Source organism: Numenius arquata, chromosome 25, assembly GCF_964106895.1.
Source record: "Numenius arquata chromosome 25, bNumArq3.hap1.1, whole genome shotgun sequence".
Classification (NCBI taxonomy): Eukaryota; Metazoa; Chordata; class Aves; order Charadriiformes; family Scolopacidae; genus Numenius; species Numenius arquata.
The window spans coordinates 4732324-5006159 of record NC_133600.1 but is presented as its reverse complement, the minus strand read 5'-3'; the positions used below and the strand labels follow the sequence as shown (position 1 = coordinate 5006159).

Here is a 273836-nt window from a genome sequence, read left to right as displayed (position 1 = left end):
AGAGCTGCTGCTGGTGGCTTCTCCTCCAGCATCGTCAGGTCCCGAGTTCCTTTTTTCCAAGGCTGCAGCATCATGTTAGGGAGCACACTCTCCTCCCTGCTGGTAACCAGTCCCTGGTAGCAACTGGGAGGGTTAAACATACCAGTAGCCTGGCAGCACAGCCAGGACGCTGGCCCAGCTGAGTTATCAGCCTTGTGGCCAGCTTCTCTCTATTTTCCTTGATCCCACTCTCATTTTATCCCAATTTCAGGCATTGCTGTTTGCAGCGAACAGGCTGGGCTTGTCAAGGCCTTGAACCCAGGCAGCCAAACCCCAGGAGACAGGGATGTGCTCAGGGCCATCGTCACAGTGGAGCGTTTGATTAGCTGGGGATGGATATTTTGGGTTGCTCTGCCAGAGCCTCATCGGCTTTGTGGCTGGAGACTGGAATGGGAGGGTGTCAGCAGGGCTGTGCACCGTGAAAACGCTGTCAGGTTTTATCTAAATCAGAGCAAAGGTATTAAAGTGAGGTGGTTTTAATTCTTCTGAATAGAAAAGAAGAAAAAGGAACATTCTGTGGGGATCCGTTCTCAGGTAATTTAGTCCCAACATGTAGGTAATGTATAAAGGAAACAGGATTTATTGGTGGTTTCCAGCTTTGCTTCAGCTGCAGCTCTGGCTCTGGCTGGCTGAGCTCTCCCGAGAGGCAGCCTTTGAGATTCCCAGAGGGATTAAACCCAGGGAAAATGAGGAGGGAGGGGGCTGGGAGAAAAGTTTCTGCGAAGGGAAGGTCACCTCTCTGCCTTTACAACAAGCAACTTCCTGTGATTTGATAAAATAATAATCTTAATACCTTCCTCGGCATCTCAAACTCTCCAAGCAGATTTACCTCCTCCCCGATAAGACGCAGCCTGATGCGAGGCCCCCGCTGCTTCCACATGTCGTCGCTCCGCACAGAGAGGCCTTTCTGGATTCCGCCTGCTCTTTTGAGAACTTAGATCTCCTCATTAATTTACTTCCGAGCGACAGTAATGTGTCATTAGTGCTATTGTATATTAATAGCTGGCTTTAGTTCTTAAAATTGCATCCCAGGGCACATCCTGGGAATTCGAAGAAAGGACATCAAGAAAAGATTAAGAAGTGAGGAGCTCTAGGGAAAGGCTCTTGTTCCTGATTAAGGGCATGAAAATCCCAGGAAGCAGTGGGAATGCTGGAAACAGACATCACTGGCTCTGATACTGGGAAATTACTAGAATCTGCTGGTGCTCAGAAAGGGCAGGAGCACAGGCAGGTGGCTGTGACACACGACTGAGCCAGAGCAATGTCGGGGTCTAAATCATCTGGCAGAGATGATTAGATCATAGAAATCATCAGTAGCTGTTAGAAATCATCTGGCACCTCTTGGAGAGAGCGGGATGAGGAGCTCCAGGAGAGTTTCTGCCCCTTTTGTGGCCGCCTCCGCACAAAAAGCGTGTTCCCAGCAACAGCTAAAACACGATTGGAGCCTGGACGAGCGCAGTCTCTGTGGGTTTGCGAGTCCTGGGTCGAAGGACCCTCTCCGGCAGAGAACTGCCTGCAGCGTTGCATGTCGAGGCTTGTTTCTTTTGTAGTTTAGAGCGCTGCGGTCAAGCGTCCTGATGTAGGACAGGCTTTTGAACAGCAGAAGTGATTTTGGACGAAGTCCAAGCTCCTGCTCAACCTCCTTCGCTCACAGAAAGAGGCCCTTGGATTTCCTCCGGCTGGTAACTAGACCCAGCAGAATAGGCTGGAGATTTAGCTCCCGTGAGAACAGATTTTTAAAGAGTGCCCAAAGTGCTTAAGGACTTTCGAAATACTTACCTATTGAGCTACGCCTCTGAATTCAGATGCACTTTTGTGGTGATTTGTGTATTTGTTTTCTTTTTCCCTTTCCTTGGAGCTACAGTTCCCTCCCATGGCAGAACTGGCTGCCTGCGGTGCTGCTCCGGTGTGTGTGGCATTTACTGGGCTCCTTCCAGCTGGTGGAGGGAAGGGCTTGGCATCAGGCACCGGAGTTCCAGAGCAGGCCGGAGGACAGGGGTGCTTATGGCTGTGAAAACATTTATGAGTGGCAGGTCTAATGAAATGAGAAGTTTCAGTGCTGGGAAAGAAACTTTTACCTGGTTTTGCATGAAGGACTGGACTCCGCGGGAGCTGTGTTAGGTCAGACCCTGCTGGGCCAGACACGCCGGGAGATCCCAGTGCTCTGAAACATCCCGCTGGTCCGTTGCTCCCAGCCTGACTGACCGTGGCTCTCAGCTGGCTCGTGGGCTAAAACATCTAAAAACAAGGGGAATTTTGCCAGAATATCCAAAGCGTTGGCCTGAACTAGTAGCCCTTCCAGAAATACACACAATAAATCTTTCTTTTAAAGACTAGTGCTTGGTGCCTGGAGCTTGTCATAGGCTGTCAAGCGGGAGACAGAATCCAAGCGTGATTTCCAGTGAAAAGCAGCCAGAGCCCTTGTTTGGGCAGGGCTGGCAGAGCGTATCGGGCTGCGTCTGTCCAGTGCGTGCCTTAACGATGCCGCCTCCTCTTCTCTTGCAGTCAGATATGCAGAGCTGGGAGGAGCAGAGCCAAGGAGCCATCTACACGGTGGAGTACGCCTGCAGGTACAGGAGACTCCCCCGAGCCGGAGGGTTGTGTTCGCAGGCGGAGGTGTCGTGGTAAAAACAAGGCAGAAGCCGCCTGCGCCGCCCTGGTGTAAGGGGGGGGGTTGAGGGTGTGGGCCTGTGCTCTCTGAACCCTTACCCTGAATTTGTGATGAATGTGACAGCTCTTCCCCCGTTCTGTGCGTGGTGCAGACCTGCCGATCTCCTGCCCTAAATCCACCCACCAGCCAGCTAAGGTGTGAGGATCCATATAGACTTGAGGTTTCTTATTAACAGGCATAGACTCATAGAATTGTCTGGGTTGGAAGGGACCTCTAAGGTCATCGAGTCCAACCATCAAACTAACTCTGATAAACCATCACTCAGCACTACGTCAACCCGTTTTTTAAATCCCTCCAGGGATGGTGCCTCAACCCCTCCCTTGGGCAGCCCATTCCAAGGCTTAATAACCCTTTCCGTGTAAACATTTTTCCTAATATCCAAGGCTTAATAACCCTTTCCGTGTAAACATTTTTCCTAATATCCAATCTGAACCTCCCCTGGTGCAACTTGAGGCCATTTCCTTTTGTCCTATTGCTTGTTCCTTGGGAGAAGAGGCCGACCCCCCCCTGACTACACCCTCCTTTCAGGGAGTTGTAGAGAGCGAGGTCTCCCCTCAGCCTCCTTTTCTCCACGGTGACAGTCCTCTCTGTCGGGGGAGTAGTGGGGGGTGTGTGCTAAAACCACACGATGCTTTCAGAAGTACTAACCAGGCCTCCATCTCCCTCCACCCCCCGCCTCTTTTCTCCTTTCAGTGCCATAAAGAACATGACCGACAGCAGCGTGTACTTCAAGAGCATCGACAGCCTGCTCAAACACGCCATCGCCATGAAGGACCAGCTCAACGCCGCCCAGGGCCGCAGGTAGCAAGGGGGATGTGACAGTGTTTATCTGAGTGACCGTCCCGGCTGGCGGGGACTTTGGTGACCTACTGCAGCCCCGTGCAAATACGTTATCTCAGTAATATAATTCTAGACTATTATTTGAAAGAGCACGCGGCTTGCCTTCCCGTGATCTTCTGGCTCTGTTTACTGGGAAGCAAATAATCTTGTTTGCAAAAGGTTAACCGGAAAATAATTTATTTCCTCATTTGAAAAAAGCGACGTTTGGTCGCGTAATACATTAAATCTTTGTTGTGCCAAAGGCGTTTGGAGTGAGGTGATGCAACTGAGATGGAGTAGGCGAGAGGCTGCATTTGGTGCTGTTTTCTGTCATGGATCTGGTGTTTTTTGGGCACGGTTCCATCGAGATAAGCGGTAGCAGAACGATGATGTATTTTTTGTGTGTTTGCAGTTGAACTACAGCTCCTAAAATATCCTCCAGCAGATTGTCTGAGTGTAGCGTATTTGCCTCTTCTGAGAACGGGGTTGGGATTGGAGTCTGACCGGGCAGGAGTGAGAAAATTCCCCAACGCCCGTCCCTGATAAAATCACCACAGTGAACAGAGAGGCTCTGTCTCTGCAGAATGACTCTGCCTTAGACGCTGCTGGTTCAGATTCTGTATTTTCCCAGTTGCAGAGTCACGCTCTGTGCAGCCCACAGCATTTTTAGTGGTTTTCACAGTGGCGTGTGGGTGCAGAGATTGCTGTCTCGACACCCACAGGGGGCTGGTGGGTTCTGCTCTGTGTCTGCACTGAAAGGTGTGCTGGTCTAAGCCACTCTCCTGCTGCAAACAGTGAGATTTTATTTGTGGGAGTCCTTGATTCTTCACATTTTCATGGCTGCTGGTGTCCTGCTGCTGGCCGGATATGACTGTCTCTTTCTTTTTCCAGCACTGTTGCCCCACAAGGCAAGAATCCTCCAGCCAGCTCCTGATTTCAGACAAGACTGGCCATCCTCTGCTGCCTTTCAAGCCCAGCTCTGTGTTCTCCAGCCACGGGGAGGAGGGAGAAACCACCCGCTCAATCTGTGAAGCTGCGCAGAGGCCTCTGCCTTCCCAGTAACAAGGTGCTGCACCTGAGCAGGAGAATCCTGCCACCGGGGTCAGGACTTTTTGGGGTGCTTTGGGGAGCACAGTCGTGTCCCTTCCCACAGCACTCTGCAAAAGGGAAAGGGGGTGGTGCGTTTGTCCTTCCCAGTTCTTTTTTCCGATGGCAGACTGTTATGAGGCGTTTTTTCTCTCTACCTCTTGGCCACAGAAGTATCTCAGAAAAACTAGGTCTTGCTTTCAGTATTTTGTAGATGGCTGTAGATGTAATGCAGGCACACTTGGGCTTTGTTTGGGAGGCATTCTGCGAGGAGAGTTTTTCATGTGTGTGCCAGGGAGTTGCTGAATTTGGTCTTAAGTGAGAACAATAATAAAAAGAAAAAAAAAAAAAAACCAACACAAGAAAGTTCTGCCTAAAACTTTCCCCTGTTGCTCACTCGGGCTGGGGGGTCTTGGAGCCTGCTGGCTCGGTGTGTTTCAAAGGGCATGGAGCAAAACAAAGACAACACAGAGTTGGAGCCTTTCAAGTGAAAAAAAGGAACTGTCCTGATCTTCAAAAAAAACCAACCAAAAAAGGGACTTTCTTCATCTCCTGTCAAGCAGTGGGAAGCAGAGCTGCACGCATGGCTTTGGAGGTCACTTTTAAAAGGATGCAACCTCAGTGTTAATCTCTCCTGGAACCAACAGTTCTCTTCTCCTGAAGAATGTACCAAGGATGTGGGGATCAAAGCAGAGCTGGACTCAGTTTCCAAAGAAATTACTGTGCTTGGGATAACAGGTGTCTTCCAGGATAATGGCACGGGAGGTGAGAGGGGATCTGTTTGAATCGGTGACCTCCCTTTGCTCTCTGAAATGCTTTACTGAACGATAAGGAATCGGGGAAGAACCGAGTGAGCTGCTGCTCTGGGCCTGGGCAGGGCTGGCAGAGCATGGTGTAACCAGCGAGGAGTTTATCGGCGCAGGGACAGACTGAGCAAAACCTCCTTGTGTTTCATGGAAACAGGGGATGCCTTTAGTCCTTGCTTTTCTGCCCTGCACACAGCAGAGGATGAGCAATGCCAACACAGACCATTTCCCGGACCTCAGCCTGGACGATAAGCACTCTTCTGGTGGAACCAGAGAGGTCCCTCCACCACTGAGCAAAGCCAGGGCTCCGGGGCTGCCCCAGCACAGCCCCTTTCCCTGCTAAGGGACCCCTCTTAGCAGTCTGTGCCCTGCTCAGAGGGTGGACGTGATGGTGATGGGGCAGCAGGGTCTCTGCCACCCCAAACCCACCCTCTGCAGTTTGCAGACGTCTCTGCTTCCATCTCACTTGCTTCTCCATCACCTGCTTCGGTTTCTTATCCCTGCCAAGCTGCAGAAGCCGTCCTGGGTATTGTATGAACCATCTTGATGTAGTGCTGGCTCCTGGGGATGGAGGAGGGAGGAAGGAGGCAGGGAGGTACAGACAGCCCGAGAAACCAGCTGGGATCTGCTGGAGAAGGAGGGTCGGTCGGTCTGTTCATGGACGAGGTCCACTCGCTTCTTCTCACCCACGTGTTCCACTTCCTTTGCTGCAGTCGGGGCAGCTGTAGGGGTCCCACGTGGGTCACGGCCAGCCGCTGCCCTGCCAATGCCGTCCTTGTTTGTGGGGTGACAAGTGGCAGGAGGGGCTGGGGACTCGGGGCAGGTGGCCCAGGGCTTTTGGCTTTGAGTGGAGGTGGTGTCTTCTTGGTAAAAGAAGCAAAGAGCATCAAGCAGTGGCTGCCCAGACCCCAAGGGGAGGGTGGAAATGCGGCCGTCCCCCTGATCTGCGGAGACATGACTTATTTTAAGCTCTAAACACAGATGCAAATCTTGGCCCCTGGTGCCTGCAGTTCCCGTGGGGACAAGATGGGGCAAAAAGGTCCCTGCTTCCACTCACACCAGGGTCGAGTCCTTGCCCGAGGCTCCAGGTTTACGTGACAGCACGTTCCTCATCTCCTGCGTGACACCGCTCCAGGGCATCCCCTGTGCCTGCAGCAGCCCCGACTCTACCGACAGCGTCCTGTGCGTCCGGGGCAGGTTGTAGCCCTCCTTCTCAGAGCGGAGCCCGGGGCTGCCCGAGGAGGTGAGGTTGCTGCTGGCTGGAGAGCCCAGCTGGGATTTACGCTCTAGGAAAGGAGGGAAGGAAAATTCCCGATGGATTTCGGGCCGGGGCCGGGGTGCGGCCACGTTTTTGTTGTTGAGATCGCTGGTGGAGGATTCGCCATGCTGGGCAGAGTCGTTCTCGTACAGGGTGTGGGAAACCTCGGAACGGCTGCGGCGCGAAACCTGGGAAGCCCGTACCAGGGCGTGCGTCACCGTGATGAGCAGGACGATGATGCCGGAGGAGAGAATACAAGCGCTGGCGATGCCGGCCTCCAGTTCAAACAGCAGCAGCATGTAGATGGCGAGAGCTGGAAGGAAAGGAGAGCGCAGAACATCTTGAGGAACCAGAAAGAGGACTAAAGCGATGCAAACTTCAGGCCACAGGAACTCTCAAGAGGGCTGGTCACTGAGAACAGAAAGTTCACGCTGCGGGAATGAGCTGGCAAAGCCATTTGCAAAACAAACCCCATAGTGAAGTAGAAACTCAGCAGCTCACGAGCCCTCAGTGACCAGCCCAGGGTGCACGGGCTGGGCTGGAAATGCCCAGTTCCGGCTGGGCTGGGCTGGTGGGAAATGAGCACTTGCCTGTTAAGTAGACTGAGACCCCGCAGCAGAACAAGCCGATGGCCGTGTGGCGAACCGTCCGGCTGTCCAGGAGGAACCAGTCTGCCCTGCAAAACGGGTGAGAAAAACACAGGTCTGAGTACTCTCCTGGCTCTGGTCTCAGCAGAGGAAAAGCACCGATGCTCTGGGCCCTGCTGAGAAACCGAAAGGCTGGTTTTGCATAGAGAAGAGGTTCAGAGTTGGGTCACAGGCCCAGGGACCGCTGCTGAACAGGGATTTCCCCCAGGCCGCTGGGTTGCAGGGCTCTGGGCTGTGTCATTCCCACTCCAGAACAGGAGATTTTGAGATGGCTTGGAATTTCAAACTCTTCTTGCCTGGTTCTTTGGGAACCAGATGGGAGCAGGGGCTCGGGAGGGACAAATGATGGGAGGCTTTTTTGCAGGTGATTTGCCCCTGTTTGGCAAACCCTGGAGAGCACAAAACTGAGGCGTGTCAAGCCCCCGCTCCCCCTTAAGGAAAGAAGGACAAGTAAAGTGTTGGCGCGTTGAATTAAGCAAGGCCAGGTTCTCTCTTCCCCCTTGGGATTGGATTTCTGTGCTCAGCTCAGATTGCAAGCCTTTTGTCTGGAGGGGGCTCGGGACTTGAATTGAGCTTAAAACACATGAAAAGACCAGTTCCTTTCCAGCAGGGCCTTTGTTTCCCACCCAGCGCCGACCCCTGCTCCTGCTGCCTGCGCTTTCCAAGGCTCGCTCTCTGCCGGGCCACCGACAGCTCTGCTTGGGTGTCTTGGGAGCCAGATTGACCTGGCAAACCTCGGTCCTCACTGGGCTTTGGAGGCTGCTCTCACCAGAGGATGCCTCCACTAATTGGGAAAGCGGGATGAGGTTGTTAGGGGAGGCAGCGGAGTGTGGCGGATGGGTGCCAGGTGACTCGGGCAGGGGGGCAGTTTGGAAAGGTGAGTGCTTGGAGAGATGCTGGCAGGGCTGTGACGCTGGGAAGCTGCAAAGAGTCCCTGGAAACAACTTGGGGTGCACAAGGCCTTGCTGGTCCTGCCACCCACCTCCAGAAGTCCCAGGGAGATGGTTGGAAATGTGCCCTGGCTTGAAAGGACCAGCTGAAGGGGCAGCAGCACAACCAGCCTCCTGCCAGGACCAGCTCCTTCCACCCTGCGGGGTGAATTCAGCAGCTGGGGATGCTCTGCCCTGGCCTGGACCCCCCCAGCATGGCCTGGCCCCCTCCCCTCGGGCTTCTTGTAGCCCCTTGGCCATTGCCACCCACGCAGGGAGCCCGTTAATGGACCCTGGACCTGCTCCCGGGGAAGAGCAGCCGCTTTGTTTTATTAATTACCTGAGTCGGGGGGGGGGGGGGTGGGGGGGGAGAGAGGGGGAGATTAGCGGGGAGGAGGAGGGCTTTGTTTGGAGCTGGCTGGGATTATTGAGCGCGGGGCTGAGAAGCGGAGCGGTAATTCAGTGTGACAGGCCCAACGTGGGAAAGGTCCCTGGGACGTGAGCGGGTCCCCTAATGAAACCAGCGCCTGGTGGGGCCAGGCCAGCTCGGCCACCAGGAGATGGTGGCTAATGGCATCCCACGTCGTGGAGGAGAGGGGCTGCGTCCTACCAGCATCCCGCTATCCCGAGAACCTGCCCTTTTCCTTCCAAAGATGAGTGTAACCTTCAAGTCACTCTTGGGGAAACTGAGGCACGGTCAGACTGAGTGACCCGCTTGAGATCCTGGGCAGAGGGACACCAACCCAGAGCTCCCAACGCCTCGTGTCACCTGCAGCAAAGCCAAAAGCAGCCTCTCGCTTCGCCGGGGCTCTGAAGCAGAGCAGAGAAATAGGATTTAAAGTCCCTAAAGTTTGGGAAGAGCTTTCCCGCTCGGCGAGAGGCACCAGCGGGACCCGCAGCCGTGCGGCGATGGCTGCTCTGTCCTGTAAGCCCTTGAACAAGTCACCGCGATGGGGACACGGGCTGTCCCGCTGCCAGCACGTTCCCTCTCTCCACCTGTGACTTTGCATCTGATTAGTGCTGCTCCCGTTTCACGCTCGGGATTTTCAAAGCTGAACCTCACAACTTCGAAATCCAGCGGTTTACAGCCCAAATCGGTACCAGATCTCGGACACGTCTCCAGCCGATGGGGAATTTTCCACCGTAACGGTTTTCCAGCAGAAACTTCCCTTCCCCAGAAAGCGGGAAAGCTTGCTGCGGGAGCTTTTGTGTTTTGCAGAAAAATATTTGCCTTCGTTAATGAGCGGACTGAGCATCGGCTTCGCTTGGAAGGTGCTGAGAGGAGAGGCTGCCGCTTGCTGGAGCGCCTCCAGCCGTCCTGCGGAGCGGGAGGCGCTGATGGGTTTGTCTAATTAGGGATAAAACTAACCGTTGAAACATTACCGTGTCCTTTAAATGAGTTTTAAGACTTGTTTAAGTCAGAGCGGTCCCAAAATGGTCCCCTGGGGACCATTGCATGACCAGTTTTCACCAATATGGGGTTTAATCTGATTATTCCCTAATTGTTTTTCCCTTTTAACCCAGGAGTGGAGCTGGTGCTGGGCCGGGCCAGCGCAGGCGGAGGAGCCACCAGCCCAGCCCTCGGTGGAGGAAGGAGAAGGGGAATTGCTTCAGAAACGGTTTTGCAAACGTAAATGTGCTGGTAATGATTAAGTCAACACATGTCTGTGGTTAATGATCCCCGGCCTGCGCTCATTTTGGTGCTGCCTGAGTGACCTGTGCCATCACCCCGGCGGTGACCCCAAGAGCCCAGCTCTCCCGCTGCAAAGGGACCGATCTTGGGTGCTCCTGGGCATCGTGGACAGGCCCAGCGCGTCCTCCCGGCCAGGGACAGATCTCAGGTGCTCCTGGGCATCCTGGCCCTGAGCTGGGCTGGCAGCTGGGGTGACCCTAAGGCTGGGTTTACACAGGGATGTTATCGGGGAAATTAATTAGTGTGTATTAGTGCGGGTGGGTGAGCTGCTGTAAACTTGCTCCTGGTCAATACAGTTGCCAAGAGCAGCTACACCCCAAATTAAGGAGCACATTTACATCCCGGGGTTTGTCAGAACCCTGTGTCCTGGGCAGGCGCTGCAGAGGTGAATTTAGTGATATCCAAGTGCAGCATCGTTTGCCCCCCACAACCCCCTTTCTCAGGGACAGTGACTGGGGAGGGACCTGCCAAAGGCCAGATCTTGGGGTGCAAGGGCAGAGCTGTCTGTGAGCCCATGCTGTGGGGACAGGTCCCGGGGTGGTGGTGCTGCCCTGCACCCCCTGAGCCCTCCTTGCACCCCCTGAGCCCTCCTTGCACCCCTCACTCTCCCAATCCTTTCTGCACCCCTCCAGCACCCTCCTTCCTCTGCTGCCCCCCAGCCTTCTGGTGCCCAAGACACACACACGCCCCCCCCGAGACTCCCCTGCACCCCCACAGCATCCCTGGGGCTCCACAGCACCCCAGTGCCCCCCTCACCCTCCCAAGTCCCAGTGCCCCCGTAACCCTCCCGTACCTCCAAGCCCCGGTACCCCTCTAAGCGTCCCGCAGCCCCAAGCCCCGGTGCCCCCCGCGCCTCTCACCGGTCGGTCCCGGGCTGCCCCCGGCACAGCTCGGTGCTGAAGTAGCCGTGGAGGAGGCAGAGCAGGAGGCAGCTCACGTTGAGCACCAGGCAGAGCGCGGCCAGCACGGCCGACACCGGCAGCAGCACGGCAGCCGCCGGCTCCGGTAGAGCCCCTCGACCGGGACCGGGACCGGGTCGCCCCGACGGCAGCTGGAAGATGAGGCTGGAGGCGAGCAGGGCCATGGCGGCGGCCAGCGTGCCGAAGAGCAGCAGCACCGTCAGGGCCCGCTGCGGGTAGGCGGCGGGCATGGCGGGGTCGGTACCGGGAACCGGGGAGGGGAGGGGGCACCGAGAATCGGGGAGGGGGGGGGAGGGAGGGCACCGGGCCGGGAGACCCCCTCCGCGCCCCAAAGTTTCGTGCCCTCACCGCGCCGGTGGTCCCGCAGCTGGATCTCGGACCGGGAACCGGCACCGGGACCGGGAACCGGCACCGGGCCGGGAGCGGCGCTCGGGGCGGCGGAGCTGCGGCCCCACCGGACGTTCGCCTCCGTCCCTGCGCCGCTGCCCGGCCGGGGCGGGCCGGGGCGGGCCGGTCCTGCCCCCCGGTCCGGCCCCCTCGCCGCCGGGGCTGCAGCCAAGCGGCTCCCCCGGGGCCGGGACCCCCCTCTCCGGGCAGCGCAGGGCGGCTCCGCCCGGCATCCTCCCCCCGACGGGGCCACGGGAGCCCCGGGGGGGCGTTGAGGGAGGGAGCAGGACCGGGGGGGGTCCGAGGGTGGATGGACAGAGGGATGGAGGGACAGGAGGATGGGGGGACCGAGGAACAGGGGAGGTGGAGGGACATGGGGACGGGGGGACAGAGGGTTGGGGGGATGGAGGGATAGAGGGATGGGGGAGATGGAGGGACAGGGGGACAGGCGGGTGCTGCAGCTGCTCCGAGTGGGACATCCCGCCGGCTCCCCTCATCTCCGCCCGTTCCCAGGGCCAGCCCCATCTTTCCTGCTCCTGGGAAAACCCAGGGATCAGCCCCACCAGCGTAACCTTGGCCTCAGCGTGGATGAGGGTGGTGACAAGGGGACACCATCCTGCTTCACCCCAGGGAGAGGCGCATTTGGCCTTCACCTGGGGCGGGAGCATCCTCGCCGGGTCAGGAGCGAGCACCCAAAACGTTCCCAGTCCCGCAAGGCTGAGAACGGACCCGCGAGGTGCTGCCCTGCCGTCAGCCGCCGGCCCTTGGGGACGGCACCAGTTTCCCGTGTCTTATAAATATCCTGGGAAGCAGAAGCGCCTTTTCCCCCGGGGATCTGCCCCGCCAGCGAATCCCCCCTGGGAATCGGGGAGGATTTGAAGAGGATTAATTTAGGAAAATTCACTTTACAGGTCACTTATTACCTTGGGAAAGACCCTACGCCTTGGGAGCAGTGGGGAAAATGAGGCAGAACTTCCCTCATCACGGCGATTTCCCGCAGTGACAAGGGGACGTCAGGATCGGGACCTTTCCGTGCGTGTCCCGGGCACCCTGCCAGCGCCAGGCCAGGGGACCGGGTGCGACGCTGACTCCTCCAGCCTGGTGTCATCAGCGCCTGGCCCGTGCCCAAGCCCGGCTGTGGGATCTGGAGGGGGTGACCTTTCCGTCTGGCGGAGGAGCGCTGCCCGCCGCGGCGCTGCCGGCCTTCCCGTCCCGCGTGGGTGGTTCCTGCTGGCACCCTCCGCTCCGGCCGGAGCCGCGCGGGACAGGGGCTATTTTGAAAGCTGGCGTGTTGGCCTTGGCAGGCAGCGCGGGTTTGGCTCCCGGTTTGTTTCCAGCCCCGCTCGCATTTTTGGCTGGGGGGGGGGGGGGGGGATGTCGCTCCCGGCTGGCACTTGGCCCAAAGTCCCCAAACCAGCTCCCGGTGACGATGTCTCTATCCCTTCCCTGTGGCTGGGAGAGTGACGGGGTTTCAGCCGTGTCCTACAGGCTGTGTCACTTGGGGTGCAGAGCACTGTGGGGCTCAGCACAGGCCACGCAGCAGCTCCAGCTCCCCAAAACTCCAGGATTTTGGGGCAGGAAGGGCCTCAAGAGGGAGCTCAAAGCTTTCGAGCTGCCGACCTGGCGCTCACGGGGAGCAGCCAGGCAGAGCCCAGCCTGGGCACCCCCTGACACAGGGGGTGCTGGCAGCCCCTGTGCCCAAAGAGGGGGTTCAGCTGCCACAGCTGGAAGCGGCTCAGCCAGGCCAAGCCCCTGGGCACCCCGAGGTGAAGGTGGGGGGACAGGGCAGGGTGGTCCCGTACCCCAGGCAGGCAAAGGGCCACCCTGTGTGTCCCCAAACCCTGGCCTGGGGCAGGACGGGACATTGAGACGTGTCACCTCGGACTCTGTGAGTGCCAGGACATTGCTCTGCCGATGCTCTCACGCTTCTGCTCTCCCTCCCACCTCCTCTTCAGGATCAATTAAGATTACGAGCAGGGCTAATTAACAGTCAGCTAATTGCACGCTGAAACCCTCTTATAAATCATGAGCTTTAAAAGCAGCTTTAAGAAAGATGTCGTGTCCTTTCTGCCAGCGCAGCCTGCACCGAAAACCTCATCCAGAGTCCCCATCTCTCCAGCCCCTCTTCCCAAAACCCCCAGGGCTGGGACCGGACCCCTGGCACGGTGTGGGTGGAAGGAAATGTCCCCGCCGTGGGGCTGGCGTGGGATCTGGTTTCCAGCGAGCCCTTGATAACCCCCTTCCCACCTGCTGCCCGGGTGGCTCTGCTCACGTAACGGGAACTTGGGAATTGCATCAGATCCCCGTCCCTGCCGTAAACACGGGTGCTTCCCACGGGAGCCCCACAGCGAGCGGCTCCCGGACAGCCCTTCGCCCCCCCACCACAGCCAGAGAGAGCGGGACCCCTGGCATGGCCACCCACCCCACGGCACATAGCACCCACCCGGGGGATGGCCAGCACATCATGGGCTCGGGGAAGCGGGAGCAGAGTGCGATGGTCACGGTCATCCCTGCGGCTGCAGCGTGGCTTTGTCCCCCTCGAGGCAGAGGTCACACAAGGACAGGAGATGAACAGGGGTGTGAATTGGGCAGTGCCTTTTCCAGGGCTGATTTTGGGGCCAGGTTTGGACCCAGACGCAGAGCCAGGGCACATCAGCATCCCTCGAGCTCAGGTTCTGCTGCCCCTCCCTGGGGAAAAGCACCTTCTCAGCCCGACTGTTCTGTCTTCTCCAGCCAAAATGCTGGCTCCCAGCTTCGCTGTGCCGTCCCCCCCCCCCACGATGCTGTCATGGGTTTGTCACCGTGTGACGGAGCAGCACCTGCCTCCCTTCACTCTGCAAATTCCTCTCCGGATCGTCTTCACAGGCTTCGAGAAGCAGGATCCGCAACCACCTGCATCCTCCGGTCCCCGCTCAAGATGCTGCGGTGCAGAACAAGTTCCTGCCACCTTCCCGGAGCTGGGAGTGGGGACGGCGCCAGGAAATCCCAGCGATGGATTATCCCAGGTGTCATCCAGGCCTGTTCCCCCCTCCCTGCTCCCCTGCGGGGTGGGGGGACCCAGCGGGGTTGGGGTGTGCAGCAAGCGGGCGATGGGTTTTTTTTTCAGTGGAGCAGGTCATCGGCAGCGGGCGAGCTGCCTGCGGAGGTTTCGCTCGGCGTCCCCGGCGCTTCCTCGCAGCGTCCCTCGGGTTATGTCACTGTGGTTCAGTGCCCCCCGCCCCCCCCCCCCCCCCCCAGGTCTCCAGGGCCACCTCGCTGCAGGGTGGCCTCACTCGCAGCACGGGGACGGGCTGGGGGCAGGAACACGGGGCAGCCCCCCACCCTCCAGGGCAGGTCATTTCATTTATAAAAATAAGAGATAAAAAGGAGAGGGTGCGTGGGAAATGCCTCCTTTTGGAGCTGCAAAGCACTTTGGTGGGGGTTCGCGCTGATGAGGGGGTTTTTTTGCTGTGGTTTCGCTGAGCCCTCGGGGACCCTGGGGACCGGCACCCCCCAACCCTGTGGCTGAAGGGGCCGCCAGTGCTGGAGGGGGTCCCCTGAAACCAAGGGGGGTTGGTCCCGGGGATCTGGCATGGGCCAAACCCAGAACCTGGCCCTAAATCTGCCCCCGGGAGCCCTCCCCTCAGCCCGAGCCTGACCCCCCCCCCCCCCCCGGCAAGGGCACAGCATCCCCTGGGACACCCCAAACTTTGTCCCCAGCCCCCCAAATTCCCACAAGCTCTCCCACATCCTCCCCGGCCAAAAACCCTATCCCAGCCCCCCAAGTCCCCCCAGCCTCACCTCATCCCAGCCCCCCAATTCCCCCCAGCTTCACCCTTATCCCAGCCCCCGAGGGTCCCCCCGGCCCCATCTCAGCCCCGAAGGTCCCCCCAACCTCACCCCATCCCAGACCCCCAAGTCCCCCCAGCTTTACCGCATCCCAGCCCCCCTGGACCCCCCAACCTCCCCCCGCAGCCCCCCAACTCCCCAGCTCGCCCCCGCCCCGCCCCTCCGCCCCCGCCCCGCCCCTCTTCCCGGCAGAGGCGGGGATATGCAAACGAGCCCCGGCGGCGGCCGCCAATGGGGAGCGAGCACTGCAAGCGCTATGCAAATCACCCGGCGGGGAAGGCGGGGCTATGCAAATGTTGCCGGCGCGGCTCGGGCAGGCGGCGGGCAGCGCGCGGCTCCGGGGACACGCACCGGGACCGGCACCGGATCGGCACCGGGATCGGGACCGGCACCGGACGGCGGCGGGGCCGCACCGGGCCCGGGCCGGCTCCGCTGCAGCGCCGGGCACCCGCGGCCGAGCCGGCGGGGAGTTGCCGAGGAGGACGAGCCGGTGCCCAGGTGCGTGTCCCGGGTTGGGGAGGGGGATCCCGGGCGCACCGGCGCACGGCCACGCTCCGGTGGCACCGCTACCGGGAAGGTTGGGGGGGGTGGTGGCGGCCGCGCACCTCCAGGTCCGACCCTTCTCCCCGACGGGGCTTCCCTCCGCGGCAGGCGGCCCCACGCATCCAGCCGGCCGCCCCGTCGGGGCGCACGGGCAGGGGCAGCGGAGCCGGCCCGGGGAGGTGCCGGTGCGGCCGGGCCGGCGCCCCGCGGGCTGCCCTGGGCACGGCGGAGCCCCGTCCCCCGCCCCGCCGTCTAGGGATGGCGGGCTATAAAAAGCCTGTGGTTTGCGCCGCGCTCGGGGCGGTTATTTTTACTCGTGTCTGTGCAGGGAGGAACGCCCGGGTTTAACCCAAAAGTGCAGCCTGGATGGCAGCCGCCCTGCCCCGGCCCCGCCACCCGCCTCCCCGCCACCCCCGGGCCCGCCGAGGCCTTTGGGCGCTGGGGCTGAGCCCACTGCATAGAGGGGAAACTGAGGCACGGCACCGCGGGGCGGTTGGCTCGACGTGGAGCAAATTGTAACGCCGCCGGTGACGCAGCACCGGGACACCCCAATGCGAGGCCAGGGCCTGTTGTCACCGTGCCTTCGCTGGGGTGTCACACCGGGCTGGCAGTCCGTAGCACGTGCTGAATCGCAGCCCAGTTCCTCCGGGTGGGGATGTGACCCATCCATGGCTCTTACCAGCGCGTGGCACCTCCAGCATGTCCCAGCGCACGTGAGACTCCTTCCATCACCCGTCTCCGCAGGGAGAGCGAGGTGGATCCTCTGCCGGATCCTCCTGCCCGCTGCAGCCGACTGCCAGCGAGTCCCCGTCCCCGGGGCTTTAGTCTTTTAATGAGAGAAAGTTTCCCAGAGCTGCTGGCTCTGGAGATGGGCTTTCGCAGGTAACGAATTAACGCGGCAGCCGGTGGGGGAGCTGGAAGGCAGGGACCTGCACCGGGGAGACGATGCCCCCCCTCAATCCACACACATCCCTTGGGGCATCGGGTACCGGTTGGGAAAGGAGCGTGGGCGACCCGGCCGGGGAGCCGGATCCTGGCCCTTTTCCATGTCACCGGCTGCCAACTGGACACGTCACACGCAGATGACGTGTAGGGGAGACCTGTGCAGCTCGGGGAGGGGGGGATTCGGGATGTAGATGGAGGCCAGAGGTTTGGGTTAGGATGCCAAATGTTCCTGCTCGCCTCTGAGCCTGGGGCACTGGTGACACCCCAATGCCGAGAGTCTTTGGGAAGTGGGAGAATTCCCAAAGTGGGAAACTTTGCGTGGTGTGAGGGGATGGAGATTCCTGCTGACACCCAGAAGCAGCATCCCGGCAGTGAGGGGGCTGGAGAGTCTGGCACGTCACACTGCCATGGGAGTGCCCAGAAGGATCGGGGGGAACTGGTGTATTTAAGACGCTTGGATTTTCCTCCTCTTTACAAGAATTACAGCAGGATTGTCAGGAGCATCACGGGCTTGTAAGCCATGCAGCCCTAAGGCCACGGGGATGGGCTCAGGCCACGGGGATGGACTCAGGCCAGCCGTCCGCAGCTTCTGGCTGCCCCCAGCAAACCCTCCAGCAGCAAACCAGCATCATTTCCCGTATTAATGCCCAGCTGCAGCTCGGGGTGGCCCAGCCCCACGGGAACAGCGTGTTTCTTCCCTCGGCCGCTGCCAGCGGGCTTGCCGACACCGAGCAAAAAAGATGGTCTGGGCTCAGAGAGGGGGGGGGGTCCATGTGTCCGTCCATCTTCCCGAGGGAAAGAGCTGCCTCGTTTTTTCGGGGACGTTTCAATCCTTCCTCCTTCCACACAGTCATTTTGGAACCGAAAAGCCCCCGCCCATCGCCACGCTTCACCCGGCGGCACCGCTCCGGGGCAGTGCCGGGCGCTGGTGGGACTTTCGCTCTGTGTCACCCCGAGCGGGACAGAGCCGGGGCTGGATGGTGGCCGGGTCCCCCCCAAACCCAGCCCAAGCCTGGATTTGTCTCTGGGGGGGGGCGCAGGCCAATGCCACGGCCGGGCTCCATGCTGCAACGGGGGGGGGTCGATAGATGAATTCTAGTTGCCCCCTGGGACTTTGCTGGCTGCTGGGGGTGATGCTTGTGAGAGGGGGGAAGGAGCCCCCTTGTCCCCAGTGCCCTGACGTGCCCTCGGTGCCCCTGTGGTCCCCAAGTCCCTGCAGCACCTCGTCTTTTCTCCTTTCCCCCGCTTCCCAGGAGGCTCCTCCTGCCTTCCCCACTCCCCGCGCTGCCGGTTCTGCTCTGGTTTATACTGGTTAGTTGTTTAAACAACCTATAAAAAGCAGAAGGGCCTGTCAAGCCCCCGGCAGAAACCCTGGTAAACTTTGACTTTTCCCTGCGCCGGGCTCGGGATGCTGCTCGCACCACGAGGCCCCAGCGCTGCCGTTCCCCGGGGACCGCTGAGAGCCGGGGCCACATCCCCAGCTGGGAGGAGGGCAGCACCGGCCAGGGATGGATGTGGCCCACGGTGGTCCCAGCACCACGTGCCCAGCCACGACGGGTGGTCCTTAAAGCCCCGTTTCAAGCCCATTGCCCTCCCAGCCCCAGCGAGGCAGCATCTGGCCTGCCCCCCACCTCCAAGATTTCGCTGCTCCTGGCTCAGATTTTCCCCTCCCAGCTGCTTCTCCCTGGAAAAAATGGGACGGAAGCTCTTTCTCCCACTTTAAGCAATATTTTTCTCCAACTAAACACTTTCGGGAAGCTCCCGAATGCCAACAGCGGGTAGTGCTGGCCGCTCTCTTCCCGCCCCCCTCCCATTTCTACCCAGCCACCCCCAGCTTTCAGATTTGCGACAAAATCCCCATAAATTGGTGAAAATGGCCTTTTTGCCTGATTTCCACATCACTACTGGGGTTATTAGGGGAGCGCTCGGACCCCGGAGCGGCTTCCACCGCTCCGGGGTCCGAGCGCTCCCCTAATAACCCCTTTTGCTTTGACTTTAGGATAAACTTGGTGGATTTAAGGAACCCACCAAGGAATTGGAATAATTCTGGGATCATTCAGGGATGGAGAAGGGTGTAAAGGCATCACAGGCAGCGCTGGGACACCCCCCTCTCCTTGGTACCACTCCGAGCATCCTGCACCGCTCCGGGGCTGCGGCACACGGGAAAAAAAGGAAAAAAAAAAAAAACAAACCACCTCACTCTCAAGGGCTTCGCTTCGTCTGAGCGCGCTAATTAGGAGCCAGGATAGGAAGTTTACGCGCTGCGGCGTGATACAAATGACCCTTGAAGACGTGCAGGGTGCGGGGAGTTAATTATAAAACCTCCTTGCGGCCCCGGGGGTCGGGGGGGGTGAGACCTCGCTGCGGGTGGTGGCCAGGGGACGGTGGGGATGAGGGGCTGTGCCTCGGCGTGGAAACCAGCCCGGTGCGTGCGAGCGAGCAGAGAGCCCGGGCTAAAGATAAGCACGCGTGGGAGGGAGAGGAGGCCGGCGGGATGCCAGGCAGCCCAGGAGCCTCTGCCCGGCGCGGGCAGGGGAAAAGCGTCTCCTCTCTGAAAGGTTTTTGAAGCTTCGTGAAGCTTTGCTCGCCCTGGGTTTTGTTCCCCTGGTTTGTAACGACGATGCTGAAGGGTGCTTCATCCCAGCAGCCGGACCGCCTCATGGGGTCCCCATTGTGGCCACGCTAACGAGGAGCCGTTTGTGTGAGGTGGGACCTTGCGGAGATTAACGCAATTAGAGGTTGTGGGGTTTCCCCCCACCCTGCTCCCCAACCCCGCTCCCTCCTGCTCGGGGGTCCCCAGCCATGAGCCCTCGCTGGACGCCATCTCCTTACGGGAGCCAAGGCTGCTCCCTCGGTGCTGTCCCTGAGGCTGGGATGGGGACAAGCCAGGGATGCCGCCTCGCTGGACCGTGGGATGGAGGTGGCAATGCCAGGCAGAGCCACCCTGTTATGCCCGTCACCGCCAGCTGCGATAATCGCCTGCAGCCGTAATGCCGCTTATCGCCTTATCGCCCGGCGCAGCAATTAAAATCTGGAGTTAAAGTCCCCCCTCCCCTCCCAGCCCTTAATACCTGCCCGGGGGGAACCGGGCGCCGGTGCCCTGCCGCACTGCGGTGGCTGGGGCACTGGGACCCATAGAGGCAGAGACCTGAAACGCCTTGTACCCCGCTCCTGCAGAGCATCCCCCTACCCTGCCCCATGGCCGGGCCAAAGCCTGTGCCCATCCTGCAAGACCCCCAGCACATGGCACGATGTCCCAACGGGTCCCACGTGGCGGCGGTGGCCGAGCGGCCGAGGCGATGCCCCAGGAGGAGCGGAGCCGTAATGAGTTGCTCGGGGAGGCGGCTGATGAAACCGCCCCGCGTGTTGCACGAGGCCTCCGACGGTTTCCCCGGTGGGGGAAACGAGCCGCCCCGTGCCCGGCCCAGCCCACGGTGAGTGTGCCCTGAGTCCGGTCACACTGGGCCCCCGGCTCCACGGTGCTGTGGCTGCCGCTTCCTCTTACCTCCCACCCCCCCTGCTATTCTGGGCTGGGACCCCCGCAGAATCATCCTGTGGGTGCTTTTACCCCCCTGGACCCCCTCCATCATTGTCCTGTGGGCACCGGTACTCCCCTGGAGCCCCCACAGCATCACCCTCTGGGTGCTGGTACACCCCTCAGACCCCCCACAGCATCACCCCATTGGGTACTGGTGTCCCCCTGAACCCCCAGCAGCATTGCTCCGTGGGTGCTGGTACCCCCCGGGGCCCCCTGCATCATCGCCCCATGGGTACCAGTAACCCCCTGGGACCCTGCAGCATCACCCCGTGGGTGCTGTACCCCTGAACCCCACACCTGGAGCGCCCTGTTTGGGCAGATGCGACCGCCTTGGGGGCTCAAAGCCATGCTGGTACCTGGGGATGGCTCCTGTCCCCTGCCCTGGAGCAGCATGGGGGGGGGGGGAAATCAGCCAGGCATCAGGGCAGGCTGGGGCCGGGGAGGGACCTGCAGGATGAGTCCTGGTGTAGGGACCGTCTCCCTCTGCATTTCCCATATGGCTACAAACTGGGGGTGCTGGAGCACGGCATCGGGGTGCCACAGCATCCAAGGAGCTGGGGGCGCTGGGCCCGGCTGTGGGGTCCTTGGAAGCATTTTGTGTCCCCACTGCAGATGGGGGGACACGTCCTTCTGTCCCCAGCACCCTGGAGCCTTTAAAAAATCCCTGAGCAGGGACGTGGGGGCTCACAGCTGGGTGAGCACCCCCTGACCCAAACCCATCTGCGAGCCAGAGCCCCCCGGGAACAGCTCCTGTTTCTGCACCCGGAATTAAAGATCATGGGACGGGGGTGGGCAGGCGAGAGCTGACACCCCCCCCCCCCGCCCCCCCCATATACCTGGGAGTGCCCTGGCCTGATGCCGCGCTGCAGGTGTCGGTGCCAGGAGGGCAGGAATAGCCCTGGCTCTGCGTGAGCAGCACAAATCGTTGGGAAAACCTCTGCCTTTTCACCAGGGAATCGTTGGCTTTTTCCGGAGGGAGGGGGGGGGCCAGGGTGGTCTTGGCACCCCCCGTACCTTGGTGTCGTGCGTGGGCCCCAGGACACAGGGTGGCAGCGGGGTCGTGGGAACGGCAGCGCAATTTCCTTCCATAAATTAAAATTAGTTTTGATCAGCTAAATATAGCAGCTGAGCAAGATGGTAAATGGCAACGTGCTTGAGAGGGGGAAGCGGGACAAGCTGGGGCATCGGGGGAGCAAAGGGCTGGCCGGCCCCCAACCTGCAGCCCTGGGGTGCACCCCTGCCATAGGGGGCTGCTGGCTGGGTTCGGGGGGCTCCTGGGGTGCCTGCCATCCCCAGGGACCCACAGCACAGAGCTCCCAGCCCCTCTTGCTTCCCGGTTCGGCTCTAGCCCCGCAGCCGTGTCTTGGAGACGGCAGGGACCAAGCTGGGACAGGTCTGCACCCAAATTGGGGTGGAGAGGCCAGGTGTGAGGGTCCCATTGGGAGCATCTTGATGCCACCCATGGATCTGCACCGGGCTGCGGTGGCACCGGGGCATCCCAGAGGGGTTTTGGGGTGAGCGGTGGTGGTGGGGTAACAAGAGGAGCAAGAATTGGGTCCTTGCGGTGGCAGGGGGATGCGATGGGGGGGTGTAACAGCCCCGTGCCGGGCTGGGATGGGTGCTGGCACCCTGCAACCGGGGTGGGATGCGGGGTCCCCCGACCCCTCGCCCTTCCCAGCGGCGGCTCACGTGGCCCAGAGAGGTGGGTGGTTTCGCTTTGCTGTCTCCTCGTACAGCCACTTCCTGGCCCGCGAATGGCGGAGGTCAAATTTAGTCTGTTCGCTTTAGTTTAAAAAAAAAAAAAAAAAAAAAAAAATTCAAAATAAAATAACCTCGTACCTAAAAACAGCCCTTTTGTTTTACGGACCCTCCCCGCAGCCAGCCCGGCCTCCCTTATAACCGCCCTCCCTGGCCGACGGACCCGCCGGTGAAGAGCATCAGCGTGTGGGGCAGGGTCGGAGCAGCCCCCCGCGGCTTCAGGCGGGCGCTTGGGAATGCAAAGGCTGACCCTGTGCTCCCGGCGAGGGACCTGGAATCGCGACACCGCAGCTTCCCGGCCGGCACACGCAGGTGCTCGGGTCCCCCGGGGGCCGGTGTGGGCTGGGGGTGATGGAGCCGGGGCGGTGGAAGCGGCTGGAGGGACCTGAGGGGATTTATCCCCCCTGCCCCAGCAGAAATTCCCAATTTTTTTTTTTTTCGTTTTTCAGTCTGCCAGCGTCTTTGCTGAAAAAAAAAAAAAAAAATGCCAAAACTTCCTCTGAAAACTTCTTTTTTTCAGCAAAACTTGGTTTTGGCGGCCGGAGGGGTGAGGAGGTTCACGCGGTGCCGGGGCGGATGCTCGCTCGGCCTCGGGCTGAGGGGGCTCAGGGGCTCCTCTCTCTCTTCCAGCCCCCCGTTGAGTGTAGGAGACGAAAATGGGCCGGAAAAAAATACAGATCAGCCGAATACTGGATCAGCGGAACCGACAGGTAGGAGCCACTTGGGAACAAGGTGGGGACGAGGGGGACGGGGAGCCATGAGGCCACAAGGAGAGGCAAAGCCGCTCCGCTCCCACCTTCCCCAGGGGTGTTGGATTGGCTGGAGGGGGGTTTGGGGACCCAGGAGGAGGGTTTGGGGCCGTATCCGGGGATCCTGGGTGTAGCATCCCGTCCCTCTTCCCTGCAGGTGACTTTCACCAAGCGGAAATTCGGGCTGATGAAGAAGGCGTATGAGCTGAGCGTCCTCTGCGACTGCGAGATCGCCCTCATCATCTTCAACAGCACCAACCGCCTCTTCCAGTACGCCAGCACCGACATGGACAAGGTGCTGCTCAAGTACACGGAGTACAGCGAGCCCCACGAGAGCCGCACCAACTCCGACATCCTCGAGGTAGCGGCGGGGGGGGCAGCCTGGGGGCGGAGGGGGGGGGGGGGCCGGGGCGGGAGCAGGACCCCCCCCCTCACCGCCCTGCTCCCCGCAGACGCTGAAGCGCAAGGGGCTGGGGCTGGAGAGCCAGGAGCTGGAGCTGGACGAGGGGCCGGATCCCGGGGAGAAGGCGCGAAGGCTGAGCGAGGGCATGGACCTGTCGGTGGCACGGCCAAGGTTTTACGTGAGTCGCTGTGGTCCCACAGCACCAGGAGAGAGGGTCCCCAAGGGTCTCTGTCCCCTCCCTGTCCCTCACCTCCGTTTTGCCCTGCAGAGCCCGGTTCTGCTGCCCGAGGCAGCCTACGGCAGCTCCCCACCAGCCACCGATGGATCCCTGGGCAGTGCCAGCAGCTCCCCACAGGGTCAAGGACGCCCCACCACCTTCAAGCCAGCAGCGTCGAAGCTGCCGGGACGCTCACCGGGACCGCTGCCACCAGGTAGTCGTGCGTTTGGACCCTGGAAGTGTTCAAAGCAAGGCTGGATGGGGCTTGGAGCAACCTGCTCTAGTGGGAGTTGTCCCTGCCCATGGCAGGGGGGTTGGAACTCGATGATCTTTAAGGTCCCTTCCAACTCTAACCATTCTGTGATTCTATGATTCTAGGTAGGCTCAGACCCCTCGCCCAGGGATGCTGTGGGGAGCAGGTCCCAGTGACGGGCACCCCATCCCCGCCGGCCCCCCCGGGGATTTTCCCGGCCGGGTGCCGCATGCAAAGCTCCTCTCGCAGCATCTCCCGGGGACTTACCGGGAGCGGGTGCGTGGGCAGGTAGCGCCGCTGCAGCTGTGGAAATGCCGGCCCCTGCCTCCCTCCAGCTGCTTCCTGCACCCTGATGGCACCTGGCACCCGGGACTCAGCTGGCCCTGGCACCCCAGGCACCCCATGCCCACGGCTCCCTCCAGTGCGGCACGAGGGGCTCATCCTGCCCGGTGGGATGCCACCAGCCCAGGGTGGTGACGGGGACACCGGTGCCTCCGGGGCCACACAGCAGAAAAGCAGCTGGAAAAAATGATGCGGGGGATTGACCAGTGGAAACCCCCCGGGTGGGTGGGAGGTGGCATGGGAACGACCGGGCGATATTCCCAGTGCAGGATGCGGGTGTGCAGCACCCCCACATCCCTGGAAGGGGACGGTGTGGTGGCCCCAGGCATGCTGGCCATCCCCATAGTAGATCCTGGCTGCTCTGTGGGGAGCTGGGGCAAGGGTGCTGCCCACGGCAGGGTCCGGCCGGGGAGGTTTGCAGCCTGCTGGCCCCCGGAGCCGGATCCGGCCACCGCCTTCGCGCACCGTTTCCGCTCGCAGCATGTGGCCACCGCGGGCCGGGGGCGGTTGCCGCAGCCCAGGTGCGCTGACGGCCTCGCGCAGGAAGTGGGTTTGCCGGAGCGCGGCACCGTTGCACGCACGCACAGCCACCCGCGGCGGCGAGGGCACCGGGGCCACCGGCCGCAGCCGTGGGCATCCCCCAAGGAACCAGAGCCCCCCCAGGACCCTGCATCCCTCGGGGCCACCTTGGGCATCCTCCTGTCCCTCTGTCCATCCAGGTATTGGCTACCCCCTCTTCCCCACTGGCAGCCTGAACCGAGCCCTGGCCACCAAGACGCCCCCACCGCTGTACTTGGGGGCCGAGGGCCGGCGCGGGGAAGCCCACGGCAGCGTGGCAAGTGGCCGGAGCGGTGGGAGTGCAGGGGTAAGTGGCTTGGGAGGGGAGACTGGCTCTGTGGTACTTGCTGCCTGGGCTGCCATGTGGGGACAATGCTACTGGGGGGGCCCAGTCCCAGCGTGGCCCCATCACTGCGACATGTCTGCCACATGCAAGACAAACCCCCCCCACCCCCCCCCAAATCCATAGCCCCCCAAGGTGGGCTGGCTCTGGGTCTCCGGGTGCCTCTGATGCCCAGGGAGGGGCTCAGGACCCCCTGGCCATGGGGTTCCCCTGGGGGTTGGTGCCAGCAGGATGCTCAGTGGCCTTGGACACCCCCTCCTCAGCAGTGACACCCCCTCCTCAGCAGTGACACCGTGGGAGGGGGCAGCAGGGCAGGTGATGAGGGGTCCCCCTCCAGCTCGCTCCAGCCAGGCATTTCCCAGCAAGTCACTGTACCTGGTGTCCCCGGGGCCACGCGGACGTCCCCCTCCCCAAATTCACCGAGCAGCTCCTCCGATCTGCTCCCACCCGACACTGGGGCTTTGCTGGGGGACACAGGAAGGGGCTGGGGGGGAGATGCTGTCCCCCAGGGGGTCGGCAGCACGAAGCCTGATGGGGGGCACCCCGATTTCCCACAGCGGCCACTGTACCCCACTCTGCAGACCCTGAGCCCCGTGCTCACCCCGGGCACCACCGGCGTCCCGAGCCACAGCCTCACCGGCTTCCCCTTCCTCGCCCCGGCACAAACGGGTAAGTCCTGGCCCCTCGACCCCAGGGCAGCATGACACCCCCCCCGGCTGCATCGTGTCCCATCCCCCCCCATCTCCTGCTCACTCTTGGCCTCCTGCTCAGCAGAATTTGGGGCTGGCGAGGCCCCGCTGCCCCCCGGCTTCTTGCAGCCCGGCCCCACGGCGTGGCAGCACCCACGGGACATGGCAGCGCTGGGGTAAGGATGGGAGACAGTCGTGGGGTGGGGGACCTTGGGGAGAGCGGGCTGGGGATGAGCCTGTTCGTGGGGAGCTGCTGCACCCATGGGTGCCACCTCCCAGCCTGGGGTGCAGCGAGCACCCAAGGAGCAACCCCCCCCCCCCGCCGTCCTGGGGTCTGTCCAGCTTCACCCCAAAACTGGGGTGCACGGAGTCACACATATGCACCCCCACACACACCCCTGCTGTTGGAAGAGCCTATTTCCAACCGGATTTCCCCAGGGAAACTGGTCCCCATGTCCCCCCTGGTCACACACAAGACCCCCGGCAGCTGGGTGTGCAGCTGCCTGGTGCCCAGCTGGGTCAGAGCTGGTACATGAAGTGAGTTTGGGGGGTCTCAGCCCCTCTAGGGAGGAGGAGGGGGTGGGGGGGGTGAACTCTTCCCACCCCATGCACCTCGGTGAGGGATGCAGGGAGACCCGGCCTCACTCCTCTCTTACCCCAGGGTCAGCAGCCGGATTGTCCCCAGCGAAGAGGCGGCGGCGGCCCCCGGTGCCTCCCCGCAGCACCAAGCCATCAGCATCAAGTCAGAGCGGGTCTCCCCGGGGCTGGGCTGCCCCTCGGGCACCCCCCAACCCCCCATGGCCAGCCTGGCCTCCCTGAGCGAAGCCTCCCAAGGCCCCGGAGACCTCCAGCCGCGGGATGACTACGTCAAGGGGTACCCCTACCCCCTAGGGCCCCCCCGGCCGCTGGCAGAGGAGCAGCGGGCCCCCGTCCCCACACGGCGGGCGCAGGCCATGGACACTTGGCAGAGATAGCGAGGCCGATGGGGTGCAGGGGAGGGGGAGGGGGGGGTGGGTGAGCCTGGGGGAGCAGCCCCCCACTTTGCCCCCATCCTTGGACCCCTGGGAAGCCTCCCCATGCCTTTTGCAATGCTGCCGGGGGGGGTGGGGGGGGGGTGTCAGCGGTGCCACCTGGCTTCCCGCAGGGTCCCAGTCCCCCACCGCGGGGCTGCAGCTCCCGGCAAACCCACTCCCCACCCCGGTGCCCCCCACATGCTGCCGCCCCCCCCGCTCCCTGCAGCTCTGCCCCCCCCCCCCCCCCCCCCCCCAATTCCCTGCGAGGCCAGGACCCCACGGGTGAGGAGCGCTGTCCCTGTCCCCTGTCCGGTGCCGGACACTGTCCATCCCCGTCCATCTGTCCCTGCGCCAGCGTGTCCCCAGCCAGCGGGAATGCCTGAGAAGTGCCACGGGGTGGCAGCAGGACTGAGAGCACCAGCAGCGGGTCCAACCCTCCACATCCCTGGCCCAATCCTGCACCCGGCTCTGGGCGGGGGGGGGGGCTGCCGGAGGTCCCACAGCGGGAGGGAAGGAGGGGGGGAGGCAGCCGGGGGCGGTGGGTGCTGCTCCCCCGGCCCAGGGGCTCTTTTCTATTTATTATCTTCTCACCAATAAAGAGCTGGGGGTGTTGGGGTGTCTGGTGTGAGCTTCTTGGGGTCGAGCAGTACTGCTTGGGGGGGGGGGCTAACGAGGTGGTGGGTCATTAGTGCCCCCAAGGGGAGAAGCAGCCCATGCCCTGACCCCCATTGGCTCGGCGTTGCTGTCCCCCCTGTGTCCCCCAGGCTCAGAGCAGCCTCTCCAGGGTCACCAACCAGCAAGGTGGGTGACAGCCGGGTCACCCCCAGCTCTGGCCAGGTCCCTGGGGTCCAGGTGTGCTGCTCCCACCCCTCGGCTCGCTGGGAGACCCCAAAAAGCTGCTCATAAGGGCTCAGCACCCCAGCCCAGCCCGGCACTGGGAGGGGGCAGGAGGAGGAAAAACCCCTTCTGTGCCCTTAAGATTGACATGGGTGGGGGCAAGCGGGGCCCTTAAGGGTGGGAGGGGGCAGCCCAGCTGAACTGTGTCTCTTATAGCTCAGGGCTGGGCTGGGGCTGGGGGGTTTTTGCTGTTCCCTGGGGTGGGGGAGCATCCCCTGGGGCCTGCGGTGGGCTGGCTACGGCTATGGCCACGTTCATGGCCACGGCCACGGCCACGCCGCTGAGAGGTGAGTGAGGGGGAGGGGGGGGACACCGGGGTTTGGCAGTGCCCGCCGTCCTCTGGTTTTAGGGGGGGGTGGGTTCCCTCCAGCACTGCCTGGGCACCCCTAGGCTGGGATTGGGGGGGAGTATGGGGGTCCCTCCGCACCAGCCGCTTGCCAGCCCTGAGCCCGGCCCCTTCCCGCGGGGGGGTTACTGGTGGCCGAGCCCCGAGATTAAAACCTGGGCGGGAGATTAATCCTGGGAAGAGTTTGCCCCGTTTAATAGAGCCCGGCGAGCGGCATAAATACCAGCCGGGATTAGGGGCTGCGCAGAGCCCCCACAGCCCAGGGCTGGATCCGGCCTCGGCCCAGGTCCGTCCCCCCCCCCCCCGGGGCTGGCGGGTCCCCTCCCGGGCCATTCCTGGGGCTGGGAAGGGGCTTCTGCCTGCAAGGAGGAGGCGAGACACTGGGGGGAAAGTGTGGGGGCTGGGGTAAGAGACACTGATTGAATAGCAATGACTGCATGATTTATGGTTTGCATTATTGCGTGGCTCATTTGAATATATGCTAATCAGGCTTTTTCTCCTGGTTTTGTTTGTAAGATTTAGATTTGCTATGGCAACCCGCTGGCATGGAAGGAGCGCCAGGAAATGTCAGGGCGAGGTGAGCCCCGGGGAGGGGCTGGGGCTGCTGGGGAGGGTCACCGCATCCCACCGTGGGGATGCGGGAGCGGACGGCAGGACCCGGAGGGCAGCGGCGGGAGACCCGGGAGCCGACCGGAGCCGTGCATCCCCTCGGCTGCCAGCAGGTCCAGTAACACCCCGCTGCGACAGGTCCGAAACTGGGGTGGGGGGATGCCCTGGGGTGCCCCCAGCCCCGCTTTGGTCTTGCAGGGAGGCCCCTCTTGCCCCCTTGCCCCCAACCTGGTGCCCCTGCCTTCCTGCCGAGCATCCCCCCAGAACGGCGGAGATGGTGGGACACCCCTTTTACCCAAAGGTGGCACCCAGGGACCCCCGGCTTTGTTGGGAGGGACAGTGCTCGGGATGGCACTGGGAAGACACAGAGCATCTGCGTTTACTGTGTCCCCCCACCTGCCCATTTTATGGGGTCCTGGTCCACGGCGGAGGGGTCTGGGCCGTCTCCCCACCTTTATGGCTCCATGTCCCCTTCCCAGCTGGCCAGGGAGCTGCCCCAGTAAAGCCCAGTTACCTGCAGGCCCAGCATGGCGAGGGGCTCTGCTGCTCCGGGAGGGCACTGGGCTCTGGCGCTCAAAGCTGCGGAGCCGGTGGGGCTTTGTGTCCCACCCGGTGCCGGTCCCTCTCCCTCTGCCGGGGGAGAACACGCTGTCAGAGCTCTGCTCCCCGATTTGGGGGGGCTGTGGACTTTGCGGTTGTGGCGCTCCCTTGCTGGGGAGAGGGCAGACCCGTTGGTTTTGGGGTGACCGTCCCCTCCCAAGGGCAGTGGGGGAGCGGCACCCTGTCGTTGGATCCCAGCCCGGGGAGGGTGTGGGCTGATGGTCCGTGTCCCTCGGGGTCGTGGTGCTACCGGGGGGAAGTCCCGGGTGGGGATGGGGTCCCCCCCGCTGCCCTGGCCCAGGCGGTTCTTCCCCCGCCGGGGGAGCACCGGGCCCGTCCTGGGCTGCGGGAGCCGGGGGAGGTGCGGCCCCTCGGAGCTCCACGGCCAGGCGTGACCGCGGAGCAGGGCCGGGGGGCTCCGGGATGTCGCGGTGGCCCCGGGGCCCAGCCGAGGCTGGGTGCTGCGTGTCCCTGCAGCGACCCGACGACGCGGGACGGGCCGGGCCGCCCGGTCCGACCCGGACCCGGTTACCCGGAGCCGTTTCACGCCTTATAACGGGGCGGGAACGAGCCCCGGGCCGGGGACGAGCGACCGGAGGTGCCCGGCCCCTCCTCGCCTCCCCGCCGCAGCAAACCGGGGGCGAGCCGGGCACCGGGGGCTGCCTCCCCCCCCTCCTCCCCCGGTGTATCCTCCCCCAAACACCCACTTTGTTGTTTTGCAAAAGCCCTGAAATATTCATGGCACTGCGCCGAGCGCCTCTTAATGAATTTTTGATCAAAACCTTATCAGGGAGCCAAAATACGCCGCCCCCCCACCACCCCAAAAAAAAAAAACCTCCCGCCTCCGGGGGTGGGGGGGGACCGGGTCCGCCAGTACCCGGGGACCGGAGGAGCCGGGCCCGGCCCGAGGGCGCTTTGCCGGGGGAGTCCCCGGCGGCGGGGCCGGGCAGCCCGGGGGTCGCACTGCCACCGGGGACGGGAGTGGCACCCGGCGGCCGGGGATTATTATTCCGGGGCAGGCGGCAGGATTTGGGGTGTCCGTCGTGCAGACCCGGCCTCCTGCTGCCCCCCCGGGGCCGGGAGGGAGCGACCGGTCCCCGGTGAAGCCCCGGTCGGACGGGACGGGGCGGTGGGCGGCCGGGACAGCGCGTCCCACCACCCCCCAGCCCCGCCGGGAGAAATATTCGTTGAGGGGGAAATGCATAAGCGGAGCTCATTAGGGGAGAGCACGGAACCGGCGGCATCCCCGGCGGCGGGGGCTGCCCGTAACCGTGGCGGGCAGAGCTGCGGGGGCACACCGGGGCGGCACCCGGTACCGGTCCGGTACCGGTTCCGCGGCGGAGGGACGGGCACCCTGATGGCTCCGGTGGCTGGAGTCGGTCCCGGCCCCGTTCCGCGGCTCGGTTTCGGCGGGGGTTTGTGTGTGTCCCCCGTCCCGGGGGCCGGATTCGGGGCTCAAACCCCGCCGGGCGCCGCTCGAAGCCGCTTTTGCAGCCACCGATTTTTAACGTCCTCCGAAAATCCCGGTCCGCCGGAGGAGGCGACCGGGGGAGGGGGGGGGGGGGGGGGAGAAGCTCCGTTCCCCGCCACTTCGGAGCTTGGAGGTGTTAATACCCGGGGCAAGGCGGGGGAGGAGGGGGCGGATTTGGGGTTTAATTATAAAATAGCCGATTTCTGCTTCGTTTCCACGGAATAATCCTGCACCGGGCGGGGAGCGGGGTGACCCTGCCCGCTCGCCGCCTCCTGCCGCAGCCTCCCCCCCAGCCGCGGGCAGGGGGGGAACGGCGGAAGGACCCCCCCACACACACCTTCCCCTCCGCTCCGGCTCCCGCCTCGCTCCCCCCCCCCGGGGAGCCCCCGTGGGGTGCCCCGAATCCTGACGGTCCCGCTGTACCCGGGGCCGGGTGGAGGCCCGGGGGGGCGGGGGGGGGGGATCCGGATCCGTCCCTGCCTCCCGCTGCCTGTGCGGGGCCGCATCCGCGGGGTCACAGGCATTAGTATTTTATTTTATTTTATTTTTACATTTTTTTTTTAAATAATAAAATCCCCGTTATTTTTAGGTTCCGCTGCCAGAGCCGCCCCCGCGTCCTCCCCCCCCCCTCAGCCCGGTGCATTCCCCCCAGCGCAGGGCTAACCTATCCTGCTCCCGACGTGAGGACGTCATGCCTTACGTAGTAAAATATGGAGAAAGCAAGGGGGAAAAAAAAAAAAAAGGGAAAAAAAAAAAAAAAAAAGCGCATTTTTTCCTCCTCTCTCCCATCTCCATTTCCAAAAGGGACAAAATGGATGTTTGGGCGGAATCGGTCCCCTCCGCCCCCCCCTCTTCCCGAGGGCCCGGTGGCGGCAGACCAGGGCTGCCCGGGCCCGGTCGGGGGGCTCCCGGCGTTAAAGCCCCGGGCAGACGTTATCTGTTTAACCCCACGTAAAGGCAACGTGATCGCGGGGGGCTCCGCTTCCCACAGCCCCGCTGCTCCTGGCAAATCCTCGCCGGGAACCGCAACCGCGCTCCGCATCGCCTGGATGTCCCCGGGCTCCGCGTCCTGCCCGCTGCCGGTGCCGCGTCCCCCCCAGCCCCCGCCCCGGTGGCTGCCGGTGTCCCGGCGGCTCTCGGCTCCCGCTGCCGCGCTAAGTCATTAATGGATGCAGATGTGCGGAGGGAGGTAAATAATCCCCCCCCCACCCCACTCCCCTTTTTTTCGTCGCTGGTTCCCCCCCCCCCCCGCCCCTCCTCTCCCTGCCCCGCACTGAACTCCCCGCGCCGGGGCAGCGGGCGGCCGCCGGTGCTGCCCGCCGGCGGGGCAGGGATGTGCGGGCACCGGCGGCCGCCCCGCTCCCCCTCCCGCTTCTCTCAACTTGGAGGAAGTCTGTGAGGGGGGACCCCGCGCCCCTTCCCCCCCCCCCCCCCCGGCTTTTTTTTTTGGGGGGGGGGTGCACTGGGTGGGGTGCTTTTTGGCCGCCCCCCCCTCCCCTCGGGTTAGGGGCTGCGGGTCCCGGTGTGAGTGGCGGGGTGGGGGCGAGGTGGCGGCAAGGAGGGGGGGGGGGACGACGAGGCGTGGAAAGCTGCCCTCCCTCCGGCTCCCGCAGCGCCGGGAACAATGGCCACGGGCTCCGTGGGGACAATGCCCGGCGGAGCCGAGCTGCTTGGGTTGCAGGACACGTCCACCACCGCCTCGGCCACCCCGGGCCCCGGCCCCCCGCTCCCCCGGGGCAGGCACCCCCCGCTCCCCCGGGACCGGCACCCCCCGCTCCCCCGGGGCTGTGGGAAAACGCGTGGCCGGGGATGGAGGGGAGGGGAGGGGGGGGACACACACACCAAACTTAGGGAAAAGTGTGTCCCCCAGTCACCTCGGGGGCCGGCTCCGTCCCCTCCCGACTTTGGGGACCCCCCCCCCCCGCCCCGTCGGGACCGCCGGTTCCCTCTCGCCCATCCCGGCTTTGCCGCAAACTCCACCGGCTGCTCCCGACCGGGGGCTCAACAGGTCGGTACCGGACAGTCCCCAGGTGCGCGCTCCTCCGCTTCACACCCCCCCCACACCCCCCCTCCTCCAACTTTTCCCACCCCTCCATCACTCCCCCAACACCCCCTCCCCTCTTCCCCCCCCCCCCCCTTAACTCCCCCCCCTCATTATTCCTGTTATCCCAAGGCAGCCTCCGTGCCCAAACGCCGGCAAACAGAGCGCGATTGTTCCGAGCCTGGGAACGCGCGGAGGGGGCGCGGGGGCCGCCGCCCCCCCCCACCCCCGCCCGGCCCCCGCTCAGACGCGATTGTGATGGAAATGGCTCTTTTTTTCCCCCCGCATGCTGTTGAACTTGATGTTGACTCCTTTTCTTTGGGGTTTTTCACATCTCCTCGGCCACTTGTTTTGTGGGAAAATTTTCTCCCGAGCTCCGGTGTGAAATTAATTAATCAGGGCCTCTAGATGGCAATGGGACACAAAAGGGGACAGCCCGGGGAAACTCCAGCAAACTCACAAAAGCCACCCCCGGGGTTTATAGCCCCCGGGCCGGTCGGACCGACTGCCCTGCCCTGCCCGGTGCCCGAGGTAAGGGGCTGCCGGAGCCAAGTTTCGGTGCGTGGAGCTGTTTATTATTTATTTTTTTTGTAGAGGAGGTTTGGGGGAGGGGGGGGGGGGGGAAAGGGGGAGCAGACACGCGAGGGTTTGGGGGTGCTGTGCCGGGACGGTGCGTTGTGGGGGTATCCTCCCCCCCCCAGTTCCCTCCCAGCCCTGCGTTGGGGCGAAGCTGTATCCTAGCCGGATTTAAAAGAAAAAAAAAAAAAAGAACAAAACCAACCAAAAACCGGGAAAAAAAAAGTTATCCTCGCTCAAAGGGTTGTGGCTGAATTCGGCATTTCTGGGAAAAGGGGGGGGGGGGGGAGATATAATTCTCTTGTTTTAGTATTATTTTCCCCGCCCTAAAAAAGTAGCTGGGGTTGTTCCTGTGCGGGAGAGCCGGGCACGGCGGGCATTCCCACGCCGTTGTTTCCCGAGCGGGGAAATCTTTGGGGGGGAGGGAAGCGTTTGCCCCCAGTTTGGACTGGGGAGATGGTTGTTTGATTTCCAGCCCCCTTCCTCTCTCTGAGTTTCGGCCGGTGTCGTGTGTGAGTGTGTGTGTGTGTGTGTGTGTGTGTGTGTGTGTGTGTGTCCTCCGACGGGCTCAGCAGCGACGGGGAGGGGGGGATAAATATAAAATCAGATTTGCCTTGAAAGCACTTTGCAGGGCAGGGGATGATTGGGGTTTTTTGGTTGTTTTTACTTTTTTAGAGAGATCAATCTTTGCGAAGCGTTCGGGGCTTTGGGGGAATATTTCTGGACGGGAACAGGCCAAAAATACGAGCGTCGAATCCCCTCCCGCTCTTTGTTGCCACAACACCTTTGGGTGACAGCGGCTGCAGAAAGAAAAAAAAAATCATTAAAATCTGTTTAAATCTTTAGTTTTCGCCCACATCGATATTTCCAACCGGGAGGGAATTCGGGTGGATTTGGCCGGGGGTTTGGGGACGCCTTTACCTCGGGGCTCCGTTCCCCCCTCTCCGGTGCTGGTTGGATTGAGCTGCGGAGCGACGTGCGGGGGAACGAGTCGTTGTATTTTAAATGCAAATAATTCCCGGCGACAACGTTGGAATCAAACGGGGAAGGGAAAAGAAAAAAAAAAAAATGAGGCGGGAAAAGAAAAAGAAAAAAAAAAAAAAGGGAAAAAAATCTCGGTGGGAGGAAAAGGAAAAAGAAATAAAACCACAGCTGAAAAATCCGCTTTCGAGGGGCGCCGGGCCGGGCGGGCGAGCGGCTCCGCTGCCCGAGGAGCGGCGGTGACCGCCCGGTGCGATGCTCCGGTGCCCGGGGATGCTCCGGTGCCCACGGCGCGAGGGAGCTGGGTGGCCCCCCGCCCGGTAAAAACAGATAGACAGACGGACGGACAGACACTGAGTGTGGGGCTGCCCCTCCGCGAGGGTCTCCTGCATTTCCCCGGCAGCAGAGGCCGTGTCCCGGCTTGGCCCCCCCCCCTCTTGGAAAGGGCCGGGGCTCTGGGTGTGTGTCCCCGCTCCACGGGCGGAAGGGACCGGCTTTAGGGGCATCCCACGCCCTGCCCGCTGGCGGGACCAGTCCCGGCTGACCGGGCAGGGGCTCCAGCGCCGCCCACCCCCCCGCCCCCGCTGCCAGCCTCACCGGGAAAGTTGCTCCAAGTTGGAGCGATGGCGGCGGCTCCTCCTGACGCTTCTTCTCTCTCTTTCCCTCCCCAGGTGGGCTCGACCGAGCGGCGCGGCGGGGGACTGGCACACCGGGCGAGGAGGAGGTAACCGCGGCTCCTTCCCCCATACACACACCCCTCTTTTCCGAAGGCAGTCCCGGGATGCGGCCGGTTCTACCGGAGGGATGCGGGGCAGGTGCGGGACCCGCAGTTAGTGGCGTTACCGGTAACGGTGGGAAGTTACCGGGCTGGCAGGGAGCGGCACACCGCGGCATCCCTCGGTGCGATGGGAGAAGAGGGCCGGCGGCCGGCCGAGCTGCCCGGGCACCGGTTCTCCGGTGGGAACCGGGGCCCCCGCGCCGCTCCGAGACGAGCCCAGCCGCGCTGCCTCCCGCCGAGGCGACCGGCGGCTCCTGCGGCGAGCGCCGTGCTCGCTCCGGAGCCCAACATGGCTGCTGTAGTGAAGGTATTTGATTCACACGAGGGTGTAGGCGAGGGGAAGAAGGGGCGACGAAAGGCACCGGGGCCGGAGCCAGCGCCCGCAGCCGCCGGGGCGAGGGGTACAGGCGGGCGACGACTCGGTAAGTGCTGGGGAGGAACGGGGCCGGGCGGGCTCCGTGGAGCCCCCGCTGCAGACACGCGTGGGGCGGCCGCCCTTCCCATTTCGGCGCTGCCAAGCCTCCCCCGCGGCCCCTCGGGGGCAGGGAGCCGTGGGGAGCGGAGACTGGCAACCGGCGGGGGCGAACCGGGCCGCTGCGGCCCGCCCGGGCCCTGCGCGGCGGCTACCGGGCCCGCGGGCGGCGGAGGAGAGGAGCCGGCGCGGATGCTGCGTCCCGGCCCCGGCGGTGCCCGAAATGCCCCTTCCCCGAGCCGGCCCCGGCCCCGAAGGTGCTCCCGGGGCGGCGGAGAGACTCCGCCGGTCCCGTTCGTTCCCTCGGCGGAGCTTTGAGGCCGCGGTCGTTGTTGGGGTTTTACCCTTTGCGGAAGGACCGCGGCCGGGCCCGCCCGGGGAAGGAGCCTTTCGGTAGCGGAACCCACCGGGGCGGCGGAGCGGGACCGGGACCGGCGATGCCCCGGGCGGTGTGGACGGCAGCGGGGCCGAGCCCGCCGGGACCGCCGCCGTCGCCCGGGGCCGGGCAGGAGAGGCGTTTCGGCGCCCGGTTGCGCAGGTAACGGCAGCGGCTCGGCCCACGCACGGTGGGGACCCAGGGAGGGGAGCGCGGGCGGCAGCTACCGGGGGGTGTGCGGGGCGACGATCCGTTAATTTGGCAGCCGACTGCCTCGCCGGCACCGTTCTTCCCGCTCGGAACGGCCGGCCGTGCCCGCCGCGCGGCGGAGCGACGGGAACCGCCGGGACGAGAACGGTAATAATTAGTAGCAAGAGTAACAATTAATTAGCGGCGGCTTGGAAAGAGAAGGGACGGAGGAGACGCGACCCCGCACGGCCCCCGGGGCGCGGCGGCGGTTCAGCACCACGGAGAGCGGCGGGGCCGGTGCCCGGTGCCCGGTGCCGGCGGGAGCTGCCTCCGCCCGCGCCCCCGCGATGCTGCGGCCGCCGTTTGCGGACGGGGCTCCTGCCAAGGGCTTTCCCCCCACACACCCACCCCCCCCAACCCGGGGGTCCCCGGTGCGAGGCACAAAGCCCCGCTGCTCTCGGGGAGCCGCCGGTGCTTGAGGGTTGGCATCTCCGCCAGCGCCGCCGTGCATCGCTCCCAGCCCTTTCAAACGCGGATATTCATCATACGTATAATGATATATTTTATATATGTGGGTTTGTATCTATAGAAGGGCGGGTGGGGATAGCGGGGGGCCGGGATGGATCCGTGCCTCCTCCCCGAAACCCAGAGCGCCGTGAGCGGGAGCCGGGCCCCGCCGCCCGCACCGACCTGCTGCTCTCGGTCCCCGTTAGAAGCGGAGCCCGCCCGGGGCTGCCCAGAGCCGGGGCACCGGCACGGCGCTGTGCCCGGGGCCGGTGCTATGCCCGGGCCGCCTCTTGGTTTCCTTTTCCGCCGTTTCACCGGAGCGAGGTGCGACGAGGCGGTCCCGGGAGGGCTGCGGAGCCCACCGGGCCGGGACAAGGCTGGGGGGACCGGGAAGAACCGGTGTGTCCCGTGTGGGGGTGTGTGTGATCGTGCACGGGTGCGTGTGCGGGGCCGTGCGTGCCCCAGGACGAGTGTGAGCATCTTGTATCGGTGTGAGCGCTCCTGCGTGCGCACCAGGGCGTGTGTGAACCTGCGTGTGCACCGGTGCCCGGTCACCCCTGGGTGGGTGTGTGGCACACCGGGGTCACGGCTGGGCCCGCCGGTGCGCTCCCGGTGTGAGGCGGCTGGGGGTACCGAGGAAGGGCCGCTGCCCGCCCCCCCTCCCCTGACTGGGGCTGGGAGAGCGGAGCAGACCCCCTGCACCGGGGCAGGGCCGGCCGGGACCGGCCCCGGGTGGCCGCACGGGGGGGACGTGGAGCCGGACCTCGGCACCGGCTCTGCCCCACCGAGTAGGGGCCCCGCTTTGTCCCGGGCCCGGGGGGAGCCCTGCCCGACCGGGAGGCAGAGCCGAGGCCGAGCCCGTCGGGCGACGCTGTTACCGCCCGGGACGGGGCGGGGAAGGCCGAGCCCGGTTTTACTCCCGAGCAGCCGCAAATTTTCCCCTTTGCCAGCGGGGCCCGTGAGCGCAGCCTCGACGGGAGGGTCCGGCTGCCCCCGCCGCCCCGGCCGCTTCCCCGCCCCGAGCACGTCGGGTTTAACCCTATATTTTACCGTGGGGGACGGCTCCGCCAGGGCCCTGCCCAAGCGGGGTTACCCCCGGGGCACCGCCGCCTCCCCGACGGGGCGGGCCGGCTGCTGCGGGAGGCTGCGTCCGGGGAGGGGGCTCGGGGAGAGCAGACGGGCCAGCCCCCGGGGACGGCGGCGGCCGTGGCGAATGGTGCTGCCCCCCCCGGGGGGGGGGGGGTTGACCCCTGCCCCGGCCCCACGCCCGGGCTGTCCCAGCCCCGCCGCTCGGGCTTTGTCCCCGCCGGCCGCCCCGTCCCTCCTCCCGCCCTCCCCCGCCCTCCCGCCATCCCTCCGCCGCCGGCTCTGCCTCAACTTTAGAAGCAGGTCCCGGAGCGCCGGGGAGCGGGAGCAGGACCCGCACCGGCACCGGCACCGGCACCGGGCGGGGGCATCCAGTCTCCGTCCCGGACCGAGCCTCCTCCCTACCCTGCCAGCCTGGGAAGGATGCGGCGACCCGGAGCCGGCGGCGATCCCGAGCCGACGGCGACAGCGGGTAGCACCGGCCCCGGCGGGGCGAGCAGGTACCCTCTCCCCGGGATCCCTTCCCGGCTCCCCTTCGCGGGATCCCCCGTCCTCTTCCCGTTCCTCGCTGGGGACCGGGGGCAGACGCTCCGCCGAGTTTCCCCCCGAGAGGCCGCACGGCCGGAGCCCCGCGGTTTGGGCAGCTCCTCGGGAGCATCCGCCGCCGCGGCCCGGCCGGAGCCCGGAGCTTCCCGGCAGGGGCGCGGGGTCCAAGGGAGGGCGAGAACGGGGCCGCCCCGGGGGACGCAGGATATTTCCCTCCGGGGGATTCACGGCCCGGACCCCCAGGATATACGGGATTCCTCTTGGGGATGTGGGCCTGGCTGCAGGGAGTGGGTGTGGGAGGAAGGGGAGGAAGAGGAGAGCAGAGCCGGGGGTCGGTGGAAACCCCGGGGGGGCCCTTTCGGCTGGGCCCGTCCCTTCCCCAGCCGCTCTCATGACTCAGCAGCTCCGTGCCAGTAATTTACAGTAATTATAAAGTGGGAGTGGGCTCCGGGGTGGGTCTGGGGGCGAATTTGGTGCTGGGAAGGAGGCAAGTCCCTGGGCCGCAGGCGGCGGGGGTGGATCCTGGGGGGAGCACCTTGCCCTGCGATGGCTCCCAGGCCATGGGACTGAGCCCGCATTTGGGTGTGGGTCCCCTTTGGGGTGCAGACGTAGAGTCGGGGTGCTCGGGCGGGCTTTGGGGAGCGCCGGGGTCGCGTGTTGCATCCCGAGGTGCCGGGACAGATTCCTGTTCTCCCAGGGAAACTGTTGGGGTTTCTTCGTTATTGGCGGCGAGGGGATGCGGATCGTGGCCACCCCGGGGGGGGCTCCGATGTTGGAGCAAGACACCCCCAGGCAGGCGGCGCGGCCGAGGCCCGTTTTGTAAAGACCTGGGTTGGTTTTTCTCTTTGGTTATCTAGCTGTATGAGTGTATGTGATATCATAAAGCTAGAGAACCGAATGTAAAAACCCGCTCGCTGTTCTCCGGGAGAAGAGCCCTGCCCTCCCGGCAGGAGAGGGGCTCAGCGGCCACCGGCCTCCTCGAGGCACCGGCCCCGGTGCCTTTGGAGGAGGAGAGCGGCTGGAAGCCAAACGCAGTTGTGGAGTGGAAATTTCAGCGGGGTTTTGTCTTTAATCATTTTTATTGAGGCCCAGAGCTAGCGCCTATGCCTGGGTGATTATTTCGATTCCAACCCGGGGTTCCTCAGGCTACCTGCAAACCCAGCACCTTTCTTTTATTAATTTATATATATATATATATTTTTTTTTTTTTTCCGCTGTCGTTTTAATTTCCACATCGGCAATTAAGCTCGCTTGCGCCGGGTGTGCCGGAGATAAATGAAACGGGGCCAGCTCAGAAATAACCCCCAGAGAAACCCTGATTATAACGAAGTAGAAGGAAAGTTGCTTAAATATATTACCGCATGCAAATTGTAATTTAGCCCAAACCCGTTTCCGAGGGTGGTTTATCTACTGGGGAAGAGAAATAAATCATCGTCGCTCGTCGGTTATTCTGCATCTGCAGAGAGATCGCAGCTTTGTTCTTTGGAGAGGGGGATTTGGGAGCATCGCTCCGAGGGTGCTCCGGTCTCAGCCTTCCCTCCGGTCCCTCCCGGCCCCCGTCTGTGCTCCTGCTTTGCTGCCTGTGCGTCGGGGTGTTGCGTGCTCCAGCTCCCTCCTTCCCTCTGGCTCCTCTCGGTCCCCATGGTGCCCGGGGACACTCGCTGGCACGAGGGATGCGGGGCTGAGCCCGGGCTGCCCGGGGGCTGCGGGGCCGTGCAGGCAGAGGAGCGCTGGATTCAGCCCCAGTGGCTGATGCTGGGAGAAGGGGAAAGGGTGTAGATGGTGACCCCGAAGGCTGAGCGGTCCCCAGTTATTCCTGGGAAGCTCAGGGAAGGGGGGGAGCAGTGTGCTCTGTTTTGGGGTGCAGCTTGGAGCGGGCAGTAAGGGAGACCCCTCTGTGGCCGCAGAGTCTGGTCCTGCGCTCTCAGGCATCGGGCATTGGAGAGGCTCCGCAGATGGACCTAGGCATCCACGTGCTTAAACCGTTGCAGGATCAGGTCCGAACCATGTCAGCCCAGCCACCGCTCTCTCGTGGGTGGCAAGCACGGCGCGAGGACGCGGCAGCCCGAGGAGGGTGGTGGCACCGGGGCACATCCACTCTCCCTGTCGCCGCTCGTGTCTCGGGTGCATCGGTTCCCTGGCTGGGTTGGTGCCGAGAAACGGGCAAAGGAAGAGCATCAGCTCCAAATATTAAATAGCTCAACGCCCTGATCTCTCGCCCCACCAGCCTCTCCCCACCCTGCACATCCTGGCCGGGGTTTTGCTTTGATGTGGGGTTGTGCCTCTTCTTTCACCTGATGTCGCGGCAGCAGAGGAGGAATTTGGGGTGCGGGAGGCAAGGGGGCACCTTCCTCCCTCTCGACAGGTCTCGTTTTGTTCAGGCAGGAGAGGGGCAGATTCCTTGTCCCGGGTCTCTGTGATCCCTGGCACTGCTCCTGCACCCCCAGCCGGCTCAAACAACCTGGGGCTTGCCCAATTTGGGCCTTTTTGTGGGCAGGGAGGACGCGGACCCTATACACAGTGTGAGATAAAGCAGGAACACCCCTGTACACCCCAAAATATGGTGTGGGATAAAGAGGAGACAGTCCCTCGTATGCCATGTGCCCCATTGAGCCCCTCTGCCTGCGGCTTGAGGACAGGGACAGGAGTTTGGGTCCTTTAGCCGTGGCGGTGCTGAGTTGGGTGAGAGCCTTTGCTGCAGCACAACACGGGGCCGCTGCAGCATCCAGAGCCACCGGTTTGTCTTCTTGGTGGGGACACAGGTCCCCAAGGTGGGGGGGATTGTGCCCCATCCGATGGCTGATGCCACCCTGCGCTCTGCTTGCGGGGCTGGATGGATGGGGCAGGAGGAAAACCTCCCCCAGCTCCTCACTTATTTGCCCTGAGCTCCTCCAAGGGACGGCAGGTTTCCGTGCCAGACCCAATTCCATCCCTTTGACCGCCTCAGGCTCTCCAAAATCTGGACCAGCTGTGAACCCCGTGGCTTTGTGTGCGGGTTTGGGCAGAGGCTGCCTGCACGGACCTGCCGGCGTTCCCGGAGCGCCGGCAGAGGAAGCCGCTGGCTGTCGGGAGAAGCGTTTCAGCAGCGGCGAGGCCGCGTGGGGACAGGAGGGAGGACGCAAAGCGGCGGCCGAGCAGCAGCGGGAGGGATGCACGGCGTGCACAGCGCCGGGAGCCGATGCCGGGCATCAACCCTGCCCTCCCCTCTCACAGTCCCAGCCTGACGTGCACCCCAAAACACACCACCACACACCCCGACATCCCACCCGGGGGGAGAGGGGGAACCGGCGCAGGCTCTGCCGCGCTCGGGAAACCTTCTCCTCCCTCCTGACTACTTGTAAACCATTCAACAAGAATTTCTTAAAATAGGTTCCACTTTAAGGACTTATCTGCTGAATGCCATTAATTTTCTGGGGTTCGTTAAAAGCAAACTTGGTATCATAGCAACTGAATCTATTCCAGGGAAGCAGCCAATTGCGCCGCGTGGTGTGTGCAACCGAAGGCGAGAGAAAGGAGCCTTTCAAGGTTTATTCTGGGGCTTGTGCCTTTGCAAGTGAAGTTTTAATTTTCAATGTTTTATTCCTTGCAGAATATTTTATAATTTCTCCCGGCAAATCTGCAGGGAGAGGAAAATCACTGCGCTAGCAAATATTTGTGAAATGGCCTGCCTTTCGTGCCGTCCGCGTGTGGGCAGAGGGGGTGGCAGAGGGATGCGGCGGGTGCTCAGGATGGATCCGGCACCGGCGATTTGGCCTCGTGCTCGGGACAGTCGGGCTCGTCTCCCCGGGGTTGATGCCACCAGCCCCGGTGTCACCCTCAGGAGTGACACTGAGAGCGGGTGTCTCTGTCTGCTCCGGATGGATCCGGGACCGCCCGGCAGGATCGGGGGCTGCTGGTAAAGAGGACGCTAATCCCCGTCTCATTTCCCCGGCCTCGCTAAAGAAATAGTCATTATTTCCCTTTTAATCCCATCTCTCTCCTCTTTTCCATTAGGCCCTAAGCTGCAATCTTGTTCCCGGGGGATGTTACGCTGAGGATAATCCCAGGCGCTGCCGGGGTGCTCGGCCTGGCTACTTTGGGGCAGGGGGTGGCTTCCAGCCCTGGGCTGAGCCCGGGGGTCTCCGGTCCTGGTCCCCGGCACCGGGAGAGGAGCCGGGCTGAGCGTTCCGGTGCCGGCACAGCAGAGTAAGACGGGGGCAATGGGATGTTCCCCAAAACCCTGGCCCAGCCCTGGAGATGGGAATAGAGAGCTCATGGCCAGCTTGGCTGGTGGGGTGCCGGGATGGTGCTGTGGCCCCGTGTCGGCTCTGCTGGCTCGGGTGGGCAGGATCCGGCCCCGGGGCTCGGCGGGGGGGACAGAAGGAGCCCTTTGTGCCGTGGCTGGTGCAGGGGATGGAGGGAGCTGGGGGGATGCCAGGGTCTGGGGTGCTGAGAGGAGCCGGGAGGCAGCTCCATCTCCACCCCACGGCCGCCAATCTCAGCCAGGAAACATGGAATGGCGGGGTGGGCACCTCGTGTGCTGGAGCCCCAAAAATAACACACACACCCCCCCCAAGATCGCCTCCAGCTACGTGTTTGGGTTTTAATTGGGGGTGGGTGGCAGGAGCCATGATCGCAGCCATCCTGGCCACCGGCACGCGTGTGTGCCCAAAGGTCACAACTCCCGGCCTCGACCGATACGCACAAACCTCCCTGTCCCCCAGCGAGGGGCTCCCCGTGCCACCCCCCCACCCCACTATTGCACCCTCCTCCCACCGCAAGCTGATGGTTTTCCAACCTGACAGCTGAGAGGGGAAGAAAAAAAAAGTCATTTATGATAAAAAGTATCACTTAAATAGACAGAAAGGGTAAAAGCCCCAGACAAAAACATATCCCCGAGCCGGAGAAAATGAAAAACACTGATGTGTTTAACTTTAGGCCATTTAAAAATAACCGTCGAACAGGCAACAGTAAATAACAATTCCTTCCCATCAGGTATGTGTCACCGCGGCGGCGAAGCTCCCGTTTATTTACCCAAAGCTGGGGGAGAACGGCCCGGCTGGCTCTTTAGCTGCTAATTTTTATAGATGTCAGGCTGAAGTCTCCGACCTGGATAAATCAGGTGCCGGCGGTGGAAGGAGCGGTGAGAGAGCACTCAGTCCTCCTTCCGTCCTGGAGGGGTGCGGGGCTCCCGTTCAGGGGTGCGCATGGGACCCCCACCCACGGGACCCAGCCTGGGGGGGGGTGAGATGAGACCCCACGTGCGGGGCCGGGTGACCAGGGCATCGGGGTCTGTTCCCATCCCCACGCCATGCGCTGGAGGCCTTGCTTTCTCTCTCTCTTTTTTTTTTTTTTTATTCTTTTATTTATTTTTTTTTTTTATGGAGAAATTATTATTTACAGTTTAATATCTTCATGTTTCTATGGAAACTCCATGGCTGCGCTGGGTGGAGAAGTCAAAACCGGGGAAATGACAATATTCGAAAGCGAACGGAGCGGGGCGGGTGCTCGCCGGGGTGGGGGGACCGGGGTAGGGCACGGGATGCGGGGCGACCCGCCGCACGTCGGTGATGCTCAGGGTGCCACGAGGATGTGGCCTTGGTGGCCGCGCTTTGTCCCTCCTGCCAAAGCCAAACCCTTCTCCTGGGCTCTTTGGCGAGAGGTTTTCAGGATGCTCTGACCGAGCGGCGGCTGCCGAAGCCTTTCCCTTTCCCAGCACCAGGAATCCTCCCGGATTCCCTCAGGGATTGAGGGGGCTTTGGTAGGCGAGGGTCATCCGAGCTCCCTCGCCGTGGGCACGCGTGGGCATCGCCCACCCCGGGGGAAACTGCTGCATCCCGGAATGTAGGTCACGCACATACGTGCGTCGTCACATACATATGTCGACTTCAAAGGGCTGGGGCTCATCCTCGCTGGCAACAACCCCGCGTGTGGCCGTTAAACGGATTTCCACCAAGAAACGGCCAACGTGGGGCACATGCGTCACGTACCGGGGGGTCCGGAGGGTGACACACACACACACACCCCCCTTGCCTGGCACCGGCGCTCATGCGGAAAGAGCGGGGCGGCGGCGGAGACCTTCTCCCCCTAATAGCCGGTGACAGGGACTTGCTAGTGGCAATGTCCCTGCGTCAGGCGCAGAGCGAGGACGGAAGGTGTGCGGCGTCCCCGCTTTTGTCAGAAAGTATCTATCAGCGCAGCGGGGAAAGGTCAGCGGGGAAAGCACGTGGGGGAGGCACGAGCGGGCCCCGAGGATGCTGCCCTGTCCGTCCGTCTGTCCGTCCCGCTGCCAACGCCAGCCAGTGATGTACCCTCCCCCCCCCCCCCCCCCAACCAAAGACGGCAGGAGATTAGCTTAAAAAAAAATCCCAGCCGCTTCAAAAAAAATAATAACTGTGGGTTTCGCCGCCTTTGCCTTTTGGTTTTCGAGCCTTTGGGGATGGTGTTTTCATGCCTGCCGCCGCCGCCACCAGAAATGTATGTATTTATTTTTAATGAAAAGCACGATCCCGGTGCTATTCTGGGGCTGGGCCCTGGCAAACAAGGGGAAGATGGTGGGGCTGGTGGAGGGGGGGGCGGGGGGGGCTGTGCCTGTGCCGCTGCTGCCGGCTTCGAGGACCAGCCCCCCCTCCCCTCCCTCCACGGCGGCTGCGCAGTGAGCGGGACCCCCAGCTCCGCCGTCCCCGCAGCTCCCTGGGAGGCTGAGCCCAGACTTTCTCTGCCCTAATTTCCCGGGAAACCAGGCGAGGGCTGATCCTTGCGCGGCTGCTTATTGTTTTCTATAAATCTTGGATTTCCACGGAGTTCGGAGGGGATTTTTGGGGGACCCACGGGCCCGCTATCGGGTGAAACCGAGGTGTGATGTGCCCAAAGTGCCCCATCCCCGGGGAATCCCATCGCTTTGTGTGTCACGCAGGGATTTAACACGGAGCATTTGCTCCAGGAGCATCAAACGTTGGTTGTGAAACCCGGGCACGGCCGGGGTCGTGGAGGAGCTCAGGGTGGTGGCGGGGTGTTTGGGGTCCCCGTTGGTCCCCATGGATGGATCATGGATGGGGATACAGCCACGTGTCCCCTCTCCTCACCAAACCTCTGGGTTTGCACATCAGGGACGGGCGCTGGTACCTTTTGGCTCATTTTTTTTTATATCAAAATCGCAGCATCCGGATAAAAGGGAGAGGCGGGAGGGGGTCCGAGCTGGGGGCATTAACACCGGCTCCGCATTTCTCCCCCCGACCCCCACCCCAGACACCCCTTCCAGAGCAGACTTTAGGGATGAAAACCCCGTGCCGGCTGCGACGCCTCGACCCGCAGCCGGGCACACGTGTGCTCCCGTGCGCGGCCGGGCTTGCACACGCGTGTGCACGCGCAGCCGAGCCGGAGTCAGGGCCGGCTGCTCCGGGAGACGGGGTGCGAGTGGCATTTCAATGCAATCCAGGCGGGAACAATGAGGTGTGTTTTTAAGGGACTGTGAAAGGGGGGTTTTTGCTGAAGGACTGAAAAGGCGGCGGGGGGGAGGAGGGAGCCGGGCAGCCCCTCCATTAGCTCAGTGCAGCAGCGAGAACAGCTGTGAAAAGAGCCCAGGCCTTTTTCCCACGCCCAGAGGAGCGGAGCGAGGGAAGGAGCCCTCCCAGCGAGGTCAGATCCCATCACTAATATATACACAGGCTGTGCCCTCATTCACGTCACCCCGGCGCAGGTTTGTTTAAGGCACACACACACTGACACTAATTTCTCCTCGCCCTCGCTCCCCCAGCCGGCCCCATTATAGTCCCCGCTGCATTAAACCCTCCCCGTGCCCCGGCGACGGCTGGCGGCACTGAGGAGGGTTGGGGTTTTTTTTGTATTTATTATTTTTTTTTTTTTTTATTCCCCCCCCCCCACTCCCCTCCCCAACACCTGACCGGCAAGGTCAAGACGAGTTGCCCGCGCCGCGGCGGCGATGGCTGTGGCCAGCAGCTGCTGCGCCGGGGCCGGCTCGCAGGAATGCGCCACGGTGGCCGGGTCCCGCAGATGGGACCTGGCGGGGGTTTGACACCCGGGACTCAGCTGGTGGAGGCGGATGGGGGATGCTGAGCTTGGCGGGGAGAGGAGGAGGGGGGGGGGGGGATGAAATCACCCCCTCCCACCCTCTCACACACACACACACACACACCCCCCCCCAGTCCTGGCTCTGTGCATTCATGGGAGCGTGGCTGATTGATGCCGGAGGAGGTCTGGCTTCGTGGCTGCTTGTCGGGAGGGTGAAGTTGGGAGTCTCTGCTGGAGCTAAATTAAAGGGTTGGTTCAAACCTCCCCAGTCTACAGTTTCCAGACCCCAAATGGGGAGTGATCCCCGTATCTCTGGTGCTGCTGGGGGGGGGGGGGGGTCGCACTGGTCCTGGGCGATGCCCCGGGTGCCACTGGTGCAGGGCACAGGCGATGGCAGGACCAAGCCCTCCTGCCTGTCCTGGTGCCATCTGGACTCTGCTGTCCCTTTGGGGCGATGAGCCTGGGTCAAAGCAGCTCTGCCCCTGCTCTTGCTGCCACCATCCTCATCCTGTGCACCCCAGCACCGGAGAGGGTCTGGGGGACATTCCATGGGGCTGCTGGTGCAGGATACGTGCGGGGGTTGCTGTGCAGCCCTCACAGGGGGACGTGCAGGGGATGGGGTGATGCTCCCCTCCTGGTCCTCCCGTGCCAGGATCCGTCCCCAGCGGTTCCCCGTGCCCCCTGGCCCTGCGGTGCTGCCGGCCCCGTCCGGCATCTGCCGAGAGACGGGCAGCAAATAAATCAGGGCTTGTTTATTCTCGCGCCTGGGCTTGGTGTGTGAGTTCATTTTAAAACGTTCTGCCTTAAATTACAGCCTAATAAATCAATACCCACTTAGCGATGCAAGTGAGCGGGAGCAGTTTGCGCAAAGAATTAAAGTTCCCTCCATGGCTCTCGAGCTTCGGGAAGGACGAGGGAGAGAGTCCCGGCAGGACCCTGTCCTGGGACACGCGTGTGCATGACGGGGACATGCATGTGCATGGCTGTGCTTGGCTGGTACATACATGTGCATGGCTAGGACATATATGTGCATGGCTGTGCACGGCCAGGACATGTGTACATGGCTGTGCATGGCCAAAACACACATGTACACAGCTGTGCGTGGCAGGGACACATGTTAAGGCAGGCGTGTGCAGCTTGGGCAGCCTCAGAGCTAATCCCAGTCCCCCCAGCTCCTCTGACATCCTCCTCTCTGGATTTCCCCCCTCCCCAAAAAAAAGGTGACAATACACTTCTCCCCGTCCAGCTCCCACCCACCTCTGCCTTGCCACCCCCTCCCCTCTCAGGGCAGTTCGTTATGCCCCCGCTAACGGCCTTCCCTGAGCATCCTCCTCCCCTTCGTCCCTCCGCTCACACCTTTCACTTGTCTAATCCCCTTGTATTTGTCTGGGCCGCCTTCCAGGGCCACCCACCTCTTTGTAGGGCCACTGCTAAGTAAACGCTGCCTTTGCTCTGCTAAACGGGGACTCCTCCTCGGCACAGCCGGGGCTGGTGGGACCGGACCTTTCATGTGCCGCCCTTCACCTCCTGCCACGGCACCCTCCATCCTCATCCTCCTCCTTCCCAGGGATTCGGGGTACACCGGACTCTCGGTGTCCGGCGTCGGGGCATCTGCAACCCTGGGTGCCATCGCTGCCTGCTCCCACCAAAGCCACCCTTGGTGATGCCCAAGGACCCTCTGTCCCCGTCCCCCGTCCCCCCCCCCAGCTTGTGTCAGAGCCGGTTTTATCCCTCCCCCCCTCGTCTCCCTTGCCAAGCCCTGACACTTGATGGCAGCCCATTCAAAATGCATGGGCTCCCCTTTCCAAGCGCCCCGGTCCTTTTGAACTAAAAGGATTTTCTCAGAGGCTAAGTTCAAATGTATGGCCGTTATTTATTTATCACCCCGCTATGTATTATTCATTTATTTAAAAATGTATGGCAGCTGGGAGCCCCGTGTTTAATCACCCCACGGATGGCGAGGGCCAGGTGGAGCCGGCCCCTTGCTCCGCCGGTAACCTGGCGCGGTGGCTGCCGCCGGCCCGCCGGCCTCACGCCTGATTTACCATGAACCCAGCCAAAATTAACGCCAGCCCCACACTAGCCACAGCAAGGTGGCCGTGGGGCCGGAGTCGGTGTTTCGGGGGGGGGGGGGAAGGACCTGCAGCACCCCAATGCTGTGTGTCGCTGGGTGTGGGTGTGTGGGGTTGTCACCCCCCAACCTCCTCGGCACCTCTTTTTGGGGTTGGGGATGTGCCCTGCTCGCCGCCCAGCCAGCCCCTCTGGTGGCCCTGGCCACTGTCCCCAATTGCTGCTTGTCCCCAGTAGGAGGGTGAAGTGGCTGATGCGCAGGGAGGCTGGAAGGGGCTGGCATTGGGCTGTCAAAAAGGGGAAAAAAAGGCAGAAAAAGGAGAAAACCGGCTGTGCTTTGCTTTCCCTGGAATCACAGGGAGGAGGGGACACATCCAGCCCTCCCTTCGTGTCCTTGTCCCTTCAGGGCTTAACTCAGGGGTGAAGGATAGAGTCCCCTTACGGGAGGAAAACGAAGGGTTAAGGATGCTTTTCTTCCCTGCTAAACTACCCATGTCCCCCCCCAAGAGCCCCCACCACCCTTTTCCTGGCTGGGACACTCACTAATTGAGACAGCTTCAGCCCCTGCCTCCCTCCTCTCCCCCTGGGGCTGAGCTGCCTCTTCCCAGGGGGAGCACATTGTCTGCTCCAGCCGGGTTGATGTAATCCCTAAGCCCGAACAATACTTCCCCACCCCGCTCCCGCTGAAAGGGTATTAGTTGCCCAATGAGATAATTACTCCACAGGCCACCCTAATCATCCCGCCGGCCCAGCCGCTTTTCCCGGCGGGTGACGAGCCGGCCCGACTCAGCCCCACAGCACCCGGGATGCGGGTTCGGGGTCCCCCGGGGTGATGCTGCCCGAGATGCTCACCCTCTATGGGCACCCAGACCCCAAACACCAGCAGCAAAATATACTTGGGAAGGGGGGGGGACGTGCAGCCGAGATGCCACCTCCAGCCCTATGTCACCCCAAAATGCCACCCGTGCGTGGGGTGCGGGGTGGGAGTCCCGGGATGCTCAGCCTGGGCTGGCGATGCCGCTGCCGTCGTGCTGATGAAGCAGGGATGGGATGAACCTGCTCCCGGTGCGATGGGGTTTGGGTTTTCCTGAAGTCACGTCCCCGCCTTGGCCCCCTCGGAAAGGGTCTGGGCTGGCAGATGTCCCCCGAGGGCCCCGCAGCGAGCACAGACCCATCGGCACATCGAGAAACCAATTACCAGGCTAAAATTTTGGGAAAACAAATTCTACATTTTTTCATTAAATACCGGCCTTTGCACAGACCTGATTTCAAAATCCAGCATTTCAGCAATTAGAAAACCTGTCCCAACCTATAGGATAAATGTGCCCAGTTTCCTGAATTGCTCCAACAGGAAATAATCCCGGTTTTCAGCTCCGCTTTGCGCAGGCTTTGCTGCCCGGAGGGACCCTGCGCTTGCTTCCGTGGAGCGTGCGGGGCCACGTGGCGCACGCGTGGTGTTAGCATGTAGCCACGGGCACACGCGTGTACCCACACACGCAGCGCTGGATGCTTGGCTGGGCTGAAATCCGGCCATTTTCCTGTCCGGACGGTGCCAGGGCTGGCTTTCCCCTCCTGGAGCAGCTGGGGACGTGGCCGTCGGCCGCAGAGCTCCCCTGTCCCTTTATTGTCCCGTGTGCTGGAATTGGGGACGCTGCAGGAAAAGGGACCTGTTCAGGGCAGCTGAAATTAAAGCCTAGTTCTTATTAATCCTGCTCTTTGCGGCTCCGCCTACGCCGAAGTCGGGGATTATCCCGTCCGCCTTCCCGCACGCTGGTACAGCAGGAGCGAGGCGGCCGGAGAATTAATCTCCTGTAGGTTTTGCTGATCCCATCCCCAGGAACGGCGGGTCGGGGGGGACCCGGAGGGGCTGGGGGGGCTGGAGCCGGGCAGGGGGACACGGACCTTCCGCCACTGCAGATTTGTGTTGGGCTCGGGGAGGGGAGCCGGTGTTTGGTGGGATGCTCGCCGGGATGCTCACCGGGATGCTCGCCGGGACCAGGGATGGGGTTTGAGCGACAGGTCACCGAGCTGCACCTCCCTGAGTTCCCAGCAAGGACTTTTCCCCCCGCCCCGGCCCCAGCACCACTGGGAATACTGGGGGCCGTGCAAGGCCAATGCTGCGGCCAGGGGGGACGCTGCCCCGCTCCAGCCGCCGCTCCTCCCTGTCCCTTTCTTGGCCGATCTCTTCTGACAGACAAACACCGGTTCTTTCTCCGTCACAAAGTCCTTGTCCAGCCAAGCACACAAAGCGGATCCATTATCCGATGGGGGACAGAAAGGAGGGGGCGGGAGGGGGGGGGCTGCTGCCGCACAATGCGCACAAGTGGCGCGCGGGGCCGCCCCTATTGTGTCTGGGCAGGAAGGGCCGGGACCCACGGCGCGGCCCCCTCAATGGCAGCATTGTGTCTGAGCCCCCCTGTCCCCTTGGGCGTCCCCTTGGTGTGTGTTGTGTCCCCCGACACCCCCCCCCCCACCAGCTCCTGCCCTGCCTCTGGGGCAGTGCCATCATCCCACCCTGTCTCCGGTCCTTTTGGGGTCCTCTCTTCCCATGGGACACTCTTGGAAGTGCTGGGGGGTGTCGGGGGGCTGAGTTTTTGGGAGTAAAGTGAACGGGCTGATGGGTGCTCCCCCCCACCCCGGGCTGATGGGTGATCCCCCCACCCCAGGCAGATGGGTGCTGGGGCTGAAGTCCTCACCTCCACACCCAGTGTTTTTGGGTGATAAAAAGGCTGAGCTGGGGCAGATCAAGTTCGGCAGCGGGTGCTGGGGGACGGGGGAGATGCCCCAGGGTGTCTGGAGGGGGTTTGCTCCCATCATCTGACACGGGGGGGTTTCCCTCCCCACCGGCTCCTGGGAAGGTTTGGCTCCTCTCCCTGCCGATGCCATCCCGTCTGTCAAATGGGATGCGGGATGCAGCCCAGGGTGTGATCCATGGGGTGATGGAGCCACTCGACCCCCTGGAGACCCCATGGAGAGGTCAAACAGAAACCTGTCCTTAAATGGGGACCCGGGGGAGTACCCAGGGTGGGGTTTGTACACAGAAGTGGGTGCGGAGACCTCGAGGTCCTTCCCCAGGCTCCGGCGGTGCCAGGAGAAACCTTTGCGATCCCCTTAAAGCATCGTCTTGGCCACGTGGGCCTGCCCAGCGCGGCTGCAGGAGGTTTGAGATGGCTCAGTGATGAGCAGGGCAAGATTGGTGTGGGTTTGGAGGTGCTTGATGTGGATTTGGAGGTATTGGTGTGGGTTTGGAGGTATTGGTGTGGGTTTGGAGGTATTGGTATGGTTTCGAAGGTGCTCAGTGTGGGTTTGGAGGTGCTCAGTGTGGGTTTGGAGGTGCTCAGTGTGCTTTCGGAGGTGCTCGGTGTGGGTTTGGAGGTGCTCAGTGTGCTTTCGGAGGTGCTCGGTGTGGGTTTGGAGTTATTGGTGTGGTTTCGGAGGTGATGGGTGTGGGTTTGGACGTGACAACGTTGTTCATCTTATTTTTTGCAGAGGAGAATTCCCCACCCTGCTTTGATCACCGCGGTCCGGCAGCATCCATCACCGGAGACGGGGATGGGGCAAAGCGGCCGGAGGGAAGGGGAGCAGCCAGACCAGAGCCCCGGGGGGGACCCCCCACCCCGCAGCACCCTCACCCTGGACATCGAAGGATGGAGGAGCCCCGTGGGGCACCGTGGACTGGGATTTCCTGCCCGTGAGCGCCGCTGGGATGGGAAGAGGCTGCTCCTGGTAGGAGTCTGCAGCGGTGAAGTTGTTCTTGGCTGTTGGGGACGGGCTGGTTTGGTCACGACTCTCCATGGCAAGAGCAGGTCCCACGGAGCCGGGTGAGGGAAGGTGACTTCGCCCCCACAAGGATGCTCGGGACCCCTTCGCCTCTCCCAGATGGGGTAAGTTTGGGCTTTTCTTGCTTTCCTGCAAGCTCAGACAGCCGGCACTGGGTTTTCCCCATAAAACCTCCCGCCGAACTCTCAGACGGGGATTTGGGGGGACCGTGGAGCAGTTCCATGGAGGGGGACACCCACGGGTGACACCCACGATGGCTCCATGCGTGGCTGGGCTGCCCCTCGTCGCTGGGTCCCGGCAGGCGGCTGCGATTGCCAGGCTGCAAGGTGCTGCACTGATTTTTCTCTCATTGTTTCCCCCTTTTTTTTCCCATTGTTTTGGGCAAAACCCCCAAGCATTTATTCCCATTTTATTTATATTCCTCTCTGAAAATGTTTCGATTCCCCCCCCAAAGCTCGTGGAAGAGTGGTCTATTGGTAACAGCTTCTGATTGCTGAATAATTGACTTTTTCCCCTATTTCCTTTTTAACGTACATCTAAAAATCTTTCCTTTATGACTCAAAACCATCCCTTTCTATGACTAAACAGCGTAAGGGGGGATCTCCCCCCCCCCTCACCTCTTGCTTTACCCTCAGGGGGTGCAGCCTCCCCCACCATCCATCCACAGCTCCTCCTGCTCTGCCCCATCCAGCCCCCCACCCCCAAACCCCATTTTGTCCTGCTCCTAGACATCGGATTTAGCCCCACAAGCGACTCCTGGCTCCTTCCGGGAGCCCGTTTTGGGATAATATTTTCATCCCAGCCCCGAGAGGCGCTGGGAAAGGGGGGGTGGGGGTGGGGAGGAGCACCCCCCCGCCCCCTCCCCCTCCCCTGCAGCAGCAGCAGCAGCAGCGTCGCATCCTTGGGAGTCAGTCAAGGGAGAAAATCCACGTCCCCTCCGGTCCTCCGAGTTTTTCACGTGATGGCGAAGCTGTCCGAAACATTAGGAAAAAACAACTTTCACCTTTCCTGGGGGGTGTCGATGCTGCTTTTTAGGAGAGCGAGGTGCGGCGGGGGGGTGGTGTCCCAGGGAGACATACGTCTCCCTGGGACACCCCCCCCCCTCCGCACCTCGCTCCCCATCGCCCACCCACCTCCAGGGACAATAATCCCCACATCCATCGTCAACCTCCATCTGCGCAGAGACCGGCATCATCCCATCTGGAGACCCCGGGATGCAGGGATGGAGTGGGGACCCCCACCCAAGGGCGACGGGACATTAATACTCCCCAATCGTGATGCCCCATCGCTTTAAAACCCCCACCCCCCCCATCCATTTTGGCTTCGTTCCTTCTTCCTCCCCCTTGCTTTTAAAGAGCATCCTCTTCCTCAAAGCTATATTAATGATGGTGGATGGGGTTGGTGGTGCCGGCATGGGTGCCCGATGGATGCCCTCGGTGCCCGATGGGTGCCCCCCAAGCAGATGCTCGGCGCCGCGGGCGAAGCCATCCTCCTCCTCCTCCTCCTCTTTTTCCTCCTCCTCCTCCTCCTCCTCCTCCTCGCTCTAAGATGGCCGGCGGCCCCAAAATGGTGCTGAGCATGAGACGCCATCTGCAAGGCTGGTCCCACGCCCGCCGTGGCCTTTTTATGCAAAGGGGAATTAATTAGATTTGAATATGGTAATTAAGCCATCAAGCCCCGCCGGGTGCGATGAGGTCCCTTCTTTTCTTCGGGCTTTCTTCTCACCCCTCTCTCCCGCCGCCCCTTAACCCTTCCCCCTCTGCTTTTTGCACCCAAAGTACCGCTCCTGCATCTTAATTAAACGCCTCGTCTAGGCAATGCCATCGCCGCCCCCCCCCCCTTTCCCGCACCGAATTCCGTCCGTCTTGGGGATGCCGTCCGTCTGTCTTGGTCAACGGCCATGGCCGTACCCCGTGTGTGCCCGTTTGTCCCCCCCCAAAAAAGCCAGGTGCTCATAGAGGGACGAGGGCCACTACCCAAAAGGATTTTGACAGGTGATGGCCCTCCCAAGGAATTGGTCCAAAATTACCTCCCCCAGAGCTGGGTTGTATTTTAAGCTTCTCTGATCCTCACGTTCCCAATATTGTCTTTTTTCTCCCCAATGGCTACGGGCCGTGGGGGTCCTGGTGTCACCCGAGTGCTGCCCGTGGGTGAAGCACGGGGATGGGTGAAGCTGCTTTTTGGGATTCCTCCCGGGGTATTTTGGGACTGAAAGGAAAAGAATGGAGAATTGAAGGTGCTTTCCACCTCTGTGCCCAGAAAAGGACTTTTTTTCTTTTTTTTTTTTCAATTGGGAATTAAAGCTTTCACCATTCCCACATTTCTTAATAGCGTCCATCCAGTCACCCTGACCCGTAACCGCTGGGTCTTTATCCACCTGAGGCAGATGATGGAGCAGAGCCCAGAAAACTCCTGGAAAGAGGGAGTTTTCCTGTGCAGGGGAAAAAAAAAAAAAAAAATCCCTGGAATATTTTCTATGCGTATATCTATATTTATAAGGAAAATATTTCTCTTTTTTTTTTTTTTTCCCCCACTTACCTTGTAAAGCAAACGAAGGAAATTGGGAATACCTGCGGGAGCTCGTCAGAAAAGCCCCCGGGTGCTTTCTCAGGAGGTTGCTGAGAACTGGAATCGGCTTCTTTAAAAAACAAAACAAAACCAAACCAAAAAACCCGGAATATTTGCAACGGGGTCATTTCTGGTAAAACTCCTAATTGTCTCGGCAAGCTGCTTCCAGCTGAACCAAGAAAAAAGGCTGAGATTATACATATATATATACACACATATATGGAGTGTGTGTATATATATGATGATGGAGTGTATATATATATATACATATATATACATATGGTGTGTGTATATATATATGTATGTATTTTATATATATATATGGTGCTGGTAAGAGGCTCTCAGGGGTTTAATCCCCAGTGGCAGCTCTGACCTAGATAGTTTGTGCTGGATACGGTGCTCCTACAATGATGGACACGAGGAGACCCATCCCCAACCTCCCCCTCGGCCTCAGTTTGGGTGAAATAAGGGAGAAATGGTGGTTTGTTTTTTTTTCCTCTGGGTCCTGCTGCGGGGTGGGCACGGGGCGGTTGGCAGGGATGCTCTGGGTGACTTTGGGGGCTCTGCCTCACCCCGGACCAGGCTCCATCTCTCTCCCAAGATGCTGGTGGCATCTCCTCATGGTCCTGGTTCAGGCTGAGCTGCCAAATACAGCCCCGGAGATGCCCAAGGGCATCTCCGGGGCTGTATTTGGCAGCTCAGCCTGAACCAGGACCACGAGACCCCACTGCCACTGTCCCACTGACCCCCCCTGAGATGGCAGAGGGGAGAGAAAAGACACTGGAGAGAGGGAAAAACAGCAGGAGAAGAGAGAGGGTGAGGAAGAGGAGGGAAATCTCTAGAGCCGGGGAGGAAAGAAGCCAGTGAGAGCGTGAAACAGAGGAAAAACGATTTAAAAAAGGGAAGGGAAAAGGGGCAGAGTGGAAGAAAGAGCAGATGACGGAGGGACTGATGGGCAGAGAGACAAATCAGGGGGAGGTGATAAGCAGGAGATGGGCAGGTAAGGCAGAGATGAGCCCAGGCAGCAGGAAGAGGAGGCAGAGCATGGCAGCCCTGGTACCCACGGGAGGATGCTCGAGGCTCCGGCTCAGCCCCTCCGAGGCTGGGACAACGGGATGACAATGGTGGCAGCGCTGTCCCTGCCAAGCTGGAAAGACCCAAAGGTCTACAACCACACGGGCATCCCCGTATCTCATTAGGCAGGGGTCCCGGCTAACGAGCCCTGCCCAGCAGAGCGGGTGAGCAGCACCCATGGCAGGCAGGTGGCTGCCAAGCGTGGGGCTATAAATCTCCCTCACGGTGTGGGCGCCGCCGAAAGCCTTCCAGCAGGATTTATCTCCCCTTCCCACTTTCCCCGCCTTCCCGCAACCGCCACGTGGATTCCCCCCCGGCAAGGGAAAACAAGCGAAGATGCTTTCTTTTGTCTCCGCCGCCCGCTCGGCCACGGCTCTTCGGGCTCTGATCCACCTCCTCCTCCTCTCCGCTCACAATTTTCTCCCCGTCCTTACGGTGGAAGAGAAGGGACAAACCTTTCAAACCTTTTATTTTATTTATTTATTTAAAATTGAAAAAATTAATCGGTGCTGGGGAGGTGGTGGCAGTGCCAGGGACGGTGACGCCCCGACAGCCGAGCCCGGCTCTGGCTGGTCCCAGGGTGACCCCAGGGGTTTCACCTCCCCGAGCCCCCGCACGACGCCCACCTCAGCTCGCAGCTCCTCATTGTTCCTTAGAGCCCTTAACCCCCCATTTATGCCACTTCGGTGCAAAAAGAAAAAAAAAAAAAAATTAATATAAATATAAGTGATGGACGTGCTGGTGAGAGCTCAGCGTTGGGGGAGAGAAGGGGGGAAAAGGGGGAGGATGGAGCGAGCTTAAAAATTACAGTGGGAATTAGCAGGAGTCTAAGCTGTTGTTTGCGCTGCCCATTAGCATCTGCCTATTTATCTGTCACCAGATCCTCGTGGCATCTATCCATCCATCTGGATCCTTGTCAGTCTGTCTGCCTGTCTAATTATCCATTAGCATGGCAAAGCTCCCCCCCCCCCCCCCCCGCCTCTGACAAGCGGCCCCGGCGAGGCGGACGTGAGACCACCTCAGCTGCCCTTCACCGTCGGGTGGGGGCTTTTATGAGCCTTCACTGACCCCCCCAATCCCCCCACCCCCAGCAAAACCCCGCTCACCCCTTCCAGGACAATAGGTGGTGACGGGCGGGGAGGGCTCTGCCAGGCTGCGGGATGCGGATGCATCCGACAGCGATGCGGGAAAGCCAGGCTGGAGCAGGGAAAAGCCAGGGGAGGGGGGTCGCGTGGCGGGGGTTGTCGGTAGGGTGTTGGTTGCGTAGGGTTGTGCGTGTGGATGCCACGGTGTGTGTTCACGACACGGGGTGCGTTCACAACACGGGGTGCGTTCACGACACGCTATGTGTGCACGACGTGGTGTATGTAGACGATGCACCACAGGCTTTCGCCCCTCACAGATGCTCCCTCTCGCCCAGGGGACACAAGCCCCGTGGCCTGGCATGGCCGTGGCCGCGCCGTGGGCAGCGCCGGTGCCGGCGGCTCTTTGTGCCCGCCTCGCCGCGTGGGATTTCTTTGTTCGCGGCGCCGGGCAGGTTCCCCCCCCTCCCCGCCTGCCCACGGGCCCCGGCTCCGAGCGGCCGCCGAGGAGCAAATCAGCGGCGTTTGCATATTCAGAGCAGGTGGGGGCCCATATGCCTAAGATGCACCAGACAAAATTAGCCACCATAATCATAATCAAGTGTGCCGTTGTGCTGGGGGAAGGGAGAGCCTGGCAGACAAGCCTGATAATTATGAAGCTCAGCATGTGCGCAGCGGTTTTTGCAACAATTATGCCTAGCTCAGCAAGCCGGCGATGATGCTCGTTACAACCACCCTCCGTCGCCCGCCGGTAGCTCGCTCCCGGGAGGGCTGCGATGCCGGTGAGACGGGAGCAGGAGGCTGGCACCCCATCCCCCTGCCCTTCCCGGTGGGTCCAGCCCTTCTCAAGCTGGTTTGTGGCTCGGTGGCAGCCGTCCCCCGGCGCTCCCTGTGCCCCAACCGCCTTCCCACACACTCTTCTTGTGGCAAAACCTCCATTTCCCACCTGGAAAAACCCCACGGTGTCCAAAACACCTCCAGAAATTATACTCCCCCAGCCCCATCAGCACCCATCAGCTCTTGCCCTGGGTGGAGAGCAGCACAAACCCTTTGCATAAAGGAGCTCTGGAGATCCAGCTTCCCCAAAAATCAGTTTATATTTGCCTCCCAGGACTTTCCCTTTCCCGTCTTCCTCCGCTCGCTCCGCTCTTTGCAGGGGCATGTTGTCTCCCACGCATCCCCTCCGCAGGCTGGGAACGAGGGTGGTGGCAGGAGGTGACACTCCAGATTCATCTCCAGCCGCCAGTGCTCGAGGGCCCGTGTCACCACGCAGCATTTCCCTGCACGAGCCCCAGGGAAGGGGAAGAGGAAGGGGAAGAGGAAGAAGCCGCCTGCGCTCGGGGCCAGCCGGAGATGCTCCACGGCACAGCCGGGACCAGCCCCTGCCCCGTGGCCTCGGGAAGCGGCGGCTCCGGGGCTGCGCAGACACAGCTCGGCATGGAGCATCAGGATGCTCCACGGCACCTTCCGACCCAGCAGAGGAGGAGGAAAATAAATCGTTTTCCTCTTTTAAATAGGCTGGAAGCTGCCCTGGCTCAAGCCGGGTGCCGGGGAATGCTCATGTGTCCCCGGGATGCCCCGGTGAGATGGGGACAAGGGGACTGATGTTGCCACTGGTCTCCTGATGGATCAGCTGTAAAGGAGCTCAGCATCCCTGGAAATCACGGCTCTGCTTTCCCCAGCATCCCTCCTCCTCCTCCTCTCTCCCGTGCGGTGTTTGGGGGTCGGAACAAGCCATCCTCCCCCAGCCCCATGGAAAGCGCTGCTTGAAGCACAGCGGTACCTGCAGCTCTGGGGTTAAACAGCCCAAAAGGAGGATTTTCCAAGCAGGGAGGTTTGTGGCCGTACCCGGCATCCCAGCACCTTTCTGCCCAGTACCTCCCAGCTCAATTAACAGAAGGAAGCACCAAACCAGCACAGAGACGCCCATCGGCACTGGAGGACTGCTCTGTTCCATGATCAGCCAGGGACCGGTTTGCTCCAAACTGGAGAATTCATCAGAAGATGACGGCAAAGCTGGGAAAGGACCAGTTTGGTGCATTTACCCTGGAGCATCTCCCAAAGTCCAGTGAAACAGCCCCAAAATCCAGTTTCTGCAGGACGGGGCAGCGCGTGCCTTTGGGGATGGCACATGGGAGCGACTCCACATCGTGGGGGGGATTTGGGGACCCCAAAGATCCAGGCCGGCTGTCGGAAGAGCCGTCGGTGTCAGCCCCCGGGTGTCCGGTCTCCCGGGGGATTTGCTGGGTCCTTTCTGGGCCGATTTTTCCCCCAAGGAGCAGGGAAGGACGTGAGGCTCAGCGATTCCCCATCACTCAGCGCCTGATCCACGCCTAGAGGCTCTCGCCCTTATCCATGTGGGACTAGCGGTGGTAGCATCCGACACGACTGGCCAATTTCTGGAGCATCTGGGAACAACAAAACCAGCCCATATTGGCCCAATTTCCCACCCGCAGAGATCCGCTGCTTCAGCCCCGTTTTGGGTAGAGTTTGGAATAACTCTGCAGGAGCTTGGATTCGCGCCCGGTCCCTTCTTGCCCTGAATCTCCCATCAAGGAGAAGTCACCCTTTATCAGGATTTTCCAAGTCCCAGCAAACCGGGGCCATCGCTGTGCTCTGCGCCTTCACCGATCCTCCTCTTTCTTCCCCAAATGTTAGGGTTTCCCTGATCGATCCCTTCCTGAACAAACGCCTTTGTTTAAATCATCTGCTTTGGAGCCCAGGATGCCGAGGGAGCTTCTCGGGGACTTTGATGGGCTCAGGGCAGACCCCCAAATCCCTCTGCACCTGGGGGTACCGGGGCTGCACCCATCCACAGCATCTCCGGCAGAAGGATCTTAAAATATTCTTTGCAGGAGCTTTGGAAAGGAGCTTTTCGATTGTTTTAATTGATGGAGGAACTGGGCAGCGAGCAGAAGCACAATAAAATAAATCAGCAGCGTGTTTTCACCGCCTTTTCCACCCCCCACTCTCCTCCCCCCCGCCCAAAGCCGGTTTGGGAGCAGAGCGACTTTGCAAGACTTGGGAAAAGCAAGAAAATTCCCCCACCTGTTTGCTTTTAAACAGGCATTTAAAAAAAAAAAAAAAAAAGAAAGAAAGAAAGAGAAAAAAAGCCTGGGGGCTGTGAACAGCCCCCGAAACCAACCGGGGGGGGGGATATTCATGAATCCGGAGGGGCAGGATCCGCCACTCCACACCCCATGGGGCGAAAGAGCAGCGACTCCCCGGGCTATAAATCCCCAGATTCCCTGGATCTGCCCCAGCCCGGCGGTTATTGAGATGCAGGGAGCGGGGGAGAAGGTGACCGCCGACTCCATAAATATTATTGGGGGCGACGGGGGCTGCACGGGGCCGGCGGGCGCAGACAAAGCGCCCATTGAGCTGTCGGCGGAGGCGCGACGGCCCAGCTGCCGCGGGGAGCCGGGACGGGGGTCAAGGTCAGAGGTGGTCCCTGCACGTATTATTCCCCCCCCCCCTCCACCTCCCCAGCCCTTTTCCTCATGCCCATAAAATTAATAAAGTTAAATGGTCCTCAGCGTGCCCACGGAGGGTACCGGGTTGTGATGGTCAGTCGTGCGGGGGGGGGAAACTGAGGCACCGGGCAGCATTGTACCCGCTCCGAGGAGTCCTTATCCCTTGGAACCCCCTTTGGAGTCACTTCAATAACATAGATGCTTAAAGGGTTGCAGACTTGACACCCCCAGCTCCGGAGCAACCCCAGGACCGTGCCAAGGCTGCCGGGGAGCCCGTGCCCACCCCAAATCACCCAGCACCCCCATCCTGTGCCCAGTTATTCCCATCCCGGGGGATTCTCCATATGGATGGAGAGCTGGAGCTTTCAGCTGCGTGTGAGCAGCCCCCCAACAGCCCCATCCGCCCCCCAGGACCGGGGGTTCAATCCTGCTGCCGCACAAACTTAGATTTTTAGAATATTTTACTCCCTATTAAGCAATCCCTTAGCAACGCTTGTTTCCATGGCAAAGAGCGGAGAACCGCCATGCCGATGCCGAGCTTTGCCTTAAACTATAATTCAGCTCATTTCATTTGGGTGCTGCCCCCTGGGCCAGGTCCCCAGCACCCACGGGGGCTGCCCACCCTGGGATGGCAGCCAGGGTACCCCAAAAAAGCCGGTCTCCATCCCCTGCAAGCCCAGCTCTGGAGCTCCCAGGGTTTAAAGGCAGAGCCATGCCCAGCTGAGGGGCAGCCCAGGCTTCCAAAATTCTGCTAAGTGCTGTGTGAGCCACTTAAAAATTGGGATTCCTGAAAAAAAAAAAAAAAAAAAAAAAAATCCAAAAGGAAAGCGTATTTTTTAGTTTTGCCAAATTCCAGCGACGTTCTGGTCTCCACTTGGCATTTTCAAAGAAATGGGTTTAATTCTGCTATTTCCATCCTCAGTGGAAAAAAAAAAACCTCCACATGGGAGCGATGGCAGGTTTCTGGGATGGACCCTCCATAGGCCCTCCCTGTTTTCCAGCCCAGAGCCCCAAATCGGTATTTCTGTGGGTGCAAACCCCCCCGGCAGACCTGGCACCGCTGGGTTTGCCCCTCTCCATCTCCCCGGGAGGAGAGAGGAAACTCTCCTTCCTCGCCACGCTTTTATTTTGCTGCAGCGGTAACGAATTCTTGCAGCAGTTCGTGCCCTGAAGGAGCCTTAAAACCTCCCAAATTTGACAGCCAAAAATAGCTCCGGCTCTGCTTGTTTCCAAGTGTTCACCCGCCCTGATTTATTTACCCCAGTTGTTTGAATCCGTCGCGCGCTTTGAATCCCAAATCCTAAGGAGAACGGAAAAAAACCCAACCCTGTGTCTGTCATTAGATGCTCTTGCGCTTGTTTAACTGGGGGGGGGGGATTCTCATTTCCCCTCGACGAATGTGCCCCCCACTCTGTGCTGGGGGTCCTGGGGAGGGCTGGAAAAGCCAAAAACCATCACGGCATTATCAGCTCCTGGGATTTCCAAGCATCCAGACCCCACGGCTGCTCCAGGAGTGTTTTTCCCAGCCCTTGATATCCCTGTTGGGGGCGGGGGGGGGGGTGGTGGGGGGGGAGGGTGTTTGGGATGCGGGTGAGCAGAGTCTGGGGGGAGCCATGGGCTGAATTACTCAGGGGAGTAATTCCTTGGGCTGAATTACTCGGGCAGCGGAATGGGTGCGGATGGAGAGCCCCCACCTCGCGGTGTGGGTCCCTCCTCGTCCCGGCCCCGCCGTGGGTTTGTCCCCGAAAAGCCAAATGCAGATTTTTTGGTGCAGAAAGACTCCGGGTCAGGCGTCGGCAGGGCAAACCCCACGCCAGGACGGGGGTGGCATCCAAAGGCTTTCAATCACGGCAAATCACATGGATTTTTCTCCCCACTGGCTTGCGCAGCCCAAATCTCTCTCCCTGATGGTATTTTGGGCCACTCGATGCCGAGTCGGGGCTCGTGGAAGCCCTGCTTGGAAAGTTTTGAAATTTCGGGGTGCTGGGTGATTCCCACTGGATGATCCCCCCCCCTGCTTGGGACCAGCATCTCCGGCACCGAGCACCCACCGGGTGAGGGTGGGCTCAAAACTTTCCCGGAGCTGGAGACGAAGGGATGAAGGGCAGGGAGAGAGGATGGGGCCGCAGGGAGAGGAAGGTGCCCCCCATCCTCTTCCTCCTCCTCCCCCCAGCTCCCCCCAAACAGGCTCAGCTTTTCTCATGCGCAGACACACACACACACACACACACTCGCCTCCGCCGCGATGCTGGGGAAGGGGAGAAATTAATCCCTATGGAAATTTATTTAAATGAATTCCCTGCCTGGACACTCAAGCTGTTCCCAGCCTGGCGAGGGCAGGGCAGCCAGGGGAGGAGAGAGGGCGGACCCCCCCCGGGCACCCCAATTCCCATATTACAGCCATATCTCATGGGGGTTATATCCCCCCCCCCAGGCGGTTCCCCCAGCGGTGCTGAGCCACAAACCCCAGGTTTGGGCTAGAAAATTGCCCCCAGGCTCCTGGGTGAGAGCAGGGAGAAGACGCCAGTGGCTCTTGCTGCGCCTCAGGGAAGGTTTGGGGGGGGGGGGAACACCCAAACAGGGTTTGTGCCCCATAAGCCATGGGGCTTGGTCAATTCATTAGGGAAAAGAGGAATTAGCTGAGCATGTCGATAAATAAGAAATACAGGTTTTCCTGCCCAAAACACACCTCGGTTTATTAATCAAACCCACACTTTATGCGGCAGCGGGATTGAGTTCTTCTCGTTCCCGTTGCTCTGGATGAGCTGCACAGATCCTCAGCTCGAGTGGTCTCACCCCACGAGAGAGGGGAGGTGGGGGGCAGACGGGGAACCCCCTGGCTACGGGGAGGCAGAGCAAGCACCACTGTGAACCCCCAAACTCCGGGGAAGCAACGCGGCCGCCCCCAGAGAGGGGGATCCGGGGCATCTGCATCCCCCGGACAAGGGTCCTTTGGGAGGGGGCACAGACGTGGCGTTGTCAGCGCAGGCGAGGGGTGAGGGGGATCCGGGAAGAGGGTTTGAAGTGGGAGCGTGATGGGAAAGGTTGGGTTTGTAGGGAGCCTGCCCTTGCAGGGGACCCAGCATCCTCCCGGCAGCCCGGCGGCTTCGCAGCATCCCAGAGAGAGAGTCCGGCCGGGCTCTGGGCATCGGGGAGGAGGCTTTTTTCCAGCCAGAATATTCATGCTGAAGCATCAGGCCATCTCAGCACGTGCCACCCCCCACTCCTCCCCTCCGCCCCCCAGCCCTGCGTGGGCATCCACGGACGCGGAGGGGGATGTGTGGCCCCGTGGGCATCCCTGAGGGCATCGCCGGGCTCGGGATCGGAGGGGCTGGGGGCAAGGAGGGTGCCTGCACCGATCCCCCACCCCGCACAGACAGAGCTGAACCCCGGGCAGAGCCCCGGCGGGGGGGGATCGGGGCTGGGGGAGGCAGCAGGAACAGGCCCTTCTCGGGGATTTATGCCATGCAGCACTTGTCAGCCCAGCTTTAGCACCCCATAAAGCACCACCGAAGGCTGAACGTGAAGGGAGAGCACAAGGATGCCCCGACTGGCCAATTAATGAGCGAATTCGGGCTCAGGCCCTGCAAAGCTGCGTAAGGGAAAGGCTTGGGGGGGACACACAGCCGTGGGGAGGAGGGGGGAAATGGAGGTGGAGACTGGAATGAGGGGAGGCCGGGGGGGGGGAGAATGTGACGCCCCGGTGCAGGCAGCGGCTAACGCCGTGTATGTTCATCCACAGGCAGCTGACTGTTCATCCGGGGGGTTTGCCGACGGCACCCCACAGCCGGGGTGACGGGACACCCCACCAGTGACCAGCAGCAAGAAGGACACGGGTGAAGAGGTGCCACCGCACGCCCCGGGGACGGCGTGAGGGTCAGCCTGCTCGCGAGAGACCCGGCACGAAGCGCGGCTCTTGGTGAGGATGCTTTGGAGCTGCCCAAGGGAATAGGGCGGGAGGTGGGGACCCCCTGAACCCCACAGCAGTGCCCGGGTCCCCCCAAAGTACTCACTGCTTTGGGAGCGTCACCTGAAAGGTCTTGCGTGAGTTTTGAAGGACACGACCCCCCTCTCCTGCCCGGGTGGGAGGTTTTCTCCCCATTAGACATCGGCAGTGACCTTTTTTTTCCTGCTACCGCTGTCACCTGCCCTATTTCAAGGTGTCCCACCCCAAACTCCTGCCTGTCCCCACTGCCAGACCCCGTTAGAAATGTCCCCAAGGGCACGGCGGGGTGGGGGCTGCGGTTGTAGGGGCAGCAGGAATTATTTGGGCAGGGAGTTGGCGCGGTGGTGACACTGTCACCTCCCAGCCGTCCCGCGGCGGCTTGTCCCCAGTTCTCACCAGCCTGGGACTGGGCTCACACCGGTTTCTCCCATTAACAGGTGACATGAGTGGACGCCCCGGGGTCCAGGTGACCAAGAAAGGCTGGGGAAAACCACGACACCCCCACACCACGTGCCAGACGGGGCGCATGGCCCGCGAGATGACATCCCAGGAAGCTGGAGGGACACAGAGCTGCTGCCACCCAGCCCGAGGTGTCAGGAGGACGAGGTCTGCAGCTCGACGAGGCAAGAGGGAAAAAATTCTCGTGCATTAAAGGTGTTCAAAGCCCCCCCGCCGTGTCACAGCCTGGTCTCCCTCGCGCCGCTGGTGTCTGAACAGAATTTTGCCCCTTTTTCTTGCAGGACACCCCAAATCCCCACGAGACCCGGTGTCGAGGGTGCGTTCCCTTCCCAACGGGTTGAGCTTTTATCTCCCCAGCCCTCTCCTTCCCCATGGCAGGAGGCGAGGGGTGTCCCGTGAGGGTCCCAGCCCCATAAGGGATGATGTCCTGTCCCTTTTGGGCTGGGGGGAGGCAGGAGCAGCCCGACTTTGGGCTTGGGCAGCGTAGGGATGGGCACATCCCACCTCATCCTCGCTCCCTCTTCCTCTCCATGTTTCCACCCCAGACCTGGGAAACGGGTCTGGCCCCACTTTGCAGGTCCACAGGGCTCCCCCGGGGTGGCCCTGGTGGGGGACAGGTGGGACAGGTTGTGAAAAGGGGGACCCGGGAGGGACAGACACCCAGCCAACACCACCAGTTCCCAGTGCACTGACTGGTTCCTCCAGCCCCAGCTGGTGCCGCTGGTCCTGAGACTCGCTCCAGCCCCACAGCCCTCGTTTTTCTGTCTTTAAGTCAAATTTCAAGGCAAAAACCAGAGCCTGGAGACCGGCAGCTCCAGGAGAAGCCAGGGGACGATGCACAACGTCACCAGAGAGGTTGGTGACTCCGGTTCCTCACTCGCCATCGGGGTGACAGAATCACGGAGCCGGTGCCAGGTCCAGCCGTGGCTGTTGTGGCTCAGTCCCCCCACCCAGGAAGGACTGGGGGGGTCCCACCAGCGCTTCTGGTGACCAGTTAAACACAGCATGGGTGACGTGGTTCTCCCGCGGATGCATCAGAAGGACGTCCTCGCCGAAACCCCTGCCTCCGAACCCCCCCGTCAGCACGCGCTGGCCCGCCACCGCCGGCGACCCAGACGCCCAAATATTGAGCTATACATTAAATTACCCTGGGGAAAGGGCTGGGAGGGAGCCGGAGCACGTCGGAGGGAGCGTGGCAGTTTGTTATGCTAACCGAGGGGGGCTCCGCTCAGGGGACGTGTCGGAGAGGTCTGAAGAGCAAGGAGTTCACAGGCCCTCTCCTTTTGTCATGCTAAAAGTGCAACACAGAAAATATATACAGGCAGCTGCTCAATGGAGCGTGAAATACAAGTGATTTCTCCGGGAGCCCTGGGTAATGCGATGCAGCCCGGACAATGCCCGTCGCCGCCACCGTCTTTGTGCAAAATGGGAAACTTCTGTGGGGGGAACGGGCACAGACCGGCTCCCGGCCCCGCCAGCTGCCCCCGGCACCCTCCGGAGGTGGAAAGTCCCCCAGCCTGCCCCCGTCCCCATCCCCGGTGCCTGTGGGGTCCCCTGGCTGCGGGACCAATCGGGAGCTGGGTTGTCCCGGGATCGGCTCCGGTTTGGTGGGTGCTCCGTGGCTGTCAAGTGCCAGCCCTTCGAGGGAACGTCCCCCCAGTGCATACAGGGACCGTACTGGGCTTGGCACCCCCTCACCGGGCGTGGGACCGGGGAGCCCCGTTAATTCAATGATTTTACAGCGGCACCGACAACCACCCGCCGCGGCAGCTCCCTTTTTGCTGATGCTAATTCGGGCATCCCGGCAGGAGCGGTGTAAAATCAGTCCTCAAAGGGGCTTTTGTGTCCTGGGGGAGGGCGGCCGGGCTGGGGGTGCTCCGAGCATCCATCTTCCACCTTTCCCTCCTTTTTTTTGTGGCTCGGCAGAGCTGAAAGCCGACGCCGTGGGGGCTGCGAGGATCCTGGGGCCCTGCATTCGTTCCAGAGATGCGCAGCCACTGGTTTGTGCAGACCCTGCGGCCAGTGCTGCACCTCAGCGCAAGGGCTGGGGGGGTTCTGGGGGGCCTGGGGGGGCCAGGACACAGGCTGTGCCCAGCCAGTAAAGGTGATGGAACAGGCTGCTTCCCCTCACCCTGGCTTGGCTCGCAGCCGGGGGCACCTGGCAGCCAGAATCAGGCCACTTGGGGCAGGATGGGGGTCTTTTTGGCATCACAGCCCCTGAGTTCTCCCCCCACCAGCAGAGGGGCTGGCTCAGCTCTTGGCCAAGGCCAGCAGGGGGGGCACACCGGGGGGGCTGCATGCCCAGGCCATCCTGGGGGTGCCTGGCAGGGATGGGGGTGGCACCCCTCCAAGGCTGGGTACCCCAACCCGCGGGGGATGCTCGGGGCACGGGCGGAAGCGACATCTAGTGGGAAGCGCATCCCGTCGCCTGGGAGATCGATATCCATGGCAACCCCTTGGGGCCACCAGTACCCTGCCTGGACCAGGGGCACCCACCAGCACCTGCGGAAGCCCCCTCGTCAGGGGGAGCGGATGCTCCTTGGCGGGGCAGGGCTGTCACAGCCCTAGATAACCCCGAGCTCAGCTGAAAAGCCTGCAGACCCCCGATCTCATGCGGGTGCTGGCACCGTGGTGGGCTCTGAAGCCCCTCACCCACCGTCAGCCAGGACAAGCTGCACCCAGCGGGCTCTGCCCTGGCCTCACCCACCTTCAAATCCTCCAACGCTCGCAGGGAGACGCAGACGGGCAGCCACAGGGGGAAAAATGCAGGAGACCACCCCATTTATCTTGCAAGGAAGACGTGGGCAAAAGGGATGTGGCTGGCAAGATGGTTACAGCCAGCCCCGTGGCATCATTGCTCCATGGAGGGCATAGGGGAGGGGAAGGTCCCAGCTCAGCCAGCCCCGGACCCAGGGCAGAGGAGGACGGGGAGGCCATGGGGATGGAGCCACCACTGCCCAAACCCCTGTGCCCTCCTTTGCCCCCAAATACCATCCCTGTGGGCTGCGTGCGGGGATGGGTATTGCAGACCCTCAGCCTGAAGGGGCACTTTAGGTGCAAATACACACCCACATGTGTGTACCTACATACATAGGGGGTGCAGGCATAGACATATATACGATTTAATTGACGTACAGCCGTGCAGCCGCGTCCGGGGCTCGAACCCGCGTCCCCGGAGCCGCGCGGGGACCACAGCTCCCAGGAGGCAGCGCCCCACGGAACCGGGAGCAGCGGAGGGCCCGCCCCCGCCCAGCTCCGCCTCTCCATTGGTCAAAAAGCTGCCAATCAAAAGGAGAGCGGCAGCGGATTGGCCGGCGAGGGGAGGCGGTGGCGGCGGGCAGGCTTCCTGCGGCCGCCTTTGCACTGACCCCGGCATGGTGAGCGCGGCGGGGGGCGGCCGCCCGAGGGGGGGTTCATCCAGGGTCTCCGGGGGGGTGCATGCCCTGGTGGGGCCACGTCTGGAGGGTGCATGCTCAGGGGTGCATGTCTAGGGGGGTGCGTGCCCAGGAGGGGGCATGCCCGGGGGAGGATGCCCGAGGGGGTGCTGCTTGCCCAGGGGGAGATGCCCGGGAGGTGAAAGCCCGGGGGGAGATGCCCGGGGAAGGATGTCCGGGGGGGGTTCCCGGGAGGTGAATGTCCGGGGAGAGATGCCCGGGGTGTCCAAGGGGTGTGCACGTCCGGAGGGTGCCCACCCGGGTTGGGGGGGACATGCCCGGGGGGCTCCATGGCCGGGGGGTGCATGCCCGGGGGTGTGCATGGCCGGGGGATGCATACCTGAGGGGGGTGCTGCATGCCCGGGGGGGGGATGCCCAGGATGTCCCAGGGGTGTGCACATCCAGAGGGTACCTGCCCAGGGAGGGGGTGGCATGCCGGGGGTGTCCCATAGCAGGGACAAGGGGCTGGGGGGAAGCAGACAGCCCCAGCACTGCAGACTGCTGGGGGAAGAGGGGGGTGTGCTCCCCAGCTGCCCCCCAAGGGTGGGGGGGGTGCCAGGGTGTCCCCCTGAGGGTGTCCCCGGCGCAGGCGGTGATGGGGGTGCAGGTGGTGGTGAGCCTGCTGGCCGCCAGCCTCATGCAGAAGATGGCCCCGCACTGCTCCTTCGCTCGCTGGCTGCTCTGCAACGGCAGGTAGGTGGCCCGTCCCTCCTTGCTCGTCCCCCTGGGGCCTTGGGGGGACACACCGGGCGCCGCTGACACCCCGCTGCTCCCTTCCAGCCTGCTCCGCTACAAGCACCCCTCGGAGGAGGAGCTCTGCGCCCTGGCTGGCAAGCAGCGACCCAAGGGCAGGAGGGACAGGTCAGCTCAGCCCGCGGCTCCGGTGGCCGGGGGGGACATAAATCCATAACTATTGTGGTTTGGGGCCAATGGAAGTCATCCCGGCGTGATGGGAACTCCCCTGGGGACGTGTGGCACCCCGCAGATGGGCTTGGGGCTGATGCTGGTGATGAGGAGCCCCAAGCTGGGGATGTGCCACCACGTGAGGGACACGTGGTGTCCCACACAAGGGACGAGCCGGCTCTTTGCCTCCCGTCCCGAGCCCGGGTTCCCCTTGCAGGAGGATGAACGGGGTGACGGATGACAAGCCCCTCTCCGTGCCCCGGGACATCGACCTCCGCCTGGACACCAGCCCCATCACCACCGTGGATGCTCTCGGTAACCCCCCCCACAACGTGGGCTCCAGCACCCTTCCCGTGCACCCACCATTCCCTCTGCACTCAGGACCCAGGTGTCCTGGCACCCAGCATCGCCCGGGACCCTCGGCCATGGCCGGGACCCCCCATGGGTCCCCACGGCGCGGTGACATGTCCCTCTGTCACACCAGTGCTGCGTTATTTCCTGGACTACCAGTGGTTCGTGGATTTTGCCGTCTACTCCACCGCCGTGTACGTCTTCACCGAGGGCTACTATTGCCTGGCGGACCCCCAGAAGGAGACGAACATCGGGGTGCTCTGGTGCCTGCTGACGGTCGTCTTCTCCGTGTATCCTTCTGCCAGCTTTCGGGGTCCCACCATCCTTGATTTTTCCCCATTTAAAGCCAGTGGAGGTGGAAAATTTAAATGTATGGATTTATAAACCCCTCACTGATGAGCTGTGAAGGTGCCGAGTGAGAACCTTCCCCACCGAGAAGGTGGTGGCCTAACGATGTGGGTGCTTTACGATGAGCTAACGAGCAGGGAGGTCCTGCTGGAGTTGGGGATGTCCCAAAACCGTCCCCCCCCCCCCCCCATTTCCTTGACGGCCACCCCTCGCCCACAGCAAGGTCTTCTTCATGGTGATGCGCCATTACTTCCGCTCAGAGGAGGGGGGCGAGCGCTCCGTCTGCCTCACCTTTGCCTTCTTCTTCCTCCTCCTCGCCATGGTGGCCCTGGTCATCCGTGAGGACTACCTGGAGTTCGGCCTCGAGCCCGGTGGGTGTGAGGGGAGACAGGGAGAGGTGGGCGGGTGGGTGGGCAGGTGGTCCCTGGGGGGCTGTGGGCACCCCACTCATGGGGGGTCGCTCCCCGCAGGGCTGGCCGGCGTCAGCACCAACCTGGAGAGCATCCTGAAGCAACGGGGCTGGGAGTGGACGTGAGTTGGTGGTGGCGGGGGAGGGAAATGGAGGGGTTTGGGGAGGTTTTTTTGGAAGTCTGGGGGGTGGGAACCCCTCCAGGGCTCACCAAGGATGGGGCTGACCTGTCCCCCCTTCCCACGCTGCCTTCTCTCTCCGCAGGCTGCCCCTCGCCAAGCTGGCCTTCAAGGTGGGGCTGGTGGCCCTGTGCTCCTTCCTGGGCGCCTGCCTGACCTTCCCGGGGCTGCGCCTGGCCCAGACGCACCTCGACGCTCTCCGGATGGCGGCCGACAAGCCCCTGACCCAGTTGGGTGAAATCTGTGGGTGGGGAAGGAGGCGAGGGGGGGCGGAGGGGGCCGGGAACCCCCCCCTGGCCCTATGGCTGCAGGGGGGCGAGGAGGTTTGGTGGTGGGAGATGGTGGAGGGGATGTGGGTGAGGACCGGTCCCTCCCCGCGGAGGGATGGAGGGATGCAGGGAGGGGGGGAATTGGGGGTCACCTGGCTGCAAGGAGGGGGCGGGTGTCTGATGGCTCCACCGCAGGGTCCTGCTCCACGTGAGTTTCCTGGCGCCCGTTCTGGTGGTGGTGATGTGGATCAAGCCCATCTCGCGGGATTTCCTGCTCCACGCGCCCATGGGCAAGCAGACGGTGCAGATGTAAGTGGGGCAGCGGGTCCCATTCTGTGCCCCGGCATCCTTGCTCCAAGGGGAAACTGAGGCACGGGGGCACCACTCCACCTCCTCCCACACCAGTAGCCCCCTCATCCCCCCCCCCCCCCACCTCTCCCATCCTTTGGGAGAGGGGGGGGGTTCTGGACCCCGGCATCGCCCTGACAGCCCCCCTCCTCTTGTCCCAGCATGTCGGACTCCGCCTACAACACCGCGCGCCTCTGGACCATCGTCGGCCTCTGCCTGTTGCGCCTGGTTGTCACCCGTCACCATCTCCAGGCGTACCTGGGCCTGGCCGAGCGCTGGGTGGAGCAGATGAGGAAGGAAGCCGGGCGCATCGCCGTCCTGGAGATCCAGCGCAAGGTCTGGGATGTTAACGGGGTAGGGGGGGGGGGGGTCCCCGCCACGGCCACCGGCCTCCTGCTGATCCCCGCTGCCCGCAGATCACGAGGATCTACTGCTACGTCTCCGTGGTCAGCCTGCAGTACCTGGGACCCATCATCCTCACCCTCCACTGCACGTTGCTCCTCAAGACGCTGGGTAAGGGGGCGGCAGGGGGAACGTGGGGGGGGACACGGGGGTTCAGGAGGAGCAGGACGAGACCTCCACGCCATCATCAAGCCATCAGCGTCCAAGGCGTCCCCCCAGGCTCTCAAGACGCGGTTTGCAGTTGGCGTGAACTCCGTGCGTGCAGCGAGCGTGCTGGGACTCGGCCACCGGGCACGTCCGTAGCGTGGGGATGGGGCTGCAGCACGGGGACCGAGCCCCACCGACCCGTCCCCTCTGTCACACCAGGGCACCACTCGTGGGGGCTGTACCCGGAGCCCCCTCGCGTCCCTCCGGCAGCGACGGCGGCACCGCCACGTCCCGGCGGCGAGGACGGGGAGGACGTGCGTGCCGCCGTGGAGCAGATCACGGGCATCTTGGGCAGCATCTTCACCCCCCTCTTCTTCCGCGGACTCTTCGCCTTCCTCACCTGGTGGGTGGCCGCCTGCCAGGTGGTCACCAGCCTCTTCGGCCTCTACTTCCACCAGTACCTGGCAGCCTCCTAACTGGGGGGAGCTGGGACGTGCCTCGGGGCGCAGTCGCTGCCCGGCTGCTGGTCCCCTTGCTGGTTTCCCCGCTTTGCACGCGCTGGTGGCACACGCGGACACGCACGTGGGGAACATTTCTGCCACCAGCTCTCGGCATGACGGGTTTTACGCCTCCGGGCCGGCGTGGGCATCGCCCGCTCCTGCCACCACCGATCACCACCGTGCCTGCTCCCACCGCTCCGGGCTGCGTCCCTCCGGTCCCTCTCCCCCTTCCCGGCCCAGTGGGGTGATGGAGGAGCCGGAGCCCCACAGCTGGGCTTGCTGCCCCCCGGCACTGACCACGGGGACCACTGTGACACTGTGTTTTCCCCAAGGGCAGCGACTCCTGCCAGCCCTGGGTGGTCCGTGGACTCAGCGGGGATGGCCCTGGCGTGGTGGGGACCCAAAACCAGGGCAGACCTCAGGGGTTTGCTCTGCCCGGCGTTCGCCTCCGCCGGCTGAGGGCGAGTGTGTTTTTGTAGGGTCGCTGCTCCGGCCAGCTGGGTCGAGGCTCCTTGGGGGTCATCCATCCCTCCGCTTTGTGTGAAATCCTCAGGCCCAGCAGCCCCATTTGGCTGTTTTAGAAATAAATAAGTAGCCCAAAGTCTGTTTGCCAAGCCGAAAAGCTGCCGGTTTGTTCGCGCTTTTGTGTCCCCAAAGCCCCTGGGACAGGGCAGGGGGTTCCCTTTGGGCAGGGGGGTGGGCAGCAGAGCCCCATAAACGTTATTTCAGCAAGGGGAAGAGGATGAACACTCGATGGAAGCCCTGCAGCTCGTCCCGCCGCACTCGAGGAGACCTCAACGCTCATCCCGTCGCGGTCCCTGGTCCCAGCCCTTCCTTCCCTCGGCGCCGGGGTGGCTGGAGCCCCATGGTGGCTGGGGTGGGGGGTGGCTGGGGGGGAAGAACATGGGGGTCGCAGCCCCTCGTCCAGCTCAGCCCAGCTCTTCCCCACCGCCCGGTGGGTGCTGGTCCGGCTGCGTGAAAAAGGATTAGCAGGTCTGGGGCTGCTCGGAGAAAGGGAGAGGGGCTCTGATCCTGTTTGATAGCCTTGTAATGGTCTTAATTCCCCTCTCACTACAGGCTGGGACGAGACGGTGGCCCTTTGCCCGGTGTTAACGAGGCTAACGGGGACAGCCCTCCTCCGCTTGCTCCCCAGAGCCCAAGCTGCGGACCCAGTAAAAGCCCTTTTGTGGAAAAAATTAAGGGAAATTCCCCGTTATCTGCTCTGGGGAAAGCAGAGCCCGGAGCGGCACCGTTAACCATCACGGGGCCAGGAGGGATTGGGCTCCAGCAGCGCCGTGGGTGGAAAGGCACGGGGAAGAAGGGATTCCCCTGGGAGCCGGGATGCAGAGGGACTTGTCCCAGCCCGCGCCGCCGTCCCATTAAAAGCCAGTCCGACGGCCTTGATGGCTCATTTATCTAATTTTCCCGCAGCGTGTGGAGGAAGCAGCCGGGGGCTGAGCCGGCAGGAGGAGGGTTGCTATGGCCGGGGGTTGCGCCGCAGTCAGACACGCAGACAGTTCCTCCCCCGAGATCTGCCCAGACGTGACCCTCTCAGGCGGGGACAATGACTGATAGACTAGCCAAGAGCAGGAGACAGAGCCATCGGCACTGAAATTGGGCCACATCAAACAAAATGAAAGCCCCCCCCCCCCCATCTTCCTCCCCCCAGAATTATTTTTACCCTTTGTATCTGGGTTTTATTTAGCCCAGGGCAGGGGCTGGGCTCTGCGCTGCGAAGGGCCACGCTCGGGCTCTCAGGAGAGGGCAGATGCTGGCACCAAGAGGTTTCGGTGCTGCAGAGGCTGCTCTGGCACCAGGACCCAGACTGGCACCAGAAGTCACCACAAGAAGGACGTGGAGCTGTTGGGAGCGGGGCCAGAGGAGGCCACGGAGATGCTGGAAGGGCTGGAGCCCCTCTGCTGTGAGGACAGGCTGAGAGAGTTGGGGGGATTCAGCCTGGAGAAGAGAAGGCTCCAGGGAGACCTTCAAGCCCCTTCCAGTCCCTAAAGGGGCTCCAGGAAAGCTGGGGAGGGACTCTTGATCAGGGAGGGGAGCGATGGGACGAGGGGGAAGGGTTTGACACTGAAAGAGGGGAGATGGAGATGAGATGTGGGGAAGAACTTCTTTGCTGTGAGGGTGGTGAGAGCCTGGCCCAGGTTGCCCAGAGAAGCTGTGGCTGCCCCATCCCTGGAGGGGTTCAAGGCCAGGTTGGAGGGGGCTTGGAGCAACCTGGTCTGGTGGGAGGTGTCCCTGCCCAGGGCAGGGGGCTTGGAACTCAATGATCTTTAAGGTCCCTTCCAACCCCGACCATCCTATGATTCTATGAGTCCTTGCTGTGACCCAGATCTGGCCTGGCATCACCCCTGCTCCCCTGGTGCACACTTACCTTTGGTGGCCACCAGGCCACACTTGGCAAGAAACCGCCGGCTGGGGAGAGGGCTGGGATTGCAGCAGGTCCTGGAGGAAGGTTTTCCTTCGTGCCCTGGCAGGGACGGGAGCCATGAGCCCAGCCTTCCCACCCCGCTCCCATCCAAGATGAGACCCCTTTGCTGTCCTTACATCCTGCAGAGCTGTTCCTGCTCGGAGCAGAGGGAAATTTCTCACCACAGCTCCCTCCGTGGCTGGTAGCCCAGCCCAGCCCGGGGGATGCTCCCCTGCACATGGGGATGCTCCCTTCAACTGGTGGGGACAAGAGGCAGCAAGTCCCGGGGAGGGGGACAAGGGACCCTTCTCCAGCTCTGCCACAGGCTTCCTGCAAGGTTTGGTGCAAGTCTCAGCTTCTCCTGGGGCACGACCAGGACACCAGCTCTGCCCTGGCTTGCAGGGAGCAGCGGTGGGCACAGGGAGGTCACGGGGGGATGGCTGGACCCGTCCTCCCTGCTGGGACCTTCCCACCTTGCCAGGCGTCACAGTGTCACATGCACACCAAATGACACGAAATGCAGCTGGAAGCCCCAAAAAAGCAGCCCCAAAAGCTGAGCAGCAGCCGGGGGTCCCCAACTTCGGGGAAGCTGCCGGGCCATGCCTAAGCCGACAGTGCCACCTGCTGCCATTGCACACCCGTCCCCGTCCCACACCGCGGCGCTGGGGACGGGGACAGCACGGGCCCCCTCTGGGGCAACCACAGGGTTTTGAACCACCTCCAGAGCCGCTTTCCTTCCTTCCAGCTTCTCCCAACTTCCACGCAAAGCCCAAAAAGCACCCACCCCTGCACTTCGTAGGGTGCTCCACGCACAGGAGACCCGCATGGTTGGGGGCACAGTCACCCCCTCAAGAGTCACCCCCAGCCACAGACACCCACAAACGTTCAGTCCCTCCGTAAACCCACCCAGACGCGCCAGACCCCTCTCTCTCACGAGCAACGTACAGCAGGAGACACCCTCGGAGAGCCTGCGAAGTCAATTATAATTTTTTATTAAATATACATCCTCTCTTGGCACAAATCTTAAAATATATAAACATTATATAACAAAGTGTCTTCACTGCAATAAAATAGAACTCCAGATCCAAGAAAAGCGGTCAAAAAATGACACAGGTACAGACACGCACACGTGGATGGTGAGGACACGTCTTGACAAAAGGCATTTAACAGTGTTTGTGCTAATATATGCATAGACCACACAGGCAGTGAGCGGTGCCGGGGGGGAAACCCTGCGTCACACGGCGTTTAGGGGGGAGACGGGAGGAATCAGCCCCTACAATATCAAAAAAAAAAAAAAAAAGGCTGTTTTGTAGGAAGGCCACATCCTCCTCCGACCCAGTCCAGGCTGGGAGGGTGCAGAACCCGCGCCCTGGTTCTTTCAGAGCCCAGGGACCCAGCCAGGCACTGGGGGAACGCCATGGGATGTATCCCACCGCGTCTCCTCCTCCTCCCGCCCGCACGGGATGGGCTCCAGACTCACTCGGGGTTGCCACAGCCCTTCTGCTCAAAGTTTCCTTCCACGCCTCACCTGCTTTTTGTGTTATAAAGACACCAGAAGGGCCAAGATGACAGCGCTCGAGTCCTCCTACGCGGAAGGCAGGGAGAAGTTAACCAAAGTACCGCTATTTTTCCACAGAAGCCATGAAACTGCTTTTGGAGAACTTCCATGGAGTACCAAAGTTGCACCACGCGACCCACCCCATGGCTTTGGGTGACCTCAGGAGGCTGTGACTCCTCTCCTGACCCTTCCGTCATGGTCCTGCCAACCGCCAGCCGGCTCTCGGGCAGCTCTGCCTCCCCAGGGAACGGGCAGAAGGTCTGCATGGGGCATGCAGGGCAAGGGGGCCTGCAAGAAGCCACCTCAGGTCCCACCTGTCACACAGTCAAGTTCCCCAACTGACCCTGGGAGCCCCCCAAAAGGGATGAGCTCCCCCCGAGCAAGCGGGCATCACCTGGAGGTACCGAAAGAGGAAAGGACAAGAAGCAGCAGCGTTTCACAGCCTGTGAAGGAAAAGTGCCAGGAGAAGCAAAGGCTCTGGGCTGGACAAGGGGTTCAAGAACATTTCAAAAGAAAAAATAACCTTTTGCCCCATCATCTGGTGCCTTTAACGTCTTGCCCCCCCACATAAGCATCCCTGCTGGCGAGTGGGAATCCTATTTGGGATGTTTGGACACGGCTACCGAAGCTGCAATTTTATCATTTTTATCATTTTTGGATGCGTTTCGTTGGACCTGATTTTCTCCAAGTGCTAGTGCGGGACTAAAGGTGCAGGAGCGGGGAGGGAGCAGACAAGAAAAAAAAAAAAAAAGCACAAATTAATGTTTGGCGGCAACGCATTAAGGAACAGTGAGAAACACGACTTGAAAAATAAAAGCAAGGAATTAAAGAATAAAATGAAAAATTGGGGAATTTGGGGTAGTAAAGAAGTTCTAAAGAAAAGAAGGACTAGAGGATATTCCTGTTAGACTCGGCTCCCTTCTCAGAGCTAAAGGCAACGGACCTCCTTGGCCAGCACACCTCCTTCCCAAATCCGCATGCCCAAAACTCCTCGGGCACTCATTCCAGGCAGCAGAGAGATCTGGAACACGCCTCGATTCATGCAAGGATTAAGAGAAGGGAAGAGAACATTCTGTTTCTCCTTTTCTACATTCAAATCAGAGAAGGAAGGGAAAAAAAAAAAAAATAAAGAAAAAGCGCTATTTAAACCAACCCAAAGCAGTAACACACAGTTACTCTGAACACTTCTGCCCAGGAAACAAAAGCACCAAAACCATTACAGGCTGAATTCAAAGATCTGTCTCTGAACAAACACTCAGCCTGCAAAACTTGGGAAAAAAACCCCACGTGTTTGGCTAAAATTCCATTGAATTCAAATCAGGTGCAGCTGCTAATTAAGGAACAACTTCTCTGAGCCCAACGCTTCCAGGTCTGGCTGTGCTTCAGGTCTCGTTTCTCAGCGCAGGGTCCTCAGGCTCTACAGGAGCTGCCAGGTGGGTGATGCCACCAGAAGCCGCCTCCTCCATAGGCTTTCCCCTTGGTTTAATACACCGACGACACTCCTGACGCGGCAGAAGGTGCCCTGCCCTCCCATTCAGTCCCAAACAAGAGCCTACTCATCCAGTGTAAATCCTTTCTCGGCCCAGGACCCAGGAGGAATGAAGCCACCTCTGATGTCACAGGGGTTTAGTGATGCTCAGCATCTCCTAAGACAAGGTCCCACCGTGCGGCGGAGCGAAGGAGCCCGCTCTGACTTGGATGCCTCAGCTTCCCCTCGTTCTTCATACAGTACCCACCCCGCGGGCTGTGCAGAAAGGACCGCGCTTTGAACCCTCCAAGCAGCCTCCAAGCGGAGAGAGGTGGTGGCACGGACCGTACACACAGACAGACACGCGGACACGCACGTACGCGCAGTCAGCTCCCCACACGCCTCGATGCCGGTCTGCACCTCGCTCCTGCGGGAGGGTGCAACTGCCTTAGGATTTCCTCACTGGGCCAGGCGAGATAAAGGCAAGAGCAGAAGTAATCGGCTTCTCCATTGGAGAAAAGAAATCGAGAGCTCTCGCAAAGGACTAAGCAAAATTCCACCCAAACCAAGCCAACAGCCGATCCTCTTCCGTTAGCAACGGGAGGAAAAAAATACACGGAATTCATGGCTATCATCTCTGACTCTTAAAACACCATCACACCTAACACGTCCTTAATTACAAGGTAAATCAGTGACTGCAGTCAAGTTTCACAACGGAAATCATGATTTGTGGGCTCGGAGGCAGAAATTACTGAGGTTAATACCCCACCCATCCACAACCATTAAAGTATGATGGATCCCAGGTGTTCTGGGAACAACACGCACGCTAATACTTCGGTACGCTGGCTCTCCGCCACCTCCACGGCATGGAAGTGTAGGTGCTCAGTTCCTAGGGAAATATTTGGCATTAGAAGCAGGTTATGCTCCAAAGAACAAGTGCAAAAGACAAAAGAAAGGAGAAAGCTATTTCTACCAATTGTGCAATCACCTCCGTTCCCATTAACAAAGCCGCGACACAAGGCTCAAACTACAACGACTGAAACACAGCGGAGAAGGGCAGCTTTTAAACTATGCCTTATTTTTCTTGTACGCATTGCAGACCGTATCAGCTGGAAAGGGATTTTTAATCTTGGTTTATGTAATCTGATTCTCGGAGAAGTCTCAAGTTTGCTTTGACCTCTCTCGCGCTCCAAATGTAATACAGGAACGGAACATAAAACAAAACCACCCCCCAGATCTCCATTTCCCTGCAGGTGGATTTGAAATAGAAGCTCCAAAAGGTACTTTCCCCATTCATTTTCAAACTGCAACTGGAAATGCTTGGCACCAGATATAATTTCTGAAGGGTCAACTACTGGCTGTGGAGCCCGTTCTCCCAGGGACCCAGCTGGTCCAGAAGAATTGCAGGAATAAAAGCAAGTGGGTTGAGACGTGGACTCATGAACGGAGGTGACACAACCTACACAGCAGGCACCAAAAGACAGCGAGGTTGTTCGGAAGCAGGGCCAGCAGCTCGAGTCCTGGCCGTATTCACCGGGGAAATCACATGAGCATCTCGAAGACGTTTGTTCTTAAGCGGCAACAATAATACTGAAGGAGAAAACTGCTTAAGTTTTAAGTATGTAACACTTCCTTTGCTAGTGATTCTACACCACAGCCTGCCAAACCCCTCAGAAAATGCTGCCTTTGAGAGCATGAGGACAACAACGGAAGGGTTTGGGTGGCCCAAAAGGGCTACTGCAGCTCGACTTGATCCAGTTTGTGAACCCAGGCACAGCCCCAGCTCAACACCACTGACAACAAACAGGAGAATCTGATTTACAAAACCACTCAGAACTCTCCTCCCCTGCTGTCTACAGTCTTTGGTAATCTCAGAGGGACACGGAGCAAGGGGTATTTTATGCAACAACCCAGAAAACAAATGAGAAGATTTGAAAAAGGGCAACATTTCCAAAGACAACTCAACTTCCAATTCACATTCAACTTCCAGACCAAAAGAAGCAGCCTGGACCTGTTACATCCTGCAGTGTCCTGTTTTCTGGAGACCGATGCTCACAGGTCAGAGGAATCCGGAATTCCCTCCAGACTAACCGGAATATTGCACTCGGCAGACTGCCTCCAGCTAACACAGGGTCAGTAACTCAGAACTGCCCACCAGGAGCAGCAGTCGCTTCCCAGATTCCAAGGGGTTCATTCCAACAGCACCGAGTCCTCTCCTTCCTCATCCACCTCATCCTCATCTGCCCACAAGAGCCCAGGAGAGGAGCCGGCAGCAGCAGCACGTCTTTGTTTGAGAGGCTCCGCTCCCGGTATCAAAGAGCAACACAGAAGGGTGAGGCAGCGACTTCGGAGGACTCAGTTCTGCAGAACTGTAGGGAGAATTTCCTTTAGGAGAGGGTTAGTTTCAGGTCGAGGTTTCCAAATAACTCAGAGGCTCATTAAAAAGAGAAAAAACAAAAAAATCCAACAACAACAGAAAAAAAAAAAACAAACCCACAAACAAACAAACAAGAAAGGTACGTTCTGGGCTGCAGGAGAGCAGGGACAAAGTGAGGGAACGCTAGCATTGCTCTTTCTACACGTGTTGGACTTTTCCCCAGCGAGGGCTGCGGGGATTAAGCTACTACCTTTCAACATTAGTGCTGTGCTGTAATTTACGGAGAAGGATCTGCGTCAGGTCAAAGGTGGTGAAGCTTATTCCCACTGCAATCGGACCTTTGACCCAGTTCATGCTGAGTCCTTTGTACAAGCCACGGATTAGTCCCTCTTCTCTTATAATCTCCTGCATGGTGAGAAGGATGGAACTGTACGTGTGTCCCATAACCCCCGCCGTCTGCATCCGTCGGCGAACCACATCCAGGGGGTAAGAGGCCGACTGGCCGATCAAGCCCGCGCAGGCACCAAACAAAAGCCGCTCCGGAGGGGATGGCTGCGATTTCCCACTGTGATCTGGGAAAGAGAAAGCAGGCAGAGTGGAGAAAGCTTCTCTTAATAAACACACGATTAAGGTCAAGTGGGCTGAGAGCCAGAGAGGGCTGAGTGCCAGAGCTCCTGAGATTTTGTTCCCAACTTGGTTGTTGGCTGACTTGGTGTGGAACCAAGTCCTTCTGCACCCAGGACTTGCACCTTCTCGCTCCTCTGCAAGACAGAGACACTGCTTTTCTGCTGCTGGAGTCGGAGAGAGGGAGGCACAAGGCATCCTCCACACGCACAGAACTGTGCAAGTGACTTCAAGGCCAGGAAAAGGACTCGTACCCCTCAATTCAAACATCCCAATTGGCCAAAAGCCTTTTCACCGTTTCATTTGAAAGCAAACCAAGTTGCCTTTACCTGCATGCAGTTTCTTCAGCGTCTCGTAGGTGAAGAAGCTAAGCCCAGCATACGGAATCACTCCAAGGATGGTGGGTGTAAATCCCCTGTACAAAGTCTTCAATCCTTCCTCTCGGGATATTCGGATGAAGACATGAACAATATTGCTGTACCTGGCACGTGGACACAGAAAAACCAAACCTGCGCTGGTTAGTGACTGCACACACCAGTAATATTCCCAACAGGGCTTTCTGAAGGATCAACAATTAATTAATTCTGCTCTGAGCTCATCAAACAGCTCAGGAGGGATTTCAGAAGCCTGTCTGCAAACGGAGAAGCCAGTGACCGGCTCTCCCAGAGCCCTATCGTGACATGCCATCCTGTCTGTCAGATCTCTCCCAGAAACGTGGTGCCAACTGCCCTCCCAAAGAACCAACACGCCGTTTTTTACTCGCGAAGTCTTTCTGTATCGATCTCCTTCCAGCCCCGGGACTAACCAGGGCTCTGGTCATTTAATCAGTGCTCAGACCCCAGCAGTAAGAGGTTTATTACACCAAAGGCTCCGAGCAAGAAGTGACCCAGAAAACGGGGAATAAAAGTCATCTGACCTTAAAAAGAAAGTTCTGTGTTTGTTGGCGGTGCTTGTACTTGCTTTCCTTAGGCACTTACATCTCCTTCGGCGTGACAGCCATTCGAGCACGGACCATATCCAAGGGGTAGGTTAACATGGCAGCCGTTGTGCCTGCCAGAGAGCCAGCAATGAATCGAGGAAAGGGTGTCAGCGCTCTAAAGTAAGGTGAGAGAAGAGACCAAACAGATCACCTGGAGATGGAAATACTACGTGGCTTTTGAGCACGGCTCTACTCTATCTGCTACCAAATCCCTTCCCTGCCTGTGTCCTGAAGAGCTGGGTGTGGGGGGGTTGGAGCAGCCGTGGTTTGCCACAGCCATTCAAGACGGAGGCTCAGAGAAAATCTCTGTTGAGGGCAACAAGCCTGACTTGGGGTGTCTCAGACACTACGTGCCCAAGAGCAAGAGGCTCAGGTGACAGGCACGGCTCAGGTAACAGCACAAGGCTGGATCTCGTTGCTTCTCCTGCAAAGCAAAGCTCTTTGTTTTGCCTGCCCACTCTCAGCACAGGGAACTCGAGGATCTTTAAGGTCCCTTCTAACTCTAACCATTCTACGATTCTCTAACTCAATGTCTAGGCCACTTCTTGCTCACGCCTCTAGAAGACAGGGTCTTCTCCTGACAAAGATCTCCCCTGTGCAAGACTAGAAGCCCAGCCCTTTGCTTAGACCCCTCGCACAGCCTGTTCTGCAAAGCCGGCACAACCCTGTGCCAAGAGCTTTCGACTCGGCGGGTCTGCACAGAGCAGAGGAACGCGCTCCCTCTCTACGATCTACTGGTCCCGCAAACTTCTCCAGCCTCCTCCGCAAGGCTCAAAAGCCACGCTGCCTCTTACTTTCCCTGAAAGCCGTAGTAACTCCCCAGGAGCTGCTTGTACTCCTCGTGGGCGCAGAACTGGATGGCGGCGTAAGGGATGACGCGGACCATGGTGGCTGAGTTGCCCCGCCAGAGACTCCAGAAGCCTTCGTTGAGGTAGGTGCGATAAATCAGCCTGTAGGCTTCCTGCAGGCAAGGGATCAGAGGTCAGGCGGGGAGATCACGATAAGAGGGGCTCCAAACAACGGAGGGGGAAAAGGTGACCCTACAGCTTAACCTCGCCAAACCCTCCTTCCCACCCCAGCCCTGACAGCAGCTCGAAACCCCGACTCCAGAATAAAACAACTAAAACCTCTTCTCTGGGGAGACCAAATCAGACACATTAGAGCAAAACAGAACTGGAGTCAGGAAGACTGAGTTCTGCATTCAAGACATCTTCATTTTCCCCTGAGGGCAAGGCACGGGGCTGGATTGCTGTTTGCACAAACCGTTTCCCAACCCAAATTAATCTTCTTAGTATAAGACAGAAACATTTGGATTACAGATATTAGCACAGCACACACGGAACAGCCGTAACACGCATGCAATGGGACACTCGGCAAGCCAAGGCAGTGAGCAGATCCCAAATTCACATCTCTTATAGGCTCTGGAACAACTCCAGTGGTGGTTGGGGGGAAAGAAAACCACCAGAGAAGGTCTAATAAAACAAAGCCCTGAGCGATGCCACATTTATTGTCATCTCACAGGTAGGACCTGGAGCACAAACGAGGACTGAGGCCGCTCCGTGCCAGGCACCAGATAAAAATGTGAACATTAAAGAGCACTGTCCTAAGGAATATTATAAACAAGACTGTTTTTCAGTCTTTCCCTCTATGTTCTGTCACTGTGAGTGCTGCTCATCAAACCCAAGCAAGAAAGTTAAACAAACACAAGGTGCTGTTAGGGCTATTACTACCATTAATCAAACCCTTCAGGTCAACAGGAGACAGACACTTCACCTCACCTTGGCAGAAAATCTTTTTGAAGACACTAAAAAGAAAAAATGAGCATTAGGCCTTGCAGTACATTTAAAGGGATCAAATAAACCATACAGGCATTTTATCTAAGGGATAAAAATAGAAGCAAAAGAATTAATGCAAGAGAAAATAGAGATTCTTTCTAATAAACAAAGACTTTCCCCAGGTAAACGCTCCCAAATTCTCTTTAGCACATAAGTTCATTTTTCCACCTAGTGTGTTGTGCTTTGGGCCTCAAACCAGGACATACCGTTACGAAAACACTCGGTTTCTGTCGCAGCTCCTACTTTAAAGCACTAAAAATAAATGAATAAATAAAAAATTTAAAAAAAAAAAAAAAAAAGCAAAACTGCACCGACCGCTTATTTCAGTCGAGCATTTCCAGGCGCAGGTTCCAGCCTAAGGCCGGCACGCAGCAAGAACGGGGCTGTTTAGCGAGGCTCCACGCAAGGATGGTTTCAGCCCAGCAAAACTCAAAATGAACACTCAAGTTTCTTTTCTTGCATCCATTCAAACTGACAGCATCTCTTTAACTATGTCATCCAGCAGGCATTTGGAAGCGAGATTTATTTGGCATACGGCAGCTCTGTTTTGTAACATTCCTACAGCAGGAAGGCAACCCAGGCTAAAACCCCAACAGCAACACTAATGAAACGTGGTTCCAATTAAGCGTCTATTGCAGTTTCTTGCAAACTCCTTTGAGACTTGTAACCTCTCGAGTGTATCAAACAATCACATGCAAATACATTTTCACCACGTTGTTCCTTTATGCAATTCAACACTTTCTTCTTTTTTTTGCGTGTGTGTTTTTAATAAAGAAAAACACCTCAATAACCAATTGCAGCTGGAATGGAAAAGAGCTCTTTTCCCTTCTCCCACAGGGAAATTCTCCTGTCTCTAGTTCAAGGGACAACCTTCCTAGCTCGTGTGACCCAAAAACGCTTTCCCTCCTTCACAGATGGGGAAGAGGCCCCGGAGTAAAAACCTTCAGGAGAGGTTTTTACCAAGGAGACCAAGAAATCCATTAGATACTAGGAAATTGGTTGGAACAGGGAAGCTTTAATCACATCCTCTGCAGCGAGTCTAATGGGCCAAACCAAACAGGTCTTTTTATAAACGTAGGCCTGTACAAACGAGAGGTGATTTATACAGACAGCTGTTGACTCACCCCCAGCCCCGCCGTTTCCATCTCACCTCTGATCCTGACATTTCCAACCTCAGATGAACCCGTGGGGTTTGCTCTGGGGAGAAAGCACGGCACGTACGCAGCGCTGCGCAAGCCGTCTCCCTGATCCCCGCAGCATCACCTCCCTCATCCCCTGCCCCGCTATCCCAGACCTCAGCCCCTGCTATATTCAGAATGAAAATCACGTCGAATGAAAGTCAATTCAAAATTAAATCCCATCCAGGGATTAGATTAAACCCACCCAATTCATTTAATCTGGGATGTCGACCAGATTTAAAATTCTTGGCCTCACCAAATGTCCACTGTATTAACCGTCCGCGCGCTGTCCCCTGGGACAATTAATGCAGCTGGAATGAGGGAACCGAGCAGAGCCCATGATGGGGCTGAATCCCAAAATCCCACTAAACGGGCGAGAATTTTCTATTCCAATTAGCTGACTTTCATTTTCAGCGACACACCTCCCGGGTTCCAGAAAGGGCTCTGTAACACAAAGCTAGGGACGCCAGCTTCCACGCCTCTCCCAGGACTTCTCATCATTAACATCATTAACTCAAAATAACAACAATTCAGCTGCGAAACAACGCAACGCGGAGTAGAGAAGACTGCACACATTTTAGCAGGCACAGCCTGGCAAGAAACTCAAACAGCTCAATTACCTCCCTCCAGCATCACACCTCATGTTGCTCCCCTCCTCTCCCTACCTTATTTCTCCTTCTGAACAGACACGGAAACCCCGAGCGTTACCAACCATCCCCTCAAACGCTGCCTTTACAGTGTTTATTTACTCTGCAACCCAAAACTGGCCCTTATTTCACTGAATTTACTGAATTTTTTAGAGTTGGAAGGGACCGTATAGATCATCTAGTCCAACTATGTCACAGAATTATGTCACAGAATACGTGGCACCAGCTGCAGGCATTGTCCCCAACCGGCAATACGTGCATCCGCGCCACCCTGAAATGGCAAAACTCTTGCTGAACGACCATCAGCCCCGGATCCAGCAGCACGGGCCCGATGCACAGCTGATTGACACCTGCAATAATCCTACCCAGAATCAAACAATAGGGGTTTTTCGACTCGATTCACCGCGGTAACGTCACCGTTCTGTCCGTGTCCCGCCCGGTCTCTGCGGACCGAAGGAGGGCAAAGGAGGAGAACGGAGAAGCTGGTTTGGATTCTGCTAACAATAAAGAAGTAAGAGCTTTTTGCAAAAGCCAACGGGACTCACCTTGAAACATGATTTTTGTCCTATCCAGCGGAGCTACTGCAGTTTTAGCAACAGCACCAGCCAACGCACCAGACATCAGGGAGTTGAGTACTTTCTTTTTCTCCTGGTTATCCTGCAACAAAGCATTTTTCAGTATGACACAGTCAATCCTCAGCACAAGGATCGTCATATTTTACCTTCGCTGCAGAATTTACCCCCTCTCAAAGACTTGGGTCAAAATTCAAAATTTCAAGCACAATAAATTCCTGGTCAGATCACGAAGAACAAAGATTAGATTTGTCTGTCAAGATCTTACACTTCTTACATGTACTGTTTTCTCCCTATTAAGATTTCTAAATGCTAAGCCACGACCCCCTCACGATTTAGCCATGTACAGAAGGGAAGTTTCTCTCTCGTCCTTCCAGTAACACACAAGCCATATTTCCACATTGTTCCCAAGATCCTAAGAATGAAATGAGACAGGTTTCCTATTATGATAAATGGAATGGAAGTGTTTTTGTTATTGACATCCCTGCCACAGCTCATATTTATAAAGCAGCGATGTTCTCGTAACACACGGGCAGAAAGCAAGTAAATGACTCGAAATCTAACACCGTGAAGGCCACGGACTGAAAGACAAGTCAAGACAAGGCTTAAGAATGTTAACTTTTGATATGCTTTGTGCTTTCATGGAGAAGAGGAGTTAACATTTTTCTTTTTTCAGAACGTTTCACAGCTAAAAAGTTAATTTTTATTACCAAAATATGCGCTTCACTTCAATTTTCCCCTCCAATCCCTGCCTGTTTGGTGCTAAACGCGAGGGTAGCCATGCAAAGGCAGCACTGCGTGAACTTCGGCCTGAGTTTTGGTCTAAATCAGACCAAGGTTCAGCGCCTCCTTCCAGGGTTTCTTGCAGGAGTCTCGTAACAGCGGCAGGAGCAGGGAGAGCAAGACGTATGGCTCTCGTCCAGCTCTGCCACTAAAGATATAACGAGACATAACCTTGAAGGCGGCAGGCAGCCCTGCCTGCCTCTCAGCCCCGAGCGACGCAGCCTCGTCCCAGCGGCTGGAACTCCTTGGTTGTCCTCAGAGAAACTAAAAGCTACACGCTACGTGGCTTCTACATCCCCTGCAGCTCCTCCAGGACTGAGATCCCCTGGAGCCGTTTGAGAGCTCCTCTCTCAAACCCACCGCATATTCCCAACAACCTCCTGCTCTTACCTCTGACGGGAGGTGGGTTGATGTAACCGGCTCCACATCCTGCCCTTTGAAATCCACTGGACCTTCTCTCACACCATTACCCATACCAGTCGCACTTACAAGTGGGCAGAAGAGCTACGGCTCCTAAATGGAAAACAACGAAGCAAGAATTAGTGTCAAAAGCAGGAAACACGCAGGTAATAAAAAAATTATACAGGAAGGAAGAACCACCTACTTCCAGGGCCATTTTCAGTAGGAAAACCCCAATCCCAGACTCCCAGCTGAGGAGCATTTCCAGGATCCTAGTGCCATTTCCGTCCTAAAAGGTGCAAGTGTACACGTGGGGGGGTACTTTGGTGCTACGTAAAAATCACATCAATCATATTCACTCTTTCCAGCCCACGAGGAACTCAGCTGCAAGTTACAGCATCAAAATATCCATAGTTTCTAGAGAGAAGAATCAGAGCCTGCCCTGTCCTCTCCCATCGCTTACAGAGAGGGTTTTGTTTGCTACTCATCTCTGACTGCTGAGCATCCAGATATCGGAGAAGGCGTGGAGAAATTTAAAACCCAGCCCTGGAAAAGGGAAAAAAATAGTCCCAGCAGTAAGTCCCAAAAGGCTGCCATGAGCAATTGGAGGTTATTTTAGGAAAGAGATGGATCCAATGCCTCACACGTGCCATAAAGGCTATTTTGGTGACGCCAGCCATTTGACTGAGCAGCACATCAGTGATTTCAGAACTCCCTATTTTCACAGTTGCCACGTACACGTGTGTTTGTAGCCAGTGAATCGGTTTGCACAGATGTTTTTTGCTGTGATACAGGCTCTCACTTGCCTCGTGAAAGGCAAGGTCAGTCTAACCTCAGCTGCAGGGTATAAATGCAGAGATAACGCTTTAAATAGCAGCTATCACTTTAGCGTCCAAGTTTCAATATTTCTGGTTTTCAGGATGCAATTTTTTCATCCTTAAACATGCAGGAATGAAAGAGCTAAAGTCTGAAAAACTTGAGTTGGCCTGGAAAGGTGGCCTTCTCTGAGCTCTGAATCTATTCACAAGTGGAGCGTGTAACTACAAAGATGGGTTTTCTAAGCAACGAGCCCGCTCCAATCGCCCCATCTCCCTTCCGTTAGCTTCCTATCAAGGAACGCGCAGATTAGGAAATCTGCATTCCCCAACTGCTCCCCAGTTCTGCCCCAGCCTTCCCACGTCTCCTCCAGCAAGTTCCATCACCTCTGCCCCGCTCCGACGCCTGGGACACCTCAGGCACAACAGCCTCCTTACTTTGAAAGGCTGTCTTAAGACTATTCCCCCTCCCCTCCTTTTTTAACAATCTCTAGATATTATATGCTTGTCAGCACCTTTCATACTTGCTGACCTATTTTCCCCCCCCCTCCCAACATCGTTCTCATAAATTAGTGCCAGACTTCATTTTCCAGCCCCCTCGGTTGCGGCAGAGATGCGAAGGGGAAGGGGGAGACAGCTCAGCCGTGGCGGTACCGGTGCGTGACCAATTTGCGATGACGAAGCTCTGCGTGACCCACGCTCTGCCCGCGGCAGGACAAACACACCCGGGGATCTTTCACGCCAGGCATTGCTTGGCTAAAGCTTCGGGAAGCCACCTCTCAAGGCGTTTACAACTCCTGAGGGTGTTTTTTCCCATCGAGGAGATGGCAGGATGTTGCTCAGAGAGGAATAACTCAAGATCTCAATAAGGAAGAAGATAACGAGTGATAGTCCAAAGCACGACCTAAAAACCACCAGCTTGAAAAGTTCTGTCACAGAAACTTGGTCCCATCAGACCGTGTGAACAAAAACTCCCGCACGGATCAAGACCAAAGGCGATTCATAACACTATGGAGCAGAGCAGTTCATTAAATTACTTTCAAGAACACAGACCGTTGATTATTTCTAATTTACTCTCTGTAGTTACTTCCTTCTTATCTCACATACCTGGAAAATCTACCCTAAAACAATGCCTTTCAGCAAAAGCATGAAAGAAATCACAGGTGGGGGGTATTATCCCCGGCTATCTCAAATAAAGAAATGTAGGTCACAATCTCAGACTCATCTCTACCAAAAATAAGCCCACAAAAATAGAAACGATGCCAAAGAGCTCAGGAATGCAATATGCAACTTTTATTTTAAAACACGATTTGGAAAGACGATTGAGAAAGAGATGACTGAAAGGAAATGTTAAAAACCAACCCGATGTTATTAAGCCTGGCCGTATCTCAGAACATGCACGCGCATAAAGATGGTATCCATTTACTCAACAATATTTAATTTCACTGAATTTCACTGAATTTTTTAGAGTTGGAAGGGACCATAGAGATCATCCAGTCCAACTCCCCAGCTGAAGCAGGGTTGCCCAGAGCACGTCAGAGCGTGTTACTCAGGTCTGCATCCAGGTGGGTCTTGAAGATCTCCAGAGAAGGGGACTCCACGACCTCCCTGGGCAGCCTGTTCCAGGGCTCTGGCACCCTCACCGGGAAGAAGTTCTTCCTCATATTTGAATGGAACTTCCCGTGTTTCAGCTTGTGCCTGTTGCCCCTCGTCCTGTCACTGGGAACCACTGAAAAGAGTCCGGCTCCATCCTCCTTCAACCCACCCTTCAGATACTTATAAGCATTGATAAGGTCTCCCCTCAGCCTTCTCTTCTCCAGGCTGAAGAGTCCCAGCTCTCTCAGCCTTTCTTCATAAGGGAGATGCTCCAATCCTTGAATCATCTTCATTGCCCTTCGCTGGACTCTCTCCAGCAGTTCCCTGTCTCTCTGGAACTGGGGAGCCCAGAACTGGACGCACTATTCCAGTTGTGGCCTCACCAGTGCAGAGCAGAGGGGGAGAATGACCTCCCTCCACCTACCGGCCACACTCTTCCCTACGCAGCCCAGGATCCCGTTGGCCCTCTTGGCCACAAGAGCACACTGCTTGCTCATTGTCATTTTGCTGTCTACCAGGACCCCCAGATCTTTCTCTTCGGAAGTTGTCTCCAGCAGGTCCACGCCTGTTTGATCCTATTCAGAGATGTTGTTCTATTATTTCTAGTGCCCAACGCCCTGATCTTGCAAACGCCTGTCTGTACGCTTAATTTTACAGATTAAACCTGCCCGCACGCTCTATACAAATACAGGCCCTCTGCTTGCAGAGGTTTACATGTAAAACCAGCATTTATGATTTTTATTCACATTTGCTCTCTGCAAAGCGATGCAGCTTTATTTCATTTCGGAGCCGGGCCGGGTTCTGATGGGGGGCGAGTGATTCCCTGAATTCTGGCTGTTAGGAGCAGTAACGCGCGTTGGAGCCATGGAGAACAAAGCTTGGCTTTAAAGTTTCAGTGAGAATTCCTAGGGCTTGGCCATTAGAAGCCAGAAATTATTTTGCATACGCAGCGATCGGGCTCGTTCATTAAGTAATCCACTCAAACCCAACACTGGGAGCAGCTGGATATTTTTTAAATCCTCGTATTTTGTGTAGCCCCGTCCACGGTCATTACTTACGTTTACAAAGCCACGGGAAACAAGGGGGGGAAAAAAAAAGCTGGGGATTAGATTTATTTTTTTATAACACACTTCTGTGTTATTTATATTGTCCTTACAGGGGTCCCTGTCACACATCTGGATCCAGGCTGCTCAGCACCACACGCTGCAGAGCAAACCCTTCCCCTCGGAGAATATACAATCAGGAAGGAAAATGGCCGGAGAAGGCGAGTTCAAAAGTTAAAGAGGTTTAATGAGTAACGTACGCTGTGCTTTTAACAACAAAATTCATGGGAGTTTACTGAAAGGACAAAGCACTTACTCGGGTATCCAGTGTCAAATCCATCAGAAAACACTGCCTGCAACCGAGCTGTGCTAATTGGCGGGTCCAGATTAACGATTATCGACCGGGCTGGGAGTCGGGGAAGCTCAGGCTCTTGGTTTCTGGCGTTTTAGACAAAGTGATGACCCGAGCTGCGGAGCTCTGGTTTGTGACGGTGCTCTGGGCCCTGGGACTCTCTCTGGGTATCCTGCCCGTGTTCTCGCAACCGCAGAACCATCTCTGTGCCAAAACAAGCCCCATTCCCCACGTACCGGGAGATGCAGGGAATACGCATTAAAAACCAGAGCATTGTTAGTCATCCCTTCCCATTCTCCCGGCTCTCTCCAGCGGCACTTAATGAATACCTGAGCAAGTTCAATCAAGCTGTCAAATTGACTCTCTGACAACCCAGACATTCTGCTTTTCTTGGCGGTGATTTTGATTAAAAGGACAGGCGAGACAGAATCGAGTTATTCCGATGATAAAAGCAACCCACTAGGAAGGATGTCTTACAGGCAGGTGCCAGTTCATCGCCCAAAGCGGGTCGGGGGGGGGGTTCAGAGAAAAACCAGCTCTGGCTGTCCAAGGCGCTCCTGAAGCCAACCACGATGCTGTATTTCAGCTGTTTCATTTGAACATATTTTAAATTACGCAGACCTTACGATAATTAGTTCCTCAGCAGAAGAGCCAATGAGTTTCAGAGAGCAGCATCACAACTAAGAAACAAGCACAAACTCTCCGGTTAGGGGCGTGTACAAAAAAAAAAAAATCACGTTGCTAAAGTAAAGGCTTGCAGATTATTATGCAGTTCCATATTTCAAAATTAAACCTTATTTAAAAGTTTGACTTCGCATCATTACAGCACAAACTGCCTGAAATTCCTCCTTTACGTATTTTACCAGCCTGGGACATGCCTTCTATTGGCAGATCAACACCACCGATTTCCAGGAGCTGCAGGAAGGAGGAGCTACGGGGTTTGCACAAAAATCAGCGCCGGTGGAGGCAGGAATCCCGCTGCCCGTCCTCTCCAGGCTTCACCAACTCCCCAACCACTCCCATTCTGCCAACACCCCGTCAGAACCGAAACTACCTGTTCATAGAAAAATACCTTTACTACAAAAGCAGACCCAGTCATTACAGTTTTCGCGTTACTACGCGGTCAGAAAGCAGGAGGAGCCCGGGCATCCCGCCCAGGGACCAGCTCGCGACGCCACGCTACTGAAAAACATGTTTGTCTGCTGTTCTCCGGTGGAATTTAGACCTGCCACAAAAGCACTAAGATTTCCGAAAGAACATCATCTCTCCAGCAGGAACAGCAGATCCGCCGCAAAGCAAACAGCCAGCGCCGTCAGCTATCAGAATCCAAGGGCAGCGATTCGCTAAGAAATGTTTGCTTTTTCCTCGGACAACCCCAGCAGAAATTACAAAAGTCGTTCAGGGCGACTCGGTCCTGCCACCCACTTCCCTCTAACCATTACCCAAAACGAGGAGACAAAACAGGGCGGATACAGAAACTTTGAAGACTTTTTTTTTTTTTTTTATTCAATAATTGGGCATTGCGTTCAGCACCTGCCACACTTGCTGTCACCCCAACCTGGGTGAAATCACAGTTCACCTCTGGGGCAGAATGTCAATTTAATTCAGGTGAAGTCACTCATGGAACTCCGTTCAGACACACCAGCTTCCTTGTTACTCAGCAGCTACCCGGCTCCTAATTCTTTTCTTTTCATTATGTTGTTAACATCACTAATGAAAGCCTATAATTAAATTAGGGGGGAAAAAAAAAAAAAAAAAAAAAAACAACCAAGAGAGTTCCGGCAGAAATTTTCACGCGTTTTCCCAGGCAGGCTGAAGTTAAACAGCACCCAGGGAAGTTGCTCAATTAGGTTTCCTTCAATTGTTAAACTGAGCAATTGAGCCTGACAGAGAGAGAGATGTGGTAAGAGCCGAGATTACTGCAGCCTTAAATTCACCCTTGGAGCAAAAGCATCACAGAAAAAAAAAAAAAAAGGGCTGAAACACTCAGAAGAAGGGGATGAGCTATAACTAGACAGCCCCTTGAGGTCCATCTTTCCCTTCCAGTTTGATTAAGCCATTAAAAATCAAAACCAGATATGCCCCGCAGACTCACTCTCTTCAGTCACATTCATCTTCCAGCCGCATACAAATCCGATCCCAAAACATTAGCTGGGAATAGTCCACTGCATTTCTTCCTTTAAAGGTCTGCACAGAAACCCTTAACGTGATTTGAAGGAATCATTGACAAAAAGACTCACTAAATTACAATATCTGGAAGAGTTTAATTTTTTTAATATGCTTTCTTAGCTCCAAAGCACTAAACAAATGCTCCTCCTGCCTCCCTTGGCCAGATGTAACGCAAGCCTGCCAATAAAACCGAGGATAAAGATACAAATTCTTTGCATGGTTTTAGATTATCTGACTTGAGTTAAGCCAGTTGCCGGACACCCAGAAGTGGTTAAATGCAACCCCCTGCTTGCAGAGCCAGCTGCATTATTCAGGAGCCCAAGACTGAGCGTGGAAGGAAGGCACGAGCCACCCAACGGAGAAAATCTTGGCAAGAAAAAAAAACAACCCCACAGTGCTTTCATTCTCCAGTTGCTAAAAGGAGAGTGTTGCTGGGACCACCTCAACTCTGCTGTCTGCAGCCAAAAACCGAGGACCGGTTCTTATCTGCAAGACAGATAACGGCTTTATCTGCACAAGGGGACTGGGTGACAGGGACCCGCTGCTGCACCCACCCCACGTGTCAGCCAGGGATCGCCTTCCTTCGGGAACAGGAGGCAGGAAAACAGCCAACCAACCAACTACACACACACACAAAACTCTGAGCATCCTCCCAGCTTGAATACTCCTCTCAAAAATTATTTCTCAAGGGTAATGTCATAAAGAAATGACAATAAAATATGATATACGACCTCTCGGTCAGCAGGCTCCTGCAGGCAAAGACAAGCTTTCCCATCAGGGGATCCTCGATGCAGTCACCTGAAGGTCACCATGGGCACACACGAGGTCCCAAAGTGACAGATCCCACCACAGACGAAATGTTTTGAGTACAGATTATCTGGAACACAGGCAACCCTCAGTCAATACACGAGCAATCTTTGCCAGGAACTATTTCAACACAATAACGGATAATTACAATCTCTGCTCTAAAACTCCAGCAGTTTAAATTGCCTAGGAAAAAAAAAAACCACAAAAAAAAAAGGGAAATAAAGAACTAAAATCTTCCATCATTAAGCAGAAGGACCCCCACACGTGCCAAGCAGGTGTCATTTCCTAACGGCAAAGCTTTCCACGTTGTACGGAGTCACACCAGACAGGGAGTTACCCACCCCACTGTTGTACTCACCCCAAATCGTTCAAAAATTAACGCAAAGTTAAGCATCAGCTCTGTTTAACCGAAGCCCTGCAGACTCCAATTAAGTTTGATTACCTTACGGCAACTGGGGCCCAGCAGCACGAACGCGTGCCACAGGCACACCTTCATCGTCAGCGGATTTAAGGCACAACTAGAGAGGAAAGACCTCCTCCACCACTCATTTATTTTGTGACCCGGAGTAAGCTGCTGGCATTTCAGCTCACCTTTCCGCAACAACACAAAAAAGAACCTCCCGCGGTAAGGCAGCTCCCAGGAACACTTAGATATCACCTGGAAAATGGAGAACAGCGCTGCCGTGAAGTATTGGTATCGGTTTCACGTAAGGAAGGTACGAACCTGAATGCATCTTCCTGCAATTAGCGGCAAAGTTACTAGAAGAAAATTATTCCTGGTTCCTGAGCTTTCTTCGAACGGCAAACCCGTCTGACCTGTACCAAGCCCATCTGCTTCGCCGGGTAACCACACGCTCCAGGCTGCCTTCCTGCTCACCTTACGTTTTATTTAACCTCTTGAAGCAAAGTTTAAGACGGCAGATATACCTGAAACACGCAGGGGGGACTGCCCGAGTCGGTGTACAAGCTACAGGTCCAGCAAAAAGCCACGACTGCAGCTCCCGACTCGCACCGCTGGGCTATCGAGGGCTAAAACTCCCCCGCCTGAAGCAATCACCGGGGCCAGAGGGTTCCTGCTGAAATCCAACACCGAGGACAGTCCCGGTCCCCGCTCCTCCGCAGCAGCTCTCCTCAAGATTCACCGGTCCTAAACAATCACCTCGATTTGCTGGGGGAAAGAAAAATAAGTGTTGAGTATCCACAGCTCTAGAAGGATGTAGAGATGCTCAGAGTTACCTAGAATCCAGCCCTGGTGTTTTAGACACCCGATCACACGATTATTTTTAAATCCATTCACCCACAGGTTGTTGGTATGATTATACCAACCCTCTGGTACCCTGATTACACACTCTCTCTTCCCTCAGCTGTTTTCCAACACCCACAGACACCTCTTCTGTTCCTTTACGCACGCACACACCCTTCTCCCAAACTAGAGTCACGAAAAAAAGCCCAGAATGTTTTCAAAACAGCCTAAATTCATCTAAACCACAGAAAAACATCGCAAGGAGCGCACAACCTCCAGAAAAAGCTCTGCAGTTAATGCGACCGGGAAGCGTAAGAACCCAACACCAAACAAAAAAAAAAAAGAAAAAAAGAAGAGAGCCAAGTGACGGCAGGCTCCAAAGCCACTCTACGCAGTTTGCTGAATGAACAGCCCAGAGGAAAAACACCCTCCACAAACACAAACGCGTCTTCAACCCCTCCAGACTTCAGGGGGTGCAGGTTTAAGGTCAACAACGGGCTGGCAGCACCAAGAGCCTGGGGTACAGCCAGTCACACGCTCCCACGCAGCGGAGAAGGTGGAACAGCGTTTATTAACCCCGCACAATCACTTCCAGCGGTCTTTTGATGTCACAATTTAAAACCCAATCCCAGGTGCTTCTTCCCTGCCCGCATCCGAAGGCGCAGCTGGGAAGCCACCCCTGCTCTGCAACTTTTTGCTTACGCTGAAGCGGGAGAGACGTAGGAGACACGGAGAGATCTGCATTTAACGTCTTCCCCGCCCTCTGGTACCTACCCCTCGGCAGAGAGACGCAGGCTCGCCTTATTCGCAGGTTCACATCGACTTAAAAAGCAAAACAAAAGCGAAAAATAAAATCACATCTAAGCCCACATCTGGGAGACACGCGCTCGCCTGAGCCCAGCTTTGATGACAAGGCTTTGAAGGGAAGAGGAGCCTGAGGTGACACCCGCCTCACACCCGAGAAGGGGGACGGGGGGGGGCGAGGCAGCGGGCAGGGGACAGGCCGGCAAGGTGGCAGGGGGGGCAGGTGGGCAAGCGAGGGGGGCAGCGGGGCAGGCAAGGGCCGGGTACGAAGGGTGGGCTGCAGGGCAGGCCGGGGCAGGGCAGGCCGGGGCCGGACACGAAGGGTGGGCTGCAGGACAGGCCGGGGCCGGGGCAGGGCAGGCCGGGGCCGGGCAGCGCGTCCCGGGGGCGGGCAGGGCCTCCGTTACGGTGCCGCAGCTCGGCGCTGACCACGGCAAAGGCCGGCGCCGCTCCCCCCGCAGCGCAGGCCGGCTCCCGGCGCGGCCCCAGCCGTTCCCCCGAGCTGAAGCCCGGCCGGAGAAGGCAGAGCCCCGCCAGCCGCCGCCGGGAGGGAGAGAAGGAGGGAGACGGGGGTCGAAGCGGCGGTGACCCCGCGGGGAGGCCGCGGCAATGTCACCCAGCCCCACACGCCGCGACACGGCCCGGGACCGCCCGGCCCTCAGGGGCGAGACCGCAGAGACGGGCGCCCGGGACGGTGTCGGCGCCCGCGGAGGCGCCCGGGGCCGCCCGCACTCACCGGCTCCGCTCCGCGCTCGGCGCCGCCTCAGCCGTCGTCTCCCCGCGGCCGCCAGGCCTCCCCCTCCCTCGCTGCGCCCCCGGGAGGCGGGGCGCGGTCTGACGGGCGGCCAATCACCGCGGTAGGGGCAGTGCCGTGCGCGGGGATTGGCCGAGGGCCCGCAGACGGGCGGTGGCGGCAGCCAACCGGCGGCGGGAAGGGGCGGGCGAGGGGGCGGAGCGTCGGGGGCCGGTGTGGAGCGGGCGGGGTGCGCCCGGAGCTGGGGGCGCGCAGATTCCGCGCAGATCCCGCGCAGCGCGGTTGTATGGTATATTTTCCTCATATTAATACACGGCCTGACCCGTCCCGCACGGCTGTGCGCCATGCCCGGCCTGCGGCTGCCTCCCACCCCGGATCTGTCCCTTCCCCACGCCCCAGGCAGGGGTTAAACCCGGGATACCTTTGGGACAAGAAGCTCAGGGTCACACACCAAGGGTTGCCTAAAGCAGAAGGAAAATAAATCCAAGCTTTCCCGAAACCGGGGGGGAATCCCAGGTTTGATTCTCTCAGCTTTGGTGCTGCTTCTCGCTCACACCCCAGACCCAGCCTGAAGCTGCACCAGGAGCGCTCCCCAGGGCAAACGGGGGTCACCTTCCAACACTCCCAGGGACCTTGGGGTTCCTTCAATCAGCTCTTCTTGCCCGCTCTGGCCCAGAGGAGGGTCGCAGGCAGGAGGTCAGAGCTTTTCCCGCAGCAGGAAGAGGACACCCCATCAGCCTCTCCCCCTACAAACACCCTCGAGGGGGGTGGGGGGTTGAAGCCCCCAAAGCACACGGCGACCTTTGCTATCTGCTGGCAGATAACGCGGGGCCGCAGGAGGCTTTACTTCCAAACTCCACCACCCACCTTCTCCTGCCTCAAAAAGGCTCCATAAAGAGCCCGACCACCCTCGCACGTTTTTATGTCCTATAGGGTCAACATTTCTCCAGAGAATGTCCCATCTGGAGAACATCCACCCAAGTACAACGTGGGCAGGGGGGCAGGAGGAAGGTGGTCACCAGAGCAGGGCTGGTGACAGCACTCTGAGGAACACAGAAGCCTTTTGCTGAGACTTCAGAGCCTTTGGGGATGTTTCACACACACCCCCCTGCCTTTTGCCCCCAAGTTGTCTTCAGTCCACGAGGCGCACGGCCTCTTCGTTACAATTACTGCACTCTTGGGTTTTTATCTCGTTAAGAGATAACCAAAGCCTGCCCCCCCCCGCCTGGTGCCACTTCGTCCCTGCTTTGAAACCACCCTCCTCGCTCCCAGCCCCTGACTCACTGAAAGAGAAGATGAACTTTCCTCCTAGAGGCAAACGGCAACATCAAAGCATGTTGCTTCGGGCCCCGCTATCCAAAATCCTTACTTTGCTCCTGTTTGAAATGTTAACGTGGGCTGAAAAAATCCAAAGAAGCGACACAGAGTACGGTCAGCAGTAAAATAACAGTTAGAAGAACAGTACAACAGGACAGAACACATTCACAAAGGATAGGATTCCTCCTCCTCCTCCTCCTCCACCCAGTTACCAGACCAGGCGACGAGCCTCCGTCAGCAAGGAGCAAATGGGAACCAGCCGCCACGGTACGTACCCAACTCCTACCGGAAAAGATCCACTTTCGCTCTCACCGCCCGGAAGAGAGCACGCGGAGCCACCCCGCTCTGGACACGAGTTACACACAAAAAAACAGGGAGGGGGGGGAGCAGATCATCTCCAGGCATTAGATGACGCGGGGAATGATTACTACACGGAGCCGATCTGCAGCCCGTGAACGCGTAAAGCCATTTCAGCTGTAGCTCCCGATACAAAGTTCGCCGCAGCCTCACAAGCCAGGCATTTGCTTCAGATAGTCCAGCTCAATGTAACTGCAAATTAATCCACGCCGCTTCGTTTCCCCCCCCCCTTGATGATGATGAATTGAAGCTCCGCTGCTCAGTGGAGCGACGATTCACTGAGCCAGGCTCCCCTTCTGACCCGTCCACAGCTCTCGGAGCTCCACTTTGCAGCCGAGATCCCTCAGGGCGGCTTTGGCTACGTCGTCGCAGTCCCTGTGCGCTGCCCGAGCTTCCGTTATCAGGTTCTCAGCTCCCATCTCTAAGATGGGCTGAGAAAAGTCCCGGCTTCGGGAGACCAGGTTGCGGATCAGCATGCAAGCCTGTTTCTGAGGAGAGAGGTAAATGAGAGGTATCAGTGTCTCTTGTAGGGAAATACCACCCTTGTAGGATGCTGGAACACACAAAGCAGATCTGGCTCCAACAAAGGAATCTTTTCTGGGTAACCAAACGTGGGATGCCGTAGACAGCAACGAACTACGTCCTGGAAGAATAAAAATCTATGGGCGAAAGCATGGCTGCTGTTTCACACTGAAGTTTCTAGAACAAAACCTCCTGCTTCTGTCAGAACACCAGGAAATCTCAAACACCAGCCAGGCAACACCAAGAACTTTAAATAATGCCAAGAGAATTCTCTGGTTACAGCAGACCCACCTTCCCACCCCCTTGTAGGCTGCTCCAGGCACCTTCCCCAGCACTTAGCTTAAACTACGCTTTCAGAAAATATTTCATATGGTATTTTAATACTCTGGAGAGCACAGAAGTGGACACAGAACCATAGGACAGATAACATCGTAGCACAGGCTGGGTCTGAAAGAGTCTATCCTCATCCTGCTCCTTCAAGGAAAAGTAACGCCTGGAAGAGAAGCAAGGCATTGCACAGCCACTTGAACCTCAATTGTCCAGTGTGTCCAGTTCTGGGCCCCCCAGTTCAAGAAGGACAGGGAACTGCTGGAGAGGGTACAGTAAAGGGCTATAAAGATGACGAGGGGACTAGAACACCTCTCTGCTGAGGAAACACTGAGGGACTTGGGTCCTTTTAGTCTGGAGAAGGGAAGACTGAGGGGGGATCTGATCAACATCTAGAAATACTTAAAGGGTGGGTGTCAGGAGGATGGGGCCAGTCTTTCAGTGGTGCCCAGTGACAGGACAAGAGGGAACAGGCACAAAATTGTACATGGGAAGTTCCATCTAGCCATGAGGAGGAACTTCTTTCCTGTGAGGGTGGCAGAGCCCTGGAAGAGGCTGCCCAGGGAGGTGGTGGAGTCTCCATCTCTGGAGACATTCAAACCCCGCCTGGACACGTTCCTGTGGGACCTGCTCTGGGTGACCCCGCTCTGGCAAGGGGTTGGAGGAGATGATCTCCAGAGATCCCTTCCAACCCCATAGCATTCTGTGATTCTGTGAATTCAGGTGGGTTTGAAAGCCAAAGTAAATTTTCCTCTGATCACATCATCGTGACAGATGCAGGGAGTCCTGCATTTAGATGCTGCATCCCAACACGCTCAGAACCTTTTGGTATCCGTCAAGTAAAGGACAAGATCCCAATGAAGGGGTGAACTGAGCCACCACCGATCCTGAAGAAATAATCAAGCGCTCGGAGGCAAATACCTGAACAGCCACTTCTCGTGGGTGTGCTTTCATAGCCTGCAGAGCTGCCAACGCCCCTCCGCCTTCCATGATGACATTACAGTTCTCAGGTTTGCGCAGAGCCAACATGCACAAGGCAGCACAGCCTTGCTCACAGATCTGCGGGACAAAGGGGAACAGACACTCACTGGCTGAAAAATATTGCTTTAAAATAAAAAAACACAAACGTGTTTGGAGTTTGTTTCCTTCTTTTGGCAATTCTTAAAATTTGTTTTTAAGTTTCTTCCACTGAAACATCCTGCCTCTCTGGCATGTGAGCCAAGTTTTACATCCTAGAGGTGTAAAACACCATAACCAGTATCCATCTGAGTGTAAAACACCATAACCAGTATCCACCTGAGATAGGAACAAGAAAAACCCTAATATAGGAAAGCGAACACACATTTACACAAATATTTGCCAAAGCACGCACTGAACCGCTCCACGACAACTGGATGTTAAAGGTTTAATACATTATTCAGTTACAATCATTTAACTGCTTGTTTATAACAAGTCAGAGCAACGCTGGGGGTTGTTCTCCTACACCAGATGCGATGACACTACTGCATTATCCAGCCCAAACCTGAGCTCCGTTCCCAGCCCCGGTGGGACTTCACCACCCAATTAAGCCCGTACCTGAGGGTTGGAAAGGTGGTGGCTTATAGCGAGCACAATGAGGTCCGTTCCCCCAGCGTTAACGATGGCATCTTTCACGTCGTCATTACCCGCAACCGCTCGGATGGCGCTCAGCACCTGCTTCACCACGTCCTGCGTTCACCAAGAAAAAAAAAAAAAACAAACAACAGCTCAGAAAGGCACAGAGAGTGTTTTACAGACTTTTGAAACCAACCAGAACATCCCCCGGCAACTCCTTTCAAACAATTGTCATTCCCAGCTACCAAGAGCAACGCTCTTCTCAGTCACTGACATCTCAGACGCTTTCTTGCTAGACAAGAGTCATAAGGAACCTTGTTAGTTTGGCAGAGGTTTTCAAAGAAGCTCAAAGAATCAAACATCAACCTTCTGTGAGTCGAGCTTCTAAATCCTCTTGAATCTCTTCTTTCTAGAAGAGTGAGAAACCAAGAAGCTTCGCATTTCTGGGCGCAAGGAGAGTTCTGCTCATGAAGGACCATGAACAAGGGGCTTGGAATTACTGCATTCTTATCTGACAGAGCACCTGTAACCTACTTCTGTATATAAGGCGGTAAATAGGGACTCAAGAGTTGAGCTTCAACCCTAAGTACACCTAAAATAATGCACAGTCTAAGGCCCATTCACAGCCAGGACTTTAAAACAAAAAGCAGGCCCTGCTGCATTACCTCCACTCCCAAGAACACTTTCTATCGCTCACCGGGTGGTCGATGCAGTCAGCCAGCAGAGCCACCATAAAGTTTAAGCCACCAAGGTCCACAATTTCTTGGCAGAATTCATTCCTGACAGAGAGGCGAGAAAGGGTGGCACACAGTTCACTGAGAACACTGGAGTTATCTGTGAATGCTGCAGAGGAGAGATGAGGAATGGAGTAACTACGAGCAAGGAGGGGTGCTGCAGAATCAAGGTGTTTTACTTTAATTAATTTATTAAAAAAAAAAAAAAAAAAGAAACAGGAAACAGTGAATTCCACTTTATATATTAAAACACACCAGCACAGGTGACATCCTGTTGTTCACTCTGTATCTAGACAGAGACAGAATTCTCTTTTCTTGGCAAGAATGCAGCACCTCAGCAGGGATAATGTGCCCATAAACCTGCCCTGGGCTGTAAAATACTTCCTAATCAGAGCTATTTGTCACTCTGTCAACTGCCACCTTGGTGCTGCCGACAGCGTCTGGAGCAGTCACATTATTTGGCTCCCTCGGGGTCCATTTCATCGAAAGAATTAAAACAGCATTTTAGTGACAAATTTCTGAGCCATCTCTGGGTGGCTTAAAGCTACGATAAAGCATGGTTTTGAGATAAGAAAGCACAGGTGATTCAAAATTGGGATCAACAGTCACGGGGGTTAATTTTACCTTTTGCAGCTTCAATGAGGACTCTTAACCCATCATTTTCCAGCACAATCATTTTAGCGTGATCGTGAGCGTGACCAAAGGGCACGCGGATGTCATCGTCGAATGTCATGACCCTGAGCGCCGAGGAGGCCGTTCGGACGACATCGGCGCTGTCTCCGTGCTGGACGATAGCTCCAGTCAGAAGGGGCAGAACCCCACCTTTCACAAAGTCCTGCCGGTTCTGCTCGTGTTTCAGGCAGGCATGGCGAAGGCATCGGATCCCGGCCAGCATCATTTCCCCATCCTCCCTATACTCGTTCAGAGTTTGTAGCAGTAAATCCTGGCCAGCGGAGTCAAGCAGGTCTGGCTGCCCATCCAAGAGGGCGGCCAGAGTATAAAAGGCTTTCAGCATTAAATTTCTGTCTCCCGAAGCCAACTGGCAGGCAGAGAACACCACGGAATAGGCGCCATTCTGCCCAGCCAGGTAGCGGAAAGCCAGTTGTTCTTTGCACTGATCAGCGAAGACCACCAGCTGCTCGGCCATCTCAGCAAGGTCGGAGTCAGCAACGGCTTTCCCAAGGGAATCTAAAGTCTAAAGAAGAGAACAAGAGTTAATTTTCAATCTGAACCGTGAAGGAACAAGAGCAGTTCTTTACAGTCAGTCAAATTTGTTTATTTATAATTTTAAGCTCAAAAGGAGACTATTATTAGTTTGACATATGTAACAAATGGCTGTCTTAAACAGCAGTGTTTTGTCTTCATGCGCAGGACCCCTGGAGAAATGGGGGCTTCTCTGTGCTTCTGCCATCGCTCTACACCAGTCTGACCAGTAGCGGGTGAACTGGGTCCAAGGGCATGTTTCACAGGGGTCAGTGGCATTTATGAGTACTTTTATATTCTTAGTGGGGAGGGTCTGTATTCAATCCTTTCCTCTCCCCTCAGAGGGGCAGCTAACAGCTACCACCTCCATTACTTGTATTTCTTTCATTAAAATTCTTCTGTGGCTTGAGTTTACCCGACAAGGGCAGAATCTGCTTCTAAGTTACAAAAAGCAGAATCTGCATCTCCTGGGCAGGAAATGCTGCATGTTGCACTTCCACAGACACTTCCACTGAAAAGCGCAAGCCAGCTCTTCAAACTTCTATATTATTCCTATTTTGCAGAACAGATGGGATTAACTGCTTGCTGAAGGGCTCACAAAGAAAAGGGATAAAGGCAGAAGTAGAAGGTAAGTCTTATTATTCTCAGTCTATTACTTAAACTATTCTGTAACCCTGATCCTTAGAAAATAACATAAGTTTGTGCTCCTACCAGCAAAATTTCATGCTTTTGCTTTTGGCCATTTTCGGAGGCAGGCTGCCGCACAGCTTTCACGATATTGCTTAGGTCAACACCTGAAAGGAAAAACAAAACCAAGATTAATATTAGTTACAGGAGCTTGGGTAAAATTTATCAAATTTATCAAGTTAACCACAGCGAACAAAGGTTAACTCATTGTAAATGGAGTTTACAATGTCCAATTGTTGTGGACGAACGCACAAAGATACTGAAATGTTGCTAAAATTCTAACTATAATGGCCAAATATATCCCGGAACAGAGCATCAATTCTAGCTAAATGTCAAATGGGGAAAAATTAAAAAAAAAAAGGTAGTTTAATTTCATTGACCAAATTGAACCCTGCGGTTTCACTCAAAGCAGTTTCTCAGTCATAATTACTCCACAAAACTAGGTTAGTGTTAATAGCGTCTATGTTCTGCTTCACAAAGGCTTCTTTTCAATACTGGATGATCAATCTTTGCAGTCAAGTTCTATTAAATATTAAGATACGTAAAACCTCAGCCTGTAACAATCTGAGCTGCAAAAGCAGAGAAATTACAATACCTTGGGACTCAAACTGCTGCACAGCTTCTCTCACAGCCTCTTCCGGATCCATCTCAAATTCTGTAATGTTTTCTTGCACCGCATCGTCAAAGGTTTCCTGGGCGATCTGTTTCGAGCCCATTTTCCTCGAAGGGGGTGCGCTGCCTCCTCGTCCTGTCACTGAGATAGCCCACAACTCGTTTTGGTGCAAAACCTTCTCGCGTTAATCAGAAACAAAGGAAGTGACTTGCTCTTTTCCAAAACAAAAGCACGGAACTCAAACCCAAAAAATATATGGTCAAAGGGGAGATTTTTATTTTTTTTTATTTTTTTTTTTTTTTAACGTATCAATTAAAAGGAATAAGGAGAACTTTGAGAGGCCGAGGATTTGGATGGGGAGGCCGGTAGCTGTGTAACCGTGACAGGGCTCTCGCTGCACCTCACCCGCTTGAGGGGCACGGCGGGCGGCCTGCCCGGACACCCAGGCCCCGAGACCCCACACGCTCGAGGGCTACCACAGCCCGGAGCCCCTCAGCCCGCCTCTGCCCCCGCAGGGCCCGGTTGTTCCCCACATCCCCCTCAAGCAGGCCCTGCCGGCCAGGCGGGCCCAGCCCACGCCCCGGAGAAGGCCCAGGAACCGGGTGCGGGTACTAGGGGAGCTCCACGGGCGCACAATAGGCCTCGGTTCTCCTCATGACCCACCTCCGTCCCCCGCCGCCCGCGGCGCCGCTCCCTGACGGGCTCCTGCCTCCTGACAAAGAGCAGCGGGCGGAGAGGAGCGGCCCCGCTCGGCCGCCGTACACAGCACGCGCCGGCCCCGCCCTCCCGCTGCGCATGCGCCAGGGCCAAAAGTCACGCCGGGCCGCCCGGGGGCGGGGGTGAACGCGGGAGCGAAAAAGAACCCGGGGCGCCCCAATGCGCATGCGCCCGGCCAGCAATGACCCGGGGAGCCCCACCGCGCACGCGCCCCGCCCCTAACGTGCCGCCTCGCCAAACACATGCGGTCGCCCGCCTTCTGCGCATGCGCAGTGCAGGAACTCGCTGAGGCGGCCCCGCAGGGCAGCGGGTGCCCCGGGAGGCTGCGGGCCGCTCCCGCCACCTCCCCCTTTTCCTTACCGACCCGGGACCGCGCCCTCGCCGTCAGTACCGACCGGCGGCAGGGCAGCGCCGTCCCCGAAACCACCCCCCTGGAGGTGGATGAGGAGGCCGCGCCCGCGTCGCGGCAGGGCCGGCACTGCGCAGGCGCGGGGAGGGAGGGGGGGCGGGGCCAGCGGCGTCCCGCGGGGGCTGCTGGGAGGTTCCCGTGTGGCGGGGAGGCTGCGGGACCGGGGCGGGGGGGCGCCGCCTCGGTGAGGGCAGGGCCGGCTCCCGGCGGGGCGGGCCGCGGGGCGGGGCGGCCCCTCCTCCGCCTCCTCCCGGTGCCCGCGCCTGTGTGGCAGCGGCGGGGCGGCGGGCAGCGGGCCGCCCGGGGGTCGCCCGGTGAGGGGGGTGGGAAGCGGCCGCGGTTCCCCCCTCACGCCGCTTTTTTACCTCAGGTTCGGCCGCCCCGCGCGGGGAAGCGGGGGAAGGAACTGCCCGCACCCCCGCGGTGCGTTCCCCTGACGGGAATCCGCCCGGGGAGAGCCCAGCGGGGGGGGTGCGGGGCAGCGGGAAGGCGGTACCGGCAGCGGTGGCGGCCGTGCCCCGGGCAGGGACGGCATTGTGCTGTTTTGCTACAGGATAAAAATGGCCTCTCGGCGGATCACACGGGAGACGTTTGATGCTGTAGTGCAGGACAAAGTTAAAAGGTATCGCATGGACAGGAGCGATGCCATAGAGGACACGATCCATCATTTTAAAGGTAACGACACCCGGGCGTGACGAGCCGTGGATCACAGCAGCTATTCCCGAACGGCTCCCTCCGATTTCTTCCCTTCCTTTTACCCATATTTGCCTAAAACGTGGAGTGGTGCTGGTGTTTTTCCACATCCATCTTTATTTAAGAAGCTAACAGCTTGGGTTGACTGACGCTGTTTCTATGTGGAATGCAAATTCCAGGCAAAAAACCCGAATTTCAAACAAAGGAATTCTGTTCAGGCAGCATCAGAGAGTGGGTCCAATTTCAGGGAGGTCTCCAGAGACATCGCTGCAGGATGGAATTCCGTTGATGTCTGATAAGTTAAATAAATGTAGGAGTGCATTTGAAGGCTTTGGGTCTTTGTATTTCGTGTTATTTTTGGAGAAAAAGCTAGAAGCAGGACATTAATCGAGTGAATGTATACAAAACATGATCTGCAATTTCTTTTATCTTCTGAGTTTGATATTAAAAATGTCTAGAAAAACAACTTGGATTGCATTCATAGGAAATTGAGAGTTTTAAAATGAGATCTCTTCTATTTTCTGAAAGTTACATAAGCTCCAAAGAAATAATTTATTTTAAATACTTAATTTGTTCAAGTATTCTTTACTTTCTGAAATTAACTACTAGAGTTAAGGAATAGAGATTCTTGGATGCTTGGCAGGAAATTCTGATATTGGTGTATGAGTTTGTAGAAAATGTGATGTTCTTTTCAACTGTGGAATTCCGACACTCAGCGTGGAAACAGAAAGTGCATACTTTTGGTATTTCTCCATCTGAGAAATCCGAGTAGAAGCGTTATGAGCACAACATTAGCATCTTCCTAGACTGAGAAAGTTGTGAGCAAGTAGGAAGTGGGGTTTATAGCACAATTTGCCTTTCAGCTTTAGTCAGAGGAGAAGTTTTAATAAATTGTTTTGTCATGTGTTTAGGTATTGTTAATCATTTGTTGCTTTTCGCTCATTATGAATTATTCAGTGTACAAAAGAAAGCTAATGGGAATATCCTGAAGCTAGATATGTGTACTGTTCTTCTGAAGTTTTTGTTTGTTGATTGTTGTAAGTGTCTAAATGTGTTTATCTTTTTTTTTTTTCTTAATACTGTTTGCAGTGCATTGGTGCATTTATGTTTTTCTCATTACAGCTCATTCAAGGCCAATCCCAAGACCAAGATACGAAGACAGTTTCCATGATGATGGAAGATACACTCACGACAACGCCCAGCACCATCCTCATGATGACTGGAGTGAAGACCCTAGAGATGACTATCCAGGACCTTCTTACAGAGCTGCTAGTCCTCTCATAAGGAAGGATAACTATTACCATGAACAGTACGGCCACCCGGCTTCGCACGACCGGGAGTATGGGCGTCCGGCTTCGCACGACCGGGAGTATGGACGTCCAGCTTCGCACGATCGGGAATATGGGCGTCCAGCTTCACACGACCGGGAGTACGGGCGCCCAGCATCTCGGGATCGGGAGTACGGGCGCCCGGCTTCCCACGACCGGGAATACGGACGCCCGACTTCCCATGACCGGGAGTATGGGGGCCTGGCTTCTCATGACCAGGACTATGGCCCTCCTGACTCCTGGGAATCCACCGCTCCACACGAAACGGACTTCAGTTCTTCAGATATTTTAGGTGATTTTAGATCACCGGGACTCATGGAAGATGAATATGGCAACATGGAAAATCAGGAGTATGATGTGGACTTTGGAATTCAATCTGACAGTGAGTTCCGACCCCCGATACGGAGGGGCAATATTGGCAGGGGAAGAGTTCTGCGAGGAAAGCGTATTGCAAGGGGCGTTGTGAAAACTAAAGTATTCAAAGGAGATATCAAAACTCCCCTAAAGAAATGGAACACTAAAAAGCTGCTGCCGGGCCCTGATCAGAAGCCGACTTTGCAACCTGATCAAATGCCAGAAGCTGCTGAACGGCCAAACCAGAGACCGGTGACCGTCCAACGCCCTAATCCAAAGTTGCCTCCGCGACCTAATCAGAGGCCACCTATAACAACCCAGAGACCTATCCTCAGGCTCCCAAAGCCTGCCCATGTGTTCAGAAATCTCAATTTTGACCTTGTGGACAAATCGGACATTTTTTCAACGTTTGGAATAGAAATTATAAAATGGGCTGGGTTTCACGCAATAAAAAACGATGCAGAATTTTCCCGCCTCTTTGGAGCTCTCTTTGAGCTAGAGACAGAAACCTGTGCAAAAATGCTTGCTTCGTTTAAATGCTCCTTAAAACCAGAACACAGAGATTATTGTTTCTTTACCATCAAGAGTTTACAACACGCTGCTCTGAAAACTCCCAAAGTGGACAATGAGTTTTTAAATATGCTCTTGGACAAGGGGGCTGTGAAAACAAAGAACTGCTTCTTTGAAATAATCAAACCTTTTGATAAATACATAATGAGGCTACAAGACCGTCTCCTGAAAGGTGTTACGCCGCTGCTTATGGCCTGCAACGCTTACGAGTTAAGCATTAAGACGAGCGGGTTTGGTAATCCAAGAGAAATGGCAAACGCTTTTGAGACCACTGTTTCTCTTTGTCGTAAGTCCTTGGCCCTTCTGGGTCAGACCTTTGCGCTGGCATCTGTTTTTAGGCAAGAGAAAATACTTGAAGCCGTAGGGCTCCAGGAAATGGCTCCGGCACCAACGCTCTTCCCAAACTTTGATGATTCAACGTTGTTTGGAAGAGAGTACATTGAAAACTTGAAGGCTTGGTTGGAGAAGAGTGGGTATCCAATTCAGATGAAGAAAGCGGAGCCAGAGTCCACAGCACAGCTCAGTAAACCCTCTCCTGACACAAAACTTAAAAGTGAGTGAACTGTTGTAAGACGCTTGGCAGTACAGAATCTCTTTATTTGTCACTAGTGTTTTATCTTAATTTTTGTGGTTTCATTAGGTCAGGAAGTCCTAATTCTGGGAATTCCATGTAAATCCCTAGCAGCGCTGAGGCAGGTAGTGAATGCTATCTGTTGTAGCAATGGCTTTCAGCTTTGTGGATGAAAGCACGTCTCCTTCCTTCCGTCTCCTGCGCATGCCTGTACTTTGCATCCAGGATGTTCCCCTTGTGCCTTGGCTGCTCGAGCTGCCCTCCCTCCAGCTCCACAGCTTCGAGGCAGGGAGGCCAGGACCACGCTAGGACTGGCTACGGCACACAGTCAGGATTTGCATATAGGCAAAGTCAGAGATAGTACAATTACCCCTACCATCAGATGCAGGCGTATTTCTTTGGAGTTGTTGATGTACTACCGTCTATAGGAATGCTATTTCCTCTACTCTGTTGCGCCACCTAGTTCATCCTCTCTAAAACATTCTTACTCATTAATATACTCATCTGGTTTTTCCTAATTGAACTTCAGATACTTCCGCAGGGAGATCTTGCAGCACTGACACTGAATGGCTAATAATTTGGAACTCACACCATCAGAGTAGTGTTCAAATATACTTGTTTTGCACAAAACCCTTTTGGTGCAATAAGTAATTGCCTTTTAAAAGATGGCTTCACTTGCCCAGGATGACAAAGGATAAATAAGTTTATTAAAACCCAGTGCTTCTCATAACAAATGGTTTAGAATCAAAGTCGAGAAAACAGTCAGGAAGTTTCTGAGGTTTCCTTAATTTATTCTAGTATTAAGTGCAGCCTTTTTTGTATTAAAATGTTGAAAAATTGCAAATGTCAGTGTGTCAAAGGATAAAAAAGATGACATATTGATACTCTGTTGATGAGAATAACGCAATGACTGCATTTTATTTCTTCCTGCAGCCCCGCAGCGAGCTGATCGGAAGGTTGTAGAGACAATTGAACAGTTAGTGAACAGCATCGTTGCGGGAACCTTGTCTGCCAAAGAGAGAAATGCTCAAAAGAACTGTCCTGAATATTGGTAGGTGTGTTTGAACAGTATGTTACACCGCTACTCTCTGATGAAGATATCTGGAATATATTTAATTAAATTCAGTATTTCATCCAATGTGTGTAAGACCAAAGTCTATTGTATATTTAATCAGACTTTTTGAAAATGTTTCCTGAGCTAATTATACTTCCTGCTATCCCTGGAAATTGTCCTGTTGCTTCCATTTGGTCTAGTAGATCACGTTCCTTTTTGATCTGTCAATAATGACTGTCTGTCAATCCAAATACAAGATGTTAAAAGCAACTCACATTTACAAGATGAAAACAGTAAGCAAATGTAGTTACTATCAACATACCGTATGGGAACAGGCTTATGGATCTAGTGTTCCATGAATGTTGGAAAAGGAAAGCTGAGACACTTCCAAGTGTAATGATCTTTTAATGTGACGGTATCTCTTCATGTGTGAACTGCAGCATCGCTGATTAATTACTAGCCAAATGATTTATGTCAAAACCCTCCATCATTTATTTGCTTGGCATGCTTTAATTACTGCTTTAGAGGTGGGGTTGGCTGTTATTCTGAGAGAGGACTATGCAGGATAATGTTAATGTAGCAACTTGTGTAAAACCTTGGGAAAAAGGATCAATTGCTACTGAGTTTCTGATCTGAGAATTCGAGATGAGTTGTTCTTTCATCTTAGGCTTTCATTTATGTGGTTTTGTTTAGGTTCTTGTCTGATGAAGATAGTCTGGAATACAAGTATTACAGACTGAAGTTATCAGAGATGCAAAGGCGGATGTCAGCTGGAAAGGAAGCGAGCGGCGAGGGCAGGACACTGGAAGAATCCGCAACGGAATCAGTCAGGGCCATGCTGTACGCCAGGAAAGTTGCAAGTATTAAGAGGCGGCTATTTAAAAGAAAAAGGCTTGGAAATATCACCCAACATGGTATTCGAGGCAGGAGGGCGAGGAGGGCAACCACAGGGACACAGACTGTGCTCTCAGCCGGGACAGTGCTGAAGCACCAGGACAAACATCTTCAAGGTTCAGATCAGTCAAAACCTCCTGTATCAGAAACCAGCCCGTCTGAGAAGAATTCTGCCCTCGATACCACCTCATCCCCGCAGTGTGCCCCCGCTTCAGAGGTCTCTCTGCCAGCAGAAGAAAGGGCAGATTCTGAGGATTTATTAGCACCCCCTGAACTTTTCCCGCCATTGTCCTCCCAGTTTCCTGATGGTAAGTGAAGATTCAAGAAGAGTGTTCTGCTGGAAATTCTAAAAATCAGTTATTTTGCTAAAGTAGATGATTTTCAATGGTATTAACCTTCCAGCGATGCAGGTTTTGTCTGAAGCAATAGCTAACGAGCATCCTGTTTCTTGCAGTGGACGCTAAAACCATGGAAACAGCCGAGAAACTTGCCAAGTTTGTTGCTCAGGTAGGACCAGAAATTGAGCAGTTCAGCATAGACAACAGTGCGGATAACCCAGACCTCTGGTGAGTGACCTACGCATTTATCTGTGAAAATGGGCAAATAAGAAAAATCAAAATGCATCTAAGCAGTTACTAAGGAGATACTTCCTTTGGTTGAGATGAGTGCTTTTGTTCAGTGTGTTTAGGAACAGAGGATTTTGAGCAATACTCCCTGTTGTCCTGCCCAGCAGCTCCATTAATGGTGAATTCATGGAATTCACTATTCATGGAATAGTTTTGGTGGGAAGGGACCTTTAAAAACCATCTCATCCAACCCCCTGCCATGGGCAGGGACATCTTCAGCTCCATCAGGTTGCTCAGCGCCCCATCCGACCTGGCCTGGGATGTTTCCAGGGGTGGGGCATCCACCACCTTTCTGGGCAACCTGGGCCAGTGTCTCACCACCCTCAATGTAAAAAATTTCTTCCTTATATCTAGTCTAAATCTCCCCTCTTTTAGTTTAAAACTGTTACCCCTTGTCCTATTGCAACAGGCCCTGCTGAAAAGTTTGCCCCAAAAAGTGTCTTGCTGTGACTGAAGTTTGCCCAGGAAAGGAGCAGTCCAACCTGCAGAATGGTCACTGTTCTTAGGACACGTTGTTGGAGAATCCTACAAAAACACACCTGGAATGACCGTTCAAAAATGAATAAGAGCTCTATTTCTAAACTCTTGCTTCATGCCACTAAAGAAAAATCTCTTTCTGATATTATTTTCACTGTAATTTTTGCTCAGGTTTCTACAGGATCGGAACAGTTCTGCTTTCAAATTTTACCGAATGAAAGTCTACGAGTTATGTCCATCGATTAACTTCAGCGCTGTGTCAGAAGCCACTGATGCTGGGGAAGGTGCTAAACCCGAAGAGAGGAATTTGGATATTTCAGAAGAGGAGGAGGAGGAGGAAGAAGAGGAGGAAGAAGATAATGAGGAGGAAGCTGAGTTTGAGGAGGATGTCTCCCAGCCTTTGGAAGAGATGGAAATGGAGCAAGCAGAGGAGGGAGAAGAGGATGACATCTCAGCAGGTAGAAGTGTGGAAAACCTAGCTGAAGAGATGATTTCCAAAACGGGAGAGGAAATTGCAGGAGGTGAAATGCAGCTAGCCACATCATCTGATGGTGCTGTACCAAATCTGTCGACACAGGCATCAGCTCCTGCTCCTGGTACCCTATTTCCTCGCAAACGCATCAGCAGCAAGTCTCTGAAAGTTGGTATGATCCCCGCGTCTAAAAGGATTTGCCTCATAGAAGAACCAAAAGGTGAGTGTTACTTAAAAGCTATTTTGTAGGTATCGCTACAGAATTCCCGATTTTTATGTACTTTCTTACTGCCTGTTATTGGCTAAAAGAATTACATTTCTTTAACACAAAAATGAATACAATGTTCACTTTCAGATTCCCCTTTGTCAGCTGAATGAATCTTTAATATATTGTGTGACAGGTTTTGTGTTACAGCACAATAGCAGTTTGCGTCAAACATCATTCCTTAAATACTCTCTAAGTATATGTGAATGTTAACCTCTCTCTGCTGCTTAAAAAACTCACCATAGTAGTTTTTGCAGGGTTTATTTTATCGGTTTATGGAAGGTTTAACAGACTTAAATCTTGCACTGAACGTATTTTGAGTGTTTGACTAAATATATTTAGACTTTGGATTGGCCTGTCAAATTTTGTCAATATGGCAACAGCAGGGGTGAGTCATGATACTCTGAGAATTGAGAGATTAATAGCTTAAAACTGATTATATGTGCTCTGCAGCTACTTTAACGAATGTCTTTGCTTTGCATCATGATTTTTATTGATGAAGGTTGTCATTTGTGTTAATGAAAATTATATACAATAACCTCATTTAAGTCCAGTCTGAATTTTCTATCTGAGTATTACAGAAGCTCAGGGAAATGAAAGATCTAAAATATATCATCCATCAGTGTATTGCTGGCATGATGTGCCCAAAACTAAATACGTGCATGTTCTAATTAACTTTTTTGTTGTGGAGGGGGGAAAAAATGTCTTACCGTTTCATTTCTTTTTTTTTTTTATTCTGATTGTTTTTGTTGGTTCTGATTTTAGGCCAAGGCATGGAGTTAGAGTCCCGCTTGAAACGTACTTTTGGAGTTCTGTATTAAAATTGTTTTTCTTTACAGCTGAATTTTGTCTTTGATTTGACTTGCAGTGCATGAACCTGTCCGAATTGCTTATGACAGGCCTCGTGGCTGCCCAGTTACAAAGAAGAAGAAGGTAAAGAATTCTTCTGGTTTGTCATTGCATTCTGAGAACCAGCTGTCTTTGTAAGAGACAGCTTCTGGAAATGTGTTGTTGTCATAAAATCAGATTAAAACCTGAAAAGTCTGATCCTGAAAAAGACTGGACTAAACCTTGGGGAGAGCTGTGGCTCCTGTTGTCTTTTACCTACCTGTGTCAAAATTAAACATTTTATGATTAGAGCACTATTGAACAGCTGTGTGTTGATTTTGTCTTCTATTTTTGAAAAAAATAAACAAATGGGTGCATTGCTGTCTGGAAAATACATTGGAATTTTCCGAGGCTGGTGAGATGTTATTTGACCGCTTCTGTGTTTGTAGCAGGTATTCAGTCATCAGATCATTCAATATTTCTTACTAAAAACATAAATAGCTCTTAAAATAGCAAAGAGTACACCTTCATATTTTAATAATGTAATTAAACAATTTGACAACCTGAAATAAATCTGTTAATTTTTTTTTTAAACTGGCAAGGCAGATAATTACTCTTTGATAGACTTTTTCTGTGTAGTTGGAGAAGTGCTGCTTAGAAGATATTTCTGTATATTGAGAAATTCAAATACACTTAGTTTATAGGGGTTTTTTTGATGGATTTTTAATACATGATGTCCCTGTAAAACAAACAAAAAAAAAACCTTTTATTTTTCTGTTTTTTCCTCTCCACAGAAACCAAAAGATTTAGAGTTTTCACACAAGAAGCTGACAAACAGGAATGTGGGCTTCCAGATGCTGCAGAAGATGGGCTGGCAGGAAGGACACGGCCTTGGGACACGAGGAAAAGGAATCCGAGAGCCTGTAAAAGTGTATGTAATGGAAACACACTACAGAAATTTGAGAGCTCTGGAAAAGGCTGGGATTCTAATAGTAATTATATTTATCTTACCCACCTTGATGTGGCCAGTTCAGTGATTTGTTTTCCTTTTTGATGTTGGCTTCTGGCCTCTCACCATCCAGTTTGACACCACTGAAGGATGCAGCATGAACGCCACAGTGTGCAGGCACTTTTTAAAGATATATGGTTGCCCCTGTTCTTCAGGAGGTGGTTTTTGGTTGGTTGGTGTATTTATTTATTCTTTTAAATACATAGTATTGCCCTGGGGATCTCGCTGCCACACCACATACATCATACATAAATAGACTTTAGGAATGTCATACACAGTGCTCCTGGGTTTAGGCAACAAAATTATTTGCACTCTAATTATGTAATTCATTCCACTGCGCACAGAAAGAGGTAAGTGCAGCTGCCAGAAGGTAAGTGTGCTTTTTCCTTTAAAATACACTTGTGGTTTTGAATCTTCATTTCGTCTTTTGACGTTGCTGTGTCCGGTGTCCACTGCTGCCAGCACGGAGAATGGATAATACCTCCCTCAACTCCCCAGCTGAATAAGGAGGCAGAAACTATTTATTTCTCTCTGAACCCATACGACAAGGTCTCTAGTCCACTCCTAGTCTGTGGTTAACAGTCTTCTTTCTCCAGGGATTTCTGTTTTCTCTTCATGCCTTGGACAGGGTCATTGTAGTTGGTGGGTTACTTTTGGTGAGATACTTCTGGTTGCTTTCGTTTTCTCTTAGTTGTCCCTGTGGTCCAGTGACCATCACTCTGTTTTCTGCATTTCCTTCAGCAGCAGCAAACAGACAGTGAGCAAGCAGCTTATTTGCCTGTAGCTCTCTTGTGTTCACCACTGTTACAACCTTGATTCTTAATCTCAAAACTTGTTGGGACCAAATATATGAGCAATTTTTTTTCGTTTCTGTATCTCCTGGCGCAAGTTTTGCTGCACAGCTGATCAGGAGCTGTTTAATTGTAGCTGGTCTGACAGCCCACCACATTCTAAAAGTTTCTGGCCATCTTTAAGAACTGCATTTTAATATTGGAAAATACAGTTTTTCCAGCTCGTGTCCATTGCTGTGTCACTGGTAAAGACACCTGCAAAGAGCAGTGAAGAACTGCTTTCCGTGCCTCTTAGAAAAACTGGTTGACCTTTTCTGTAACGGAGAGAGAACTCCATATTATTGATGATTTTCATGATGTGCACCTCTCTTTCCTTTCCCATCGAAGTCATTCTTTGGACAATGCTTTGGGACAATCTCTGAGGATGAAACCAGTGCAATTTAACATTTTGCTTTCTCTTGTCATTTGCTTTGGTACAGCGCAGGGTCCAACCTCATTCCCCGAGCAAAAAGGGATGGATTACTAATCGGAGACGCTCCAATTCTAGTGTAGAGCTTATCTTGATCAGTATATATTTGTCTGTGCCGTGTGTCCTACAAGACTCCAGCTTGCTTTGGCTGCTAGAAATTTTAAGCAAGCAGCATTATGGTCAAAAATTTCATCTTTTATCCAGAATTATGTGGCGTTTCCTACTCATTCCTGAAAGTGCCTGACTTCTGTCATTTTTGAAATGTAAGAAACGAAGGCAATTTTTGCCATCTTTTCAACAAAGCATTCTATCTACCAGGAATAAAGCGGTTAATATGAGAGTTCACGTAAGAATTTGATCTGCTAGATGACTGTATCTTCACTGCTCCCGTAATATCATGGGAGCATTTCCTTCTGGTGGGATTTTGCATGTGTAAAGGGAGGTGGGAACTGTTTTATAGCTGATCAGGTGTATCGGGTACCGAGCCTCCGCTCCCCTTTTCCCCCTAATGAAGCAAAATTACTCTCCACTTGTATTGTGTCTATGTCGGAAGCTGTTGTTTAGATCTCTTCTGCACGTTGTGGAATGTAACCGAAACAGAGTGTTCTAACTCTTCATTTTACTCCCTAGGGGTGCTACCTCTGCAGGGGAGGGCTTGGGTGTTGCAGGGGAAGAAAATAAAGAAGATGCATTTGATGTTTTCCGTCAAAGAATGATACAAATGTACAGGCAGAAAAGAGCAAGTAAATAGGTATGTGCAATGGACACGTCTGCTTTATGAATTCCTGCAAACATTAAAATATCAGGGGTTTTTTTTAAGTCTTCCTTTTCCAAGAAAATATTAACTGTTTCCATGAGTATGTCTGGCTTCTTAGCATTTCGTGAAAATCCAGAGCTACGTTGAACTGCTTTGAACTGCTGAATTACCCCAAATCTTACTTTCTAGGTTTGACATAAGAGACTCGCTCGCTAGAAAGTGCACGGATATGCAAAGGCTGCTGTGAGACAGATCCTCGGCAGAGTATGCCAGTATGAAGAACGCTTTGTTCTATAGTAGTGGACTTGAATACTAATGTATTAAACCATTTTTCCAAGATTAAAGTTAGTCTTGTATTCAGTCATGCAAGCTAACAACTTGGATGTCATCTTCTGAGGAAGAAACAACTGATTTTGTTCTCGGAAGTGCCTCTTTACCTCTCTCTTTGGCCAAGTTTGCCTGTTTTGTGATGCGATGGCTTCCCAAAAAAACAAATAAGCAACATGAAAAAAAAATACGCCTGACCTGGTTTGGCTCTGATCCTTTCAGAAGCCAAGAATCTTCTCAATTTCCCACCTTCTTGCAAGGCAGTTCAGATTTTTTTTTTTTACTACGTTCTATTGACAGGCTTTAATCTGCTTCTGGAATCTGCATAAAGCAGTTTCCTCCACACACCAATTTTAAGAAGAGTCTACCCGTGTGTTTATTTTGTATAGAATTCTAGACTGTAGGTGTAGGATGAATAACTGAGTTCATCCGAGTCTAAGAACACTAAACTCTTCCTTGAAGAGCTCGGCTGCGAAGGTTTTTTGTTGTAATGAACAAGTAGTATGTATTTTCAGTGTCCTTTTTGATTTTACACAAATTTGCAGCTCTTCCCCAACAAATTCTTGAATAATTTCTTTCCTTCTCGAAGAAATTTCTCATGAGCAGGCCCAATTCATGTGTCTGCAGAAAATGCTGAAGAAAATACCAGGAAGTCAGATATTCGGAAGTCATCTGGGAGTGGATCATCAGTTTTATAAGAGTTTAGAGAGTCATTTCTGTTTTCTATTAAGTATTCGCTTTGCAGAAGCTCTTTTATTGAAAAGTCCCAAGAAATAAGACAAAAAGCTTGTACTTTTGAGGGACTATTCCAGAACTTACTGAAAGAGAAGACTGGATTAAGCTCCTGTGCTTCAACCAAAAGCATTTTCCTACCTGCTCGGTGAAGCAGTTCCAAAGACTTGAAAGATTTAGGAGCGTTACCACAAATAAAAACGTTCAAGGTCTTACCATTCATCTTTTTTTTTCCAACTTAAGGTCACTAAGGGATCTGTGACTGGGTTACTGACAGTGACACCGTTTAATATCGCGCTTTTCAGTGTGCTCATTCTCCATCGTTACCTTTCGAAAACTAGTCAGTCGTCTTCACTTGAATGTTACGGCACCAAAACCTCCTTGGCTGACGTTCTCTTGAACGAGTTTATCTTGAGCTGACGCATGTTTTGCTTTGCTGGGAGCGAGCGCTATCTTGCTGGTGTTTTCATCCTGCTTCTTGTAGAGCAAAGAGCTTGTGGTACCCCACTAATAGCACCCCCCGTTAATGAGGCAGCACCTCCAGGGTGGCAAATATGGAAGGAAATGTGTTCCTCGGTTATCAACTTGCCTGTGCCTGCTGTTTAACAAGCAAAATTAGATTCTTTCTCCATTAAAAATCCTACTGGTTGAAAGGGAGTGGCTTCATTTGAATTCTGGAGCAACAAACTTTTCCTGGCTTGTAACAACCAGTCTGAGTTTATGAATGCCAGTTGGTTTTTTTGTCTTTTCTGTACGGGTCTTTGAAACCACAATTGTGTTGCAGTGTAATTTTCTGATCACTCAGTTTTAGTTGCCTTGAAGCACGTGATCACTAAATAAAACCACGCTGTCAGGGATAGAATCATGTGCCGGTAGTTCTGTTTTTCCACAAACATCACACGTGTCTTCACCTTCACGTTAGAAGTTGAAGCCCGAAGGCTATAAATACAAATAAGTTTATCTGGTTGTCAGATTTGATTAAGGACATTTCATAGCCCGGTCATTTCTCATAGGATTTACTTGGAGATATTTAAAATCCTTAAACGTTTTGGGGCACGGGTGACTTGGAAGATCATCAGTTACAGTACTTGCAGTGGGTGCTTAACCTGTTAACTTCCTGTTTGGGTGTGTTCTTCACTGCCCCTCTTTCTTTCCTGTGCCTAATTAGCACTTGACACAGTCTAAAACTCCAGCCTTTCGAAAAGGAGATCTCTCAGTCACGGGCTGTTTTAGAATGATGCTCTGGAACCAGTATTGTTGGCCTCTGATTTATTTCTCAGACCCACTCTAAAGGATTTGGCTTTTCTTTTGGTGTCATTGACGAAGCTGCCGGCGTTGCTGGTCACAGTTTTTATTTCCCCTCAAACTTCCAGTTCACCTCTTCTTTCCCATTGACCTTTTTTGGAAGGATTCTTGATTCTACGTCACGCTATTTGAAGGCAGAAGGCGAGGTGGGGTTTCCCCCCAGAGTGAGCTCCGCTCTCAGACCCAGCTCAGCAGCCGATCTGCGCTGAATTTCCTAAACACCCGCTTCCCCAGTCTGGGAGAGCCGCTGGGATCCAGACTGGAAACCGGTACCATCCTTTCCGAGCGTGATCCCATTGGGAATATAAACGCTGTCTCGGGAATAAAGGTGAACGTTGGGGAACTCTCAGATCTGCTGCCCTGGGTGGCTGGCGTGTGGCCTGTCCTTCTTGTGCCAAACTTTGACGTTGGAGGAGATCTCGGCAGAGCAGGACTGGTGCTGAGATTCCAGTGGTGCTCGCACGTGGGTTACCCTTTGCCGCCTCTATCTTGCTTTACCAAGATTTGACCTTAGGCTCCTCTGGCAAAAGGAATTCCCTTTTTATTTTATTTTATTTTTTTTTTGGACCTGCTTTTGCAGGCAGCTCTGAGTTGAAAATATGAAATACTTGTACATGTGAAACGTTTGTTGTGCGGATACGTTGCCGTGGTTAAAGTTTACTAGCTTCTTTTCTGTTATTTTAGTTCCAGGCTCTCTTCCATGAAGACTGCAAGCTTCAGTGAACATTTTAACTAACTTCAGTGGTGTGTCTACTGTCTTTTGGTTGGTTTATTTTTATTTTTATTTTATTTTTTTTGCCATTAATCTTGTAGAGCAATTTGATAGTTTCTGTTCCGTGCACATGGGCCGTAGCGCTGAGCTGGTAACGATTAGACGCTTATGTTATTGGATAATAACTGACATTTCTTTTTAGTGTAAGTAAACATGTTAGCATTGTTAATCTTTTAATATCTGCAATAAATGTAGAACTAAACAATTTCTGGTTTAAATGTTTTGCTTGTGAATTTGGCCATTTGTAAGAGATATGCATCGTTTTGGCACTAACGAGTGGAATTGAGATTATGCAGTGTTCTTTGAGTGCAAAGCAGGATTTCATAGTGTACGAGGGGAGGAAGGTCCCTCTCTGTTTCTGTGCTGCTAAATGTCTCTGGTGAGAATACCCACCAAATCATTTCTTAAGTTACTTTCTCACGTGGCTTTTAGTGCGTTAGATCCCTACCCAACAGTGTTACTTCCCACCCCAACACCAACCACCCCCCCCCCGGGGGAAGGCGGGAGTTTTACCCTTTATTCCCCGGGAATTAGTTCTCTCTCCCCGATTTTCTCGGTGGACTGACTTTAAATCAGCAAATCTTTCTCTTTCTGTATGCGTGTGGTTTACTGTTGCCTTTAAATTCAAATTCCTTTTTTAGATATTATGTGAGGGGGGGGGGGAAATTGCAACGCACTGACATGGAACACTCCTGCAGCCGCCTTCCATGGAGGGGTGAAGCCAGGGTGTTCCTTTGCGAGAGATTCCAGCCGGGTCTCCTCTCCCTCGCTGTCACCCTGCCGGGGAAAAGCTTTTCAGAGGCAAGTCCAAGCCCTGGCTACACCTTTTTTTTCCTCCTTTTCCTTTAAAAATTGATGATCTGTAAGGAGCTGGTTGTAGAAGACAGGACGTTTGCTCTCGTTGGAGAGAAATGAGGAGATCCCCGTTTTGGGGGAGGTGCCCTGACAGAGTAGAATTACAGTCGATAAAACACTCTGGAGTAATTGTGTTGGACTAATAAAGATCTTTTCTTTTTTTTTTTTTTTTTGGCCTTCAAAGCTTTTCTTTGGTGTAACACCAATGACATTTTTCCTATTTATTTGGGGTTGGTTTGGTTTTTTTTTGGTAGAAGACACTACAGCCTCATTAGTGTGAACACTTCATCTGTGCCGAGACGTTCGTTCTCAAAATCAATGTGTTTTTTTTTTTTCTATTGATATTCCGTTCTGCTTTAAAAAGTTTACTCCTGGTGTGTTGTGCCCAAAGAAAGTCTGGACTCAGAAATTCAAACAGTGTTCCTTTTGGATTGTTTTCTATCCTACAGGCAGGTATATTTTCTAATTAAAAAGGGATTCCTGAAAGCTCTGTATCATCTTTAATTCTGCATATCTCCTGACTGAGTGGCCAATCACAACCAGACTGTAGATTTGAGCAATAATAAACCACCTTAAATGAGAATATGCTCAAAGAACAATAGGGGTACTTCTGAAAATAAATTTAAGTTTTTGTGAACCTTGTTAAGTAGGTGACTTGCTGAATTGCAGCAAGTGTGGAAAATGTTTGCATTATCTGTGGGCAATAAAGTTACTGCTGTTTAAGAAAGCGCAAGCACCCGGTGTGTTCTCTTCAGCTCTTTGTGCCTAATTCACGTCGTTAGAAGGCGGTGCTAATTCCCTGGAAAATGATGTCCTAGGCAGGACTTTGCTGTGAAGGGGAAGTGGTGTTTTGTTTCCCTGCCGCTGGGTAAAACAGCAAATACAGAGCAGTAAAATCGGATTTATTTCTTTTTTTTTTAAATCAGCTGCCTCCTTGGCAGAAATTCGTTGTATTCGTGGAGATAACGGGAGGTCTATCGTGGAGCGGTTTACGGGACCTGTGTCCGAAAGCGGAACCACTGTTGGGGGGGCAGTAAGGATTCGGGAACCCCAATCCCAAAGGAGGGATCGTTCGGAGGCCACGGCCCTGGAGAGATGTAAGTTCTGGGGGTGTTCGCTGACATCCCGGTGTCGGCAGGAGGAAGATTCCTGGAAGTTCCCTGCCGTGCGCACCCAGCAGGGAAATATCCCTGGTCGATTACTGTCCAGTCCTGGTAATTAAGCGCAGCTCATTAAGCGGATGCAGACGAGTTCTCCTCCACCTCGCCGATGCGCCCTCCCCTCCCTCGCGAGCCCCAAGGTGAACACCGCCGAGGGTTCGGGGCGTCCTTGGACACGCAGAAAAGCCGGTGTTTCCGCGTGTGCCGGTCCCACGCCGGGAGCCGGAGCAGCCAAACCTCCGGGCAGGCGGCGGGCGAGCCGGGATTTACCGTGAACCGAGGAGAACGGTTTTCCCCGTAGTTCCCCCGCACCGGCGGGGGGGGAGCTCGGTACCTCCTACGTCTCTCCCGCCGCTCTCCGTCCTCCTTCCCCGCGGTCCCCCCGGCAGAGGAGGGGGGTGATGGCGGGGGCTGCACCCTCGGCCCCGGGGCCGCCATCGGGGCTCCCCCGCCGCTGCGGGAGCCGCGTGCCCCGGCGGGCGGTATCACGTGGGCGGCGGTGTCACGTGAGCGAGGCGCCAACTGTCGCGCCTGAGGCGGCGGGAGGGCTGAGGGAGGCGGCGCCATTTTGGGGGTGTGTGGGCTGAGGGGAGAGAGGCCGGTGTCCGGCCTCGGGCGCTGCGGGGTGTCCCCAGAGGGGTGACGGGGCTCCGTGGAGGGATGGTGGGTTGGGGTGTAGCTTGGGAGCACGGGGTCACGAGTGGCTGTGCACCTTCTGTCCCTCAGGCCTGCGGGTTGCACCATGGTGGCTGCACCACAATGGCAGCCCAGAGGTTCCCGTCAGGGAATGGTCTAAAGTCAAAGGTGCTGTGGGAATCCAGGGTCAGGATTAAGGTTTGGCCACTGAAACAAAGATGTGATGGGACAGGAGAGCTGCAGATTCCCCATGTCCATTTTTGCTGGCACCAGTCCCTGGTGCTGCGAACAAAGCTGGTCAGAGGAAAGTATGAAATAAGACTCTGGAAAAAAGTGTTCTGGAATACCATGGTCACGTCCTAGGAGATGTGTCCTGTCGGCCAAGGAAATGCCTTGGCACGTGGGCACCTCCTGTCTCTGCAGACTCAAGCCCTGGGTTACAATGTGGGGACTAACAGAAGTTATTTAATACTTTTCTGATGCTTCCAACCTGATTCAGTAATTTAAAAAGTATTCTACCCCAAACAATGTTTTACTTGGCGTATGCTAACGCAAACGGATTCCTCAGCTGTTGGCGTTTGCCTACGGATGAAAGCACAGAAAGAGCAGAGATTCCCTTCTTTCTGAAAGCGGATTTGGAATGTTGTGGTTTCTGTAATTGCAGAGGACAACCAGCTAGCTTGCATTTTGCTCAGTTTTCTAGTGCTGGCTGGAGGGCATATTCCTTTGGATGGACTGCCAAAATTCCAGGCATAAGAATACCTGATTCTAATTAACTTAATAAAATATAAATTCCTTTTTCATAACATAATGTTGATTTGCTACCTATATATATTGTTTTTATATATTGTACTGTATATAAACAGATGAATTACTGTAAATAAAGCAGTTTTAGCTATGTTTTTTTCTTAAATACCTGACATAGCTGACTGCTGCGAAATGTTCCTCCTTCTTACTGTTAGTGAAATAATACTTAGATGCCCTGCAGAAAAACTGCAAAACCCACAGCTTGCAAATGAGAATCACAGGCTTGGCCCAAAGCTTGTTTTGCTGGTAATGGCTTGGAATTGCCATCAGAGTAGTGGCTAATTCTGTTTAGTATAAGTATAGGTAATAGCTACAAAATCTCGTCACAGGGCATGGCTGTCCATCTCTTATCAAAATAAAGGTAACCAAATATTACAGTGAACTTAAACTGCTTTTAATTCCAGGACGTCTGGAAGTAGTTACCTGAGCGGAAAATGTAAGAGGTTTTGTCAAGTTTCAGAAAATATTTGAAGACTACGGATATTTACTTTGGAGGGCTTCCGCGGGACATTTTCAAGAATCATGAAGAAATCGCTGCCTGTAATTATTTAATAACAAGGAATAAAAACTGGGAAGATGTCATTTCTAGTTGAATCTCTGAAAATGGGTAGCACTGCTGCTGTTGTCCTTTACCTTGTTTTGCAATTAATTCAGGAGACGAAAGCGTCCGTTGCGAACTGCGTTCCCAGAAAAACAGTAAAATACCAAAGTAAGTGAAAAATTGTAATAAGAAATGGAGCACGGTGTTGGGAGTTTATTTTTTATTAGTCATAGAAGGAACGTTACGGCCGGTTTCACCTCAGGTGCTGTGGATGTGCTCATCCGGATGACAGAAATGCCTGAACAATAATTGTAGCTGGAGGTTCTGGCTTAAGGGGAATAATAATAGTGGTGTTTATTTTCCTGTAATAAACCGGGAAAAGAATATCCATGCATTTATTCAAATGCTTTCATGTTATTTAGAAAATGATCTGGAAATGTGTATAAGCTTTTACTTCTCTTCTGTTACAATTTCTTTTCAATCTGGAACTTTTATTATGTAACACTGTGATTCTAGTGATAAATATTTTAAAAATAACATATCTTCTGTGTTTTACAGCTGGAAATAGAAACACTTTTATGAGGGAAGGATTATCCAATGTTTCTACTCTTCTTGTGGATGAAGGAACGGATACGTTATTTGTTGGAGGCAGAGATGCAGTATTTGCTCTTGACTTGAATAATATTTCTAGAGAAATAGCCAGGGTAAATTGAAGACTTTTCTTTTTTTTTTCCTATACTTCCTTTAAATAAATATTTTGCCTGTGGTTTTCTTAATTTGAACCTAATGTTCTGATTTTAAATATATAAAAGTATTACTGTTTCAAGGCTTGAATCTTTATTACAGAATCTCTGTACCTCTCTCCTGCAGTACCTCTCTCCAGGTTATTTATTATGTCTTGCACGTTACAGAGATACATAGAAAAATGCTCATTTACCCAAGTTAGGATTATTTAGGGATTTTTTTACATATAATTCCGTGGAAAACCATTGCAGCATACCACCTTACAGGTATTTTTGGCTTTTAGGAATATTGGTTTGCTACACAGGAGAGACAACTGGAATGTGTTCGTAGAGGAAAGGACAAGGTAGGAACTTCTGTTTCCCCTTCTAAGGTATTAACTAAAGTGAAAATGGCTCCAGTATCACACTGCTTTTTAATAAATGAAATAAAAGCAAGTTCATTTAAATCTGTTGGGGTTTTTTTTGTCAGACACAATCCACTACACTATGTCAATTTTTTTTATTATTTTCTATTTTAGATAAAATGCCAGAACTATATCCTCTTCCTCCATAAGATAAATAACTCTAATTTATATGTTTGTGGAACCAACGCGTATCACCCAACTTGTGATCACATGGTAATTACGTGTGAATACAGGTTTTATTGAAGATACTGGGGTAGGATGGCAGATCCTTAAACACCTTTCTCACAATATTCCTGTTGAAAATTAGAAACTTTCTTATTTTTTAAAAATGTGAAAGAGCAGAAAAGTACTTAGCGAATAGAGGGGTTTTTTTGCGATTATTATTAATGATTGTTTACTATAGGTTGTCCATGGAACGGCCATGACCTTGCAAGGAAGGGCTGAAGAGAGCAGAGGGAAGTGTCCATTTGAGCCAACTCTAAACTACGCGTCTGTTTTTGTGGGTACGTTTGGACTGACACAGGGCCTGAAATGGTTTTCATCACCTAAACTAAGTTATTGGATACTGTTACCCTAATTCTATTTTTGTATGGAAACCCCAGTTTGTTCTTTGTGATATGTCTTTGCATTTTAAAAATAAGTACTTTATACTTTGTTTCTTCCACATCTTCACAGACGGAGAATTTTATTCGGCTACTTCCAATAATTTCTTGGGAACAGAACCTATAATACTTCGCAGTATGAGAAGTCCTGTAAGAACAGAGTTTAAAACATCGTGGCTAAATGGTAACAACTTTTTTTTATATATTTCAGTCTCTTGAACTTGAATTTGGTGTGTGACGTCTCTCTAGAAGGCAGTGGTGTGTTACGCATTGATTTTGCAGTGTGAGCTTTTGAACCAAGGACAGAATTTAAATTCGTGGCTACGGACTCCAGCGATGAGACGAGCCACAGCTTAGGAAAGCACAGTTCCTTCTCTTAGCATTTGATAGATTCATAAATACTTTTCAGCCCTTTCCTTGTCCACAAAAAAGTTCAATTAAACTTAATTTTAAAATAATATCGGGCACTTATGTTTTTCTTGGAAGTAACTCCAAATGTTTTGCATATTTCTGTGTTTCAGACCCAAGCTTTGTCAGCATGGAAATAGTGCGGGAAAGTGAATCTAATCCAAACGGAGATGATGATAAAATTTATGTGTTCTTCACTGAAACAGCTGTTGAATTTGATTTCTATGACAAGGTTCTGGTGTCCAGAATTGCCCGGATCTGCAGAGTTAGTGTTTGTAGTATAAAGATCTCATTTAGTGTATTTCAGATGAGGTTTCATAGCCGAGGGATTAAGGATGCTGTCTACCCTGGCTAACCAAACAGAAGTCTATCACATACATTTTATTTCTGAACTAGCATCCTCTTTTTTCCTGCTGGAACAAATCCAGCTGTTCAGGTTGCATTTGACATTTAAACCTTTTTCCTTTGCCTTTGGACTGAGATTTGTATTGAAAGGCCAACTATATTTTCCCCGCAGCGACACTATTGGGTGAAAATGAGTCTATTTCTTTACGCATTCTACAGTGTCAGTGTTATTCCTTCCTCCCTTTAGGGTGATCTTGGTGGAAAACGCATACTGCAGAGAAGATGGACGTCGTTTTTAAAATCCCGCCTTTCCTGTTCCATTCCGGAATTAAACTTCCAGTTCGATATTGTCCAGGATGTCTTTTTACTTCAGAGAGGAAAGTGGCAGGACAGCATATTTTATGGAATTTTTTCCCAGCAATGGTGAGACAGAGGCTACTAAAGTTTGTCATGAACAGAGTAAGGGTTCTTACTTCAGTATTAACGGCCTGAGTGCAGCCTTTTGGCTTTAACTCAGACCCAGCTCCTTACGCTGCGTGTTTTAATGGACCACGTTTGTTTTTCTTACAGCTTGATCCGACTGAGCAAACATTTATCAGCTGAAACAAAACGTTTTTGGTTCCTGGGCCAAAGCCTTCAATTAAAGACCAACCAAAAGCTGCTCCTAAGCCAAGTTTTTAGAGGGATGTTTTTTCTAGTCAGATGGTGGGGCAATTAAAACTAATTACATATAAAATCACATAATTACTTACACAAAGCCCTGGATTCTCCTGGTCTTTATAGCACTAAAGGAAATAGCTGACATTTCAAGGTGCAGAATTAGTCTGCTGTTCTTTTAGAAGTATCTGTCATGCCCTGCTTGTCTAATGTAATGTTCTGTGCAAAGGAAAACAGAACTCCAAACAAAAACCTTTCCAGTTTTAGGGTTAACTGTCTTTTTCTTAATGCTCTGACTAATGAAGAAAAACAAGACAATGTGTATCAAAACTTTATATGTCAAAAAAGACCGATGACAAAGTAGCCATGAGCAGGTAATTCTCATGTTTTATAAAAACATCAGAGTTAGTGGAACGCAGCCCAGTCAGCACTGTCCAGCTCAACCTGCTGCCACCTCCTGACCTGTCACTTTACACCCACTGGATCTTGTTTGAGTTTTATTCCTGGTTATGGCAGTTTGGGTTCAACGTCTCCTAAGACGGGAATTTGTAGAAGATTTATTCCTTTGGGTGTGGCAAAGAGCCTTAGACTTCAGTGGTAGAACTGAGATCACATCAGTGTCTGATCCAGACACTCCTAAAAGTCTACCTAAATTTTCAGTCATTGTTTTGAAAAGCGTGATAATTGGAGGCAAAGAGGGAACAGCATTGTGTTTTTCCAGAAAGGTAAGTTAAAAGGATTAGAAGAAGAATTAATGGGCTGTGTCAGAAGTGTGGAGCCAAAGGGAGGAGAATCCTGTCAAAACGGTGATTAACGTAATACTTCGACTCATCTCTCTGTTTATGAGAAGGGTTGTCAAAAGGTCCTCATTCTCTAAGTGGTTTCAATTTATTTGAGGGTAGTTACTCGATTTTTTAACAAAAACATATTTCTTTTATACCATCTTTTATGAATGTATTTGTTTTATTCTTTTCTTAGTGAATCGTGAAAACTGAAGTATTTTTAGTGTTGGGTACCTTTGACTAATCCTGAAAAAGATACAGCAGTGTGCTCTGTGCAGATGGGGTTAGTTCACAGTATTTCCGTATAAAAGCCAAAAAAACCTTGCTTTTATTTTATGTGGTGTTTTGTTTTGTTTTTTCTTCTAAGGGGAAGAGTAGACATATCAGCTGTTTGTGCATTCAGTATGACAAATATTCAGGAAGTCTTCTCCAAAGGAAACTACAAAGGACCAGTCATTTTAGAACAGTCCCACGTTAAATGGATGGCGTACAGGGGAGAAGTGCCAGTTCCACGTCCTGGTGCTGTAAATATGAATTTACTTGTTCTAATTAAAGAACAGCTTCTGGATTATCTTTTTTGGTAGCAAATCCTTAGCTCGTGTTTTGCTGATATAAATGCAGTGTTTCTCATCAGCAAACATACCTGCTTTCTCATACCAAGGTTCCTAGAAAAGCTGCCTTGCTTACAGTTCTGCCTCACAAGGGATGTGGGGTTATTAGCTAGTTTGTAGTGAGAAGAAAATGATTGTTTTTATCTTATGAAGACAAGTAGAATTAACTGAATGTTTAGAAGGAAATACACCTTTTTTATATACCTTGGTGAAATGTAAAAAGCAATTGTAATCGTGTTCATTATGTTTTGTTTCTAGTGCATTGATAATTTTGCCCGGAGCTTTGGATATAATAGTTCTGCCGACTTGCCTGACAAAGTTTTGCAGTTTGTTAGAGATCACCCTCTAATGGATAATTCTGTAAATCCAATCGGGGATAGAGCGGTGCTGCTGAAGAGAGGTTCGAACTATACCAGGATTGTAGTAGACAGAGTGACTGGCCTAGATAAACAAACGTACGATGTTATGTTTCTAGGAACAGGTAAGAGCTTTTATTTTAGGAAAAGCTACTATACATTTTTATGTATTTTGTTCCAGAGTATTTTTTTTTCCTGAGACTTCAAAAAAGTAAAAGTATTTGTTAGCTCTGTTTGAAGTTTTGCATTCAGAAGCTGTCTTGCTAGTTTAATGTTTTCATCCCGGTTAGATTAAATGTGTTTGGCTTGTTGGACATTAAAAGGCTCTCTTTAGAAACTTTCCATATCAAAGGAGACTTGACATAATAATATTTGCAAATTCAGGGATTGTTTGAGGTCTTTTTTTTCCCCTGAAAAAAGAAATCACTGCTTTTCTCTTATTGAAAGAAAAAATAAGAATTGCTTTGAAGAATATAAAAAATTCCCTGTGCCCAGGAATGTCTTCTAAATCTCTATCTAATTTCAACATGAATTGCCAGGCTAAAATGTTATGCTATGTTTAAACAAGTTTATCTTTAGAAATACATTTCATTTTATGCAGATGATGGATATTTGCATAAAGCTTTGAGTTGTGACGGAGAGATGTTCATCGTGGAAGAGCTCCAGCTGTTCCTGTCTCCTGCGCCCGTGCAGTCTCTCCATCTGTCTTCTGGAAAGGTACAACTCCTGGCCCTACACACAGAAAGTGACTGCTGCAATAGCTCGTCTCAGGCCTTGCTCTTCTGGGTTGTTCTTCTGGCTTTTAAATAGCCTGTAAATGTCTCATAATTCTGCTTTTATCATATATTCATTAATAACACAAGCACAACACTTTTTTTTTCTGTAGAAGAAATTTGTGTGTGTCAAAATATATCTGAAACAAGCCTTCGTGTTCTTTAAATTAGGGAAGGATCTCTGCTATGGAAAGCTATTTTTTTTTCTCATTCATATCACCATCTAGTCTTACAAAATTTTTAGTTTAGTGATATTTTTAATAAATACTGCAAAAATCTTACAATCCATATTAGAAAATAACAGCTAAAAATCTCACTCGCTGTTGTAAAAGAGCTCCCTCCTGCATTTCCAGGGAATGCTCTATGCAGGGTCCCCATCTCAGGTGGTGCAGCTGCTGGTCTCCCAGTGCCACCAGTACAAGTACTGCCTGGATTGCGTCTTGGCCAGGGACCCCTACTGCGCGTGGGCTCCGGCTGCGAAGGAGTGTGTTCTGCTGGCCGAGCACACCGGCCGCACGCAGTGAGTAAGAAGCTGTTGTTTTGGCTGCACACCTGGTGTGAGATCGCTTTTATCGCTGTATTTTTAAGTGCACTTTAACGTCTGGAACACAAATCTAGGATGATTCCTAGAAATGGAATGATACAAGCTGGAACACTTCTTGTCTCTCTTTTAATCTGTTTGGTTTTTGGGGTTTGTTTTGTTTTGTTTTGTTTTTTTTCTTCCCAGGAATTTAATTCAAAGTGTGAAAGATGGGGATGCTTCCAGCTGCCTCGGCGTAGGTATGTCAATGTCTGTTTTAAGAAATAATACTGTAATTTCACACGATGAAAATGCTTTGTGCTCAGTGGAGTTCTTGCATTATAGAAAACCACAGAATTAAAATCCTCTTGATTATTACTTTTGAACTAAGACCCCAAAAAAACTCACATGGAGCTGGTACTGCCTAATGCTCTTAACCCTCTCAATCTAAATGTCAGAATACTTCAGACTGAAACTCTTACTCTCCGGGGAAGCATAAATGTGACCCCTTTGAAGTTACTGGTGTCCCTTACACACCCACTTTGCAGAAATCCCATGAGACATCAGGGTGTCCTGTTAAATCTGTCACTGCTTTAGGATGCAGTACTTTTTAAATTGGAAGAGGGGAGATTTAGATTGGATATTAGGAAGAAATTCTTTCCTGTGAGGGTGGTGAAGCACTGGAACAGGTTGCCCAGGGAAGTTGTGGATGCCCCATCCCTGGAAGTGTTTAAGGCCAGGCTGGATGGGGCTTGGAGCAACCTGCTCTAGTGGAGGTGTCCCTGCCCATGGCAGGGGGCTTGGAACTCGATGATCTTTAAGGTCCCTTCCAACTCTAACCATTCTATGATTCTATGATGCTGTTCTGCAGATACATGACATGCTGTTCAAGAGCACACTTAAAAAGAAGGCTGCTTGTTATCAGCCACTTAAAATTATTTTCCTTATTTTTAGTGGGACTGGGAAATTAATTAGTTTTAATGTAGAATCGCGGGTGTGTGCGATCTGTTATTTTTATGCAGTGACTTTGTAATGAGTTGCGAGATACATTGCTTTGTGACACAAGATGTGTCTCTTACCTTCCTTATGTCTCTTTAAAGTCAGAGCTGTCTTTAGTCTTGGCTGGTTTAGCCTGACAAATGATAACGAGGCAATCAGTGGGATGGGTGGGAGCTTTTACATGGCTGATAGAAGCTTCGTGCAGGCAAATCTAAACATCAAAGCATTTCTGTGAAGAGATGTCATTAACCAGTAGAGAAGCTGAGGCATACAAAGGTGAATTTATTTATGCCTGGCTGCGTATACAGGTGAGGCAAAACCAGATTAAAATCTGGAAGTTTTAAACTTCTAGTGCGGAATTCATTCCGTTACACATCAGTGGGAATAGGGCCAGCAGGATGTCACTGACAGACTCAGGCCTCTTAGAATGGGATTTCTTTGCCTTCACCCCTTACCAGTTCATTACCCATTGTCAAGACCGATTAATTAAATTTTATATTTATTTGAATATGTATTTGGTTTTGTAAGTTAAACTAAATCCCTGGTGTTCTTACTTAAAAAAAAATATCTTCCTAATTTCAGAGAATAGTGTGAGAAAATGTCTCTTTACCCTTGGAAACAACGTTCATCTTAAATGCGTTCCTCTGTCGAATCTGGCGAGCGTAGTGTGGAAATTTAATGGGAGCAGACTTCGGGCTGAGGACTCCAAATATCTCCTCTATGATGGAGGAATAGCAATATTTAATGTGACGATGGATGCGGCTGGATTCTACGATTGTATTTCGGTAGAGAAATCCAAAGGGAAGGAATTCTTCATCACTGTGGCCCGCTATGCTCTTTATGCCCAAGAAAAGACGAAGGAAGCAAATGTTATCGCCACAGCAAATCAGCATGTTAAAGCAGGAGCGGAGGGGTTTTGGTCTTTGGAACCACAGTTGTCACTGAACAAGGCGGGAAACCAGACTTCTGTGGACAGCCAAAGAGAGAACTTTATTTTAAAACTCTTTGGGGCTGGGTTTGCACTTTTTTTCTTTTTCTTGTTGGTTTGGAACTTCCACAAGGGTCATTTATCCCTGCCTTGGAAGAGCAGAGAAACCAGCTCAAAACCCACCGGCGTGGCTGGCTTGGGAAGTCTGACACTGGCCGCAGAGGGATCGGGCGGCGAAAGGAGGAGTACAGCCACACAAACGAACATATCCGGTGTTCCGTATCCGGATGCTGGTGAGCCTTTCTTAGGGAGCGCAGTGGGAACGCGTAGCGGTGCCAGTTTCACAGGGAGCTGCGGGAGCTTGCAGCTGGCAGAGCTCTTTGGTTAAGGTGTCACGATGTTTCCTGTTGAGGAACGTGGAATGTAAATTTGGGTAGCAGACGGAAGCTCCGGATTGAAGATGACAAGCTGCGTTGTGTATTACATAGTTGTGTTACCAGTTATTACTTTTTAAAAGAAAAATTCCTTGTTTGGGTACCTCTTTGACATGATAGAACCATAAGAATAAATTTCTTTCAAAAAATTGACACCGATCCACTTTTTTTCTAATGTTGGGGTTGCCCAATTACAGAAGTTAATACTTCAGAAGCTAATAATACCTAACATTTAGCGCTTTCACCTTCAGACTTTCTGTTTAATCTACGAATAGCAACTAATTAAGTCTCCCAGTGCCTCGAGAGGTTGCCGCTATCCTCGTTTTACACGGGAGGTTAAATTACTTGTCACTGACCATCGTGAGTATCGGTGTCAGATCTGGTGCTTCGTTAGAAGTTTCGGAGTCATCTTCCGCTGTTTTCTCTTTCTCTGTTTTCCTCTCCCTTTATTGAGGCTTCCAAAACACTTTACATGCATTTATTTTTCAAATGTGTTTTTAGTGACCTTTATGATACATCTCCCTTCTGTCCAAAAATGTCATGAATCAACTTAGGTCCTGCATCGTTGTTCTGAGTTTATTTCCGAGGTGTGGTCACAATTCAGACGTTGCAGCTCCTTTTGTTAAAGGCCATTGAGAGCTGAGCGTTTTTTCTGAGCCGCGTTTTTCTTCATTTTCAAATAAATGTTCTCTGATGTTTTCTTCTTTGGAAAAAGACATGGGTTCTTGATCAGGAAAATCCCTGGCCAGAAGGCTGTGCTGCCTCGCTCTGTCTCTTGCCAAACACGTGTGAAGTCCAAGGTCAATGCGATTCTAGACACAGCATATTTTTTTCCAGTTTTCACGTCGCTGTGGAAGGAGAAACCCCCTTGGAAATGGATTCTCCTGTGTGGGAGGCTGTACCAGCTGTAGCAAGATACCTGCTTTCGAGTTAAATGGGAACGCTTGGAAATGAAGAGGATATGTACAACATGGATAATGCCTGGATAGGAGGAAAGAGCAGAGGAGCCATTATTTAGTGTTTTTTCTCCCTTAGAATGTAAATAGGTTACACTCCACTGGAGCAGAGTCCCAGTTTTAGGATGCCTTCTTTCTCCCAGGATCAATTTATTCTTCTGTTCTGCTTCATAACAACAGGTCCTTGTGTATTGTGTGCGAATGCCATAGAAGGAAGGAGAGGGCAGTTGTTGAACTCGGAAGAAGCCAATTCGTGGATTACTGTGTCTGTCTGTCCTGCTGCTGTCCCGCTACCAACACACCGATGGCCAGCCCAGCCCAAACCACAGCACCTTTCCATGGAAGGACGTAAAGCTGGGAGCAGCGTCAACCTTTCTGGCAAGGTGAAGCCATCGGTACCAAGTCTGGCCGAGAGAACTATATCAAATGGAGCTCTGGAAAAGAGAAGACCGGAGAGCTGCCAGCAAACCGCTAACGCCAAGACCTGCCTGGCTGCCTTTCAGCGCTTGTATCAGTGCGATGAAAGAACAAGGTCTGAGGTGCGCGTCTTGTCTCAGTTGGAAAGGCAATCTGCTTCCTCTCAGGGTTCCTTTACCTATATTCCTACTCCCTGGCTGCAGAGGGCTATATGGCAATTAATGATGGAGGCTGGATGGCGGTATATAACTAATGATATAGGAAGTGATGGAAATTTCCATCCTTACCTTCGGGGACGGTTACTCTCTTCCCTTAGTGGAAGGAAGTGCAGATGGAATACAAAACCCCATTTCAGAAAATCCTCACAAGGCTGCCAGCGTTTGGTTTTAGTTCAATTCCTGCTGATCTAATTACCCTAATTTAAACGTGTAAAAATAATTAGCTTCTCAGAGAAGTCGTAGATAAGTTGCCGTTACCAGGTCGATATGAAAGATGTTGTGCCCTACTTTCAGTCCTGTCTTGGGTGCAGTTTGAGTCCTTTTGTCATTGGTTGCCCCCGTGCACGGAGGAAGGACGGGGGATGTGGGGCGAGGGGACGGCGCCGAGGTAGTCCTTGAGAGGCGCCTTGATGGCACGCTCAGAATTCCCAGCGACAAACCGTTACCCCCAAACAGAGGGGGAAGAGTAGTGGGGACACTGGAGACGAGGAATTACACCCGTCTGAGTAAATCTCCCTTCTAAATACTTCAGAAAATAGGGTGGAGGTAGAGGGCTGAGAGCGGGGGTGTGAAAAGCGGTGTTATCACTAGTGTCGGTGTGTTAGTGTTGAACTCCGCTGTGAAGATTGCTAAATTCTGAATGCTGCTTCTTCCCCCTTTTATTGTAAAATTATCAGTGCGGAGCTTACTATTTTGGTACAAGTTCTGCAGTTATTAACACGCGGAGAAATTAATGTGCAGAACTGGCTGGGATTAACCAAACCTCTCTTGGGAAGTTTTCCTATTAAAGTGTCCTGATAAATCAGGAGCAGAGAAGGGCCTGGGATCATCCAGCAGCGACACCCAGCCTGCTCGGGGGACGCTTCCTGTCAGAGTGGTGGCGTATTTTAAGGCAAAACTGAGGCCCTCGTGGGAATCGAGCGAGGAGTGTTGGTGTTCAGTCAGGATCTGAGTGTGCTGGGGATATCGGGGAGGAAAAGCGGGAATACTGGAAGTGTTCCAAGACCGGGCTGGACGGGGCTTTGAGCAACCTGGTCTGGTGGGAGGTGTCCCTGCCCAGGGCAGGGGGGTTGGAACTCGATGATCTTTAGGGTCCCTTCCAACCCGAACCATTCTATGATTCTATGAATAGTTTCCTGCCAAAGCCAAGCTTCGGCTTTCTTCCCCAGGTGTGTTTGTATGAGAAGCTTGCACGCTGATTATCTGCTCTAAAAACTCTGTAAAACTTGCCCACAGCTTCCAATTCACCTATTTAAAGGCCAGGATAACTGCAGGTGGTAGAACTGATGCCCGGTTGGTGCTGATCTGTTTTGCTTTTTCGTCACAAACACGTTAGATCAGGCAGGCCCCATCCTTGTCCTTGTTCCATGCGGGAACTCGGGGGTGGACACACATCGGGGCCGGGATCCGTTGCCATTTGCAAACTCCCTCCTGCGAACCCGTTGGATAAAATGCTGAAAAGGAGCAGGAAAGATCCGATCCTGGGCTGGTCACCTTCACGAGGCCGGGCTGCTGGTGCACCTCCACCTGAAGGATTAAAAACACGTCTTATTCCTGGACCGACCTGCTCAGCGCCCGCTTCCAGCCCCCGGAGCTCGTCACACCTGCGCTGGCTGAAGGGAAAAACACTTTTATATAAAATTTCTTTCTAGCAGGAAGTTTTTTTTATGGTTATGATCCAGCCGCACCGTATCCTTTCTTTGATGAGCGGATGAAGCACTATTATTTTTTTCCAATATACAGAGTGTGTTTTGTTCTCTCCCCTGAGCCCTCCCCAGTTGACCAGTGCCCCGGAGGTGTGGGCACGGACCCGGGCAGAGGGTTCCTCTCCTCTCCGTGCTTGGCTACCACACCTGGGGGCTGTGTTAGCCCTCCTGGCCACAGCCACACGCTGGGAGTGGCTGATTGCTAATTATCCCCCCCCCCAGCTTCCCCAAGCCTTTTCAGCCTCTCTTCTTCCCAGGGCATTTCCCTATCTCCTAAAAATTGTATTCCCGGCTTATGTTAATTACCCACTTGTATAAATGACTTCAGAAGAGACGGAACAACAAAGAGCGCCCTGTTTTTGATAGGAGGTGTCTAAACCCAGATTAAAAGGACAGGATTTGGGGTGTTCGGGGGTACCCAGCGCCCATCGGAAGCTCGGCGGGGGCTGTACCGGGGGTTCGCCGCAATCCGCCGGGGCCGGGGGCGGCTCTGCCCGGTTCTGCCCGGCAGGTGGTGCCGCCGAGCCGGCCCCGGCCCCGGGAATAAAGTCGGGAGAAGCAAGCGAAGAAATGTGACCGAGATGGGGCAGTTGGTAGAGGGAGGAAGCGGATAGGGAAGAGAGAGAGAGAGGAGAAGAAGGAAAAAAAAAAAAAACAAACCAACCAAAAACCCCAAGAACAAAGAAATCGCCATCCGAAAGGCGGCTGCGCTTCTTGGGCGGCGGGGACAAACTTGCGGGGCTGCCGGAGCAGCTGAACGGCTTTGTCTGAAAGGGCTTGGAAAAAAGCACCACCTAATCCTGCTGCTCCCCTCCCATGCTGAAAGGGAAGGAGGGATCCTGGGAGCCGGAGAGGGGGGAACCGCTGGGGACTGCGGCGACCGGGGCGGGGGGGGGTGGGTAGCCCGAGTTTCCCCCGCCGAGCGCTCCGGGCTGGAGCTGGGCGTGGGAGCCCCGCAACCGCAACCCCGCGGCGGGGGTGTGTGTGTGTGGGGGGGGTGTCCGGGCAGCCCCTGCCCCGCAACCTCGGGGATTTACTAAGCGATTTGTGAGCCAACAGCAAAACTAGCGAGGTTTCAAAGTGAAATTCCGGAGGAAATTTAAAGAGCATCCGGATCCGGAGAAAGACAGAAAGAAAGAGGAAGGGAGAAATAAATCAAAACGTGGAGAGAATCCCAGGCAGCTGAAGAAAGGACGGGAGAGAAAGAAGCTGACGCCCGGCAGAGATGGGGTGAGCCTGGCAGTTTATTATTCTTGAATTGCTTTTATTATTCTTGGCCGCTGAGCTATTTTTAAGGTAATGGCAAAAGAAATGAAGGTTTGAAATTGCTTTTTTTTTTTTTTTTTCCGCGTTGCAAGCTTTAAAGTTCAGACTTGCCTTTTGTTTTATGGGTTAGAAAGTAGATAATTGCAAATCTCTGCAACTTCTTTAAATAAACTCGTATGTAAGGGAAGCCTCTAGTGAGCTATATGTTGTATGAAATCCAAACTGGGAGGCTGGGTGGGAGGACTGGAGCCGGGTCGTGTTCATAAACTTTTCCAGAAGTTAGAAACTGGGGATTTTGTTTGGCTGTTGTGACTTTGGCATTCAGCAAAATGGATCCTGTTTGCATTTCTAAATGGATAAATAGCTGATTGAAAATCCCTGATGACTTACTTTATGATCCCCCTCAGATTTTCCAAGAGTGAAATAACGCTGCATGGATGTGGCGGTGGATTTTGGCATGGAAATAGGAGCTTAGTCTGGTATTTAATTTATGCCCTAGTTATAAGTCTCAATCGTGTAACTTTAAAGGACCTGACGTGTTGCCGTGAGTTTCTTGGGCAATAAACTCCTCGTGGCTGTTTGAAAGCACAGTGGGTCTGTAGGAAGCCTGTCTGATCGACTCCCTCCAAACGTGTGGGTTGACAATGCAAGAGAAATAAATAACATTCTTAGGGGCTTGTTTTCCTTCTGCTAATGTTCCTCTTGGACCGTCCAGATAAAATGATTGAACGGGCACACGCAAGAGGCAGAAGAGATGAAGAATCCAAAGTGACAGCAGAGTGAATCTGGCGTAGATCCTTTGAAGTTGGCAGAGTATTTGCTGATCCAGGTTAAATCGGAAAGTGTCCCTATTTTCCTCTTAACATTTCTGTGCTCCTCAAAGTTACTGTAGAACTTCTAGAGCTGTCAGGAAGGGTTTAAGAAGGAGATAGCCTGGGACTGTGAGTCTATGACCAGCTCTTTATTCTCCAGGGTTAGAGGATGAACCCTTGTTGGACCTTCCACAGGTCCCACCAGCAGCTCTGTGATTTCTTCAGAGGGTCACCAGCTCCCATGGAGAACGTTGAGGTGGAGTCACCATCTCAGTCTGCTTGGATTTCACTGTATGATTATAGGGGCGTAGTAGCAAAACTATTATTAAGCCAGGGATGACGTTTCCACCCAAAATTCCTTATTTCCACTTAACTCCAAGATAAAGTGTCTTTTTACTTGCAAGTTGATCACATGGGGATATTGAGTAGCTTTCAGCAGTGTGTAGGTTACTCTGGATACCACAGACGTTAAAAGCACATCACCTCTTACATCACATTCTGGCAGTTGATTTTAGTTCACTTCTTTTTAAAGCAGGGATTCTGGTCTCCTCCCTCCGTATTACATTTCTTTGTAACATCACGTTCTGGTTTTCCCGGATAAATTCTCCGTGGGCTCTTTCGTAACCGCTGCGCTGTAGGTATTAATGCACTGGCGCTTCCTCGCTGAAGAGGCCAGTTGTAAATAACACTTGATCCTGAGGGAAGTGACTTTAGTTAGGTCCGAGCTGCATCTTCGGTGGACACCTACTCCCATTTCTCTGCCTCCGCTGATAGCGTTGGCAAATACAAATACGGGTAGATGCAAATTTACCGGCTTCTAATGCGAGCAGTAGAGAGTTTACCTGCTTGTCACATATATCAAGCAAATTAATTCACCCGCTCTTATCTCTGCTGTCATCCCACTGACCTCCGCTAAAGAGGCGATTTGAACTGGCCTTGCCGGAGGGGCTGCTGGTTGTGTTTTTGGAGCTCTGGCAAGGGCAGGTCCAAAATAGCAGCAGATCTTAGGGACTGGTTCTGGTGAAGCCGAGCAGGCGCCCGTGCCTGGAAGGACCATGGCTCCTGTAGCTTGTAATGAAGATGCAGAACGTGTTGGAGGCAGGGAATGTTTTGAAATGTGCGTGTATCTCCGCTTCTCTGGTTCTAATTATTACTGGACATGTTTTCTGGAATGTATAAAGAATTACTTCGCTGCAGTCTGGCTCTGCTGGATTTTTTAACTTTAATTGCTGTACAGACTTCCAGCGAGGGTTTGTGTGTCTCAAAAGAAAGAGCTGCTGGAGCTTAGTCGCAGAAGTAACAGTTGTCCCGGGAAGGTGAATGCACAGATTGTGTTGTAGACACCCAGTAGCACAGTGTTCGGCAGCCAAGGCGCTCTGTAGATGGAGACTGGTTTCTAAAAGGGAAAAAAAAAAATAATCTCTCTCAGCTGTGTTGTGTCTTTAAATGCCCTTGATCCCCTTTCTCTGTGCCTGACCTTGCATGCTTGTCGCTGTTCCCCACGCTGATCCAACAGGAGCAGATATTCAGCCAGGATTCCTTTGCTGCCCTTTATCTGCAGACAGGCCGTGAGGCAGCTGCTTTTCATTCCTGTGCTAAGCCCAGCTGGGAAATCCATTGGGAGTTGGGGGAGGCAGAAGGGAAAACGGCCCCCAGCCAGCTCCCATCGCTGGAGCTGCACTGCTCCACCGTCCCTTTGTGGCTGTGGGGTGGAAGGGTGTCCTCCTTCAATCCCACCTGGACACTTGCAGCATCTCTGCGTTTTCCCCAAGGTGACATTGTGCAGCACGGGATGAAAGCGAAGCTGCAGCTCAGAGGGCTTGAAAACCTGCCTGGTGGTTAGAACAAAGGGCTGGGAATCCGTCCTCCCGAACTTTGTTCCCACAGCAGTTTTGCAGTTGGGTGTCCCGGGGGCTTGTGCCCCAATCCTGAGTAGGCGATAGCAAAGCGTGTTCCCTGCACCCATTTACGGTGAAGCAGAAGAGTCCGTAGGCTCTGGAGGGGGGTTACACCCAGTCCCTGGCTCAGAGGAAGGGTTTGGGGAGAAATGCAAAGGGAAAGAGATGAGGTTTGACTCATTAACCCACACTTCTTCCCCAAACAGCACTGACACACAGTCAGCAGCAATTCAAGCTGCTGAGGGAAGATAAAAGGAAACAAAGCAGTGGAGGAGGAGGAGGAGATCGGTTCTCATGCCCTCTCTGTGCTCCAGTTCTGCCTTTTGAAATACTGGGCTCTGGCTGAAACACATTTCCCCAACCCCCTCCCTCAAATTAGCCCGGACGGTGCTGTTTTATGGGGTTTCTCACACCGAGCCCTTGGGCTGGTGACCCCAGAGACGGGAGAGCCCTGACGCAGCCCGGCTGACTCAGCGTGGCCGTGGGCTGGCAGCCAGAGCTCAGGCACATATCCCTCCTGCTCACACGCTCTCACGTACCCCTCGCTGCCCGGCACGAGCTGCCCTGCGAACACCCATCCAGGAAACCAGACCTCGGGGAGAGAAAGGACTTTTGGGAAGATTGCAGTGGGAATTGGGAAATCCTTCCCTTTCCCAGTGAGAACTGGGAAATCCTTCCCTCCTGCTGTGGCTAGCAATGGGTCTTTTAGCAGAAGAGGACCTCTTTTTTTTTTTTTTTTGGGGGGGGGGGGGGCTTGCTCACTGTGGCTGCACAGTGCCAAAATGCCTTCCTAGGTCTCTGCGCTCCGAAGGTGTCCCGCTGCTGTCAGCAAGGACGTCGCACCCCCAAAGCCCTTCCCTGCCCTTGTGGCTGAGAACTGCTGTGCCTGTGGTCCGCAGAACCGATTCTGCTGATCTGGCACTTTGCGATTTCTTGCAATGCATTTTTGGTTTGGTTTTTAAATGAAGGGGGGGAACCGCAGGCTGCCCAGATGCAGAGCGAGGTATTTAAAGTGATTACCCTCTCCGCGTCCAAGTGCGGAGAGGCTCCTTTCTCTGACAAGTAAATGAATGTCCCTGCAAAGAGAAGCTGCAGTGGGCGAGAGGAGGTGCAGGCTGGAGAACAGCACATGGACTTCTAGAGATGCCCTTAAGGGCCAAACCCCATCCAGGAGCACCAAGGCAGATGCCCTTAATGAAGACTGAGCGCAGGACATTCCAGCTGCTGCCTTAAGTGGCTGAAAGACTTTATTCTAAACCTCAGACCTATTCACTTATTTGTATCCTTGGAGTGCTTTGAACTCGGACTCACCCACCAAATGTCTCTTAAAACTCTACGCTTGTGTCTAGGTTTGAATCCTGCTCTTTTGTCACACGCCTCACTTTGGAACTGAAAACGGGACGGAAACATTAGTATAAATTTGGGGAACGGTGACTAAAAGCTTCCCTCTTCGCAGCAAACACAAGGTTTCTTCTCTCCGGTCATGCAGCAAAGGGTGGGGGCAGGTGAGGAGGATGCGATAAGTAATTCAGTTAACTAAATGGGCATGTCGCAGGCAGGCAGGATTGTGAGGCGAGAATTACTGCGAATGAAAAAAAAATAAAGAGGCTCTCAGTGGGAAAAATCTTCCAGATTGCACAAAAAATTGGAGAAGAAGAAAGACAAAGCAGAAGTCAAATGCAGCTGTGCAGTCAGAAAGAGACCCCTCCCCGCAGCCGGCGTAGAAGCTGTCGAGCAAAGGGCATCGCTGGGTGCAATAAAAGATCTGAAGCAAACAATCAAACCCTGATTTCTTCCTCTGCCAGACCTCTTCGAAAGGCGGAGAGGGAGGAGGGCTGCGTTTTAGCAGTTGCCCTTAGATTTGGGAACCTGCTGAAGAGAGAGAGAGCGAGCCTGTAATTGTCAAAAAGGATTTTTCCCAAAGGGGTGCTATTTGTATTGGAAATACCCCAAGAAAGTAAAAGCAATGAAATGGAGTTTCTCTGAGGAGCTGGTGCGGTGTAAGGACCCCAACGGGCAGCTCAAGTTGGGGTGGGGAGAAGAGAGAAGAGAGCGAGCGTGTAGTGAGATGCTGGAGCTGCCACCGTGCCACTGAAATTCAGACACAGAGAGAAACGTTTGGCTGAACAGCTCTTTCCAAGGTTGTCTGTGCCTTCCTTTAACCCGGGCTGTTCCTTAAAGCGGGAGATGTTTCTTCAGAGGACTGTACGCCGTTACCTCCTGGCTGGAGGATGCGGTGGGGAACGTGCCCTGTTCCCAGCTCGGTGACTCCCGTGGCTTAAACCAAAAACGTCTTCACCTTTTTACTTCTGTTCCGTTATTAGGCTCATCTGCAGGTTTGAGGGTATTTTTTCTGGTGAGGGTTAGAGATTTCTCTGTGAAATCCCCCTATTACAGACATACTCAGGGGAGGGATTAAAGGTGACTTGCTCAAAGCGTATTTCCTGGTGCTGTCTCCTAAAGTGGAGATGCTCTGGTCCCTCTTTGGAGAGCCCTCTCTGGGACACGGCTCATTTTCCTTTCTGTTGCTCTCTCTCTGCGGCAGCAGCGGGTTATTTTGGAAGATCCCACTTGGGAAGAGGCCCACGTGCCTGTGGAGAGGAGGGTAGAGCCCACCTCCAGGCAGGACACTCAAGGACAGTCCGTGCATCCAATGACATCCATGTTCAGATTACACCGAACGGAGCGGGCAGCGCTGGTTTTAATCTTCCCCAGACTTTGGCACCTTTTATGGCCGCTCTTCCCCCTGCTAGGCGAAATGTGGCACTGGTGCAAGGGACCGAATTGATGCCATCTGTACCTCCTTGGCACAGGGCAGGGCTTCTCTTCCAGGGTCTTGGCAGTGCGTCCCTGTGTCCTAAACCAGCGAGGTCCCTCTGGCTTGCTCGGTACATTGCTGCTCTGCTGAGACCGTAAGTTAAGAGGACAAGTAATGATTTGCTCTCCTGGCAATGGTGAAATAAGCAGCTATTCATTAAGAAATCAATTTGGATGCTGTAGAGAGGGCAATAATACAAGAACCAAGGTGGAGATGAGACCAGCAGGCAGTTTGACATGAAGCTTTAATGACCGCTGAGTCAGAGGCTCCAGTCAGTGAGCAAATCGGAAACGATTGATCCGTACCCTATATTTGTGTGCCCTCCCCAAACGCCCCGTGACCTTCTTCCAACTTCTCTGGAAGGAGAAGCCACAAGAGGAGGCTTTTGGGTCTTGCGTTGGGCAGCGTCCTGGAGCCCAGGGGCTTTGGTGATGTGAAGAACCCATCAGGGAACAGCTAGATCCGTTAGACCACCTCTTCGTTTAATTTTTAGCTGTATGGCTTCGCCTGGCAGCTGGCAGCCTGCTGCTGGAGCATTAGGGAACATTCATGGGGGACAGGTCATTTTTAAGCCATCAGCGGGACGTGGGATATTGAATTTTGCCCTTCCCCCCTGGGCTGGGAACAAGCGCTGGCAGCGATGAGACCTGGATCCTTTCCAGTTGCCACCAGGCACTTGCTGAACACGGCTGTGTCTCAGCCAGATCTTTGTCCTTTCAGTCATTTGCTTTGGTTTTTTCTTAATTATCTGCGAAGGACAGCCCTGGGGGGATGTAAGTGGTTTTATTTACACATGCCCTTTTCTATGTCTGCTATGTCTGTATTGTTGTGGGGACTCCCAGCTGGGAGCAGGAAAAGAAGTGTCAGGGTTTAGGGATGCGTGGTGTATCCACTTAAAACATATACACTTAAAACACAGGGGGAAAAGCGGGCTGTAGCGGGAGAGAGAACACACCGGTTTGAATCCTGGGCACTTTCAGGACTATTTTTAACTGCTTTGTAGTGTTTTTGGAAACAGGAGGTCAGCAGCTTGGCCAGAAGCAAGCAGAATGCAGACGGGTGCTCCTCAGATGTGACTCCACTGATCATAGAATTGTCCAGGTTGGAAGGGACCTTTCAGATCATCTAGTCCAACCATCAACCTAACTCTGATAAAAACCATCACTAACCCCTGTCTCTAAGCACTATGTCAACCCGTCTTTTAAATCCCTCCAGGGATGGTGCCTCAACCACTGCCCTGGGCAGCCCATTCCAAGGCTTAATAACCCTTTCCGTGTCAAAATTTTTCCTAATATCCAATCTGAACCTCTCCCGGCGCAACTTGAGGCCGTTTCCTCTTGTCCCATCTCCTGTTCCTTGGGAGCAGAGACCGACCCCCCCTGGCTACACCCTCCTTTCAGGGAGTTGTAGAGAGCGAGAAGGTCTCCCCTCAGCCTCCTTTTCTCCAGGCTGAACACCCCCAGCTCCCTCAGGTGCTCCTCATAAGATTTATTCTCCAGACCCCTCACCAGCTCCGTTGCCCTTCTCTGGACCCGCTCCAGCACCTCAATATCTTTTTTGTGGTAAGGGGCCCAAAACTGCAGTTTGATGCATCTCGGCTCTGGCTTTCAGCATCTGTCCTTCTCCTGTTCTGAACTCTCCTCTGCACATGCGTTGGTGTCCCTCAGCCCTGCCCGTGTCCCCTGTGTCCCCACCTTGCTAATCCCCTCGGCTGCGCCAAACCCGGCCGTGGCTCTTTGCTGCTGAAGGAATTGCAGAAAGGGTGAGGGAGAGCCCTCATTTTTATTTAATACGCATTTAATAAGCCATTTGTGACTTCTTAGACATGTGCCCCTGGATTTGCAGACTTTCTTGCTTTTCTTCTCTCCTGGTTTGCATTGCTGCCGACTCTTTCTGTCTGGTTTTTCTTTTTTTTTTGTTGTGCTCCACCACAGAGGCTCTAGGAGAGCTTTTATTTTCTAGCGTTTGCTTTAACCTTGTCAGACGAGTAAGCGAGCGCTGAAAGGCAGGTTTCCAGGCCAGCCAGTATCCTCCACAATGAAATTCTTGTACTAGCTGGGTACAACTTGTATCATTTGATGGATTTAAAACAAACTGAAAAAAAAAAAAAAAAAAAAAGACTTTTTTCCCTGCAGAAGCGCCGCAAAAGGAGCGTGAACGTCTCTGCGCGGTTCCCAAGCGGGGCACAAAGTTCTCCCGAGCGTTACCTGCAGGGCTCAAACAACTGCTTCCTAGAAAGCCCTGTCCCTGTGCCAGGCTGGCACCGTGCTCAGGTGGTTGTGGGACAGCAATATCGTGCCGACCTGACAAAGCAATCCCCAGTCGCCGTTATTAGGGACGTGCACGTTGGCAGCAACGGTTCCCATTTGCAGTGAGGAAGGGAGAAATGTGAAAGATAATTTCGCAGATTCTGTATCTTCATAGAATTATAGAATGGTTTGGGTTGGAAGGGACCTTAAAGACCACCCAGTGCCACCCCCTGCCCTGGGCAGGGACACCTCCCACCAGACCAGGTCGCTCCAAGCCCCATCCAACCTGGCCTTGAACCCCTCCAGGGATGGGGCAGCCACAGCTTCTCTGGGCAACCTGGGCCAGGCTCTCGCCACCCTCACAGCAAAGAATTCCTTCCCCACATCTCAGCTCAATCTCCCCTCTTCGAGTTGAAAACTGTTCCTCCTCGTCCTACCAATATCTGAAGGGAGCCTACAGGAGAGCCGGAGAGGGACTCTTTGTCAGGAAGTGTAGTGGGTCAAGGGGTCAGGACAAGGGGTAGGTAATGGTCTTAAATTGGAAGAGGGGAGATTTAGATTAGATATTAGGAGGAAATTCTTTCCTGTGAGGGTGGTGAAGCACTGGAACAGGTTGCCCAGGGAAGTTGTGGATGCCCCATCCCTGGAGGGGTTCAAGGCCAGGCTGGATGGGGCTTGGAGCAACCTGCTCTAGTGGAGGTGTCCCTGCCCAGGGCAGGGGGGTTGGAACACGATGATCTTTAAGGTCCCTTCCAACTCTAACCATTCTATGATTCTATGGCTCCCCTCCCTTCTGCTCCGCTGGGAGGGAGGTGGATGCAGGGGTTCCCCCCTTGGCACCGGGCCGGCAGGTGAAGTTGCTGATGATCCCGGCCACCGTCGGTGCCGGTTTGCCATGTGTTGGAAGCGGAGCACATCTGGTGTAACTGGCAACGGGCCTGGCTCGGAGCATCTGCGAGGTTTCCGTGCTGGGAACTGGAAGGGATAGACCTCTCGCAGGCAGCGTGAAGTCTTGTTGCTCCAGGGAAGACCGTCAGGCACGAACAGACGTATGAGGAGTGTCGAGACGGTGGGGATTATGTAAAGGCACAAAAAATAGAACACCCTTCCCCATCAACGGCGCCTATTTCAGTGTGCCCGAGACCAGGAAAAGAGCTTTTCTTCCCAGGGGCTGAGCGTCGGGCGAGAGAGCAGCCGAACCAGCCTCATGTGAGTGGAGAAAGCATAAACCCTGTGAAGATGGGTTTTTTGTGAAGAAGAGGCTTTTCCCCTCTCTCCCAGGCCTTCCAGTGGCATTTTCTTCCATTCCTGGTGCTCGGAATGAAAGTAGTGCTGGTTTTTGTGGTTAGGGACGCTGTATTACGGGACAGTTGACATCTGGGTGGCCTCCTCTTGGAGTGATCGGTGGGAAGGCAATGGGGTTTTCCAGGTATAGGTTCCTTATCTGACCTGCTTGGAGGCGGTCCTGGCAGAAAGGCTGTGAGATCGGGGCTCTCCACCCCTTCTGCAGGCATCCTTCATCATGCAAATTCACTTTCTTACCCTTTTTCTCCCTTTTCGAGATGCGTGGTCTCAGTTGATACCGGGGGAGAGCAGGGTGGGGACCGTTTACCGGGAGAGACTAATTTACAAAGCAAATTAATAGCATGGCTGTCTCGAGTGTGGTGGGGAGACAGCGCAGGGCAGCCACCGGGGCTCCTCGCTGTGGGGTCCAGGATGGTGCCCGGCTCCGTGGAGCGGGCATGGTGGGTGCTGCAGCCCCATCCCTGCAGGCAGAGGAGGGATATCTCCGGGAACGTCGGAGAATTCCGTCAGGGTCCATGGCAGGGGGCTGTGTGAGACACGGCTCGGTCCGAAACCTGCTGCGGTCAGCAGGATGGTGTCCATTGACCTCAGCGATGAACAGCGAGCACAGGAATAGCCGCCGTGCGTGTGAGGGGTGATCTCTGAGGAGGGTTTTCCGTCATGCAGCCAGCATCACGTGCGTGTGACACGAAACACGAGAGCCTTCCAGGCTCCTCTGTGGCCCTCTCCCAACAGCCGGCGCCTGCTGCCAAAGGGATTTGCTCCGGTTACACCAGCTCACCCAATTATCTCCCGTGACAGGGAAGAAAACTTGTTCGGTGATGAGAAATCATTACAAATTACAAGCTTTGTGAGTTTGGGATGACCGGAGCCCCTGAACGCTGCCTGGTTGAACGCTCTGTCTCTGCTCTGCGTGATAAATAACAGCTGACTTTTCCATCGCTAGGAAATGAATCGCTGTGGAGGCAAAACCAGAAAGGAGCCCCAGTCCAGCTAGGAGCCCCGAGGAGCGAGCTGTGGGAGGAGAGACGCGTACTAACTCCACTGGCCTCTAGTCTGTCTTCCCCTTCTTACTAACAAATGTCAACAACTAGGTAATGTCCTTCCTCTCTTCTTTCTGACACGAGCCCAGGACTTGGGGGTTGAGGTGCAGAAACATCAGGTTTTCCCCTCCTCCGTAGATAGCGTGTCTCGAAGGATAAGCCATGATCCATGTAAAATTTAGTATCTGTTAGTGGAGGCTGGAAAATTTGAATCTCATTCCAAAAAACAGACCGTGACTGAATAAAACCAGGCAGAGAGGATGCGGAGAAGGAGCTGGTTTAGACCCTCGTGCGGTCACAAGAGATCCGAGTGAGGGCTGTAACCTGGGAGCAGGGCTTGGAACTGGGAGTATTTTATTTCCTTTTGGTGATGGGTTGGGGAAGCGCCGCGTGCATTTATCTTTGGATTGATGGGAAGGTCTGCTCATTGCAGCTGTGAGGACTCGGAGTGGGGAGGAAACATAAATATCTGGGTTTGGGGGGCTGGCACGTGGCAGGGCTGTGACTGTGCCTCGTTCACGGCTCTCCTGGGGCTGTGGGATGTTTCCAATCACATCACATTTCACTAGGTTTGGGTAAGGAGTGTGGCAATGGGCTCTGCCTTGGATTTTAACCAAAGACCCCAAGCCCTGATGCACCTGGACTGTCGTGTCATGGAAACATTCCTTCCTGCCTCCTGAAACGCTCGAGTTACATCCTGGAGCCTGAGATTCAACTCCTTATTTCAGCTCAGACACTACGGGTTACGGAATCCGGGCAGCGCTTGGTTCGGTGCTTTCTTGCAGCAGCTGCACATTGTGTGGTGAAGTGTTTCCTTTAATTCATTGTTAAGTGACTTGCTTTTAATCCTGGGATGTGACCTCTCGCCGCAGGATGCGCTTCCCAAGCGTGAGTCAAGGGAGGAAGAGCTGTACTGAGGGGAAGGCGCTTTTTGTGCTCACATCCCAAACACATCCTCCGTTCCATCCTTTTCCCTAGAGCTCCAGCTCCGAGATATCTTATGAAATACCAAATAATACAGCAGCCAGAGAAATCGTATGCCTGGTGAAGTCACCATGGACTGACCGCTGAGGGGTGGTGAAAGAAAGCTTCAAGTCAGGCTAAAAATAATATAACCCCTGATCGTTGGCTCTGCCACACTGGCTCTGCTGTGTAGGGCCACCTGGTGTGTCCCAAACATGAGACTGTGGTGTCCTGTTTGTGCTTCTGCTTGCAAGCTGCATGCCCGTCCTTGGTTGAACGTTCATGTAAGATCTCCTAACCTGAGGGCATAGTCTGTTATTGCTGGAACGACCAGGCTGTGGTCTTCAGAAATATCTGAAGACTGCAGAGGAGGACAGAGAAGCTTTAGAGGAAGGTAAAAACCTCTACCTGTAGTTAAAACACCCTTGGTAGCTAAAGTTATTGTGCCAAGGGTATTTTCAAAGACCAAGGTCAGAAGTGTGCAGTGAAAGCTGCCATCTTCGTGCTGCCTGGATGGTGGGCAAACAGGAGGCGTAAACAGCCGTGGGCTTTTATTTTGAGGGAGCATCATCCAGTGGTCCCCCAGCTTCTAAAATGGGCTTTAGAAGAGTGCCAAGGATGTGGAGAGCACAGAGGTCTTGGAAAAGCAACTCACAGGAATGATGGAGAGCTCGGGTCATGACTCCCCTAATAAGAAGGGGCAGTAGATGATACCAGCCCCGGCAGCGGGGAGCTGCTGCTCCCTGCACAGAGGCTCGGTGAAGGGCTGCTGGAGAGATGCTGCATCCTTGGGGGCTGCAGCGCTCAGCACCTCCTGTCTTCAATCCCCGGGGAGGAGGCGAATAGCAGAAGTGCTGCTGGCGGTGCAGAATGCAACGTGAGCGCCAGGAAATCGTTGCATTTCCCCCCCCCCCCCCCCCAGTTTCTCAGCTTCCCCTCTGCCCTGACAGCCCCGTTCCTTTCTCTTGCAGGGAGCAGCCAATCTTCAGCACCAGGGCCCATGTTTTCCAGATCGACCCCGCCACCAAACGGAACTGGATCCCTGCCAGCAAGCACGCCTTGACCGTCTCCTACTTCTACGATGCCACACGCAACGTGTACCGGATCATCAGCGTGGGGGGCACCAAGGTAAGGGGGGGGGGCATTTCATTTGCTGACAGCATCACGCAGATCGACAGCGGGTTTTTTCTCCAGCCGGAGTCTGTTCTGGTGTTGATTTTTTTATTTTTATTTTTTTTCTTGGTGTTGAGTTGGTCAGTTCTCAGCACGAGCACCCCAGCATCTTCACTGCAGGGGATGGAGGGTAAAACGCTGCCTCCCTGCTCAAGTGTATTTAGTGTTAGACACTAGAATCTGTGCTGATGAAAAATGTGCCCTATGGCCCATCCCTCCCCGCCCCACTCTCTTCTCACCCCCTGCCCCACCGAGCCTGCAAACCACAAGCTTTTTCTGAGAGCCTTTTTCCTGTGCTAAAACCAGCCCCTGTAGACAGAATGAAATGACAGACAGAGGCTGAGGGAGTCTCAGAGGTACAGTCACTTCCACAAAACACAATTAACTCTCCCTAAACTGTTCTTGATAGGTATTTTCCTGACTTGTTCTTGAAGAGCTCCAATGGCAGAGATTCATCCGTCTTCCCAGGAAATTTATTTTGCTGCTGCCCTACCCAGCAGAGGGTGTTTCGTAATAGCTAGTCCTGACTGCTGTTTAAACCTTTTTTTTCTTTTCTTTTTTTTTTTCTTACTTGCCATGAAAATGGAGAAGGTTGAAAGTTGTTAAGTCCCCAGAGACGTGCTGTCTCTTACCTTCTTTTCCAGCAATGGAGGAAGCTGATGATACTGAGGCTTTTTTTTTTTTTTTTCTTTTTCAGTAGACAAGATGATTGAGATTCGTTGAGGTCACGTAGCCAGACTAGAAAGACTTCTGGTCACCAGAACTGTTGTCTTGTGGAAAGCTCTGACTTTTAATCTATCCCTAGTTCCTAGAGTACACAGGGCTATCAATCCCCCTGGGGCAGCGGGCTGGAGTTTTCTCTGCCTCTCACTGTTCCCTCTCTCTGCAGGCAATTATCAACAGCACTATTACCCCCAACATGACCTTCACAAAGACATCCCAGAAGTTCGGGCAATGGGCAGACAGCAGAGCCAACACGGTGTACGGCCTGGGCTTCGCTTCCGAGCAACATCTCTCCCAGGTAACGCTGCAGGTGCTGGCAGAAACCTGCGTCGGCCTCTGCTAAAATCTAACATGAGATGCAAAGGTGCTGGGAAGAGTTGTAGAGTAATATTTGCAGAGTGTTTTGGGCATCACAAATTAAAATAAGACTTCGGGCTCAATTTCTGTCACTGCTGTTTAGCTAACCCCGCAGCCCTCGGTGCCAGAATTGTGGGCAGTGGCAGGAAGGGGCCATTCCCTGAATTTTATTGTTAGTTGAAGAGAAATTAAAAAGCACGTTAATGAAGTTGCAAAGGGAAGAGTAACCCAGGCGTCGATTCTAGTTTGTTCTGCATTTTGGCGTGGCACCGGAGTGACTTTTCCACTCCCCTCTAGTTTGCAGAGAAGTTCCAGGAAGTGAAAGAAGCCGCCCGTTTGGCGAGGGAGAAGTCCCAGGATAAAACTGAGCTGACCAATCCTGCCCTGAACATCACATCTCACCAGGTAACGCTTGGAAAGGGTAAAGCTCACTGCAGAGCAGTGACAGCGAGGGAAAACGGTCTCTGTGCTCATCTCTATAACTTCTTGCTTTCACCCCCTTCTCCCCCCTGAGAGCTTTCTCTTCTTGCCAGACACTGAGGTTGGAGCTCACAAAATCACATTTTGATGACACCTGTGGCCCTGAAGTCACTCTACTGAAACACATGAAGTAGATGAACTAATTAGTGCTTAAGTGGAGCTCCTGGGAAGGTTCACACTCCTCCCTCTTTGCCCGTTAAACTATCGAAACCATTGGATGTCTTCTAAAGCGAAGCTGGAGGAGTGGGGTTTTTTGTTGTGGTGGTTGGTTTGGTGTTTTTTGATTTGTTTCTTTTTTTCTTTAGAGCTGTTGGCTCTCCCTGGTCTCAGTGTGACAATAACAAGCCAGCAGCAGGTGGGAGTGCATGTCCCCTAGTCGAAGACCATAAGAAGAAAGACGCATGCCATTTCCAACCGTTTTTCTTCCTTTTGTGGTGCTGCAGGGGGTTCTTCTCCGAGTGTCTCTGATAGCTGATGGTGCTGTCCGTGGAATGACAAAGTGATTTCTTAGAGCTGGATTTCTTAGTCCTGGCCCGACGACTTCTTTTTCTGTCATATTTCCAGTGTGGAAGAGAAGCTGTGCTGTGAGAGTAGAAATCACACACCCCCCTTGGGAACTCTCCCCTGCAGTAGAGCTGTATGTGTGACAGCCAGTCGTTCCATTTTCATTCCCCCAGGAGACCAAGCCAGAAAGTTTAAGCCCATCACAGATCATTCTCGCGTGCGTTGCACTTGCAGTCGCTACCTTTCTCCCCGTGTAGCTAAACCAACTCCAGCAGCGGTGGGACGGAGGGGAGAGGAGGAGCTGTGGAGAACTCTACCTGCTTTTCCCACGGTGAAGCTGTTGAGTGCTGACGGTGAAGTTGCCCTCCCAAATAGTTCCCTCCAGAGGTGACTCTGCGTTTCCCAGAGCTCCTGGCAGCAGGAGAGGAGCCGTAGGATGGAGGACAGTGCGTTCTCTGGGTTGAGTACAGATGGAGTGGCAGCAGAGGAGGAGGAGGGAGTGCGAACAGTACCTTGGCCTGCAGGGAAAAGAGGGGGAGGTGGAGGCGGTGGCTCTGCAGAGACTGGAAATGTCTCATGGGGTGCAAAAATGGGGAAAATCCGCCTAGCTTTTGGTTCCTCCTAACTCTAAGCCCCATCCTAATGAGTGGCAAGTGAAGAAGGGAGTAGAGTAGAGCATTCGTAGCAGAACCAAAGTTTTAGGTAAAAGACTGGTCAGTAATGATTGCCCAGGACAGAGATCCGTGTCCGGCTGCAGCCGTGAGAGCTCCCCTGGCCAGGAGGTGGAGGCTGGGAGTAGAGATCCTCCCTCTTTCTCCTGTTTACACCAGGCAGAACTCCTCAGGTGCCACAACAGGATGAGTTCATCTCCCCTCTGCTGCGATGGCAACTTGCAGCAGAAGGGATGAGGAGGTCAGAAGGTGATGGTTTAAATGCAGATCGGGGAAATGGCTTAAGGCTCTGCTCCTTCTTCTTACCTGACTCAGCAGCGCTAAAACTGCCACGATGGGAACCCACACCCGCTCTTCCCATTCAGGCTCTTGGCGGGAGAGCTCAGACAAGCCTGCACGGCCCCTGCCTGCAGCCATCAGGCACCCAGCGCGCTGACACGTGCGGTGTCCCCTGCCATGAGGGCACGCAGATCTGGTTTCTCTCTTTCCCCAGCCTGGTACATCCATCAGCCCATCATCCCTTCTCCCGCTGTCTCGCCGCTGATTCGCAGTCTCTGCATTAGCAGAGCTTCAAACATGAGTTTTATCCTTGAATAATTGATTGTGTTTCTGTTTGCAAGTGAGCAGAGAGCAGATCTGTCTCCTGAAATTAAATCAGGGCTCCCTCGTTTTCTGCATCTGCACTACTTTACTTAAGCTTCAGATTTCCAGAGCTGGGGAAATCCCAGGATAACAGCTCTCTCCTGTCCTCTAGCACCTTTTAGGCCAATTCCCACCCCATTTAGCAGCCCCATCACAGAGTATGTTGCTGTGGATAATGTCAGCAACAAAAGAGTGTGGAGCATCTTCGGCTGTTACCAGTTTCAGTTGGACTCACAGGGGCTCAACGCACCAGAACAGGAAATTTCTGCCCTTTCCCTGCCTCAGTTTCCCCACCTTGTGTTAAAGGTGAGGCAGGTCTCAGTCACTCTCTGGAAGGCTTCCTGAAGCTGGTGTTCAATACATCTCACTGCCCTGTCTGGCTCTATTTATAGATGTCAGCCGACTCCGAAGGCAGGTGGCTGTTCTTGCCGTGGGTATTTGAGGGCTACCTATGAACTCCAGCGGGCTCGCCAGCCACCTTGTCTCACAGCCCCCAGCTTAGGATCCCAGAGAGTCTTTTTATAGCTCGGTTTGCCCTGTCAGTGCCAAGCTGCTTCTCTGCTGTGAGAGGAGATGGTGCAGACAGGGTCTTCTGGAGGGGCCGGAGGATCAAAGTCTGCTTTGGCTTCTGCATATTCCTCTCTGCTCCGCTGTCAGCTCCCTCCAGCCTGGGAGGATGAAGTGCTTCTCTGCTAGCTCTGATGTACTCAGGAATATGGAACCATAGAGGGGGTATACTTCGGTGCAGGGGCTGTCACCATCTTCTCCCGCACCTTTGGGAAGTGGGTGCCAGTCACCTGAGCAATAGCAGAATTTCCCTCCCTTAAGCCTGAGAAACACTGTCCCAATGGCACCTGGTATCTTAATTCAAGGTACAGAGGCTGGGTTTGTGACTGAACCCAGGTTCTGGCAGGTCTGTTCTTAGAGTTTATTAAGTCTTTCCAGTGTTCTGAGAACCAGCAAGAAAATCCTATTAAGAATTCGGCAAAACCCTGAAAGGGGCAGATTGAGCAGCTCGAGCGTTGTGCACAGCCGCGGGATCCGAATTATGGGCTCTAACGTCGCTGGCATTTCTCCGGGGGGAAGCTGAGGGCCAGAGAATTCCCTGCCTCGAGTCGGGAGGGAGGAATAGCTGGCGCTTACAAGCTGCGAGCCCACCTGCTCGGGGTGTCTGTGCGCTGGGATCGCTGCCCCAGCGTGGCACGGAGACAGGGAAAGGGAGGACGTGGCAGCAGGGCAGCTGCTGGCAGAGTGAAGCACTGACCTCCCTATCCAAGAGAGGTGTCTACAGAGCTCCTGAAGTCATCGCTGTGCCATGACGGGTGCTGCCGAGACATCCGTGGGGATCTTTGCCACCCCTTGTCATGTAGACAAGCACTACCTAAGAGTTAAGACAGAAAACCAGTGTCTCACGGGAGCGCAGGGACTGAGAACTCCTGTGAAGCCGAGCTGTGGATGAGTTTGCAGAGACCTTGTGGCCACACGTGGCCTGTCTTCACTGCTGTGTTATAACCACCTCTTCCTCATCTCCAGGTACTTCCCAGCCCCATCATCAGCTCCAATGGGCCAGGAGAAGATAAACTGTTCCGGAGCCAAAGCGCTGATGTTGAGATAACAACAGAGAAGGAGCGGCTGAAGAAGATGCTTTCGGAAGGGTGAGGCTGCCACAAGTGCTCTCTGCTCCCGACTCCTAAACTCCTAGAATTCTGACAGGATTTGGTGCATGTCCCTGTCATCCCAAATGCTTTTGAGCCAAGGCTATTTCTTTTTAGGTAGCTGAGTAATGCCTCATGTTCAATGCTGCTCAAACCCTCCACCGTACCAATTTCCCCTCTTCCCAATGGAAAGTTATTCCAGCCCGGAGGTGAAATCTGCTGTTCAGGCAGTGTGGGAAGGAGCCTGCTCTGTGCCCGCAGCCGGGGATGAGCTGATGCCACTTATCTACAGATCAGTAGTTTGTGATACCAGAAGATGTTCACACTTTTCCAGCTGGCCCAGGGCTGCGTTTGTGTTAATTCCCCTGATGATTCCAGCAAAGTCACTGCTGTTTCCGGTCTTTGTCTTTTCAAAAGACTCTGGGGCTGGATTCTGCCCCGGGGCTCCCGTCGAGCTCCCAGCTGAACATTTAGAATATTTTTAAATCAAAAGCAAGTGTCCTTTCCTACCTTTCTCCTGGCTCTGGGGTGGTAGGGTTTTATTCAAAGCAAACTCGGATCTAACAAAGATTTTTAAAAATGGATCCGCAGTCCCACATTGCAAAGCTCCTTTATAGTAGCTGTATCTTCCCCACCCTCCCCCACCCCATTAATCTTCCAGTGTGGTTTCTCTGCAGTTTCAAGCAAGCACACATGGCCTCAAAGTCAAATATTATGCAGGGATAAAGGAGAGAGATGCAGATTCACGTCTGGAAGAAGCAGCATTTAAATTTGAGAAGAGATATGAAAGCCAAACAGAAAACTGTGGAGGAGCAGGAAGCTGCTCAGCACTTCCAAGAGCATTATTTCAGTACATGTCAGCACTGGGGGAAGAAACCTTCATGCTGAGACTCTCGTATGCTCTTGCAAACGCTTCCCTTGTTGTCTCTCACAGTTCGGTGAGCGAGGTCCAGTGGGAGGCCGAGTTCTTCAGCCTCCAGGACAACAACAACAAGCTGGTGGCTGCTCTCCACGAAGCCAACGCCAACGTGGACCAGTGGAAGAAGCAGCTGACTGCTTATCAGGAGGAGACGGAGTCGCTGCGGCAGCGGGTGAGCACGGGAGGGCCATCGCGGAGCAGGTCAAGAGGAAGCCCCGTCCCAGAGCCAGATGGTGCCCTTGACCCCATTCTCCCATCGGTTTCCACGGGCGTCAGCAGGAGATGGGATGGAAATCCAGGATGCTGCGTGAGCCTGGCAGGGAAAACATGTCAAGGAATAAGGCCACGTAACGAGGGAGCGCTCGCAAGAGCTCCTGTTTTCTGCAGAGGGAGTTGGGGGTGTGCTGAGTCCCTGTGGATAAAGGGAGGAAACCAGAGTACAAAGTCAAAGAACACCAGCTTCCCTTCAGGTTTTCTGGGGGTAATTTCCAGCTGCCAACAATACTGAGTATGGCTTGTGCACCCCCCCTCCCCGAGCTAGGCATCAGGGCAATCTTCTGCCTGCTGACAGGAAGGATGAGGATTGCTCTATCTGCTATAATTAGCTCCAATCCAAGCTGCAACATGATGAAACCCGGGCGGCGCAGTACAAACAAGCCCTTGTTCGGTTGGAATAATAGGATCTTTTGACCCACGTAGTGTCAGAGAAGCCACAGATCAACCGTGTGCATCTGGGCAGAGGAGTGACAGTCACACGGTTGGGTCTGTTGGGAGGGAAGAGCTGGGGAGGACTTGGGGAAGGGGTTTTAGGACACTTGGGGTTTGGCTGGGAAAGGACTCTGGAGCCCTGGAGAAGGCGGCATAAAGCCATTTCGCTTCGAGATAGCTCATTGGAAAGACAGCAGGGATTTATAGCAATTAACAGCTGTTTCCACTTGAAGGCTGTTGTGTGGCCAGTCTGTGCAGCAAGCAGCCGTCCCCCAGGACTCGCCATGCCCGTTGCTAATTCTCCGGGCTGGAGTCAGACAGGAAAAGAGCTGCACAGAACAAATTTTCTCCTCTGCAGCAGGAGCCTGCCCTCGGAATAGCGGAGATCTTGGTTGGGCTTGTGTTTATGTGTGGGTTTGGGGTTGAGGGGATCGGGCTGCTGTTCCCCTGCCGTGGCTCTGTGTGTACTCAGCTGTCTGGTGGCTGTTCTCACAGCCAGGAGGTTGGGGCGAGGATTTCGTGAGCCTTGGGTGAAGGGCAACCCCTGGGGCCTTTGCAGAATCACAGGAGAAACTAACTCAGCGAAACGTCTAGATTAGTGTCCCTAAATTGGAACATTTTGGCACCGGAGCTGGTTGATTCTGGCCGTGACCCCATAAGCCTGATGGCTCGGAACCGCTGTTCACATGGAGCCTGGCAGATTCCAAATCCAGCTAGTGGGAAAGTGTCACTCCGGGGGTCTGAGCCCCATCTCCGTGGGGGTACTCATCACTTGCAGAGCTCAGCGGAGGCCCTGCGAGAGCTTGGGCCCCAGCAGTAGCTCTGCTGCAGACCTTCTGATGAGCCTTTTAAAAATGAATCCTCTTCATGAATAATCTAAGCCACTGGGCTGAATTTTTCAGGAAGGGGGAGGACGCTTGGGCAAACCCTTCCTCCCAGCTCCGCTGTGGTTGAGCTGCAGTAACTCCCTCGCTGATCTCTGCCCAGGGATGTGAAGGGAGCTGGATCTTGCCATCGCTTCGGGTTGTAGGCTCGTGTGCTTGATGTCAGCCGCTTGAGCTTCAATGGAAGTGCCAAACTGCAGGAGAAAGCAGAGACAGAGTCTTTGGACCGGGTTTCACTGCAGCGTGTTTCTGTGTGTGATCTAGGCAGAGCAGGAGGAGGGAATTTTTTTCCTCGCAGCCCCAGGGTGGGAGCTGCTATCCTGGTGTAAAGCCTGGTTGGGTTTGCGAGGAAGCCAAAACAAGACAGGGAATGGCTGTGGGTGATAAGGCGTCAGGACGTTCCTCTGTCTCTGAGCTCGCCTTCCCTGTGCTTGCCTCCGTGTAGGTAGCGGAACTGGAGTCACAGGGGGCTCACGATTCCTCCAGCGAGAACAGCAAGGAAGAGCTGAACCAAACCCTGGAGGAGCTGGAACTACTGATCAAGGCTAAAGACGAGGTAACACCCCACGAAGCAGAGCAAAGCCTGAAGCTGGGTGGCCTGTCAGTCGCCACCACCCTCTCTGTCATTACAGCCTGTACGAGATCAGACTGTTGCTGTTGCACGTGCCGCCTGTGTAAGGCGGGAGCCTGTGTAAACCAGCGCAGCCCCCTCCGTGCTTTCCCTCCCCAGAGAAGCAAATCTGAGTGAGAGTGAAGTGCTGGGAGTTTCCTGAGCAAATAGCCTTGAGTGGAGAATCTCAGCCCCGGCGCAAACGACAGGGCTGTGTCTTATCCCTTCCCCTCTCAGCCATCTGCAGCTGCAGTTCCCCTCTAGTGTAGGAATTGCTTCTCTCTTTGACTGCATTTAAATAAATGATTTAAAGCAGAGTTTTAATTACAAAGGAAGGGAGATATGGAGAGAATCTCTCTGATTTGCACATCTGCAGGCTCTCTGGTGGCCGTGCTTTGGCAGGGTGGGGGGACAGAGCCCTGAGGGTGGGAGCCACAAAGGAGGGTTTGGGGAGGGGAGGTGTTTTGGGGTTCCTTATCCTTAATGAGAAGAGATCTCTCGCCGGAAAAACACTGGGGAAAAGGTGTGCAGAGGCTTTCAGCCCAGCAAAAACCCTGGCCCCAAGAGCCTGGGATCTTGAGCAAGGATGCAGCAGGGTGCAGAGGCCACCAAACCTTGCTGGGGATCTTGATTAGGGACTAAGAGCTTAGAGGGAGGCAGCAGGTACAACAGAAGTAAAAGATTGGAAAGGGAGGTATGAAAACTTTGGAGCCGAGTGTGGTTTTGTGATCCTTGCAGTGGGGGACGGGGCCTTGGTTGGGGCACATGGCGGGAGCTGGCCCCACCGGGAGTGGGGTGGATCTGATGTGATGCTCTTCCTCCTTGTTTTTTTAGGAGATTCAGATGCTGAAGAGCCAGAAGTGTGGCCGATGGGAAACAGAGGGCGAGCGCGAGGAGACGCTGCAGAAGCTGCAGGTGAGGATGGCAGATCTGGGACACCTCTGCACTCGGAGTAGAGGGATCCGTCATCGTTTCTCCTTTGAGCCAAAGAGCAAATGCCGCAGAGCTGCCGTGCCTATCTCTGCCTCCGGGTGATGGGAACAGGTCCTTGTCTGTGTCTCTGCCGCCTTCCACCCTCCCTGTATCTTGGAGATACGACACAAGGCACGATCAGCAGGCAGTAGCAAACCCAGCCTTCACGTACTCTCCTCCAGCGCTTGCAGTAGCCCCTGCCATGGGACTGGAGCGGGACCCGTGTCCTGTGACTCTCCATCTCTCGGAGGTCCCGCTTGGCTTGCTGGGTGGCTGGGGAGCAGAGCTGTGACTCCGTCTGGCTGGCAGGAGGGATGCAAGCTGCTCTGCACCTCCGGGCAAGGACGCAGATGGAGGCACGATCTGTCGTGCGGTCTCTGGGGGCACTGCCTGCCTGTGTTTCCCTCTGAGCTGCTGAAGGGGGGATCTGCCGTGGGGCTCACCCCCGTGCACAGGCACTGGCTTTCATGGCAGAATAATATCTCCAAACATCAAATGCCATCAGACCTGGAGATGATTGATGTGGGGAGATCTGCGTTTATAGCACCTTCGCAAACGCTGGGCAGATGCCTGGGTGTGGGGAACACGTGCTCACGCCTGCGTGCTGGGTGCTGTCGCTCAAAATAGGGAGGTCCCTGGGTGAAAGAACTGATGGAGACCTGGGCTGGCCGGGTGTGGGGAGCCTGGCGCAGGGCTGGTTTGCGGAGATAAGGGTGGTGGTCCCTGAGCAGCGTCTATCAGTGCTGGGGCAGCCACCTCACTGTGCTCGTGTCCTTCGGCAGGAGCTGGAGGCACGCAACGCCGAGCTGGAGCGGCGCCTTCACCTGGCCGAGCAGACGCTGGCAGAGACCCTGGCCGAGAGGGAGAAGATCCAGAATGAGGTCACCAAGGTGGCAGAGATAATGGATGTGAAGATATTTGAGCTCAGCGAGATCCGGCAGGGACTAGCCAAGCTGGTAGAGAGCAACTGAGCAGCAGCAGGCTCAGAGGAGACATCTCCGGAGGAGGGGAGCCCGAGCTGGGACTGGTCGCTGACAGCAATTACGGTCACGGAACAGCCTCGAGGTCTGTTTGGGCAGGATATGCCAACGTACCAGCAGCTGCCTGGACGGCGTGGAGACCAGCCGCAGCCACTTACTGCCCGAGGAACACCCGGACAGGGGGCAGAGAGCACCTGAGCTCCTGAATCCTCTATAGGGAGCATCTACAAGCCACAGCCAGACCTCTCTGGACCCTGCCATGGAGGTGGCATGGTCCAGAGATGGCAGCTGTCCCCGTGCTGCCTTCCCAGCCTCCTGCTGCCACACTGTGTCTCCAACCTTTTTACAGTTTTCTAAGGGAAGGGGCTGAGCAGCCTTCGTGTTTTTTCAGTAGCTTTTTAGGAAACCACTTGCCTTTTGCAAATAAGCTGCCTGTTTCCCCACCTAGGGAGGGAGGAGAAGTTCTAGCACACCTAGGACGACACTTGCTCCCTTTCCTCTTCCCCAGCCCTAACTACATCGTGTTTTTCTAACAGGATCCAGTAACGCTGGTCACTGTCAGGAGCTTCCAGAAGTAGCAGAGTCCCCACTGCAGAGGAGGGTGCTTGCCTGCCCATATCTCCTTTCCACTGTTCAGTCGCATCCTCCAGAGGAAAAAGAACTGCAGGTTTTAAAGCTCTTATTAGTTTAACACAGTGGGATTTAATGACTTCTGAAAACTTTAAGCTGAGAAGAGTAGAGGCTTGGTTGGGAAAGGGGCATTTGAGAAATGGGACGTCCCCGAGGGGGTGGCCAGCAAACTGCTAGATTGGCATCTCTCCTGGCCTCTAAGGGCTGCAGTTAATTGAAATTAAATGGAGCAAGTAGCAGTTGCTCTTGGTTTCTTTTTTTCCTTCTTTTTTTTTTTTAAATTGGGAAACAGTCCGCAGAGATGTCCCGCTCCGTGTCAGCCGAGCAGTATTCCTTCTGAAGGGTACGGGTCCCAGCTTGCCACGCTTGGCCGGATTAAACGAGAGCAGGAGGCGTTCGGAGCGTGCTGGGACCGGTGCCCTGCGGGGCCTGTGGGCAAGTTTGTGAGTTATTGTAGATGTTGTCTAGTAATAGGAACCGAGCAAGGCCTGGGGGAGGCACCACAGAAACCTGGAAAGTTGTGTGTCCCCCCCCCCCCCGGGCACCTGCTGTGCCCCCGTAGTTACCTAGGAGCATGCTTAGCCTTGTGCCGAATGACGAAGCAGTGTCTGTGTAGAAGTAGTTAGTAACCTTACAGGAGTGTTGATGGATTTGGATTTCGTTGTTGGTTTTTTGCCCTCTTTGCCGCTATAAATTAGGCAAAGACAGCCGTAATCCTGGGAATGTTTCACGGGTGTGCAGAAGCTCCGGTCTGCAGAAACACAGGTCTGCAGAAACCCTCTCCGCGCCCAGCCGGACCTCAGCAGACCTGTGACAGGGCAGTGGTGGCTCCTCAGGGTCTGCCTCTCCCTTCCCTCACCTGGTGACCACGAGAGGAACCCGCAGCTTCCAGGCGCTGCCTGCGAGTCAGGGCAGGGTTAGGTCTGGCACCTTGGGAATCAGCTGGAGAACTGCTGGTGACTCCCTTCTGGATTGTGTCTAGGCAAAGCCCTTCCCTCTCCCAGGGGCGATGAGGAAACATCGGGATTTCCAGACTTGCATAGCCAGGGAAGGGCTTTTCTGGTTTGGGGGTGGGGAGTTCTTTTTTTTTTTTTTTTTTTTGTTCTTTTTTTTGCATGAAGTGTTCTCACAACTGTACGGGGCTGGAGCTTCTGTAGTAATACTTGTTTCGGGGTATTTAAGAAGGGAAGGAAGTAACTGGGTGGCAAAAAATTTCTAGGGACTTGTTTACCACCCCGCGCCAGTGTTCATATTTTATTCCTACAGGAGCAGCCTTCTTTTGAAATAGAGATCAGCTCCAAGAAAGGTGTGTTTGGTTTGCGTCTCCGTCGCTGTAACGTGGGGGGGAGGAGGGTGGGATTTGGGAATATGGGAGAAAGTTGAGCAAATTTTCTCGTGTCTTCAACTACCGCCCTCTCGCACTTCTCTTCTGTGGCTGCGACCCACGAGGCTGGAGCTGGGTCCGGATCCTTAAAATTGTGGCAGTGAATTTCGTAGCCCGGCGTCTTGGCCAGTGCCGGTGTTGCATTGCTCACTGATGGGGGCTGACCGGAGCCGTGCCTGGGTGAGTCATCTCTCCCGAGGGAGGCCACGCTCACACCAGTTCCCAAGAACTGAGAGGGAGGACCCGAGTCAAGCTGCTGCACATCCCAGCAGGACTCTCTCCGAGGTGGGGCAGAGGCAGATGCAAGCTGAGACAGCGGCTCAGACAGCTTCATGGAGCGCCGTCCTGCCTGCCCCTCTCCCCAGGGCCTGGGTCAGGCAGCAGCGGAGTGTGAGACCCAGCTCTTAAGCCTCTTCGTGTCCCTTATGCATTTTCTATCCTCAAATCACAACCTAGAACTCCACCTAGACCTACAGCGAAGACAGCTGGCCCGCTGACAGTCTTGGTTGAGCGCAAGAAGGTCTACAAGTCGTGCGACGAGTCACAAACGTAAGGAATCTGCAGCTCCTCTTCCACCGCCGTCCTGCAGGAAGCTCTCCTCGATTCACGCAGCGTCCAGCCAGGCTGAGCGTCAGCTGGGGCCAGACTCTTTAAAAAAGGCCATGAAAAAGCACAAGTTCTAGGCTGCTGCTTATCCTCGTGTCCCGTATGAAGCCAAAGCCCAGATGCAGGTGCACACGAGGTGCGGGTGGAAGATGTCCTGGCCCCCCCTGCAGCGTTATAGTCTGTAAAATCAGCCCTGAGTGCTGCTGAGCTCAAACTAGGGGCAGGGGGGGTGTCTGGGTACCACCAAGGCAGGGGTGCTGTGCACTGGGATTATGGCAGGGTTAGGTCTGGCACCTTGGGAATCCACTGGAGAACTGCTGGTGACTCCGTGTTGGATTGTGTCTGTTGTGCAGGGATCCTGAACCGGTGCCTCCTCTCGAGACTCAGCAGCCCAACGTACCGTATCCAGAGAAGGGTGTAACTCCCTGGAAGTCGTTATTCTGTCGGGGGGGGGGGATGTATTGCACCCAGCCGTGTCGTTAAGTGCAAATTCCTCCACTCGGCTCTTGTGAAACCAACGCTTCTGCAGCAGGAGCAGAGACAGCCCGTTCCCTACGTTTCCTTCTCTCCAAACGAAGGGTGCTGTCGGCCTCTGGAAGCGTTGCCGTTGGAGCTGCCCTGGCCCTGGCAGGGCGGTGGATGCTGTTTCCCCGCACACGGCGTACCTGGAAGCCAGCGGTGCTTCGCTCTCTCAGCACATCACATCCCTGGCTGTGCTCCTCCATTGTCAGGAACCAGGAACAGAGGCCATTTTCCTTTACGCTCTTCCCGGCGGGTGCTGGTTGCAATTCTTTTCCTTGCCAGAATAATCTGAATAGTGGCTTTTTGATGCGATCTGTCCTGTGCTCGGCGTTCTTTAAAAGTCTTTTATTGATGGATGGTTCTGGGAGGCACTTTCCATTGCAGTCTTCCCCTCTTCTAAACTAATGAAAACCCATTCATCACTGGCCGTTTCCACAAATGCCCTAAATCTGCGGTTAGCGATGAGACAGCGTTGCAGCAAAGCACTAATTCCATCTGCCCCGCTCCAGTGAGGATTGAAAAAGGGCTTCCGTTGTGTTTCAGAAGAGCAGTGCTCCAACACCTCCCCACCACGCTCTTTCCGACCCTCGTCCCTTCCCCGTTTGTGCTCCTTTTGCTTCAAAAGGGGAAAATCTTGTCTTACAAAAGCCGGGGCTGGAGTTTGCTGTTTGCTTCTGTCTCAGGGTGACAATTACTGTCAGCAACCAAACAGCAGTGGCTTCCTTGCGGGAGGAGAAACGCTACTGATTGCAGGTACCTTGAGAGACCTAATTCTTTTGGCAAATTAGGATCTTAATTATTCATAGAAAGCCTAGACAGAACATTAATAAAGGGAACAGGGGGGGGAGATGGTTCACGCATGAGATCAGGATGAACAAATGAAAAAATAATCTTGTGGCCTTCCCCTCTTCGCACGACGTTTGATGAACAGCAGCGAGGTGTTGGTCTCTGCTCTGGGTCCGGCCCCGAGACAAGGTCCTTCTGACTTCTCAGCCAGACGAAACGAAGCTTTGCTGTTACAGGACGTGCCAGTAATAGGGGCTCAGAAAAAAAAAAAGGATGTGCCTAATGCAAACTCCGCCTGACAGATGCCGATACAGACCTTCCAAGGCTGAGGAGGAATGTCATCGCGGTCCACACCTAGAGCTGGCCCGGCAGGAGGAATCGCAGACCACCAGCAGCTCCGCAAACTCCCTCGCCTCCCCGGGCTTTGATTCCTCCTCCTCAAAGCAGATAATTACCCTCCCTGAAGGACTGTTGGACTTAATTTAACCACCGTCTCCGAGGTGCCTGGAGAGCCAAGAGGAGGAAAGGTTAACGCAGGCCAGGCTGCTTAACACCCTGAGTCCGCTGAGTGATTTTAAACGAGAGGTAAAAATCTTTCTCTTCCCCAAAAAGCCGCTGCAGAGCCCCCTGGTAATGCGTGTTATGTTCTCAGGCAGCCTCACATCAAAGTTACCAACCAGATCGTCTTTGATATCTGTATTTTTTTTTTTTTTTTTTTTTTTTTTTTGTGAGAACACACTGAAGCAAGTTCTTGATGGAAGGAGAGCAGCTCCGCGCTTTGTTTTACATCTCCAAAGGATCAGACTTGGGGGAATTTGAAATTAAATAGCACCATTAATGAAAAATAGGTGACCTAACCCCTTTTGAGCTGCTGCATCTGGGCTGCAGAGATCAGCTGCTCTGTTCCTCAGAGGAGAGGTTATTTTTAGTTCAGAAATGGTCTGTTTACACTTGACAGCACAGGCGAGTGTAACGCACACCCCCCCACACGCACACACCGGGAGACAATTTCCTCGTGCACCAGAGAAGGCAATTAAATGTGTGCTTTGGAAAATGTCCGCAAACACGTAATAAAGCCCCCGAATCCAGGGAGGTTCGCAGTCCCCTTTCCCAGAGTAATTTATAATTATTACCCTTATTAGATTGTGGCGCGGAAAGGCAGTTTCTGCTCCACAAGGGAAAAGAACATGAGCTACAGCGCTAATCATCTCTGCGCCGGGTCCTGCCTCCTCCGCCAGCTTCCCTCCTCCCTGCCCAAAAAGCAGCAGCTGGAATCAGGCTGGAAATGAGACGCTCGTGGTCAGAGCCAGCGGCGCTCGGGACACAAGGGACCGTGGCAGCTCCAGCAACAGGTAATCCGGAGGAGCAGCACCAGCCCCTTCCACTCAGCTCTCGCCGTTCGCAGCCACGGGGCTGCCTGGGCTCTGCTGAGCTCAAGCCTGGCCAAGTGAGAATTAAAGGTACCAAATTCAATTTCCTCGGATGCCGCCGTCACCCGCAGCTGTAGGAAGTTGCCAGGTGGAAAGGGACGGGAAGCTGGTGTCACCTCTGTCCCCAGGGTGGGCAGGGAAGGGCTCTGCCCTCTGTGTGTGTCCCCTTTATAGTTCACGGGGACTCGCATTGGCTGCCACAAAGGTGAATTGTCACCCCTTTCTCACGTACCCCGTACAAATGTGAATTGTCACCCCTTTTTCATGTACCCCATCCTGCCGTCTGCACACGTGTGACACCGTGTGCTCTGGAGAGAACAGGGCAGCTCCTTACCCCGTTACTGGCTTATTTATCCCAAGGGCTGGGAGAACAAGAAGCGAGAGAGGATGCTGTGGAGAGGATGCTGTGGAGAGTCTCTGCCTTCTGTTCCCACCCATGCCGGGCTAACAGGGTTTCAAATCCCAGCAGGCAACAGACGGAAAACATTTCGCTCTAGCCTTACCGGCTGGGGATATCGGTGTCCAGACCTCGTTATGGGGAGATGAAAACAGCGTCTGAGCCTCGAGATCAGTGGCAGAAATGCCACCTCTCCTCTGGTCTCAACACGGGAGCAGCACAGCTTGTGATGGGCTTGGGAATTCAAGAACGATACTGGGAAGTACGGAGCAGGGATGAAGGGATGGGGATGAGCCACTGCAACAGGATGATAGTGCTGCGCTCACAGCTGCTCTTTGCAGGGCTGGAGCAGAGTCTTCTCCCAGAGGTGACGGGAATCCAAAGCAAGTCATGCAGGGATGCATCCCCAGGAGCCAGAGCTGCTGCAAGGAGCGAGGGACAGGCGTGAATTAAACAGAGCCAGCAGGGAGGCTGGCTTCAGGGAAGAAAAGAAATATTCCAGGTATTCCTTTCCTGTCCCATTTTTTTGGAATTATGACACTGGCAGGGAGGAACTGGGGGAGTTAAAAGTGTCAAGTGTGTCATACCCAGAGAGGAGACACATGTCCGGGCAGCTGCAGTCAAGCCCTGAGTGAGGGTGTGCCACGGACACGGAGCTGAATCGGCAAAACCAGGCAGGGAAGAGCTTTAAGGTGCAGCAGGGAAGGAGAAGGTTCAACAAGGAGTTGGCAGGAGAGCCCTGGGATGGAGGAGGCAGCAAAGCCACAAAGGAGCATTGCGGGGACTCAGGATCGGTCCTGTCCTGCAAGAAAAGGGAGATGTTGAGGCTTGAAGTGCTGACCCTGGAGGATCCAGCCCGGCTGCCGCGTGGACAGGGCTTGGGGAGAGGCAGCCCTGTCCCCCCTGCTGCCCCCCTACTCTTTCAAGCTGAATGTTTAACTTCCAGCTGCCTGGTCGATTAGCCCTGTCCTCTATTTCCCTCCAAACGAGGACCAGAGCCAGCAGCGAGGGTGACCAGAGCACACCAACTGCCATCTACCGGGTAACCTGACGGTAGAGCCCCCCCCAGGGCTGCACACAAGGTAGAAAAGCCTGGTAGAAAAGCTCGTTAAGCAGATTTTCTGCTGAGATTTGGATGCTCTTTGCAAACACAAGGTAAAGCAGGGCTGACCCAGGCTGGTGGGGTGAGATTTCGGAGGGCAGGAAGAAACCACATGGGGGTCCAGCCGTGTTGGATGCTCACAGAGATGGGGGGAGCTGGGAACGGCTGCAGTGGCAGCGCCGCTGTCTCAGCAGAGAGAAATCAAATAGCCCAGCCCAAAGACTACCCCAGACCGTCTCCCTGCGGCCACCTCTGTCTTCACCAGGAAGATCCAGAGCTTCCCTGCCTGATGCAGCATCCGCAGACGGAGGGGATGGCAGCTCCCGAAGGCGACTGCCGCGTTACCAAACCCGTCCCCGCTTCCACATTTCCCCGCTCAGCAGAACTGCCGCTGGGGAATGATTTATCAAACACTCGATTTATCACCGAGGAGGATCCCAGCCTCTCCCTTCTCCCTGCAGAACTTCTGGGAAGCGCTCTTCAGGTGGCTGTTCCTCCTTGTGAGGGGCAGAAATGAGGGGAAACGCTCTAGGAACAGACAAACATTCCCTTAAACACGCACAGAGCAGCCACTCTTGGCATCATCGGCGTAAAGGGCAGACAGAATTGCCCCGCGAGGAGGGGAGGCAGAGGAGCACGTGCTCCCCGAGTGATGGTTTCGCACCCAGGGGAGATGGGAGGATGAGGAGGGCTGGCGGGGGCGCAGGGCTGTCTCCTCACACACAGCCCCCCCGGCCTCCCCCCGCCACCCCCGTGCCAGCCTGGCCTTCGCAGCAGCCAGAGAGGCAGTGATGGGAGAGATGCTGAATTGAGAAGAGTTTCCATGGCAACCCAGCCGGGGGAACCCCCCAGAGCTGGGGCTGAAGGAGGGGAGGGAGAGGAGTGAGAGGAAGGCACTGGGCAGGAGGCAATGGCCGCTCTCGGGCACGGCGGGGCAGAAAAGGGGGGGTTTTACAGCCAAGATCTGGGCTGTGATGAGAAGGAAACCCTTATATCCCTGGGGGATCCCAAAGGTTTCCGACAAACCCCAGAATGGAATATCCTACCTGGGGGGGTGCAGCACTGACAGCACCTACAGAAATGTCACCCCTGTCCTTTGGCCCCGGGGGAAGATGTAAATTCCTAATCTGGGAATTTAAGGCATCTTCCTACAACCTCTTCTTCTCCTTGGCCACTCCCAAGACTGATTATCCGAAGGGAGAACATCTCTTCAGCGCCACAGAGAGCTCTCGTTTCCCGCACGTGTCCTACCCTCACAGCGGAGGCTGCTCAAGAAAAGACAAGGCGTGTATTAAAAGGAATTTTGAATAAAGCTTCAAGACGAGAGCCTTGATCAATCCCCACCCGTCGCATCTGGAAGGAGACAGAGAAACCCCCACCAGCCTGAAATAAAGAGCCTTCAGACAGCAGGTTAGGAAGTGTCTGCGAGAGGGAGGGGAACAACCGACACTCAAAGGTGGTACCAGCACCCTCTGGTACACCTGGCGGTACCAGGAGCCGCCTGTCCCAGAGAGGGTGTCTTTTTGAATCTACAGCTAACGGGCTTGCTCCGCCAATTAGCATGCACGAGGCTGTGGCAGCATTTAGTATTCAGAAAGCACGGGGCTGGGAGGAACCCATTTGCTGCTGCTGCAGCAGCCGCCGCGGGTGACAGGCAACGGTGACGCAGGGCTGTGGAGGGAAACACCATCTTCCCTCTGCAGGACCTCCCTGCGCACACACACAGGCACCCCAGGGACTGCGTGCTCCCGGGAAAGGAGCTGGGACGGAGAGATCCAACACCCACAAGAAGCTCAATCCTTATCCCATTCATCTCTCGGAATAAAACCGATTTTATCTCCGAGGCGGGTCCCCGCACAAGTACTGCTCCCCGCCCCCAGGATCCCGCAACTCTCCATGTTGGAAAAGGTCAAAGATCCAGTCACTTGTTGCAATAAATATTTATTTGGGCACTGACCATAAAAAAAACCCTATTTTTGTTAAGCCAGAGGGCAGGAATAACAGTCATAGAGAGCTCTGGCCATTAGAGAAGGCACTGAGGATCCATCCTGACACCAGAACAGAGGAGGCCAAACTCTGGCCTCGGCTACTCGGGGAATTTAAGTTCTGTCTCCACAGGGAAACACAACTGGTTCTCAGGGGAGCTCAGCCCCCTCCAGCAGAACCTGTTCCAAACATCCGCGATGCAAATCTGCACAGGGAGGCCCAAAAACCTACAGAGCAGACCCAAATACAAACCACTCTGGTTACTCTCAGATGGTACAAGAAACAAGGCAATCCTTCTCCTGGGGTTCTTTCTGCGTTGGAAAGAGTCTTTGAACTGACCAATCAACCAGAAAAACAGAGCCCCAAACAGCCCCCGTTTCCAAAACACGACTCTGAGGTCCCTGTGGGCAGCAGCCCAGGGCCAGAGTCTAAACCAAGGCAAAGAATCGCAGGCAGGAGCATCACTTACATCTATAAAACAGGATTATCCCCAGAAGACCCCAGGACCAGGCACACAATACAACCTCCCCACGTGTTCCAGGAATTTTCCTCTCGGAAAACTCTGGGCCATGGCACAGATCGGGGCTGCGCTCATTTTGTCACAGTATTTTTAGACTCTGGCTCAGGGGGAGAATCTGTTGATATATAAAAAAAAGTGAGTGGCAAGCACCAGCCCTCGAAAGGGAAAGAGCAATGGCTGAATGAAGGGGGAAGAGAGAGGGGAATCTTTATTTCCCTTTACGTCACCAAGAATTCAGGTCTGGCCTCTCCTTTGCTGGAGGAAGGATACGTGCTTGAGAGACATTTTTCCAGGAGAAGGCTCCAGCCTGCAGGGAACGGCCCAAGCCAGCAGCGCTGTGCAGGAAGGAAAAAACAACAGAGATGGTTCAAAGTGTCCCTGCTCCCCTCACCCGCCTCCCCGTACTCTCCAACACTGATTGCGGGTCAGAAGTGTCCAGATTAAAACGCGTTAGATCCTGGTATTCCCAAAGCAGCAGCAGAGTCAGGGCAGTCCGAGCCGAGGGATGTTATTTCTCCTCGGCAGCAAGCAGTTTGTTCCGCCGCTCCATCTTCTTCTGCAGTTTCCTCTTCAGCCGCAGCTGCTTTTTCTTCTGCAGCGTCTGCTGCACCTTCTCACGGCATTGCTTGTTTTTCTTCCTGATCTTGGCCAGCTCCGCTTTCCTTTTTGCCTCCAGATCTGGATCCTGCAATGGCAAATGCCAGGACATCAGTGACACGGCCGGGGCCAGCCCCTTTGCCTTTCCTAGATGCCCACCCTGCCCTCCAGCCCGTGACTGAGTAGGATGCAAAAGTCAGACGCTACTTCAATGCACTTTTTAGTATCAGTCCCCCTTTAAGATAAAACCTCCCCACCCCGAAGGGGAGTCGGGCGGACACGCCACAGGAACTGTCACTCCTTTTCCACGCCGATGGCGTTGTACCAGCCACCAATCATAGCAGCAGCTCTCACCTTCCCTTCAAGGATCATTTGTTTCCGCTTATTTATTTCTTTCTTCTCATCAAAATCCGTTCCCTCCAGTTCCTGTCAAAGCGAAAATACAGCAGGGCCATTGGTAACCGCGTCCGAGAGGGAGAAAAGCAGAGCAGCTTTGAAGGGTCACAGAACCTCAGCGTGAGAACCCCACGTTTGGGAGCCTGCAGACCTTCCACCCCCCCCAAAGGACCAGCCCCAACACTCAGCAGCACAAAAACGTGCAATAATAGAGCAAATCCAGGGAAGATAATTAAAACAACCCTCCACACACACACATCCAAGTGCTTTGAGTGGAGCGACAGGATGAAGGGGAAGGGTTTGACACTGACAGAGGGGAGATTGAGATGAGATCTGGGGAAGAAATTCTTTGCTGTGAGGGTGGTGAGAGCCTGGCCCAGGTTGCCCAGAGAAGCTGTGGCTGCCCCATCCCTGGAGGGGTTCAAGGCCAGGTTGGAGGGGGCTTGGAGCAACCTGGTGTGGTGGGAGGTGTCCCTGCCCAGGGCAGGGGGTGGCACTGGGTGAGCTTCAAGGTCCCTACCAACCCAAACCATTCTATGATTCTATGAGTCCCCTAGAAAGAGGAATAAAAATTCCTATTTATGTGCTCGGGAGCAAAGCTGTGTACCCAGAGAGGCACGCTAGACTGCAAAGAATCTCCTGGTTACCCCCAGCTGCCCAAGAGCTCCAGCCCCCTGGGCAAAGGGGCTTCGTGTTTGCACACTCACGATTTCACATTGCCTCCTGGTGACATTCACTTGGGTGACGATGTTAAGCACCAACTGCTCCTCCACGGAGAACTCCTGCAGCTTCAGCTCTAAATCAGGGCGAGACATTTACAGACCACGGTTGGTTACGAAAACCAGGGGCAGATGATTCTCAACTAGTGAAAAACCCAGTATAGTTCCAGTGATTATCAGTGGATTTGTTCTCATAGGCTGTGATCGCTCCGGCTCCTTCAGGACTACAACAAGGGATTAAATCCTCCCCTCTGCCTACAATTCCCCAGAGCACACAGAGTGGTGAGGAAGTAAAGAAGAAGGTGGCTGCTTTAATAAAAAGGTTGCAGAGAGAGTTCAACACAGCTTCTCCTCCACCAGAAAAGGCAGGAAAACAAACACCTTCACGCCTGGCACCCACAACGGCAGAATCAAAGCTGATGGAGATTCAAACGCTCCTGCTCCTTTCCAAGCCTCAGCCACACACAGAAGAGAAAGCATTTTATGCCGACGTAAGGGGCCCCTTACCACAAAAACGATACTTTTTTGCTGGAGCAAGTCCAGAGAAGGGCAACGGAGCTGGTGAGGGGTCTGGAGAACAAGTCTTATGAGGAGAGACTAAGGGAGCTGGGGGTGTTCAGCCTGGAGAAAAGGAGGCTGAGGGGAGACCTTCTCGCTCTCTACAACTCCCTGAAAGGAGGGTGTAGCCAGGGGGGGGTCGGTCTCTTCTCCCAAGGAACAGGAGATGGGACAAGAGGAAACAGCCTCAAGTTGCGCCAGGGCAAGTTCAGGTTGGATATCGGGAAGAATTTTTACACTGAAAGGGTTATCAAGCATTGGAATGGGCTGCCCAGGGAAGTGGTTGAGGCACCATCCCTGGAGGCGTTCAAAAGACGGGTTGACATAGTGCTGGGGGACATGGGTTAGTGATGGGGTTTCTTTGGTCAGAGTTAGATTGATGGTTGGATTAGATGATCCTGAAGGTCCCTTCCAACCTAGATGATTCTATGATTCTGGCTAATACATTCTGCACTCAGGAAATCAATGCTTCAAGTACCACAAGCAACACTTCACACAACACTTGTGTACTTCAAGCAACACATATTTTAGCAGCGTTAAAGGCGTTCTACTTACTGATTTCCTCCTCGATAGCATGTACGAGATGGATGTCGTACTGCGTCACCAGGGTAATAGCGATCCCTTTCCGACCTGGAGGATGAAAACAGGGTGATGTATGGATCTTGACAAGCAGAGGGAGGTGAAGCCCAACCCACGCCAAATTCCATCCATCCCCAGGAGTCGGCCCAGCACATTATGGTGACAGGGTGTTCAAAGGGGGCTTTATTTGCTCTGAAAAAGGAGTTAACTCTTGGTGCGGATCAGACACAAGTCAGGGGGAGCCATGGCTGCAATCTTAAGGCTGAGCAGATCCGGCGCTGACTGAAAAGCCTGCGCTGCAGCCGCTGTGAAGCCTCCTCCCACCCCTTCATGGCTCGGCCCTGGCTCTGGGAACCCCCAGTTTCAGCCAGCAAACGGCAGCTTTTCCCTGCTCACCCGCCCGGGCTGTCCGGCCAACCCGGTGAATGTAGATTTTCGGCAGGCCGGGAGTGTTGTGATTGATGACAACTTGTACTGTAGGAATGTCCAAACCTCTGGAAGGCAGGGAAAGAGAACAGAAGTTAAGGAACACTGATTTAATCCATGCAGTTTAAGTTCCTGGTTCCTGTCCTCTGCTTTCTCCAAGAGCCCCATATTCTCCTGAATACAGGACTCTCTTTATTGACTCGCGTCAGTTCTAGGACAAACTCTCTCCTCGTGCAACTCTCCACTAGTCACAAACCACAATGTCACCCTGCAGCCTGCTGTTCCCTCCTAGACCCAGAGAACACAAGAAGCCTCATGGAAACCATTCTCCTTCTAGAACACACCCCCCTGCTGCAGCAGAGCGAGCCAGGAGCAGAGCTCCATCACACACAGGTGGCTCCAAAACACAGCTCAGGGACGCTCTACAGTGGAAGCGAACAACCCCGTCCTTCCCAACGGGGGGAATTTAAAGCTCTCCTCTTGCTAAAACCATTGTCCAGGTTGGAAGGGACCTTCAAGATCATTGAGTCCAACCATCAACCCAACACTGCCAAAGCCACCACTAACCCGTGTCCCTCAGCACCCAAGTCTGCCTGGCTTTTAAATCCCACCAGGGATGGTGACTCCATCCCTTCCCTGGGCAGCCTGTTCCCATTCTTGATAACCCTCTCTGTGAAGAAATTTTTCCTAATATCCATCCTAAGCCCTCCCTGGCGCATCTTGAGGCCGTTTCCTCTTGTCCTAACCATGTCCCTCACCTGGCAGCAACATCGGTGGCAATGAGAATCTTAAAGATGCTGGACTTGAACTTCGCTAACGCTGCAAATCGTTGCCGCTGTGAAGAGAGAAGTCTGTGTGAGGGACGTCGTGATCCACGGGAGCTGCAGGACTGGGGGAGACGCCTGGCTCAGGGATGGAGCCGAAGCATCCGTCACCCACATCTGTCCATCGCTCACCTGTTTCATCATGGAATGCAGAGCTACAGAAGGGAAGTTGTATTTCCTGAGCATCATGTTCAGGACCTGGCAGTCCCTTGAAGGAAAAAAAAAATAAAAATATCAGAATATAACAGGGAAATGTGAAGCTGATGGATCAGGACAGAGCTGGGGTTCCTCGAGGAGCCCTCACACTGCAATTACGACGACACTGTTAATTACTGAAGTGCTCTGATGGAAGTAGGGAATGAGACACCCACCCCGCACCTGCTCACCCCCGAGACTGCTCAAAGCAAAAGGTGTTTCTCTACCAAATTTCAGAACAGACTAAGCAAATACCACCCCAGCCCAACGCCCAATAAAGTGGAAATTTCGAACCCCAACTAGAAATGCCAAGTCACACAAACATTAAGAGCAATCACAGAATGATATGGGGTTGGAAGGGACCTCTGGAGATCATCTAGTCCAACATCTAGTTCCAATCACGAGGAATAAAGCCACTCACTTGCAGGTTTTGGTAAAGATAATGATAGACCAGTCGTTGTGCTCGTCCTGGAAGGTCTGGATTAAATGGACAAGGTACGCGTCCTTGATTGCTTCGGGTACGAGCAAGTAGCGTTGGTCCAATTCCTCCACCGTCCGCACCCTGTCCGGAGGGCAAGGCAAAGCACCGGTTTGGCAAGTGCAGATGTGTCCTGGGTTGAGAGGCACAGGACTAACTTTTCTCCTAACACTGGGGGAAACTGCACTTTTAGAAGACTCTAGAGTCTGAATTCATGAAAATATTTACTTTATAGCCAGCCAGGCTCTGTGGGATTCGAGGTCTTAGTGTTTTCGAGCCTTGCCAGGGGCAGGGACGAGGAGGAGCGAGGCCTGGGCATTTGACCCAGGCTGCCAACAGGATTATTTCATACCATGAATGTCACATTCAATATAAATTAGAAAAGTTTGCTGTGTAGCTCTCTCTCTCTCTCCCTTGATGGCGGCGGGTCCAGACAACTCCTTGCCCCGGTGCCGGAGCCCTGAGCCCTTCCCTTTCTCCCAAAGCCGTTGCGCTCCCAGTGTCCCACACCTGCTGTCCCTGCTGGGAGTGCACAGCTTCCTACTGATATAATGAGCTAAGTATATTCTTGTATATCTTATATCAGCATCGGGATTAATACTGGTTCTTTAGTATTATTGTTAATTATTTAGTCTTAGTCTACTAAATCTATTTATATTTCAACCCTCGTGGTTCTTTGTGTTCCCCGATTCCCCTTTCCGGGTGGGGAGGGGTCAGCGGGTGATAGAATAATTCTCTAAACGACAATAAATTGTTATGGGTTTTCTCAAACCATAACAAGACGGAACCACAAGGGAAAGACAGCAGGGACACGAGGTAACCGAGAGGAAAGAGGATTCTTCATCTGCTCTGTAGAGGGGGTGAAGACTTACTGGGATTCAGCCTCCCAGAAGAAGGGTCTGTTCGCAGCCAGGCCCTGCAGCTCCTTCAGCGTGTCGGTCAGCGTGGCGCTGAACAGCAAGGTCTGCCTGCGTGCTGGGAGAGCGTCCAGAATCACCTCCAGGTCCGGGGTGAAGTCGGCACAGCCCTGCTCCAGCAGCCGGTCAGCTTCATCCAAAACCTGGGCACAGCCAAAAATAAGAGGGACGGCCTGCATGCATGCCTACAAAGCTAGAAATCTTAAAAGCATTAAAAAAAAAAACAACCAAACAACCAGCCCTAGGAAACTGCCTCACCAAGAACTTTATCTTTTTGAGGCTGAAAGTGTTGGAGCTGCGGAGGTGATCTGCCAGCCGGCCGGGCGTAGCGATGACGACGTGGGGTTTACGGGAGAGCTCCAGTGCCTGCTCCACCATGTCTGCACCCAGAACCACAGAAGAAAAGCAAGGTTTTTAGTCTGTGAAGCTGGAAAACATCACTCTCCTTATTCCCACCAGCCTCCACCACCTCGGGCACTAGGTAACAGCTCCTCAGCACGGAGAAAACAAACGGTGTGGAACAAAAGCCTCCCCGGGCGCTCTACTCGCTCCCCACCCCACCGTACCAGGGCCAGCGGAGGCTCCGACCCCCGGGCAGCGACACTCACCCAGGCCGCCCACCACCACGCAGTCCTTCAGGCCGAGGGGCTTCCCCAGGACACGGAACTGCTCGGCGATCTGGTATGCCAGCTCCCTGCCGGGGAGGAGAGAGCTGAAACGGGACCGGGCCTCCGCGGAGGGGCCTTCCAGGACCGGTTCTCCCGGTCCGGGCCCTCCCGGGGCCGCTTCGTACCTGGTGGGCGTCAGCACCAAGCAGAAGATGCCGTAGGGGTCCTCGGAGAGCACCTGCAGCACCGGCAGCACGAAGGCCGCCGTCTTCCCGCTGCCCGTCTTGGCGCAGCCCAGGCAGTCGCGACCTACGAGGGAGGGAGGGAGGGAGAAGGATGGGGACGGTCAGCGGCCGTTAACGGCGGTACCGGGAGCGGGACGGGGAAGCAGGGGCGCTCACCCTGCAGCACGGGCGGGATGCAGGCGGCCTGTACGGGCGTGGGCCGGCTCAGCCCCACCTGCCGCGCCTGCTCCGCCAGCCACGGTGACAGCCCCAGTGCCCGGAACTCCGCCATGGCCGCCCCCGTCTGCACCAGGCATTACCGGATGCGCGTTACCCGGCGCGCCCGCCTCCCCTCATTGGCTGACCCCCTCCCAGCGTGCCTTGCTGGCAGCCCGCTTCCGGCGCTGTGGTGACGTTTCCGCCTCCCAGGGTGCCTATTGGCTGGCGCGGGAGGTTTCCATGGAGACTGCGGTTCCCGGCAGCCGCCGCGGCTCAGCTGCTTCCGGAGACGTGTCTGAGGCGGGGAAATGGCGTCCGGGGCGGGTGCGGGCTCTGCTGGTCAGGGTGGCGAAGCCGATGAGCTCTTCGACGTGAAGAACAGCTTCTACATCGGGGCCTACCAGACCGCCATCAACGAGGCACAGCGGGTCAAGGTGAGGCGGTTCGGAGGGTGGCCAGGATGTCCCTTGGCCCGCGGGTCGGTGCCTCCCCTAGGCCGCCTCGGCGTCTAAACGCCCGAGCCTGGGGCTCCCCGAGCGTCCTCCGGCCCTCCCTGCTTTGTCCCAGGCGGTTTTCGGTGTTTCCCACCATCCTGCGTTTGCAGGGGGACCCGAGAATGTGTGTGGAGCGGGGGTCCCGTGTCTCCGGGGGCGTCCCGTGCGGGGGTTTGTGCTGTTGTGAGGTTGGGTTGTGGCTGTACAGGTACCTGAGGGAGGTTCTTGTTTTCTGTAATCCCTTCAGCCCTCTAACCCGGAGAAGGAAGTGGAGAGGGATGTCTTCTTGTTCCGAGCCTACATCGCCCAGGTGAGGGTGCGAGTGGTGCTTTTGCAGCAGTACCAGCTGAGTGTAGGGCTGGGGTGGAGGAGGTTGTGAGTCTGAGTCCTCCTTCAGCGCTGGAACACAACGCTTTCCCTGCCAGTAACGCAATTGCGAACGTAACGTCTCGCTCTGTAGGGTCAGGATGACCGGACGAGACCTCTTTGAGAGGTGCTGTTTTGTCTTTAAAATGGGCAAATAGTTCTCTTCGGGGTTATGAAATTTGGCTGCGTTCGTAGAGAATGATGTGAGACATAAGGTAGAAATTTGCCGTTGTTGTCATTCTGACTGAGGTTTTGGGAAGTAAGCGATTTCCCGCATTCTGAAAATGTAGTAAGTCACAGAGTTTTCTTTGTTGCCTTCAACAGAGAAAATACGGTGTTGTCCTGGATGAAATTAAAGCCAGCGCTAGCCCTGAGCTCCAGGCGGTGAGGATGTTTGCAGAGTATCTTTCAAATGAGAGTCAAAGGTAAGTCTGATAATGAGCTGGAACTCAAGCCCTGTCCTACAGGGAATACCTTTCCACGTGGAAAGTTCCTTGTGGAAGCGTGGTCTTTATTGTGGTTTCACGGTGAATCCCAAAAAGGCAGAACTGGGGGGGGGACAGGATCTTTTTGTCTTGTTTAGTGACGAAACACTCCTAAATTCTTACCATTGCTCTTCATAGGGACGCAATCGTTGCTGATTTGGACAAGAAGATGGCAAAAAGCGTTGATATAGCCAATACTACTTTCTTGCTGATGGCTGCTTCCATCTATTTCCACGACAAAAATCCCGATGCGGCTCTGCGTACTCTGCACCAAGGGGAGAGCCTGGAATGGTGAGTGGCATCGGCAGGTGTGTGCTGGCAAAGCCCCTCCCTAGGGAGAGGCTCCGGGGAAACGACTGAGGTCTGGCTTGTTTCTAAAAAGCCTTTAAGCCATTGAGAAACTGCTTTGAGCTTTTGTAGGAAGCAATTTGGTGCTCGTCCTACGATATCGAGCCTATTGTTCCCTTGTGAAACTTTAAAAACTCGATTTATTGATTTACAGAATCACAGAATCTTCTTGGTTGGAAGGGACCTTTGAGATCATCCAGTCCAACCAACAAAAACAAACAAACAAAAACAACAAAAAAAAAACCCCACACAACACCAAACACCAAAATCAAACCAAAACAAACACCCACAACCACACCCCACACCCACCCACAAACAGACACAACCCAACAATCTCAGGCACTAGAGCATGCCCTGAAGTGCCATGTCTACACGTTCCTTAAATACCTCCGGGGATGGCGACTCCACCACCTCCCTGGGCAGGCTGCTCCAGTGCCTGACCACTCTCTCAGTAAAGTAATTCTTCCTGATATCTAATCTAAACCTCCCCTGCCACAATTTCAGACCATTTCCTCTGGTCCTGTCATTATTCCCTTGGGAGAAGAGGCCAACACCCACCTCTCTACACCCTCCTTTCAGGGAGTTGTAGAGGGCAATGAGGTCCCCCCTCAGCCTCCTCTTGTCCAAACTAAACATGCCCAGTTCCCTCAGCCTCTCCTCGTGTGACTTGTTCTCTAGACCCCTCACCAGCTTGGTGGCTCTCCTCTGGACACGCTCCAGCAGCTCAGTGTCCTTCCTGTAGTGAGGGGCCCAGAACTGAACACAGCCCTCGAGGGGAGGCCTCACCAATGCCCAGTACAGAGGCACCGTCACTGCCCTACTCCTGCTGGCCACGCTGTTCCTGATACAGGCCAGGATGCCATTGGCCTTCTTGGCCACCCGGGCACACTGCTGGCTCATGTTCAGCCGGCTGTCCACCAACACCCCCAGGTCCTTTTCTGCTGGGCAGCTTTCCAGCCACTCCTCCCCAAGCCTGGAGCGTTGCCTGGGGTTGTTGTGACCAAAATGCAGGACCTGGCACTTGGCCTTATTAAACCTCATCCCATTGGCCTTGGCCCATTGATCCAACCTGTCCAGGTCCCTCTGTAGAGCCTGCCGACCCTCAAGCAGATCAACATTCGTGCGTGCTCAGGATTGTTGAGAGGAGCATTTTGTCTTTACAGTCAGGGAGCTGTAAAGGGGAGAGAGTTTCTCCCTTCTGGGTCCTGCTCTAAGAACCTCCCCGCTGTGTTGGTTCTCCGCGGGTGGGAGGCTCATCCCTGGGCGCTGGTGGCACCTCTCTCTGCTCCCGGGCAAAGCACGGGGAGCGGTAAAAATCGCTAAAATCACTTTGCTCTTGTTCGTTGCAGCATGGCCATGATGATACAGATTCTTCTGAAGCTTGACAGGCTCGATCTGGCTCGGTGAGTTCACATCCCTTCGCTTTTTCATGGTGTTCTTGTGGGGGGGCCTTGATAAGAGAATTTTCGTCACCCGGCCAAGCCGGGTGATGAAAATTCTCTTATCAAGGGCCCCCCCACAAGAACACCATCAGCATTTTAACACCTGCAGCGGACAGGAGACCTCATGTGTAGGTATGGATGCCCTGCAAATCGTTTTTTATTCTTCACGTTGCAAAAGTTGTGGGGATAATAAAGCTGGGTACAGCTGAAGGAAGAGGTGGAGCTCTAGTTTTAACCTCACCTTCAGCAGAGCGTGGGGTGAATCTCTAGCCCTGGGTTTCTAACTCCCCCTGGGGAGGTAAAACGGGGAGGTCTTTCACAGATCGTGTCATTAGAATATTGAGGTGTTTGTGCCACATGTCCAGCTTGCTGTGGTGATGGAAGAGCCGAGAGAAGAAGCTACAACCTCTTGTTTCTGTCTTAAAGAAGTTGCCTTGTCCTTTCTGTTATGTGACTCCCGCTTTTGCTTCTGCAGAAAGGAACTCAAGAAGATGCAGGAGCAGGACGAGGATGCAACTCTTACTCAGCTGGCCACTGCCTGGGTCAACCTGGCCGTAGTGAGTGTCTTAAATGAGGATCCCTCACCTACAACACCTGGGAAACACCTCTCTGTGTCTTGTTCCTGATTGCTCTTTTCACATCATGCTTTCAAAAAAACAAGCAAGACTTTTGTTGGTTTGGGGTTTTTTTTCCTCCCCTTCCTTCAATTACACAGGAAACATTGGTAACTTGAACATAAGAAGTTCCACCTGAACATGAGGAGGAACTTCTTTCCTGTGAAGGTGGCAGAGCCCTGGAACAGGCTGCCCAGAGAGGTGGTGGAGTCTCCATCTCTGGAGACATTCATACCCTGCCTGGACATGTTCCTGTGGGACCTACTCTGGCAGGGGGTTGGAGGAGATGATCTCCAGAGGTCCCTTCCAACCTCATATCATTCTGTGATTCTGTGTGATTGTCAGCCTTTCGTCTGTGCTCCTCAGCCTTCAGCTCACACAGGGAAGAGCTAAACCACGCTTAAATAATTCACAAAATGTTAGAATATAAAATGGAAAGCTGCGGTGTTGCCAGGACCCAGACCTTGCAATTAAACTCCAAGAAAAAAATGTAATTCTCTGCTTCGAGCAGACAAAACCATACAGTTTGGTGGTCCAGGTGGTTGAAAATAAGCATTCTCCTAAAATTCAGTGAAGTCCAAGCTTATGCATGAAATAAGCTGTTATATTAAGGCTTCTTTTCTTAGCATTCACTTGGTTCTGTTATCATAGAATGGTTAGAGTTGGAAGGGACTGTAGAGATCATTGAGTTCCAACCCCCCTGCCCTGGGCAGGGACACCTCCACTAGAGCAGGTTGCTCCAAGCCCCATCCAGCCTGGCCTTGAACACCTCCAGGGATGGGGAAAATTATGAAATCTCTCTTGCCTTACAATGGTGTGGAGATAGATTTTTCCATAAGATCTTGGGTTTCCCCAAGAGATCCCACCTCAAACTGGTGGAAGGTGCCACACGTAGAACCATTCTGAAGCTGGAACTTTTTGAAGAGCCAGGTGTCCGTAAGTGTGTTTAATTATAAAAATCTCGTTTCATAACCCTTTATTACGTCAAACATCTGAAGTGGTTCTTTTGAAGTAGGTTTTTCTTCTCTTTGAATGGAAGCCTGCACCTTTTGATCATTTAAGTGCTTCTTAATATTTAATATTCTTGCATTTCTTTCATCCGTGGTCTGACAGTGATCTGTTGTGCTGCAGGAGATCTGATGAACGCCAGCTGGTTCTTACACATTTTATACCTGGGCTTTATAACCCTAAAAATGTACTTTGTGCCTAATCCTTCCAGCCATGGCAAGCACGTCCAGGTGCAGTGAAGCTGTGGTTGTTTGTCTCCTCCCTTTGCAGGGGGGGGAGAAGTTACAAGATGCCTATTACATCTTCCAAGAGATGGCAGACAAATGCTCCTCCACCCTCCTCCTGCTGAACGGGCAAGCAGCCTGCTACATGGCTCAGGGCAAGTGGGACGACGCAGAGGGAGTGCTTCAGGAGGCCTTGGACAAGGTAATTCCTGGTCTTACCAGGCAGATTTGCTCTCAGGGGGCTGTAAATTCAAACAGCAAGAACTTTCACTGTTAAACTTCCTGAAAATATCAATATATTGATATATATCACTAAGGGTAGTCACTGTATAGACTCCCTTTCCTTCTACTTTGTTTCTTCCCAGTAAAGTGAGCTGTGGATTGGGCAGAACTTGTTCTGGCAGAGCTGTGCTGGTTGTCCCCCTGGGTCACGGCACGTCAGGTGGATCAGGTGGTTGTTCTTCTTTGCAGGACAGCGGCCACCCTGAGACCCTCATCAACTTTGTTGTCCTGTCACAGCACTTGGGCAAACCACCAGAGGTGAGGCGGGATTTGTTGTACCCGGCAGCCTGTTCCCGCTGCTGAGGGCGGGCTGTGTGTTCCTCGTGCACTGGGAACTTTGCTTTTGCAGTTTTATAGGTTCTCATCAGGATTGGCATTAACAAAATAGAATAGTTCTGGGGTGCGGGGAGCTCAAATCTTCAGTAAAGTCTCTGTGGAAGTACAGATGGTGTAGATAGTGGTATATACTTGAGAGGAAGCTTTGGGCAGAAGAAGAAACCTCCTGAGTTCTGAGTTCGGTTCTCACTGATTATTTCTTGAACCCAATATTTAAGGTCTACTTTTTAAGTGCAGAGTTTGCACAGGGTCTTACTGGTTTTAACTGGGGCTGCTAACATTCAGGACAATAAGAAAATCGGGTCTTTACTTGCTGCAGACAAACACATGGAAGTGTGATGTTTTAAACTCTTAACTCTTCTCGTGTCATCTCAATATTTAAATTTGTCTCTCTCACCCGTCCAGGTTACGAATCGCTATTTGTCACAGTTGAAAGATGCGCATAAAAATCATCCCTTCATAAAGGAGTATCAGGCAAAGGTACTAATTACTTTCTCATATAAAACTGAACTTAGCCTGCCTCGTACCGGTGTCTGATGGGGTGAGTGGCTTCTTTACCAGTAAAGACGACTGCAGTTTGGAGGGGGCAGGTCCGTGGTCTTTCTCTGTCCCATTTTGCCAGCAAATTTTGTAGCCCTTGTGCGAGAAACACAAGCCGAGTGTTAAAGGAAGGAGCGATGGACCCCAACCCGGGAACGTCCTGAGGGAACAGCTCTGCGATGCGGGCTCTTAATCTGCGTCAGAAGTGTGGTACCCTCAGACACTGTGCTTGAGCAGTGGAAACATCTTTCTGGAAGAGAGAATTTGGGGAGGGGGAAAGAAGGATAAAGATAATAGCAAAGGGAAAATGGAACAAATTGAAAAAAAACTTGAGAACTGATAGAGGTGATCGTGCTCCTTAGGATCCCTTCTGCCTCAGTGAGCGGTGATAGCGGTGCTCTCTTCAGCAAATGCAGGTTTTATTCAGTTTTCACTATAAAGTTCTAGATTTGTTCATTGTATTCTTTATTTCTGATTTGAAGGAGAATGACTTTGACCGGCTGGCCATGCAGTACGCCCCCAGCGCCTGAGGAGAGGGGAGGGAGGCCGCGGTCCTACTCTGGGGTACCTTGGGAACTGGGGTTGATGTCCAAAGCCTCTCTGGTAACGTGGAAAAACGCCCTCTGCGAGTCGGTCTGGCGTCACTCGCCGTGGCAGGGTCTTGCAGCCAGCAAAGCCAGTGCTAAACCCGTGTGTGACACGTAGCTGCTGCAATTTGGTAGCTGAAAAGCCTGCGTTGTGGCCTATCTGGGCCCTGAACTCTGCTTAAAATCCAGTGCGAATCAAGAGTGTGCAACACTGTACCTTAAACATTCCTAATAAAGCCTTTTCTGGATCTCCGTGCCCCTTAGTTTCTGGAATTCGGGTAATTCCACTCCGGGACTGAGCCCTGTCTTCTGTACCGAGGGCAAACTGGTGGGAGGAGGATGAAGGTTCAATTTAAGCATGGATGAATCCTGAATTATGGATTTCTTTTCAGTCCAACGTGACTCCGCCGTTAACTCCAGCATCCTCTGGAAGAAGCGTACGCAGCTGCAGGGGTCACTGCTGGTGAGAGGGAAAGCTTCCCCCAAAATAAAAATAATCCGATTGTAATAGGCTCAGCCTTAATCTGAGGTTGGTACCGTGCGGCGGCTCGTGTCCTGGAGCCAGGAAAGCACCTTCTGCAGCGCCTGTGGCACTGCGCTTGTCACCGCTCACTTCTGAAGCGGTGGTGGCAGTTGTTGAACGTGACGTGTCGTGGGACGTAACGCGACCCAACGCTACGTGGTGATGCCTTTCAGTAGCCACGGACTCCTGGGTAGCGTTTCAGGCCACTGTATGTGCCGGGCGATTGTGTTGTATGAGATGAGCATCTTTGTCATTTGAAATTGGTCCTTCTCTGGAGACGTTCAAAACCTGGCTGGACACGTTCCTGTGGGACCTGCTCTGGCAGGTGGTTGGACTGGATGATCTCCAGAGGTCACTTCCAATCCCATATCATTCTGGGATCTCTGTTCTCATCCATGTGCTGGATTCTCCTCTGCAGTCCCAGAGTGAAGGTTCCTCACAAGGATAAAGGAAACAGTCACAGACGGGTGGGACTATCAGTGACATCAATTGACATCCATCCCCCGGTGGAACCCTCAGCACGGTCCTCCCAAACTCTAATATATTCATCGAGTTATCGTTTGGGTTGTGTTTGGGGAGGGGGAGAAGAGGGGTTTGTGCTACACTGTAAATGTGTCTCGCTGGCGTTTCCTTTGTGCCCACCTCGGCTGGGGTTGCTCTGAAAGGGCTCATTGTCTCCTTCCCTGGCTTGGTTCAGCCAGCGGCGATTTCCAGCGAGGGGTTATTCATGGTCCGGCCTGGAATGAATGTTTCCTTTGTGGAGCCGTCTGAGGGAGATGTGAAAGGGGCTTGTGTGCTCGGGGCAGCCATTACCCACTTGATGGGCCATGATAAATTGACTTAAAAATGTAAACAATAAAAGCAAGTGGCATGAGCAGGAGCCAGCACTGTCCCTGGGAGAAGAAGGGGACGTGTCCGGACCTCGGAGAGGAACGGGCTTGTGTTTTCTCCTTGCTGCCCCAGACCAATTAGAGAGGTTCCAGAGGACCTGAAGGCAGAACGGCTGCAGTCAGAGGAATGACTTTAAATGAATCACAGAATGGTTAGAGTTGGAAGGGACCTTAAGGATTATCGAGTTCCAACCCCCCTGCCATGGGCAGGGACACCTCCACTAGAGCAGGTTGCTCCAAGCTCCATCCAGCCTGGCCTTAAACACTTCCAGGGATGGGGCAGCCACAACTTCTCTGGGCAACCTGTTCCAGTGCTTCACCACCCTCACAGGAAAGAATTTCCTCCTAATATCTCATCTAAATCTCCCCTCTTCCAATTTAAAACCATTACCCCTTGTCCTGTCAAAAAAATGAGATAAAACTCCTTTATATTTTGTCTTTTTCTTTCCTGATGGAGCTGGTTCGGGTTACGGTTCCAGGAGGGCCTGTGATGAGGAGGAGGAGGGTTATCTCTGGTGGGATCCCACAGCTGCCGTTCAGCCGGTGGTTCTGGTGTGTCAGGACACAACTGAATTCCATTTGCTCCTCCGTGCCTGAAACCAAATACCCCAGCGCCTTTGGTCTGAGGTTCCCCTTGTCCTTTACCACCAGACAATTTAAGCGTTGGCATTTTAGGAGAATCTTCATCTTAAACTCACGCTTCTCCTAACGAGCCCGTTGGCTGGCTGTACGTGACCCGGGATGTATTGCTTCTTTAATTTAAACACGTACATGAGGAGATTTCTGTTCCGGGAATCGGCAGCGTGAGCTCCTGGCCTTACGGAGGAGGCGTTGAGTCAGGTCTTTCACCAGGGGTGACCTTTGGGGCGTGTGTATTTGCATTTTCCAGGTGCATCTCATTATTCCAGAACCTCCTTAATTGCAACAGGTGCCGGAGTTGAGCTGTGGGGTGGGAACGCCTGAGCCCTTTCTGTTGACGCGCTTTGTGAGGAGGAGATGAGTCTTCTGCTGCTGGGAGGTACGGGAAAAAAAGAAAGGAAAGGTTTGGGAAATGTTTCTCTTTGCCTATCAAATGAATTCAACAGTTTGTTGGGGGATTTTTTTGTTAAAGGGAGAATGTTCAGTCGGACATTGTGAGCGGGGAGAGCTGTAGGAGCTCTGTGGTGGTGGACAAGGTTGCCAAGGCCCTGTGGCTACCTTCCAGCCCCCCACGGCCACCCAAAGGGTGTCCCCTTGGCAGGCAGAGAAGTTTTCCGCTGTGGGATGGTCGATTGTCATCTCGTGATCCTGAAATATTAGTGTTTGTCCCCGGTTGTCGCTGCTGGAGTGACTCCAGCCCATTGTCACGGCTCGTCCTCCAGGAGAGCAGTCGCGTTGTTGGTTTTGGTTTTTTTTTTTTTGAGTAAGAAATTGCAATATAACTTCATTCAGTGAGCGCCTGGGCTGATTAACGGGCACCTAATGAGCCGCCGCTCCGCTCCGTGCTGATTAACGGGCACCTAATGAGCCGCCGCTCCGCTCCGGGGGGGGGGGTTGAGTGGCTTCTCCAGCCCCCAGATCCGGCCCAGAGTGGGCGAGCAGAGCCCGAGAGGGGGCGAGCAGAGCCCGGGAGGGGGCCGGGCCGTACGCGGGGAGGGGTGGGGGTGGCTCTTAGGTCCCCGGTAACGGCGGGGAGGGGAGTCCCGTCCCCGTCCCGCCCCGCGCGGAGCCTGCGCGGAGCCGGCGGGCAGCGGCCGGGGCCATGGGCGAGCAGCGCTGATCGCCATGCCGGTTCCCGAGCCCATGCCCGGCTACGGGCTGCTGCTGCGGCGGGGTTACGGCAGCTTGGCGGCGGCCGTGCGGGGCTGCGGGGACTGCGGCTGGGAGCTGTCGCGGCGGACCTGGGCCGAGAACGCTCACCTGGGCTGGGGAGAGGTGCTGCTCTGCGGGCTCTGCGCCCTGGCGTGGACCGCGCTGCGCCGCGCCGCCGCCCGCAGGATCTTTCGGGTCAGTCCGAGGAGCCGGGGAGGGACGGCTACCGGGGTAACGGAGCACCGCAGACCGGCGGGGTTGCGGGGCGGGGGCGCCCGGTGCACCGGAGGGCGGCTTTCCCTCCATCCGGGGCCGCATCCCGGGGATCCGGTGCACCGGAGGGCGCCTTTCCTCCATCCGGGGCCGCGTCTCTGGTCCCCATTGCAACGGAGACCTCCTCTGCTCCATCCGAGGCCCCGGCGCACCGGAGGGCGGCTTTCCCTCCATCCGGGGCCGCGTCTCTGGTCCACGTTGCAACGGAGACCTCTTCTCCCCATCCCGGGGCCCCGGTGCACCGGAGGGCTCCTGGCCACATCCCGGGGCGGGGGGTGGCTCGTTGTATGGGAAAGCACGTTCTCCTTCCCCTGGGGCTGTGTGTGTGTGTGTGGGGGGGGGTGTCGCATGAGAGATCCCCCCCTCCGCTTCCCCCGGGACTGCATCCTGGAGGACGGAGCATCCCTCTGCACCGGGAGAGCTCCCCACCCCATGTTCCCTCGGCTGCATCCTGGGGGGAGGGGGAGGTAGGGGGTTATTTCTCGCGTGGGGGAAGGAGAGGATCCCAGTTCTGGGTATCATCTGTGGTTTGCATGAAAAATGTCCTTCCCCGCTTTCCCTCCCCGGTGCGGCGGGAGGATGGCGTGGGGAGAGCTGCTGCGCTGCAGTGCTGGGGCTGACCTTCCCCGAGCCGGGGGGGGGGGAAGCAGGGATGCCAGCATCCCAGCCCCACACCCTCCCGAGGGCTTTGCTGGCCCTTGTCCCCTCCTTGTTCGTACGGTGCTTTGTGAGGGACAGGAGGAGCGGGGCGTCCCCGGGGGTGCGGAACGGCTCCCTTTAATTTCTGGCCGTGAAAAGCTCAAGTGATGAAACGAGACCTCCCTGTTCTTTCTGATGGCTCGGTCCCAGCTGAGCCGATTTCTTCCACGCTGCTTTCCTAGAGAGATGCCGTGCGCTTCGCTCTGCAATTACCCTGGCCTTGATAGGGCTTAGAAAGGCAGAAGCCCTGGAGATGCCGTATTTTGGGTCTCGGGGAGGCAAAAGGATGGCCCTTTTCTCACCCACCCGTGAGTGTGGCGGCACGAGGCCTTGAGCAGCTGCACGAGCACGTGTGGTTCTTTGCAGCTACGTGGGACAGGCCTTGTTCCCTGGGTGAACCGCTTCCTTCAGAGGCTGCTTGGCAGATTAAAGACAGCTACTTTGCATCCCGTAATTAGGCTATCGGGACCTGCTGTCCTCTCTCTGCTGCCGAGCCTGCCTTTAAAGTGGCTCTTCCTTTCGCTGTTCAGAGCTGGCTTTGCTTATCCAGCGAGGTGGGTCTCGACCTTGTGCAAGGTGCCAGCCTGAGTCCTCTGGAGTCGTGTGAAGCTGCGAACGTGGTGTGTGGCCAAGGGAACGTGCTGGCTTTTCATGGAGGACCGAATTCCTCCTCGATACCCGCACCCCTGTCTGCCCGTGGCCACTGACGGGCAGCGTACGGCGCCTGGGAACAACGGGACTGGGTTTAACGAGGTTGAAGGCAACCCTAGGTCTGTCGTAGCAAATCGGAGGAGGTCATTCCCTTTGTGCTCCGGTTCCTCCTTGTGTGAGGCTCACCTTTGCAGAGCCAGTGGTGATCGGAGCATGAAGGAAAAAAAAAAAAAAAAAAAAAAAAAGCTCTTGGTGCTGTGGAGTCTGTCGGGTGCCCGGGGAGGATGCTCGGCAGCTTGTGCGAGCGCCGAGGCTTCGTTCCCTCCCAGAAATGGGTCACGCTTGTAATTGCAGAAGAGCGAGGGGGGTTGATGGGAGCCAGTTCCTGTGGCTACATCTGCATGTCTTATGGTGATGAGATGCTGGGCAAAATTGTGAGCGCATCAGTTTTCTCCTTGCAGATGGGTGGAAGGGTAACAGTAGGCAGAGACAACTCTCTCTCTAGTTATTTTTTTGAAAGGATCTGAAGCTTTTCTCTGTTTTGCTACGGGAAAAGCCGGAGATTGTCGCTTTCCTCCAAAAGCCTCTGGCGGTATTGAAGGAATCAGTTGGTGTCGCGTGGCCCCTGTACGGGCAGCAGTGGAGTGGGGTCATTCGGGATTAAAGTCAGCGAGAAGAGACCTCCTGTTTAACCCTGGGAGGAAACTTCTCCCGTGCTCAGGCCTTTGCTTCCCGGTGCAGGCTCAAAGAGCATCCTTCCTCATTTCCAATCTGCTCACGTTCCCCGCAAGAACTGAAACACTCAGGGTTATAAAAATGAATCCACTCAGCGTCCGGAGGATGCTACCTTCCTGCGTGTTAGTTATAAATAATAAATCTAGCCGCCTGGATTGTGATTCTCTGCGTCTGAAGAGGAAGTGACTCTCACCACAAGGCCCTCGAAGCTTGGAGCGTAAAGTGCACCTTACTTAGCCCTGGCCGTGACCGCTCCTGCGAGAGAGGCGAGCGTTGAAGCCACGTACCTCTTCCTGTGCTCTCTGCGTGGCCCCATTCTTATCAGCGGGATCGTGAGAACGGGAGGGAAGCTCCTCGCTCTCTTCTGGGACCACAGCAGCGTTCATCCCACAGCGCCTTTGTTGCAAAGGGTGTCGCTGTTGGGGTTGAAGCCGCGGTAACGGTTGCGTTACCGGCTTTGTTTAGGGTTTGAAAGTGCTGACTTCTACCTGTTCCAACGGCCGGGTCGGTGCCTGAGCCTTAGCTGTGGTTTTCTCATCATCCTTAGAGCAAAGATAATTTTTGGCCCGTTGCCTTTTCTTCACAGAATCCTCACTTGGTGCAAATACGGAAAGGAGTTGTTTGGTTGGTATAGATTGGTCCAGGCTGGAAGGGACCTCCAAAGGTCACCTAGTCCGACCTCCCCGCAGTCAGCAGGGACACCCCCAACTAGACCAGGTTGCCCAGGGCCTCGTCGAGCTTCACCTTGAATATCTCAAGGGAAGGGGCCTCAACCACCTCCCTGGGCAACCCGTTCCAGTGTTCCACCACCCTCAGAGCAAAGAACTTTTTCCTAATATCCAATCTAAATCTCCCCTTCTCCAGCTTAAAATCTCAGTGAACTGAGCAAATGTGGAATACCAGGTGGGGAAGGACCCCAAAATCAGCTGTAATGAGGGCAGGGGAGGACCTGAGGAATGTATCCATCTGGATCTGGCCTGAGGGTCTCTGCTCTTGGTCCCCTTGGCTTGGGCGTGCACAAACTCGAACGATACTCAGGGTACATCTGATTGTATGAGCTCACTGGAGCCACAGCCCACCTTCAGAAATGAAGACCAAGCTGGGTCTACGCAAGTGTTCCCATCCCTCAAACCCTCCTGGGCAGGGTTTGTGTGCCCTGTCCTCCTGCTGCGGTCGGTGTCTGAGCTCCATCGGTCTCTGAAAGCCACCGTCCTTGGTGTGTCCCCTGCGCAGAGAGCGGCTGCGGCCAGGCACTGAGGAGTTTGATTAAAAAGCAGCAACCTGAGCATCTCCGCATTAGTTCAAGCTCCTGGAGGGCGGCTGAGCCCAGCGGTGCCGAGGCCAAGCGCCGTTGGAATAGGACCAGGCAACTCCGCTTGGGAAAGGCTCGGTGAAGCGTCCGGAGCTCAGTGAGCCCGTGCTGGCAGTCTCCTTCCCCTCGCGGGTCTTGAGCAGTGCAGTGAGGTTTAGCTTGAATAGATAAAGCTAAGAATCCACCCAGATTCACGCTCAAAGCTGACCCAGAGTAGCCGTGGCAGACCCCTGCAGCCCTAAACTACCCTGAGCCGTCTTCGCTGCTGCGAGTTAAAGTCCCCAGAGTCAGTAAGTGAGCAAAATCCATTCCGTGTAAAAGCTGCCTCTGAACCCGCTGGTGTTGGTCAGGTGTCACCTCCATCCTTAGCGGGTGTCTGCCTTTGCTCTGCAGTGGGTAAAGGTTTTCCGTCTTCGGCCCAGGCAGCTCGCTGTCTTGGTGCTGTCGGAATCGGCGAGGGCGTTGCAGCGTCCTCTGCCAGAAGTGTTGTGTCAGTTGAAAAACGTGCTCTGGAAAGCAGAGTTTTTAGGTGAGTGATACATTATCGCCCCGGGAAGGATGTGGGAGCTGGAAAGCGAGGGTCCCTTTTATCCCTTTCAGTGACTTACGCAGCTTTCCTCCACCCTACAGTATTATCAAGACTTATTTTTCCAAGCCCCAGCACGGAGGGGAATTATCACCGTCCTGAAAACCGGCCACCCAACGCGATCTCTGCCGAGGGCAGAGGAGACCGATCGAGCCCGGGGGTGGGAGAAGGCTCTGCCGCCTCCCCGGCTCATCCCGCTGCTTGAAGCACAAACCCTGGAAACTGGAGGGGAGAAAGCCACAACAATGGGCCTTTTCTTCCCCCTGGGGAACGGAGCTGCGTCCCATCCCGGCGCGGGGGCTGCTCTCCCGGTGCCGCTGTGTCAGCAGTCAGGCATGAGGAGGTTATTCAGCCCCCGCGGCACCCCGTGGGCAGCTGTGTCTTCTCTTCACAGAGTGTCTTCTCTTGCCTTTCTCTCTTGGGGCAGGCTTTACCGCTTACTGAGGAAGAAATAACATCTATTGGTTTGTTGCTATTGTCATAGTGGGTTTTTCTCTACATTTTTATCTGGAGTCCAGAGCCTAATGCAGCTTCCCAGTGTCTCAGCTGCTGAAGGCAGGGAAACTGAGGCACTGAGAGCTCTCTGCCTGGTGTGGGGATGGAGCAAGGAGAGCTGGAGCTCTCTGTGCTGGGCTTGGTTCGTTCCCCTTTCCTGGTGAGGCGACAACCACTGCCCTCAGGTCCACAGGCTCCAGGAGACCCATTTCTTTGTGCTTAGACAACAGTGACGTTTTACTGGCTCTTTCCTTCTGCAGGCTCTGTGCCCCATCCCTGGTGTGGCAGGGGGTGGCAGCCCATCCGAGAGCGATGTCCAGGCTGGGTATGGAGGGGACATCGTCCCTTGGGGTGGAAAAGCACCGTGGAAGCCCTGAGCAGGAGCACACTGGGCTGTGGGGAGCGGTGCCACCGCCGTGGAAGGGGCAGTAGCTGTTGGTTGTGGCCGGATTTTGAATCGGAGCTCTGCTTGCTCATCATTATCGCCTGCATTGAGTAAAAACTGATGTAAAGCTGCCAGTTCCCTGGGCTGAGGGCGCTTCGTGCCAGCCGTTCCTTTGTGTTCCTCTGGGGAACTCGTCGTGCCCAGAAGCCAGGCTGGGATTTGGTCAGGCTCTCATCCCTGGGCTGGGGAGGTGGCAGAGGCGATGGGGGCGGCCGGGGGGGGATACAATTCCTCTGTAACAAGCCTCAATTCATACCCCATCGCCGCAAGCCTGCCAGCTTGCTGGAAGGACTCGTGTCCTGCTGCTTCAGCCGGTTGTAGATTTAAGGGCACTGGCTGCTTTCCTCCAGCGCCGGAGGCTGCAAAAAGGAAGAGAGCATGTGTTTGCTTTGTGCTACCAGTATTTATTTTTTTTGACACTTCAGCAGGGCTGTGGGCAAGTGACAGTTTCCATTCGGTTTCTCTTTCCAGCTCCAAACCGCTCTCGCAGCCTGCTTGCACCCGCTGCTCTGCTCCGTGTGTCCCCCTCCCTGGTCCCCGCAGGCTGCGATGCTGTGGGGGAACAGTCACGTCCCTCAGACCCGGTAATTTTGCAAGTGAATCAGAAGATGCCTGCGAAGGTTTGCGTGGGGGGTAACGAGGAGGAGGAGGGAGGAAGAGCCGGTCGCCCTTTAAGCACAGCCCCATTACATTACTTGCCAAGAGCCTTGGGCTCTTTCAGCCGGAGCCAGATCCGCTGTTCCCGCCGCAGCACCCGTCACCCTTAGCAACAGGCATCTCTGCACCGTTGCCGTGGGAACGGCAGGCGGGTAATGGCAGGACATCCCCCACCTTGCGCATCTCCCACCCCCGGGGAGAGGGCAGATGCGTCTCCTGCTTGGCGTGGGCTGGTCTGTGCATCTCCTCGGCTTGCGCTTCCCCACGCCAGCAGCCCAGGTTGTGGTGGGGCCTCCCCAGGGACGTTCATTTGTCCCCCCAGCCCCCTGTGTGATGCTGGTTCTCTCCCGAGCCCTCCCTGTGTCTGCTCCAGAGCCAGCTCCTGTTTCTGTAGAGCTGAGGGTACCCCATGGCTATTGAAGGGAGGAGGGGGGCTCTCTCCAGGATTTGTCATTAGCCAGTGAGGGCTAAAACCTCTCCCAACAGTGGCCACCGCAAGCCGGGGTGGGGTAGCCCTTCCCAGGGTCCTGCTTTTGCTCCAGGCTGGGAGCTGCTGCCGTGCCTGCAGTGGTTTGTTCGTCGAGCCGTGACTGCAGGCTCACGGTGGCAATTTTCTGCCCCGCTGCCATCTCTGCCGGGGCTCCCCGCGTCCCTAAAACGCAGGTCGTCTCAGTGGCGTGTGCCTACCCCAGGGGTGATGGTCCTTCTCATCAGCTCTGCCTTCCTGGGGTGAAAACGTGGTGTCCTTCCCCCTTTGCAGGCAGGGAACTACCTCGGCCGGCGACGGGCAGCCGGGCTGCGACAGGGATTTGGGGCTGAGCTCAGCATCCTGAATTCGGCCCCAGCTGAGGAGGGCAGGAGTGGCAGGGGGCTCTGCAGCTCGCTGTGCTGGTGGTGTGGCGAGCTGTCCCCACATCCCAGCTCCTTCTATGCTCCACTGTATGGAGACACAAATAATTCATGCTTTCTGGGCTCGGGACTTTCTGTCTCTGCATTATTTATTCACCCTTCAAGCTTCCTCCTTTTTTTTTTTCCAATCCTGCCGTGGCTCCTGTTGAAAGGAGCCTTGGCAGCAGCGTGTTCCCGGTCTCGATGGGGACGGCCATGCTCTGCATGCGAGATGCGCAGGGGAGGCCACAGCTCAACTTCTCGAGCTGGGGAGGGGGGATACGGACAACTTGGCAGAGCTTTCCGGGGCCGGTGCTTCCCGGTCCGACCAGCGCTGGGAAATTCAGCGCCTTAAGAACAAAGCGCTTTTAGGCTGGGACAATGCTTGGAGTGGAATCCTTTGAAAAATCTGCTGCGGAGAGGGGCTAAAAGCCAGCCCCGGCGCTGCCTGGGGACAGCTGGGGCCTTAATATAGCCCTTGAGCATCGGGGAGCCGAGCGCGGCTGCAGAAAGTGCTGACCCGGGGCAGGGTACGGTTACTTTGCAGGCATTTTGTTTTCATCTCCATCTTATCTGGTCTCTCTCCCTGGGGGCCTTTGGGTGTTATCTGTGTTTTTCGGGCAGCGCCGGTTCCCTCCGGACCTTGAGCAACGCTTCCCCCGCGCCGGCTGCTCCCCTGCAGCCACGCCGGGGGGTGCGGAGCTCGGCCGGGGCTGCCGGGGCTCTGTCACGCTCGTGATGAGAAGCAGAAAGGGTGCCTGGCGTTGCTCAGCTGCCACCGAGGGGAAAACATCCGTGCCCGGAACCCCAGCTGAGCCGGGGGCACTCGGGGCGTGCAGCATCGCTCCCCGGCACACGCTCCGAGGTGAAGGGTGGCCTCAACCGCCCCGTTTTACCGCTTAACTCTGGGGTTTTGCTTTCTCTGAGCTTTCCACCTTGTCCCCGGCCTCAGTGGCCCAGCTCTGGCTGCCGCAGAGCAGGGGTGTCGGGAGGGCTGGCTGGTCCTCGTCGTCCTCAGGAGCCGGGGGAGCTTGGGGTGAGGAGGTTTCATTCTGATTGGATAAGGAATTGGCTGGATGGTGGCATCCAGAGGGTGGTACTCAATGGCTTGAAGTCCAGATGGAGAGCAGTGACGAGTGGTGTCCCTCAAGGGTCTGTGCTGGGACCGGTACTGTTTAACGTTTTTATCAACGACATAGACAGAGGGATTGAGTGCACCATCAGCAAGTCTGCAGATGACACCGAGCTGTGTGGTCTTGTTGATACACCAGAGGGATGGGATGTCATCCAGAGGGACGTGGACAGGCTGGAGAGGTGGGCCCAGGTAAACCTCATGAGGTTCAACAAGAGCAAGTGCAGGGTTTTGCACCTGGGCCGGAACAATCCTTGGTATCAATACAGACTGGGGGATGAGGTATTAGAAAGCAGCCTTGAGGAGAAGGACTTGGGGGTGTTGGTGGATGAGAAGGTCAACCTGAGCTGGCCATGTGCACTGGCAGCCCAGAAAGCCAACCACATCCTGGGCTGCACCAAGAGAAGTGTGGCCAGCAGGTCGCGGGAGGCGATTCTACCCCTCTACTCTGCGCTCATGAGACCCCACCTGGAATACTGTGTCCAGCTTTGGAGTCCTCAACACAGGAAGGACATGGACCTGTTGGAGCGGGTCCAGCGGAGGGCCACAAAGATGATCAGAGGGATAGAGCACCTCCCCTGTGAAGACAGGCTGAGAGAGCTGGGGGTGTTCAGCCTGGAGAAGAGAAGGCTCCGGGGAGACCTCATAGCAGCCTTCCAATATCTGAAGGGAGCTACAGAAGAGCCGGAGAGGGACTCTGTCGGGAAATGTAGTGACAGGACAACGGGTAATGGTTTTAAATTGGAAGAGGGGAGATTTAGGTTGGATATTAGGAGGAAATTCTTCACTGTGAGGGTGGTGAGGCACTGGAACAGGTTGCCCAGGGAAGTTGTGGCTGCCCCATCCCTGGAAGTGTTTAAGGCCAGGCTGGATGGGGCTTTGGGCAACCTGCTCTAGTGGAGGTGTCCCTGCCCATGGCAGGGGGGTTGGAACTCGATGATCTTTAAGGTCCCTTCCAACTCTAACCATTCTGTGATTCTGTGGTTTAGCATGGGTGATCCGCAGAACTGCGCGTCCTCCCTTCCCTCGCTTTGGCCGTATTTGGGGAGGCTTCGCCTCCTGTTTCTGACTCCTCAGCGGTGGGAGGGGTGCCACAAACCACAGGGAGGCGGGGAAAAACCAGCAGCTGGTCGGCTGTTTTGGCGCTGGTCAGCTAGAAAAGCTGCTGGGAACGTGGGTGAGCGTGGGTCGGTGGGAGAGAGCAAGAGGACCTGGTACCCCAGCCTTTACTGACTCGTTACCTGCAAATCTGGCCCCCTCCAGCGCCGGTCGCACACACTGGGGGGGGGTCTCCTGCCGTGCTGGTTGCGGGGCAGCAGCGGCCACGTGTTTGGGACTCTGCGAAGCCTTCGCTTCCTCAGTTGAAAGGCTCTTTCCCGGGAGCTGGCAGCGCTGCAAAGCCCGTGTGCTCGGGGTAGTATCGGTGCAGCTTCCTCCTCTGGGTTTCCCTGTGCAGATAGGACTTGATTTTTATTTTATTAGTTATCGACTCCGTTCTGCAAAAGCCAGCTGTGGTCGGCGCTCCTCCTGGAGCGAGGAGGATGGAGCGGTGCCCGGACTGTGGGATGCATCCCATCGGCTTCTTCCCTCTCCGCCGGGCTCTGCTCTCGCAGGTCTCCACCATGGCCTGAGTGGAAGGGTCTCTACCTTCATGTTTTTCCCTTCTTCAGGCTCTCTCTGGAGCCTCTTTGACGTATTTGTGCTGTAAAGAAAGCTGGAAAAATGGGGTTTGTGGCCCTGGTTTTGCCCTGTCTTGTAGTGCACGCAGCATTCGGAGCTTGAGTCTCTCGGAGATTTGGTGCTCTCTGCCCTGAGCTCCCCAGGACCCGTCTGTTTGCCCCGTGTGACGATACCTCTCCCTTCTCCTTGCAGCCCTTCGGGGAGTGGTGCAACTTGCAGCCCAAAGATGCTGCCAAGATGCCTGAGAGTGCCTGGAAGCTGCTTTTCTACACGTTATCCTGGTCGTATGGCATCTACCTGCTGTTCTTCACCGACTACCCCTTCTTCTACGACCCACCGTCTGTCTTCTACGGTACAGTAAGAGCCAGGGAGAAGTGGGTATGGATCGGGATGTCCAGGTTGATAGGACGCCTGGGTTGAATGAGGGATGGGGGATTGGGGTGAGCAAGGGAGAAGGCTGAACCCCTAAATTGCTTTTTCGGTGATGCTGTGGGTGCAGAAAGGGCTCAACAGGCTGTCCCCGATTATTTGGTTACAGAGAGTCACCTAGTGGCTACTGCGGACAGCTGGGATGTGCCAGCGGCGGAGGGGAAGGGGATTGGGGAGTTAAAGCAGGAGAGAAGTAAATTGAGGCTTCTCCTTTAGATCTGGGAGAGGGAGCGGGTCTAATGCCAAAGGCAGAGCTTGGGAGCCGGGACGCCTGGGTTCTCTTCCAGCCTTTGCCTCCGTGAGGTCCTGGGTGGGAGCACAGTGGGGTGCTGGGGCTGCTCTGCCCACTGGTGCCCTCTGATGCTTGCACTCCCGTCTCTGCTGATGATGGAGGCTCCATTCTCGTGGCTTTGGGCTCACCCGAGTGTCTTTGTCCCACCCCAGACTGGAAGAAGGGCATGGATGTGCCCACGGACATCGCCATCGCCTACCTGTTGCAGTGCAGCTTCTACGGGCACTCCATCTATGCCACCGCCTACATGGACACGTGGCGCAAGGACTCCGTTGTCATGCTCCTCCATCATGTGGTCACGCTGACCCTCATAGCCTTCTCCTACGCTTTCAGGTGAGGCCCCTGGCTGTGACGCTGCTGTCCTGGGCCAGCCACATGGCAAAAGCCACCGCCTTTCTGTGCTCACGGGCACCTCCTGGGCACGTAACAGGAGGACTGATCTCATCAATGCTTATCAATGTCTAAAGGGTGGGTGTCAGGAGGATGGGGCCAGACTCTTTTCAGTGGTGCCCAGTGACAGGACAAGGGGCAACGGGCACAAATGGGAACACGCAAAATTCCATCTCAACATGAGGAGAAACCTCTTTCCTTTGGGGGTGCCAGAGCCCTGGAAGAGGCTGCCTAGAGAGGGTGTGGAGTCTCCTTCCCTGGAGATATTCAAAACCTGCCTGGATGTGTTCCTGTCCAACCTGCTCTGGGTGACGCTGCTCTGGCAGGGGGTTGGAGGAGATAATCTCTGAAGGTCCCTTCCAACCCCAACCATTCTGTGATTCTCTTGCTGGGTTGGTGTGGATTCTCCTCTGCCCCCATGCTCCTGCAGCAATCCCATTGCATGGTGCCAAGCTGGCTTGTCTGGATTATTCAGGGAGTCTCTCTGCTCTTGGCGTGATGGACCATGGGTGCTGGGTGTTACTACGGACCCGCCGCCCCACACACCTCCCTCCCTGCTCCCCTCTTTCCTACAGGTACCACAATGTGGGCATCCTGGTGCTCTTCCTGCACGACGTCAATGACGTGCAACTGGAATTCACCAAGCTCAACGTCTACTTCAAGCACCGGGGGGGTGTCTATCATCGCCTCAACGACATCATCTCCAACATCGGCTGCCTCACCTTCAGCATCAGCTGGTGAGCTTGTCCTCCTGCCCCGCCTCATCCCGCTTCCAGCTCTTCTCACCAGCTTTTGTGGTCCTCCCGGTGCCCCAGGGTAGAGCCAGCTGGGTCTGTGTGCATGGGAACGAGCCCTTTTCAAAAAAAAAAAAAAAAAAACAAAAACCAAAAGCGGTTTGGGAAGAGGTTCCCGGCAGAGCCTGACCCCATGCTGGGCTTGGAATCCTTCTGTAGTCACTTTGCCGTCTGTCACCACAGAAGTGCCTGTGAAATCTCGCTCGCAGCATGACAAATGACCCCGGGGGAGGAGGAGCTGTTTCCATTTTCCCACTCGCTTGGTTTTAGCAGCAAGAAGGGCTTTTGTAAGAAGGAAAGGGGACGTTGGGCTGTCCCAGATTCCAGCCTTGCTCTTCCTCTTGGGGCAAGGCAGGATGATGAAGAATAGAGATGGGTAACTTGCAGGTTGTCACTCCTCATTTGTCACTTTGTCTTCTTCCTCCTTCTCCGTGGGCTGCTCAGCAGTGAAGGTTTTTAGCAATGAACTAGAGATGCACAGGACTAAGAAAACCTTCCTGCGACATTCCCCTCCACCCAGTTGAGAGAACTTTCACTGAAGACCTGCCCCTCTACCCTGAGACAGCCCTTTCTCTGCCCTGCCTCTGCTGCTGAGCCTTCTCTACCCGCAGGAGTTGTCCTCTCCCCTCAATCGCTGCCCCTTTCACTGTGTGAAGTCCCATCTAGAGCCAGCCTGTGACCCCAAGCCAGATGCCCAGAGCAGGGACTTCAAGGGACGCTGGCGAGGGCTGCCCGGGGGCAGGGGGCTGTGCTGGGTCTCACACCTCCCCTGGGATCCCCATTAAACCCACCCTACTCCCTCTGCCCTGGCAGGTTCTGGTTCCGTCTCTACTGGTTCCCCCTCAAGGTGCTCTACGCCACTTGCTACTCCAGCCTCCAGTTGGTCCCCAACATACCCTTCTACTTCTTCTTCAATGCTCTGCTCCTCATCCTCACTCTGATGAACATCTACTGGTTTCTGGTGAGTAGGGGGAGCTCAGCAGCCCCTGCACTACCTTCTCCCTCCGGCATGGTCCCTGCTGCCTGCCTTTGGGGGGATCTGGGGGGCTGCAGGGATGGAGGAGGTGTTGGAGGACCGAGGGGTGGCTGGGAGGGGAGGAGGAAAACCTGTGTCAGTGCCTGGGGGGGCTCCTCTGTGCTAGAATTCAGACTGTCTCACACCCCGGGGATCCATGGGGAGGGAGAGGTAACAGCAGTCGGGGCAGGTTGGAGCTTGATAGGGGTGTAAATGCTCTGGCATCTCCTGAAGCTTTGGGGAGGGGATGAAAAGGGTGGTCGTGGAGGGCTCACGTCAGCAAGCTCGACCCTGGGAAGAGCTGGGCACCACCCGAGTTCATCACCCTGTGGGGTTCAAATAGTTTAAGGGTAGTTGCAGGAGTCCTGCCTCCTCCTGCAGGTTATCAGCCACCTCCCAGGGCCTTTGGCCACCCCAGAGGGACCTGCCCTGCCCTTCTCAGGGCTTAGGACGGCAGAGAAAGGTCCCACGTAGCAAAATGGGGTGGGTGGGTTGGGTGGAGCAGCTCTAAGCCTTGGGGTCTGTGGCTGACGACGTCTCTCCCCCCACAGTACATCGTCCTGTTCGTAGCCAAGGTGCTGATGGGGCAGATGCAGGAGGTGAACGACGTGCGTGAGTACGACGTGGAGGACAGCAAGAAAACCACAGCGGCCAAGAAGAAAGAGGCTGGACTCCAGCTGCCCAATGCTCTGAAAGAAGGGTACGTGGGCGGTGGGGGGATCACACACGTCTGTAGGCCACGGGAAGGGATGTGGGCAGACCTCCTGGGGCCTTGTCAAAGGGTTCTCCACTGGGCTGGAAGGCAGAAGAGCAGGATGTCTTGACAGAGTTTAAAACACTGCCACAAGTATCAGGAAGGACTTTGTATCTCCACACCCCTCATTGTGGTGTGTCCATCCGTCTTTCTGTCCCATGAATCCTCACCCACCCCTTCCCCTCCCCAACACGAAGGACTGGCTCTTTGCCTGAGGCTGTTCTCTCTGAGCAGCATCTGCACTTCACGTGGTGAGCACCAAGTCTGGCAAGATGCTGGATCCCACAGAGCACGTCTGGCTGCTGGGGACAAACTGCCACAATCCAGTCCCTGAAGGGGCTCCAGGAAAGCTGGGGAGGGACTCTTGAACAGGGAGGGGAGCCATAGGAGGAGGGGGAAGGGTTCTAAACTGGAAGAGGGGAGATTTAGGTGAGATCTTGGGAAGAAATCCTTTGCTGTGAGGGTGGTGAGAGCCTGGCCCAGGTTGCCCAGAGGAGCTGTGGCTGCCCCATCCCTGGAGGGGTTCAAGGCCAGGTTGGAGGGGGCTTGGAGCAACCTGGTCTGGTGGGAGGTGTCCCTGCCCAGGGCAGGGGGTGGCACTGGGTGGTCTTTAAGGTCCCTTCCAACCCAAAACATTCTGTGCCTGAGCCTGTCAGGACAGGTCCGACCTCAGCAGTGATTTGTGAGAGGGAGGGAGGGCCGGAGGCCGAGGCTCACTGTCCCCTGTGCTCTCTTTCACAGGATGCACCTGAAGAATGGACTTGTGAAAGACAAGCGGTTGTAAGGACAGCGTGGCCGCGGTGGCCTGGGCAGCCTGGCTGGATCTGGGGACTGACCCAGGACAACGCTCAAACCCAGCAAATGAAAGGCACAAGGAGAAGAACTTCATCCCCCGATCCCCCTTCATCCCCTGCCCGGAGCCGGGGAAGAGATGCCACTGACAGGATCAGGCCCCTGCTGGGGTTTGCCTGCGACCGGGCTTCGCCTGATGCTGGTGTGTTTTCTGTAGCCAGTCCCTGCTGGTTCAGCTGGTGGCTGGTGGATTTGCTGGTCCAGGTAGGATTTGGAGCTGGCTTTAGGTCCCCTGGTGTTCTGTCACTCCATCCCTCGGCTGTTCTCAGTCCCTTTGAGGTTTCCCCTGTCTTTATCGTTGGACCTTCCCACCGACCCTTCCTCGGCAGCCCTGAAGGGTCCCCTGACCCAGCATCGAACTGGGGAGGGGAAACCTCTTCTTGTCCCCGGGCAAGGGGAGCCCGGAGCCAGCTCTTCTCTAGCTGCCGAGCAGGGACTGGAGGTGACACCCTGCACCTCTGAGCCTTCCTCCTCAGGAGGGGTCACTAGCACAGAGCTGCCCACGTAGACCTGGAGGCACAGCACAGGGTCTGCCTGGAAACCCCACCCTGGGGCGTTATTCCAGCCTCCTGTCCTGCCGGATGAGGGCCAGGAGGTTTAATTTGCTTAAAATGCCTGTTTTCGTCTTAAAGTTGCTTAAAAAGCCAGTCCTATTCCTGGAGGGTCCCCTGCTGAGGGGTCCCCAGACCCTCACCCGGCGACATCTCCTTGCTCGAGTAAAGAACAAATGGTTTCTGCCCCCCCCCGTGTTGGTTTTCCAGGCAACACCAGTCCCGAGGCTGGGCTGGGCTGTGTCTCTGCTGGGAAGCCCCGTGGGATTTACAGCCCCTCCGATCAGGACCGTCCCGTCGCTCTCCTCTCGTGGGGCCACCACCCCACAGCTCCCGTGTCCTTCCTGGGACACAGAGCTGGGGACAGCAGGCAGCGGAGGGGGGATTCAGGGCATTAATTCCAGCCGTCAGAACGTGGTTAATTGTTTGTTGGTGGGTTTTTTTTGTGGTTTCGGGTTTTTTTTCACGTGTTTGGTCTGTTTTATTGATTCAACTCCAGGCTCATCGTGTGAGCCACGGGGAAAGTTCCTGGGTAACCAGAAAGCAAAATGTGACTTGGGCTGATGGAAACTGTCCCCGGCGGTGGCAGGATCCGTCACCTTCTCTCCCGTCGTCGCCTGGCGGGGTTTCGGAGGGGTGCGTCTCGGTTCCTTGGCTTCCGAGTGGGGTTTGCAGGACGGAGGAGAGGAGGGGAACCGATACCCCGTGCCTCTTTCTGCTGGGTCGTAGCGGCGTTGGGGCAGGGATGGTGCCGGGTTGGGGTCACGGCGGTACCGAGTCCGTGTGGATAAACCGAATTTCATAGTGCCGGCTTGCCCAGGCTTCAGCATTTAGCTGGGTAAGGGGTTGGCCACCATCGGGTGCGTGTGTGACACGGGGTGTGCTGCGGCTGGTTTGCTGGGATGGCTGGAAAGGGACTGTGCCCATGGGGAGGTGATGGGGCAGGGACCAGGGTGGCTTTCTGTGCTGGCCCTGGGGCTGCGTGTCCTGCAGCAGGGAGCCGAAGCAAGAGTTTGAAGGTTTGATGTGCTGGAAGTTGATGGCCTTGAGAGAGAAGTGTTGGGTGCTGTGATTGGGGGGGAAAAAAAAAAGCTGATTTGGGAGGAGGAAGAAAGAGGAGACCTGGATCTGGTGGGATGTCCGCAGTGGATGGGAGCAGCGCTCCACGTGCTGGCAGCTTTGTGTGGGGAAGAGCAGCCTCTTCCCTGCCACCGAGGACTTTGTTGTTGGACCTGGATGGTGTGGAGATGTAGGAGAAACTGTAGGAGCTCTGGGGGAGGAGGCAGCCGCCCTCCTCTACGCAGCCTCAAAGGGTTAACAGGTCCCGGGGAGCCTGGAGGGACCGTTCACACTCTCTGCCCAATCCTGGGAATCCCTGGGTGCTAATTGAGCACTAACCAGATGAAAGGCTCCAATCAGGCCATCAACACCCCCCTGGCCCCTGTCCTCGGGTCCCCAGCCCAGGCTGCTCTTTGTCTGTGGGAAGGAGAGCGGAGCAATGTGGCTTCTCCCCAGCTTCAGGGCCGGCCTTGCCTGGGCTCTCCTTGGCCTGGTTCTGGGGACGGAGTTGAGCTTGCAGGAAAGTCTACTCTTAAAATCCTTGGGTTTGAGCACCAAGCCCAGCCCCAAAACCCCCGTTCCTGTGCCGTCTGTGCTCTGGAGGATCTTCCAGCAGAGGAAGATGCTGCCTTCTATGAACAAAGACCTGGGAGATGCCTGTAGGGTGGAGGAATTTAATGTCCCCGGGAACATCATCCGTGTCCTCGCTGACCAAGGTACAGAAACGCCGTGGTTTGGGTCCTGTCTGTTGGAAGCCCCTCTGATCTCTGGGCTGGGAGACTTTGCTCCAGTCCTTCCTTCTTTTCCTGTCCCTTGGCTGGGGGTGGGAGAGGGCAGTGCCCAGGATCGGTCTCCGGGAGCAATCCCTGCTGTGGCAGCTCTGGTGCCTCCGGGTGTCGTAGAGAATTATTTACAATAGAAATGAGGCAGTGGGTGCGAGGGTGGGGGGCTGTGCGAGGCTCTGTCCTGGAGTCACCAAATGCAGCCCAGAGGTGCTGGTTTGACTCCAGGTGACTGGTTTGGCCCGTTGGGCTCGCGGTGGCGGAGGTGACTCCTCGCCTGGGCAGTGGGAACGTGGCTGTGGGTGCCACCAGTGAGACCAGCACCCAACGGGGGTGGGATGCTCGGCCATTTGGCTCTGTCCCCCGCCTCCTTCCTCCTTTTTGTCCTTTTGTCACCATGCGGCACCTCTGGCTGCTTCAGCCTGTGGCCTCTCTGAGTTGTTCTCAGTTACTTGGGGACTCTTTGGTTGGTGTCCTCTCGGTCTCGAGACGCCAGGGAGCTCACTTCTCTTGTGATTCCAGGTTTCCAATGGAAACCTGGGGCTGGCTTCCACAGGCAGCTCACCACTTCCCAAAAATTTGCTGCTACTTGCCCTCCTTTCCCCTCCGCCCCAAACAACCAGTGCCCCATAACCCCCCGCCATACCGGGGGAGATACAGAAGGGGAAAAATAACTCACCCAGATGTTAAACAGAGGAGGTGCTGGAATCGCCGTAGCGTCCCGGTGCCACAGGATGGAGCCCAGGCTGGCGTTTGCGCCTCCGGACCTTCCTGGAGGCCGTGCCATCAGGCTGATGGACCCTGCCCCATCCTTGTCACCTCCATCCAACGACTGCGGGGTGCTCGGCTTCCCACCTCCCTCAGCCCCATCTTCCTCTCGCCGCGCAGCCAAGAGCTTAAATGGGAGCTCCGGGAGGCTGATCCCGCTCAGCGTAACCGGGTCCAACCACCGCCACCTCTGTTTCTCCTCCTTTGTCAGGCCACTTCATTCATAACGGGCAGCCCCAGGGGCTGCTGTGTCTGCAGAAGCGTCTCTACTTCAACCTCTCGGGGCTGGAGGAGGGCGAGCGCCTGACGATGGCTCAGCTGGAGATCAAATTCAGCCACAACTCCTACCACGCCTCCAGCCGGGGGCAGGTTTTCGAGCTGAGGCTCTACCAAGCCCCCCAGATGTCTCTCCGGGGGATGCCCTCCCAGGGCCGTGGCCGAAAGCTGCTGGTGGAGCGGTCCTTCGCCCAGCTCCACAAGTCTCTCCTCTTCAACCTGAGCGGGGTGGCGAAGGACTGGAGAACCTACAGCAGGAATCTGGGCTTGATCCTGGAGATCTCGGTGGGCGGCGGAGAGGGTGCATCAGCCCTGGCCAGCCGGGGGCTGCGGAGCCTCTGTGCCAGCATCGACTCCTTCCTGGACACCTCTCTGCTGGTGGTGACCCTCAGCCAGCAGCAGTGCAAGGCTTCCAGGAGGAGGAGAAGCGCTCACCACCTCCCCGTCACGTCCAGCAACCTCTGCAAGCCCCGGCGGCTTTACATCAGCTTCAGCGACGTGGGCTGGGAGAACTGGATCATCGCCCCCCAGGGCTACATGGCCAATTACTGCCTGGGCGAGTGCCCCTTTCCCCTGACGGCCGAGCTCAACAGCACCAACCACGCCATCCTCCAGACCATGGTGCACTCCCTGGACCCCCAGGGGACCCCCCAGCCCTGCTGCGTCCCCGTCAGGCTGTCCCCCATCTCCATCCTCTACTACGACAACAGTGACAACGTGGTGCTGAGGCACTACGAGGACATGGTGGTGGACGAGTGCGGCTGCAGATAGTGGGGGGGCTGGGGGGGCGTGGGGTGGTGGGCTTGGGGGGGGAGTTGAGTGACTGATGGAATAAATCCAGGTGTGTTTAATTCCCCCCCACCCCATGCTGGTGGTGCTGGTGGTGAGGCAGTTTCCCCTTGGTGCCTGGCCTGGGGGAGCAGCTGGGGGGGCGGGGGGGGCTGGCACCAAGGGCTCGTTAGCAGAGCGGTAATTGAATAATAGGGTGTCTGCTGCAGCCAGCAGGCTCCGATGGGATTATGATCGAGTCTGGTGCCGGTTGTCTCATCCCTTCTCCGTGGGCCATGGTGGCACCGGGCTGTGAATCCCAACCCCCTCCCCTGCTTGGCCGAGCACCCCCCCTGGACTTCTGCTTTTGGGCTTTTTTTTGGGGGGGGGGGGGGCTTAAACGCTGCAGCTTTCTTAGTGCAGAAAAAAGAAATTACTTTTTTTTTTTTTTTTTTTCTTTTTTTTGGTGAGATGATGCTTGGTGGTTCCTTGCTGCGGGGTGCCAGGAGCAGGTGACAGGGTGGCTCCGGTCCCACGGCAGGAGAAGGGTACGGTGTCACGGCTCCGGGACCGAATCCCTTTCCCAGGGTGGCAGCGGGGCCTGGAGAAGCACGGGGGGTGGGGGTGTCTTTTGCCGTGGGAACTCAGGGCTGAGATGGTTTTTATGGTGTGGGTGGTTTGGGGGGGGGGGTGGAGGTGGCCAGGAGGTGCTGGGGGGCGGGGGGGGACACAAACACAGCCCCTGGGGGCCTTGGGGGATTTGCTGGTGGAGAGATGGTTTTTAGCGGAGGAACGGGGATGTGATGCCCTGCTGCAGAGCTGGTGGAGTGGGTGACACCGTGTTCCCTCCCAGCCCCTTCCGAGGCGGGATTTAATTTACCTCATTTGCAAATTGATGAGATTGGGGGGGGTGTCCCCTTGCTCCCTGGTGGCAGCAGGACCAGCCTGACCCACGGCAGGAGCCAGAGGGCGGCCGAGCATCAGGCCCCGGCGGCGCTGCAGCGTTACAGCCCCGGTACGTCAGGCATCACGTGCATTTTTAGGGATATTTTTGGTTTATTTGTGGTTTTTTGGGTTGGCTGTGGGCCCCAGCCCATTGCAGCAGCAGGGGCCGAGCTCTGCCCGAGGCTGTTCGATACCAAGGCGGGAGGAACAGAAAAGGAATCTGTTAGACTTGAATTTTTTTGTGGTTTTCTTTTTAAATGTGAACCTGACACCGTAGCATAGATTATTTTTTTAGTTTGTTTTTTTTTTTCCTGTTTTTGTACTGATATCGTGTCGTCTTCAAGGTCTCATGAAGTATTCCCAAACTGAGCTGGGCCTTCTCCCTCTGGGGAAGCACTAAAGGTTTAACCACTGCAGAGCAAAACTGTCCCCTGTGTCCCCCCCCCAGGGACAGGGCTTTCGCTGGCACCACCCAACCGCACCCCTGAAGCCCCATTCTGGGGTAGCTCCAGCGCTTTAACCGCGTCGTGCACTAATATTTTATCCAAGGGTGGATCCTGACAGCAGCCTGGATGAGCAGAGAGGTCCAGGGCCCCCCCGCTGTGCTCCAGCAGAGGAGCAGGAGCTCTGCTGAAACCCATTTCAAGCACCTGAATGTTTTAAGGGTTCACTAGAGCAAGCAGGAACCGTTTCTTTCAAATTTAAGATGGGCAGCATTAATAAAACCTTTAAGTATTAGTGGTTTTGTACCAGTGCTGGGTACATTGACCATGGAGTGAGTGGGCAGGGCTGACCGCCCACCTGGATCTCCAATGCCATGGAGGGGGACTGTCCCCCTCCCTCACCCTACGAGGAAAGAGGGAGGTGACAGCCCTAAAAGGAGCTGAACCACTCCTGGGGCAGCCCCAAACCCCAGCCAGGTCCTGCTTTTACCTGTTTCCATGGTAAATGCCATTTTCACATCCAAGAAGGAGGAAGATGATGTTCCAGCAGGAACCTGTCGCCTCTAGGATCAGCTCCCCCAGGGCTCAGAATAGTCCCCTTTTCCCCTCCTGTGGCTCAAAGGGAAGGGCATTTAACAGATTTGTCACAAGTTCATTCGCTCACCCCCCACCCCCCCGTACGCTATGCATCACCCCCCCCCACTTTTGTACTAGTCTGTGTTTAAGAAAAGTAATAAACTTGGAAGTTTATACAATCAGACTAAGTTTTAATGAACGTTGCCTGGTTTCGTCAGTGAAAGTTAGGGGCCACCTTGAATGCAAGAGCTGTTTATTAATATTTTTTTTTTTATTGATGACAAACAGGTTTAAAACAAACTGAGACAAAAAAAAAAAAAAAAATCAAAAAAAAAGAGTTAACACCGTGCTAGCACTGATGTCTGGATTTATAAAACTCAGAGTTAACTGCTACAAAGGAAAAAAAAACAGCACGAAGCAGAGGCAAGCATTCCCAGCCGTGAACTAAAGGGGGCGAGGGGAGAGGAGGGGGGTTACGGTACTGGATGGATTTGCATCGCACAGAGGGGTTACAGCTTCAACCTATCGGAAACGTCTATGCAACTACGCAGCCTACGGAAGGAAACAAAATTAAAAAGCCCTTCGGCAATGTTAATAAATAAAACAGTCCATCTTACAAGGAAGGAAGGTGGCCCGTGTCTCCATTCTTTCACATTTTAGAAGTCTAAACTCTGGAGGCTTTTTTTTTTTTTTTCCTCTTTTGTGAAAAAAGAATGGTTTGGGTTTTTTTTTTCATTTCTGGAAAGTTTCTTGGTTTGGTTTTTTTGGGTTTTTTTTTTTTTTTTTGCAGTTGTCAAACTAAGGGTTCGCTGCGGGACTGGACGCAAATTCTTCAACACCCGGTTCCGTCTTTGTGTGCACGCTCCTCGCGGAGCGCGGGGGCGCGACACCAGGTCTGCGCTGGGGGAGAGACACTCCGGAAAAAACTACAGCAAATACAGGTTATGAAAGCGGGTCAACAATCTACAGAAAGGACAGTAATGAAAGGGCTTTCCCCCCCAGTTACAAAAAAAGTGGGGTTTGTTTGTTTTTTAATGTCATTTAAGTACATTCATATGAGAGGTATTTTGAGTTCCCCCCCCAAAAAAAAGATTAGAAACACTTGGAGCCCTTTGAGTATAAAGCTAACTTAATTCCAACTTTAAAAACGCCGAGGTTAGTGACTCACACTCTACTGAGCTTTGCCAATTAGGAGGTAGAGGTTCATCTAATTTAGGGATCTGATAAAAATGGGATTCTGTAGGAATTTGAAATTCTCTGCACCATTTCTAAAAAGGTTTAGACAGAAATAAAATGCTCCCAGTGTTCCCATATGACTTATTTAAGACATGGGTACAACTTAGAAATTGGATGGCTTCTCTTATGTGCTGTTCTCAGGACTTCCAGCTCTTTCTCGAGCCAGCATCGATGGCACAGCCCCCTCCACTCCCTGAAAAATAGGCTCCCGGTTTGGTTTGCAACACCTGAAATCCTTCAGCATCTGCATTAATCACCAAAGGAGCCACACAAAAGCCTAACCCATTATCTCTAATTATACCCAGCCATCAGAGGCCACCTTCCAACAACTGCCTGCTTTTGTCCCAAATTTTTTTTTTTTTTTTCCAACCTGCTTCGGTAACATTGTAGAGTCTTTACTTCAAAACCAATATAATCCCCAGGTTCCACTACTTCTTCCCCAAGATCTGCGGGAGCGAGTAAAGCAGGCCCCGTTGGCAGCTTTTCCTCCAGGGCCGAAGGGCTCAGGAACCCATCCCCTTTTTCAAGCGCAAAGTTCATCTTACAGAAAGGCTTGGTTTTTTTTTTTTTTGTTTTCACAGAGTAGAGTCCAGACAGTAGCCAATTAAAGCATACAGAAAACACTTTGAAACCCTCCTCCTGCTCGAGCGCGCAGGCTCCTCTCACTCTAACTGCTATCCAATGTAGGAAGAAGAGGCTGATTGCTGCAACTTTTAATCACACTGAAAGTTCTCAAGGTTGGTGCTCTAATTTAGGTTTGTTTTTTTTTTTTGTAAGCTTCTCAGAACAAGGATCTCCCAGGTCCACCACTAAGAATTCAGAGACAAACTTCTAAAAATTCAGTGCTCCTTGGAAAGAATCTCTTTAAAACCACCTCGTCACGAAAGACCCGTTCAGAATGTGGGCGACACGATGACACTAGGATTTCAGAGCCAGTGTTGGACAACAAAACCTGCATCTCAGAGTTGAGCATCAGCTACGTTCTGCTGGATTTCTGCTTGGCTCGCTGTCACTCGGGAACTCTCCCTCCCTCTCTCTCAGATACTCTGCTTCTAAAATGTAAACAGTTACTGCTAAAATATAGTACCCCTTTAAAACGAGAACAACTCTGAGATGAGGGTTTTCCTCTCCCCATCTGCTCTGAAAAGTAATGCCCTGCTCGCAAAGAGAAGTATGGAATGAAGTGAAACCTGCTTAAGGCCCTTCTCTCGAGCGTTGTTTGACTGGGGGAGCAGGGACTGGGCTGACCACTCATTTCAGGGTGAGTTGCTTTCCCAGTGAGGCGCCAGCCAGTCCATCGGTGCTCTCTCTCCTCTCCGGTCAGTCTCCTTGTCTCAGTGAGCTAGCAGTGGGCTCTCTCGCGCGCTCCTTTCTCTCTCTCTCCTCTCCGTTGGTTGGTTTCTTTCTCCTGTTGCTCTCACACAGTGGTGCTTCAGTTTTAGCAGTGGAAAACAGGTATCCATTTTATTTTATTTTTTTTATTACCCAGAATAAAATGCTGATGAACTAAGCTCCACACAAGCTTAGCTCTTCTTCCTCAACCTGAGGGCAAGAAAGCAAAACAGTAGCATTAGGGATGTCGCTCTTAAGACAAATAATGTGTTTGTGAACTTAAAAAAAAAAAAAGGAGTAATAAGCAGAGGGGTGACCCTCCGGTGCCTTACACTCTAATACTGTGACAGTCCCGTCACTCCACCATGTTGATATGCACGTTCACCCTGGTAAGTAGAGTCCTGTGACAGCGCCACGTCAATCTGAGATTTAAACTCATCACCAAGGTAACTGTCCTGGAAACGAAAGCGTGTGTTAGGCCTGGGACTCCTCACCAAGCTCAAGCGCTCCCTTACACAGCGGAACACCTGGCAGCCAAGGGTAGAGACAAAACCCCAGAGGTTTTCTTTTGCTGGGGGATTTGATTTTTTTTAAAAAAAAAAAAATCTACTCTTTTTGCTTCAGAATTTCCACAAATCCCAAGGTTTTTGGAATAGCTGGCTGTTGAACAGGCAAGCAGTTCCGAGTTACAGCTCCAGCTGAAGTCTATACACACACAGCATTTCACTTTTGTGCCCGAGTGCACTTAGAAACTCAGCCAAGTGGAGGAATATGAAATGCTGTGGCTGAGTCATTGAAAAATGGTTTTAGTTTCCATTTCCCTCAGTACTAGGGAACAAGGATGTGCACGCACACGGGTCACGGACATAAAACCCAGGAAAGAGAGCGGACTGTACATGGAATTGTGCTCACCTGGGATAGTTCTGGCTGGGAGAGCCCAGGCTGACTCATCTGCGACGGCTGACTCATGGAGATATACCCCTGGGTCAGTGGGCCCTGGGAGAAGGGCTGGGACACCACGTCTTGGCTCGCTTGGCTGTTCGGAAGGTTCGACTGACTAGTTCCAGGAATCCCAAAACGGTTTTTCTGGCGCCCACCACGACCAGTCTTGCCTTTGGGCGCCCCACGTCCTGGAAAAGCGTTTATCCCAACCAACAGTGAGAAGTCTTACACACACAGGTTTGTAAGAATCAACTGTTTCTATCAAGACTTGACCATTCTCCCACATCAGACCTAAAAATGTGGGAGTTTTTGTATTATTTCACCCTTGCCCCTGTACCTGCGGCTGGTCCGTTAGCCTGGCCAAAGTATCCCGGTGGTGGCATCGGTGGCATCACGAGGTTGAAAGGGATAGGAATGTTCATGGCGGTGACGTGGCTGGGGCCGGCACTGATCATCCCGATCTGGTCGTGGGTCTGGAAGTACATGTTGGACGGGCGCCCTGGCGAGGGGAGGGAAAGCCACAGTGATTTCAGACACAGCAAACGTTCAAAAATCAACTCACATCCCTGCTTTTAACAGTAACGGGAGGACTTGTGAGCAGGATAAATCAGAAAGGACCAGCTTGCCAATGCCAAGAACCACCAATATTTCTATTTCACCATTTATTCCACAATTGAAAGTTTCCAAGATCCATCTAACACACGATCATCCCTACTGTTACTCTTCTACAGCACCTTCTAAGATTCCTGAAACACACACACACACTCCTCTCATTTTTCACTTGCTCCAAGTTGGGGCTACTATAGACAGAGAGCAAAATCCAGGCACATCATGAAGGTTCTCAGTTCTTAAATTCCATATTTTCCAGCAGAGGCTCTTCAAACAGTTAAAAAAGTGTGAAGTCTGTAAGATACTATACCCAAAAATCTATACAGGTATTAATTTTGGTAGCTTCCCTTACCTTGACTGCTCCGGTCGTAGACAGATCCTGGAATAATAGCCTCACGCGCATCGTACATGGCAGTAGTCATGAAACGGGCACCCTGGAAGCATCGGAGGAGGAGTTAGACAAAGCCTTTGCATAGAAAACCTTGCGCTGCAACTTCAGCACAAGTTATTTTGGGTAAGAATCTAGTAAAACTCCACAGACAACGCACACTTCACAAGTGCTTAGGAAACTCAACTCCTTCTAATACACAGAACACAACCAATTATCATTTCCACTACACCATGATAACAAGAAAAAACAAAAAGGATTCTACAGGCGGCCTATCTCAATTTGCAAAACATTTAATGACTTTTCAGTCTATTTTGAGGTTCTGATGATAGTTCTTCCCTTGATCTATTCCTACCACTGTCCTGCAATCACTGACAAGGTTCCCTCTTCCCCTAAATGACCACTTATCTTATGTTAAAGGACTATGTGTAGTCTTCAACCCGCCTTATTTAAAATACAATGCTATTAGGTACACACGCCTAATGAGCTTGCTGTTTCTACACAAACAGTTACTTGAGGTTTCATTCACCTCAGAAGTTAACCCCTCATAAATAAAGACCCAAAAAAAGCATCGAAAAAGCTTTTCTACAAATGTTCAACTTGGAAACAGCTGAAGAAGTGACCTACTCGTCCAACTAATGCAGCGGGATCCAACCAAAATACAGAGTTATGGGTGTGACTGTTTATTCCATTCGTTTATAATTGATCAAACAAACCCCAACTGCTTCATGCCCCAAACATCTGAGAGAGGAGAGAGGTTCAACTAACCGGGTTGATGGTATTGACAAGTTTGCGGGGTTTGCTGAACTGCATAAGGCTTTCCCGGAGGTTATTCAGTGGTCCCTCCACCAGAACCTTCTGCTCCTTGTAGTAATTCAGGAGGTGATTCCAAAGCGGTTGTTTAGACAGCGCTTTCGGGTTCCCAACAATAATTACTCCGTACCTGTACAACGGCAGACAGAAAAACTAAAATTAACTTTGACTAAAAATAAAGCCATGTTACATGCTAAATAATGTCAGAACAGCCTCGAAGTCGATCTCTTTTGCAGTAAATCCAGGCAACGAACAGAAGCTCAGGACAGTAGGTGCAGGAATGATGCAATGATTTTGTTTACAGCAGATGATTTCTGTAGCCTGACAAAACACTGGAAAGGAGATTGCTGCAGCCAGTTTCTCAATAATCACAAGCTTCCTTCTGCAGCTTGGCCAAACACCTCCGGCTACTCAACCACCACACCGTACTGGTTAAAAGCTTGCAGAAACCAAGGAAGCCACCATCGTACTGACTCCACGTTACCCTTCTCAGTAATCAAAGCCATTTTCAGAGAAGCAAAATGGTAAAAAAAAATGGTTGCTGGAAGGGATAAAGAAGGAGATGAAGGGAAGAATTCTGTCCTGCAAACAAAGGGGGACCACACGGCGGCTTCTACAAACTACTGATGTCAAATGTTAACAACGATTAGGTTGAGATTGCTCTTGGTAAACTGTAGGGAATGTGGAAATCATTCAAGGCTCCATTAAACCAAGTGAGGAACGGGCCTGTTACCCACAAAACACAGACCTTTCGTTAATCAGACTGTATCCATGCTTTAGCAGAGCAAGTTAGGTCTCTAGAATAAAGATTTGCCCAATTTTACTTTACCTTGCTCTTGTAAGAGCTACATTAAGACGCCTGGGGTCATTCAGAAACCCTATTCCTTGGTGTTCGTTGGCCCTCACACAAGAAAGGATAATAAAGTCCTTCTCCCGTCCCTGGAAGGCATCCACACTTGCAATTTCCACTTCCTGAAATAGAGGAAAACACGTAAATCACGGAAGCAAAACAGTTACCATTACAAGCATTACAAAACGCATTGGCAGTGCACTAGCAGTTCCCATCATTTAACAAAAATGTTATTTTTGTAATGACTAACGATTTGGTAATTCCACTGGTCACTAAATCTCCCTACAGAAGAACAGCCAGTCTCAATTTAGGACAAATTACTTTTATGTTCAATGCTTCAGACTTCTCATATTTCCCCCCAAACTGGCATTTGCACTATGGAAAGCATCCCTTTTTTAGGTATGCTGTGCCAAAAAACCTCACAACTATTCCAAAACCTCGTAGTAAAACAGCTCCAAATGAGCAATGCTGCTCCCAGCTACCAAGAAACCTGAATCAGAGGGACAGATCATTCCTGGCAGAAGTCAAAGTATTTCCACCAAGTTTTCCTTCAGTGAAAACACTGACCAAGTTCTCAATATTGCAAAACAGACTATATTAAACATACAACCGCCTTGTTTGTAGCAACTAATTTTAATGTTTGGTAGAGGAGTTCCACTGATGAGAGGACATATTCCCAAGCAAATAAATCTTATGACCATCAGGATTTATAGATCTTGGTTTCCTGCACGTCTCTTGGGCTTGATGCTTTTATCTAAGACACAAACTGACTGAAGCTTTTCCACAGCTCAAGCACTAATGACCTCTCCCTTCTGTGCCTCAATGACTCCTCAGAGGATGGACCCACTGAAACCTTCCTTTCAACAGAGACCTCAACAAGGCTTTCTCCTTTATCTGGCCAACTGCTCCCCTGACACTCGCTGGCATTTGATTCCTCCTAAACTCTCCTCCCTGGTCTATTTTAACCACGATCAAGTAAAAAGCTCAAAAATTACTAAAGAACAAACACAGACTGACGCCTAAGAAGCTGGACTAAAAATGAACGTATTGCTAAGTTTCACAATATCTGACATTTCTAGCTTCTCTGTATCCAAGCATTCTCATCCGTGCAATGATTCCATACCTGGTAGAGCTTTGTATGCAGGGAACCGCTGAATTGCATGTACTGGACCAGATAGGATCGTTGACCTTCATAAGGAGTAATAATGCCGATCTGATCCGGTTTGGCACCAGCTTTCAATAGCTTTGTCGTTATCTTCTCCACATTGGCCGCTTCCGTCCTAGAGAGAGAGATACCTTTATCTAAGGAGAATCAAGGCATTAGGTCTAACTTTTCGCAGGTTAATGGGGTCTGAAAACTTGATTCTTGTATCCTGTGCTAGCCCTTTGTCAGAAAGGCTACTTCAAGAAAAGGATCAATTTTACCCTGCACTGCTCGAGCACTCCGATTAATTCGGCTTAAGCTTCGCAGGAACATTCACCAGGGTCTCACCTCTTGACTTAGACCATGCAGGCATTTTCTCAGCCAGAGGAATACAGGTAAAAGCCAACAGCTCAAAAAAAAGTCTCAGAACAACACAGAAATGTCAACTCCACCTTCTCAGAACTATACAACTAGGTTTTCTGGAACAGCAAGACTCATGGTGGCCACCATTCCAAAATGGAACTACTCAGGGGTGTTAAATGTACACATGTACTTTGAATGAGATCACTAAAAACCTTCCAGCCTGCTGTGCAAGCAGATCCTTCAGTTGCTTTATCTTAAAGTATTAAATATAGAATGATTTTAATGCCAATCTCCCTGTCAGCCAACTATTGTGCCATTTGTTTGTGCGCAATCTGGCCTGCTGCATTCAGCAGTCTCACACATGCTGTTCATGAAACAGACCGAGATTAAAAATATCCCAGCAGATATTTTTCACAAGTTGGTCTGGTTTCCCTTCCAGGCACACGAACAAACGCCTATCACCAAGAGGAACAAAGTGGTTTAAGATGACTCTTTGAAAAAGAAGTTGGGAGTGTGCAGAAAAAAGGGACAGAACAAAAAAAACTGAATTCCCGTCTCTTTTGCACCCCCACCAAAATCTAGTATTTAGAATTCTGCTTCAGGAAGTGTTGGAATTCTGGCTTCAAAACGCGACTTGATCAGCATTTGCAACTGCAGATAGTTTACTTTCTGGCCCAAGTTCAGCCCATGGATTAGGCACGTAGTTGTCCCACGCTCCCTACACTACTAGTGAAGGAAAACACGCACCTCTCTACAGAACAGTTCAAACCCACTTAAGATCTGAACCGCTCTCACTAGAGATGCTTTTTTCCTCTTCGCTTACCGTAAGGGGAGCCTAAGGCAAAGCTACTCTGAAACGCAGCTCAGCCTGTGCTATCCTTGATGGCAGCTTTTATTAAAAAAAGCACCCCAGCCATTTTAATCACAGCTGTTAACAGGAAACAACACTTTATTTAGAAGAACTACTGCAGAATGTAAGAATCAACAGCACTGAAGTACTGTGTCCCAGCACACGATACATTCGAGGTCTGTGGGCTGACTCATTTGAGGCACAGGTACCACCTGCATGGAAAGTAATTCTTACTTGAAAACACCAGCCCTTCTTTAGCTATTACGCCTTTATTCACACAGCAAGGGACCACGAGTTGTGCTGAATACAGAATACTATTAATTTTGCTGCAGAGATTCTGAAGGATAGAGAAATGCTTAGATATTCGGTCTGTCCTGGGAATGTATGGCAATATTGTGACTGCCTCCAAGGCACATCACAGGATTATTACCAGTTTCATTTAACAGTCTCCCTTCTATTTGAGATGCACTGGGACAAAGTATTTTTAAGTTTCTCTATCATTGTTCAATTTTGTTTACCTGTTCAAGTAAGAAGTGCCTGAGCTGGCAATTTCCTCCTGTCCTTGTGTAACGTAGAAAAACATCGGCTTATCTGGCTGCGGCCACTGGAAATCAAACCCTTTTTTCACACGATCCGCTGAAGAGCAACAAAAACAGCAAGTAAAAAAAAAGTCAGCACCACTTTACTTGCTAGAACACTCACTTTTATATCAAAGCAACTTAAAGACTCAAAACTTAAGTGCAGTGGTAATTCTTTTTTTAAGCGACTGCATTAACAAACTCATCGAGATTAAAGAATCCTTCCTTTGAGCCTTCATGAATGGAAAAGGAAGTGATTTGTGGGAGTGCTTCTTGCTCACCTGCGGTGACGCCGTTCTGGAGCGACCCCTCGTAGAAGATGTTGGATGGGAAGGCGCTGAGTGCGGGGTGCATGCGATACTGCACCTGCAGGCGGATGGGACGGATGCCCAGCACCACCAGCCTCTCGAAGAGGGACTGAGACAGACCAGCCTTGGCAGCCTTTTTACACATCACAACAGGCCCCAGCTGGCAGTGGTCACCCACAAGAATAAGCTGTGGAAAAGGAAGTTTGCAGAGTTTTTGTTTTCTGAAACTGGCTAGAAACAGCAATATCCTACTATAAAATTGATTAGGAACTAAACAGTCTGACTTGGTAATAAGCTTCAGATGTAATTTAAGGCTTATAAAATTGCTCTAGTGTCAACTAGCTTCTCAGCTGATCATTTCCAAATAAAATCTTACTCGGTCTCCCCATTGTTCCAACAGTACCAACACGTTTAGGCAAAGATTATACCACGGAAACAGAAAACTAACAGGACTAACACAAAATAAAGTCATTTAGATCTGTATTATGGAAGTGCCTTCCATGAAAGGAAAGGATTTTTTTATCCCTACGTGCCCACACTATGAACATTACTGCTCGATGCTACTTCCTCTATTTATAAACTCAATTCTTTAATGAAATCCAGTGTCTCCTACCTGTTTTGCTCCCAGCACAACCGGCACCATGCACTCTGGCTCAGTAGCCTGTGTGCTTTCATCGATCAGAATGGAACGGAACTGCATTTTTGCAAGTCTTGGATCACCAGCTCCCACACAGGTGCAGCAGATCACATCTGCGTTCTGAGACAGAAACGCAACCCAAATTAATCAATTAATCAACAGACAATATTTCCATACAGAAGAGTATTCAATAGCATTCTAGGAATCCCCCCAGAAGTTAAATTGTACTCTGATCTCCACCAGCAAGTTGCAACTAAGCCTCAAGTCGGAGAAGGCACCAATTTAAGCTGCTAGAACCAACAGAACCTTACCATAAGCAATTCCCGCTCTGCTGTGCGTTTCAGTGCACGGTAACGTTTCTCATCGGCAGATGACAGTTCTCCAGTTTCATCTTTAAGCTGCTGCAGTTTCTGAAGCTCTGGCATGCTGTGAAAAAAAAAGGAATTTTGCTTTACAGCCTAATTAACAATTTGGTAGGATTACAGTGGAACTTATTTGTAAAACTAAACAAGTATAGAACCAAAAAAGTTATCCCATCAAGCAAATACACATCGTCACCATCTCACAGTTGATCAGTTGTGTGCACCACAACACTTAAGTTGGTTTTTATTTTTGTTCCCATGCGCCCTCAAGCACTTCTTACCTATCCATGTTTCTGATCTGGTTGTGCAATGCCAAGAAGGACACAGGAGAGTCAATTGCTTCACGACTTTTAGCGCACAGACGAACCACTTTCAGTCCAGTTTGATGGATCTTCTCAGTCAACTGATCTACAGCTATATTACTGGGAGCACAGACTAACACAGGCCTGGAAAAAATTTAAGAAAACAAGTCAGTCTCAATGAGCTGTAGATGTTTTTCCACTAGACTTGTAATAAAGTCATGTGTTACAACATATCCCCTAAAAATACGCCGGGGAAGAATATTTTCTGAAGATTATATTCTGGGAAGAATATAATCTTCCCAGAAAGATGTACTTCTAGAGAACCTTTTTAGTTCAATGACACAAATCATTTTCATTTTCAAAATCAAGTTGATTCTTTGACCATTAATAAAGTAACCTCATAAAGATTGAGAGAGAATAGTTCTTACCCGTTGCCCTGTCTGGCCAGATGATAGACGATTGTGGCTGATGTCACTGTTTTTCCGGTACCAGGGGGACCCTGGATAAGGCTCAGAGGACGCTGCAGGACAGTCTTCACAGCATAAACCTATAAAAAGATGTTATTGCTATTTAGCATTCAATGCATAGGATGTTACAAAGTTGTTCAACCTCTGTTCATAAATCCTTTATCATATTCTTTCCCTGTAGTAAAAAGGAGATGAGGTTACCTGAGAATGGTTGAGATCAGGAAGTCCTTGCGCTGTAAAGCGCTTTGGCAACTGGCATTTAATAATTACATCTTCTACCTCATGACCTAACAGTTTGTGATAGATGTACCCAGACACCGAAGTCTCATCCACAGCGAATGTTTTTAAAGCACTCTGCATCCTGAAATGAAGGAAGGACAGGAAAAAAATACATCAGTATGACCTCAAATGTAACTATCCACAAGTGTTCTGCACACAGGTTAATCAGACATCAGGTACAAATTAAAATATACCTTGGGAAACGAGAACAAGGAGAGCACTTACTAACAGAATTAATAGACAAAAATTAGACTCTGTGAGCACAGATCTTGTTGGAATATGACAAAGTATTCTAACCAAAAAATCTGTAGAGAAACACCAGCCTTTAACACAATCTGCAATAACAATTTTAGGTGCAAGATTTGAAGAAAATCTGTACTCAGTGTATCTTTCAGGGTAATGAACTCCTATCTCACAAAATGCAGCACAGACACGGCTGGGGTCTGCTGACCCCATAACTGATATAAATGCCTTGAAATTTCAGCTAAAGTGATTCAAAATTTAGAAGGGTCAACTGAAATCAGAGAGCACCTCAGGACGGAACAGCATTCAGGAAGCTGAACTACAAAACAGTTTTCGTCTTCCGTTCCAAGTATTACTAAACAGATAAACTTCCCCCTTTTAGTTTACACATTATCTTGATGGATTTGCAACAAATCTTAAGCATGCCTTCAAAGTGAGAAAAATTGACAGTTTGATGGCATTCAGATTAATTCCATTTCTAAGTTAAGCCTGTTGCTCTCTGAGGCAGCCGTCGTGTTCATAGCCTTGATGTGTTTGGCATCCTCAGGTTTCCGATCGCTGGTGTCATGAAACAACACATCTTTTCTTGTTCAACAATTCCCACCGAAGGTAAAGCAAAGTCTATACACCAACAGCAGCCCTTATCTGCCAAGTTTTGAAGTGCATTCTCAATACCTGTCAAATGAAGTAGACTTCCACACAAAATCCACTTGGAAGTTATGAGTAACTTCCACAGGCGCTCCAACGCTGCTCCTCAGCTCGATGGCTATCTCATCACCATAATCTGTAGAACCTCGTTAAGTAGTAATCTATAGTAAAAATTTGAATTTTATTTTCCCCGATTTTTTTTTTTAGCAGATCCCCATAAATTAAAGTGATCTCAAAATTACTTTTGTAGAAATTCACAGATTTCTCAGACTTCAGCCTTTAATTAAGCCTTCCCAAAGGCTCGCTAAGTAAAGGATACTATCAGGAACTTTGATAACATGACCAATTCCTTTCCATAAAGGGGCCAGGTCTCCTTTGTACCTCAAGCAGATCTCATCTCCTTGCATAAGACGCATATCTACAAAGGGAGGGAAAAAATGCTCTCAGAATATTCACCAATGAACATCCCCCAACACGAAAAACTCATGGTACTATCTTATATCCCAGGATCATCACAGCTCTTTAGACACTGATGTTATTCACCAGGCATTAAAAAAAACACAGAGAAAACATACAATCAAGCTGTCATTACCTGAATCGGTCTTTGGCAAAGTGAAATAAGCAATTCTTTTCTTGTTCAAGCCCAGGTCCCATCTGACTGTGATGTTGTCTTGGGTCTAATGGTAAAGAAGAGACATCTGTTAGGTTCTTAAAGAGCTGTTTGCCAACTACCAGTCCTCACTGTCCTATACTTCAAAGTCATGGAGAAATACAAAGCCTACTGTTCCAGTGTTACAGTATAGACAAATATCTGTATCTATTCTTATGGACTGAGTCCACACCACCTGAAGAACATAACTCTGTTCTACAAGAGTTACTTAGTTCATGAGAAACAAAGTCTTAATCACCACCTGCGCTATTCTCTCTCCCCACCTTTAGAACATTCACTAAGCGCTGGCGTGACCTCATATAATTGAAGTTTGACTGGAAACTCCAACTGACAAAGGAAACTGCAAGTTATGAGGATAACATAAAAGAAGGTGGCCAAGTCACAGAGTTCTACGATAGAATCTAGTTCTTGGAAAGATAAACTTTAAACACACAAAAGAGGGAAGTGTTTCAAGTTCTTTTTTTACGACCTCAGTTTGAGGATTTTCCTTTCCTCTCCCTGTTATCACACATCACCACTAGTACTGCAATTACTGTGATGTAACAGTACTGTAATATGAAGACATTTATTTCACTTGAGCCTTCCTTCTGTGCTGTTAACAGTGACCACGTGTTTGATACCAGAGAACTGGTCAGAAGGCCCCTCAAACAGGCACATTTTGAGCATGTTACCTGAGACTCCTTGAGTTTCTTGTCGTAGTCTGCCTCAAGCTTGACCAGAGGGCCAAATATATTCTGGTATTGATAAGCATCTTCATATCTCAGCAGGACATGCTGCGGTTCTTCATCAACACCAGGCTTTTCTAAATCCTCAAGAGTTGCAGACGGATTTTCCTAAAATTTAAGTCACAAACATTTTTTTCTGAAGTTTTAAGCATAAACAACTGACAATCTCTCGCTGTGCAACAGGATTAATGTGTTTTAATGCTACAGAAAGTTATCTCAAGGTATAATAACCTGTTAAACCTACACCAAGACATGTCTTGCTCACTCCCATCCAGTCAGGTTTGTTATGCATTAAAGGATGTACAGAAAAACATCTCAAAAAGCAATAACTGAATACCAGGCACGGACTAACAGTTCCCTACTCAGCCAGTCATCACATAAACCAGAAACGAGTGAAAGGCTTGATATGGTGAAGGAAAGTTGTTGGTTTTTTTCCAGATTGCTGGACAGTGCAACTCAAACAGAGCTAGAGAACCCAAGGATGAAAACTTCCTACTTTGATAGATGATCTTCTGAATCCTTCAATCAATTCCCAGTTGCAGTATTTGTCAAACCTGCTGCATTTAAACCTCATGTGATTAAAGTATATTCCCTGCCTTATAGAGCTGCCAGAACAGTTTTGTCCTTCTCCTTCATAAAACCACAAAATCAGCACTTGGTAAAATATCCAGTATTTGAAAAGCAGCACATACCTTCCAGAGTTCTTCCAGTTTGTTGATCTGTTGAGCTGTAATCTGACGTGCTCTCAACTGTTCCTGCTCAGATGGAATCTTTACCAGCCACGAAAGGAAACAGCGATCTTGGATAAGAGGCTGCCATTGTGAACTGTCCCAATTAATATCCTTTAAACTGCTCTGACTGGCACATGGCTGCCTGCACAACCAAAATATTAAAAAAAATTATTAAATTAGACAAGTGTAAGAAAACAACCGGCAAGTGTAAGTGGTAAGTGTAAGAAAAATGGTGGCAAATTAGAGTATAAAGTGTATTTTGGTACAAAATCAAAGCAAGTGTTGCCCTTTAGAAATAAGTCGATATAAACACGCCAATAAAGGCATTCTCTCACCTGCACAGCAGAACGACCACGGAGTCTGCCTTAGCTGGAATAAAGCCAAGGAGAAACACATTACGACATCCACAGTTATAACATTCCAAGACAGTCTCTCCTAGAGGTCCATCTTTATGGAGAGTCACCTCTTTGCACTTCGCTCTCACAAGATGATTAACAATGTGGCTGAAAACAGAGAGGACATGTGTTTATAAGAAGTTAATAGGAAAATCAGATTTAGTCCTAATTTAATATATCAACTCAGTTATTAAAAACACAAACAAAGTCTATTTACACTGTGGCAAACATCAGCAAGATCTTGCTCTTTTCATCCAAGCAAAAGATACTGCTAACACAGTTTCAATGTTTTTTCAGATAAATGTGAAAGAATAGGAAGTGTCTAAAAAGTTCTTTTTATGTTACTGATAATTGAAAGAAGCTTCTCCAAACCCCCCAGTTCAAGAGCATCAAGTTCTACTGTGCTTTGCAAGAACACAGGATCGGGGAAGAAGCAGCAAGTTCACTTTACAGAAGTGATTCAAGTTCTGCTGAGATCAAAGTCTAAGCTGGTAACAGCAGAAAAGCTAAAGAAGAGGCTGGAGGTCCACATTTCAGTCACTAGACTTCAATTATCACCAAAATGTAAGTCACAGCCACCACTTCAAAACAAACACACTGGAAAACAAGATTGCCATTGTTATTTCCGTCATTTGACCGTTTACCTGCCAGATGTATTTCCACGCCCGTTACAGAACCACTTTTTGCTGGTGTTACAGTAAACCACACAAGCGGGGTCATGGATGCCACAGTAACTGGAATTAAAAATGAAAAACAGAAAGTGCTTGGGTAATTGCTCATAGGAAAATTCAAATACAAGATTTAAACTACCCACTAGTGTGCAAAAATAAGGGGAAGTGAATATTAGGGAACACAAGTGCTGGTGAAAGCATCAAACACGAGCTGAACTTCTGGTTTGAGCCTCAAGTATTTTACCACTCCCCACCATCACTATCCCTCACCAGCACAGCCATCTGTTCTTCAAGGAAGCTCAAAGATCTCCTGGCAGCAGCAGCAGCTCACACAAGAGCTCACCAGAGGGCACCATTTTCCTACCACTACGTGGCTGTCTCCAAGGAAGTTGCTCTCAAAGTCCAAAAATCCTATAAACATATACACAGTGTTCCTGCCCTCTGGAAACAGTAAGCCTGCAGCAAAGATGAGGTCTTACCTGCAAGCATGCACAGGAAGATCCTTTGTGTAATAGGTATCTTCTTCATCTTCTTCAAAATTCAGCTCTGCCAGAAGCTGGCTGGTTTTAGCCACGTTATCATCCACAGCTCCGTTCTGCAGAATGCCATCAGGTCCATTAACCTGAGATACAAGCACAGCGCTTGTATCAGTAACAGTGCTTCGGTTACACCATCCAAACAGACTCAAAAACACAGCGCCAAGGACAGCAATCCCTACTCCCCAAAGCAAAAACTTGCGTTTCATTTAGAAAAACCTCAGAAGGAAAGAAAAATGCTGGTAAGAGCGGAAACACACACCAGTTATATAATCAATACTTGCTTCATTAGCTCCTGTTTCACAGGATTATTTCAATTCCAACTGATAAGTAGAGAAAAGTTAACAGGAGATTTCTTTTCTGCAGATGACATTTCCTTACAGCCCTACACAACACACAAAACTCCATTTAAACAATTCCAGCAGTATCAAATGTTGTTTTTTGATCCTTCATTTTACTCCAGGAATCCACCTGACCACAGGACTTTCCCCATCTATTTTCATTTTTGCTGTTCTCTAGCCACCCAAATCAATGTTTCCCCCTGCCCACGCACCAAGATATCAGAAGCACAACATCATGAGACTTGGATAACCGAGAGCAGTTAATCAAGAAACCTGTTCTCATATACACCTAATAAAAATATATATTGAAATAGTGCAAGAAGTAACAGAAACTGTTTTTCAGCAGTGTCTAACTCTCCAGGCAGCATCGCTTGTTCAAGAGGTACCGACCATATTATATACTGAATCAAGCGTTCCTGCAAAATACATCAGGAGTGACAGTCACTATTGTCTTACTTTAAATTTGTTTTAGCTACGATGTGATTTCCTTTAAAAAAAAAAAAGAGGCCTAAATTATCCACAAAACAGCAGAAGCCCATCAAAACCAGTAATGCAGCTCAAGTGTGCTAACACAGCACACACACAGGTGTGCTCCTGTCCCTCTGAGGACACACTGCCAAAACCACCAAGTTCTGCAACATTTGGTGCTGTGTCAGCAGCTTTTACACACCAAGTCTTACTGCTGTTAAAAATAACTCCTTTTTGGCAATACTGAGTACGATACAGGAAGGAGCATCGAGAGGTGTGAATGTCACAAATCCGATTTTGGCCTGGCCAGAGCAGCCGTTGCCCCTGAGGCCTCACAGGTGTCCTGGTTTCATGCCACGGCTGCATCTCTCCAGCCCAACAGCCACAGGGAGCTTCAGCAGCTTAGTAATAAAATGCTGTTAAAAGCCCCCAAGATGGCTAGATCCCCACACCCCCCAAAAAACCGTTCACTCCATCACTTGATTCTTTGACTCATTTAGCCAAGATCTCGCTAAAACCTGGGAAGAGATAAGCATGACATAACCCACCTTAACTTTGAGTGGAAAAAGGTGGGAAAGGGACCTCCACAGTGACTGCAATAATTATTAGCCCACCATTAGCCAAACACCTGAGTGAGCACTGGGAGGTCATTTCCCCATCACAGCAAAATCATCACATGTATCAAAACCCCCCAATGTTTCTAAAGGTATCAGGTTAGGCAAGATGAGATTTATTTCTGAAAATTTCAGCTGCCTAATAAATAGGAGCATAAGAATAGCCTTCATCTATCCATACAGTGTTTTAATAGATTTTGCACTTAGCCATCTAATGCAATTTATCTGGTATCCGTAACTTAATTCTCTAGAAGGGATGAGAAAGCTGTCCACAGCGAGAAGAACGCTAAATCTTTATTAAAAGAAATTTGATAAAAATAGCTGCTGTAGCATTTTAAAGCTATAACCGATAAGCAAATCAAAACAAGCTTATTCCTCTGAAAGTCTCATTTAGATTCCATGCCAGCTTGTTTCAGTATTGCACATTAAAATTTAACGGCCAATTGCAAGAGTCAAATTTAAAAATAAAACCCTGAGCCACTTCACATTTACCCTCAGCAGAGAGGAACCGGACTCAATGGCACAAGCTTTGTTTCATTATCTTCAAATGAAATGCAGTGCGTTTGCAAAACGCGGTCTAAATGGTACGACTTTTGATTGCTGTTACCTCCAAGTACTGGCTTTTAATAGAAAGATCAGCCAAGGGGAACCTTCAGGATAGAACGTGCCAAAGGAGAAGAGGGGGAAAAGGAAAAAAAAACACCCAAAGAAACCACAGCAGCATGCAACAACCCATTAGTGTGATGAACCCAAATCCGATCAGCTCCCTGTGTAATAAGATCTCCACAGATGTTTGAGGATAAATATCCATCTTAAATATAGTGCCATTTTACAAAAAAACCAAAGATACTTATTAACAGAACAGGTGGAACTCCAAAGCCTTAAGTTAATCTGAATTTCTCAGAAGCACGAATCCCAGGAGCATTTCTATCAGTCAATTCCAAAGAGCAATAATACATTATTATACACAGCAGTTGACAAGTTTAATTTTTTTTGGGTGCTCTTAAACAGGCTGGCTGAACAGTAATAAAATTATAAAGTTGGTGGGTTTTTTTGTTTGGCGCTTTTCTTTTGGTGGTTTTTTTTTTTTTTTAGTTTGGGGTTTTTTTTGTGTGTGTTTTTTTTTTTTTTTTTTAAGGCAGGAAACCAAGAAACTACAAGCTCTTTGTAGCTGTGCACCAGGTGACAGTGTTGGTGACACGGCAGGGAGCTCCTGTCCTGTCGGAGTTAGGCAGGAGTGATGTCACCTGTTACGGGGACCATCCAGCAGCGGGTGCAAGGCCTTGGCAGGCGCACAACGAGGAAGTGACTCAACTTATTGTTCTAAACCCTCCCGTGATGTTAGCCTATGTGCATATTATTAAAAATCTGGCACCATCCTCTGTTGTATAAGGGAGGAGGGGGGGGACTTCTCTGTTTTAAAAGTGTTGAGTGAAACTTCTGGTGCGACAAGTTGAGCAGCTACAGCAATCCGCACACTCGGGAGCTACCGCCGAGGTACAGTCCCTCCCTCGCCCCGTTTGTGGTCTCTAAAATACTGGTCAAGAGGCAACGGTAAAGATCCAGGAAACCGAGTTACAGAAAAGCCAACCAGATGATGTAATTTACATAGTGGCTTCTTCTGACCATGTGAACGTGTCCCCAAATCAGCGGTAACAGAATATTTCCATCTCCCATTTCTCCCAGGGCTGACACAACATACCCCACCCACACCAGCAGCTGATCCACAGGTGAGCGCAGCCACATCCACTTCATGCAATTCTACTTTAAAGTGGTACATTTCAAGCTGCAACAAGAAAAAATAATTGCAGTTAAGTAGGAATTTTGCTAGCCCTGTACTGCTGTTACAAGACTGCAGTCCAGTCAATCCTGGTAACGCCACCTCAACCCTGTAACCCATAGGCACCCAGTCACACTGTCCCCATTCGGGTGATTTTCCCCTCATGCTTTAGAAAAAATTACACATTTTTGGACTCACACGGATAACCTAACTATTTGTTGTTTGAAGATTCTTTACTTTAAAGCTATCGATTATTTATTTGTAATCTCTTATAGTCATTTGCCTTCCTTTTCAAAATAAGGGGATATTCCTGAGAACGTTAACCCCCAGAACACCCCCAAAGCAGCATGGAATAAGCTCTATTTCCAGATGGGGACCTGAGTAACAAGGAGTAAGTCACCTCGCTAAGACAAAAAGTCTTTGTTACAACTGGAAATTAAATCCAGCCCCCATTGTCCAGACCAAAAAAAAAAAAAACCTAATAACTGACCCAGCCTCCTTCAACCACTTAAACAGCTTCACTAACACCCTAACACCGTGTGCCTCGTCCATCACAACTCACTGAGTGTGTGACTGCTCCCAGCATCACAGTCCTTGTGAAAGAGTGAAAAAATAAGACAGAAATCAGAATTTATATTACAGTATTTAGGAAAAAAAATATCTATTAAGTTAGATTTTAATTATATGGAAATACAGTTTTCTGAAAACAGTAAACTTTGCTGCTTCTACTCACCTCTCGCTGTCTTTTGTCAATTGGACACTAATCAATTGTAACAACATCCTCTTAAACAATTAGTTAAGTGGACATTGAGAAAGGAAGCTCTTCTAGAGTAGCTAAATCAATCACATTTTCTTAAGAAATGAGGTGCTGTCTTGCTCAACTAATCTTTTTAAACACCAGGACACTAAAAATATGAAGCAGAATAAAAGTATACACCTCCAATGTTTATCAACTCCAAATAAAAATTATTTATTCAAGTAGCTTTAATTATAATCAGTGACAACATTTAAGCAAAACATATGTGATCAATTTTGGGGCCTTCGAAGTTATTTAGTATGTCCTCTGCCAAAAGACGTAACGAGTTTCAATTATTTGTTGGAGGCAGCAAAATTTTCACCAGAATCTTTAAAAAACACCTAATTTCTGATCTTATCGCTCATGAGACCGTTCAGACACACAAGTCTAAACAGATCCAGGGATCTGGGCTTTGCTGCGCTTCAGCTCAGGAGGACACTCTACTTACTACGCTTCTGAGAGTTCTTGTTGCAATAGGTCCATTCCCTCTCCCCACCCTCCCAAAAACCTACTTTTCCAGCATCAAAATGAGGATCAGGGTGACCACAAGAGTTCACAGAAACATCATAAACACATCTGGTTTAAAAAACAAAATACCAAACCCTTCCTTCTTGCCAGGAGGGTTGGTTATAGACACACAAGTACCTGTATGTGCTCTCCAGATACTTTTTTTCTTTTTACTTCAAAGGCTTTTCAAACATGTTTAGACAAAAAAAAGACAAACTAATCCTCTCATCTAGTTTTTTTAGCTCATAAGGCTTATTTTGGGGTGGTTTTTCTCCTTCTTCTGGCCACATATTCTCTACTGTGAGTACGATCACAACCCATTAAAACTTTAAAAACTAAGATTTTACTAAAACTGTCTTTTAAATCAATTTATGTATAGTCCGACTGGACACAGACAGGAGTTTACTGCTACTACTTAATAATTCTGATAGGTCAATGCTCGAACTGGATAGTCTACCAAACCCAAATTCAAAAAGCTATAAGCAAACAGAAAATAAACAGCCCACGGGGTCAGGTCTCCAATTCTCTTGTAAACACGGGAACCTGGAGCCAGTCCCCGCGCAGCAGCTCCGCCCAGGCTGAGAACTTCTCCAGCATAAGAAAGTCATTCAATTCATCCTGGGATAAACCCGATCCGGCTGGGAGGGGATAATGCCACCTCCAGTCCCACACTGCACACCTGTAGGTTCTCGGTGCCGGGACACCCTGGCCCATTTTCAGTTTCCCACTTCTGTTTCTAGATCCCAACACATTGCATTTTGTAAAGAAAAGGAAAAAAAAGTAATAAATCAAGCCCACTCAAAACTATGTTTGTTTCAGGATTAAGAACTTATCTAAAGCACTTCAACTCCTCTTTAAACCCATCCTTTAAAATACGGATAATTTACAAATGTTTAATTGTTAATAATGGGACTACAGGAGTATTTAACTACATGTAATAAAACTTCGCAGAATATTCCATGATCCTTAAATGGAGAAAAGTTTGACTTTTTAAAAAACATGGAAGAGTTCTTCAGGGTTGGTTTGGTTTTTTTTTAATAGAGACACAATCAAGACATAGAACAGTGACAGGCAGTGTCTTCACTCACAACACTTCCTCACCTGCAAGCATATAACCCTAATTCCCTCTTTTCTGTCCCTTTTGTGACTTGTTAAATAAATACCATTTAATTATCATTTATATACCAACCATCAACAGGCTATATATTAAAAAAAAAAAACCCAAACCACTTCTTTTTAAGCTATGAGGAACCAGACCTCTGAACTTGAGTCTCAGGCCATTACGGACCGTCACTCCCACACAAACCCAAAACAAACCAGCCTAGCAACGGTGCAGCAGAAAAGGTAGCAAAAAAAAAAAAAATTAAAATAATAAATTAAAAGCATATTTTGCTTTTGATTCAAGAAAGCAAGCAATGCTGAATTTCCACAGTACTCCACTTTTGATAACCAAGTGCCAACTACAGACGTATTTATTTTTAAAAAGGAAAGGAAACTGAAATCACATCCAGCTGCGTTTCCGATTTCTTACTTCAACATCGCACCCGAAAAGGGACACAACTGTCACGGCAGAGCCGCGCGCTCCGCCGGCTTCACCACCCGACAACCGGCCGCGAGTTTTATCCCATTCCCAGGGCAGAAGCCGAGCGTTCGGCTGCCAGGCCCGGCCCCCCGCGCCGGCCAGCGGTGCGCCAGCAGCGGGCGGCCCCCGCGCCCCAGCCGGCCGCCTCCTCCTCCTCCTCCACCGGGGCAGCCACACGCGGTTTCCACTTCCCCGTCTGCCGGGGGCAGAGCGCCCAACCCCGCAGCCCGCCCAGGGCTTCCCCTCGCCGGCCCCACGGCAGGGCCCGCCCGCCCCTTCCGGACCTCCCCCCCCACCCCACCTCCCGCCCCCGGTGGCGGAGACGCCCCGACTCCCCCCCAACACCCCCCCTTCTCCGGCCGCGAACTCACCTGCGCTTCGATCGGTCCCGGCGGTCCTTGCCCCGCTCCGGGAGGCCCTTGGCCCTGTCCCGGCCCCGCCTGCCCGGGCCCGGGCGGGGTTTGGGTCTGGCTGGGGAGAGTGAAGTCGGTGAACTCGAACTCGGAGCCCTGCGTGTCGGCGCCGAGCAGCTCGGCCTCCTCGGTGTCCAGGAAGGTGAGGGTCTGCGAGCTGGGGCCGTACGCCTCCACGCTCATGGCGGCGGCGGCCGGGAGAAGCGGCGCTTCCCTACCCGCCCCGCCTCTCTCTTCCCCCGGCGCCGGCCGGGCCTCACCTCAGGGAACCCGGGCGCCGCGCTACGCGAGCGGCGGGCTCCGCCGCGGGCTGCAGGCCGCGCGCGCGCCAGCCGGCCACCAACGGGCCTTTCCGCCGCCCCGCTCGGGCGGTCCCCACGCGGCCGGGGGGGAGGCCAACGGCGGAGGGAGGCGGCCGAGGCGGCGGGCGGGGGCCGGCGGAGGAGCGAGCCCCGAGGCGCTGCGAGCGGAACCGACCGTCCGGCCGCTGCTGCTGCCGCCGCGCGCCAGGCCAGGAGCGGTGACGCGGAGCGCAGGGAGGACGACGCCGCCGACGCCAGCACGCCCCGTGCGCGTGGGAGGGGTGACGTAGCACGCACACACCTGGGGAGGGCAAGGCGAGGGGGCGGAGCTCGCGGCGGAAGGCGCGAAGGGGAACGCGCCGCGCGAGACACCTAGCGGGCGGGGCGAAGCGGGGCGGGGTGGGGGGTGGGGGGGGTCGCTCCCCCCCCACACTGACACCCCTCTCGCGGGGAGGGGGCGGGGCCTGCCTGTGACTGACTGCTCCGCCAGCCAATAGGCCCTCGAGATGAGGAGAAGGGCGGGCTGTTGAGGCGGTGGAGGTTCGGCCCTGAGGCGGCTGTTGTCAGTAGTGGTGGCGAAGGGTGAGGAAGGGAACTGCGGTGGTTGTCGACCCTTGTGGAGGCGGTGGTGGGGGCCGTGGTGGTGGTGGTGGGCACCGGTGGGTTTGGGGGATGTGACGGTGGGTGAGTCCTGTGGAGGCTGCGGCCTCTGAGGTGGTGGATGGGCCCTGTGGTGGGGGCCCTGTGGTGGTACCGGGTTCCTGTGAGGGGAGGGGAGGTGAGGTGAGGTGGGAGTTGTCCCTGTGGAGGCAACGTGAGGCCCTTTATTCCCTTTTGCCCACCATGAGCCTGGAGCTGCAACTGCTGGGTCATGCCTGCTTCATGTCCCAGTTTGAAATGAGTGGTTAGGGTCTGGGCTAACAGAGACATAGCCTGGGAGTTATACAGGGGCTTTAGTGTTTTGAGACAGGCACGGTAATTAAGAAGGATCTGGTATTATACCTGCTCTGGCTGTAATACCTATTATACCTGTAATACCTAATATTAACAGTGTGATAGTCAGAAGGCTGAGTTGCTCTGAGGTGAGGGTAGTGGAGTGAGATTCTCCGAGGTCAAGGAAGGTGATCGGCTGGGTTGTGCAGAGAAGGTGAGTACCACATGTTTCTACCCATAAGCAAACAGTTTTGGATTTGGATGCCCTCATTTCAACATCCTTTTATTAGCACACAACAAATCTCTTTAAAGATAACTTCTGTGTGTGGCAAAAAACATTGATATGAAAGGCTAGATATTCAGTCCCTCTTCCCTACTAAAGCCTTCAACTCTAAGATGCAAATGTGTATCTTCTTTTATAAGTAACTTTAATTTTATTCTTGCTTTTGGTGTAGGATAAAGCCTGGAACTGAAACAGCATGTACTGGATTTGCAGCTGTTAGGCTGAAAAGATCTAGATGAAGACTGAAAAGCATCCTTGTCCTAGGAATATTGTACACCAAGAACACGAGGGGAGAGGACGAGTAGAGAGAATACAGGAGTCATCACTTCTGCATACAGACTGTTTGAATTAATCTTAAGCTTTAAGCCTCTAGGAAGAATAGACTGTACCAATAGTTTATCTTAAATGTATCCTAATTCAGGATACAGATTAAAGTAGGTTAATCCAACAAGCCACTAAAATCAAAAGGCAGAATGGAAAATTGATTGTTGAATTATGACTGTCACATCAGCTCTAGTTTAACATGGTGACATCAAGATAAGTCAGTGTCTACCCATACATGAGTTCATCAGCGTGACAAGACAGTTCAAATATTGAGACTCCCGATTCCTAAAGGTGAAACGCAACTGAATTAGAACCTACAGAGAGGTTGGTTGGAAGGCACCCATGGGTGAACTAAAGCAGTGCTTTCCTAAAACAAACCGGAAATTCGCTGTTTTGTAGTTCAGAGAAAAGCCTAACTGTGAGAAAATATGAAATCCTACTTGAAGATGAAACTGAACTGAAGAAGAAATTTGTAAAAGCAGGTAGGCTGCTTGGTATGAACCCGTATTTATTAATAAACAGAACGTACTCGCAACACTTGGCTGGTTTACAGGATCCTCAAAAGTTTTGGAAACGGATCAAAGTTTTGCTGGGCGGCTGGGATTTTTCCTTGTCCCCTCCACAATACAGAAGATGAGGATGCTTTTAAAGAGAAGTGGTCTGGAAAACATGCTGAAAAGTGCGGGTCCGCAGCTCCCCGTGCCGTCGGAGGAGAAGTTGGAGGCCCCAAGGGGCGCCATGGTGCTGCTGTCTGAGGTGCTGAAGCTGGAGGGCAGCGAGGAGGACACCCCCCCGCCTCCCCCTCACACCAAGCAAAAAAGTAAGGCTCGGGTGTGAAAAGCCTGCTCTTCACTTCGGTATGTTTTGATGAGGGATCAAACTGGCAACTGGTTGTGGCCGTTGGGCTGCTGGTTACTCTGTTTAAAAATGGAGACTCTGATTAGTCTTTATACCACCGAGGCATGGCTTGTGAAGAGGGTACATTTGAATTTCATTACATTATTGCTTAATTGTAGTTCTTTGCCTGCTGGAAACCCTGTGGGCTACCTTGGTGCAGGTATGCAGGGTACACTGCAAAGCTCCTAGACAGTATTTTTTTCTGTAAGCATCATATTTTGTGGAGGTTTTCTCTTAAATCTGGGCTAAAGCAGAGAAATGGCAGTCTGACTCATTGGTCTTTACTGATGTGCATCCACTATGAAATTTAAAAAGATAACACTTCAGAAAGCTGGAGCACGTTCTCTGAAAATGTTGCGGCTTCACCATTTTTTTTAGAAGCTAGAATTCACGGGACACACAGCCATAAGAAGCTATACAAGAGAACAAATGTGGGTGCACTTGATTTAAAAAAAAAAGATGCTTTCTGCTTGCTTCCATGAACTAAAAATTTTAAGGTGATTATCTTGAAGAGGTGATAATAAAGGTTCCTGATGATTATAAGCGTAAAACTTATGTATGATGCATACAGCAGTTTACGTGCTGGTAGAAATAACACAGTCCTGACTCAAAATAATTGGCTTTGCCAGAGGACTTTCCTTGAAACTCATTTCAGTTCCAAGACACACTAGCACTGGGATTTGATAACATCCTCCACTCAGGACTGCACAAAGAGGGCTGAAAACAAGCTGTTACGAAAAGGAATGAACTGATTGGTCTCTGCAAACTCCAAGCCATAGAGATAGTGCTTAGAAAGTGTCATCATGACGTGGGGGGTTCAGAGCCAATCAAACTGAGGGTGAGGGATCTTTGCAAAACTGCTACTTCAAATGACAGGGTTGGATAAAAAAAAAAAGATGTGTATTTTTATCCTGGGATAAAACAATTCAGGTTAGGGGAAAATGAGTGTGAAGCAGAGATCAGATGCTCTTGACAAAGAATGCTTAAGGAATGCTCACACATTACACTTCTGATAGTGATGTCTATACAATAGATACTGTGGTTAGTAATACATTAACATATTATAGAACAACAAATGCAATCAGTAAATTATGCATATGTAATGACTTTACTTTCTTATCTGCTCTGTCACTTCACATCTCTATTTCTTACAAGGGGTAGAAACCATTACAGGGGGTAATGGTTTTAAATTGGAAGAGGGGAGATTTAGATTAGATATTAGGAGGAAATTCTTTCCTGTGAGGGTGGTGAAGCACTGGAACAGGTTGCCCAGGGAAGTTGTGGCTGCCCCATCCCTGGAAGTGTTTAAGGCCAGGCTGGATGGAGCTTGGAGCAACCTGCTCTAGTGGAGGTGTCCCTGCCCATGGCAGGGGGGTTGGAACTCAATGATCTCTAACGTCCCTTCCAACCCAAACCATTCTGTGATTCTGTGTGATTCTTCTTTTTTGTTTAATGCTCATGAAACTCCTATTGTTTTAAAATCGCTTCATTTTCTGTCTCTCTGGTTTTCTTTTTGCTCGCCTCTTCCCTAAAACAAATTTTCAAAAGAAAATTGGGTACAATTTTATCTGTTTACCCACCCTGAGAACTAGCACATGGAAGAGCAAAGAATACTTGGTCCTGGTGGGTTTTTGTAAGAAAAACTATTCCCCTGACATATACTGACAAAATTTCAGTAAAAGAAGATTTTTTTATTTAAAAAAATATGCACCAAAATGCAGCAGCAAAACACAAATTTTGGAAGGCTGTGAATTCCACTGCAGATGTTACAGTTCTTCTCGGTTACCACAAGAGGGACACAGAAGGAAAGCTAATGCAGGGCTGGGGAAAAAAAAATCAAAGAGCAGTTTGATGCAGGTTCATAGCGATACACATTTTCCTTTTGTTTAGGAGGACCTTTTGGGATCAGAACTTTCCTGTAGCTTCCTTCATCCCAGATAAGCTTTGAAAAGCTTTATAGACCTTAGAAAAAGTGATAATAAGCATTAATAGCTAAAATGGATCTTTTCCCAGAACTTCATCATCTTTCCTCAGCTTTTTCCCATTGGAATGTCTGTAGTAGTGTCGGGACAGGGAGCGGTTGGGCTGGCTGTATTTTTGTTCCATTTCTAGCTGTTGGACCAACAAATACTGCAGCATTTAGTAGGCATGTGGAGAAGGTGGTTAAGGAGCTATTTTTGTTTATTTCTATTTAATTTTCCCAAATTAATGGCTGATGATACAAATGTGGTAAGATCAGAGCTCATATAAATGCCTTCATGAAACAAAAGGACCATAAAATCCCCTTAAGTAAATATTGAGGGGTTTATTGGGCTCTCGTGGGATTAAAAAGCACAGTCTTAATATGCACTAGATTGAAAGTAATGCAGTGTGTATGTTTAAGGTTATGCAGTCTATTAATCCTTAATGTCAGTAAAGTTTTACTTCCAGCCGTGGTGAGACAGAGGCATCACCAGTTGGGCATGTTGCCTTATGGGATCCGGACAATAATACTGGGAGAAAAAGCTGTTCTGAGAAAGATGGAAAAATAAATACCTTTTTGTTTTTTAATTATAACTTTATGGACTTCAGTCTTAATGCTTACATTTATACGACAGGTATTTTAATATCGCATTAAAAGGTCTCTGTCAAGTGGTACTGGATTGAACGGTCATTTTTAAAAAGCCCTTTAATGCCCAGAATGTTTTCACAAGCTAAAAGCAGATCAGAAAAGTATTATTGTGTAAATGTAAGGATTTCTCTAAGGTGCCAGAAATCTACGTGCAACAGTAAATGCAACCCAGCTTTGATTTCAGGAGTACGAGTAATGTAGTGTAGAAAATTCACAGAAAGGGGCTATTACTCATTATCAGGGGAATCTCAATGCTTTTATCCTTTAGCAAGTCGTGTAATATTTCTGTTTCAACTGATTTACCTGCAGGTTCAATTGTGGCTATAAAAAGTATTCCTGAAGCAAGTCATGGGTAGGTAACTTAAAACAATGATGGAAAAGAAGGAGAAGATCCTGACGTTTCTTTAGTGATCTTGAATGAAAAAGGTACTTAGATGTTAAGGTGATGAGTGACATAAAAAGATAATAGCAGTATATGAAAGCCACTAAATTAAAGTAGCTATAAACTCAGTGTTATAAACCAGTTTTCTTTCATTGTCTGAGCTAAGTGGATACGAAAAAGCCAATAAACTGTGAAAAGATAATATTAAAATACTAATTAAAAAGACTTTATTTCAGTATAAAATTTGAAATCCTTCCCTTGAAAAATGTATTAAAATCCTTTGTAACTCCCACTCCTTGAAAACGGCTGAAGTGTGTGTTCATCCTAAACAATGCCACGTTAGCACATGAATCTGAATTCAAGGAACTAATGTAGGGGAAAAATCTTTTTATGAACAGAGTTCCTGGCTTTCTGCAAGCTTTTGGTACTACGTGAAGTGTTCTACTTCTCTTGAACTGGCCACAGAATTTAAAGATTGTTAGCAAAAAGACATAATTTCTAAAATCCGAGAAAAAAAAGTGCTGGAATTGATGGATATATTCAAGAAGGTATTTGAGAGTATCTGTTACCTATTAAATCTGTCTTTGGTAGGAGTTCTGGAAGGAGCAGAGTTGTTAAAAATATTCAGTTTCTAAAGGGGCATCGACGTTTCTTTAAATGGGAATTCTTCAAAACAGATGTTGTTGTATCTGAGCTTAAAAACAAATTTTGCAGCTCTTGATTGACTACAAAGAGTGTCCATGTTTCTTTGTTTTAATTTCTGGCAGTTCTCCTGGGCAGATGGAGAAGCAGTGAGGTTATTTCGGTGTAATGTAAAATCCAGTACTTGACAAAGGGTTTTGGTGTGTGCTTGAATCTTGCGGACGGGTGTTCCTCCCTCTCTTTTAGTGGGGAAAATAGGAGAGTGGTGAATTTCCAGGTTATCCCTGATGTCTCATTTAAGTTTATAAATACTTTTGAGTTTTAGCAACATAACTTCTAATGTGGTAACAGCTTGCTTTGTTCTCAAAGCATTACTGCTTTACAGACATGTTTTTAATTCTGGGGGAAGGTAACATGCACAGGGTTAAATATGAGGTTGTTTTTGTAAAGAGTATCTTAAGAGAACAAATCACTTGAAAAACAGTATTTTTTTAGTCCCACCCTGTCTTTTTCTTTGCTCTTTGTTTAAGTGAATAACATACTTGCATTCTCTACATATAAAGTAAATCCTTCCAAGTAAATCCTTCTTCCTGCTGGGAGAGAAGTCTGTTAATTTGGCACTTGTCTTAAAATGAAATAATGTAAGCAATCCAATAATTAGGTGTGTTGCCCTTTGGGTTTCGCCGGGGAGGTGTATCTAAACACACATGTAGGAGCGTGTGTTTAGCCATATTATGTGGTTACTTGACTTATACGAGTGGTTCAGATTCCTGTTGGACTAAACACCTGCATCCAAGATGGTCCTTGTCCTGAAATATGAACCATTTAATTTTTTGGTCTCCAGCTCTCAAGAATAATCCTCTTTCTTTTTTTTTTTTTTTTTTTTTCCATGGACATTTCAGTTCCTTTTGATGTGAAAGGCAGAGTTCACCAGCTAGGCCTTATCTTTTAGTTGCAAATATTAAAGGTTGAGAAAACAATGAGTGTAAGTCCTTTCATACTGTAGTAGCAGCTATAGGTGAGGCTGGTAATATTAACAGTTGCTTTTCCTTTATTTCTTGCTGGGAAAAAAAAAAAAAACAGATCTAGAATTGAGGGAGACTAAATGTTTTAGATGTTGCAGTTGTTTTGCCATCATGGAAGCCCTTCCTTTAGAAAGCCTCTATTTCTGATGGCTGGGGGTGAGTGCAGGGCAAGAAGAGGTTGGGTGCCTGAACCAGACTGGTTTCAGGATGGAGAAGCTTACTTGAAGTGGAAAGAATGTTTTCTTTGCAGAATGCTGTGGATTTGAGGAGGAACCAAGCCAGTACTGAACGCAGGTCATGAATGGTTACAGTGCAGCTTTGTAATGCCTTCCCAGAAGTCATGAGTTCCTTGGAAATGTACCCAGACCACTGGTGGAATTCCATCAAACAGCGTATGAAAAGATCAAGAGGAGAGTGGGGTCCCAGATTTTAACAGTACATCTGAGAGTGAACATTTCTGTTGATTACACCACCTGCTTCCTAAACACAGTGGGCTTAAAATACAGTGGATTTGCCCCTACTTTCTTGAAACAAGATTTCCCACTATCAGATTGATGTTGAGGAGTGTTTCATGTAGTTCCTTTGCTAAAGGTTATTGGTTTTCCCTTTCTTAGTATGGTTTCACAGGCTGCTCCTAAGCTGCTAAGCCAGGGCAGAGGTGGAGTGATCCTCTCACCCCAGTTTGGTGGGGCTGGTTGCTGAGTCGTCCTCAGACGGGATGATTTAAGACCCACTGACCTGCCTTGGAAGCTGCAGCACCCTGATGGAAACACCTCGGGACCTTCTCTGGACCTGATCTACCAGGCTTTCAACAGCTCTTCCAAATTCACTGCCCAGCCAGCCTTTGCTTTGGGCTTTTCCGTGTGCTGTGTGAGGAGGCAGAGCTCCCACCGTGGAAGGCAGCCAGCGTGACAGCGAGTAAATCAATGGAAAGGTGCTGGAAGAGCTATGAAAAGATAGAGAGATAAGGAGTCCTTCCACGCCGTTCCCTCCAGTGTCACGCAGACCAGCAATTATCCCGTGGTTCCATTTGAGATTCCCGTTGCAGAAGCTCCTGCAGGTGCTATAATAAAAGGGGAGTCTGCTTGAATTCCTGGACCCTGAGCAAGGCCCATGGCAACACCACGAACCCATCGTGGAGTCTGGAAACTCTGAATTGGGGCTGTTTTTACTGAAAAGGTAATTACTGGGCTTGATTTATGATCAAATAGAAGTTTTCAAGCGGCTTCTCGATTCTGATCCAAAAATCCATGAGCCTTATGTCATGTGGAGGAAACCCAGAACACAGAAGATTTTTTTTTTATGTAGTTGTTAGCAAATGTTATTAAGAGAATGAAATGTTGTTGAACTCCATCCTACAGTCCTTTATTTCAGATTTAGTATGAAGACAGGGCAAAGGTGCTACGGGAAGCTTTCTGGCAAGTGAAAGGCGTTCCAGTCTCAGACGAGATACTAACTTATTAGGCCACCTTCCTGGCAGCAGATTAGTTTATGACTTTGCTGGAAGAGGTGATTGCACAAAGGATATGAAGAAGGTCTGGAGAGCAATAATTCTAAATAGCGCTTGAGTAATGATGTCATTTAAACAAAAAACTAATGTTAAACAATGTTGGGCAATGAACGCCTTTGGATCAAGAGCAACACGGCCACTGGCCAAAATGCAGAGGTTCTTCAGCAGGAGAAGCTGCACAGCGTAATAAAGAGCTTGTGGAAAGTCCAAAGCATGCAAGGTCATGATGGAAAAGCCGTATTAGACTAATCCTGAGGAGTGGCAGGATAAATAACCCAGTATTTTCTGGGAGCGTGAGGGCTTGGAAATGGAGGGGAGGAAGGTAATGTAACTCTAGTCAAATAGTGTATTCACTCGTGATCAGTCCATGCGTCTTGAAGTCAGAAGACCCAATCTTGGGTCAGCTGGAGCCCTGGAGCAGCCCGAATGATCATGAGCTGTTCTCTTGGGGCTCCAAACAAATCCAGTTATAACCTGCATCCACCTCCTTTGCCGGGGAAGGAGAAAGGCTGAAACAAAACAAGAGATATTATTCTTGTGGACTTGACATCTTGGTGAATGTCAAGAAACATCAAAAATATAATTTAAAAACTGGGTTTATAGGTTTTTTTCTTTATAGGATGACCCATTGTGGTGCTGGAAGTGGTCTGAATTGATGGACGACTCAGGCTGCGGTACAGAGATTAGCCCTTTACTGGTAAGTATGTATCATTTTAAATCAAATTTCCAGTGAACCCGGCTATGAATAGCTGAAGGCCTGGTCAGCTTTGTAGGAGGCCACACATGCCTTCCTCCTTTTTTTTTACTTTTCATACCATTTGTTCCATATTCCGCTAGAGGCCACCACAAACCTGATCTGAAAACAAAAAAAAAAAAAGAAAAAGGGAGGGGGCACCTGCAGTACTAAATGGGAAAAGCTCCTGTTTTATAGGGAGATTTAAAAGTGGAACTTGGATGTCCCTAGAAACAACTTCTCTTCCCGCTGTGTTAGGAGTAACTCCCAGCTGTGACTTGAAGCCAGCAAATGATCTCAGGCTGTGAGATCAGATTTTGCTGAGTATAGAGGGTTAGACATGTTCATTACTCTTTCCAGAAGATCTCCTATCCGAGCCATGCGTTGATATTTGATTTCCTTGGGAAATATTGGCCTTCACGGTAGCCTTTACTGCACTTGTGTATAGAGATTCAAAGTTTCAACATTGGTTTCCTGCCTTGCCAGTAGAAAGTTGCTTTTGTCATTGCTATTTATTCACCTGAGGCGTGGGGTTCCTGGAATTGTGTGCGCTTTCCTGGAAGAAGTGGTGAAGGGTGTAATGGCTTGTGCAGAAAGCATTCAAAGGCTGAAAAGATGTCAAGGAGAGACAAGGCAGCTGGAGTTTAGGGAGAGCTCTCGGATTCCACTCTCATGATAGGTATTTCTCTGGCCGTCATTGTCTCAGGAACTCGATGTCACTTACACCCAAAGTGTTTTGGCTTCAATAAAGGTTAATGGAAGAGACTGCCTGCTGTGCTGGCCAAAAGCAATTGGCCTTTATTGAGGGAAGCATTGCACAAATACAGAGGATCAAACTTCTAGTTTCCATGTGGAATTAAAATTAGAATAATTCTGCGACCCTCACAATTAGGCTAAATATGTGTCCTTGCAGTCTTTGGATGGGAAGAGCAGTTTAGGTGAAGCAAGGACTTACTCTGAGTCTTTACACAGACCGTGATTCTGAAAAATATTGTGGAAAAAAAAAAAAAAAAAGATTGGATTTGCTTTTGTGGCTGTTTTTCAGCTCTGGGTGGGGTCAGGAGAAGGAATTGCCAGAAATCTCCAGAGCCAGTTCATTCCTGTGAGATTTCTGGTCTGATATTTTCTTGAAAACTCAAGAGGTTTGGATTAGTCTCCAGGCTCCATCTTTCTGGAGCGCGTCCCACCACTTGCGAGCCCTGTGTACACGCCATTTTTCCATTTCTCTAGGGGTGAAAAAAAAGCCCCAAGCCATAGTCTGGATGATGTTGAATTTTCCTCTGACTTTATAAATGATGCACAAAGAAGCACAATTTTCGGATCAAGCCAGTAATCTGTAATGTCTCAAAGCTCATGAAAATAAAATGTGCATGTGAAAAGAGATGCATGATAAGATGACCTGACAGCGTGTGCGCCAGGAAAAGCAGGCATTTGGTAGCCAGTGACTTCTTTGTTTCCACAATCTGTGACGTGAACAAGCAGTTTCACAAATGCAACTGTTTACTTTAGGGCCAACAGGCCTCTTGAATCGATTCTTTTGACTTGCACCCCTTAATAACTTTCCCTAGCCTGGACCAGGTGGCAACAGACGTTCCCTTCAGCTTTGCGAAAGCCGCCACTCGAATGACATGTCTGAGTCGTTCGGGTGTGCTTTCAGGGGAGATACTTCTGCGTGAGAATAGCTTAGTATTTACCGTTGTTACCTAACCCGACGTGAATGAGGGCTCAGCTGCCGGGCTCTCCGCTATTATTTCTGTTTGAAAATTCACCTTCATATGGTATGAGCTCTCTCTTTTGAGAGAGACAAAGTGTTCCTGCTTCTGAGGACGATACCTGTCCTTCCCCACCCCCAGAGCGTGGGCCCTGTGAACATCTTTGTCTGTTCATTCCTGTGACAGCCCTAATTATCTTTGACGGAAAGCCTATGGAATGCCTCCGGCAAACACTGGAAGGGGGACAGCAGTGTGGAGAATATACTGCCTTGCGATAATAATGGGCTCTGTCTACAAGAGACTGGATTTGTCGTTCTCTGCTCATCCTTGAGGAGCTGGCATTCTTTTGTGGTCAAGATTTTGGGAACAATTAATGAAGGCATAAAAGACAGTTTCCAGGAAGAAGGTTTATTCTTGTTTGCTCGAAATAAAAGTTATTAATCAGTCGAAGTGGCGTATAAGCAAAAATATTGAGACAATGTTCTGCTGTACCACCATCATAGGAGGAAGAATAATTTTTGTGGAATACTAAGGCTCTGCTTTAATAATAAACCCATTTTCTTTTTTCATGTTCAGGATTCTCATTTTACATATGGATAATGAGACCACTTTAGAGAACAGCCTTGACAGTCTGCTGGTGCTTCCTATATCCCTCTGTTCTTTGTGCCCTCCTAGTCATCCTGATCCCACTGCAAACGAAGAAAGCATCTCCACTTGAAGAATTTCCATTGTTATTCATACAGGCTTTTCCCCCTATTTTCCTTGTGTAAGAAAAAGTCATATTTCTGCATGAGAGCGTTAAACTATTAATATTAAAACTGAACTTAAGCGTGTAGCCTCTTCCTGAGACGAGACAAAGAGTATTGCATTTAGTGATTGACTTTTTTTCCCCCCTTTTCTGTTCCATCTGGTATTTTGAAGAGTTGAGTTTGGAGAAAGCCATGGTCAGGCTTCTGCCCTCATGCTTTCAGCATCCCCGTAGCCAGGGAAGACGTGGGGGAGGGATTAATATGGTGTGATCTGTCTTTTCTTTTTGGACAGAGGAAGTTAATTCTCAACAGTGAAAAGGTTTATGTCTCCTGCAAACAGCTGACTGCACATTACATTTTTACAGAGTACCTCAACAGTGGTCTTTTGATCACTGGCGTCCTGAAAAGACCCGATTGCTTGGTGCTGGTTTTGCTTATTTCCAGCTATTAAATCACACTAGATATCTTCCTTCTGGTTTTTGGTTTGGTTTCTTTTTTTTTTTTTTTTTTAAGTGTAAGCAGTAGGACTAATTGCTATGGAGAGGTTACATGAAGGCGAGCAAACGGGAAGAAAAAAAAATGGCCCCTGTTGCAGTCGGTAAGAGAGGAAATGTCAAGAGAACTATCATTAATCTTGAATCAACACTTAGTAAAAAGCTACAGCTTTTTGCTGCATGTATCCAGGAGACCTGGACAGGTTCGCTTAATATAACTTTCGTCGTGGAAAATTTCTTGATGTTCCCCTGAGGTGTCCACAGAAAGGACAGCTTTGTGGTCTGTCTGAACAGAGTTATTAGAACTACTGGTCCAGCTTGTTGGGAAAGGTGACTTTACCACTTCATACTGCTGGGGCAGACTAAACTGCAAAGTTCAAATTTTCTCTGTGGGTCTTTGGGATGTGACCATAGAAAGCGCAGTTCTGTCTCCTGCGAAGGGAAGCCGACCATTCCTTGGCTCTCTCTATAAAAAGCAAGGTTTTCTCTGCAGTCCCCAGCCAAATGTTTCCCTTTTTTTCCTGCTGTTCTGCGCTCTGTTATGTTTTTGGCTGGGCTCTCTGTCCCAAAGGTGTCTATGTTCTGGTGGTATTAGGTATGAATAGATTGTCGAGTTCCTTGGGATCTTCCTTGCTGAAAGGCGTGATGGAAAGTTGATCTTTTTTTGAAGCTGAGTGTCAAAAGGCTAATGGCATGTGCCAACTTGTGGGCAGAAGGCGGTAATTTGAGGACAGCAAATCCTCATCTATGTAATACTTGTCTGTATGATACAGAAATAGTATTATTCATACATAATATGTGCATTTATGTATAGCTACCGAACTAATCATGTGCAGACAGCTCCACGGACATATCAGAGTAGATTTCCAGGGTCCCTCCTGCCTATGCGGGGGTCGATGCCAGATGTTTCTTTGGAGTTAATAAGTCTTGGTACATGATCAAAACCAAGTCAGTGCTCCCTAAGAGAGGCCCCGAGACTGTGAAAAAGTGTACGTGCCGACTGCCCACCTACATGTGTGATCTCAGAGCACTGAGCACTTCCAGTCCCTTCTGTAATGAGACAATTCCTGTTTACACACTTGCTGAAGACCCCGGGATTACACAATAAGAAGGTTTGACCACGGAGTTGAATTATATACATCATTTAGGGGAAAAGAAAAGCCAGTCTGCTTAGAAGACTTTGTTTTTAAGGTTTGCCATCCTTCAGAGTTTCGAGAAGTGACTTAGTACATACTGAGCAACGAGTAAAAGCAATCAGTAAAACTGTGTTATTGTCATTATGTCTCTGGGAGGTGTCTTTTAGTAGCAAAAACCAAAAAAAGGGAGACCACGGCCAAAGCAGTTTTACTGAAAAAAACTGCATACTCTAAGCATTAATGATAGTCCCAACAATAATTCCCAGTAAGACGTGATGGCTTAACCATCGCATCAGTTTGCATCTCTTGGTCAAAACAGCCTTCAGACTTCTCCTTTTTTTTTTTTTTTTTTCCAGTACAATTCAGTTAATTATTCCCAGTTCCCTCAATGAGTCTCATCTCCCACTGGTTCCTGGAGCAATAGTAGCTCATTGTTGCAAATGAGCTTAATCCAGTGTTAGAAGTCTTTATTGTCCCTAATAGAAAATGGCATGAATAGTAAAGGAAAAAATGTGAGATGTTTCCTGTAAGGTTTTAACAACTCTCCTGGGTGTGTGATTACAACATGTGCTGGGGAATAGCTTTGAGCAGGGTGGCGGTGGGGAGAAGGAGCTCTGGCAGCATTTTACACCCCCATCTGTAAGGCTCATTACAGCGAGCTGCTGGGGAGGAAGGGAGATGGATGGGAGATGGGAGACAGCTCTTCTTCATCTGCAGATGCCACTGCTTTCCAGCCCCTTGGGCTTCTGATTTGTTGTCGTTTCTCTTTGGAGGGTTAAATGAGAGGCAAAGCAAAACCAAACGAGGGCCGATACGAAATTTGTGGACCCTTTGATTGGCCTCCTGCCCTTGGTTTTATAAAAAGCATTTCAGTTCCAGGTGTCTTAGTTCTCCTCAGACAGGACTCTGGTGACACAATGGCTCAGGCATTTTGGAAGGGGTGGGATTATCAGTGTGGGACCCGGGAGTGCGGAACATTTGACAGTGCTGCGGCCTTCCTAGAGACAACAAATTAGATTATCAAAACTCAGCAAACCACTGGGAAGTTCTGGACCATGTTTTAAATCAAGGACAACGCTCAGGGTGATCTTGTAGCCCTGTCTCTGGATAGAGCTTGGACCTGTATTGTGGCTTTGTCACCAGTCCTGTCACTGGCCTCATCTCCTGCTGTTCCTGAGTGGACTCCCTGGACGGACCTAGTGGTAACCAAGTAATCCAGTAACCGAGACCACCCGAACAGTCCAGGTGAGCTCCATTCATGTTTCCTGCTGCTCTCTGAGTATTGGAAATTCAATATCACATCTGAAAACTGTGATGAAACTGAACTCTAGTGTTCTCACTGCCTTACTGGACACTTTTCATTTGTTGCAGGGCTATAGTTGTTTGATATTTCCTTCTCTTGTAAAAGTACAGCTTTTCTTGCTGATGCTCCCCAGAGTTCCTGCATCATCGCATGTCATCGTCTCATCTCAGCCAATGCGGGTAGAATATGTCACTTCCAGGAGGACGAGCCACTCACAGTGGTGGTAAGGCTGCCCAGACAATATGCAGTATCACTTATTTGAGATGAACGTGCATGTGCTTTTTTTTTTTTTCTTTGAGTATCTTTCCCTGCCAATGTTTGTGAATGAAGATTCCCCTTCTTCAGAGAAGAAGGACGGTTTAGTTATTACAGTCCTGGCATGAGCTTTGGGCTTCCAGGTTCAATTTACTTGCATGGTGTGACCTAGCACAGGCTGCTCAGCTTCTGAGTGATTCTGTTCCACGTCTGTAGAGCAGGAGTCTTTCTAGCAATGTGGCAATGAAAAGTCACGCCATTTGGCTCTCTCATGGTTGCTACCAGTTGGTTATCTTGTTGGGAGTCTCATTAGAGAGGTCAAGAAGCACAAAAACCTTGTGGAACCAGAGCTGCTTCTGACTCTTACTGGTGCCTTCCTCGGTCAGGTCCAGAGGGGCAGGGAATCTGTCCTGATGACACACTTAGAAATTTTCAGACTAGCACCTTTCTTTTGCACCTACCTCAGCATTCACTGAATTTAAATAAAATAAAAAAAAAAAAAAAAGAAAGAAAAAGGAGGTGATAAAGGCAGCAATTTCTTCCTATGTGTCTGATGGCTTACAGATGTCTCCTACTTATTATATGTACATGTGTTGTGTTGGCTATTCAACAACCAAAATCTTGGAAAACCCCTGCTCAGGTCATACTGCCTCTGGTTACTATTTTTGGTTGGGGGTTAGGAGCTGCGGATAAAACAAAGACTTTGAATGTGTTCTCGGCTCATCAGTCTCTTTATTGTGGGATTCCTCCCTCGGAGGTTGGAAAGCATCTCTGCGCCTTTGTTCAGAAACCATCTTGCAGCTATTTTTATACGCTAACGTTATGGTGTTTGTGTTCCGTTGCATTCAAAACTCTAAGAAAATGTTCATGGTAAAGACTGGTATTTCCTTGAAAGCTGGGCTTTCATACACAGAAAGTATAAAAGTCATCAAATTTCTACTAATGTTGGAGGAAAGTTCTTCTGGAACTCTTACTTCACAGAAGGCCCCACTTTCCATCGTGTAGAGCAGTAGCCTCCTCCCAGGAGACGTCCCTGTCACAACGTGCCAATTCCTGTGACACTGCGGTCGTGGCCCAGCTTTGTGTCATCCTGCCTATTGCCACAGCCAGTTGTCTCTCTCTTTTTTTTTCCTTTTTTTTTTTTTTAGCACATGTGAATGACTTTACTGACATGAGTCAAATTCCATTAGTAGGGGAGAAAACAGCAAGAAGAATAAATGGTGAAGGTTGCATAGTGCGCAACGGAGCCATGTCCATTTATTATATTTTGCAGGCTTGATTCTCTGTCATTGCAGTTTGCCATTGATTAAATGAAAAAGACAGTAAAAATAAACTTCAGTGCCTCGCTTTCCTGAGGAATTCACAGTCAGAGACATAACCCAGACTGCAGCAAGCTGTAACTCCTCAAGCACGTAACAAACCACAGCCTTTAATCATCTTTTCAATGAATGAGGCGTCCGGGGAGGGGATGGGGATGTTCTTACCTATTGACTGATGGATTTTGTGTATAATATTTGCATCACTTCAGGTGTTTATGTCAAATAATGACTGTCTTCCATAAAGCCATGGGTGCTATTCTCTGTTAGTTAACACCTAAAGTTCGTTACCTCAGGACTGCAAATAGCTCTAAGTACAGGTCATTTAAGAATCCTGTTTGTTGAGATTGTGTTTTAGCAACGGATGAAGTAAGTATTTGTACATAATTGAGCTGTAAAATCATGTTTTGCAAACTTCTGAGAGCAGGTTTCTGTTTTGTCTGGAAGCACATAGCAGAAAGGTAGGACAAGGCTGAAGATCCTGTTGTCTGCTGGGCATCAAACTTCTGTGTCCAGTCCTCTTCCTCTTCCCAGTGTGTATCTTTGGAGTTTGCAAATGTTAGGCAACAGCATTCAAAAGAAGTACAAACTGACAAAAACCCGTGCGGAAAAGTTCTGATATATTGGGCTTCATACTGATCTATTTATGAGTGAAGTCAAATGAGTGTTGCATAAATGTGTCAGGTTGGTTCGACTTCAGCTGTAATCTAGCAGTTCACCACAATCTTCTGAGTCACGGATAGTTTATGTTTTGTGACAATTAACCAGAATCACGACTGATTAGGATTTAGTTGAGACTTCAAGACTTTTATTTCTCTTAGAACTGTCAGACTAACAGCAATAACTACCATCATTTTTCATCCCCATCTTTCTATATTGACTGTATGAAACGTGGAAGCTGCAGATGCTACCAGGCTCTTTTATGAAAGTATAGAATACAAATGCACGTTTCAAAGAAGGGACTAATCTGCTCTTTGAGTCCGCGGTGAGTAAGAAAAGAAGCGATGGGCTTAAATAAGCATCCCTCGGAAACATTTTCTAGCAGCGGGAATATAAAGCACTGGAAGGCTGCCTGGGGTGGCCGTGGTGTCTCCATCGCTGGAAGCCTTTAAGAAGAGGGTAGAGAAGTCTCTGTGAAGAGTTCCATTGGTCCGATTGATCCTGCATCGGGAGGAGATGGAGGAGAAGTTGTTTGAAATCCTTACTGATCATCTTTTATATAATTTGGTTTCTTACGACCATAAATATATAAGAAACATTGTAAAACACTTAGCATACCATTTCAGAGGGTGTAGGTGTTTTTCACTTATTTTTAGAACTTGACCTTACAAGGCTGAAAAATAACTTTTTCCTTCTGACTTTTGTCCTTCGCTTGGCAAAGATTAGTTAAAAACACAGAGATGGAAAATATTTAAACTTTAAACTAGTATGAGCTTTTCTTTTTGTTGTTTGTTTGTGTGCTGGTCTCATTTGTGATGTCAACTCCAGGCAGGGAAAAAGGTGTAACGAACCTGGCACTGCACAGGGTGCAAAACCACTTTTACACCGAAGCCCAAATAAACACTTTTGGTTGTTTTTTTTTTTTTTTTAATCAGTAATGCTTAAAAAAGTATATTGACAAATCTAGAAGATGTTTCCTCATCAGATACTAACAAATTCAGATATACTAGCTACTTTTGAATTTGTCCTTTTTAAACAGCCGCAGCCACCCAGAAATAACCAAGTCATGACCAAACACTTTCTGATCTGCTACTGTGTGTTTAAGCTGCACTGGAGCGCGATTTACAGGGATTTCTAGCTCTCAGATCTGAATATAGAAAGGTATAAAATGAGTCCAAGGAAAATAAAAGTAGGAATGACCTCACCCTGTGGAGACACCGTGTCTTGCTCAACTCAAGAAAGCTCTGTATAAACTAGCTACATTTTAATTTATACAGTTATTTTGCTACCGTCAATGTATAGAAACGATCCCAGAAATGCAGACTAAAGAGAGATGGCTTTGGGTTTCCAGAAGAATGTAAAGACATATTGATCACTGCCTTAATATGCAGAAGACTTACTTGTTCAAATATAGAAAATTGGTGTAATGCAGGTTTAATATGCTTTGGTTCGTTTCATTTAGACTAAGTGAGCAATAATAAGCACTGTTCTGTCACTGTGCTGTCCTGCACTAATTGATGATGAGGGAAATCTCATTTCTCATCAGTGAACGTTTACTAAATTTGAGAACTTGCATCTTCTAAGCACATACTCATAGTGCACATACTCATAACTCCCCTTATGCTGCAACACATCAGCCAACATAAGGTGACTTAGAAGTAAGATGTGCTGCACGTGAGTGCAGTCTCCAGCCTCCACTAATTAACTCATTATTAGTGACTCTGTGGCAGAGGAGAACAGAGATGGTGATTGTCCACGCTTCCAAAGTTCTCCTTTTCTCTTCCCTGTGAAGACAGCCAGGTTCACCGCTGGTAACCCTGAATATTTTAAATCCTTTGGTGACTTGCAGCTTGTCCATACACCGTGCTCTTCAGAAGAAAGGGGTTAACTCTTTTCCTTTTGTTCTTTGCAGTGACTCCAGGAGCTTGGGAGACTTCTTTTTAATGTCAATTATTTGAGTTTCTTCAGTCTATGGTAAAAACAACAAAAAAAAATTATCTAACTTCTCTGTAAAATAGTTTTGAAGAGTTAATTTGGACGTTAAATGATAGGCATATGAGAAAATATAATGAATTTTACATATAATGTGATCACTGGTTTATAGCGTTATAAAAGGGCATGTGATTCTGGGCAGCCACAAGTGTTCAGGAAAATGCTGAACTCCGCACAGAGGAAGCAGGACTCTCCTTGACACTCTTCGAGAGCTCTTCCTGGATGCGAATATCGCTCCCTTGCTGGCTGGGGGTCACACTGGTTTACGAGCCAATTTCACATGGTCTCAGAAATGGTTGTTTCTAGTCAGCCTACTGCCTCTTCTCAAAAACTGGGGATTTTTTGGCCCCTGGAAACTTAGAAACACAGAAGTATGCGGTTAGCTGGATACTGGACTTTCAAGCAACATTTTTATTAGGTGTCTGACTTTAAGGGTTTTTTTAATGTGGTTTTATTTGGTTTTATATCCTGATATCATTGAGTAATACTTTGCTTAGATAGCAGAAAACATTATTACTGCTCCTATGTATTTTATTTGCCTTGTATTGAATAGTTCCCTATTTCTGTTTTGTAGTACTAGGTTTTTGATTGTCTCATCGTTCTATAGGGACACCTAGTTCTCCATACAAAGCAAATCCGATGGCAATTGTTTCCGAGGTGACCTCACAACTGACCCTTGTCCATTCTTCATTCCAGATGAGTTACAGCTCTTTCTTTCTGGAGTTTTATGACTTTTCCCCACTTGAAAAAAACAGATTTTTTCTGAATAGTTGTCAAGAACCTTCCTTTATTAATGACCTATCAGGCTTCTGTTGAGGTAATGTGTTTTTCCCTTAAAATTCTCCATACCAGGTACTAATGGGCTTCCTCGCTTGTCGTCTAGCAGGGGCCTGGACTCAGCAATCTGCAAAGTCCAAATGCCTCTCTCACCTCTTGAAGGCAGAACCTTCAAACGTAAGCTGGATGGACATCAACTGTCACTGTTTCAGGTGAAAGACTTGGTCTCTGTGGGGTGGGTGAAAAGGCATTTTTCATTCACTCCCCATTTGCTGCGATAAAATAAAAATTGTAAACAATAGTTTGCAGAACATCACTGGAAAAAAAACAGTATCTTTTATCTTTAATAATCAGTTGCCACGGTTCTGATTTGTTCAGAAGGACCCAGAAGTGCTAAAATCTGGGAAACTCAGTTTTTCTGAGTTCCAGCTAAACCACTTTTGCTTACCACAAGTATCAAACCCTCAAAGCTGATTTACCTGTGGGTTGACAGCAAAAAGTCACTTGCTGTGTGTAAGATGAGATGGCATGTGCACCAGACAAGCAGAATCACACGAATGCCACCTAGGTAACACGTGCAAATTAACTTTATTTTGTGTCTAAATTTGCTTGGTGCAAGAAAGTGTAAAATCCGTCTGCTGCAGCAATTCCTTTGATATAAAACTAATAATATTTATTTGCTTACTTTAGTGAACATGCACCCTCACCAGCGCCTGCAAGACTGCACCCAGTTGCCTTCAAGAATTCTGCACAGCCACAGGGATGGGAAGTTTTTTCCTGAACACGGGAGGTCTGAGGTTGAAATGAGAGAAAAAAAAAAAATCTTTCTGTAAATATCCAAGGATCCTGCTGCTCTAACACTTTAAAGACTGAGCTACTGTTTCCTGGGGCTTTCCTGTCTGTGCCCCCAAGGGTGTTGTGTGATCGACACCCTGACAGATTTCACAGTCAAACAGTGAGAACATGTGATCAAGAATTTCACTGGTCTTCGGACTAACCTTTTTCGCAGGTCGCAGTTTAACTTGCAATTCCCTTGAGGTAGTAGCTTTAAGATTTTCTTTGGGCAGATTTTCTTTGGCTGCTCTAGGTGGATTTCTCAATCCGCTCTGTGTCTTCTGATGGAAAGTGCTGGATTGAGACTGACTGATGGAAAATGCTGGATTGAGACTCATTCCTTCACAGACAAGAAACAGCAAAGTCTCCCTTCCTTCCATGCCGTCACTTCTGCTCTGCATCCTTCCTTTAGACAAGCCCGGGTTGGGGGTAATAAGAACATCAGCCTCTAAAGGCCAGTATATTTGCCCAATCCCTCTCTGAAATAGGATGTGATGGCTCCTCTTTGGAGCTGGAAGATGATTCAATAATTCTACCCCCAGTCTGAGTGATAAAACTGCCTTTTTGGGAGTTTAAAGAGCCTTTTCTGAAAGTCTAGTGAAGTCCAGATGTCTCATAGCTTTCGTGATCTTGTGAGCATTTTTAGAAGGAAAATCTGTGAGGGATAAGGCTATGAATCATCCGTCTATCCTGCGTCCATGAAGAAGAAATAAAAACCCCAATCCAAAAAGAATCCATTTAATTCTGGAATTTTCTGACCTATTTTGGTACAAGCCGGTCAAAAAAAAAAAAAAAAAAAAAAATTAAACTACTCTCCTGATGAGTTTCTCATATTGTTTACTTTTGTAACGTTCTCTGTGGACTAGCAGCCAGAAATGACGTCCACCCCTCGTCCAGCATCAGAGAATAAGAACTTCAGAGGAAGGAATGCAACTTCATAAATAGCAAACCACAGACACTAATGGGGAGCAGAGGCAAACCTGCAGGTTAAAAATTCGTTGCAAGAGAAGCTCATACATCCACACTGCCTGGAGAGTCCAAGATGATTTCGGCTCTGGCGTTTGTTTTTCTCCTCTGCCTCTCTTGTCCTTTTTCATCATGTCAGCAAAGAAGACTAGGTAAGTAATTTTGATTATCTCTTTATTTTCTGGACTCGTGTGCTTTCTAGACTCCTATGAAAATTCTGTTTTGCAGAAGAGAATGAGGAAGAAGGGTAACATTTCAACTGCATCTACTGAAGCCTAAAAACTATGTTTAGGGATTTTGTAGTTTCATATGAAACTTGAAGCTTAACTGTGTAAATGTTCACTCTTAGATTTTTTTTCCCCCAGTTCCTCTCCTGAGCAGGGAAGTTTTGTTAAGAAAAACATTTATTCTAGGGCAACTGGGAATTTTGTTGTGTTTCGTAATGACCTGCAAGAGACACTTTACATTAATCTACATTTTGCACGTGATTTAAGTTAAAAAACCGTATCGTACAGAATGTCCTATAGCAGGATCCTCGGATATCCTCTCAGCTTGTGCACGTAGAGCTCAGGGAAGCCTTGACTTCCAGGAATGGGGCCATGCCAGGTTCATTACAAAAGTTCATTAGGGGAATGCTCAACCCCAAGAGGATGTGTGAGATGCGGCAGACTCAGACTGTACCAGAGATCCAGGTGTGGGCTCGTGGGGACAGAACGAGTCCACGGAGAAGGATGCAGAGTAATGGAAATGTCTGCAAGTGCATAGATTTCCTTGGGAAATCACTCCCAAGGGTTTGAATCATTACTGTGAATTTCAATATTAAAAAAAAAACAAAAACCAAACTTTTATTTTAAATTACATCTTGCTACTAGGGATGGAAAATTCTTCCCAAGACTAACGGAAGCTGCCTGAAGCTTCATGCAGAGCTTATTCAAAACCTCTGTTTGAAGTTAGAAATTATGTGCAGGATCCTTGCTTCAATAAAATAAGAAACATCACTTTAATATAGTCTTTCTGTCTCAGAATGACACATTTGTGGTACTTTCAACCGAGTTCCCAAACCAAACTGTATTGGAGAGCTCACAAATATGCAGAAAGTCCTCTTGGTTCTGTGCCGTGAGGATCCATGAGGTTTTCAGGCTCGTTTGTCGCGTGAGAATGCCAAAGTTGTTGCATTAAGTCAGAGCAGGGCTTGCATCCTGCCTTTGCCACTGGCAAATTCTTCACATTCGAGGAGACAGACCCCTAAATCCAGCTAATTTTCCCCTGAACACACCGAGCTTATTTGTAGAAGATGTTGTCATTTCTCTCTTCATAAAGCTTTGCTAACGTTGCAAACAAGGTGTGACTTCTGTTAGAGTATTGATTAATCCAGAAAAAAACCCGAGAGAAATGAGGCTGTATTTTCTCACGGCAGACAGGAGAACACCAGGGTTGAATTTGGTGTCCAATTGTTTTTTAAATGGTTCAAGTTTTCTTAAAACTTACATAATTCTAGAAACAATGAGCTACTTCCATTCATTCTTCTTGAGTGAAGCTGGAGCATAGATGGGATTTTTAGCATGTCTCAAAGGACCCGGCAAGTCTAGAGTCTAGCAGATGGGAGGGAAAAGTCATGTTAATCTGCCCTAGATGACCTTGTAGCATGATTTATATCCTCTGGTCAGCATAGCTTAAACAGGATTTTGCAAGGATACATGAGCAGATGTGTCCTTTGTGCCCCAAAGCCACTACAAGGCAATTTGAAATTGCCGCTACCCAAAAAAGAACCCGTCTCCAGCAAAAAAAAAACTCTTGTACCTTGAGAACAGGCGAGGCAAGGGCTGATGTGCCGGTTTTCCACGTTCAGTGCTTGGCAGCACGTTTGGGATAGACTCAGCAAAGAGCTTTACTTTTGTGGTGCCCTTCAGAGCAGCTTCCACAGCGCTGAATTATTAATTTGCTTCTTTTGGCAGCAAAACCTTCCTATGTGTGAACTGCAGAGACCGTGCCAGACTAACAGCTACCACAACTGCCGGCTGCTGGGCCAATTTGTTTGCCGAGGGGGGTAACTTACTTGCCTGACGGGCACGGCTGATTATCACCCTCTGAATTTGCCCAGGGCAAGTTCTACCCTATGTACAAGTCTTTGTTATTTCCAGCAAGCTTCTAGTTAGGAACTGGCAGAGACTGGTGTGGAGGAGTCCGTATCCTTAATATTAAGCTGAAGTTAATAATATCAGTTGATGTATATTGCTAACGGCTCTTCTGTGTTTCTCCCAACCACTTTGGGTTTTTTTAGGAGGTGAAGTTGGGCCAGAAATGCTGGAGGAGATGAGAGAAACGAACCGTGTGCTAATGGAAGTTCGAGACTTGTTGAAACAGCAGGTAAGTGAGAAAGGGACCTCATCCCTTACGTGCTGCACGAGGGAGATCAGGGAATCCTCTGCCTTATGTGCCGAGTTCTGGAATTGGGGGGAACTTCTTTTGCTCATTTAGGTGAAAGGAGCAACAGAATTATTGCTCCGGAAACCAGGATGGGAGAGGTGGTCTCACAATTAGATCTGTAATTCTGAGAGAAAGTGGATTCCTTTGAATTCCAAATTCTGCTGCTTAGAACCGTGTCTGCTGAAAAACAGCATGCATGGAGAATGGGCTCTTAAAAAAAAAGACAGGCACACGCAATGGGTATATATTTAACTGGAAAAACAAGTCACTTTTTCCTTGGTTTTGTGGGCTCATGAAATCAGTAGAGAGTCCAAACTTGGACGATGGAAGAGACCTTTCAGCCATCCATTAAGGTCCTGGAAAGGGAAGTCATATGGAGTCTAAACAAGCTCTGCATTCACTCTTTCCTCTTGTTGTTTTAATCCTAAGCCTTTCTGGCTCCAGTAGCTTCTTAGGGAATTTGGAACTTCTTGGGTGCTTAGATCTTTTCCCATTTTAATGAGGAGATGGTGGTTTGTCTGGTCAACTCTCTTTTAAGGATAGAAAAAGGTTCCATTCTCCCTTTATCCACTCTGGGAGCTGAGGGCAGCAGCCTCTGCCTGCCAGATAATTGGAATGGCAGACGGGTCTCTGTGCCAGTGCAAACTGGGCGGCCTCTAATCTGCAAAAACATCTGTTGCATTGAGTTACTCTCACATTACAGGCTGCTGCATAAATACCCAGTGTTTACTAGGAATCAGGTCAGACATGGCTCCTGGCAGCCTCGAGCAATGATTTCCAGTGCTCCCTTCCAGTTTAGCACTGCTTCTCCACAGGTTTTCTATTTGTTCTTTCTCTCGCTTTTGCCACCTACTTTTTCCTTTTTTTTTTAATCCATGGCCTTTTTCTCAATGGTGCTTTCAAGAAAACCCTTCCTCAGAAGAAAAACTTGCCTGTGCAACTGGAGAGCCAAGGTGGCAGTTCATAATTTCTTAATCCGTGTAAAGATTTTCTAAAACTTACTTTTCCCTGATTCAGCATCTTGGGATGTTGGCAATAAGGATGGCAAAAGGCATGACAATAAAAGGTCAGATCTACTCTCCTGAGCCAAAGGCTGAAGGATTCTTGGCACAAAGGAACCACTGATACTCGTTAGCCATTCTCCGAATTGTCCTCTCTGCTTTCTGTCGCCCACTTCTAGTGGGAGATGTTCTGGGGATTTGGGTTAGATCTGTCTCTGCATTAATAATTCAAAATACATGACCCCGGGCCGTGTTGGAGGGAAGAGAGAATCTAACACAGAATGAAACTTGCTCCTCTACCTGGGAGCTGGCAGAGAGACACAAGTAGAAGCTTTTGTCAAAGTGAAATGACTTAATCATGGAAACATAAAGTCCACAGGGTGTGAAAGGCTTTTGCAGGAAAGAAGCCTGCTCAGATTGCTCTCTGAGATGCTAGAGAGCCAAATAAATGTTAGCTTGAGACTGACATGCTGACTTGTGCCTGTCCCATACTCCTTTCTTCATCAGAGGAACAGCATTTTGCACTGCCGAAGCTACAGCTGATCTCTTTACTGAAGCAAGCTTGAAGGAGTAAAAGCCAGAGGAGATCAGGGGAAGTCTGGAGGGAGGACCTTTTGGGAATAGGTTCTAAATATCCTCATGGCAAGGGCATTAGGGCCACAGAATGGCATAAGCAATGGCAGAGATTATTCGTGTATCTGCAAAAGTGGCTCACAGGGGAGTCCCTCCTGACTTTACCTGTGCCGTGCCTGGACTGCAGATAAAGCAGACCTCTCTGGGACTGCTGGTCCAGCATCTTCTAGAGTCGAAGACCCAAATAAAGTAGATTCCTCCTTCTCTATGACACTTATTTCTGTGTATTCAAGTCAAGTGTTTCCTGCACCTGTGACAGAACAGTATTATGATTATTATTATTGAGTTGGCCTGTAGAAACTCTACAGTAGGGAGTGACATACAGCAGGGACTACAAGTCACCTCAGCCTCTAGAAAGTCTGCAACATAGACTTTGGGGTAAGAGTTGATTTGTTTGTAAGTAGCTGTGCAGCCTCAGAGACACCCTGTTTGCTGGCAGTGGGGCTATTCATTTGCGTAGGATCAAAACTCAGCCTTTGGCTAAGTGATGGTTCTTGTTTTCTTCTAGATAAAGGAGATAACATTCCTGAAGAATACAGTCATGGAGTGTGATGCCTGTGGTGAGTTACTGAGTCCTATATTCAACTGCCTCCTTTAAGTCCTTCATCCCTTTGTGTCCAAACAAGTAGTAAAATGCCACCTGTGACCATTTCCCCAAAGGAAAAGCTTGTCTCACAATTATCCCGAGTGTCACAGGACAATAATATTAGCGATGCTTTTCTCCCCACAATATTCTGCACGCATGGACCAGTGTTCCGTGCTGTTCTCGTGGTTCAATGGCAGCTGAAGCTTTTACCTGAGCATGGGGTGCAGAAGTATCCTTAAAAAGCTCATTTTTCCTTCCAGCAAAACCCCAGCATGCGCTTACTTCCACTGTTTCTGAAATGAGCTTTGTTAGTGGCTTTGTACCACGCTGTACATCTTGGGGCAGCTGCATCCTGCTGCAGAAAGCTGCCCAACCACGTCTCCTCCTAACACAGCCCCTGGCCAGTGTTAGAATTGCCTGGGAATGCACACTGGGTATCCTCCGGGATATAGTTGGCTATTCCTGAGCTGCAAGTGGAAGAGAACATCACCCCCAAGAGGCATCGCTCTGCTATTCCTTCCATCCAAGTGCTGCCACCATCCAAACTAAGAGGTTGTTTACAGAGGATTTGAGAAACAAGGTCATAAATTTTCCCATATAAAACTTGCCCTCTGCTCCCCAATAAATGTTTTTTTTTTCTCTAGACTGGAACTTACTTCCAGTATATCTGGCTTTCAGAAAGCATGGTTCTTGGAGATGCTCTTATTTGCCAGTACACTCAAAGGGTGGAGCAATAACCATTTCTGCACTTGGAGAGATTGTACTTCTGCTGGAAAATACATTAGCCAAAGCTTTTGGGACCCGTGGTACAGAAATGCATTCATCTACAGAAATTGTTTTAATAATTTGCTCATAAAACTGTCCTGAACTTTCTCTCTGTTACTTGATTTCTGCCTTCCCCACTTGCTATTCTGCTTTATATGTGTTCTTCTCCTGCACTCCTTACTGTAGAATTCGAGTGTCTTTTAGTCATGCATCAAACAATGTGACTCACAGCAGTCGTGTGCTTCTCTCATTATTTCTCAGAAAGAGAAGCATGAAGAGAGAGGGTCGTGTTTTTAGTGAAGATTTTGCTGCTGGTGGTGGCAGTGTTGGTTTTGTTTTGTTTTCTTTTTTTTTTTTTTTTTTTTTATGTTGGGCTTTTAAGCAGGAGAAAGCAGGAGCAAAAAGTGTCCTTGTCACTTAGAGCAGTGGGTGTGGGAGACTTGGGACCATTCTAGATCCTGGGAAATTTTATTCGGTCTTGAATTGGCCTTCAGTGAAGTTCTGTGTCCCATACAGATTAATTTTGCAAGTTCGCTTGTGCTGTGGGTCAGGTCATGAGGATAAGGACAAAAACCTGGCATTTGGCCTAAAACTTTAAGGCAAGCTGGTGTGCAGTGGTGTGGGGACAGGCTTGATGTGTTCAGAGCGGTTCTGAATAGGACTGTGGTAGAGTTTTATATGGGTTAGAGTTTCCTACACATCACACAGTGCTTCATGCTTAGACCATATTGCTGTATTCCAGCCTAGAAGGGATGAATGTCCAAATTACAGATTGATTTCTTATCTGCCAGGATGAAGTGAGGTTTCCTCATCCCGTGGAGATACAAAGCAGCATGTTATGCATGACATTTATGGCACGAGAGCCTTATGTGAGCCTGATGTGAGTTATTCCTGCTCCAGACCAAGCTGACCTGTTTAACACGCTGCCTTCTACAGCGGAGATTTTGGCTGAAAACCATCCACAGCCCTCCCAGATGTAAGGCTGTGCTGGGTGGGTTCTGCTTTGGTCACCTATTTGAGTCCATGCCACCAGTCAGGTTTAGTTGTAGAGGAACCAGGGAGAGAACTGATGTATGTAGAACTCCAAAAGCAAGGACATTACACCAACAAGGAGGACAGCACAAGAGTTTTGGACTGGGAGCTAGGACTTCTGGGTTTTTTTATTTATTTATCTCTCAAACTGCTGCTTCTGGCTTCATTTTTCTCCATTTACAAAATAGAGCTACAACTGCTCAGCCCTCAGAGAGGATGCAAGGAAACGTCCTGTGTACGCAGACCGATATCTTCTGAGGTGACGGGACCACCTGCTGATAGTCTCTGGCAGTGACAGCTCTGTTTTTAACGTTCCTCTTTTCCCCTAGGCATACGCCCCGAGGTGACAGGCCCTGTCATCACCGTGACACAGTTTAACCGGTGCCTTCCCAACCCCTGCTTCCCCGGAGTGGCTTGCACCGAGACCGGCACTGGCTTCCGCTGTGGACCCTGTCCCCCGGGTTATTCAGGCAACGGGTCCCAGTGCACTGATATCAACGAGGTAAAAAACAAGTAGGACGGGCTGGGAGTTACAAAACTGCCTCGTTTTTCTTGGAGCGTTGCAGGTTTGTCTTGTGGTTATAAAGAAAAGTCTTGCGATTCCCCCTGGGAGCTGGAGTTCCACAGAAACATCATTTCACTGGAAGGCAATCTGTATCTCACCCTCCCTTAAGCTCGGTTCCACGTTGGGTTTATATCCAGTCTAGCTACGTATTTCTTTCTAAAAGACACACAGGCTCAAACAAAATAAATCTCTTGGTTTGTACCACACAGGAAGGTGAGTTTGGAAGACAAGAACAGTCCCTTTTGGTCTTAAAATCTTTTGAGCCTAACGGCTGATGACTTGTTAGAGATAAGATTTATTATGTGTGGAAGAGAATCAAATGCTTCCCAAATAGTCCCTTCTACAATAAATCTTACCACACCACTCGTATTGCTTTACCTCTGCCGTTAAATCAAACCTTGCTAGGCAGATAGTTGAAATTTTTTACTAGAAAGTTTGGCATTCCATCAAACTTACTCTCTGTGTGTATCAAGGCTTTACTCAACCATTAATTTTCCATGTCCTCCTTAGTTCTGTGGTTCCCAAAGCGTAGTCCTGCGCTCGCTGATTAGTCCACCAAGCAATTTTAAGCGTCTTGCAAAGCCGTATCAGCTCTGTAGCATTCCAGTTTAAAAACCTGTTGAAGTTAAAAGGATCGATGAGAGATTTTGGGATTGATGATAGATCTGTTGGTCACCAAAACGTAGGAACTGCTGGATTAATGTAATGCATCTGCCAGTAGGAAGTCAGTGAAAATAACCAAGTTTTGGAGAAAATAAAGCAAGCATTAGTAGCAACTCAACTTTGGAAAGAAAATTGCTTCCCAGAGTAGTAAACAAACAACTGCTCTTGTCTTTCAAGCCCAGTGTAAGAAATGATCTGGTTCTCTGGAATCAGAGACTGCCAGGAAGGAAAGTGTGAGGTGAAGCCAGCTCTTTGCCTGGGCAATTGATATCACCTGAGAAGAATTAGTCCTGAAAGTTGATTTGTTTTACTTGTCTGCACATACTGGAACTTGGGAGAACAACTGAGATGAGGAAGCTGCATTTTCCACTTGCAAGGAAAGCCAGGAACTTCTATGCATTTTTTGGTTTTCTTCTTTACAAGTAGAAGCACAATAGCTGGATCTCACCCAGCACGGCCTGCTCTGAGAGCTGCCTTCGCAGCCAGCCTTGAGCGAGCCTCCCTCACGGTTCTGCACAACCTCTATCTATTACAGTGCAACGCAAACCCCTGCTTCCCGAAGGTCCAGTGCATTAACACCGCCCCCGGCTTCCGCTGCGATCCCTGCCCTCCCGGCTTCACTGGGCAAATGGTCGAAGGGGTTGGACTAGCTTATGCCAGGGCCAACAAACAGGTAAGGCCCAGAAACTTTTCTGTCTCCTTCAGAAGCCGCTCATTCTTTCCCCTCTGTAATTGAAATTCAAAGGTCTTGGAGCCTTCAAAGAAATGGGAGGGAAATGCAGGATGACTGCGTTGTGTTGGTGTGAAGATGGATGCGGTGAGGGGAAAGATGTTCCCAGGATGTCCCAGCACATCAACAGCAAAGTCACCTCCGCTCCAAGACCTTTTCACTGCTGAATTTATGCTGGACAGAATATGGTATCTCTGACACCTTTGTGGCTGTGAAGCCAGGCTGGGGAATCCTTCATAACAGGACACAGAAGAGTTGATGCAGCTACTGCACCCCCCGCCCCCTGCTTTCCCGACAGCTACAGACAGATTAAAGTTAAAAAAAAAACCCCAACCCTCCACCCAGTCTTAGTATGGTTTATAAGAACATATTGCCAAAAGCAGGAAGGGCATGTGGCCGGTGTTATTTCGAGAGCTGCTGGCTGGTCACAGGACACAGTCTTTGACCTTCTTGCTCCATTGACTCTCTTCTGTCCTTTTACAGTAAGGAGATACTCTGACAGCTTGGTTCAGAGCTAAGCTATTCTGCCAGGCTAAAATCTCTGGTGGTTGTGTAGAGGGTGAAGAGCTTTGCCTGGGGTCAGGAGCGTTGCTGGGATCGAGCTTGTCTGAAGGAAAACTTTGGGCTGTGGGTCCTAGTCAGGTGTGTCGGGGGCTTTGCTTCTGCACCTAGTGATGCCCTGACTCTGTAATCCGATGTGGTATCTGCTTAAGAGTGAAGTTCACGTCTATTTTATTCTCCCTGGGCAGGTTTGTACTGACATCAATGAATGCGAGACAGGAGCTGCCAAAAATTGCGTCCCCAACTCAATCTGCATCAATACTCGGGTAAATATTACTGGAAAGCATCGTGTGGATCTCTCTTCCCCAGGCTCTGGGGCCTCTGTTGGCTGTGGCTGCTGCGGAAGGTCACAGCTAAAGTTTTCCAGGACTCATGTTAGAGTTAATTCCCTCTTGCTTTTTCTTGCAGGGATCCTACAAGTGCGGGGCTTGTAAACCTGGCTTCGTCGGGGATCAAGTCAATGGCTGCAAGAGCCAGACAGCGAGACGCTGCCCCAACGGTGAAATCAGTCCGTGCCACGAGAAAGCACAGTGCATCGTGGAGCGTGACGGGTCCATCTCCTGCGCGGTAGGGTCCAAACGTTCCCGCCATTGGGATCTGCTCGCTCGGGCTTCCCTTCCACTTCCCTGGCTCTCCTGGGTCTGCCACTGCCCTCTCCTGGAGGGAGAGCAACCCTTCCCGACACAGACCTCCTCACCTGAGCTTCCAACAGCTCTTCCGGTGCTTTCTGGAGAACTGGGCTGCTCCTGGCACCTCACAGCCACTCTTGGTTGTTTGGGTTTGGTTTCTTTTTTTTTTTTTGGCCTGAAGCACTACAAATTTGTCAGTCACGGAGCATTACACGCAGCTGAGCAGGGAGACACACTGTTGTGCTGGAGCCAAGGTGTTTTGCTGCTGCATCTGTCTTTATAATCTCAGGAACAAGCAGAGAGCTTGTATCTGAGCTATTTAAAATGCTGTTTACAGCATAACCGTTTCTTCCAGACAATATTTTTTCCTGTAGGGTATTGTCTACCTGGATTTGCAATGTTTTGTGCTGGTTCTCGTGTAAAGCCTTCAATTTTGGAGGCGTATGGCCGTCAGGGGAGCCTCATTTTGTTTATCTGCTGTCTTCCAGTGCCTCGTGGGGTGGGCAGGGAACGGCTACGTCTGTGGGAAGGATACGGACATCGATGGAGTCCCCGATGAGAAGCAACGCTGCTCTGACAAAAAATGCCGCAAGGTAAGATGCAGTTGTCTCGTGTTTTGCTGGAAACGATGCGTCAGAGGAATGTCTGACCAGAACTGGGCAACTCCGAGTTGAGAGAAGGCCCCTGGTGCTGGTGAGACCCTGCCCAGCCTTCGGAACCGCGGCTAAATGACATGCATAGCTCGTTAGCAGGCCCTTTGTCACTCTCCTTTCAGGATAACTGCGTGACTGTCCCCAACTCTGGCCAGGAGGATGCAGACAGGGATGGAATTGGAGATGCTTGTGACGATGATGCTGATGGAGATGGGATATTAAATGCTGAGGTTTGAATTCCAATGCTTAAGCTCTGCCATACCTAAACGTACCCAGAGGGCCTGCAAAAAACTGCCTACACCTTTAATGTGCATTTAGAGACCCTGCAGGTCACAGTGTGCAATGTTTCCTTTTCATCTGAAGACTGCAAAAACAAGCAGACAGGAGAGAACATCACGGCACTGAAGGGACTTTACAAGTCATGGTCCCCTGAGAGTTAGAGACTCTCTCTGGCTTGGCCAAGCACTGGCTGGAGATATTTTCAGGTGCTGTTGGTATTGTGACAGGGCTGAATAGAGGAGACCAAGACTGGCTGCAGACAGGCTGCTGGTCGCATACCCCAGAACCTGTGTCTTTTGGGGTCGCTTACCCCAGAACCTGTGTCTTTTGGGGTCGCTTACCCCACAACCTGTGTCTTTCCTCGCACACTCAGTGCCAAACGTTTCCCACCAGCCCATCCCTCTCTCCCACAGGACAACTGCGTGTACACACGCAACACAGACCAGCGCAATATGGACAAGGACAACTTTGGCGATGCCTGTGACAACTGTCGCCAGGTGAAGAACAACGATCAACGGGACATCGATGGTGACGGGAAGGGAGATGAGTGTGACGATGACATGGATGGAGACGGTAAGAGCAACTGGAGAGTTGCATAGGGGGCTTTTCCCCCTAAGAGACGTTTAGATGTGGTGTTGGGGGATATGGTATAGGGGAGAACTTTGCAGAGTAGGGTAGATGGTTGGACTCGATGATCCCAAGGGTCTCTTCCAACCTGGATGATTCTATGATTCTATATAGACTGAGCTAAGAACCAGAAAGCTCTTCAGCACACAGCTAGAGATCCTCACGGCAGGAACCAGCCTTCAGGGGCCTGAGTTTTACAGGTGTAGGACTAATTTCTGCTGAGATGAAGCACAGCTCAGTTCTTAAGATGCCAAGCTGAGCAGTCAGACCAGCATCCTTCACAGTTCAGCTCCTGCAGAGTTTAAAGACCTGTCTTCAGGACGGTGCTAACCATTTTTATTAGCACTCTTATTGTGCACAGTCATGTCAAACCTGTGTCAGACTTAAGAAAGAAAGATGTACCGTGAGAACTGAGCTCAGCCCAGACAAGGGCACTACTCTGTGCTGCAATTTAAAGTTAGGAAGAAGTACGGGAATATCCGAGTTGTCAGCAGCTACTGGCTCCAGGGAGTATGTGTCAGGGCTGTCTTCTGGGGGGAAAAGAATCCTGGCAGGCTTTAGAAACAGTCTGTGCACTAATGATGCTGTATTTGCACAAAGCCTGCTTTCAAAAGCCAGAAATCACAACTGCTGCTGGCCCGAGACATGCTGTATTTATTTACAGAGTATTTCCAGCGCATCTAGTGCTGTTTGGGTCTGGCTCCATCCTGCCAAGCGGATCCCTGCTGGCAGGATTTGCTGGTGCCGTAGGTAAATGCAGAGAAGAGGGAAGTGAAGTCGCACAGGTCACCAGTTAGATTGTTTCTGTCCCGTCTCGGGCCCTTGAAAAGGCACCGTCTAAATCTTCCATGTCAAACAGCCAAAATTAACCTTGACTTATTCTATGATTATGTAGGCGTTTGCTCTAGAGGAAAAAGACTCTGTCGTGATTTAGGGAACCGCAGACAGTTTCATCTTCATCCTCTTGGCCACTCGCTCCTGCTCAGATACGGTGCCAGTTTGGGATGTTGGGACACGGTTAAGGACGTTTCCTCTCTGGTTCACATGCAATAGCACACTCAGACGTCCATCAAGATACAGTTTTAAGATCAATTAAACATGAAGAGTATGTTTTAAGATCAGTTCCTGCTGATCTCTTCCACCCTCCAGACCTGCTGGGATGTAACTTTAATTAGAAGTGTGTAAAATGTACAGAAAAATTAAAATTGTTGCTTTATTACCTGAATTTAACTGTCCTAGATTTTTGCCAGCTCTTAACCTCCAAAAGAGATCTTGCTGCCTAGACCTTCGTAGCCCCGTTGCCTTGATGGCTCCACTTTGCATGTTTTACAGGGATCAAAAACCCCATGGACAACTGTAAGAGGGTTCCCAACCCCGATCAAAAAGACGGCGACGGTGATGGGGTAGGAGACGTGTGCGACAGCTGCCCCACCGTCAGTAACCCAGACCAGGTGAGTGAGCACTCAAATCTCGCGGCCCCACGGGTTCATTTTTCTCCCTCAAGACAGTGATTGTGTCATCAGCCGAAGGGGTGCACCCCTGGGGACTCACTGAGGTTGCCACATGCACTTTTTAGTTGCCATCCTGCAGTCCAAAAGCACAGCCCCGTGAGATGAAAGGCCCATGGTGTGTAGAGGAGGCAGCAGAGGGGAAGCCTGGGCTCTGCCCTCTCTCCTCCCAGCTCCTTAGAATTCATCTGGGGCGACCTGTAAATAAACCCCGCAGAAGGAAAGCTGCTGCTGCTGCTGTCAGCTGTTTTCAGTCTGAATGACCACGGCACCAAGGCTAACAACCACCTCTCCTTCTTCTCTTCATTGCCTAATTCTCCTCTCACCTATGGAAAATTTAAATTATTATTGCTTTCTTTTACTAGAAAGATACCGATCACGATCTGGTGGGAGATGTCTGTGACACCAACCAGGACAGGTGAGAGCCTGCTGCAAAAATTATACTTAAATTGCATGAAATCCTGGGGATGGGGAGTGGGGAGGGCACGTGCTGGCGGCGCCACGAGAACCCGACCTCTTTTTATCAGACAAGGAAGGTGGAATTGCCTTCAGCCCTCAAAAAACCTCACCACTGGAATATGGCCCAAAGGCCAGCGGGTGGCAGGTTGGTGGCAGCAGGCTTGTGTGTCACTGGCCACCGCCCTCAGATTTGATCACACAGTTGGAAAATTGGAATATTTGGTCACACAGCTGGAATACTTCCAATCTCTTGTTTGTGTAACTAATAGCTTATGACTTTATAAGGCTAAAAACCACCAACTTCTGCTGTCTTGTCGAGGATCCCAGCTCCTAGAGAGCTGTTATGTGCTTATTTTAAAAGCAGACGTCAGTGGATAATCTTCACCTGTCACTTTCTCCACCAGTGACGGGGATGGCCACCAAGATTCCCGGGACAACTGCCCGACAGTGCCCAACAGCTCCCAGGTGGACACAGACAACGATGGGCTGGGAGATGAATGCGACGATGACGACGATGATGATGGGATTCCAGATGTGAAACCTCCAGGCCCCGACAACTGTCGCCTTGTCCCTAACCCTGGCCAAGAGGACTCTGACGGTAAGAGAAACGGGTGCACCTTATCTCTGCTTTGGGGGGGGATCTTCTGTTCCTGGTGGCCTGTGTGCGTTGGTCCCACCTCTAGAGACAGGCAGGATCTCCTCAGCACGGACTTGAGACCGTCCTACATCATTTTCCACGTGTCCAATAACCCTGACATCAGGCTCATATTTGGGAAAAGTTCTCTTCCCAAAGTGTCTACGATTTGAGGTGTTTCTTGTGCTCACAGCATCTCCACAAGCAAGAGAAGCCTCAGGGTTTCCTTGCAGCTGACTTAAAGGAAGAGCTTTGAGTGCTCTGAACACCTCGACCTTGCACAGACTCGGCTGCCTTCAACTGTGCCAGCCAAAAACTCGCTGAGAAAACTCGGGTGCAAGGGGCAGGAGAAATTAATGACAGCTCGTTACTCCTTCTCTTCCATGGTGCCCCCAGGTGATGGCGTGGGAAACCTCTGTGAAGATGACTTTGACAGAGACATGGTGATCGACAGGATTGACGTGTGCCCAGAGAACGCAGAAGTGACCCTGACGGACTTCAGGGCTTTCCAGACGGTGGTGCTGGACCCCGAGGGCGATGCACAGATTGACCCCAACTGGATTGTCCTCAACCAGGTGGGTGACCGCTCCAGGAGGTGGCCAGTGAGTCAGGGGGGAACGAGCCTGTGCCAAACGGGGTGCAGTTTTCATTCCAAGACTCTGCAGGATTAACGGTGCTGATCAACCCCCTCCTGATCCTCGAGTCTCTTCCCCCCGATCACTGATCAACAGGGAAGTTGGTACCTTTGGAACTCTATTAATGAGTCAACTTTCGTCTTTCTCAGGGCATGGAAATTGTCCAGACCATGAACAGCGATCCTGGCCTGGCTGTAGGTGAGACATTTTTATCCTATTGGAAAACTTATTGCTCGTTAACCGCGTCCTTCTCTGCTCAGAGCGGCTTTTACACGTATTTCAGACGCTGCTTAATGATTCCATCCACCTCCTGGGAAAATATTCTCTGTAGCAGGCAGAGCCTTCAGATTCAGCTTAGCAAAATCCATCTCCTCCGTCTGGATCTGGGAAGAAATGGATGTGTTTTGTTGTAGAACAGAGTATTTGTTTTCCTATCGCTGGCAGGTTACACGGCATTCAACGGCGTGGACTTCGAGGGCACGTTCCACGTCAACACGGCCACGGACGACGACTACGCTGGCTTCATATTTGGCTACCAGGACAGTTCCAGCTTTTACGTGGTCATGTGGAAGCAGATGGAGCAGACGTACTGGCAGGCAAACCCCTTCCGAGCGGTGGCCGAACCTGGAATTCAACTGAAGGTAAAGAATTCCGGATTTGTGCCTTTTTCTCAGCTGTGCTGCTGGGACACACGAGCGGCTACGGTCACTCAGGCCTTTACCCCGCCACGTTTCACCAGCCTCCTCCCTGTTTTAGGCTGTGAAGTCTAAGACGGGCCCGGGCGAGTACCTGCGCAATTCCCTCTGGCACACCGGAGACACCACCGACCAGGTCAAGCTGCTGTGGAAAGACCCTCGCAATTCCGGCTGGAAGGACAAGACCTCGTACCGCTGGTTCCTGCAGCACCGGCCCCAGGTCGGGTACATCAGGTGAGGGGTTTACAGCAGCCTTCACCCAGCAGAGGGAAAGTTTAACGCACCAAAGCGGCATCTCTCCTGCGGCGAGGAGGAAGAAGAGTGTCTGAGCGAGGAAGAGGTTCCTCCAGGGAGGTACCGTTCTCCCCCTCGCGTCCTTCACATGCTCCTTCTCTTCCAGAGCTCGCTTCTACGAAGGCCCTGAGGTCGTAGCAGACACTGGAGTCGTCCTTGATACCACCATGCGAGGAGGACGCCTGGGAGTCTTCTGCTTCTCCCAAGAGAACATCATCTGGTCCAACCTGCGTTACCGCTGCAACGGTGAGTCACTTTCGAAGCTCAAATACAGGCATTTTGGTCATTTTGCTTTCAAGATGCGAATTTGTTCTCGGGCAGCCTGATGTCGCGGGCAGCTTATTCTATTTGTGATCTCGGGTTCTGTTTCTCATCTCTGTTTGCTTTAATCTCACCTTCCTCAGACACCATTCCAGAAGACTACGAAACCTTTCGAGTGCAGCAAGACTAACTCCGACCTAAACGTCTCTCCGGCCAAAACCAAACTCGCTTTAAAACCCCCTCCCCGTGCTCAGCTGCCCCGTATCGCTCCGGTATAAAGAATCGTTAAGGACCTGTAGGTACCGTACCACTGCCCCTGCGCCGCGTGGCAACGCCTCTCCCGGCCCCTTTCCCACAACGGCAACCTCCTTTAAACGCTACCCAAAAAAAAAAAAAAAGGCTCCTGGGAGGGCAGAGGCATAGACAGCGAGTGTGGACAGAAGCCCCTGCTGTAAACACTAGTTTTTCTACGCCGCAAGGAGGGAAAAAATAAAATAAAATAAAATAAAGAAGTGCTGAGGAGCTGCCTGCGGGAGCTGGAATCGTTCGAGTGAGTTTTAGCGCGGATGAGACCCAGGAAATCTCTTTCCCGACTCAAAGGCTCTCACAGGTGAACGTTGGTCTCTTTTTTTTTTCGAGCCTGAGAAGGACCCGGGGAGCAGCCCGTCGACAAGTTGCTCACAAAACATTTAAAAAAATAATAATTAAAAAAAGCACTTTAAGGAGAGTATCTTTGTTCTGGATTGTGGGATAATAAATACTTTGGAATGTTGGATAATAAATACTAGATTTCTCCTTGGTCACGCGCACGTTGCTCTTTCCTCTTCTCAAATCCTTTTCCATCCAGACGCGGAACAGAGAAACCCCCCGAAGCCGAGGGGAGCCCCCGGCCGAGCTCAGAGCCTTGGGGGCAGCTCCAGTGCCCGGGGCCACTGTTTGAAGACCCTCCTCCCCCTCAGAGCGTCCTGCCCCGGTGCCCGTGAGCAGCAATTAGTTCTAGAACAATAAATGAGAGCTTGACGCTTGATTTACCGTACGACACCGCGCCAGGACTCCCACAAAGAGCCGAAGAAGCAGGAACCGCAGCCGTTGGTGTCTCGGGTGCTGCCCTGAGCCGGGAAAAGGGTTTTTCCAGGGTTGGTAACACGGGAAGTCTCAAACCCCGGGCTCTTCCAGGCAACCCCCCCCCCCCCCCCAGCCCAGCACTTCCCTCCCGAAATGCCAGCGTTCATTTTTCACAGCTGTAAGGAGCCAACTTAACCAAAATTGAGGTGATTTTGCTGTTTCTTTATAAACACGAGCACCGGAAACACCGATATTTCAACGGGGAAAACCCATCAGTCAAAAAGCAAACAAAGGACAAAGGAAACTAAAGGAAAGGCCGAGCAGCCAGAGACAAAAACATTTCAACTTTTATTACATTTCATTTACAAAGAATGCAAAGGTACAAAGACAAAAGCCTTCACACAAAGAAAAAAAAAAGAAAAAGATTGAGAAGAACGCACATTTAGTTGAGCTGCGCTTTTTTTTTCACATCGTTTCTCAGAGTGCGAACACTTAAAGCCAACTTCAGGTTTTTCCACTTTTGCCTATAGAAAACCACAATAAATAGCACTTTTTTTTTTTTTTTTTTTTTCTTTTTTTATTTATGTCGCCGGGGTCAAGTTTTGCCGAGCTCCCGCGCCACCGCCGCTGGGGCTGGGGAGGGGATTGCATATATCAGTGAAATAACCCACAAGTTACTGTAATAGAAAAAGTTTCGCTTGTGAAGAACGGTAGATTCTACTGTCCCTGAAAATGCATAAATCTGACCTTTTTTCCCCCCCTCCAAGCTCAACGAACCGCGTGGAGTTTCCCTTCGTAGCTGCCGGGCTGTGAGAGACGCTGCCAAAAGCAGCTGCGTTTAATTTTATTAAAAAAAATAAAATTAAAATTAAAAAAAAAAAAAATATCAAACTTCTCCCTTCGCGAGCACCAATACCTTTAAACTTCCGTTTCTACAAGGAATCGACAAGTATCTAAACCTTCTAATTCCTCCCCAAAAGAAAAAAAAAACCTCGCTATCTACTGCCCCGTTAGTCAGCTAATACGGGGATACGCTAATTAACGCTCGGACTCGCGCCTGGATCTATGAATATTCATATCCTGAATATTCCCGCTCCGGTGAGTAAAGGAGGATTTAAGCAAACCCTATCCCCCCCCCCCCGGCAACGTTCCGCCCCATAAATACGATCATATAAGGTTTATATTTGTCCTCTACTCCGCAAAAACGGAAGCTTCACCTATTTACCTCTATATTTAACGCCTTCGAAATTCTTTAATGTCTTAAGAAATTCCCCAATTGGGCCGAGCTCCGTCTCTCTCTCTCTCTCTCCCATCCTAGCGGCGCTTCGGGACGTTACGCACCAGCGGGATATTTGGGAAACCTTTGCTTTTTCTTTCCCAACAAACCAACAGCCCGGAAGGGATTTGACTGAATTCACAGCTCGCCCCGGGAGCTGCGAACTCGGATCCGTTTCCAGGAGCAAGTTCAAGCCTGAAGGACTTAAAACGTTCCCTAAGGGAACGTTTTAAGTCCTTCAGGCTTGAACTTGCTCCTGGAAACACCGACAGCCCCAGTTATGGCACCTGCAGAAACCAGTTCCTCCATCAGACCTAGAAATCGAGACTTTCCATCCCTGTTTTCCTGACACCCCCCCCACCCCGTATAAAAATGTAGGATCGGACACCCCGCGGGACGCGCAGGAGGAACCTCAACGTGTCACCCCGGCCCTTGGGGCAGAGGGAAAGCCCCCACCACCACCGCCACCCCCCCACCCCGGGCTCCCGCGGCGTCCCCAGGACGTGTGTCGTGTCCCCCCCCCCCCAAGCCGAGGTTCCTCAAACACCAACCTCCCCCCTCCCGGGCCCGAAGCCTCAAATCAACCTCATGGAGGGAAAAAAAACCAGCCCCACAGCCGTGGGAAGGGAAGAACCGAAGGATGGACGAACCCGCAGCGGCCTCGGCCCGATTTCCAAAGATCTAGGAAAATTTGTGCCCGGTAGAGAAGAACATTTCCCGGGGCGGAACAGCCTTTTCCCCGTCGCTCGGCGTTTTTTCCTCGTTAAAACCGCAACGAAGAGCCTCTCCCTTTCCTCAGAGAGCAGGTTTTTCAAGCTGTTTTCACACGCACACACGCACGCAAAAAAAAAAAAATCACCAAAAAATGGAGAAAAAAACCGCCATCAAACAAAAACTTGATCCAACACAGATTAAGAAAAAAAAAAAAAACCAAACCAAAAAAACCCAACGATTTTTAAAAGGGACGAGACCGGAACCGGTGACAAATCGAAGAGCAACACGTCCACGCTGCAAACCAAAGGACGGCAAGAAAATGTGATTTATCCCCGACGTCGGGCGGTCCCATCCCTGCAGAGACCATTCCCCACCGATGGGTTTATCCCTCGCGCAGCAAACGGCCGGAGACGGGTCAAGAATTTTGCCTTTTCTCTCTTAAAAAAACCACAAAAACAAACAAACAAAAAAACAACAAAAAACCAACAAACCCACCAAACCCATCTCCCGCCACACGGGTTTTCTGCCCCGAAATCACATCGCCTTGAAGCTGAACTAAACGCAAACCCACTCCATAAATCAGGAGCCTCGGACGCAGCGGGAAACTCCCCCGCGGGATCCCCGCGATGCCCCCGGGAGCAGGAAACCTCCAGCAGAAAACTCAACACCCGGCGCCTACTTCCTTCTCCCGTAGCTACCGAACAGCCAAATTTAAGGCAAAAAGAACCCACCTCGAGCAAATCCACCGCGAGTTCGGCGTTTCCCCGCCCGCAAACCCCCGGGGAGCAGACGCACCGGCGCGGGGACGGTTCCCGGTGGCCATCGTGCATCTGACACCCCCCCCCCCAAAAAAAAGGGGACGTAGGCACCCGGTGCGGCTCTTTTCTCTTTGGCCTCGTCACCCCCAGGAACCCACAGCCCGAGACGGACACTTCACCTTTCGGAAGCGGAAAACCCGGAGCAGATGAAGAGCAGCGGGATCTTTCTAGGGACCACGCTGGAACCACCGAGCCACGGAGCGGTTTGGGTTGAGGGGGCGCGAGAAGGGATTCCCGCGGCTGGTCCGGGGCTCCTCCGAAAGAAACGGGGAGGGGGGGGGGGGGACGGAGAGACCCGAAAGGGGCAGCGGAGGCTCTTCGGCCTCGCAATTAGCAATCACTGAGGGCAAATCATCACAAGGACTCGCGTCGCTTCCCGACGAGGGGCTCCGGCTCCGTGGGGCTCGTACGTCCCCCCCCCACCTCGTCAGGAGTCCCTTCCCCTCACGCCTTCCAGCCGGGAGTCACCTCCCCCAAGAAAACAGCAAACGGATTTTTACCCCTTTAGGCCTTTTATTTTGATAAAATTGGTCAAGCCCACATAAGGCAAATATACACCACAGGTAAAACCACCCCCCGCCCGGCCCCAACCCCCCCCCTCCCCCCCAACCCCTCCCCTCCCTTTTTTCCCCACCAAATAATAAAATAAATAACACAAATGAATATAGTACGTAATGTAGTGTTTTCGTTTTGCAGTATAGAAATTCCACACAATGGTTCTGTTTAAAAAGGTAAAAATGATTTATAATACACAGTTAGAATGTCGTCATGGTGCCCGCATAGAAAACTGACATGCAATCCATGCCCACACTGCGCAGTATAAATAATACGCAACTAAAAATACAAAGAACAGGAACACTACAAATTTATTTTAGATTTTTTTTTTTTTTTCCTCCTCCTTTTTTTTTTTTTTGGCTTTTTTTTTTTTTTTTTTCTCTTTTTTAAAAAGAACAGACACACGTAACAAACGCTACCTGCGCTTTCACATTGCCATCACAGTGACGGGGGTTTTTCCATTTTTCAAGAGGAATAAACGCCTTTTTTTTTTTTTTTTTTTTTTTTTGTATTTTTGTATTTTTAATTCAGTTTCTCCTGAAAGCAGAGCGCAGGCGGGAACCTACGGGACGCTGCGGGGGGGGCTCCTCCGCTCCCTCCTCCTCCTCCTCCAGAGGGGGTTTCCAGGGCGAGTGCCAGGCTCGTTAGGGGACACATCTCAAGCCTTAATTAATTGTTTCTAAGAAAATCCAAGCTTTTACAAACAAGCGGAGTCGAGAGCTTATTTTTTGAGGGAAATTCAAAGGATGGGGGGAGTTACCGGACGCTGTTTTTATGCGAACCCACCGCCTCTTTGCTCTGTTCAGCCACAATTTCTCGCCGCACGGGTTCGCGCCGGGGGGGGCCGGGGGGGGGGAAGGTTCTCAGGCACGCTTGTTTTAAAAAAAAAAAACAACAAAAAAAGAACAATAAATAATCAATTAAACTGAAAATAAAAAGGTAACAAACCCTCTCCATATAATCAATGATTTCGGAAATTAATTCGCGGCCTCTTTCCGGAAAAACCTTTTCCCCCTCTTTAAAAAAAAAAAAAAAAAAAAAAAAAAGAAATCCGAAGGGAGAACTGCAGTGGGCATCGTCTGCACAGGGGAGGCTGCGCACAGCTCGAGCGGGCTGACATGCAGAAGCGGGTCGGGGGGGGCCCGCGGTCAGTCACGCATGCGAAGAGGGACCGGGGGGAGGGTGGGGGGCAGAGGATGCGGGACACTATGTACAATGGAAAGAGCCTCCCCCCCCCCCCCCCCCTCCCTCGGCAGAAATTCCGGGTTGCCTTTTTTTTTTTTTTTTTTTTTTTTTTTTTGAAAACTCACAGTACTTTACACGCGGAAGGTTTATTCCTATTATTTCCCCATTGTATTGGCAAATGCAACAGTCGAGCTTGGGAACTTCTTAATATATCTATATTTATATATATAAAAACACACGCCGGGGGGGCAGGGTTCACTCGGCAGGTGTGTTTGGACAGGAACCCTTTGAGACACCAGACAGTTTCAACATCATTTAACTGGAAAAGATATAAATACTACTCTTGGGGGGTTTTTTTGGTTTTTTTTTTTTGCAAAGTGATCTTTTTTTTTTTTTTTTAATTTCCGCTCCCGTCCGTCCCCGCACGGGAAGGACCCGACGCTCCCAACAGCCACCGCCCTCGCACCATTAAACCATTGACACCGGTTAAAAATTAAACCAGCGCTAATAAATTCTCAAATAACATCAGATGACTCGCTCCGAAAACACCGGGGATCCGCGCCACGTTTAGGTTTGACAGCTCAAGAGATCTGGGTTTGCTTTCGAATCAGCTCGACGCACACACGCGTTACGCAAACATCCAATTTTAAGGGGAGAGGGGGAGAAAAATCCCTCTGGAAGCGCAGCTCCTACGTGATGCCGTCGGGAAAGCCGCCTCCCGGGAAGCAAAAACGCAAGAGCTGGGGGGAAAACTGCTCCGGGTCTCAAAGGGGGGGGGAAGAAAAGCAGCTTTTGCCTTGCCCAGGCCCCGGCGAGACGAAGCGCCGTCTCGTCACCCGCAGCCCTCGCCCGCTTCCCGCGGTGGCTTCACCCCGTTCCTTCCCGTTCCTTCCCGTCCCACTGCTCCCTTCTCCCCCCGCCCCGCGCGGGAAGGAGCCAAACCTGGATTTCTCTCCGCTAGCTGGTCCCTAAGTTTTGAAAGTTGCATCCAGATGTGGTTTTTTTGTTTTTGTTTTTTTGTTTTGTTTTTTTTTTTTTAAATTAAGGCCATTTTAAATGTCTACTTACAAGTCTGATAAACAACATCTCTTATATACACGCGTAGTTTGTTTTTTTTTTTTTTTTTTTTTAAAAAAAAAAAAAAGATAACTCAGAAGGTAGCGTTTAGCAACGGCTCCCTGGGAAAGTCTCCCGTGAGGAATCTCACCTCCTGCCCGGATGCTTCATTCTGAAGTGACTCTGGTTTTTAAAAAAAAAAACCCAAACAAAAACCACAACAAACAGATCACAACTATCACACCCCGAGGACTGACACACGCACCAGGGTCGTTCCAAGGAGAGAGTGACACGGGGCAGAAATCCCAGCGAGGAACTACAGGAACGGCAAGAAGCGGCTTCGGCTCCGCCGGTACCTGGGGCTGCTTCAAAAGCAAAGGGCTGGAGCCACCCGGGCCCAAATGAATCCTGGTCCCTAAGGGCTTCCTCTTGTTTTTCAAGGTTTCCTCCCAATTTTCAGGGTTTCCTCCTGCTCTTTAAGGGATTCCTCCTGATTTTCAGGGTTTCCCCCTGTTTTTCAGGGTTTCCTCCTGCTCTTTAAGGGTTTCCTCCTGCTCTTTAAGGGTTTCCTCCCGATTTTAAGGGTTTCCTCCCGATTTTAAGGGTTTCCTCCCGATTTTAAGGGTTTCCTCCTGCTCTTGAAGGGTTTCCTCCCGATTTTCAAGGTTTCCTCCTGCTCTTTAAGGGATTCCTCCTGATTTTCAGGGTTTCCCCCTGTTTTTCAGGGTTTCCTCCCGATTTTCAGGGTTTCCTCCCGATTTTAAGGGTTTCCTCCTGCTCTTTAAGGGTTTCCTCCCGATTTTAAGGGTTTCCTCCTGCTCTTTAAGGGTTTCCTCCCGATTTTAAGGGTTTCCTCCTGCTCTTTAAGGGTTTCCTCCCGATTTTAAGGGTTTCCTCCCGATTTTCAGGGTTTCCTCCTGCTCTTTAAGGGTTTCCTCCTGATTTTAAGGGTTTCCTCCTGCTCTTTAAGGGTTTCCTCCCGATTTTCAGGGTTTCCTCCTGTTCGAAACTACCTTTTTTTTTTTTTCCCCCCTCCTTAAATGGAAAAAGCATCAGCGATCTGAAAGGAGCAGACACTGGGAGTTCCCACGTGCCACCGGGCTGAAATCCTGCCACAACACCCTCTCGACAAAGATGCGGGAAAACCTTTCCGTGGGGCGGGGAGGAACAACAAAAAAAAGGAAGGAGACACGGGGAAAGCTCAGAGATCCAAAGGAAAAGAAACCATTTTTAGTGCAAACGGTCCAACTTCATGGCACAAACGTGAGCAACCACGCACCCAAGATTAGAGAGATCCCAACAACCGTCCTGCCCAGCAGCGTTTGGGTGAATCTCGTCGCCCCCCCCACTCCCCCCCCATTTCTGGAAGCACACAAACCAGTATATCCCATTCAGAGCCATCCGGCTCCTCTGCCGACAGTTATCCCCTTGCCGAAAACAGCACGAAAAAAAAACCAAACCACCTTTCTCCAGGGGAAGGGGGATGGGAGGAGTGCTAAGGGGTGTTTTTTCTGCTTGAAAATCCTGATAACTGAGAAAAAAGGACACGTTTTTGGATAAAAAGCAAACCCAGCTGCTGCGGACCGAGGCTGATGTCGGGGGGGGAACAACAACAAACCAACCAACACAACCCTTCCGGGAAGGAAAAGGAAAGTGGGTCTTTTCTTGAGGTCGTATTTAATAAAAATAGATGTGGATGTTCAACCCCTGCTGCGTGGAAAAGCCTTCCTCCAGCGGGAATTCCTCCCTCTCGCTGCGGGGTGTGAGGCGCAACCTCATTTGTAACTCGTTAGTAAGACTCAAAATCACGTTAATTGGTAGCTTGTGCGGAAGAGAAGGGTCTGGACTCACGGGATCTGTGACGGTGCAGGTTCTAGTGCCACAAAGACAGCGGTTAACAGCGCCCCCGGCAGTTACTAGAAGCCTGTTGGGCTCCCGATAAATCTTTTATCAAGAATTTTTAGGAATTATCAAGAATTTTTTTTTTTTTTTTTCAATTTTGGTCGGAGCCCCGAGTGCAGAGATTGGGGAATCATCAGCAATTCGGCCGTGACACTGAAGTGACACCCCCTCCCCAGTTGCGAGTCACCGGGTGCTTGGGGGTTTGGGGGGGGGTGTGTTTGTTTTTCAATCTGCCGTTGATAAAGTTTCGGAATCTCACCAAGGACTGACAGAAATAGTCTCGTATGGATTTAACAGACTCTCAGCCTGCTGGAGGACACAGAGTAAGCTTTTTTTTTTTCCCCAGGGTGAAAGAAGGAATATCTAAGTTCCTGCCACCCTATTTTTTTTTTTTTTTGAATATATAAAAGGAAAACATCTAGACTTGCCTCAGGCTTCCTTACTTCTGCTCAACATCTGTTTAAAATTCCAGTTAGTTAAAAATACCTATATATATAATATATATAATATATTTCTGGAATAAAAACACAAAAAGATGTACTGTACAAGTATTACGTAGAGTGCTTCAATTGGCTGTTATGTA

The 273836-nt window shown here is 52.3% G+C and overlaps 15 protein-coding genes across 24 annotated transcripts in view; 10 read left to right on the top strand and 5 right to left on the bottom strand.

Annotated features, from left to right (window-relative positions):
- Window positions 1-4938, top strand: part of BORCS8 (BLOC-1 related complex subunit 8) — an 8435-nt gene extending 3497 nt beyond the window's left edge. Inside the window, exons 3-5 of one of the 2 annotated variants that reach the window (XM_074163836.1) lie at window positions 2545-2609; window positions 3404-3511; window positions 4421-4938. In XM_074163836.1, the coding sequence (XP_074019937.1) occupies window positions 2545-2609; window positions 3404-3511; window positions 4421-4463 (216 nt within the window). In that variant the 3' untranslated portion in view covers window positions 4464-4938. The remainder of the gene's footprint in view (window positions 1-2544; window positions 2610-3403; window positions 3512-4420) is intronic. The other variant, XM_074163837.1, reaches the window with a different exon arrangement.
- Window positions 4939-6474: 1536 nt separating this feature from the next.
- On the bottom strand, window positions 6475-11098 carry TMEM221 (transmembrane protein 221). The gene is made up of 3 exons (XM_074163901.1): window positions 10809-11098; window positions 7270-7355; window positions 6475-6992 (listed from the first exon to the last, which is right to left on the bottom strand). Exons 1-3 carry the CDS (start codon window positions 11096-11098, stop codon window positions 6475-6477), a joined length of 894 nt encoding a protein of 297 aa, XP_074020002.1.
- An 11425-nt stretch (window positions 11099-22523) lies between these two features.
- On the top strand, window positions 22524-26395 carry MEF2B (myocyte enhancer factor 2B). Its single transcript, XM_074163914.1, has 8 exons — window positions 22524-22577; window positions 22774-22977; window positions 23069-23197; window positions 23288-23450; window positions 24551-24696; window positions 25290-25401; window positions 25507-25597; window positions 26083-26395. Exons 1-8 carry the CDS (start codon window positions 22524-22526, stop codon window positions 26393-26395), a joined length of 1212 nt encoding a protein of 403 aa, XP_074020015.1.
- A 1180-nt stretch (window positions 26396-27575) lies between these two features.
- Window positions 27576-72270, top strand: TMEM161A (transmembrane protein 161A). Its single transcript, XM_074164030.1, is given in 18 exon segments — window positions 27576-27618; window positions 34627-34679; window positions 34726-35040; window positions 35253-35743; window positions 59757-59930; window positions 67509-67609; window positions 67612-67748; window positions 68395-68498; window positions 68586-68666; window positions 68926-69023; window positions 69193-69349; window positions 69627-69778; window positions 69878-69938; window positions 70081-70224; window positions 70460-70573; window positions 70774-70948; window positions 71029-71125; window positions 71381-72270. Coding segments are annotated over 18 exon segments (2754 nt in total). The 3' UTR covers window positions 71638-72270.
- Window positions 72271-79732: 7462 nt separating this feature from the next.
- SLC25A42 (solute carrier family 25 member 42) lies at window positions 79733-96138 on the bottom strand. Of its 2 annotated transcripts, none has more exons than XM_074163700.1 (8): window positions 96069-96138; window positions 86495-86617; window positions 85295-85406; window positions 82868-82893; window positions 81884-82050; window positions 81088-81204; window positions 80440-80591; window positions 79733-80058 (listed from the first exon to the last, which is right to left on the bottom strand). In XM_074163700.1, the coding sequence occupies exons 2-8, from the start codon at window positions 86576-86578 to the stop codon at window positions 79733-79735; spliced, it is 984 nt and encodes a 327-aa protein (XP_074019801.1). In that variant the 5' UTR covers window positions 86579-86617; window positions 96069-96138. The 2 variants fall into 2 exon arrangements, with proteins under 2 accessions (XP_074019801.1, XP_074019803.1); XM_074163702.1 differs by lacking the exon at window positions 96069-96138 and adding an exon at window positions 86380-86382 and having other exon boundaries at window positions 85295-85397; window positions 86495-86578.
- A 1376-nt stretch (window positions 96139-97514) lies between these two features.
- ARMC6 (armadillo repeat containing 6) lies at window positions 97515-103748 on the bottom strand. Of its 2 annotated transcripts, XM_074163797.1 has the most exons (8): window positions 103422-103748; window positions 102851-102933; window positions 101561-102131; window positions 100886-101045; window positions 100726-100735; window positions 100185-100316; window positions 99531-99668; window positions 97515-98248 (listed from the first exon to the last, which is right to left on the bottom strand). In XM_074163797.1, the coding sequence occupies exons 1-8, from the start codon at window positions 103540-103542 to the stop codon at window positions 98036-98038; spliced, it is 1428 nt and encodes a 475-aa protein (XP_074019898.1). In that variant the 5' UTR covers window positions 103543-103748; the 3' UTR covers window positions 97515-98035. The 2 variants fall into 2 exon arrangements, with proteins under 2 accessions (XP_074019898.1, XP_074019900.1); XM_074163799.1 differs by lacking the exon at window positions 100726-100735 and having other exon boundaries at window positions 100900-101045.
- A 1374-nt stretch (window positions 103749-105122) lies between these two features.
- Window positions 105123-120445, top strand: SUGP2 (SURP and G-patch domain containing 2). Of its 2 annotated transcripts, XM_074163688.1 has the most exons (10): window positions 105123-105240; window positions 106381-108063; window positions 109015-109132; window positions 109829-110337; window positions 110484-110595; window positions 111304-111824; window positions 112738-112802; window positions 113492-113628; window positions 115597-115717; window positions 118772-120445. In XM_074163688.1, exons 1-9 carry the CDS (start codon window positions 105126-105128, stop codon window positions 115715-115717), a joined length of 3381 nt encoding a protein of 1126 aa, XP_074019789.1. In that variant the 5' UTR covers window positions 105123-105125; the 3' UTR covers window positions 118772-120445. The 2 variants fall into 2 exon arrangements, with proteins under 2 accessions (XP_074019789.1, XP_074019788.1); XM_074163687.1 differs by lacking the exon at window positions 115597-115717 and having other exon boundaries at window positions 105126-105240; window positions 118772-118823.
- Window positions 120446-122920: 2475 nt separating this feature from the next.
- On the top strand, window positions 122921-131374 carry LOC141475590 (semaphorin-4E-like). Its single transcript, XM_074164029.1, has 14 exons — window positions 122921-123026; window positions 123417-123562; window positions 123886-123945; window positions 124120-124218; window positions 124409-124508; window positions 124681-124791; window positions 125129-125280; window positions 125608-125783; window positions 127167-127323; window positions 127669-127891; window positions 128368-128483; window positions 128893-129059; window positions 129267-129319; window positions 130641-131374. The coding sequence occupies exons 1-14, from the start codon at window positions 122921-122923 to the stop codon at window positions 131372-131374; spliced, it is 2400 nt and encodes a 799-aa protein (XP_074020130.1).
- A 3883-nt stretch (window positions 131375-135257) lies between these two features.
- HOMER3 (homer scaffold protein 3) lies at window positions 135258-160278 on the top strand. 4 transcript variants are annotated; one of them, XM_074163638.1, is made up of 9 exons: window positions 135258-135947; window positions 148043-148199; window positions 149134-149265; window positions 149622-149729; window positions 153155-153276; window positions 154211-154367; window positions 156233-156343; window positions 157232-157312; window positions 158152-160278. In XM_074163638.1, the coding sequence occupies exons 1-9, from the start codon at window positions 135943-135945 to the stop codon at window positions 158338-158340; spliced, it is 1062 nt and encodes a 353-aa protein (XP_074019739.1). In that variant the 5' UTR covers window positions 135258-135942; the 3' UTR covers window positions 158341-160278. The 4 variants fall into 4 exon arrangements, with proteins under 4 accessions (XP_074019739.1, XP_074019738.1, XP_074019740.1 ...); XM_074163637.1 differs by lacking the exon at window positions 135258-135947 and adding an exon at window positions 146146-146159; XM_074163639.1 differs by lacking the exon at window positions 135258-135947 and adding an exon at window positions 146146-146159 and having other exon boundaries at window positions 158161-160272.
- A 6858-nt stretch (window positions 160279-167136) lies between these two features.
- On the bottom strand, window positions 167137-174548 carry DDX49 (DEAD-box helicase 49). The gene is made up of 13 exons (XM_074163686.1): window positions 174411-174548; window positions 174195-174318; window positions 174010-174095; window positions 173660-173781; window positions 173357-173544; window positions 172428-172568; window positions 171944-172019; window positions 171746-171822; window positions 170958-171055; window positions 170538-170612; window positions 169413-169501; window positions 168664-168735; window positions 167137-168397 (listed from the first exon to the last, which is right to left on the bottom strand). The coding sequence occupies exons 1-13, from the start codon at window positions 174523-174525 to the stop codon at window positions 168221-168223; spliced, it is 1440 nt and encodes a 479-aa protein (XP_074019787.1). The 5' UTR covers window positions 174526-174548; the 3' UTR covers window positions 167137-168220.
- A 183-nt stretch (window positions 174549-174731) lies between these two features.
- Window positions 174732-181440, top strand: COPE (COPI coat complex subunit epsilon). Of its 3 annotated transcripts, none has more exons than XM_074163741.1 (10): window positions 174732-174886; window positions 175194-175256; window positions 175637-175737; window positions 175936-176088; window positions 177495-177548; window positions 178063-178144; window positions 179480-179635; window positions 179905-179973; window positions 180457-180531; window positions 181074-181440. In XM_074163741.1, exons 1-10 carry the CDS (start codon window positions 174761-174763, stop codon window positions 181119-181121), a joined length of 927 nt encoding a protein of 308 aa, XP_074019842.1. In that variant the 5' UTR covers window positions 174732-174760; the 3' UTR covers window positions 181122-181440. The 3 variants fall into 3 exon arrangements, with proteins under 3 accessions (XP_074019842.1, XP_074019843.1, XP_074019844.1); XM_074163742.1 differs by having other exon boundaries at window positions 174734-174886; window positions 179492-179635; window positions 181074-181425; XM_074163743.1 differs by lacking the exon at window positions 179480-179635 and having other exon boundaries at window positions 174744-174886; window positions 181074-181425.
- A 2915-nt stretch (window positions 181441-184355) lies between these two features.
- CERS1 (ceramide synthase 1) lies at window positions 184356-198393 on the top strand. Its single transcript, XM_074163871.1, has 7 exons — window positions 184356-184577; window positions 194128-194287; window positions 194809-194989; window positions 195622-195783; window positions 196654-196801; window positions 197407-197555; window positions 198351-198393. The coding sequence occupies exons 1-7, from the start codon at window positions 184356-184358 to the stop codon at window positions 198391-198393; spliced, it is 1065 nt and encodes a 354-aa protein (XP_074019972.1).
- Window positions 198394-200510: 2117 nt separating this feature from the next.
- Window positions 200511-202668, top strand: GDF1 (growth differentiation factor 1). Its single transcript, XM_074163880.1, has 2 exons — window positions 200511-200787; window positions 201833-202668. Exons 1-2 carry the CDS (start codon window positions 200511-200513, stop codon window positions 202666-202668), a joined length of 1113 nt encoding a protein of 370 aa, XP_074019981.1.
- A 3562-nt stretch (window positions 202669-206230) lies between these two features.
- UPF1 (UPF1 RNA helicase and ATPase) lies at window positions 206231-227392 on the bottom strand. Its single transcript, XM_074163643.1, has 24 exons — window positions 227168-227392; window positions 220652-220794; window positions 220146-220235; window positions 219442-219609; window positions 219068-219248; window positions 218322-218483; window positions 217573-217657; window positions 217300-217398; window positions 217008-217116; window positions 216012-216171; window positions 215772-215890; window positions 215323-215487; window positions 214991-215105; window positions 214656-214799; window positions 214016-214229; window positions 213675-213792; window positions 211923-212079; window positions 210779-210921; window positions 209905-210079; window positions 209101-209182; window positions 208477-208638; window positions 208110-208327; window positions 207530-207652; window positions 206231-207407 (listed from the first exon to the last, which is right to left on the bottom strand). Exons 1-23 carry the CDS (start codon window positions 227390-227392, stop codon window positions 207533-207535), a joined length of 3354 nt encoding a protein of 1117 aa, XP_074019744.1. The 3' UTR covers window positions 206231-207407; window positions 207530-207532.
- Window positions 227393-248996: 21604 nt separating this feature from the next.
- COMP (cartilage oligomeric matrix protein) lies at window positions 248997-266150 on the top strand. Its single transcript, XM_074163655.1, has 19 exons — window positions 248997-249197; window positions 251327-251412; window positions 253615-253666; window positions 255819-255991; window positions 257253-257390; window positions 258197-258274; window positions 258417-258575; window positions 259126-259230; window positions 259413-259520; window positions 259983-260142; window positions 261529-261647; window positions 262070-262122; window positions 262568-262761; window positions 263194-263372; window positions 263582-263630; window positions 263877-264073; window positions 264189-264361; window positions 264528-264667; window positions 264826-266150. The coding sequence occupies exons 1-19, from the start codon at window positions 249122-249124 to the stop codon at window positions 264870-264872; spliced, it is 2286 nt and encodes a 761-aa protein (XP_074019756.1). The 5' UTR covers window positions 248997-249121; the 3' UTR covers window positions 264873-266150.
- The last annotated feature ends 7686 nt before the right edge of the window (window positions 266151-273836 follow it).

Bases quoted from the DNA above. Each gene is read 5' to 3' on its own strand.
- TMEM221 (XM_074163901.1), bottom strand. From the start codon at position 11,098: ATGCCCGCCGCCTACCCGCAGCGGGCCCTGACGGTGCTGCTGCTCTTC. The intron at 7,356-10,808 runs GTGAGAGGCGCG...CCCGTTTTGCAG, and splicing joins GGGCAGCCCGGGACCGACCG to GGCAGACTGGTTCCTCCTGG. The intron at 6,993-7,269 runs GCAAGTGCTCAT...CTTTCCTTCCAG, and splicing joins GGTCTCAGTCTACTTAACAG to CTCTCGCCATCTACATGCTG.
- MEF2B (XM_074163914.1), top strand. From the start codon at position 22,524: ATGGGCCGGAAAAAAATACAGATCAGCCGAATACTGGATCAGCGGAAC. The intron at 22,578-22,773 runs GTAGGAGCCACT...TCTTCCCTGCAG, and splicing joins TGGATCAGCGGAACCGACAG to GTGACTTTCACCAAGCGGAA. The intron at 23,451-24,550 runs GTAGTCGTGCGT...CTGTCCATCCAG, and splicing joins ACCGGGACCGCTGCCACCAG to GTATTGGCTACCCCCTCTTC.
- SLC25A42 (XM_074163700.1), bottom strand. From the start codon at position 86,578: ATGGGTAATGGTGTGAGAGAAGGTCCAGTGGATTTCAAAGGGCAGGAT. The intron at 82,894-85,294 runs GTGAGTCCCGTT...TTTTCTTTTTAG, and splicing joins GACAAAAATCATGTTTCAAG to TGTCTTCAAAAAGATTTTCT. The intron at 80,059-80,439 runs GTAAAGGCAACT...TCTCTTTCCCAG, and splicing joins GCTGAAGAAACTGCATGCAG to ATCACAGTGGGAAATCGCAG.
- ARMC6 (XM_074163797.1), bottom strand. From the start codon at position 103,542: ATGGGCTCGAAACAGATCGCCCAGGAAACCTTTGACGATGCGGTGCAA. The intron at 101,046-101,560 runs GTAAAATTAACC...TCTCCTCTGCAG, and splicing joins CCTCATTGAAGCTGCAAAAG to CATTCACAGATAACTCCAGT. The intron at 98,249-99,530 runs GTATTTGCCTCC...CTCTCTCCTCAG, and splicing joins CACGAGAAGTGGCTGTTCAG to AAACAGGCTTGCATGCTGAT.
- SUGP2 (XM_074163688.1), top strand. From the start codon at position 105,126: ATGGCCTCTCGGCGGATCACACGGGAGACGTTTGATGCTGTAGTGCAG. The intron at 109,133-109,828 runs GTAGGTGTGTTT...GGTTTTGTTTAG, and splicing joins AAGAACTGTCCTGAATATTG to GTTCTTGTCTGATGAAGATA. The intron at 110,338-110,483 runs GTAAGTGAAGAT...TGTTTCTTGCAG, and splicing joins GTCCTCCCAGTTTCCTGATG to TGGACGCTAAAACCATGGAA.
- LOC141475590 (XM_074164029.1), top strand. From the start codon at position 122,921: ATGGGTAGCACTGCTGCTGTTGTCCTTTACCTTGTTTTGCAATTAATT. The intron at 124,219-124,408 runs GTAATTACGTGT...TGTTTACTATAG, and splicing joins ACCCAACTTGTGATCACATG to GTTGTCCATGGAACGGCCAT. The intron at 129,320-130,640 runs GTATGTCAATGT...TCCTAATTTCAG, and splicing joins TTCCAGCTGCCTCGGCGTAG to AGAATAGTGTGAGAAAATGT.
- HOMER3 (XM_074163637.1), top strand. The intron at 149,730-153,154 runs GTAACGCTTGGA...CCTCATCTCCAG, and splicing joins TGAACATCACATCTCACCAG to GTACTTCCCAGCCCCATCAT. The intron at 157,313-158,151 runs GTGAGGATGGCA...GTCCTTCGGCAG, and splicing joins AGACGCTGCAGAAGCTGCAG to GAGCTGGAGGCACGCAACGC.
- DDX49 (XM_074163686.1), bottom strand. From the start codon at position 174,525: ATGGCGGAGTTCCGGGCACTGGGGCTGTCACCGTGGCTGGCGGAGCAG. The intron at 174,319-174,410 runs GTGAGCGCCCCT...CCTCCCTCGTAG, and splicing joins CATCCCGCCCGTGCTGCAGG to GTCGCGACTGCCTGGGCTGC. The intron at 173,545-173,659 runs GTGAGGCAGTTT...GGCTGTGCCCAG, and splicing joins TCAAAAAGATAAAGTTCTTG to GTTTTGGATGAAGCTGACCG.
- COPE (XM_074163741.1), top strand. From the start codon at position 174,761: ATGGCGTCCGGGGCGGGTGCGGGCTCTGCTGGTCAGGGTGGCGAAGCC. The intron at 175,257-175,636 runs GTGAGGGTGCGA...TGCCTTCAACAG, and splicing joins TCCGAGCCTACATCGCCCAG to AGAAAATACGGTGTTGTCCT. The intron at 176,089-177,494 runs GTGAGTGGCATC...TGTTCGTTGCAG, and splicing joins CAAGGGGAGAGCCTGGAATG to CATGGCCATGATGATACAGA.
- CERS1 (XM_074163871.1), top strand. From the start codon at position 184,356: ATGCCGGTTCCCGAGCCCATGCCCGGCTACGGGCTGCTGCTGCGGCGG. The intron at 194,990-195,621 runs GTGAGGCCCCTG...TCTTTCCTACAG, and splicing joins GCCTTCTCCTACGCTTTCAG to GTACCACAATGTGGGCATCC. The intron at 197,556-198,350 runs GTACGTGGGCGG...TCTCTTTCACAG, and splicing joins CCCAATGCTCTGAAAGAAGG to GATGCACCTGAAGAATGGAC.
- GDF1 (XM_074163880.1), top strand. From the start codon at position 200,511: ATGTGGCTTCTCCCCAGCTTCAGGGCCGGCCTTGCCTGGGCTCTCCTT. The intron at 200,788-201,832 runs GTACAGAAACGC...CTCCTTTGTCAG, and splicing joins CCGTGTCCTCGCTGACCAAG to GCCACTTCATTCATAACGGG.
- UPF1 (XM_074163643.1), bottom strand. From the start codon at position 227,392: ATGAGCGTGGAGGCGTACGGCCCCAGCTCGCAGACCCTCACCTTCCTG. The intron at 216,172-217,007 runs GTATTGAGAATG...CCTTCATTTCAG, and splicing joins AAGTCTACTTCATTTGACAG to GATGCAGAGTGCTTTAAAAA. The intron at 214,230-214,655 runs GTAGGAGACACT...CCTTTTCCACAG, and splicing joins TTGTGCTGGGAGCAAAACAG to CTTATTCTTGTGGGTGACCA.
- COMP (XM_074163655.1), top strand. From the start codon at position 249,122: ATGATTTCGGCTCTGGCGTTTGTTTTTCTCCTCTGCCTCTCTTGTCCT. The intron at 249,198-251,326 runs GTAAGTAATTTT...GGGTTTTTTTAG, and splicing joins ATGTCAGCAAAGAAGACTAG to GAGGTGAAGTTGGGCCAGAA. The intron at 260,143-261,528 runs GTAAGAGCAACT...CATGTTTTACAG, and splicing joins CGATGACATGGATGGAGACG to GGATCAAAAACCCCATGGAC.